This window comes from Peromyscus californicus, unplaced genomic scaffold (assembly GCF_007827085.1).
Source record: "Peromyscus californicus insignis strain IS unplaced genomic scaffold, ASM782708v3 Scaffold_5__1_contigs__length_169319896, whole genome shotgun sequence".
Classification (NCBI taxonomy): Eukaryota; Metazoa; Chordata; class Mammalia; order Rodentia; family Cricetidae; genus Peromyscus; species Peromyscus californicus.
Window position 1 is genome coordinate 117,772,576 of NW_026294573.1, and position 288,358 is coordinate 118,060,933.

Genomic DNA, 288,358 nt, shown 5'->3' on the forward strand with positions numbered 1-288,358 from the left:
TTAGTTCATCTTGTTTGTTCCCTTATGTACTCCTCCCGCATTTCCTACCCTCTATTGCATCTCCCTCACCCCCAGTTTGCACATGGAGATCTTATTTATTTCTCCTTCCCAGGGTGATCCGTGCATCCCTCTTAGGGTTCTCCTTGTTAGCTAGCTTCTCTGGAGCTGAGGGTTGTAGTTTGGTTATCTTTTGCTTTACATCTCATATCTATGAGCAAGGGGCATCAAGATCATGATGGGAAAATGTACACAGACAACCAAATCAAACTAGTGGGAACTCATGAACTGTGGACCAATAACTGTGGAGCCTCTGTGGGACTAGACTAGGCCCTCTGCATAGGCCAGACAATTGTTTAGCTTGACCTGCTTAAGGGGCCTCCTGGCAGTGGGATTGGGATCCATCCCTGGTGTATGAGTGGGCTTTTTGGAGCCCAGTGCCTATGGTGAGACACTTTACACAGCCTTGGTGCATGGGGAGGGGCTTGGACCTGCCTCAATTGAATGTTCCAGGTTCTGTTGACTCTCCATGGGAAGCCTTGCCTTGGAGGAGGTGAGAATGGGGGATGGGTTGTGGGGGAAGGCTGGGGGGTCAGGAGGAGTGAGGAGAGGAGGTTCTGAGGTTGGTATGTAAAATGAAAAGAAAATTTCTTAATAAAAAAAGAAAAAAATGAATTGTGTCATTGTGACTGTAACAACTAGAACTGAGTATTTTATGTGAGTTTTCACTAATATACTGAAGTTAACATTAATTTTTAAAAAGCAAAAAAAATTACTAATTAGAGAACAATAATTTCAAACTAGCTAAAATTATTTTTCAGCTAATGTGTTTTATTATTCAGATACCTGTTGAGCTGAATGATAATGTCTGATTATTTATCCACATGATTTTTGGTAAGGATCTGTTCATTCTTATATACTTCAGAATATTTTATATTATCATTCTCATTTACAGATGATATTAACAAGAAGGTCCAAAGACAATATGGGAAGTACTCTGCTTCCACAGTTGAAACCCACTGTGGTGAGAGGAGTATTACATAGCAAATGTTCCTTCCCCTTTCTGCTTTCCTCTTGGTTATAATATAGTCTATGACTCAATTGGTTTATCCATGTCACTTTGGCACTGCAAAATAGATATTGTATATCTCAAGCATTTAACTGTTTTACTTCAACTTACCTTTGCATTTCTGCTATTTTGCTGGATACGAACATACTATTGTTGGCTGCTAGTCATAGATTAGATAGACCTCATCCTGACTACTCCAGAAGTCTGGCCACAGCTTGAAGTAGGGCTGCTCAGCCACATGATTGTTGTCTACTGAGCAAAAGAGTTAGAGCTGAAGACTAAGTGTTTATTGGTGCTGAGTTGAGCATAGAGTGTTAGGTGGAATTTTGTTTAAAAGTAAATGTGCAGGTATGTGTTTCTACCAAAACACACTCTAATTCATTAGTCAAAATACACAAAGAATGAGTGCACGTGAAGAACTATTAAGAAAATACAGTTTATAAGATTTTATACTGATCAAAATAGCATTCTGTATTCCAAACATTAGTACAAGAACATCTGTGAAAACACTTCGTATGTGAAAATAGACCTCATTAGAAATACTTTACTAGTCTCCACAAATCCCTAACCTCATTTGTATAGTTGGGAGATCTAAACTAAGAATCTCTCACAAATGTATCCTATGTTAAGCAAATCCCACTAGGGGTGAGTTCATTACCAAAGGCAGTTACAAACCAAAGGAAAACCTGAGGAACTTATTATGTATTCACCAGCGGTAAACAGCAATTTTTGAGAGGTAGAGGATAAGCTATTTTCCGTAGAAAGTCACATCAAATTGGGGAGATGATGATTAATAAAATGTTAATTGCCAAACGTGGCAAGTAATTGAAAATGTGTTAATTGATATGTAATTTTGGCTATTAGCACATCACTCACTTGTATGTCCTTCTTATGAGAATGCCAAATGCCTAGAATAGAACACTAATACACCTAACTAGCTAGAATCAAGGATGTGTGTTTAACCGGTGCTTACTAACAATCTCTCATCAGCCTTTAAACTTTACCAACATCTCACTATGTTCACTGTCACTTTCAAATTTTATTTTAGGCCTGTAGAGATGGCTTCACGGGTAAAAGCAGTTGCCACTCCTGCTTGACACCCTGAGTATGAGCCCTAGGTCTGTCCCACTGTAGAAGGAAAGAACCAACTCTCTATACAGTTGTCCTCTGCCCCCGACACATGTGATATGGTATATGCATACACACACACACACACACACACACACACATCACACAAACACACATATGGAAAGAATACTAAAATAAAATAAAAATTTGAAAATCATTTTAATATATGCATTTCAAATAGTAGCACTGGTATTTAAACCAAAAGCACATCTGAGAAGCTCGGGGTTTCAATTTCTGCAGTTTCCCATATTCAAAATTTCTCATATTTGCCATTCTTCTTCTCTGTGTCAGCCTTAATAGGGATTGTAGGACTGGGGCTGTTACCCAGATGCTGCCCCCAATCAGGTACATTCCTGACATAAGTCTTCTGCCTCCTATCAATGAGGTATCCTATTCTACTGCTAGGTTACTCAAATTTAGGTTGACCCTGTGACTTGCTGTGGTCAACAGAATCAGGGAAGTAGGACTCATTGTTTTGATGTTTTGGTTTCAAAGAGGCCAGTTACCTTAGACTTTGTTCTTCTGATATTCAATTTCCATACACAAATTTAGTGAGACTTGGGAATTAAAGAAGACATGTATGGAGACAATCTCAGGCATTCCTGCAGCTCCATCAGTTTGTCTTCCTGAAGGTGGTCCAGACTCATGAATAGTAATCTGTAATCCACTATTTAGCCACCTTGATGTGGCACATGGATGAGCTATTTCCAATAATCCTGCCCAAATTGAAGAAGCCTAAGAAAGAGTGAATGGTAGGGTTTTTGTTTGTTTGTTTGTTTGCTTTGTTTTGTTTTTTCAACTTTGCAATACAATTCAGTTCTACATATCAGCCACTGATACCCTTGTTCTCCCCCCTCCAGCCCCCCTTCCTTCCCCCCAGCCCATCCTCTGTTCCCACTTCCTCCGGGGCAAAGCCTCCCCCAAGGACTGAGATCAACCTGGTAGATTCAGTCCAGGCAGGTCCAGTCCCCTCCTCCCAGGCCGAGTCAAGTGACCCTGCATAGGCCCCAGGTTTCAAACAGCCAACTCATGCACTGAGCACAGGACCCGGCCCCACTGCCTGGATGCCTCCCAAACAGATCAAGTCAATCAACTGTCTCACCCATTCAGATGGCCTGATCCAGTTTGGGACCCCTCAGCCATTGGTTCATAGTTTGTGTGTTTCCATTCATTTGGCTATTTGTCCCTGTGCTTTATCCAACCTTGGTCTTAACAATTCTTGCTCATATAAACCCTCCTCTTTCTCGCTAATTGGACTCCCAGAGCTCTATCTGGGGCCATGCCATGGATCTCTGCATCCAGATCCCTAAGTCTTTGGATGGGGTTTCTAGCATGACAATTAGGGTGTTTGGCCATCCCATCACCAGTGTAGGTCAGTTTGGGCTGTCTCTCGACCGTTGCCAGCAGTCTGTTGTGGGGGTATCTTTGTGGATTTCTGTGGGCCTCTCTAGCACTTTGCTTCTTCCTATTCTCATGTGGTCTTCATTTACCATGGTCTCCTATTCCTTGTTCTCCCTCTCTGTTGTTGATCCAGCTGGGATCTCCAGCTCCCCCAAGCTCTCTTTCCCTCCACCCTTGCCCTTCATTTCCCCCACTCATGTCCAGATTGTTCGTGTATATCTCTTCCATTTCTCTGTCATTGGGTGATCCCAGTGTCTTTCTTGGGGTCCTGTTTTCCAGGTAACCTCCCTGGTGATGTGAGTAGCAGTCCAGTCATCCTTGTTCCACATCTAGTATCCTGCTATGAGTGAGTATATACCATGTTTGTCTTTCTGAGTCTGGGTTACCTCACTCAGGATGATTTTTTCTAGATCCATCCATTTGCCTGCAAACCTCATGATGACATTGTTTTTCTCTGCTGAGTAGTATTCCATTGTGTATATGTACCACATTTTGTTTATCCATTCTTCAGTTGAAGGGCATCTAGGTTGTTTCCATGTTCCGACTATTACAAACAATGCTGATATGAACATAGCTGAACAAGTGCTCTTGTGGTATGATTGAGCATTCCTTGGGTATATGCCCAAGAGTGGTATAGCTGGATCTTGGGGGAGACTGATTCCCGATTTTCTACGAAAGCACCATATTGATTTCCAAAGTGGTTGTACAAGCTTGCATTCCCACCAGCAGTGGAGGAGAGTTTCCCTAGCTCCACATCCTCTCCAGCATAAGGTGTCTTCAGTGTTTTTGATCTTAGCCATTCTGACAGGCTTAAGGTGGTATCTCAGAGTTGTTTTCATTTGCATTTCCCTGATGATTAGGGATGTTGAGCAATTGCTTAAATGTCTTTCAGTCATTTGAGTATCCTCTGTTGAGAATTCTCTGTTTAGTTCTATAGCCCATTTCTTAATTGGACTGTTGGGCATTTTGATGTCTAATTTCTTGAGTTCCTTATATATTCTGGATATCATTCCTCTGTCAGATGTGCGGTTGGTGAAGACCTTTTCTGATTCTGTAGGCTGTCGCTTTGCCTTGTTGACCATATCCTTTGCTCTACAAAAGCTTCTCAGTTTCAAGAGGTCCCATTCATTGATTGTTTCTCTCAGTGTCTGTGCTACTGGTGTTCTATTTAGGAAGTGATCTCCTATGCCAATGCATTCAAGACTACTTCCTACTTTCTCTTCTAGCAGGTTCAGAGTAGCTGGATTTATGTTGAGGTCCTTGATCCACTTGGACTTAAGTTTTGTGCACGGTGATAGATATCGATCTGAATAATACTCAACTGAATCACCAATGGGTTAAGGAAGAAACAAAGAAAGAAATTAAAGACTTCCTAGAGATCAGCGAAAATGAAGACACCACATACCCAAACTTATGGGATACTATGAAAGCAGTGCTAAGAGGGAAATTCATAGTACTAAATGCCCACATAAATAAGATGGAGAAATCTCACACTAGTGACTTCACAGCACACCTGAAAGCTCTAGAACAAGAAGAAGCAAAGTCTCCCAGGAAAATTAGACGCCAGGAAATTATCAAAGTGAGAGCTGAAATCAATAAAATAGAAACAAAGAGAACAATACAAAAAATTAATGAAACAAAGAATTGGTTCTTTGAGAAAATCAACAAGATAGACAAGCCCTTATCCAAACTAACCAAAAGACAGAGAGAGAGCATCCAAATCAACAAAATCAGAAATGACAAGGGGGACATAACAACAGACATTGAGGAAATCCAGAGAATTGTCAGGTCATACTTCAAAAACCTCTACTCCACAAAACTGGAAAACCTAAAAGAAATGGATAACTTTCTGGATAGGTACTACATACCTAAGTTAAATCAAGACCAGATAAACTCTTTAAATAGTCTAATAACCCCTAAGGAAATAGAAACGGTCATTAAAACTCTCCCAACCAAAAAAAAAAAAAGCCCAAGACCAGATGGTTTCAGTGCAGAATTCTACCAGATCTTCAAAGAAGAGTTAATACCAATACTCTCTAAATTGTTCCACACAATAGAAACAGAAGGAACATTACCAAACTCCTTCTATGAGGCTACAATTACCCTGATTCCTAAACCAAACAAGGATACAACAAAGAAAGAGAACTACAGACCGATCTCCCTCATGAACATTGATGCAAAAATACTCAATAAAATACTGGCAAACAGACTCCAAGAACACATCAAAACAATTATCCACCATGATCAAGTAGGCTTCTTTCCAGGGATGCAAGGGTGGTTCAACATACGAAAGTCCGTCAATGTAATACACCATATAAACAAACTGAAAGAAAAAAAAAACACATGATCATCTCACTGGATGCAGAAAAGGCATTTGACAAAATCCAACCCCCCTTCATGATAAAGGTCTTGGAGTGATCAGGAATACAGGGAACATACCTAAACATAATAAAAGCAATTTACAGCAAGCCAACAGCCAACATCAAAGTAAATGGAGAGTAACTCAAAGCAATTCCACTAAAATCAGGAACGAGGCAAGGCTGTCCACTCTCCCCATACTTATTCAATATAGTACTTGAAGTTCTAGCCAGAGCAATAAGACAGCATAAGGACATTAAGGGGATACAAATTGGAAAGGAAGAAGTCAAGCTTTTCCTATTTGAAGATGACATGATAGTATACTTCAGTGACCCCAAAGATTCCACCAAGGAACTGATACAGCTTATAAAGATCAATTCAAAAAAATCAGTAGCCCTCCTATATACAATGGACAAAGAAGCGGAGAAGGAAATCAGAGATACATCACCCTTTACAATAGCCACAAATGATATAAAATACCTTGGGGTAACACTAACCAAGCAAGTGAAGGACCTATATGACAAGAACTTTAAGTCCCTGAAAAAAGAAATTGAAGAAGATGTCAGAAAATGGAAAGATCTCCCATGCTCATGGATAGGCAGGACTAACATAGTAAAAATGGCAATCTTACCAAAAGCAATCTACAGATTCAATGCAATCCCTATCAAAATACCAACACAATTCTTCACGAACCTGGAAAGAATAATACTCAACTTCATATGGAAAAACAAAAAACCCAGGATAGCCAAAAGAATTTTGTACAATAACACAACCTCTGAAGGCATCACGATCCCTGACTTCAAGCTCTACTATAGAGCTACAGTAATAAAAATAGCTTGGTACTGGCATAAAAACCGACATGTTGACCAATGGAATTGAATTGAAGACCCTGACATTAATCCGCATACCTATGAACATACAATTTTTGACAAAGAAGCCAAAAGTGCACAATGGAAAAAAGAAAGCATCTTCAACAAATGGTGCTGGCATAACTGGATATCAACATGTAGAAGGTAATTGTTTTAAGGTCCTGTATTTCCTGGTTGTTCGCTATGCAACAATAGACAACTTAAAACAGTAATGGAGGAGATGAGAAAGAAGTCTCCTGTGCCGTATCTTAGTCTGAATAAAAGCATCTCACCATTGTCTCCTTTCCAGTTTAATTAAACTCATTAACAAGTCATGTTTTATTGCATTCTATCATTTTTATTTCCATGTTTAGATAACTGAAACTTTTTTCACTGAGAAGTTTTAGAAATGCATTCATCGGGAGATGTTAAAAGGCCATATAACATGTAAATCATAAATAATAATATTTACTTCAATAACCTCAATCTGGTATTGGAATATCATATTGAAAATGAATCATTTTATGCAGTTTGCCATGGTAAGCAATAAATTATTTAAACATTGGAAAATATTTACTTGAACATAATATTTTGATTTTTTTAATATTTTATAGTCAAGTCTGTTATAATGTAAAAATAATTAACTGTTCTTCCATAATGACTATACTTAAAAATGAAGTATAATTAAACACAATTAATTATCAAGTAGTAACAGAAAGAAGAACACTTTAAACTTATCATAATTTATTTCCTTCCAAGGGTGGCATATACATAATTGAGAAACCATTTTTAAAACTCTGCATTGAAAATTATAATAACTTAAGTAAATTAATTTTAAACTCATGGTCTCCAGCTCCCTGTATCCAACAAAGAATTGGAAACTATGCAAAATAAATAGACTGTCAGTATGTTGCTATAAATCCCAATTTAACAAGAATCATTTTACTTACAATTTGAGGACTGAATAAGTCTTTATTAAGTAGTAGATCAATGGCAAAATGCAATAGATCAGTATTAAAGCTAATTCAGTCAATGTTTAGATATCACTTTGGAATAAGTCAGCATCACACATATAAAGACAGTAGAGGTGGCTAGGAAATTTAAACAATGGCATAGGTCTCCTGATTTAACTCATATGAAGCATACAAATTATGGCTTAGGAATTCTGGACTCTGAATGACTTGATGAGCACTGACTGGAACCTCCAGAGGCATGAGAAGGTTCAAAGAAATCATAAAACTCAGGTTCAGAATCTGAAATACTTGACTTTGACTGTAACAGGGACAAGCTCAAAGATTAAACAGCTTTAAATATTTCAGAATCTCAAACCATTTGCCCTTTTTTAATAGTCGTGGAGAAAAAAAAAAAAGGCCTGGGAAAAACATGCTCACACAGAGTATTAAGAAGCAAGTTTGGAATAGAGTAACTGTGATTATATAAGGCATTAAAGTATTTCAGAGTGTTTAAGAATATTGGGCTACTTTCAAGCAATCTGAGCCTTGCTCCCGATTTATGTGCACTGTGATTTGTTAATGTAAATATATCAACAGTTGATTCTAGAATTCTAACTTAAGAAATTTAGATTAGATCTGTGTTTACTGAGGAAAGAACTTCTAATGCTTCTTGAAGGTAGCAAATGATAATGTAAAAGCAACGTTCTGCAGGAGTCAAATTGGTGAAGGCCATTTCATATTGCCTTGTACTAGATACAAGCAGAAGTGCTAGGGGCATATGAGAGAATAGAGAAAAAAGGTCTAAGGACAAATTCTGAGCAGCCTTGCAGGAGGATGAAACCTGAACCCAGCAAGTGGCTATGAGGCTTGAAAAGGCCTGTGTCAGATAAAGAATGTCAAGGAATGAACCTTGTTTTCCTTCCTGCATTCCCAACCCTTAATAAGTCTTTGTGCAACAAAATTTCCTGAGTTCCATATCAGTATGAAAATCAAGAAACAGCCAGTTCCTAAATTCAAATAAGAAAGCTGTTGAAATTTTGGTCAGAAATCAATAGAAACTTTGAGGAAAATATTTAATTCTGTCTAATGATTAAAATAGAAGTCTGAAAGGATTTCACCAAGATCTGTGCTAGTTAGTAGTGTCCGTCCCCCTGAGAGAAACAGTTTCACAGAGGGATTTCCGTAAGATCAGTGTTAGTGTCCATCACTGTGAGGAACGAGAGGCGGAGTTTCACAGAGCACAGCTGTGGTTTGCCTTATGTATTCATAACTTTCAACTATGGTCACTTGGCCCTGTCTCTGTGGGCATGTGCTGAGAGGAAGTATCATGGTGACAAGCACATATGCTAGAGGCTGTGGACAGAAAAAGCTCCTTACCTCAAGCAGTCAGGAAGGAAAATGAGGAAAGGACCAGGGACAGGACATACACCTCACAGACATACCCCTGGGGACTCACTTCTTCCACAAAGCCCCACTCTCCATAGCTCAACCACCGTGTAGTAGCCCATGTAAATTAATGTTCATAGGTGGATTAAACCATTGGTTAGACCAGAGATCTCCTGATTTGATCTTCTCTGGAAATGTCCTGACAGACTACTCAGAGGCATGCTCTTCTAAACTCCAAGGCTTTTCTCAATCTAATGAGCTGAACAAGCAAGAACTTGAAAGAGCCAGGTTTAGCTGGGATACTAAAACTACACAAGCAACATAATATTTTTTGAACATGCTTGATAAAACAAAGCTAAATTTGACTGTACTAGGAGCATGCATTGAAAAACTGGAGAAATTGTAGTCTCCTTGTCACCTTAATCAAGATTTAAGACACTCAGACAGACATCAGCTCATCAGTCATATCATGAGTGAGTTCCCACTGCTGTTCATGAAAAGCTGACAAATGTGGACACGTGGATGGTGTCAGGGAAGGAGACTATTTGAAGTAAACAGACAAGTTTTCAGAGTACTGGTCCTTCCAGGAACATGAATAAAATGTACATAAAGCAACCTCAAAGAAATTCTATTTTCACTGAAAGAAATAATTTTATTATATAGAAAACAAAGGCATTCATAAAAAGCACTAATAAATAAATGAGACCATGAGCCATATTTTGAAGGGATCATAATCTTTGATCCAAAAGGCTTAAAAGTATGGGCTGACTGGAATGTTAGCAAGAGAGTAGTTGCTATTGTGTGTGAAAGCTGGTCACATGTGGGAAAAGAAAATAAACAAAGGGCTCAGACCATGTCAGGTCACAGCCCATCACCGCATGGGGTCTCACAAAGAAGTCTAGAGGGTTAAAACTGTAGAAAGGTAGATGAAAACAGATAAAATACCATGCATACACACACACTCGCACACATGCACACACACATATACTTCACACACAACAGACTGCAGAGCACTAGAATGGCAGTAATAATTGAAGATCTGTGTGATGGAAAGAATCTAACACAATGCTGTATAGGATAAGGTGAAAAAACACCATACCTGCATTCTCAATCTAATGTCACTAACAGTGCTGTATCAAGGTTTTCAGTTTTCTTAACTTAAGACTAGAATACTAATAGGATTATATTCTCAGTAGGGTGTTGAAAACCATATGAAGTAATCCATAAAAGATTTTAGATGGTGTGGAACATATAGTGAATCCTTCATAAATCACAACTGATAGTATTTAACAATGACAACAATATAATTACTACTTGGATATACAAAGTCACTGTAATGTAACTTGAAAAGAAATATGACAACTTAATGGCTCATTGAACAAGCAGATTCAGGAGGACAATTTGTGAAACATATAAATTTAGCTTGAGAGCAAAGGACTAAGAAGCCTAAGACAGGAGCTGATCTTTCCACAGTTCTCAAAGAGGTCACACACAGGTAGCTCAACTTGATTTGTGTGTTTCATATAAACATATCTAAGTTAGCAGCACATGATTAAGGAAGTCACTTAGGAAAATTTTCAATGCATTATTTGCTATATTGTACCTATCAAGCAGGTCTCAGTTGTGGTTTTGTTTCTACAAAGCTCCAACTTTAAAATCCTAAGTGAAAAATCCTGTAGAAATTATATTAGAGCCAGCTAAATTCCTTGCACTTGACACAGAGGAATGGGTTCTGGTGTAGAAAAAAAAATTGACAATGGTCAAATCTCCATCAGCTCAGATGTTAATGAGCACCTTAAATACTTGGATAGCTCTAAAAGAGAATTGGTACTCTTTGCTGTATATACCTACCACTTGCAAAGGGAAAGCATCCATGTTAGTTGTTTGATGATGGGCTTTATCTATGAATAATGATCTCAGCATTATGAACACGTTGTGATCTTAAATGGATATATCATTAGTTATATATTCCATAAAATAATGTTCTAGCTGTCAGAGATCACAAAAATTAGGCTGTTGTCTCACTTTTAGACTAAGAAAATACGCAAGTGTAGTGATTTACTGGATTTCTTAATATCCTACAGCCTAAAAACAAACTAAGGATACCAGATTATTTTAAATATTATATATATATATTATTTTATATTTATTTTATTTTTATAAATATATTATTTATTTTATATATATTAGTATATGTGCATCACATGCATGCAAACCATGAAGGGGCCAAAACAGAGTGATGTATACCCCGGAACTGGTGTTGTAGACAATTATAGGACAACATGTGGGTGCTGGGAGACTAATCTAGGTCTTCTGCTAGAGCAACAACTGCTCTTAACCGCTGAGACATCTCTTCAGCCCCCATCAAGTGGTTTTATTCTGATTCTTACACATATTTTGACAAACCTCTGTTGTTCACAGGATGTTTTCTCTGTTTATCACTCATAGAATGATGATGGTCTTCAGAGACCAAATGGAAGTGATAATGCAAAGCTATCAACAATAGGAATAAGACAGTAGTCATCTCAGTCAGAATTATCACACACGTACACATTGGCACCCAGTTTTATTTAAGTGGTATAGATTGCTGCCAGCATGTTTTCCTCTTTCTCTACATAATGTTACTTTAGTTCTTACAATCTTCAGTTAACCTGTCTTGCGTGTGTGTGTGTGTGTGTGTGTGTGTGTGTGTGTGTGTGTGTGTGTGTGTGTTGGGGGCACATGCATTTAGTTTTCCTTAGTCATTATTTACCTTAGGTTTTGAGACCTGATATCTCAATAAATCTGATGCTTGCTTATTTGGCTGGACTTGCTGACCAACAAGCTCCCTGGATCACTCTGTTTCTTCTTCTCTCCCAGCCCTGGGATTACAGGTGTGTGCTGGCATGCCAGAGATTTTGTGGGGAGTGGTAGAAATTTGAATTTAGATCCCTATACTTGTGCAGTAGACACTCTACTGCATGAGCTTCTTCCCCAGGCCCTGAACTATGTTTTAATTCCCAGTATTTTGGTTTTGTTTTGTTGAGAGGTAATCAATATATTTTACGCATCTGTAACATTCAGTCTTTTTTAAATCTCTAGATTATAATTAACTGTTCATGATAAATTTGAACTTCAGAAAATCAATTTAGAGAAAATGAGTGGTATTATCCATACCAGCAATCCTTTCTAGAATATTGTTATTTTGTTATTCACATATTGGGTGCAAATTTGTATGCACACATACATATCTTGCTTATATTTCTAAATCTCTATTACCTCTGCATATTTGAGTGTATACATGTTGTTTAATCTTGCTTTCTGCCTCTGCAGGTTGGACATCTTTGTAACCTGTAGAACCACCTTGGTTTCAGGGAATACACTTTGAGCTCTATCACTCCACAGACAAGGAATGAATACAATGCTAGCTTGATACGTGAGCACACATTCCTTAGCAGATATCTGGAGCTTGAGAAAGAGAACTCTTGAGAAAAAGGGAAGAATTCAAGGGCAAAAGAAGAGGTCAAGGAACAATGTTTTGTCTGTAGTCTCAGAGGAAATATGAATTCTGAGGGTGACACAGATGTATACATTGCACAGCAGAAGTACTGGAAAAATATTCAAGAAAAAAAGCTATATTTAAAATCAAATCTCTGGATCTGTGATGCTCTAAAACTAACCTATTATCAAAACTTTACAGTGTTTGTCATGCATGCATTGATAACTTGGTGAACCTCTAGAGACTGAAATGATCAAGGGTGTAGACCCTAGAAGAAATGAAGGCTATTGCTTCATATAACTAAGGAGAGAGATAGGAATGTAACAGAGTCACTCAACAATCTCTTGGCTAAAATGTGGAGATATTGGGTGTGTCTTAGTCAGGGTTTCTATTTCTGTAAAATCATTATGAACAAAAACAAACTGGGGAGGAAAGAGTTTATTTCATCTTGCAGGTTGTTGTCCATCATCCAGGAGGCCAGAGCAGGAACTCAAAAAGAGAAGGAACCTAGAGCAGGAACTGATGCAAAGACTATGGAGGAGTTCTGCCTACTGGCTTGATCTTTCATAGTTTGTTCTGCCTTCTACCCTATAGCACTCAGAACCACCAGCCAACGGATGGCATTGCCCACAATGAACTGGATCCTCCCACATCAATCATCAATCATAAAAACATATCATAGGCTGGACCATAGGCCAAACTGGTGGAGCATTTTCTCAATAAGTTTCCCTATGCCCTAAAAACACTAGCTTGTGTTAAGTTGACATAATAAATAGCCATTCCATGTGAAATGTCTGGATGACATTTGGGTTATATATGAATAGCCATTAAAGGCTTCTGTTAGCACCATGTGAGAACTCATGGATATGCGCCATGCACCCAGCTCATTTACAAGCACAGATACAACTACAAAGAAATATAATAATTTCTTCACTACTTTTCTACTAGGAATAATTTCATAAGAACACCATTGTAAAAAAAATCTTAGTTTATATTTCATGATATTTCATATAATAATAATGCAGTTCCTGTGTAAGTGGATTGCTAAAAATAGCAGCATATCTCTGTAATTGCCATCACTGCAGATAGTCTTTATAAGTTAAGCAGGAATGTGTCTCATTCCATAAATCATTTACAACTGCTGTGGTGATCTAACACTTTGTAATCTTAAGCAAATAAAAACGAACATTTATCTATTCCCCAGACAACTGCATGCATATACTGACCCTCAACTCTTCTCCACTTTCATTATTTTGTTAAAAACTAGGGAAGCGAAAGTTTATTTTCATCAGTTTTAATGTTGATCTTGAATTCTTTAAGATCTTTATCTCCAAACACAGTGTTGGAAAATTCTGCATTCAGCAGTGTGGTTATTCTGAAGCTACATGAAGTGCAATCTTTTGTTCATTCTTGGCAAAACTGTATTCACAAAAGTAGAAGACTTATCTCAGGACAATGTCTATAAGTAAAAATAATCATAGTCATAGTTTACACTGAGAATATTTCAAGTTTAATCTAGCCACAATATAAAGAAAGACAAGTCAAAGTCATTTTTAATATATACATATTTTTGAGATTATAATTACACCATTTTCCCCACCTTTTCCTCCCTCCAAAATTTCCAATATATCCCCTTTTTTTCTTTCAAATCCATGGCTTCTTTTTTAATTGTTTTTATATACATATATGTGCATATATATGTATATATACACATATATATAATGCATAAGTACAACCTGTACAGTTAGTATAATGTTATTCACATATATATTTTTTTCAGGGCTGGTCATTTGATATGGGGTAACCAAATACTGTTTCCTTCTTTGGGACAGAGTATTTCTCCATCTCTCAACATTCCTTAGTTATCTGTAGAGGTTTGTATAGGGTTGAGGCATTGCGAGCATTCCCCCAATCATGTAAGAATGTCTTTTGATGTCTTTCTTGTTCAGTTCATATTTAAGGAGCCATGTTGGGAAGATTTGACATTCCCTGGAGACTGTTGTGGGTTAAACGAGAATGCCCACCAAAGGCTCATATATTTGAATATTTGGTTTCCAGTTGGTGAACTATTTAGGAAGGATAGGGAGGTATGTATGGTCTTGTTGGAAGGGGTGTGTCACTGGGAGTGGGTTTCGCAGTTTCAAAAGCATATTTTAGGCTTAGTTTCTCTCTCTCTCTCTCTCTCTCTCTCTCTCTCTCTCTCTCTCTCTCTCTTTTTCCTTCAACTTTAGGATCAAATGTAAGCTTTTAGCAGCTGCTCCAGCACCATGCTTGCCACCATGCTTCCCCCCAGGATGATCATTAACTTACCCTCTGAAACTATAAGCAAGACCTCGATTAAATGCTATTGTTTATAAGTTGTCTTGAGCATGGTGTCTCGTCACAGCAATATACAAGTAACTAAAACAGAGACACAATCTCATAGAAAACTCTCTTGTCCTCTGGCCCTTAAAAATCTTTTTGTCCCCTCTTCTGAAATGATCCCTAAGACTTAGGTGTAGGAATTGTGTTGTGGGTGTATCAGTAGGAACTGGGCTCTACAACTGTGCATTTTAATTGGATGTGATTTTCTTTAGTGGTCTCTATCTGTTCCAAGGAGAAGTTTCCTTGATGAGGGGTGAGGGCTACACTTATCTGTGGGTATAAGGACAAATATTTAGATGGTACTTAGGTTTTATGCTGGTTCAGTAAAGTGATAGATGTAGGTTCTCTTCCCAGATCCCCAGTTTCACTATTCTCCTGTAGTTGTCCAGGTTTCCAGTATCAGGCATGATTTCCCTCTGGTTAACCAGGTCTTAAGTCTAATTAGTGAGCTGCTGGTTACTAAAAAGGAATTTGTACTGCATCAGCACTCTTAGAGTTATCATGCCATATGTGTGTTCATAAATCCCATAGCTGGGTAAGACTAAGACTGTTGGTTGCTTACCTCCTTTGGAGGCTGTCATGGAAATAGTCCTCAGAGAGGAGGCTTTCAGGTCAGTTTCAACCCAGCGGCTGCTAGGCCCTGTGTCTGAAGTAATTGTCTTCATCTGTATAGATTTACCTTCTACTTCTGGTGGGGTAACCAGGGGCAGTAATCATAAGCTGCAATGTTTGAGAGTCTCCTGGGAAACTCTGACTGTTAACCCAAAACAGGACTTCTCATGCCTGGTATTGGAATTTTTGTCACATGGTCTATTATTTTTTGAGGGAGCATTGATTCACAAAAGTAAAAGATTTATCTCAGAACACTGAGATAATGATCATAGTAATATTTGAACATTGAGAACTTTTTAACCTTAATTTAGCCCCAGTAGGCTTCAAAAGATAAAGACAATTCAAAATCTTGAAAGACTGACTTTTCTCTTTTAAAGAATATGTTGTCAAGGAGTATTGCATGGGGAAAATATATGTATATACATATATATGTATATATACACACAAACATTTGCAATACCAAGAATGCATGCTGTATGGTAATTGTTACCATAACATTTTTACCAAAATTAATTTATCTGAATAATAAGCTATAAGTACTATATAATTATAATTGTGATAATATATGAATATTAAAAACAATATAATGTTAGAAATTATTCAAGAAGATTAAAGAATGTGGCATGCCCTGTTATTCTAAACTAGCATTTTCATTATATTTATTTATTTAATTTAAAATACAGTCACATCATTTCCTTCTTTTCTTTCCTCACTGCAGTCCCTCCTGACTCCTTCTCCTCCCATGCTATCCTTTAATTCCTCTCAAATTCATAACCTTTTTTTCTATAACTTTTTTGTGCACCTATTTTCTTGGGCTGAAGAATGTATGCAAGTTGAAGAGAATTATACCCAGTGTTCACATTTGGGCTGACACCTTACTAGCCATGGTGAAATATTTGTAGTGGAACCTCTAGTCTGTTGGTCATGTTTTCAAGTTTATTTATCTATTTATTTATTTGTTTAATAATGTTTATGTCTACCCAGAGGAAAACTTTCATGTGTTAGTTCTTTCCTTTCAGCATGTGGATTCCAAGGATGGAGTTTATCTCTTCAGATTTACCAGAACATGATTTTTCTCATTGCCCCATCTCATCAGATCTTCATCTCTTCTTAAACAGGAGGATTTGGTAAGCAACTGGCTATAATCCCAATTGATCCCATCTCCCAGCAGTCCTGCCTTTGTGGAATCTCTCCACCAGATTGTGAGCTTCTTTTATTGACACCGACTAAATAGAAGACTGCAGATTCTTTGAGATAAGGTTTTTTTTAATTTTATAATTAATTTAATTTTACATATCAGCCACAGATTCCCCTGTCCTCCATCTCCCCTTCCCCCCTCCCCAATCCAACCCCCATTCTCACCTCCTCCAAGGCAAGGACTCCCCTGGGGATTCAGCTCAGCCTGGTAGATTCAGTTGAGGCAGGTCCAGTCACCTCCTCCCTTCACCTAGACTGAGCAAAGTGTCCCAGCATAGGCCCTAGGTTCCAAAAAGACAGCTCATGCACTAAGGACAGGTCCTGGTCCTACTGCCTGGGGGCCTCCTAAATATTTCAAGCTAATCAACTGTCTCACTTTTTTTTCCTTTTTTTAAATTTTATTTTATTTTACAATACAATTCAGTTCTACATATCAGCCACGAATTCCCTTGTTCTCCCCCCTCCCGCCCCCCCTCCCCTTCCCCCTAGCCCACCCGCCATTCCCACCTCTACCAGGGCAAAGCCTCCCCCAAGGACTGAGATCAACCTGGTAGACTCAGTCCAGGCAGGTCCAGTCCCCTCCTTCCAGGCCCAGCCAAGCAACCCTGCATAAGCCCCAGATTTCAAATAGCCAACTCATGCAATGAGCACAGGACCTGGTCCCACTGCCTGGATGCCTCCCAAACAGATCAAGCTAATCAACTGTCTCACCTATTCAGATGGCCTGATCTAGTTGGGGACCCCTCAGCCATTGGTTCATAGTTCATGTGTTTCCATTCGTTTGGCTATTTGTCCCTGTGCTTTATCCAACCTTGGTCTCAACAATTCTTGCTCATATAAACCCTCCTCTTTCTCGCTAATTGGACTCCTGGAGCTCCACCCAGGGCCTAGCCATGGATCTCTGCTCCAGATTCCTCAGTCTTTGGATGGGGTTTCTAGCACAACAATTAGGGTGTTTGGCCATCCCATCACCAGAGTAGGTCAGTTCGGGCTGTCTCTCGACCATTGCCAGTAGTCTATTGTGGGGGTATCTTTGTGGATTTCTGTGGGCCTCTCTATCACTTTGCTTCTTCCTATTCTCATGTAGTCTTCATTTACCATGGTCTCCTATTCCTTGTTCTCCCTCTCTGTTCTTGATCTAGCTGGGATCTCCTGCTCCCCCAAGCTCTCTTTCCCTCGACCCTCGCCCTTCATTTCCCCCACTCATGTCCAGGATGTTCATGTAGATCTCATTCATTTCTCTGTAATTTGGCGATCCCCGTGTCTTTCTTGGTGTCCTGTTTTCCAGGTAGCCTCCCTGGTGATGTGAGTAGCAGTCCAGTCATCCTTGTTCCACATCTAGTATCCTCCTATGAGTGAGTACATCCTGAGTGAGGTAACCCAGACTCAACTGGGTTGATAATTACTTGCTTTGATAATCTCTTATGCTGCCTTGGATAGTTTACTCTATCATGGGGAAGTCCTATAAAAGGACCTCATGAGAATGAAGTGTGAAGACTTTTCTTCCCTCAGTGAATTCCTTAGATTATAGTATAACTTCAGAGAACATGTTGAACATAAACTCATGAAAGATCTTTTTTTTTTTTTTGGTTTTTCGAGACAGGGTTTCCCTGTGTAGCTTTGCGCCTTTCCTGGAACTCACTTGGTAGTCCAGGCTGGCCTCGAACTCACAGAGATCCGCCTGGCTCTGCCACCCGAGTGCTGGGATTAAAGGCGTGCGCCACCACCGCCCGGCTTCATGAAAGATCTTGAAACAACATGTCTAGATAATATGAATCCATATGCTTGAATAATAGAATGTGGAATCAGAATGCATGTTACTGGGGGTGTTGAGGCTTCAACAGAGGGCCCCTCTCTCTGTTATTGTGTGCTTCTCATCCATGCTGCATTCCAGTTCCAGAATGTCATTGAAGTGGAAAGGCTTGGACTAGTTTGACTCACAGAAACAGATAACAAACACATGAGAACAGAATCAGGAGTAAGCTTAACAGAATCCAAAGTTCTGTTCAAACTATAGTCCTCATTTGTCATCAATTAAGAAAAAACTTGCATATGTTGAAAACCTGTTTTATTTGGATTTTATTCGAATTTATCTGTGGCTATCATAATTATGTAGGATTCAAATTATTTTATATTTTGTACTAACACTCAACACACCCACAGAATCCATTTCATTGTTGGTTTGCCATGATGGCACTCTTCAAAGAATACTAAGACTTACTCAGTGGGATTCACAATTGTGTTAACTGAACTTATTAGATGTAAAATAAAACAAGTTCTGGAACATAATTGCAAAGGGGCATTACTTCTGTGGGCACGAATAAGTGAAGTAAAGCTTAGGAAATCTAGAGATAATTCAGGTAGAAAGTTGCTAGCATTTTCCCTAGAGGATTATTGGTCTCAATTATCCTTAGATATGTTCATTTTAAAGTTAAACACAATATAATATTTTATGAATTTTTGTTAAGATCCATGTCTGTTCGAATTTGATGATACATCTAAAAATTCAGAAACCTAAGATTTAATCTTGTCAAAATAAACTCTCTTGGGAACAGTGAGAAAACAGTAACAGTATGTGAATTAATATATAAGGGCAAGAGGGAAAAATAGGGAAGCTGGAGAAAGCAAAAAGCAACAGGAGGAGAAAAGAGAAACAAAAGAGAGAAATTTTCAGAACCACACTTTATAAGGTACCATTTTCTGGTAAAATTTGACCCTATGTGTACTGTGCTGGCTGGTTTTTTTGTTGTTGTTTTTTGTTTTGCTATGTAAATGATACAAGCTATAGTCACCTGAGAGGAGGGAATCTAGCTTAAGAAAATGCCTCTAGCTACAATTACCCTGATTCCTAAACCAAACAAGGATACAACAAAGAAAGAGAACTACAGACCCAGCTCCCTCATGAACATTGATGCAAAAATACTCAATAAAAGACTGGCAAACAGACTCCAAGAACACATCAAAACAATTATCCACCATGATCAAGTAGGATTCATTCCAGGGATGCAAGGGTGGTTCAACATACGAAACTCTGTCAATGTAATACACCATATAAACAAACTGAAAGAAAAAAAACACATGATCATCTCACTGGATGCAGAAAAGGCATTTGACAAAATCCAACACCCTTTCATGATAAAGGTCTTGGAGCGATCAGGAATACAGGAAACATACCTAAACATAATAAAGGCAATTTACAGCAAGCCAACAGCCAACATCAAATTGAATGGAGAGAAACTCAAAGCAATTCCACTAAAATCAGGAACGAGGCAAGGCTGTCTGCTCTCCCCATACTTATTCAATATAGTACTTGAAGTTCTAGCCAGAGCAATAAGACAACATAAGGAGATTAAGGGGATACAAATTGGAAAGGAAGAAGTCAAGCTTTCCCTATTTGCAGATGACATGATAGTATACTTGAGTGACCCCAAAGATTCCACCAAGGAACTGATACAGCTTACAAACACCTTCAGCAACATAGCAGGATACAAGATCAACTCAAAAAAATCAGTAGCCCTCCTATATACAATGGACAAAGAAGCGGAGAAGGAAATCAGAGATACATCACCCTTTACTATAGCCACAAATGACATAAAATACCTTGCAGTAACACTAACCAAGCAAGTGAAGGACCTATATGACAAGAACTTTAAGACCCTGAAAAAAAAATTGAAGAAGATGTCAGAAAATGGAAAGATCTCCCATGCTCATGGATAGGCAGGACTAACATAGTAAAAATGGCAATCTTACCAAAAGCAATCTACAGATTCAATGCAATCCCCATCAAAATACCAACACAATTCTTCACAGACCTGGAAAGAATAATACTCAACTTCATATGGAAAAACAAAAACCCAGGATAGCCAAAGGAATCCTGTACAATAACACAACCTCTGGAGGCACCACGATCCCTGACTTCAAGCTCTACTATAGAGCTACAGTAATAAAAACAGCTTGGTACTGGCATAAAAACCGACATGTTGACCAATGGAATCGAATTGAAGACCCTGACATTAATCCGCACAACTATGAACATATAATTTTTGACAAAGAATCCAAAAGTGCACAATGGAAAAAAGAAAGCATCTTCAACAAATGGTGCTGGCAAAACTGGATATCAACATGTAGAAGGTTGCAAATAGATCCATATCTATCACCATGCACAAAACTTAAGTCCAAGTGGATCAAGGACCTCAACATAAATCCAGCTACTCTGAACCTGCTAGAAGAGAAAGTAGGAAGTAGTCTTGAATGCATTGGCATAGGAGATCACTTCCTAAATAGAACACCAGTAGCACAGACACTGAGAGAAACAATCAATCAATGGGACCTCTTGAAACTGAGAAGCTTTTGTAGAGCAAAGGATACGGTCAACAAGGCAAAGCGACAGCCTACAGAATGGGAAAAGATCTTCACCAACCCCACATCTGACAGAGGACTGATATCCAGAATATATAAGGAACTCAAGAAATTAGACATCAAAATGCCCAACAGTCCAATTAAGAAATGGGCTATAGAACTAAACAGAGAATTCTCAACAGAGGAAACCCAAATGGTCAAAAGATATTTAAGGAATTGCTCAACATCCCTAATCATCAGGGAAATGCAAATCAAAACAACTCTGAGATACCACCTTATTCCTGTCAGAATGGCTAAGAAAAAACACTGAAGACACCTTATGCTGCAGAGGCTGTGGAGCTAGGGGAACTCTCCTCCACTGCTGGTGGGAATGCAAGCTTGTACAACCACTTTGGAAATCAATATGGTGCTTTCTTAGAAAATTGGGAATCCATCTCCCCCAAGATCCAGCTACACCACTCTTGGGCACATACCCAAGGAATGCTCAACCACACCATAAGAGCACTTGTTCAGCTATGTTCATATCAGCATTGTTTGTAATAGCAAGAACATGGAAACAACCTTCAACTGAAGAATGGATAAACAAAATGTGGTACATATACACAATGGAATACTACTCAGCAGAGAAAAACAATGACATCATGAGGTTTGCAGATAAATGGTTGGATCTAGAAAAAATCATCCTGAGTGAGGTAACCCAGACTCAGAAAGACAAACATGGTATGTACTCACTCATAGCAGGATACTAGATGTGGAACAAGGATGACTTGTCTGCTACTCACATCACCAGGGAGGCTACCTGGAAAACAGGACCCCAAGAAAGACACGGGGATCGCCCAATGACAGAGAAATGGAATGAGATCTACATGAACAGCCTGGACATGAGTGGGGGTAGTGAAAGGTGAGTGTCGAGGGAAAGAGAGCTTGGGGCAGCGGGAGATCCCAGCTGGATCAACAACAGAGAGGGAGAACAAGGAATAGGAGACCATCGTAAATGAAGACCACATGAGAATAGGAAGAAGCAAAGTGCTAGAGAGGCCCACAGAAATCCACAAAAATACCCACACAACAGACTGCTGGCAATGGTCGAGAGACAGCCCGAACTGACCTACTCTGGTGATGGGATGGCCAAACACCCTAATTGTCGTGCTAGAAACCTCATCCAACTACTGAGGGATCTGGATGCAGAGATCTATGACTAGGCCCTGGGTGGATCTCTGGGAGTCCAGTTAGCGAGAATGAGGAGGGTTTATATGAGTGAGAATTGTTGAGACCTAGGTTGAATAAAGCACAGGGACAAATAGCCAAACGAATGGAAACACATGAACTATGAATCAATGGCTGAGGGGTCCCCACTGGATCAGGCCCTCTGAATGGGTGAGACAGTTGATTGGCTTGATCTGTTTGGGAGGCATCCAGGCAGTTGGACCGGGTCCTGTGCTCATTGCATGAGTTGGCTATTTGAAACCTGGGGCCTATGCAGGATTGCTTGGCTCGGCCTGGGAGGAGGGGACTGGACCTACCTTGACTGTGTCTACCAGGTTGATCTCAGTCTGTGGGGAAGGCTTTGCCCTTGAGGAGATGGGAATGGGGGGGGCTGGGGGGAAGGTGAGGTGGATGGGAGGGGGGAGAACAAGGGAATTCGTGGCTGATATGTAGAACTGAATTGTATTGCAAAATTTAAAAAAAATGCCTCTAAAAATGTACATTTTCTTAATTAGTGATTGATGTGGGAGGACCCAGCCCATTGTGGGTGGATACTGTTATAGAATAGTCTTTTTGTATGCTGTGAAGATGTGTGGCTTTGATTGGTTTAATAAATAGCTAAATGGTCAATATCTAGGCAGGAAGAAGTTAGGTAAGACTTGCATTCAGGGAGAGAGAACTGGGATAAAGGAGGGCAGAGTTGCCTGGAGATGCCAGGAGAAGGAAAATGAATATGTCATGTTAAAGAAAGCTATGAAGGCAAATGGTAGAAAGTAGATAAGAAATATTAGTTAATTTAAGTTATAAGAGCTAGTTATAACAAGCCTAAGCTATCGACTAAGCATTATAATGAATAATAAGTCTATGTGTGGTTATTTGGGAGGCAGTTTGTAGGACAGAGAGTCCACCTCTAGGATACCCTGGGCTAGTGGACCTGTGTTCTATAAGGATGCTGAACAACCCAGAAAGCAGTACCCTTCCATGACTTCTGCATCAGCTCCTGCCCCCAGCTTTCTGCTGTGTTTGAGTTCCTGTCCCAATGTTCTTCAGTGATGGACTATGATAAGGAAGTATAAGCCAAATAAACACTTTCTTCCCCAAGTTGTTTTGGTTCTGGTGTTTCATCATAGCAATAGTAACGCTAACTAGGATAAGTATCAATCTTTTCTATATAACCACAGAGAAATCATTTTTCTCAAAAGGGAGACTGGGAAATAAAGACAAGAAGTACTAATGCAATATCTGATGTTTTTGAGAAAACCAGAAATCTCCATTTCATCAGAATTTGAGAGAGGGAATTACATCCTTAAGAGGTCATCTTCCCATCTCATAGTACTTTCTGTTACAGAGTGATATTCATTTACTGATTCAGGCTGGTTTTGGACTTAACTTGCATAAAGATTACTGGGGGTGATCTTGTGAAATGTTGTCTAGATCAGTGACCCTGAGATGTTGTATTTCTGACCAGCTTCCAGGTAAAGTCATTCTGTGGACTAGATTTCCATGGTGACTATTTGTAATAACAGACACCTTTCAAGGCTTTGAACTGCTGTGGGAATATAGTCCGTCATTGTTCTTGAGTAATCCATATGTATTTAAAACAAAAAGACAATCTGTGTTTAAAATGGCTCATGAATTAATTAAATTACCATTATTGCACTGAACAAGTGGTGACAGGGTTGGTTTCTCGGGCATGTGACCTATCCCATCTCACAGCGCTGTCATGTTAGAAGGCTGCACACTCAGTGTGATGCTCTGCTGCTTCTATCCTGACACTTTTACTAAGCTCTGAAGAAGGGCATTTCATTGCCACCCAGCATTGGGCCACACAAACTGCATACCAAGTTGTGGGTACAGGTAATATCATATGGAGCTTGAAAAATGGTGAAATTGCTTCTTATTGAAAGGAATAATGAGTTTCAGAAGTAAGAAGCATTTAAGTTGTACCTTGAAGAATAGATAAAATTTGAGCATAGATCCATGCAGTTAAGTCGTGGAGGAGAATAATCAGGCTAGAGCAATGGCGAGTAATTAGGCCAACTGGATCCTAAAATGCCGAGCACATAGGAGGCAGTCAATAAATTTTTGCTCAATGAAGCTTGTGCTGAATGAGCTTTGCAGAGATCTAAGACCTGTCTTGATTGCCAAGCCTAGAGAAACAGGGCTAGCTCTGTTAGACTGCAGTGAGCACCGTGGCCTGTGCTTTCTGCGTGTAAGAGTGAAGACAGTTGAGAGTAAAAATTCAAATAAAGGTTGTTAACAGTTGTGTGTCTCAGCCCTGCAAATGACAGCATCTTCAACAGCCAGTGATTGAAGGTGATTTCCTTTTCCCTGAAATGTCCTGGCTTCCATCCACCAGTAGATATTTTATCTGATGCTTTGTACATTCTAAAGAAAGTACTTATTGAAACAAAAAGCTTTTGCATAGAATTAGAAATTTACCGATTACTAAAACTCATCATCTATAATGTAGTTATGATCAATATAGGTAGACATGCATTTATATTTAATGTAGAAGAGGTCCTGTGTACCAGTGTCAATGGAATGAAAAGTATAGAACTATGAGAGGTAAGTACATACATTTACTTAAAGTTTGTACTTGTTATATGTACATGGTCAACATATTCACCAGGTGATTTTGTATGAATAAGGCTTTAGAACTTTAAAATACATTCTGTTGGGGGAAGGCAGCAGCTTGTTAGGCTTGCCTTTCTATTTTAAAATTAATGTTTGGTGTCCAAACTGACAACTGTGATACCTCCATCCTGAGCCACAGAGGTGCTTTCCAGTTTGCTCTTTGGACCTGATTAAATGTTTTGGTGGTGTTCACTCTCACTTCTCTTCCTCCATCCCCACTGGGAAAGATTAAGTAGATAGAACAGGAGAGTGCCATGGATGCAGCCACCCAATGAGTTCCCACTGGAGACTCTGAGATCACAAGCCAGAATGTCCATTCTGTTGCCAGAACAATGCCAGGGCCAATCCTGTGCAAAAAAAAATCCCTTGGAAACCAAGGGCAAAAGCAAATAGCATGACTCATGGAGCTTTTGCAGTATAACTTATGCCCTAGATCCTTAAATCCCTTCTGTTGGCAACCCCTTCACACAGTGCTACTGGTATTGCAGAAATAGTTTGTAAATTCTTATGGAAGCCAGACCTGCTGCTTGCCTATGATACATTAACCAAGTCTCCTTCTTTCTTCTGTCTTGTTTCTGCCATCACTGTAATAATTTGTTTGTCCCTAAGATAACTTTTCCAAACAAGATCTTAAAAGGAAATGGTGTACATCAAAAGATTTCAAGAAACCTGACATATTATACCTCATAGTCTTTTGCTTTCTTTGGAGGAAAACAAAACAAAGCAAAACCATACCTGGAATGAAGCAAAATTTATTTTTATTCCAGAAACAAAAGTCTTCATAGAAAGTATGTTTGATTCAGTGAATATTTTTTAATTCATGACTTAAAAGACGAAATAGCCAGGAACTGCAATAAATTGAAAATGTTGTTTCTGAAAGAATGACAAAGTTGGAAACATGGCTAAGCTTTCTCCTCTATGGTCTACATAGGCCTTCCTTCTCCCCCAAACAGGTAATTTCTTTTTTTCCCTCCATTTTATTTATTTATTTATTTATGTATGTATGTGTTTATTTATTTATTTATTTTTCTATTATCAGCTTGATACAGTTCAAATTCTTATCCTAATAGTAAAATGTTTCACTGAGGCTTGCCCAGTGATTGAGTAAAACCAAAACTTATTATAAGCCACAGTCATCCTAGGGTGCCCCTTGCTATGTAGCCTCCCTCGTTCTGTGGGTTGCAGTCTGATTGTTCTTTGCTTTATATCTAGTATCCACTTATGAGTGAGTACATACCATGTTTGTCCTTCTGGGTTTGGGTTACCTCACTCAGGATGATATTTTCTACTTCCATCAATTTGTCTGCAAATTTCATTTCTAAATACTTTTTTTTTCATATTAGAGATTAGGTGAAATTTCCCAGTTTAGGGGAAATAAAGCTCGTCTTTGGTACTGAGTATCTTCAGCTTTGGGGCAGAAATAAAATGTATCCACTTCAGTGTGGTATTGTTTAAGACTGGTGCACATACCTTCTGAGGTGCCTGGGGCAGTCATCCTTCAGAAAACACACCCATTGCTACTAAGACATTTTTATGTGCAGAGGAGATACCATTGTTTTCAAATGGTCAGATTTCAACTATAAGACAGAAGTGTGAGGTGTAGCAATTTGTTGGGATGTCTCAAAGAGAAAACCTATTAGCCAAGTGGTTTAGGAACTTGAGGTTTGAGGGTTCACAACTCAATAATTACTTTCAGTTTGAGTTCTGGCTATAGAACTCCGCCAATGGATATCAAATTTGTGTCACTTTAGCCTGAGAAATGTACCCAGAAGTGCTGCTATAGTGAAAGATTTAGGGACTGTGCAGTCACCTGATGTGGGAGAATAGGGGGTTTTTAAGTTAGCCTGAAATCCCTGAACACACAGAAGCATTCTGTCCCTCTCAAAAGCAAAAGAAATATAGCCAATGAAGCAATGAAGTAATTGCTGGGCTAGGGAAAGAAAAGAAAAGGCTTCAGCCAGACACAATAAGGCATAATAATATTCAACTTTGATGGTGTCTAACACATTTAATTTATATTTAACATTTAACCTTAATGTTTTTAGGAAGCTTCTTAAGACAAACAAAGAAAATTTATATTACTTTTATTGTAATAGGACATTTCAGATGAAACTTGAAAGAATGATAAGATTCATTCTTAGAAGTTAAAGGTTCAAGCTCATGAAATAGTATATTAACAGAGGGGGACTGAAAATAAACATTCAATTCAGGGGAAAAAATTCCTAGCCTTATGCTGACAAGGCACTCATAAATGACCAGATATTATGCATTATTCCATTTATGTGGAATGTCCAGAAGAGGCCAGTTTGTAGAGATGGAAAGTAGAGTACAACTGCTTAGTGTGAGGAGGAGAGAGATGGGCTAACTGTTGCAGCCTTTCTCTCCGAACTAAAGAAAATGTTTTTACATTGCCACTGCTGAGGGTTCCACATATCTGTACACACACTAAAAACCATTGCACTGAGGATTGTAAACGGTGAATCATAAGGTACATGAATTATTCTCAGTAAAACCATTATATAACAAAGAATCATTCAAACCATGTGCATTTTCTATTTAATTATTTATCACCTTTCTATAAAATAAGAATGTCCCTTTGGCTTTAGTGTTTAAACAGCAAACATACTGGGGTGCTACCCAGTTATCAACCTTTAGGCGGGATGGTAAAAGTAGCTCAGATAAATGGGGGTGGGCTTCTCTCCACAGGGCTCTGATTTTAACCCAAACAGTTATGTAGACATCAAAGAGTGCCCAAGACAGTGAGAAGAGAACAGCTGTGGAACTCCTTTGATCTTGCTCAATTGCTTCTTTCCCATGTTTAGCATCCTTTTCAGTCTAGAGTATGTTTTGAGTCCCTATCATGTCTAGGAAAATCACTGCCCAGACTCTACTACTGCTACTTATAAAATATTTTCCACAAGTGAGAATCTTGCGTCCACACATCCTACATCTCCACTGTGGCTGGCAAGTGTACGCTCTGACTAGCACTGGGATCTTTGGTTGTGCATCCCTCCCTAATGCAGGACACACCCTATGTGCTTACCTCAGGCTGCAACCAGAAAGAAAGCCTTTACATACAGAGTGTGATAGTTGTGGGCTTCAACTAGGTTGTTTGTTCAGCATTTAATCACTTCACAGAACGTGTTCCTTTTGCACACAGATTAAAGGAAACGTTTCCAAAATCAGACAATTCATTTACCAGTTGTTAGAAAATTATTCGGAGAAAAGCTACTGAAACTAAATCATTTAGAGAATATCTGTTTTCCTTTCTACATGTTCTGTAGAAAAGTAATTATAATCATGGTTATGTGTTTATACAATTGTAGCCCTTCTGTTCTGTACTCTGACATGTTTGCGAAAATTTTATTTTATATACACTTACATCCACTGCATTCCATTCCACCCAGCAAAAATGCATGATGTACTATGACAGAACAGAAAGTGTGCAGGCCCTGAAATTTAAAGTGGTAAACAGAAGCAGTGCATCTGCTAACAGGAAAAAATCATCTGGATCAAAAAAGAGAAAATGAAGCAAAAGTGGTGTGAACAAATGATTGAAAAACAGAAGCTAATTTTATCTAAATTTATAGCTAGAGTTCTGGCTTAATGGGAGAGGTGGAAGAATTTGATCATTCTATGCTTTTCCGTAGAAATATTTCACAGTGATAGCACCCCAGGAATCTAAATAAATATATGCACCTACTTATTTCTGAGTCTATCTGAATGAAATGACTAAGTGTCTGTGGATTTCTTGTGGTATAGCATCACATTATTTACCGCTTAAGTGCTCTGGGGGCTGTGCTATGGAGAGAGCTGAATGTTTCATATCCATTAAAGTAATGGTTCATTTTGGGGTTTGTGGCTATAAATATTGATCACAATATAAGAAATTGTTGTTATAAATTAATCATCATAATCAAAACAAATATATTTATTTCTGGATTGTTGTTACACATTAATCAACATAATCAAACTAAATATATTTACTTCTAGATAAAAGTGCCTTGTCAAAAAAAATTGACATGTCGATAATGTTGATAATTTTCTCTCAAGTGAATTATAGCTAGGGTTCTAAAATGGAAAAAGAGGCCTGTTTCTATCTGAAGTCATTGTTTATTCCTCAGTCCTTCCCAGAATCTGGCAAGGAGTAGATCATCTGTCAGAAGTCCCAAGGATCCCATGAGTTTCGTCCTCAACAATGGTGGAATCTGGAGGGAAGAAGTAGGAGTAAATATAAAAGAGGAGTAATTATGCCCAACCAGAACCTTAAACAGCTAAAGGACTTGGAATCAGCTTTTCCAAAGCAATAGCCTGTAAACCAGTGAAGGTTAAAGACCCAGCCCTAGACAGATGATTAACTGCAGGGATTTTGTGTTTCTTTTGGTTGAATTTATTGTTTCTTGTGCAGTCCTGGGGTATGCAGTAAATGCCATGATATATTAATTGAATTAATAGAAAACTCAAGAGATCTTTCAAATTCCAGAATTTTCCTTTTGTTTTACTGAATTATCTTTACTATAATGTTTTCAAAATAACTTGACAGTGCAACAATTAAAAAGAACATTGTCAAAGTAATTAGCCATTGTGATTCATAGGAGAATGTATAAGTAGACAATAATCACACTAAATCTTATTTATTATATAGACATGCTAACAAATTAAATTGCAACATACACTTGGATTGATATCTTGGGGTAATATTCTAGGCTTACATTATTATTGCCTGAAACCTGATTATTCAATAATTGATAGAATGAAAAACTAAATACTTATTTAGCCCCCCCATTATTTCAGACTTCTGCATTTGAAGTTCAACTATGTTATATATCCAAACCTGTACTGGCTACACTCTCTTCATTATTCCCAACAAAAAAAGTAAAATATGTATAAAATAGTTACACTGTAAAGTATGTGTGTAGCTACACAGATGTGGCATATGCAGATGTTGTGCCATTTCATATATGGGGCTTGAACAGCTATGGGTTTTCATGTGAGGAAAGAGCCTAGGGCCAATCTTCCATAGATATTGAGGAAACGATTTATTTATTTTCTGATAACATTGTATTTTGAACCCAAAGACAACTAACTAATATGTCAATTATGCTACATAATTCATAGGAACTTAGAAGATAATATTCATTTTGTTTAGCTCTGTCTTGATAATGTCATTTTGAATTTAATAACTCATTCATAACATGTCAATATTGACATATATATATATTCTTCAAATAGTAAATAGCATATTTTATTACTATATTATTTGTAGATATTATAAATATTGCAATTCTGAGAAGCTTTTGAGAAATTTCAATGGATAATCAAGATATTTCTCCTGAAATTAATTTTAAAATATCCCTTTGAATTGTAATAACTTGAAATTTCAATGTTCCTGATACATAGAATGTTACAGACTAGCAGAACTAACAGTGTTAGAGAGAAGTCCATACAGTGTAGGTGTTACAAAAGCAGGTAAATATTAGAACAATCCTTGCTTATCTATTTCCTTGAAAGAGTAACCTTCCTGATGTCTGGCTCTAGAAAGTTCCCACAGTATACAATAGCCGCAGGAAAAACCTTAGGTCTTTTCATAATCAAAGGCCCTGCTCCACTTTCTCAAATTCCAAAATTCTAATATGGCTTTTGAAATATTAGATTTTTAAACTCCCAAACAAATGAATGTAATGCTGTGACTTTATCTTTTCTGGGAAATAATAATAAGGAGTGATTTTTGGCAGATGATCATTCTGGCTTAGTGAAGTTACCTGAAAGGCTGAGGCCAAAGAGTGGATGACAGAAGACAGACAGAGGCAAACTCTGGTGAGCAGAAGAGGTGCCATTCATTCAGTGCTCAAATCTGGTCCCAGCACATAATGTACTTAATCCCATCCAGAGACAGAGACAAGGCAACAGCAAAAGGTGGGTATAAGAGAGTGGCAGCATAGAGTAGTGACAAGAAAGAGTAGCACTGAAGTGAACGAAGCAGCTGCAATGACAGGACATTTAAGACTGAAGGACAGAGCTTCTTGGCATGACCCAAGCACTGATAGGGTGTTCTTTGTGATTCCCATGAAAAGAAAACTCATGTAATGACCAGAGTCCTTGATGTCCTGCAGAGGAAGGAAGAGGTTGTCCTCACATTCCTTCTTTCAAGAACCTACTATGGTTAGGTCAATCTTGACTTCCAGACAGAGCAGCACATTTAAAAAGGGAAAAGTGATGGTATTTGCATTCTAAGTCTGAAGAGCACATGGGAGAAGCTGCTGCTGGCAGCTTCAGCCATTGTTGTCATTGAGAATCCTACTGATGTCAATGTCATCTCCTCCTGGAACATTGGTCAGTGAGCCTTGTTAAACGTTGCTGCTGTCGCCACTGTGACTCTAATTGCTGACTGCTTCTCTCCTGAGACCTTCACTAACCAGATCAAAGGAACTTTCAGGGTGTTGCATCTTCTGGCAGTGATCGATTCCAGGCTGACCACCAGCAGGTCACAGAGGTGTTTTAGGGCAACCTGCCTGCCATCTCTCTGTGTAAGGCACATGTGCCACATCAGTACCTAGATATTGCCATTCCTTGCAACAAGGGAACTCACTCAGTGGAGGTGATGTGTTGGATGTTGGCTCAGGAAGTTCAGTGCGTGCACTATCTCTTGTGTGCACCCATGGGAGGTCAGGCCTACCCTATACTTTTACCACACTCTGGGAAGAATGAGAAGTAAGGACAAGCAGCTGCTGAAAAAGTTGTGAGCAAGAAGAAATGTCAGGCCAAATAGACAGAACTGACTCCTAGGTTCACTGCTGTAGGTGGTCTGCCTACACACCGCTGTTCAGCCAGAGATTGGAGACTGGTCTGAAGGTGTGCAAGGTCCCTCAGTGCCTAGCCAATAGATCTCTACTGATGATCAGTGTGCCGAGCAGGCTTGAGGACTTGTAGGCAGCTCCCACATCTCAGGCCACCATGTGGGCAGGAATCATGTGAGCAAGTTAAGAAGGTGGAAGAAAGACAAAGTTTCTAAAAGATGAGGGGGGGGGAATACCAAAAGAAATATGGAGCATTCTTTTTAAGAGCAATTGTTGTATACTTCATGTTAAAAATTAAGCAGACAACCTGATAACGTTTTGTGTAATATTCATGAGTTTAACAAGGACAATCAATACCAGAAGTACCAATGCTGACAGCATTGGCAGAAGCAGTTTGAAGCCCACTCTGAAAGACAAGTGGTCCTAAGATATGCTCACAGAATCATTTACTAAGGAGATGGGAGATTGTTACCACTTCTTTTAAAAGGTGAACACAACTGTGAACATGTACTTCTTAGTTTTGGAAAAATATTTATCTTTTATATATACCAAATTAAATTGATTGGGTTTTGTTTCTGATCTTTCACTGTTATTAATGACTAATTGGTCTACTAGTCTACACTATGTTTAGAGTAGATGGTACTTTAAACCATCTTGAATATTTTCAATTAGAGTTAAAATGTTTTTCAAGTGCTTGCATGGCTCCAGGGCTTCAGGCCAGTATCCATCAACTGCTCTGCTCTTCCGGTTGGGTGCAAGTCTCATCCCTGACAGCTTTCTGTAAATTAGAGTTAGAGCTTTACTCTGCTTTTCTAACATTTTCCATACAGCTTGATAATGACTGCATCTTTTCTGTTTTTGGCCAAAGGGGAATAATGTGTGTTATTTGCTCTTTCTTTAATCGCTGATTTACCTCAAATTCATTTAACATTTTCTTCTCACTTGCAGTAAAAGCAGAGTCACAGATTGGTACACTGCTCTCCAGGAAAAGGAACATGTGCCATTTTGTAAGACAAATGAATTCAAATCCACTTTTAAATAGAAGAAAATTTAGAAACAGATAATTTTAGCATACTGTCTTTGTCTACGCTTTGTGAAACCATTGAAGTAGCTTATTGAACCTAACTTCATCTATTAGTATATATCATGTTTTTATTCAAAGTAGCATTTTTCTTTGATTTAAAATTGTTTCTATAGTAAGAACTAAAAATATAATTATTTAAACTTAGCTTTTATTTTCTTTCATTAATTAGAAGACAGTCCAGTTACCAAGTAAAGGTTGTAATATTCTGATAGTTTAAAAACACAGCCAGCAACATCTATTCTATCACTTAATGCTAAATTTCTATCTGAATCTTTTTTTTTTTTTTTTTTTGGTGTTTTGAGACAGGGTTTCTCTGTATAGCTTTGCGCCTTTCCTGGAACACACTCTGTAGCCCAGTCTGGCCTTGAACTTACAGAGATCTGCCTGCCTCTGCCTCACAAGTGCTGGGATTAAAGGTGTGTGCCACCACCGCCTGACTCTATCTGAATCTTGACCACATTTTATTTGGATATTTCATATTAACTATATTTCTTCATTTTGTAAAAAATGATAAAGCAGTTTCCAGTTGTTTTTACTAGGTCTTACCACTATTTTCAAAAAGCATTAACAGAAAACTTGCGTTTTGACATTGTAGACAGAATGAATGACTGCCATATCTCCAAGATAAACCAGCTGCTGCTAAGAGCAATGAAGATAAATCTTACTCCTGTGACTCGGTTGTATGTTTCCCTTAGCTCTTTAAATCCTATTGTACAATTTATATATGCATTCATTGTTTTTCCAAGCAGGATATCTTATGAAATTTTGTGCAAGCCACATATAGCTCTCCTTCTCATCACTGGAGCAGGTGAAGAGATGGGTAACCCTAAGGAACATCTTAGAGATGCTTACAATCTGCCAAAGACATCTGTAACAGCTATGTCTAGCTTTGACATCATTATTCTCCTGTGTTGTTTCTCATGTGTTTCTAATCTTATTTTAGGTATACATATTAGATGTACTCAGGCTAATATTTCACCAGGCACTATATCAAATGCCTTACCAATTTGCACATACTGTACAATACCTTTGCATGTTCTCTTCTCTGGTATGCTAAAATAGAGACTTCTAGATTCTTCAGTTGGTAGGAAACAATCATCACTTCCTCATACTGTGGACAATTTTTCTACCTCAATTCTTGTTTTCTCTATATCTCTTCTTTATAAAATCTCCCAGGGGAGACATCCAAAAGAACTTTTTACTTGTTGTACACAGCTTCCCCAAAACAGCTACCAATAAAATGTCTATGGATTCTTTCCTTTTGTTACATGATTTAAACATTTCCTTCCATGAATTTTCCTTTAAGGAAAAAGGAGGATTGCTTCATTCATAATTAACAATATGGTGGTTCTGTTTAAAATAAATATGATTAGAGCTCTCATCCTTTAAGAAGTCTTATAAAATTTCACCTACTGCGTCTTTAATACTATTAGAACTTAAAGTTGCTATGAGTGAGCATCAGATGTAGAACGGTATAACAGAAGTTGTAGAAAATGATGTAGGTGGAGGAGACTGTTTTTAGAGTGCTAGTCACAGAGATAAAGAAAAAAAATTGGTTTTGTGGCATAATACCGATTTGGAGCTGAGAAAGAAGGCTAACTTACATAATTTCAAATATTTTTATGAAGATAAAAATGTTGAGTTAGTCACCCACATACTTCTAAATGGTGCAACATTTGGCATTAGCTGGGTATTGATACTGAACTAATGTATGGGAGTAGTATAGTTCCCCAGATTTTCTACGTATTTCCCCAAAGTAAATGCAATCAAAATGTACCTGTAAAGAGATGAAAAATACTAGACAAATTCAATACTGGTATGTTTCAGCATACATTCCTTTCATCCCTGGAAGATCTGTGAAGTGACATTGCTCTGAAAGCAGGCTACAGACACACCATGCAATGTTATGGGGCACATGGCTCTAGTTTCAACAGCCTTGACAGATGTGCACATCTCCATTATAGAACTAGGGCAATGAGTGAGTGGATGCCCTTGCCCTTGGTTACTCCTGCTTTCCAAATGCAAATACCAGTTTAATTAAATCATGGACTTGACTAAGCTTCCCAGAGTACAAAAATGAGCTTCCACTGCAAGTACCTCGATTTGAAAACATGCCGAGGAAAACACATCTATTTAGTGTAAGAAGTAGTTAGAAGGTCATTTTGTCAGAAGGATCAATGACCTGCTACAAGTGTTTTTCTAATTTGAAGCTGTGATGGATTATCCATATCTAGGCAGTATGCACTTATAAACTAAGGCACTGATACATTTGATATGATACAGTGGTTTTAAACTGTGCTTTAATTTGCAGCTATTTGAACTACTTCCATTTTTTATAAATATTGAAAATTGGAAATGAGTCAAGCAGTAGCATGTTCCAACATATTGCTCCAAGTAACAGCATATCAGTTCACCATGTGCAGTGAGCAGCTAAAAATTAATAACTAAGTAAAAGACAGTGGAAGAAATCATAATGTGGGACTACAACATACATTTATTAAAATCTGATATTGTGTGGGAAATAATCTAAATAGGTATGGGTTCAGGAGCCTGATGATGTCAGTTGTTAACTTTGTGGTATGAGCCAAATTCTTATCTTCTTTAAGCCTACCTTATACATCTGTTTCATGAGGAAACACTAGCCACTCACAAGCACTATTAATGTAAGAATGAACACGGGGGCAGGGGAGTTTGAAATTGGAAACAAGCTCTGTTCTGACTCTAACTGTTATTTCTCATGTAGAACTACAATTTTCATTTGTAAGTAGCCTCACCAGAGCAAGTGTTGATACTAAATTTCCATATAGTTTTTTTTTTCAAATATCTGTTGATTCAGCCATTAACTCGCTTATCAAGCATTCAATTTGCCATACATATGACAGCTGTTGTTCCTTTCCTCATAAATCTCACATGGAAGGAGAAACTGATACAAACAATTGTTTAAACAGTTATGTATAAAATTGGGGGTATATAGAAAAGATGACATTGTGTCACAAGGAGAGAATATCTAACTCTTGCTGGAGGATTGTGTTAGTTGTTACTTTCATTGTGAGGATGCCCTATCCTTGCACTGCTCCAGGGGTTGCCTTGACTGAGGGTAACAAGGGGATGAACAAAAAATGACAAACACTCAGGTACAGACAAACTCTGGAATCATGTTTTCTGGAATCTGTGATGGAGAAGTCACAGTGCCCTGAAAGCTCAGAATATTCATTATGGATGGTTGAACAAGGAAGTGGGGTTATTACATACCACTAATAAGGAGGCAGGGTTAGCTAATCACAGTAGGAGGGGTCTCTCTATAGGAGCAGTCTTCAGGCCATAAATAAGGTAGGTAGAGCAAGCGATAGTGAACATTTTCTGTACACTGTCACCATTCACACTTAGACCAGATGGAGTCTTTGTCATCCCTCTGAACCCCACTTGCTGGAGACTTTGCCATTCTCATGGTGCTGAGACATTGGGGTCCTTGACACAGCCATGCTTGTGTCAACAACACACATTCATGCAGGATTTGACTTGTTCAGGGTTTCCTAGGCATCCCAAAATGGGACAAAATACTGAACAAGTAGAATTAAGGAAGGAAGGGCTTGTGTGGTGGTTTGAAAGACAAAGGCCCCCAAAAGAAGTGGCACTATTAGGAGGTGTGGCCTGGTTGGAGGAAATGTGTCATTGTGAGGGCAGGCTTTGACATCTCTTTTGCTTAAGCTTCCCTCAGTGTGACTCTCAGTTGACTGCCTGTTGCCTTCTGGTCAAGATGAAAGGACTGTCAGCTCCAGCACCACATCTGTCTGCATGCCACCATGCTTCCTACCATGATGATAATGGACTGAACCTATCAAACTGTAAGTGAGCCACCCCAATTAAATGTTTTCCTTATAAAAGTTGCTGTGGTCATGGTGTCTCTTCACAGCAATAAAAACCTAACTAAGACAGTTTGTTTTGGCTCACAGTCTATCATGCAGAGTTATAATGGAGGAAGGAGCTTAAAGTGGCCTGTCTATCCACAGTCAGGAGACTGAGACCACTGAACATCTGTGTGAAGCTTGTATCCTCCTTTTAATTTTGAATAGGGCACCTACCCAAGGAATGCTATTGTCACATTTATGGTAGGCCTTCACACCTCACCTAATCTAGATAATGTGACACAGATATGGTGGCAGTCTTCTTGCCATGGTGATATTAGATGCTGTCTCATTAGCAGTCAAGGTTAACTATCACAAGGAACACAGCTACTCCGCAGAGTATTTTGGTTAATGCTATGTATCCATTTGTGATATCCACAGATTTCCAGGAGAATTGATCAATTCCTTTTCTGACTGTTTCTATGAAAGTTTCTGTAGATGAGATCAACATGGAAATGGTTACATCTCCCCATAATGTAGGTGAACCTGACTAAGTTGAAGGTTTCAGTGGGGCAGACAGGCTAAACTTTCCTCAGCAAAACATTCTATAGTTGATTGTCTTTTAAACATCATCAGCAAAGTTGACTGTTCCTACCTAGTGGCCTTTAAGTGGGAAATTGTCTCTCTCTATTTTGACTTGTTGCCTCCATGAATCAATTCCTTAAAATGTTTTTCTCCCTTTCCCTCTGAAGAGAGACATGGGCAATGTTTGTATAAACAATTTATATTAATGAGAATATTTTCTAAAATACTGGTGTTGTGTGGCAGTTTTCTCTGAGATTAAAACACTCCATTCTACAGGGATGCTCTTTAAGATAGAAGATAAAGAACTCAAAAATAGCTTCAGAAGTCCCTGAAACCAACTAGATTCACTGGGCCCCACCCTACCAGAGAAAGCAATTAAAAAAGCTCCAAAGAAGACTCTCACACCAGCCAATCTGCAAAGAAGACTCACACCAGGTCAGCTACCTGGAAGAAGTGGAAATCAGATGAGTTCCTGAGAGAAGTTTAGAGCAACTGAGTCACTTGGAAAGGATGTTCACCAACCTGTTGTGCTGCCTGTATATAGTGCAATGTGTTCAGGGTTCCTACGTTTTGTAAGCTGTTATCCATCCTGGGGTGGGCTTTGGTGATGCAGCTATTTTGGGGTAAGTTTTTCTCCTGTAAGTAACCTCTCACCAATATTTCTATAAGAACCTCCAATAAAATGCATTGGTTCACTAAGTTGGAATTTGGTGGTGTCTATACTTTGGTCTGTCATAGTATTCCATCTGGTGTAAGTAGAGGTGTGTGTGTTCATCTCCCCAGGAAAAGTCTGTCACACAATAACTGGTCACAGAAGGAGTTAATGAGATATGGTAGATATTGAGTCTAGAAAAGATGCTGTATTATGATGTAATTCTTAATATCTTTGTACATTTACATACATGCCCTATTAGTTCTGTTTCTCTAGAAAAATCGTGAAGTTATGTGCTTTTGTGGAATAGTAAAGGTGGCTGATGGATTTGAGATATAGATAAAAAAGTAAAGGACATTGTAAACAGAGCAAACACTGTATGAGAAATTAGATTTGGACTGTGAAGAAATTCCTTTTTGAGTTTGTGATGTCAAGACTAAATGTAAGTATTGAAACTCTGAAGGAAAGGGTTTCCCCAGTGCAAGAGTTGCAGCTCTGAAGGGAAAGATATTCTGGGAGTTAGAAGCCAAGGAATACTACCAAGTCACACTGCACACAAACCTCACACGAGATTCATTGGGAAAGCCATAAGAGGATGGCTGCCTCTGCTAAGGAAAGAAGCAGCAGAGAACTGAGCAGGAGGCAGAGATTATACAGGGATTCTTGGGGCAGAGCTTTCTGGGAGGAGGATTGGTGGGGCTTCAAGTCCTGAGGTTGGGTGAGCCGAGGAGGGATTGGTAGGATTTCAAGCTCAGGGATTGGTGGATTTTCATAACTGCGAAGTGAGTTCAGACTTTTTACTCTACACTAAGAGTTTCTACACAGTCAGAGGCAAGAGACGCATTTGGCTAGAGATCATGGAAGTGACCAGTGTGCCAGACAGATGCATTTGGACTTCAACCTATAGAAAATGAGAAGCCATTTGGGGGATTTAAACAAGGAAATAAGATGATTAAATTTGCATTTTAAAAGATTACTGTAGCTGCAGTGTCAGATATGGATTAGAGAGGGTCAAAGCTACTGGAAGGGAGATTATTGAAGCAGTTTAAACCAGGATAATGAGGTCTTGCATTGTCTGAGGTCAGAAGTGGTGGAAATGGAAATGCGATGGATATAAAAGATATTACAGTGATAGAATCAACCAAATGTAGTAAGTATTTGGAGTGGAGATAAAATAAGGAGGGAATTGGGGGTAAAACTGGATAGTACATATTCATGCTTAGAGAAGTGGAGGGGGTGATACAATAATGGAGAGGAAGGCAGAGGTGTGGGGAGGTAGAAAGCTATATTTTCAGCATGTAAAATTTATTGTGTGTGTGTGTGTGTGTGTGTGTGTGTGTGTGTGTGTGTGTGTGTGTGTGTAGTAATAGAATTAAAAGTCAAAGCTATGGTTGTATAAGCAGGGACTTATCAAATGCAGAAACCAAGGCTGTTAGTGAAACCATTTAGAAAACCAGTGGTTAGTAAAGACAAGGCTAGCCCAGATGAATCCCGGGGAGAATTTCGAGAGGTGAACCCCCATTTTGCCAGGTAAAGACAGTTTCGAAGTCAGAATTGAGTGGGATGAGACCTCCCTGGGCAGTAGCTGCTGTTTACATCTTATCACTACTTATCTGCACTACGTGAATATGGATCTTGAGGTATCTTTGCACCACATTTCTGAGCTATTTCTGCAGAATCCGTAACTTAGTGAGATATTAGCATTTTTAGAATCCCCCCCCAAAAAAGAGAGAATTGATATCAGTTTAACATTGATGCTCTACAGTCAACAGAATTTTAGGAAAGAATTATAGAATGCAAGGCGTACTTTGTTTTTTATTTCTCAGACTATGTTCCCTCATCTGAATAAACAGCTTTCTTTAAAACAAATCAATTTTAATGGATTGCTCTGTTAGATCATTTTAATATCAATGGTTGATGGCCTTGTGGTTAATAGCCTTCCAGGGTTAAATGACTCCTCAGTACTGTGTCAGTTTGTGAATTGGGGGAATCATTGGGCATTTTAGGCATAATCAATTACTTACAGTTTAAAACACAAAGATCTCACATCATGCACACAACATCACGTAAGTGCCTGCAAGGAAGGTAATCTCTGTGAGTATGAGAACTTCAAGAAGTTAGTGAGATGTGGATCTAAGACCTTGGCCACAAGGTTGCGCAAACCCCATGTGGTTTGGAGCCTACTGTTATACAGCACAAGACAAAAGAGTAGCTGAAGTTTTTGCTGAATAATAAGAGGAAAAGGGATAGAGCATGAATAAGGAGGAGGAAAGTAGGAGGAAAAGGTGAAAATGTGGGAAAGGAGCGGTGCCAGAGGTGTGTGGGGTACTTAAAGCCAGATTCTCCTCCCTGACACTCTCTCCTGAATAAGAAATATAACATAAACAATGGCCCTATCAGAGAATGACCAGACTAACATAGCCCTGTAACCACAAAACAGCCACAATCCAAAGAAGTTTTTTTTTAATTAAAAATATATAGATGACTATAGGAGTTTTTACATTTCCATTGGCCTGAAATATCTTCTTTGCCTATGAGTGGAACCCTGACTAAGAATAATGAAAGAGTGAAGAAATGAGAGACTCATCACAGAAACACTTGGATCAGGTGGGTTGTTTTTATTCAGATGAAGAGCCTCAGCACTGGAGAAGCTCAATGTGGTATCATATATAGTTGAACATGGAGGTGGGGTGTGCTGCGTGGTTTCATGTCAATTTGACTTAAACTATAGTCAGCTGAGAAGAGGAAAGCTTAGTTGAGATAATGTCCCTACCAGATTGGCCTGTGGTGCCTTTTCTTGATTGATGAGTGATGTGGGAGGGGCCAGCTCACTGTAGGCTCATGGTGCCACCTGAGTCTTTGGTGCGCTAAGAAAGCAGGCTGCAAGCCACGGAGAGCAAACCAGTAAGCAGTGCTCTTCCATGGTCTCTGCATCAGCTCCTGCCTCCAGGTTCTTGTCCTGTTTAAGTTGCTGCTTTGACTTCCCTCAGTGATAAGCTGTGCTATGGAACTGGAAGCTGTATTCAACTCTTTATTGTCCAAGTTGTTTTTGGTCATGGTGATTTATCAAACAATAACAATAGTGAAGACTAGGGTTATTACAGACAGCTGAAAGGGGAGGTGATGTTATTAGATACAGGTGAACAAGGAGGCTGGTTTATGGTATACTGTTGGATATAGAGGCATGCTTAGTTAATCTTGCTGGGGCCACCTCTGAAGATGAGTAGTCTTCATGCTGTTAACATCTGGGGGAGAAAGTTTTCTGCATATGCCAGGAAGACCCACACATGGACCATTAGGCTGAGACACTGTGGTCATTGACATGGACACACTCTTATCACCAGCAGATTTATTGAGCACTTCACTTGCTCTGTATGCTTCTTCCTACTTCTTAGATATTCAGGATAGATCTTCACACTTAGTCCAGAGGCAGTTTTATGCACTGCTTCACACAAGTATTAAGGACAATAAGAAGAAGGAATATCATAACAGCCACTTTGCAAAACAAAACCAGAAAGAATGTCTTGGCAGTTTAAAGGAATTGGAGCCTTGTGGATCATTAAGGGCCCTTCTTTCAATATTATCAGGAATAACAAATCTGACCATAAGTACTTTGTTTTTCTAGGCTGTGTTGACACAATTGGTCTCACTTATTCTATCATTATTATGGATCCACATACCCAGGTGTGTGTCTAAATCACAGGGCAGCAACCTACCACAAGTAGTTAAATGAAGCCCAATGGGACTCTAGGTAATCAAGCAAAAATGAAAAAGTGTAGGCTCAGTGGGCTTCTAACCTGGTCAATGTTACCTATATGGGTAGCAGACACCAGTCAGCATTTAAAGATGCCAATACTTTTCATTTGGGCTATGTGCTTTCTCTATTTTAGTGCTTTCTCTCTGCTGAGCTACAAGTCTTGCCACAGTCACCATGGCACCAAGAAATCCATCTCTCACTATTGTCTCTGTCCTGTAACAAATTTCTGTCACCTACTTGCTTGCAGGCTAGCTCCTGTAGGTGAGGCTCCCAGTGAAGACAACTTGAAAGGGCCCAAATGTTCCTGGGCTTGTGCCACAGAGCCTGCCTCTCAGGTCTACTCTACCACCATCCATCACTTGCATGTTACTTGTTGTGATTGCTTGTTTGTAACATTTACCTAAATTGTTCTAGTATTAATAAAATCTCAGGAGTCAGAAATAGAGACAAAAACCTGATAAATCTGAGGAACAGTGTGGGGGTGGTGACCAGGTGACCATATTCTCCAAGTTTTCCCAATTACAAAGCCCCAGAAATCCCCTCAGCCTCTCCTTCTCTCTTCCTGTCCCTTTCTGTCTGACTTCCGCAGTCCTCCAACATCTCTATGGCTACTCCTGGTCAGCCAATCACTAACTCCTTCTTTGATTCTAGGTGGCTTTATGAGCACAGTGGATTGGCAATGCAAACAATTCTTGTAGACAAATTTCTAAGTGGTCTTATTAAATGAAAAACACGGAGCAAAATATTGGGGTGAAAGCCTTAGATCAGGGAAATAGGGAAAGTCACCAGCCAAACTTTATCTCACCAATTCTGCAGCTTCCAAATGCAAGTTACTTCCTGTCTACCCACTCCTTTATTTCCTTACTGTTCTGTCCTCTCATTGGCTCTCTTAGCCCAGCTACCTCACTTCCTCTTCCTATGCAGCTCTGTCACTTTCTGTCTGTCTGTAGAGACCTCCAGGTCTCAATGGTTGGTACTGGGATTAAAGTCATGTATCATTACACTTGGCTCTGTTGCCTAGTGTGGCCTTGAACACACGGAGACCTGCCTGCTCAGGGATTAAGGGCATGTGCTGCCAGACTTTTGTGTCTACTATAGTGGCTGGCTTTCCTCTGATCTCCAGGCAAGCTTTATTTTATTAATGCACAAATAAAATATCACCACAATTCTCCTACAAATTTCCCCCCTTTTGGTCTTAATAAAAAGAAAAGGTTTTAACTGTAACATATACAATATGTTTAACTCTAACTATATACAATAAAATCAATTATCAAGCAAGAAATACATTTACAATGTCTAGTTCATTAGTATTGGCAAATTCAAAGAAAATACTCCATTATCTATCTTGGTGAGCCCAAAATTTTTATACCTGATTTACTTTCTATCAAAACTATGGAAAACTGTAACTATAATTATCTAATCTTCAACCCCATCAGAGACCCAAGAAAGATATAATATTATTTAATTATACAGGAAGTACAGAGCAAGCAACTTCCAAAACTATAGAAATGACAGAGATATCTGTCTGCTTGGACAGTTACCCCAAGGTTCCTCTGCAATGTTGGGGCATCCATCTTCCGCCTAAAGCTCTAGAGTAACTGACAGACTTTTCTGTGAAGTAGAGATTTTGAAGGACTGCCCTAGTTTGTCTTGGCAAAGTTCGGCAGCTACCTTCTTTTGTGTCCTACTTGTCCAATTTGGATATCATTCTGTCACCAGTAGAAGCAAGACCAGTTTCTTCGCCAAGTGGCCAACATTGCCATAAATGAATATACAGGAAGTGCAGAATGTACTCCATATGGAGGTTCTTTGATGATGGGCATGCCATCCTCTTTGAAGTAAATTGGTGCTGCCAGGAGCAGACATGTGTCACTATCATGAAAACCTTGTTATTAAAATATCTTAAAAGCCATATTCTATAGGTTTCTGAAGTGTTTGAAGACAATCTGCTTAAAGTATGTCTGTTTGACCTTGAAAACATACATTACATGACTTTAAGTTTGATTATTATAGATGACTAACTACTAACCTGTATTTCTTTATTATACTAAGTAGCTTTCAAGGACTAGAACTTTACATTACAATTTAAAATGAGCTGCATAGGCACAATACCTTAAACAAGAAATAGAGACATATAATACAGTATAACAAAAATATCTTTAAATTAGTATCAATATACAAAAAAAAAATTTTTTTGTTTTGTTTTTTTGAGACAAGGTTTCTCTGTATGGTTTTGGTGCTATCCTGGATCTCACTCTGTAGACCAGGCTGACCTCGAACTCACAGAGATCTGCCTGGCTCTGTCTCCCAAGCACTGAGATTAAAGGTGTACGCCACCACCACCTAGCCAAAAAAAATCTTAAAGAAGAGTAGAAGCATATATACACCATAACAAAAATAGCCTTAAATTTGTATCAATGTACAAAAATCCATACAAATGTAAAATATTTGAGACGAGTAGTTGCTTTTTTAGTTTGAAAGTAGATTCATTTCCATATCTCCCCTTTTTCTTTTCAGAATGAGTACACTGAATTTAATTTCCTTTGCTTAGTTTCCTCCCTAACCATGATCAACAACAACTTGTAACCAATCCTTGTAAATGATGAAGAACATCAATCAAACAACCAAAAACCACTGACCCCACCTCTTGGGAATGTGTGTGTCCTGTTCTTAAAATTACTTCCTGTTGTCTAGAGGTGATGGCATCTTTAGGGACCCTGAAAAAACTGAGATAAAGATCAAGTCCTGGGAGAACTAGCTGTTGTCCAATCTCGGTGTGATGGGAAAGTGCAAGACTTATCTGAAGTCCTGACTGGAGTAGTCTGTGAGCCTGGGCCATCTTAGCTAACTGCTTTGAAGTTGTCCTGAGCAGTTTGTAGTCCAAAGCTGATCTTTGGATGGTGTTTGTCAGCTTAGTGGCATTACCACAATCCAGGTGGATTCATCATTGTGGGGCTTCAACAGCCTTTCAGAGACTTCAAAGGTCAGTGTTAGGAATGGTCATGGTTCACTGTAGAAAACATAAATATTTTAAATGCCATATGCAGCAGATCGTGGAGAGGTTATAGGACCATGATCTATTAAATACATCTGGGGTACACAAGCTTAATTCCTAATTAGCTGCTTCAGACTCAAGCTTAAACTCATGTACAGGAAGCCAGATGAAGCCTATTCCTAGAATTAGTTAGTATTCTATATGACCATTAATATCATGACAGAAAGTTAATATATATATATATCTTATAAATTTTGAGATAATATTTATACCTTAAGAAAAGTTTTAAAGTATCAATATAAGACCAAAGAATTATGAGGTTAGTGGTAATAGAATAGTCCCTTAATTTTGGTTTTATTCTGTACCACACCAGGTATCCCTTCTGAAATGAGACAGAGATTTTGGAGTTTCCTTTACCAAGTATGCTTAGGTTTAGAAAAGGAGAGAGCCACACTCCAACTCCAAAGCCAGCTTTAAATTTTTACTGAATTGGGACTACAAAAACACCATTTTCCTTGCACGTCTATAGAGAACAGTAGAAACAAACATTTGGGAAGATTTGTGATTTTTTCTTTCTGTTGGAAATGTGTTTTACCATTAAGCCAATATATTCTTTTTCTTGTGACATTTTTTTCTGGGTGATTTTCCCATCTTCTTCAGATGTTTTATTTTTCCAGTGTTCTTCAGATTCTTTAGTTGGATGCTTTTGTTCTCCTGAAAAGACAAAAACAAAACCCTGTCCCAACCCTAATTTTCAGAAGTTTCCCTGTTTTGGATAGGTTATACCTGATCAAATGAAAGACATCTGTCAGTCCTATAAGTTAATTTAGATGAAATGAAGATGAACTATTGCCTCTCCTAACCAAAAGATTTCTCCTGTTTGATTCTAATCTTTATCAATCTTGATGGTATTCATAGCTTTACTTTTCCCATGGAAACAAAAGCAAAACATCTTCTTCAACATAACATATGTCCTGATTTCCATTCTGAGGTCAACACATCTGTGAAATATACAGGCTGATTTAATTCAGCAGTTTTTTCCATTATCAAATGTCTCACTGCAGCTGTCATTCCTTTCTCAGTAGCATTTAAAAAATTTAAAGTTAGTAAATCATGTGCAATCTATCTCTGGGAGTCTTCATTACCCCTTTCTGTTTATTAAGCATACCTTTTAATGTGTGATTAGATCTTTCTGTAACTGCTTGTCCTGTAGGATTATGTGGTATTCTGTAATATGCTTTATATTGTAATATGCAAAAATCTATTTCATTTTACTAGAGACATATGCTGGAGCATTGTCAGTCTCAGTTTGTAAAGGTATCCCCATGGTGGCCATAACTTCTAATAAATGTGTAATTATAGAACCAGGCCTTTCAGAGCTCCAATTGTTGCCCAATGAAATCCTGAACAAGTATCTATGGTACAATGCACGTACTTTAATTTTTCAAACTCTGCAAAATGAGACACATCCATTTGCACAATTTCATTTCTTTGAGTATTCTTTGGGTTACTTCCTATATGTAGTGGAGCTTGGTTATATAAAGGAGAAGTGAGACATTTCCTTATAGTTTCCTTGGCTTGTTGGCATGTAATAGAGAAATCTTTCCTCAAACTTTTGCTATTAACATGGTGTTTTTTATGAAAATTTGAGATTTCTAGCACATTTCCTACCAATATTTTTTTCAATTTCATCATTACCTTGTGCTAGGGGGCCTGGTAGGTCCATATAAATCTGATATGTTTTATACATAAGGGGTGATTTCTATTCCTGATTGTTTCTTGTAATCGAATAAATAACAAAGTTAATTATGAATCACATGGAATACGTTCAGTGGTGTCAATATGTAAAAAAAATTCTTTCTGCATATTGAAAGTCAGTACCTGCCAGGCGGTGGTGGCTCACGCCTTTAATCCCAGCACTCGGGAGGCAGAGCCAGGTGGATCTCTGTGAATTCGAGGCCAGCCTGGACTACCAAGTGAGTCCCAGGAAAGGCGCAAAGCTACACAGAGAAACCCTGTCTCGAAAAACCAAAAAAAAAAAAAAAAAAAAAAAAAAAAAGTCAGTACCTATATTAAGAGGTTCTGGAAAACTTAATAGTACCATGAGAATAGCATATAATTCTGACATTTGAACTGAATGTTCACACAGGTTTTGAGCCATTTTACTTATTTTTCCTAACTTAAAAGCTCCTTTTTCTGTTTTATTTGCATCAGTATAGAATGTAGGAGCTCCAGAAATTGATGCTACCCATACATTATGGGGAATGATCCAATTAGATCTCTTTATAAATTGAAGTCTCTTGTTTTGGGGAATATTTGTTGCTAAACTCTCATCCAAAAATTGCTACAAGCTCTTCACCAATGTTCATTTTTTTGCCCTTAATGAGGCAATTTTAGCATTAGTAAAAGATTCCACAATTTCTGCTTGGTCAATTCATGTTATTTGATAGAGTCTCAACTTTCCTTTCAGAATAAATTCAGAAACCTTTTCTACATAAGTTTTTAATTTTTTACTATTTATGTGGTAAAAATGTCCATTCTAAGATATTATCTTCTCTCTAGAGGCATAAAAATTTCTGTGGGAGACTATGTAGAGGGTAGTATGACCAGGATACAATCAAAGTCTGGATCTAAGTAATCCATATTGCCCCCTATAATTTCTCTTTTTACAAAGCCAATACTCCCTCAGCCTCAGATGATAATTTTGTTGGATTTTTAAGTCCTTATCACCAAGTAAGATTTGAAATGAAGTACTTAATTCTGAGGTGTTCATCCAGGTGTGGGCTATAGCCAGCTAATATATCCCAGCAAGTTTTGAAAACCATTAAGAGTTCATAATTGATCTTTCTTGATCTGCAATTTCTGTGGTTGAATTTTTTTGTAAACTTTTCTTACGTTATACATAATTAATAGAATCTCCTCTTTGTATTTTTTTTCAGGAGCAATTTGTAGTCTACAGAAAAGTGAAATTTTCCTTATGTCTTCAAACATTTTTCTTATGGTATATAAGTCTGAATCAGCTAGTAAGATATCATCCATATAATGGTAAATTATAGATTGAGGAAACTTGGTTAAGAATTATTTCTAAAGGCTGTTGTACAAAATATTAACACATGGTGGAGCTGTTTAACATCTTTTGTGGAAGCACTTTCCACTGATACCTTTTAACAGGCTGATAATTATTATAAGTAGGTACTGTGAAGGCAAATTTTTCTCTATCCTGTTCTTGTAAAGGTATAGTAAAAAAAGCAGTTTTTTAAATTGATCACTGCAATTGACCATCCTTTAGGTAATAAATAAGTCATGGGAATTCCCAGCTGTAAAGAGCCCACTGGCTGTCATCTTATTTATGGCTCTTAAATCTGTTAACATTCTCCATTTCTTAGATTTTTTTTTTAAATGACAAATATACAATTTCAAGGACTGGGCACTTCTTCAATATGTTGGGGATCTAGCTTCTCAAGTCAAAGGCCATTGTTTCATCCACACAAATTTGTCAGCTTGCCATTTTAAAGGTGGGGCTGTTTATACCTTTGAAAGATAAACAGCTGTTGTGCTCTGCTTATGTACCTGAATGTACTGTGACTGTTCTTGATAATATCTTTTAATATTTATCTCAGAAGCATTCTTTATTTTATGGTTTGTTTCTGAGATTGGAGGGATATTAATCTGTTTTCCATTGCTGCAACAAATAACATCCCCATAAATTCATTGATTTGTTAGGCATGTAAGGTTTTTAATTTTCCTCTCTATCCTTCTGGCTCTATATACACTCAACCCATCTTACACTTTCTTTTACTTGAGATAAAATTCCACTCCCTAGTAGCTGAACATTTACCTCTTGAAGAGGTTAATGTGGATGCCAAAATTTTGGTGAAATTATTGTTACATCTGTTTCTATATCTATTAAACCCTCAATTTCAATGTCATTTATTTATTTATTTTTTAAATTTAATTTCATTTAATTTTTAGTTTTTGTCTCTGATCATTTATACCAGTTTGCCAAAATACTTTTCTGGTTTCTCCTGATTCTTTTTGCTATATCTATTGAAGCTGTTTTGTCTTTGATCACATCCAGAGCAGTGTGGTTTCAATAACAGGTATCATGTTTTTAATTGCTCTGTGGATGAGTTTCTCCATTGCAGAGAGGGATTGATTGAGCTGAATTTGATTTTGGGGCCTGTGGGAGGCCACTCATGATGTTTCCTGATAGAAAAGGGCTACCATACCTGTCCTTATTGATCTGCATTAATTAGTCCAATGCTGGCTTTTGCCACACCTTCTGCATATTCCAGAAGGCCAGGGTCTTTTGTTCAGATTATCTCTAGGAAAAAAACCCATTGTTTCTAGGAACATCTTGCCTGCAATTTCTTTTCAAATGACCTTGTTTACCACAATTAAAACATTTGGCACTTTCATTTTTTTCTTAAAATTTCTAGAAATTCCTTCTATCAAAGCAACATCATACACAAGAGTTCCAATATCAGTTGTATTTCTAATCCATACCTCTATTGGTGCTGATCTTACTTTGAAAGACCTAATCACCATTTTATATTCTGAACTAGCATTTTCAAAATCCAAAGATTAAATTAATATTTGTCTAACTCCTGGATCTGATATTATTCTATATATAGCTAAAGTCAATCTTTGTAAAAAAAAAAAAAAAAAAAAAAAAGGCAGTTAAGGTTTCTTTTGGGCCTTGTATAATTTTTGGAAATGAGTCAATCCTCTTTCCTGATTCTCCAATCCTGTACCAAGCATTCAAAGCTGCCATATGATGGAAAGCCAAGGTGTGATCATCAAATCTAGACTGTCTTTTCAAAGAAGCATATTGCCATTCACCAAAAAGCTGATCTTGGGAAATTTCCATACCTCTAGCCCTATCTCATTGTTCTATGACCCTAACTCCTCTATCTACCATGTTTTCCATTTTAACTGAGAGCCAGCTTCCAATATTACTGTAGCTAAGTATTTCCCTAAGAGCCCAGGTTAGTTAATTGTGTGAGCCTTCCCATGACCGCCTTTACCTCTATACTTTTTTCTCCTGCTCCCATTCAGGATTCCTTAATTCCAACTAATGTTTGTCTGTGGTTCTCTGTATCTGCCTCCATCAGTTTCTGGATGGTACCTCTCTGATAACAATTGGGACAGGCACCATTCTGGTCACAGGAGATGATCAGTACATGCTGCTTATCCCATATTACTAGGAGTCTAAGCTGGAGTAATCCCTGTAGACACCTGGGGAATTCCACTCTACCAGACATTCACTTCACCCTAAAATGCCCCCAGAGCAGTCCCCCTCAGCACACCTTCCCAAACTGAGTGTTCATGTCCCCATCCCCACCCACCCTCAGTTCACTCACCAGGTCTCTTCTATTTCCCCTTCCTAGGGAGATCTGGGTATCCCCCATGAACCCTTCTTGTTACCCAGTCTCTCTAACTCTTTGGATTGTAGCATAGTTATCATTTATTTTATAGCTCATATTCACTTATGGCTGGGTGGTATACCATGCTTGTCTTTCTCAGTCTAGGTTACTTCATTCAGGATGATTTTTTTTTCAAGTTCCATCCACTTGCCTTCAAATTTCCTGATGTCCTTATTTTTTTAATAGCCAAGTAATACTCCATTGTGTAAATGTACCATGTTTTCTTTACCCATTTCTTGGTTGGGAGACATCTTGGTTGAGGGACATGTAGGTTGTTACCAGGTTCTGGCTATTACAAATAAAGCTGCTATGAACACAGTCCTTGTGTTATTATCAAGCATCCTTTGAGAATATGGCCAAGAGGGTATAGGTGGATCTTGTGGTAGGTTGATTCCCAGTTTTCTGAGAAACCACCACACCGATTTGCAAAGTGACAGTACAAGTTTGCTCTCCCACCAGCAATGGATGGCATTCATCTTGTTCTATCAACATTCTTGCCAGCATGAGCTATTTGTGTTTTTGATCTTAGCCATTTGGACAGGTATAACATGGAATCTCAGTGTTGTTTTGATTTGCATTTCCCTGATGGCAAAGGATGTTGAACATCTGCTTAAGTGTTCTTAGCCATTTGAGATTATTCTGTTGAGAATTTTGTTTAGATCTGTATACCATTTTTACTTGGATTATTCAGTTGGTTCATGTCTAATTTCTTGAGTTCTTTATATATTTTGGAAATCACCCCTCTGTCATATGTGGGGTTCATAAAGATCTTTTCCCATTCTACAGGCTACCATTTTGTCCTATTAAAGGAGTCTTTTGCCTTACATCAACTTTTCAATTTCATGAGGTCCTATTTATTAGTTGTCAGTCTTAGTGCCTTGTACTTTTGGTGTTCAGTTGGAGAAGTTGTTTCCTGTGCCAATGCATTGAAGATTATTTCCCAATTTCTTTTCTATCAGGTTTAGTGTAAGTGAATTTATGTTGAGGTCTTTGATCCAGTTGTACTTGAGTTTTGAGCAGGGTGATAAATATGGAACTATTTGCATTCTTCTACATGCCAACATCTGATTAGACCTGTAGCATTTGTTGAAGACACTTTGATTTTTTTTCCATTGTATAAATTTGGCTTTCGTGTCAAAAATTAAGTGTCCATAGGTGTGTGAATTTACATCTCAGTCTTCAGTTTGATTCCATTGATTCATCTGTCTGTTTTTATGCCAATAATATGCAGTTTTTTTTAACAAAATTCTGTAGCAGATCTTGAAATCAGGGATGGTGATACCTCTGGAAACTTTTTAATGTACAGGATTGGTTTTGCTATCCTGAATTTTTTTGTTTTTCTATATGAAATTGAGTATTGTTCTTTTTGTTCTTTCAAGGTCCATAAAAAAAGTTTTTGTTTTTTAGTGGGCATTGTATTGAATCTTTAAATTGCTGTTAGCAAGATGGCTATTTCTACTATGTTAATCATATTGATCCATGATCATGGGAGATCTTTCCATTTTCTGATATATTCTACAATTTCTTTTTCAAAGGATTGAAGTTTTTGTCATACAGGTTTTCCTCTTGTTTGGTTAGAATTATATATTATTTGATGGTATTGTAAAGGGTGTTGATTCTCTGATTTCTTTCTCAGTCTGTTTATTGTTTATATATAGGAGGGCTACTGATTTTTTGAGTTAATCTTTTATCCAGGCACTGTCATAATTTTCTGATAGAATTTTTGGGGTTACTTATATGCTACTATCATATCATCTGTGAATGATACTATGCCTTCCTTTTCAGTTTGCATCCCCTTGATTTCCTTTAGTTGTCTTATTGATCTAGCTAGAACTTCAAGTACTAAACTGAATAGGTATGGAGAGAGTAGAGAGACTTGCCTAGTTCCTGATTTTAGTGGAATTGCTTTGAGTTTCTTTCCATTTAATTTGATGTTGGCAATCACCTTACTATATACTGCTTTTATTATGTTTAGGTATGTCCTCTGTATCCCTGATCTCTCCAAGTTTTTTATCATGAAGAGGTATTTGATTTTGTCTAAGGATTTTTTTTAATCATTTAAGAAGATGATCATGTGTTTTTGTTTCCCTTCAGTTTGTTTATGTGGTGGATTACATTGACAGAGTTTCACATGTTGAATCATCTCTGAATCTCTGGGATGAAGCCTACTTGGTCATGGTGGTTGATCTATTTGATGCGTTCTTGGATTTGGTTTGCCTGTATTTTATTGAGTATTTGTGCATCTATGCTCATGAGTGAAACTGATCTATAATGTTCTTTCTTACGTGGGTCTTTGTGAGGTTTGGGTATCAGGGTGAATGTGGCCTCATAGAAGGAATTTAGCAATGTTCCTTCTGTTTCTATTTTGTGGAATAATTTGAAGTGTATTGGAATTAGCTCTTCTTTGAAAGTCTGATTAAATTCTGCTCTAAAACCATCTGGCCCTGGGCTTTTTTTGGTTGAGAGACTTAAATGATTTCTTCTATTTCCTTAGGTGTTATTGGTCTACTTAAATTGTGTATCTAATCTTGATTACACTTAGGTAAGTGGTATCTATCAAGAAATTTTTCCATTACTTTTATATTTTCCAGTTTTCTGGAGTATAGGTTTTTTTGAAGTATGACCTAATAATTCTCTGTATTTCCTAGGAGTGTGTTGTTATGTCCCCCTTTTGTTTTTTGTTTTGTTGATTTGGATACTCTCTCTCTCTGCCTTTTACTTAATTTGGATAATGGCTTATTTATCTATTTTGTTGATTTTCTCAAAGAACCAACTTTTTGTTTCTTTGATTCTTTGTATTGTTCTCTTTGTTTTTATTTTATTTGTTTCAGCCCTCAGTTTGATTATTTTCTGCCATCTACTCTTAGGTGTGTCTGCTTCTTTTTCTCTAGAGCTTTCAGGTGTTCTGTTAAGTCACTTGTATGAGATCTACCCAAATTCTTCATAAAGATACTTAGTGCTATGAACTTTCCTCTTAGCACCACTTTCACTCTGTCTTATAAGTTTGGGTATGCTGTGCATTCATTTTCATTGAATTTTAGGAAGTCTTTAACTTCTTTCTTTATTTGTTCCTTGACCCAGTGGTAACTCAGTAGAGAGTTGTTCAGTTTCCAAAAGTATGGGGATTCCTGTTGTTTCTGTTGTTGTTTATATTCAGCTTTAATCCATGGTGGTCTGATAAGATACAGGAGGTTATATCAGTTTCTTTATACTTGTTGAGACTTGCTTTGTGACTGAGTATATGGTCAATTTTGGAGAAGGTGCCATGTGGTGCTGAGAAGAAGGTATATTGTTTTGTGTTTGGGTGAAATGCTCAATGGATATCTGTTAGGGCCATTAGATCCATAGCATCTGTTAGTTCTGTTATTTCTCTGCTTAGTTTCTGTCTGGATGACCTGTCCATTGTGAGAGTGGGGTATTAGAAGTCTCCCACTATTATTGTGTGGGGTTCTATGTGTGATTTAAGCTTTAGTAATATTTCTTTTACAAATGTTGATGCCCTTACATTTGTGGCATAGATGTTCAGAGTTGAGACATCATCTTGGTGGATTTTTCCTGTGATGAATGTGAAATGCCCTTCTCCATCTCTTTTGATTAATTTTGGTTAGAAGTCTATTTTTTAAGATATTAGGATAGCTATACCAGCTTGTTTCTTAGGTCGATTTGATTGCAAAAATTTTTTTCCAAACCTTTACTTCAAGGTGATATCTGTCTTTGAAGTGTGTTCATTGCATATTGCAGAATGCTGGATCCTGTTCTTGTATTCATTCCATTAGCTTTTGTCTTTTTATTGGTGAGTTGAGTTCATAGATATTAAGGGATATTAATGAACAATAATTGTTGATTATTGCTATTTTGCTGTTGGTGGTGATTGTGTGTGTGTGTGTGTGTGTGTGTGTGTGTGTGTGTGTGTGTGTTTCCCTTCTTTGTGTTTTGCTGGTATGAGATTATCTATTGTCTGTATTTTTTGGGTGTAGTTAACTTCCTGGGTTTGAAGTTTTCCTTTTACTACCTTCTGTAGGGCTAGGTTTGTGGATAGATATTGTTTAAATTTGACTTTGTCATGAAATATCTTGTTTTCTCCATCTATGGTAATTGACACTTTTGCTGGGTATAGTAGGCTGGGCTGACATCCATGGTCTCTTATAGTCTGGAAGACATCAGTCTGACCCTTCTGAATTTTAGATCATCCATTAAGAAGTTTGATGTGATTCTAATAGGCATGCTTTTATATGCTACTCAGTCTTTTTCCGTTGCCCCTTTCAATATTCTTTTCTCATTCTGTATGTTTAGTATTCTGATTATTATATGGCAAGGTGATTTTCTTTTCTGATGCAATCTGTTCTTGTACCTTAATAAGCAAGACCTTTTTTAGGTTGGGAAAATTCTCTTCTACGATTTTTTTTTTTTATTAATTTATTTTGCAATACAATTCAGTTCTACATATCAGCCACGGATTCCCTTGTTCTCCCCCCTCCCGTCCCCCTCACCTTCCCCCCAACCCCCCCCCCCCATTCCCATCTCCTCCAGGGCAAAGCCTTCCCCACAGACTGAGGTCAACCTGGTAGACTCAGTCCAGGTAGGTCTAGTCCCCTCCTCCCAGGCCGAGCCAAACAATCCTGCATAGGCCCCAGGTTTCAAACAGCCAACTCATGCAATGAGCACAAGATCTGGTCCCACTGCCTGGGTGCCTCCCAAACAGATCAAGCCAATCAACTGTCTCATCCTTGTTAAATATATTCTCTGGTTTTTTGAATTGGGTTTCTTCTCCTTTTTCTATTTCTATTATTCTTATATGTGGTCTTTTTATAGTGTCTGTGGTGATATTTTATTTGTGCTGAAATGTGGTGATACTTTATTTGTATGTTAATAAATAAAGTTTGCATGGAGATCAGAGGAAATAGCAAGCCATTTTAAGTATACACAAAAGTCAAGCAGTGGTAGCACATGCCCTTAATTCAATCACTTGTCAGGCAGTGTCTCTGTGTGTTCAAGGACACACTAGGAAACAGAGCCAAGTGTGGTGACACACACCTTTAATCCCAGTACCAACCATAGAGACCTGGAGGTCTGTAGAGACAGGCAGTGACAAGAAAGTGAGGAAGCTGGGCTAATAGCCAATAAGAGGGCAGAGCAGCAAGGTAATAAAAACCTGGGTAGACAGGAAGTCGTGGCATTTTAGAAGTTGCAGAGCTGGTGAGGTAAGGTTGGTTAGTGGCTCTCATTATTTCCCTGATCTCTAAGGCTTTCACCCATATGTTTAGCTCCATGTTTTTTTTTAAATTTTATTTTATAATTTAATTTAATTTTACATATCAGCCACGGATTCCCCCTCCCACCCCTCCCCCGCCTTCCCTCCAGCCCACCCCCCATTCCCATCTCCTCCATGGCAAAGACTCCCATGAGGATTGAGTTCAAATTGGTAGATTAAGTCCAGACAGGTCCAGTCTCCTCCTCCCAGGCTGAGCCAAGTGTCCCTATATAAGCCCCAGGTTCCAAACAGCCAGCACATGCACTGAGGACAGGTCCCGGTCCCACTGCCTGGGTCCCTCCCAAACAGATCAAGCTAATCAACTGTCTCACTTATCCAGAGGGCCTGATCCAGTTGGGGGCTCCTCAGCCATTGATTCATAGTTCATATGTTTCCAATCGTTTGGCTATTTGTCCCTGTGATTTTTCCAACCTTGGTCTCAACAATTCTCGCTCATACAAATCCTACTCTTTCTCGCCAATTGGAATCCAGGAGCTCCACCTAGGGCCTGGCCTTGGATCTCTGCATCCAGTTCCCTCAGTCATTGGATGAGGTTTCTTAGCACGACAATTAGGGTGTTTGGCCATCCTATCAACAGAGTAGGTCATTTCGGGCTGTCTCTTGACAATTGCCAGTAGTCTATTGTGGAGGTATCCTTGTGGATTTCTGGGGACCTCTTTAACACCCTGCTTCTTCCTATTCTCATGTGGTCTCCATTTACCATGGTCTCCTATTCCTTGTTCTCCCCCCTCTGTTCTTGATCCAGCTGGGATCTCCCGCTCCCCCAAGCTCTCTTTCCCTCGAAGCTCGCCCTTCATTACCCCCACTCATGTCCAGATTGTTCATGTATATCTCATCCATTTCTCTGTCATTGGGTGATCCCTGTGTCTTTCCTGGTGTTCTGCTCTCTAGGTAGCCTCCCCAGAGTTGTGAGTAGCAGTCCCGTCATCCCTGCTTTACATCTAGTATCCTCCTATGAGTGAGTACATACCATGTTTGTCTTTCTGAGTCTGAGTTACCTCACTCAGGATGATTTTTTCTAGATCCATCCATTTGTCTGCAAACCTCATGATGTCATTGTTTTTCTCTGCTGAGTAGTACTCCATTGTGTATATGTACCACATTTTATTTATCCATTCTTCAGTTGAAAGGCATCTAGGTTGTTTCCAGGTTCTGGCTATTACAAACAATGCTGATATGAACATAGCTGAGCAAGTGCCCTTGTGGTATGATTGAGCATTCCTTGGGTATATGCCCAAGAGTGGTATAGCTGGATCTTGGGGGAGATTGATCCCCAATTTTCTAAGAAAGTGCCATATTGATTTCCAAAGTGGTTGTACAAGCTTGCATTCCCACCAGCAGTGGAGGAGAGTTCCCCTAGCTCCATATCCTCTCCAGTATAAGCTGTCTTCAGTGTTTTTGATCTTAGCCATTCTGACAGGTGTAAGGTGATATCTCAGAGTCATTTCGATTTGCATTTCCCTGATGATTAGGGATGTTGAGCAATTGCTTAAATGTCTTTCAACCATTTGAGTTTCCTCTGTTGAGAATTCTCTGGTTAGTTCTATAGCCCATTTCTTAATTGGACTGTTGGGCATTTTGATGTCTAATTTCTTGAGTTCTTTATATATTCTGGATATCAGTCCTCTGTCAGATGTGGGTTTGGTGAAGACCTTTTCCCATTCTCCTATTATTTAATTTTCTTTCAAGTAGTTAAATTCGGGGTCTTCTTCCCTGGAAACCCACGATACCTCCTATACACAGCACAAACACACATGAAGCTTCAATGCCTCCAAGCATTTCTGTGGTTTCCCAGAATTTCCTTCAAAGCACCAACACATAACTATGTCAGTTCTAGATTTCACTTATTTCCAAACTCACCCTTCAAAACACAACTGCTCCTTCTAGATTCTTTTTGTCCTGTGTTTTATAACCCTCTTTCTGTCTTTACTTTTGTTTCATCATTTCTGTTTATTAGCATACTTTTTATAGGTGCTCCCTCATCTGACCAATACAAGTTCCTTGTATTCAGCTGTCCAGTGTCCTAATCCCTTCTCAGGTGCTACTCAGATGTATTCTTTCATGGCTTTAGGGATTGACCTGACTGAGTCCTCAAAACAAAGCAAAGACAAATGGAACCACAAAAGCTGTGACTGTGAGGGCTGTGCTCAATGTGAAGATAGAACTGCAGCACCCCAGAATTTCAGCAGGTTCATTATATATAGTTGAACAAGAACGTGGGTGTTTTTCATACAGCTGAACAAGGAGGCACGTTTAGCTAATCTGGGTAAGAACAGCCTCTATAGGGAAGCAGTCTTTGGGATATCAACATCTGAGGGGAGAAAGCTATGGTAGACATTTTTGCTATACCTCTGAGTGTCACCTGGAAATGGCTTTGCCACTCCCATGGGGCTTAACCTTTGGGGTTCTTGAACGTGGATGTTCCTCATGTTAACAACATACATTCACTCAGGACTTCACTTGTTCCCTAAATTTCCTTGTTTAGAAAAGCAGCTCTCACAGAGCCCCAAATTCCTTCTCCATCAGAAGGCAGTTTGTAGAGAGCCCCCATAAGTAACCTGGACTTGGAAGAAGTAGTGAATAGTTAGTCACAGTTGATCTCTGGATTCTGAAATAGTCCCATGATCTAACTTACCTCCCAGATATAAAAAACACATAGAATGAACTCAAAATTCTGGAAAACCAGCATATAAGACATTGCATTAAGTCCAAGTGTTTTATGTTTTTAATATATTTTGAAAGAAAATCAGTTACTATTCTTATTAATGGTGGACAAGATTTCTTTGAAACAACAGTTTATGTATTTTGTTTTGTTACAGATCTTTATTATTTTTATTATTATTTCCTTCCCAACTTTCACACAGCTTTTTTTCTTCATCTACTCAGAAAAATTTCTCAGTATACTTCTAAATTGCTGTTTCCTTCCTCCTGTGAAAAAGGGGAGGAAGTGATAAAAAGAAAACATAGATATACACACACAGAAAGACTCACACCAAGGTACAGTCACACACACAGAGGCATACATAGATACATCAGCACAGACAGACAGAAATATACAGACTCACACAAACCCACACACAGAATAGCACATAGATACACACAGACCCCTCCCCTACAGACTCACACAAAGATACAGATACAGAAACATGAGAGAGACACACAGACCCACAGACACATACAGAAAACAGTACAGACAAGCACAGGCACCCAGAGAGAAACACTGTGATTTTTCTTCACTTCTGTTGGCTTCTGATTGAAAATATCCAATTTTGGTTTGTTTGCTAACATAGTAACTTTTTCCTACTTTTCTGAAAAGCTGATTTTCTGGGACTTCTTTTAAAAACATTGCCAGATTTTTGAGCAGAATAATGGTGTTTATTACTGAGGAAAAGACAAAATGGCTGCAGAAGAGAAAATACTGAAATATTTAGTGCAAATAGGTACATTTATTTAAAGTAAAACACACACAAGTGTCCAAAAAGAAATGACATCTCCCAAAATGAGCTTAGCAGTAACACACAGCATAGTTGCTCTCCTAAACTATCATACATGAAATAGACATTTCTCCTATTTTTCTGATTTCCAACTATTTTCAGCCTAAGTAAAATTATGTTAGCAGTGCTTTTCTGCATATTCATTGTTTTCCTATTAAAGTTCATCTTATTACTAAAGTGTATGAGGAACCTATGAAGACAATAGTCTATAGCACATAGCATACTGAAGGCACAGGGAAGAATCATTTCATCTTTCTTAGCTTAATAGGATGCTAACTCAATTTGTTGATGCAGTTTTGTAAGGTCAACATAGGCCACTTGGACAAGGGAAATGAAATAAATCAGTGAGACACCAGACGGGAGCAATGACCTTGAGCTCTTATCCCTCTTGAAAGGGAACAATTTCAAAGTTCTAAAGCATTATAAGAAGCTCTGGGGTGCAGGCACTGTTGTGCTTTTCTGAACCCCCAGTGAAGCCTGCAAATGTGACCCAACCCTCCACGGTGCTGTGGATTGCCTTACTGTTTCCACAGCTGTCGGAGTATTAAATTCCAGCTGCATCCAAGGCTGTGATCACTGTGCTGTGTCTAACCACACACCAGTCCAGTGTTAGATCTAGAGCTGGCAAAGGTCCTTTGCTTTGTGGGGGCTGTGAGGCTCTGATAAGTGTAAAAGTTCTCATTCTCCACTTCTCTGCACCAGCCACTTCTCACTGGCCACCATTAACATTCCTGGCATTTGCATACACTCTATATTTTTTTCCTGTTAGGGACAGTTTTGAAACTTGTCATCTTAAAAACAAAGGCGTAGCACATAGGATGCTTTTTTTTTCTCCTCTCAGCCACACATGTCACCTGAAGTCTTTAAGTGGGTATTAACTAGGAAGAAATGGAGAAAATGAAGATGAGTAGTTTGCACCTGTTCTGAACCACCCACTCTCTCTTGGCCACATTTTCTGCTAACCTCATTCAGAATACCAGATCATTTCCTTGCATTGTCACCAAACAGTTGACATGGACTGGTCTCTTGTAGAAAACACACAGTCCTTTTTTCTTAGAAAGAATGTACTAGAAGAGCCAAAATAGGATTAAGAGTGAATTTCACACAAATCAGTTTCGAATGCTTGGTAAAAGATACCATTGATCATGTAGAATTACTTACAGATAATTTAAAATATTAACAATAAACTAATGAGCAATTTTGAAGATTGTGAACTGGGACACGTGCTTTGAGAATCACATGAATTACTATGCTAAATCTCATAACATTACAGGAATATTGTTATCATCATTGCTTTTTTACAAACAGAAAGTTAGGTGTAGATAGATAAGAAAAACCTCTGAGGACATCTAGCTTTTCTGACAGAGTCCTACTATTCTACTTCTAACCATTAGTTTAAATGAAAGTGTAAACCACTCAAGTGAAACAAACAGTATTTGTAGTGAAGCTGAAGAAAATCATATGAGAATGAAGAAAAATTTTTGACATTTTTGATGGAATTAAAATCCTAAGAATACTTGCTATTTCTCTTTTCCTTAAAAGAGATTTTCTTCAATTTACTTGTGTAAACATAGGCCACACATTTTAATATACTATAGATGCTGTGAGTTAGAAATTTGGAGGATAGTAGTAAATGAATTATGAATAAACTAAACTATATTTGCATTAGACTATATTATAAAGAGAGTGTAGGCTGAGGGAATGAAGAGTGGAAAACTAATTTTTACCACTCTGGTTTCCATCTGATTATGTGTGATATACTTGTAATCTAGGCAATATAGTCTTTGTTGTCCCTCAAAGCTTGTATTAGAACTTAACCCAAGTACTAGTGTGTTGGGAAATGGGACGTACTCAGAAGCATTTGGGTCATAAGACTCTACCCTCGACCTGAATGAATGGGTTCATAATTTCTCATTTTTTGTGACTTAAGGAAGAGTGTGTCACTTATCTGGGGTTTGCAGGATTTCAGGTGTTGGTGTGGATGCAGAGACAAGGGTTTAGACAGAAACCGAGATTATGACCTAGTCAGATACCAAGCTGACTTTGATATAGAAATTTCAGCCTACAGGATTGTGAGAAATAAGTTTCTGTTCTTTATAAATTACCCAGTCTCAGGCTTTCTGTTATAGTATAAAACAAACTGAGAAAGTGGACTAACTTTAATTTTATATTTTCAGATTTTGCTTTGTGATTGGGTCTTTCTGTCAAAGCATGTACTAGAAGTCATCCCATTGGTCTGTGTAGATCAGCATCTGTCTCTACCTTCCACATTGCCTCAGTGGAGCAGACAGCATTGTATTCCTCCAAGTATTGATTCTTCTATTGGCAAAAGTATGTCAAAAAGATTTAAAATTATTCTTCAAAATTTTAAATTAACTGCATATTTTTGGTTGTGAGCCTAGCTTTTAATGACTGAGCCAGAACTTGGGAGGCAGAGCCAGGCAGATTTCTGTGAGTTTGAGGTCAGCCTGGTCTACAGAGCTAGATCCAGGACATGCACCAAAACAACACAGAGAAACTCTGTCTTGAAAAACCAAAATAATAATAATAATAATAATAATAATAATAATAATAATAATAATAATAAATTAACTGGATGAATAAATGTTTGGAATAAAACATGGAGGAATATTTTTTTTCTTTTATTGAAAATGCTTTTTTCCCTTTTCTTTCTTTCTGTCTTATCTTTTTTTAATTTTAGATTTTGAGACAGAGTTTTCCTGTGTATCCCTGACTGTCCTGGAACTTGCTTTGTACACCAGGTTGGCCTTGAACTCAGAGATCCACCTGCCTCTGTCTCCTGAAAGCTAGGATTAAGGTGTGCAGCACCACCACTACTCACTGAAAATAGACTTCCTTTTTCTTACAATATATTCTGATTACAAATCTCCCTTCCTTGACTCCTCAAAGTTCTTCCCCACCTCCCTTCCCATCCAGATCCACACTCATTCCCTCTGTCATTAGAAAACAAACAGGATTCCAAGGTATAATAATAAAACATAATATAAAACAAGAACAAACACATTTGAATAGGACAGACAAAACAAACAGAAGGAAGAGAGGCCAAGAAAGGGCACAAGAGACAGACACAGAGTCAGGCTCGTTTTCACACTCAGGAATCCTATTAAAAGCAAGACATGTAGGGTAAAAAAAAATACAAATAAATAAATTATATATATATATATATATATACACACACACACATTTTATATATGGAGAGAGGGAGAGAGAGAGGGAGAGAGAGAGAGAGAGAAAGAGAGAAAAGAATCTCTAACATAATATACATTAAAAGACAAGAAGACTTCCAAAGGTGCTTCTGTTTGCCATCTACTGCTGGGCATGGAACCTTTTTGGAGCCCAGTGCCTATGGTGTGACATCTCGCACAGCCTTGGTGCAGGGGGGAGGGCCTTGGACCTGCCTCAACTGAGTGTTCCAGGCTCTGCTGACTCCCCATGGGAGACCTTGATTTGGAAAATGTGGGGATGGGGGTGAGTTGGGGGGGGGAAGGCTGGGGGTGGAAATAGGGAAAAGAGGGGATCTGTGTTTGGTGTGTAAATTGGATAGAAAATTTCTTAATAAAAAAATGGGAAAAAAGAGTAGTTTGTTTCCCAAGTGAGACTCCCTTGGAGAAAACTAAATTTTCATTTGCAAGTAGTTATCGATTGGAGATAGCTTCTGGGTTAGGGTTTGGGGCATGTGTCAATTTCTTTCAATTCTTGGACTGCATCTGATGCAGACTCATACAGGCCCTGTACATAATGTTTCAGTCTCTGTGAGTTCCTGTGTTTGCCAATCCTGCTGTGTTTAGAAGGCCTTGTTTCTTTTGTGGCTTCCATCCCCTCTGACCCTTAAACTCTGTCTCCTCTTCCACAGGGTTCTCTGAGCCCTGAAGGGAGGGATTCAATGGACACATTCTGTTTAGGACTGAGAATGCCAAGGTCTCTCACTCTCTGCATAATGTCTGGCTGTGGGTCTCTGTATTTGTTCTTAAATACTCTAAGTGGAAACTTTTCTCATCATGGCTAAGCAAGACAATGATCTGTAAGTATAGCAGAATGTTATTAGGAGTCATTTCATTGCTATGTTCCCTTAGAATAGTAGATTTGGTTTTACCCTAGGTTCCTGGGCTATCTAATCTTAAGTTCTTGATCACCCAAGCAACACTGGGTGTGGGTTCCATCTCATAGTATAGGCCTTACGTCAAATAGAATACTGCTTGGTTAAACTTACAAGCTTTATGCCACTATTGTATTCTCTTATCTTGACAACAAGACATCATTGTAGACCGAAGTGTTTGGAGCTTAGTTAATTCTGTCATTTGTCCTTCAGTAGTGTGTAAGATACCTTTGGAACACTAGCCAATAAGAGTGGAGGCTCTTTGTAGGTACCAGCTTAATTTCTCTATGTTCAATGAGTTGGGTAAGTGTTGTCTTCAGCAATAGGGCCTTGTCATCAGTTTGTGGAGAGCAACCTATGCCTTTGCAGCATTCTAAGTTGTTCGGGGCTTCCTTTGGGACCCCTTTGGCCAACAACTCAATCAAATATAAACCATTACCAGCACTAGAGGTTTCATTTGGTGATAAGAGAGGATTTTTAACTCGGGAGGCAGAGCCAGGCGGATCTCTGTGAGTTCGAGGCCAGCTTGGGCTACCAAGTGAGTTCCAGGAAAGGCGCAAAGCTACACAGAGAAACCCTGTCTCGAAAAACAAACAAAACAAAAAAAAAACAAACAAACAAACAAACAAAAAAAAAAAAACAAGAGAGGATTTTTAAACGTTTGAATAAGTAAGCTGGGTGTTGTGGCACATGCCTTTAATCCCAGCACTCAGGAGGCAGAGGCAGATGAATCTCTGCAAGTCTGAGGCCAGCCTAGTCTGCAAAGTGAGTTCCAGAGCATTCAAAGCTGTTACACAGTGAAACTCTGTCTCAAAAAACAAAAAACAAAACAAAACAAAAGTTTGAATATACAGCTGTAATCAGCTTGGCCCTCATGAGCATGACATAGGTCAGTTGAGAGAGTCGTATATGTATATCATTATGTGGATAGGTATTAACAAATTTAGGGGTTCAACATTAAGGTTCTTACTCTGAGTCTAGTATGTATAATACAACATGCTAAAATAATGAAATACACAAATGTATTTACTACTCAGATTAAGAAATGCAGCATTTCCAATTTTATGGAGCCCTTTCTCTTATTCTTATGAAAAATTATCATTAAACCCTGAATTGCTACTTCCACATACATTTCCATGTTCTTGTTACATTTTAGCACAATTCTGAACAATTCTTAATACCACTTTCTGTGTTAAACATTTCTAGAAAAAGATGATGCCAAACTACATGTTATTCTTTGTTTTCTTAAGCTATCCATTTATGAAACTTATCAGTATAGTATATATGATATTACTTGGACAAGATAAAAAGCAGGGTAGTCTGAATAGTGAGGCTCACAGAAGAGAAGGTAACCATAGCCAGACATTGAGATTCCTCAACTGTGCTTATGGACTGGCTTGCAGAAGGGTTAACTCTGTCATCTGTAATGGGCAAGATCAGAGCCACGGAAGACTCCATCACTTGAAAACAGGAAAGTGAAAGTTAATTTTTTGTGGCTTATAATTTATTAACCCAATGCTGAAGAAGTAGACACATTGAATGGTAATGAGAACTTAAGTTAAGCAGAGTGTAGAAAACCGGTGTGAGTCCTTGAGGTTAGGGAAGCAAATCTGAGTGTGTTATGCTTGGTGATGGGCAGTAAGTAATTAAGGAGGGATCGAAGGAAGACAGTTATAATGAACATGAGAAAATTATATTGGAGAAACTACAGAATCATGCTAGGGAAGCCAGCCATTAAGAAAATTAAGTTAGGCATCAGCCTATCCATTGATAGCATGCCTTACAGTGGGAACTGCAGATAAAACCAAAAAGTAATTGGCAGCGAACATAGATACAACTTCAATTCATCCTCCTTCATGAAAGAGTGAAAAATATTACAGGGACAAAATACACAGTTGTCCAGTCTTGAAAATGAGGGGATTTCATCTTCAATTCAAAAAGTTTATAAACTATGACTATCTAAGTTATAGAAAAATTTATTGGTTAGTATTTAGCTGAAGTGATGGGTGATTGGGAATTAAAAGAAGACAAAAGATTAAGTGTCTCTGAACTCTTGGGGTAGTGTGGGAATTTAGGAATGTGTGGGTAGGGAAGAACAAACGCAAATATTGAAAAGGGAGGAGGACAAATGTGCAGTGGGCTGTCTGGAACGGGAAAACTGTCTTCCAGCGGAAATCTTAAGTATGAGAAAAATTTAACCCACTTGGTTAAATCCCAGTCACACTGCAACCATGTTGCTTCAAACTGTTTATCTGTGGATGAGTTAGTCCAAATGCTTTAAGCACAGCATTCCTGAGGTCAAAGTCTTGGGTCTGATGCTTTTAAAGAATAATTAACTTCTCTCTAACCTGTGGTCACAGCTCATATCCCAGATCCTGATAGTTGTCTTTGTTCATAAGAAGAGACCAGATGAAAAAGTAGAACTGTGAGGATGAAAAAAAAAAAAGAAAAACTGGCACAAATGATGAGGGTCCAGAATGTCATGTTTATTTTAAAAATGCATTTTGGCTGCCCACTTTTCACTATGCATTTTTTTTTATTTTATAATTTAATTTAATCTCACATATCAGCCATGGATTCTCCCGCTTTCCCCCTCCCCCCAGCCCAACCCCCACTCCCATCCCCTCCAGGAGAAAGACTCCCCTGAGAATTGAGCTCAACCTGGTAGATTCAGTCCAGGCAGGTCCAGTCCCCTCCTCCCAGGCCGAGCAAAGTGTCTCTGCATTTTTGTTGTAAAAAAAAAAACACAGAAACTTGTTTAAAATATGCTGTGATGATGCTTGCCTTTAATCCCAGCAGAGGCAGCTGGATCTCTGAGTTCGAGGACCACCTGGTCTACAGAGCAAGTTCCAGAAAAACCAGGACTATACAGAGAAATCTTGTCTCAAAAACAAACAAACAAACAAACAACAAAAAAAGCACTGGGGCTATAGAAACAGCTCAGATGTTTAGAGAAGCAACTGCTCTTCCACAGGACCCACTGTCCAATTCCCAGCATCCACATGGCAGCTCAGTAACTGTCTGTAACTCCAGTTCCAAAGCTCCCAACACCCTCATGTAGCCATGCATGCAGGCAAAACACCAATGTGCACACAAAAAAAAGTAAAATAAATTATTAAAAAGATGTTGTGAAATTGAATTATTCTAAATTTCAAACTGTAAGAATTAACTAAAGAGGAAAATATTAGAAAACTGTAAAAATCATATTGATAGCTCTACTGTGTAACATGATTAGAATAGGTATATAACAATCATTATATAATGTTAAAGAGTATATTCTATGGTAGTTTTCCAAGCTATAAGTATTATTTTTGATATTTAAAGCTAGACTTGGTACAGTTCTTCAACTTTTGTGTATTTCATTTGTTATTATTTTTAGTTCCACAGAGCCATTAATGTTGTCTAAAATGACTGGCAAACTATTAATAACTCCTAAATCCACTGGGATTATTAAAATTTTATTTTTCTCAATTGAAAGTTAGAAAAATATTAGTTTGAAAAATATTTTGTTGCAGCTTAGAAATATTATAAATACATATATGGAAGTTGTTGCTCTTATTGATATCTTTTGGGGTCTTATTGCTTTCTTATAAGAATTTTTCATGTTACTCTGTTTAGTTTTCATGTTAGAATATTTTGTTCTTTACCCTTCACAACCATACACCGATTTCTAATTTTAAAGCCTTGAGTAATTTTAGTTGCCCTATCAGTACAGTGCAAATGTTAGCATGACACTTTTTTGCATATATTTTCTCCTATAGTCAACATGCTCACATATAGCATATCAAAATTGTGTATATGCTTACATATATGTGTGTGTGTGTGTGTGTGTGTGAGTATTTATTTCAATTATAGTATGTATAATTATTAAATAATAACTATTATGTACCTATCTTTCCTAGAAGGAGGGAAGACTATTTTTTCTACATTTTTTTTTTTGGTTTTTCTCATTATCTTAGCAATGTCTCTGAAAATGCTACTGAAAATAAATAAATTATAAATAAATAAACAAACAACTACCTACACATGTCAATGCTGACTTAGTAAATTACTGGTTTAACGGGTCAGATAGAGAAATGCAGCAGAGTGGAGAGGCTCTAAGTCTGAATAAAATAATGTCAATGTCAGCAAGTATATGCCTTAAATTTTTCAAATAAAATTTCACTTTTTGAATAGTTTCTGCCCTATAGAAAAATGCAAAGATAAGAATTTTCATATTCCTCCTGTTTAATCTCTACTACGGTTACTTATTTTCATGCCAGACATTGGTTATAATTAATGAAGCAGAAATTACAGCTGATGGTTTAATACAGTCAGTGTTTGATGTGTGCTCTGACTAATGTGACTCCACACTCCATTTAATTGTTGTGCCTTCCTGGCTCCTCTATGCTGTCATTGCTTCTGGTATATTCCCATATTTTTCATGACTCAATATAATGTCAGAAGTTCTGGTCAGATATGCCGTGCTGCGTTCTACTGGGATCTGCCTGCTCTTTTTTCACAGTTTGAATGCAAATGAAGCAGCAGAGACAAAAGGTCATGTTCATTCTATCATGTCAAAGCCACACACCATCAATGTAATTTATTCCTGCTGGTGCTGACTGTGATTTGGCTCAGGCGGCTGTAACAAATTACTACACTCTAGAACAATGAAATCATAGAAATCTATTATGTCTTGGTTCTGGAGTCTAGAATCAGAGAGCAAGATGTCATAAGCAGAATTCTGACTACCAGGTGCAGGCAAGGATCTTCTGGCCCCTGCTCCCAGTAGTCACCTTAGTCAGCCATTTGCTGGAATCTTTTGTACATTCCTTGGCTTACATGTGCATCAGCCTGATGCACGCCTCCATCTTCTATATTTTATCTTCTTATCAAATTATCTTACAATATACTACTGTTCTTACTGTTGTAAAAAAGTATGAATATTTGTTATGTTAGTTTCCAGGCTCTTCATAGTATGTGCTTGTAGACAAAATTCGAGTTAAAGCCAAAGTGATCAGAGCACAATCAAAGAGCCAAGACTACCTTTAGCTTACAACTTGTCACCATCCTTCCCCAAAGAGAGACCTTCCTGTATATCTTGTCTTTCTATTGCTTTCCTGTTCTGCCTTCTCATTGGCTCTAATCCCAGCCACATAACTTCCTTGTCACTGCCTGTCTATACAGACCTCCTGGTCTCTATGGTTGGTATTGGGATTAAAGACTTGGGTCACCATGCTTGGCTGTGTCCTTGACCACACAGAGACTCTGCCTGCCATGTGATCGGGATTAAGGGCATGTGCTACCAGTGCCGGACTTCTGCTTAATGGCTCACTTTTACCTCTGATCTCCAGGCAACTTTACTTATTAACATACAAATAAAATCACATTTCAGCACAAATAAAATATCACCATATATGCTGTTTGAAGATGGAGGCATTTCCTTTCCCTGTCATATAAAGTTTGACCTGCTATTTAAAGCAAATCCACCCACTTGTTCACATTCAATTACTTTATTCTAAAAAATTGGTTCTTTCTCTCCTATACCATGAGCTTTGCCCTCAAAGCTACAAATTATTTAACCATTTGAGCCTTGAGGCACACTATAGGCCAGGCCCTGTCCCTGAAGACCTCCAACTGCCAGGTTCCACCCACAGAACATTCTAGCTCCCCTGACGGCTGGACCCAGCCCCCACCCTACAGAGTAAAAAGCTACAAATTATTTAACCATTTGAGCCTTGAGGCACACTATAGGCCAGGCCCTGTCCCTGAAGACCCCCAACTGCCAGGTTCCACCCACAGAACATTCTAGCTCCCCTGACGGCTGGACCCAGCCCCCACCCTACAGAGTAAAAAGCCCAAGCTCTTGACTTGAAATCCCATCAATCCTCACCCTGGAAATCTTTACCCCCACCTCACCCCACCCCTATGAAAAGCTAAATAAACCTGTCTTGTGTTCAGTTCTCTGCCATTTCTCACCTAAGCAGAGGCAGCCACTTTCCTGGGGTTTTTTCTTTCCCAATAAATGTCTTGTGTGAGGTTAGTTGTGCAGTATGACTTTGTGTTATTCCTTGGCTCCTGACTGCCAGGATACTTTTCCTTCTGAGCTGTAACTTGTGCACCTACCAAATCATTATAAGAATATCCTCACCCTTCCCCACTGCCTGTCTTTTCATAGTACCCTTTAAGTATAGCTATCAGATCATGTCTACCCCACATCCACTAATAAGTCTTCATTTCACTTAGACTAAAGCCAGAGACACAGCATACTCTTGTATGCATTCCTCTTCCTATAGTTCTTTGAACCCATCTCTTCAACCATTTCAAACATGGTTGTCAGCTTCTTGGCTCTGGTTAGAATCAGTCACAATGGGTGTTTTGTTTTCTCACTCGAACATGTCCTTCCTCTCCCTTCCTTTTGTGGTAGACGGAATTGAATCTAACATATGAGCTTGGAAGGCAAGTGCCACACCACTGAACCATACCACTAGACCAGCTTCAGGTCTTTGTTCAAATATAACTTCCTGCTTGTACTATTCAAAGGTATTCCTACCTACCTACCCAGCCCTCTTATTCTGCCTAACCAATGTCTATTACTAGTTATTATTTTTAATGTGGAAAGTACGTAACTACCATTTATGTACATTTTCTGTCTATTTTGTTTGAATATGAACCCTGGGAGACAGAGTTATGTCTTAAGTTTCTGTGTATATATTTAAAAACTACATTAGTACTTGATACTACTAGAGTTGACAATTTATTAAACAAGTAGTTAACATGCAATATTGATAATAATTATAATGGCTACAGCTTGAAAATTTTGTGTTAAAAATTTTTATGTGTGGTATGTGCTAACAATTCTTTTAAATTCTTTGCATATATTGATATTTAATCCTGAAAGAACCCTAGGATGTAGGTGTTAATTTTACCAATTAAGAAACAGGCCAAGTTTGAAAAGTTAACAAATGGGCCAAGATTATTGATAATTTTCTTGCTTATCTTTAAATTTTTAAAAACATTGAAATGCATTCCTTTTATAATATAGAAAACTTAGTTCATCTATCTCCACAATGTCTCCTCACTGAGTAATTTGCTACAAACTTATTACACTGAAATACATCATTCCTTCTCTTATATTGACTGTTCCAATGTAGATTTTCTGTGCATTTTTGTAGCTAAAAGATTTTCCTGTGTCCTAGCCTGCCAGTGGTCTCGACAAATCTCTCCCACTCTCTTCTCCCAAGTAAATACACAGAGGTTTATATTAATTATAAGTGTTTGGCCATTAGCTCAGACTAACTACTGACCAGCTCTTACATTTAGACTCAGTCCATTTCTGTTAATCTATATGTCATCATATGTTCCGTGACTTTACCTGTGTGCTATTACATGCTGCTCCCTGGAAGACAGGCTGACATCTCCTCTTTGTATCTTTTCAGGAGAATTTTTAATCCCCAACAAGGTAAAATTTTCTTTACTTCTTCAAACATTCCTTCTAAAGTATCTGCATTTGAGTCAGCTAGTAAAATATCATCCATGTAATGATAAATTATAGATTTAGAAAATTGTTTGCGTATTACTTCCAATGGCTATTATACAAAATATTGGCACAGGGTTGGACTATTCAACATTCCCTGTGGGAGAACCCTCCATTGATATCTCTTAACTGGTTGAGAATTATAATAGGTAGGCATCGTGAAGGCAAATCTTTTTCTGTCTTTTTCTTGTAAGGGTATTGAAAAGAAACAGTCTTTAACTGTCTTTTAAATCAATAACTATAAGAGGCCATCCTTTAGGTAACAGAGTGTGCAAAGGAATTCCAGATTGTAGAGAGCCCATTGGTTGAATTACTTTGTTAATTGCTCTTAGGTCTGTTACCATTCTCCATTTACCAGATTTACTTTTAATAACAAATACAGGAGAATTCCAAGGCTGGTTGATTCTTCAATATGCTGAGCATTTACCTGCTCTTGTACAAGCTCTTCTAAAGCCTGTAGTTTCTCTGTTGTTAAAGGCCATTGCTGAACCCATATAGGCTTATCTCTTATCCATTTTAAAGGTAGAGCTGTTGGTGTCTTTGAAAGATCATCAGTTGTTGTGCCATGTTCTTGAAAATCTAGATGGCTTGTGATCACTCTTTAGAATACCTTCTAATATTTCCCTCAGAAATATGTGTTAGTTTATGATTTGTTTCTGAGGTTGGAGGAATGTTAATCTGAGTATTGTATTGTTGTAATAGATCATGACCCCATAAGTTCATAACTATATTAGCCACATATGGCTTTAATTTTCCTATCTGTCATTCTGGACCTATACATTCGAGCCATCTTGTATTCTGTTTCACTTGAGATAATGTTCCAATCCCTAACAGCTGAACATTTACCTCCTGAAGAGGCCAAGTTGGATGCCAAAATTCTGATGCAATTATTGTCACATCTGCATGTGTATCTACTAAACTATCCAAGAAAATGTCATTTATTCATATTTTTAATTTTGGTCTTTGTTCATTTATAGAATGCTTTATGGCTTCTCCTGAATTTCCTGTTCTCTCTGCTACAGCTGTTCTATCACCCTGAACAGCCTGGTTTATTCCATTAGGCATTTGGTTATTTAATTACTCTGAGTAGGAGTTTCTTCTATGATGGCAGGAAAGGTCTCAACTGGATTTGCTGTGGGGGCCTGCATGAGGCCCCTCTGGGAGTTTCCCAAGGACAGAGGCAAAGGATTACCCTGTCTGTCCCTTGTTGATCTACATTCATTGGTCCAATGTTTACACTTACCACACCTTCTGCATACTCCAGAAGTATGCATTCTGTTGCTGTTCCTGGAATAAACATTCTTTCTAGGAACTCCCTGTTTATAGTCCCTTTTCAAATGATCTTGCTTTCCACACCCAAAACATATGACATTCCTTAAAACTTTTGAAATTGCTTCTCCTATCCACATATTATCATGGCCATGAGACTAAAGATTAATTGTGTCCCTGATCCATTCCTCCAAGGGTGCAGATCTTGCCTATAATGACCTGATTATTCTTTTTCATGCTGCATTTGTGTTCTCAAAAGCCAAAGATTCAATTATTATCTGTCAAGCTTCTGAATCCTATTTACTGCTGAAGACAGTCTTTGTTGGTAATCCATGAAGGATTTTATTGGGCCCTGTATAACTTTTGTGAATGACTCAATTTTCTTTACTGCTTCCTCAATTCTGTCCCATGCATTCATGGCTGCCATGTGGCATAGAATTAAGGTTTGATTATTATATAATCATTGTCTTTGTATTTCAGTGTATTGGCCTTCTCCAAGAAGCTGATCCTGGGAAATTTCCACAAATCTACCTCTCCACTGACTTTCTGTGGTCTTAGCCTCATCTCTATACCACATGTGCCACTGCAATTGTGCTCCAGGTTCCAGGACAGTGGTTATTCTTTCTTTCTAGTCTTGAGGAATAATCCTATTACAAGTTGACCAGGAGTTTAACATTTGCTTCACAAATGGAGAATTTATGCCATAGGATACTATAGCTTCTTTAAGCCTCCTCAAATCTAACATTTCAACTGGAGACCAAATAGTTTTTACATGCCCTTGATCAGGTAGTTGCTGTATGGTTACCAGAACAATTAAGTTTGATTGTTTGCAAACAGGCTGTCTCTGTGTAACCTTATAATCCAATCTTGAAATAATTTCACCCTTAAATTCTTCTGTCTGAGTCTAAATTTCTCTATAATTCATTTAAACAGGTTTTTCTAAAACTTTTTTCTTGGCACTTAAATTGACCAACATTTTTAATACTAAAATAAGGATAATAAACAAATATGTATAATTGATGTTACATGCATATCATCAACATTAATCCTCTCATGTAATTGTTCCATTTTCAGACTGCCTAACATGTTATCAAACAAAGACCAATTTCCTTCCATTGTAAATATCTTTTCCATTTTTTTTTTAATGTGGGAAAAATGTTTCTCTTTTAAGTAATTTCTCCCTTTAAGATATGTGATATCTTAATTGACTTACCAAGTCTGCGTGGAACAGAAGAAGTCTGAGGGAATTTCAAAGTGGCTAACTAGTATGGTTGCAGTCCTAGAGAGAGAGAGAAAGAGAGAGAAAAAGAGAGAAAGTGCCTACTACCTACCAGGAGAAGAGAAAAAAGCTAAAAGCTAAAGTCCAGCCACATGCTCTGGCTTGAGCTGTTTCAGGATTATGCCACTTGTAGCTCTGGTTCCTTTAAGCTCTGGTCACCTGAGTTGGCGATCTGGCTGCAAGTAGCTCCAGCTGGGTGTAACCAGATGCCTTGTGGCTCCTGCCAGGCCCGGGGCGTGTCACCCCTGGCCTGCAAGACCACCAATGGTTTTTTACTGAATTCTTGCCACGTTGGACACCAAACGTAGATGAATTTCTAAATAGTCTTATTAAATAAGAAACACCGAGCCAAATACAGAGTGAAGAGATCAGAGTGAATAGCCATGACTAGCTTTAGCTTACCACCAGCAGTAGCTTCCATAGAGAGTTTCTTCCTGTCTGACCTGTGCTTTTATTGCCTTCCTGTTCTGCCTTCTCATTGGCTCTAAGCCCAGCCACATAACTTCCTCATCACTGCCTGTCTATACAGACCTCCAGGTCTCTATGGTTGGTACTGCAATTAAAGGCTCATGTCACCATGCTTGGCTGTGTCCTTGACCACACAGAGACTCTACCTGCCATGTGATCAGATTAAGGGTGTGTGCTACCACCGCCTGACTTCTGTTTATGGCTTGTTGACCTCTGCTCTCCAGGCAAACTTTATTTAAACAACAATCAAATAAAATATCACATTATAGCACAAATAAAGTATCACCACATAAAAATATGTAGCTATTATTATGTAAGGAGGTGCAGGCAAAAACTCAATGGAATTTAAAGAGATTATGGTACATTTGAATTAGGTGAGTGGACATTTGCCACAGGATGAAGCAATCCCTTATGTTTTTACTTTGATTTTGTGTGTGTGCATGCTGTGTACATACATGTGGAGACAAGAGGTGGACATGAGGTGTTGCTTTTATGGTTCTCCCCTGTATATTTTAAGAAAGGCTTTCTCCCTGAAGCTGTAACTCATCAGTTTGGCTAGACTGGCTGACCAGAAAGTTCCAGGGAGCTTTCTGTAACTTCTCTAGTGCTGGGATTGCAGGAAGAATCTGGCTCAACTGGCTTTTATGTGGGTGTTAGGAAACTCAGAGGTTTTTTGTTTGTCTTTTAAAGATTTATTTTATTTTTATTTATGTGTATGTGTGTGTTTCCAGGTTAATTGTATGCCACATGTTTGTGGATATCTTTGGAGACGAGAAGAAGGCATTGGATCCCTCAAAGCTAGAGTTACAGGTATCTGGTTGTAAGCTATCCAGTGTGGCTACTGGGAATCAAACTGAGATTATTTTGGAAGAACAGTAAGTACTCTGAACTGCTGAGCCATCTCTCCAGCCCACAACTCGAGCTTCTGACATGGGTTCTAGACACCAGGACTCAGGTCCCCATTCTTCTGAAGCAAGCACTTTACACATTTAGCCATCTTCCCAACCTACAAAGTGATCTATTTTACATATCATCAAATTGAGTGACAGCAGTAACTAACAGGGATGCCACTGTGGTGCCAATTTCATTTTTGTTCTCTGAGAATGGCATCTAACAATTACTTAATAGGAGGTACCACATATAGGAAGGTAATGCTCTTAATAGAAATTACAGAATATTGAACAAATGCCCATTCAGGTATGTGATACCTCTCTTTGAGCTGTTATATAATAATTACATACAGGCCAAATAATAATTAAGAATGATAGTTGAAGCCAACTGTTTGCTCTTGGGAATTCTTGTAAGTGCTATTAAATTGAACAAGGTCAAATAATCTCCAAATATTCTTTTGAAAAAAATCTATTTCTCTTATTGGCAATCTATTCCCTTATTGTGCTTTCCTATCATGTCTATCAAATGTTCCTCCTTGCCCAGAGTAATATTTCAATTATTAAGCAATAGTTTGCTTATGAAAATTCACATTAAAACACAGTCACATTTGGTGATTCTAACCATTCTAGTCCTTCACTCTGTCAAGTTTTATCATTCCTGGACTTAACAACTTAATCCAACACATCCAAACCTTAAACTGTTCTCTGATTTTTTTTCCTCTTGAGGACATTACTGAAAACCTAAGCATCTGTCAGGAAATCTATATATCAGCATTCTGTAATTTATTTTTTCTTAAAATACCCTTACAGAACTAGCATTTTGTGGTTATCACTTCTTTTTAGTGGTTTGGAAACTCAATAGTCAAGAACTATAACTGTGAGTTCACAGGTGTCACAGATAGCCACTTCCTGTCTTAATTTCACTAAAGATTTCAAATCTTCAAAACACGATTGTTGTAATGTGTCCTTTAAAGCTTAGTTTGAGAACAAAAAAAACATATATTTGGTTTCATAGAATTAGTAAGTACCCGATTCTAGCTTTTTTATACATGAGTTTGAAAAAACCAGAGCAGAGCGTTTCAGCACTAAAGATTTTCCTTTGCCACTCACACGTATGCCTTTACACAGTTCTTTTCTCAATAAATAATAGGCATTTTATTTCATGAAGAATTAAGTAATCATTGACCATATAGAAGGCTATGTTACAGTTATTAGATGTGCATCTATATGTAAATTAACAAGTTACTTATTACACATTAATTTAACTTCCAGGATTTTAAACATGAAACTATAAACAATTAATGATTTCAATATCAATACTATGATCCACATCTCCTAAAATTGCAATGTGAAATCAGCAAACTGCATAATAATTTGAGAAGAACCCAGATACAACATTTCCAAATATTTACATGGATCAGCACTAAAGGCTTCTGCTAATCACAAGATAGTTCCATGGCTACCATTAAACACTAATGGAAAAGACCAGAACACTGTAGGTGACTATATAGGTAACCTATGATGACTGTGTGCAGGAATTCATCAGCTGTTAAAACACACAGGAGCTCTCTGGGCCCTTCTTTCTATGGCACAAAGCCTGGACAGTAGGACTAAAGGACAGTAGCTCATATCACCAAGGTGTGGAAGGCATGACAAGTGTAGCACCGCAGATACCTGGGAGGCCCTACCCATTCCCAGGATTCTTCTTTCTGATGGAACACTAACATTAAGTATCTGGAGACAGGTCAACACGAAGTCTTGTATTCTGCCTATTTGCCAGAGGTTAGCTACTTCTGGAGTTATGTAGGAAATTCCCAAATAGTACCAGCCATGTATTCATTGGTCTAAAGACAGTATCTAGAATTCATTTTGAATTGTGAAACATGAAGAAAAGGCAGGAAAAAACTCCATAGAGAAATCTTAATTAATAATCTTAATGAAATTAAAAATCTTAAGTAATAAATATGATTAGATTCAGACCTATGTGAGCCATCAGAGATGACATCAATAGAGAGACTGAAGACAGTGGGGTGAGTGGTTTCAGGATGTGTCTTCATTGGCTCTATTTATTTTTTCATTATTGAGGTAGGTAGAAACTATACTTCTTTGGACAGTCCCACTCTACTTTCTGGGACGAAGGATAGACCCTGGGGTGTAGAGTTGGTTAACTGAATAGTACCAGAAGCCAATATAGTGTTGTGAGGGTGTCAGTTTTATCCTGAAGTTGGCGCCATCACCTAGCTGGCTCTCTTTTTGATTGCAAGATGCTTATAAACTGTATTTTTATGATGCAAGTCTAAATTTAGAAAAATATTTCTCTGGGCATGAGCTGTGACTCATCCTTCAATGTCCGCATTCAGTAGGCTGACACAGGGATATTGTTCAGATTTCAAAACCTGGACAAACAACATAGTAAAGAGGGAGACCATGTTTCAATGAACAGTGAGATGTTATCACAGTAGAAAATCTTCCCTCATGCCATCCCTCAATTTTCACCCTATGAAATTGTTTAGAACCAAGTGGCAGAGCAGGCCTAAAATAATTGATAGCAAAGGAAACAGGACTTCCATGGTGTGTTTTTTTAACAAATAAGGACTCATTTGGGAATGCTTGCCCAGTCCTTATGAAGTACATGAAAAATTTAGAAAGATACTAAACCATAATATTCATCTAGAAAGGAGGAGTGCATTGTTTACAGATCCCAGCAGGGCAATGGCCCTCCACCCTCCTACTTTCTTCACCTAAGAATTATTATAAATTTCCATATTGAAGATTGATGGGGAATTTGTCATATAGAAAGGGAGGAGATATTTCTCAGTATGAAGAGTTCAGCTGAATATATAGCACACAATCCACCTATGCACTAAGTAAGCCATTTGTGTCACTAGAAATTTGGAGTATACATTTGAAAGGATTTTTATGGCAATAACAGCTGTCTCCTGTGAACACTGAGTGAATTTGGACGTAAAGATGGATGATGTGTGTCCTAAAGGAGGGAGGTGATCAAGTAGGCACTTGGGTGGAATATAAATTATGTGGAAAGCAAATAATAGAGGAAGCATAAAGAAACCATAGGAATAAAGATCCAATCATAAAAGCATGTGCAGTTTTAACCAAATCCTTAGAAATAGAAATTGATAAAAAGACTATGTAGAAATTTAAAGATTGTTGAGTGGACCTATGCTCTGGTTAGTTCTATATCTAATACTGAGCTTCATAATAATTCAAAATTCCCTCTCCATCTCCCCTGCTCTGCTCCATGCTTATAGTATCCACAGTTGCATCTGGTGTGTATTTGAACCGAGTGGGAATTACTCTATAAAACTTTTAGAATTGTCCTACATATATGAAACTATATCAAGAAGACACACATTGTATTGGGGTGTTTATCCACCACAACAAAACATTTCATCTCTGTGAAAAAAGCCATCATGTTGGCTTTGTGGATAGTCACATATTGCTAAGTCTTGAAAGAGTGTCCTCAATCTTTCCTTCTCATTTTCCTCTACTAAGATACATTTTTTCTCTCTTCTGTTGATCAGAATTTCTCAGTTTTAGCTGTCATCACACTTGTGTTCCTGTGTATTGTGCACTTAACTTTTTTATTTTGTTTGTTTCTAAATTTGGCAAACTGAAAAACAATTAGAGGATTGAAGTTAATCCCTCAGAAAAGGGCATGATTTTAAAAATTCATACTTTTATTGCAATATATCATATGCTTTAATGTGTCCAAATATGCAAGCCGCTTATTCATAAATGGAAATACATCTCAAAGGAGTATCATAACTAGGATTTGAAATTTTCCAAACATTCAATGGCAAAGTAATTAATTTAATACCTTTATTTTTCCAAAATCTTATTTTTTTGGGTTTTTTGGATGATTTTCATGGAAGGGTTTCTCTGTATAACCTTGGCTGTCCTGGAACTTACTCTGCAGACCAGGCTGTCCTCAAACTCAGAGATCTGCCTTCCTAAGTGCTGGAATTAAAGGCATGTGCCACCATGGTTGGCTATTTTTCCAAAATGTTTTATATAATACCTCTTTGTTATATTTTTTCCATCATAAAATTGTAAACCTTGGACATTTACTATTGCTATTGCTACAGATTTTATTTAAATAAGAGTTATTTTGCAGCTGTCTAAACCACTGAGATTAAAGCTACATTGTGATACTCAAATGAAGTTTTTAGCAAGGAAATTTAAAATTAAGACCTTGACTTGTTGATATTGCTTGTATTTATGTTTACGTATTTCTAGTATACATCTTTCTTTTCTTTTCTTTCCTTTTTTTGATTTTTTGAGACAGGGTTTCTCTGTGTAGTTTTGTAGCCTGTCCTCGATCTCGCTCTGTAGACCAGGCTGGCCTCAAACTCACAGAGATCCGCCTGGCTCTTCTTCCCAAGTGCTGGGATTAAAGGTCTGTGCTACCACTACCTGGCTAGTATATATATTTCTTAACAATGTTTCTTAATGTACATTCAATACTTAGTGTATTTGTCCCAACAAAAGACTCTCTACTTAAACTATTGTCTGATAAATGATACTTTGGTCATCTGTGATTAAAGAGTCAATGGGGTGGATGAACAAATGGCATGGGTTATTACCTTTATAATGTATTCAATGCTATGTGCTGCATTTAAAATATGTCAAGTTAAAGCTTTTATCTATAATAAACAAGAAAAAATGTCCCTTATTCCTAATGACAAAAGCAGCTTGACTAGCTTTGTATAAGGAAGTACAAAAGTGGACATACTTTCTTTCATCTACTTCTAATAGGATTTTGTAGTAGAATCTTAAATTCCTGTGATTTCTTTCTCTATATATAAGACACCATCTTTGTATATCACTATTTCTTTGTGCACCCCTTACATGATGATGGTTAGAATTCTATTATTAAAGCAATCAGCACATATGAATGTGTCTTCAATAATAAGTAAATGAACAGTATCTGGGAAAATGGACTAAACATTTCTTCTAGCTCACTCTACAATTATGCTTCATTCTTTTCTTCTCATTGGTATGCTTTAAGTTTTGAAGCATAGGATTCTTAACAATGGCAAGTCTATACATATTATTGAAAAAATAATTCCTTGCTACATTTTATAGATATCCTACTGCTTCCTAGGGAATCTCTTAGATTTCAGTACTTTATGGCAACATCATCAAATGTAAACTTACTTCAAATAAATATATTCCATTATAGCAAATTTTCCCAGCTATAAAATAGTAGTTATATAAAGTAATTCTTCAGTAAAAATAATATAATGAAAATGAAAGCATTGCAAATGTATATATAATAAATTATTCCTACTCATATTTTATTTATTACAAGTTTATAGATATTATTAATTTTGTACATCATCTTGGATAGGCAATAATTTATGCACCAATTTTATATCAATATTGAATCAAATTAACAGTCTTTCCCCTAAATATATATTTGTATACATAGTCATGTATGGATAAAGCATACAGACATAATTTGTACACAGCTAGGAACCCTTATTCTCAAGTTCACCTGAGCTAAATTGTTTTTTTTTTTAAGTCATTTCAGGTTAATAAGTTCACATCCATCTGGTGGTAAAGAGAAATGAATTTGGCAATCAATGAATTCAAAGGAAGTGACTGCAGATTTTAGTTTGCTGAGCCAAGGCATTATTTCATTATTTTCTTAAATGTAAGGGCTGAATAACTTATTTCATTAAAAATGATGGTGCACTAAGTTGATTTGCATATTGCTTCTGCATCTATGAGTTAACATTTGATGTACCCTCTTTAGTCAATTTGTGCATCTGCAGAGACAGATTTTCATTAGATCTTTACAAGCTGCTGCCTGCCACACTTGAGGCCGTCAAAGGACAGCTCCTCCCCAAGTGCTTAGAAGCAATCTTCAAGATTAATAAAATGGTAGTCGAACCTCCTGGATTTAAAAATTAAATTTACAGCAAGAGGAAAGATAACAAAAGAAAGGAAACTATAGAGTCATAGTTTGGTTTTTCTGTGATGAGGTTACTGAGGTGACTAAATACTGCTTTGACATGTAACATACAAAGCTTAGGAAAGCCACTAAAATGAGTTGGCACAAGGAAACATTACCCTGGAAGCAGTAGTGACTAATTTCAATTGCTTGTTTGAGAAGAGAAATATAGTTTTACCGTGGTCTATGCCAAGAGTGCACACACACACACACACACACACACACACACACACACACACGAGAGAGAGAGAGAGAGAGAGAGAGAGAGAGAGAGAGAGAGAGAGAGAGAGAGAGAGAGAGAAGGAAGAAACACAGAGACAGACATGGTTTCAGTGGGCTGTTACTGATCTCCACTGGCATGAGACTTGGTAATGTGGGTAGTTCTTACAAGTAAGGTCTGGTTGTTTCTTAAGCAAAACTGAACTTTGTCAGTTCTTGCAGCCCCATGCAGTGAATGGGGAATGCACTGCACACTTGATTTCTCAGTATTTGCATTCCTTCTGACTCATGAACATTAGGCTTCTCCAATGTTCTTTCTACAGATTATGTCCCTGCAGCATTACTTTTTAGCATTGGATAGAAAAAATAAACATGAAAAGACCTGGGATTCAAGATTTATTTTATTTTATTTTTAAATCTATAGTTTCTATTGAAGACTGTCAATTTTTCAAACGGTGAACAGGGCGGGCAAGATCCTTTTTAGGTTATTGGTGCCACAGATAGTGATTTCACTATTTCTGCTGGAGCAGTTGCTTTTCTAAGCTTTTACTAACAATTTATTAACCATCTCTAACAGTTTAGCAAGTATTTTGTATGGAAACTGGAAATTGTTAGTTTCCTAAAATCTTAATGAACTCTGGGATTAGGCAGTGAATAAACATGTTTGTGGTGAGCAGTTGAATCCATTACTAACACACATAGATACAGCTTAAATATGAGTTTAACACAGAACAACCCCACAGATCTTTCAAATGACCAACAGAGAGTACAGTCCTGTAAGAAGCATAATTTGAGCTCCCTCTTGAAACTGATATTAGTTTGGTAAAATTGAGTTATATTGCAACAATTAGGAAAGATTAGAAAATGTTTTAATTTTAATTGGCATGATGAAATTCGGAATACTATATATTTGATTGGGTTTATGATTAGATCAGGAAGCTTTCACATTTAATTTGAATATGTGGGGCACTAAAATTAGCTAGTAATCACAAACGCAAAAGTTTTGAAATTGCAGCTTGGTCTAATTGTTTCTTAAAGTTTGAGCTGTTTCAAGAGTTTGCCACTGTGTAATTATACATTGTAGCTGTTTGGGCTTGTTGAAAGGTTTCTTATCTCCCTCAGAACCCCTCTGTAGGATTATTCAGGCTTTGCAGAAGATCTGGGGAAAACACAACAGATCTAAAGTTCTTTCATCTCCTTCTGAGCAAATCTCTAGCCTGGAGAGGACCAAGAAGTGCTGCAGCTTTTCATGCTTGGAAAGAGGTCCTAGTGACCTAATCTCTCCGGAGCAAGACATAAAGAGGCAGGAGCATAACCCGTCTCCTCTCTTCCCCCTCACGCTGTTGGATGCTGTTGAAAGAAATTAATCTGAACAGATTTACACTCTGGGCTTTATGTCCATATGGATTGGCAGTTGGTGAGACCTCGCTATTAACGGTGCACAATTAATAAATAATATGTCTCTGTTTGCTTCGGTAGCTGTTCCAGCAATAAAGCGCTTATAAAAAGATTGCTTTGACAAAACCCCACATATGGGTAAGGTCTTGATCCATGCTGGATGTCTTCCATTCAGGAATCCCATTAGCATTTAGCATGGTACATCACTTCCTAAATACCAATTTGTTATTCGTTCTTTACCAAAATGGACCAGATGAGTTAGGTATAGTTATTAATAATTCTTTCACATAAATGAATGAGAAAAGAAACAAATACTATTAAAATTGAAACAAACAGTTGTGGCCGGATGGTATGTTACTGTTAGAGCAGCAGGCAAGTTTGGGGCCTGAGAGCACCCACAAAAGGTTGCTGATTCACCAGGCCCCTTTGTGTGCAGCGTGGTAAAAGACTCTCAGCTACCACTTCAACTCTGATTTCAGAAACAAAGTGAGTTACAAAATTAAAACATTTATTTTTCAGTGTTTCTGACACACTTATCTATAATTGGCCTTACTAGTAAAACCTGTAGGCTCTGTTCCTTCAGATTCAATGACAAGAAATCGAAGCAATAGTGGCTTTTCCTAAAATATCTCCTCTAACAGACTGAGGCAGGCTTACACATTCCTTGGTATTGGAAAAAGCTCAGGCCATGTTATATACAAGTTCATCAGATAAGCGAATCTACTCCAACTCCGTTTGAATTGGTGGCAAATGAGAAGAACAAACACCACTGAAAGAAGAGGCATCTGTGCAACTTACGTTGCTGGTTGCTAGCATCTTCGGAAATTAAGTGTCGTGAAAGAAAGAAATGGGAAAGAATTATCTCTGCGTCCTTCAACTTCAAAGCTGACTGACATATTATGGCCATCATTTATCATTATATAACACGGTACTACAAAGGCCGCTGCAGTTTTTCCATCTTCCTGTAACTCTTTCAGGTGAGAGGGGTTGTCTGTGCAGGCATGATTGACTTTCCTTTGCCTTTTAATCTTAACTTTTTTTTTTAAAAAAAACAGACTCTTTCTCGTTTTACAAACTTTTTAGGAAAGCTTGTTTGGAATTGCTGCTACATGAGTGACATTTGAAAATACTGAGCTTAATTCAGGCTCCTTTGAAATTGGTCACAGCTTTTTTTCCCAAGAAGCTTAGTTAACAGATAGGTTTTAGTGACTCTACAGATAAATCAGGTAGGTTATTCTGGATATGCTAAACAAAGTCACTTACAGTTTCTCACACTTTTCATTGTATTATTGTATAGTACATACATTGAAGGGTAGCCAATTTTTAAAAGCATTACATCACATTTAATTAGTAGTTAGTGTCATCATTTCCAATTCACTTATTACCTTTCTCTAAATGCCGAACATCTTGTCAAAAGAGCAATCACAACAATCAACTGAGAGGAAAAGAATTAACTTTCTTTTCTTAACAAAATAGCACTTCTAAAGCCTTCAGAACAAACTATGGAAATAGTTGCTGCATCTTCTTAGAAATTCCACAGCTGTCGGTAAACACTTCATCCGGGATTTTCAAATGCAAATATATAGGAACAGCCTGTATTCAACAAAACACCATCCTACCTTTGGGGAAAATCACTTTTTATATTGTACCATAGATTTAATATAACCCTGGTATAATGTGGCAGGCTTCTTCCTATCTGTCCATCATTGATTTACTGCTTGACTATAGGAAACACTTTAGAACAACACCCCCAGGACTGCTGTTAAGTTCTTTATTGTCAAGGTGTCAGAAGACTGCATCAGATAGCCTCTAACCTTACAAAGGATTTATGAGAAAAAGTCAACAAGAGCTTAGTATAGTTTTATCATCCCAAACACCACCAGAACAAAATATTTTTAAATTATATCATTTGTCTTCTCTGTACAATACAGTCCACAACAGAGGAATTAGTTCATTGAGAGAACATGCATTAAGCAATTTTTATAAATATGCACACTTTGTTTATAGTTTTTACTCTTAGTTAGATCCACATCCAGTTTTACAAAGATTGATTGTTCACATATTTAATTTTTATGCCCATAAAATTATATATTTTAATATAACCCTCCAAGCAGGAAATGATCACACTGTACTAAATATTTTAATATTAGCCTGAAGTTGTGAAGTGAAATATAAAGGCGAAAGCAGTTTTAGAGCCTGTGACATTTCACACTGTTAGAACAGATCAGAAAAACAACCTTTTTGTGATATCATTTGGGAATTTTACAATCCAAGTATCTAAACTATCAAATAACTAATGAAATATGGTAAGTAAAGTCAAAAGTGAGCATAACACTAGTGTATGTTTTGCTTTATTGATAACTTCTTTTCTGTTATTAAAGCAAAGAATTTTCATTTTAAGACACAATACACTTACATTATAAGCTGAAATCCCTGTTTATAAATTAGAATTCTGAACTGTCCTTATACCAGGAACAAACATTTGCTAATCAAATTTTTAATGATAAGTTAATATATTTTAGAGAAATTTCATCTTTTATCAAACACACTAGTTATATTATTCATGAATTTTCCAGCTTATGTGACATTTGATTTTTGATTTATAGCTATGTAATCTATTGACCTTGATGATCATCTGGAATAAACTAAAGACTGATGCAGCACTAGTGTGACAGGAACTTATCAGAGAACATTCTAGAAAGTTCCACTAAAGTTTGGTTAACTCAATTTATAAGGACAGGTGTATTTGAGAGACACAAAAGAGCTTACGGTTATCCTTGGTGTGAGTGATGAAAGAGAATCATCTAAGCCAACTCTTCCAATTCTCTCTTTCTCATTTAGATTCCTCAACAGATATTGCAAGGCAATTTGTAGCCAGGCTTCTCTGAAGATATTTTGAAGAATATATTAAGATCGGTGAAGAGTGCCATCTCCCCAAGTTATAATATGGTATCAGTTGATACCATATGGACACCAAACAATATTTGGCAATTGTTCTATGGCTTTAAACCAAATTTTAGAACAGAATCAGAAACAGGTATCTCAGGCTCCATTCTGTTCCAGAAGCGATCTCTGTGTTGAGTAGACTGATATTGCAGATATAGACCCTGGGAGCCCAAGGAACATAACGACTTAAACTATGTATGTATATGTATATCCATAACATATGCAATTTTAATTAATTAAAATACGATTCCTTATGAGTCTTTCAAACATCCCTCTCTTTATGTATTGACTTTGCACCTCAGCTCACCATTAAACCCTCTCCTCTGATTTTCTCATTTTTTCATTGATATCATTTGTGTCCTGTTGTTCTCTTTTTCATCCCCCTCCATGATACCCTTTGCTCTCCTGGTTTCTATGGTTACTCCAGGTTATATACTCACACCTGAAGATTTGTAGTTACAAACTAGAGATGAGCAAGAGTATCTGTCACTTAGCTTTCTGTGTCAGTGTTACCTCACTCAATAAAATATTATTTTACCTACATCAGTTGACCTGCAAATTTCATTTTTCTTTACAGCTGGTTAACATTCTCTTGTGTGTATGTACGACATTTTCATCGTCCATTCATCAGTGGAAGGTAATTTGGGTTTTACCCGTTTCCTACTGACTGTGACTAGAATAGCAGTGAACACGACTGAACAAGTATCAGTGGACTGAGTATGATGTTAATTTCTTTTGACATATGTCAAAGAGTGGTATAGCTGGGTGTCTTAGGTAGGGTTTCTAAGTAAAACAGAGGTTATACTTCAGGGGTTCCATTTTTTTTGTTGTTAATAACAGCTGATTTTTCAGCCCCAGCTGACCATGGGAAAACAAACAAACAAATAAACAGAAAAGGTCAAGTCTTCAGGTCTATCACAGCAATGCCCCAATCCCTGGTAGCAACTTGTTTTAGGATTTCTACTGATGCCATGAAACACTTGGACTAAAACTCAAGTCAGGGAGGAAAGGATTTATTTGGCTTACACTTCCATATCCATGTTCATCATCAAAGGAAGTCAGGACAGGAACTCAAATAGGGCAGGAATCTGAAAGAAGAAGCTGATGTAGAAGCCATGGAGGGGTGTTGCTTACTGAATTGCTGCCCACAGCTTTTTTAGACTGCTTTCTTGTAGAACCCAGGACCACCAGCCCAGGGATGACACTTTCCACAACAGGCTGGGACTCCTGCATCTATCAAAAAAAATGCCTTACAAGACTGTCTACAATTCCATCTTATAAATGCGTTTTCTTAATTGAGTTTCCCTCCTCTCAGATGACCACAGTTTGTGTCAAGTTGAAATAAAACTGTCCAGCACACTGGGCATTATGATAAATTTGCTTTTAGTTTTTTGAAAACTTTCCATGATGATTTTCAGAGTGGCAGTACCGGTTTATAATCCCAGCAATAAGGAATCCCTGCTAGCATTTGCTGTCAGTTATTTAGTTGATCTTAGCCATTCTGGCTGGGGTGAGATGAAATCTCAATGTTGTTTTAATTTGCATTTTCCTAATGGTTAAGGATAATAAAACCTTTTTTTGTGATATTTCTTAGCTCTTCTTATTTTTCTTTTGAGAATACTCTGCTCAGATCAATCGCCCATTTTTTTTTTGAGTAGGTCATTTCTTTTGACTCTTTTTATAGTTCTTTACATATTCTCAATAGTAATCTTGAGTCATACAAAGGTGGCAAAGATTCTCTTCCATTCTGTGGGATTCCTCTTAATTCAGTTTAATTGTTTCTTTAGTTGTGTATACGTTTTTTTAGTTTCATAAGATCTCATTTATTCATTGTTGGCCTTAATTCTTAGACAAATGAAGTGAATCCTAGTCAGGAAGTTCTTTCCCATAGCTATAGCCTATGGGTACTGTTTAAGTTTTCTGTAAGTTTCAGCATTTCAGGGTTCATACTTTGGTAGTTTGAATGAAAATTGCACCCAAAGGTTCATATGTTTGAATGCATAGTCTCCAGTTCATGAACTGTTTGGGAAGGATTAGGAAGTGTGAACTTGATGGAGGAAGCGTGTCACTGAGGGTGTGCTTTGAGGTTTCAAAACCCCATACCACCTACCCCACATCCCCATGCATGCTGCCTGCAGATCAGGTTAAAAACTATCTGCTACTGCTCTAGTGCCACGCCCGTCTGCTTCCCACCAGGATGATGAGGAACTAACCATCTGAAACTGTAAGCAAGCTCCCAATTACATGTTTTCCTTGATAAGAGTTCCCTTGGTCATGGTGTCTCTTCACAATGATACATATATATGTCTTTGACTCATTTGGAGTTATTTTTTTGTGCATGGCAATAGACACAGTTCTAATTCCATTCTTCTGCATGCAGACTCCAGTTCTCACCAACCCCCTTACACAATATTCTTAGAAGATGCTGTCATTTCAGTGTATAACTTTTGGCACTGTTCTCAAATATCAGATGGCTGTTGTTATGTGTACTCATGTTTGGGTCTTCTATTTTGTTCCATTGGTCTATATGTCTGTTTTTGTGCCAGTATCAGATTGTTTACTCTGAAATATATTTTCAAATCTGGAATAGTAATCTTTCCAGAATTGTCCTTTTTGTACAGGATTGCTTTGGCAATCCTGGGTCTTTTGTGGATCCATATGAGTCTTAGAATAGTTTGTTTTGTTTTGTTTTCTATTTCTGTGAAAAAGGAGATGGGGTTTTGATTGGGATTACATTGAATCTGTAAATGGCTTTTTGTAGAATGATCATTTTCAGAATTTTATTTCTACCCATCCATCAGCATAGAATGTCTTTCCATTTTCAAGTGTCTTTCTCAATATCTTTCTTCAGAAATTTAATGTTTTGTTTTGTTGCAATGTGACATGAATATGTGAACTCTTTTGTTAGTTCTATGTCTGTAATAACAGAAAATACTAAGACAGAGCATGATATATACAGTCCCCATAGAGTCTGAGGGTTTTGATGGCATGAAGTCAGGTGGAACAGGGGACTGGGTGTTGTGTTGATTCAACACTAGAGATTAGAAGTATTATTTGGGGCTGAACAGACTAGGCCTGAACACTGGATCCTGGACCAGAATGTTGGATCTGGGGATTGAAGAGGGTCTGTGGATTACACCAGAGCGTTCTGGTGTAATCCTCATGCTGGCTTGAAGTGCAAGATATAGGAGTCTACAAATGGATAAAGTTGACTGGAGTATGTGGAGAGGAGTTGGGGGAAGTTTAGATTCTCTGGCTAGAGAGAGGACAATGGATGGGGTTAGCCATGCAAGTTGGGGTGTGTAAAAATGGTATAGGCCAGTGGTTCTGAACATTCCTATTGCTGCAACACTTTAATATAGTTCCTTATGTTGTGATGACTTGGAGCCATAAAATTATTTCATTATTATTTCATAACTGTAATTTTACTACTGTTATGAATCATAATATGAATGTCTGATATGCAGGACATCTGATATGCAAACCATGGGATAAGGTCATTGAACCCCCAAAGGTGTCACAGGTTGAGAAATGCTGGCATAGGGGGTCAGAAGCTCTATGTGTTTTCAGGTTCTTTGTAACTTTTTTTTTTTTTTTTTTTGGTTTTTCGAGACAGGGTTTCTCTGTGTAGTTTTGCGCCTTTCCTGGGACTCACTTGGTAGTCCAGGCTGGCCTCGAACTCACAGAGATCCGCCTGGCTCTGCCTCCCGAGTGCTGGGATTAAAGGCGTGCGCCACCACCGCCCGGCTCTTTGTAACTTTTATATAATGAAATACTTAAGAAACAAAGCCTGTTTTTACACATGATCCAATAATTTAATCTTGTTACAGTCTGCTCACCATATTTGTCTTAAGATAGCAGAGGGCACCACACACAAAGATAAAGTGTGTGTGTGTGTGTGTGTGTGTGTGTGTGTGTGTGTGTGTGTGTGTGTGTTTATGTGTATGTACCTAATCTTTCTCCTTCTTAAAAATCATTAGTATTTATTTATGAATCTCCACCTTAGTGACTTACCTAATCTTTATTGCTCTCTAATGATTCTACCTTTAAACATGTAGTTAGATTAAGGATCTTCTCTTAATATTTAAAAGTGGTGATGAAATTTGATGAAAACTTAAAGGATATTTAGAGCATATCTAATCAAAATCATAATGTCTTTTTTTTTCTTCAAATGTCATTTGTTTAGTGGTATATTAGTTTTATACTCAGAAATCTTCAATGACTCCTAATTGTCTACAGCACAAGTAATAACCAGGTCATGCAGCAGTCACTGCACTGTGATAGCTGCAATCCCAGCTCAAGACTTGAGTGAGATGAAGCCAGTCAACAGAAGAGTGCAGAGAGGGATGGCACTGCCAACACCCAGCCGTTACTGAGGAACTACAGAAAACTGATAGCCATGAGGGAGGTAGAGTCAGTTTTCTTCAGCAGTGTGTCTCACAGTAGATGTCCTACATCCATGTGCATATGAGTAAAACCATATAGTAAAGTATAGTCTAGTAAAAGCAACTAGACTGGGTGACTGTGAAAAGAGAGACAGAGAGAAAGAGGCCTGGAGGAGAAGAATGAGGAGAAGGATGAAGAGGATGATGATGTGGAGGAAGAGGAAGAAGAGGAAGAACATATGAAGTGGAGAGGGTGCTCTGGGAGAAATGGGTTGCAGGAAGAATATTGGGGGAGCAGGAGGTGAATATGACCTAAAAACAAGATATTCATGCATGTAATTACCAAAGGATAAGTAAATATTATAAAAAAATTTTTTAGACAGTACCAAATGTCATTGTAAGTATTTCTAAAATATCCCATTACACTTTTGAAAAGACAAAAAAGAAGAAAAAAGAAAAAAAGCCACTGTGTTGAATTTTGTTCATTCTTTATTGCCAGAATTCTTTCTTAACCTTCTATTTTGGCATGAACTCCATTTTTGTTTTTTGGACAGTCTTGCACTCATGATTATTAACTCACCAATTTAAATTATAAGACTTTTGAGATTAGTTGCCATGTAAAGTATCTCTGTTCTATGCACACTTAAGTCCATCATCATAGTATAGTAGAAATGCAAAATTAAAAATCAAACCATATGGTCTTCATACTTTAATATTGCATTCTATTTGCTAGTAAGTCCTTATATTGGATATCCCAGCCTTCAATTCTTGTGTAGAGAGAGATAATGATTCTTGGTGTGCATGAGTGACATGTGTCTGATGTGGTACTGTCACATGTATGACTGACACCTAGCTCACCTGTTGTTCTGAGAACTTTCTTGTCATCTCAACTGATGACTTGCTTGGTTTGGTTAAGGCTCTGTGACTTGGTACTGAGAAGTTTACATTTTGTCTCCTCTAGGTTTGAGAAGAGTCAGTTTGCAGGAATGCTTTCTCCAAGAAATTCTTATCACAGGCAGAAATGAGAAGCAGTTTGTGTTATATTGATGAAACAGCCCCAATAGGTATGAGACAGATGAGGCCAAGATCATGAGGTAGAGGCAGATGTTAGTGCTCCAGCATGCAGGAAGATAATGATGCTCAATAATCACACTATCCCAACAAAAAATCATTTTGATTGTCAATTATCATAAAGTGCTAAGAAGGGGTACCTTTTACCTAAAATATAAGTATTTCAGTTGTTCCTATCATGTAGTCCTCTTTTTTGCTCTTTCCCTTTGCCCCCCAACCCTGTGTGTGTGTGTGTGTGTGTGTGTGTGTGTGTGTGTGTGTGTGTGTGTGTGTGTGTGTGTTGTAGCTTCTCTGTGTATGTGTTTCATATGTATAATTTACACATTTTTGATTGAAATGTTCTATTTTTGTCATAATTGAATTCTAAAAGTTTTCCATACATAATTGAACAGACATGTGTAAAGTTACTGAAAAATTGAACCAGAAGACATGCTTCTGTGGCTTCTGTCTTTGACTTCCATCTTTCCATCTCCACTCCTGGGTGCCTTTCCTCTATATCTCAAGAGTGAAGCCTGTATGTTTAAAATGGTGTTCCTTGAATACTATCTAGGAAATTTTGGTGTTTTGAAGGGGGAGGATATTGATACTCTTCATATTACTTGAACTAGAAAGTAGTTTCTCTTATAATCTAGGAGTATTTTCTTTATTTGCGTCCTCTGGATTCTGCCTCTGTGTCTGAGTTTCAACATGTAGGCATCCCAATGCCAAAGCCAATGAGAATTTTGGAAGAAAAAGTGGATGCTAGCTGAGCACTCAAGATGACCCTGCCATCTGTACCTGTTGCTTTGTGAGGAGCTCTCCTTCTTGAGCTGTATGTGTGGGCTTCATGGCTCCATTTCCATGTGTAGCACTTCAGGTCTTTATATTCCCTGATGGTCTTGTTCACAGGCTACAATGCTAGCTATCCCTCAGGTTCAGCTCAAGGTAGAAATGTCCCAACCTCAGTTGGTGGAGACAGAGAATTAAATCCTTTCTCAGGAAATGATGTTCTCAGAAACTCCACATCCCATCGAGGAATACCATGGTGTTTCCTGCACACCACCACCAACGCCTTAATACACTCCTCTTCTACTTTTTTCTTTTCACCAATAAAACACTTCCTCTCCCCATCCTAGATAACAGTTACTTCAAGCAAAACATCATAGTCATAAAGAATGAAGTTATAATAACACAGTATTTGTTTTTGGAAAATGTTATAGTCACATGGCTAGTTTCTGGGAAGACAGAACATATCAATGCTATAACTTATTGTTTTAGCTTGATATCTTCTAAAATCATCATGTATTCTTAACTTCCTTTCCTTGTAGACATCCATATACAAATGTATACACACATACATCATTAACATCTTTTCAAATCTCCTATAAGTTAAAAGTTACAACAAAACCAAAATTATGCTCAACTGAATAATACCCCCTGCCAAATGTGTGTCCTGGTACCCAGAACTCATGGGTGTACATTTTGTTCTATAGGAGTGGGCGGGCATAAATAAGAGACTATCTTCATTGTCCCTTTTAGTTCAGTATAACACCGAGAGTCCTTAAAGTAGCAGAAAGTAGAATCACAGGCGCAGAGAAAGCAGCATGATGATGATGGGAGCTGAAGTTGCAAAGATGTGGCCACAAGCTGACAAATCTCTGCTGGCCCCAGAATCAGGAAGCACTGAGACAGGCTCTGCCCCAATCTGGGAGGAATCAGCATGTGACATCTTGATTTGAGCCATTTGAACTTCAGAGCAGACTTCTTTAAAAAATTAAATGAGAGGTGAATTAATTACCTTTGGTTTATTTACAATAATTTTTTCAATAACAACATAAACACAAATTAATTAGGTAACATGAATATAATACATAAAGATAAGTATTTCCTTTTTTTCAAAAATAAGAAATGAAAAAAAAAATAGTCAGGTGATGGTGTCACTCGCCTTTAATCCCAGCACTTGGGAGGCAGAGGCAGACAGATGTCAGTGAGTTTAAGGCCAGCCTGGTCTCCAAAGCAAGTTCCAGGGCAGCCAGGTTTGTTTCACAGAGAAACCCTGTCTTAAAACAACAATAACAAAAACCAAAAAAAAAAGAGAAATATGAAGTATGCTAGTAGCATTAGTATACTACAATTACTATGATTTCATGATTTATAAAATCTTCTGGATAACTTTAAACTAACATTGCAAGGAGTACACAAACTATTATGATTTCACAGAACCCCAAACACAGAAACAAATTTAACCACAGGTTGAAAGGCAGAGCCAAGATTTGAACATGAATCTATATGGTATCACTTTATAAATTGAACATCATATAAACAAAACTGGCAATAATTAAAAGGTTTTATTTTACATAATTATAACACACATTGAAGATGTGACTGGTACTGTTATGTATTAGATTATGTCCTCAATAGACTCTGTAAGACCTAATGTGTTACAATGTAGTCATTTGTAGATTGTGACCTTACAGAGGAAATAAAATATAATGAGGTCATTAGGTTTGTCCTACGCCATTGTAATGCTGTCTTTGTAAAAAGGAGAAATGTAAGAATGACACTGATTTGAACACAGAGAAGATAGTAGATAAAGATGAAACAAAACTCAGTGCAGTGGCTAGAGGCTTTGTTCCTGGAACCCTAACCAGGTGCACCAAGAGAATGAAGAAAGGACAGACATACAGACACACATATAGGAAAGCAGGGATCAGGTAAAAGTCTGCTACTGTGGCAACCTGGAAACTCAACTATTTATTATGTATAACGCAGGGTGGGGGACATTAGCTAGTCTCAGTAGACAAAGCAGTCTCAGGCTGTCAACATCAGCAATTGCCAGCTTTTGTACATACTCTTTGATTGTTCATACGCACTCTTACTGTGACTCAAGGAAGGCAGTAGCTGCTCCTCTTCGATCTGGCCTATATGGGGAAATGGCTTTACCAACTTCTTATGGTGAGAGGCCTTGTGCTCCTTTACATGACTGTGCCCACGTCAACAATACACATTCGCCCAGGACAAAACTCACGTAGGCAGCTTCCTTCACTCGCTGTAGTGTGGAGTGATGCTTACAGAAATCAAGAATGCCCAAGGTGGCCAAGGATGCCATTAAAGCACAGGAGCACCTGGGCACTCTTTCACCAAGTTCAGGAACAAACAGCTTCTATCACTTTGTCGTTTTACACCACCTTAACTTCCTGCACCTCAGGACAGTGGATGGAGCTGGAGGCACCGGTATGTGGTACTGCCACAGTACCCTAGCAGGCTAACTCAGGCAAGCAACTGTGACTAGCTGAAAAATTAATTTTACACTCGTTACATTTATAAATATGCAGATTTCACAAATCCTTGTTTTATTTTTGTTAGTCTAGAAATTTTAACAATAACTTAAAGTAGGTCTTGGAATAAATATTTATCTAATTGTCTAATATAACTAAAGGACATTATAAATTCTATTTATAATTTTATTTTAAAATATTATAAATTATATTTATGGAGATAGTACATCCTATTCCTTTAAAATACTTAATTTTACTATTAAACAAAAATTTTAGCCGGGCGGTGGTGGCGCACGCCTTTAATCCCAGCACTCGGGAGGCAGAGCCAGGCGGATCTCTGTGAGTTCGAGGCCAGCCTGGGCTACCAAGTGAGTTCCAGGAAAGGTGCAAAGCTACACAGAGAAACCCTGTCTCGAAAAACCAAAAAAAAAAAAAAATTTAAACATGGATACAACTTTTGATTAACTAACCATATAGAGATATGCAATCCTGAATGGTATGGATGTTCCAGAACTATATAAAAAGTCAGATTTCAACATAAAATCACAAACCCATATCAAGCCCTGAGTTAAACATTTTAATGTTTTTTATAGATTAAATCATTCAAAAGCCAAGCATGATGGTGCATGCCTTAAATCCCAGCACTGGGAAGCAAAGACAATGGGGTCACTGTGAGTTTAAGACCAGTCTCATTTGTATAGGGAGTTTCAGGCCAGTCATCAGAGCTACATAGGACACTCTCTCAGAAGAAAAAAGAAAAAGAAAGAAAAAACTCTGAGCACATTAGAAACCAAAGAGGTATAAATTCCTTAACGCAAATAAAAAAAGCTTTGAAGGCAATTTTCCCAACACTTAATTATAAGTCTTTCTGAGGCTAAAGACATTTAAAAATTAAATGGGTCTTCTTCTGTTTTGCAAATCAATGACTTGTATCAAACCTTGACTTACTATTAAAAATAAGATAAGTTAGAACTAATTAGATAGCTGATTTGATAAAGGTACTTCTTGCCAAGATTGAGGACCTGAGTTCATTCCTCAGGGTCAGCATGGTGGTTTGAAAGAATAGACTTATCCTCTGAGCTACACACACGTACACCGCCCCCCACACACTACATACACACATACATACATACATATATACATACATAAATGCTTCTAAACGTTAGCTTTTGTGCCCCCACTCATCTGACTATTCATATTTGTGGTCTTTTGCTACATTGGTCGTTCTGTGTGGGTGGGGAGGGTGGGAGCTTCTAAAAGTAAATGTTGTTGTGATGCTAGCAAAGTGCCAAGAAAGAGAATAGGTGGGCAGGTCATATGAACTCATTTGAATCTGTGACTTGTGACTCTAACTTCAAGAGTATCTGAGTGCCTTCTCAGGATTAATTAACAGATGGGCAATGTCAGCTCCCCTGGTTTGTTTGTTGTCACTATGATTAAACACTGACCAAAAGTAAGTTGGGGGAAGAAAAGGGTTTACTTGGCCTATAAGTCACCGTCCATCATTTAAAGATGTCAGGTCAGGAGCTTGAGGCAGAAATTGAAGCAACAGCCATGGAGGAAGCTGCCTACTGACCTGCTTTTTATGGCTCTCTCAGCTTCCTTTCTTATATAAACCAGAGTCAACTGCCCAATGGAAGCACAACCCAGAGTTGGCTGGGTCCCTCTACATGAAGCATTAATCAATAAAATTATGCACAGACATGCCCACAAGACAATCTGATGGAGACAATTCCTCCATTAGGTTCTCTATTCAGGGGACTCTAGCTTGAGTCCAGGTGACATAAAAACTAAACAGTACATCAAATTTGCGTGACAGAAATATCTTGTGTCTTGATGAGAGGGGTGGAGAGTCAGAATTTTGTACTTCATCATTACTAGAGTCAATGAATTAAGGCAAAAGAAGACATGGAGTAATAAGTTCGGAGGACAGGAGCCCCTGAGCGTTAGTCGACAGAGAACACTTGCTCCCATACCAGGGGTTTATTTTGTTTTTCCAACCTCTTAATTCTCTGGCTGAAGGATCAAAACTTGTCTCCCATGAGGCTGTTCAGGACTGATTCACAGTGGACTTACAGACAGAGAAGGCAATCAATGATGAAGCAGTGACTTGGAAAGTCCCTCCAGACTGTCGCTTCCATGGGATGAATTACTGTGTCCTTCATTTTTACCTTACAGTAGGAGTGTGGAGAAGTTTATGATACATAAATTAAATAATTTGAAAGTAGAAACATCTTGTGGTAAACATTCTAATGATAAATATAAAATTCAATATTCATCAAATTTCTCATTCAACATAGAACACAGTCAACTGAACATGTGTTTCAGTTTTCTTATCTTGTAAGTTTACTAATGTTTTACACATTCCCTGTCTTATAATTCTTATACAGCCACTACAGTTTACAAAATAATGAACTGATTCTTACACAAACAATTGAGATGTCTTGTTAGTAAGAAACAAAGCTGTCATTCCAACTCTGAGGTTTCTAGAGCTAGTGCTGCATCCTCTCCTCCATGCCCAGTGATTTAACCAGGCTTTGATCATCACACAGAACCTCTGCATGGGCTCTATGAAGAAGACCTCTATACTACTGTGCTCTGAATGAAAAGAACAAGAGCATGGGAGTTTGTAGTGCTTGTTCCACACCCACAGACTGTGTTAAAAGCCAAAAGAGATTTGTGTTGAAAAATTAGCAATATGGACAACAAATAAAAAGACCTTGATATATTCTTACCATAATGCTTTCAATTGGGAGGGAGGTTAATTTCCAAAGGAAGGCAGGCAATAGGGAGGTGCTCTATCATGGCATTTCAAGCAATCAGATTTGAATAATGGCAACCTTTCTAATCATTGCTGCATAATGGCTCCATATCTTGGTGCAAATCTCTCCATTATTGCAATGATTTAATGCATATGGCATCACAGCCACTTACATTTTAATAAGATAACAATTTATGGCTAGCAGTTTTTGCTTAAGCTATTTTTACTTTTCTTGCATCTGTGAACTGTTGAAAATACTCCTATCAGTATGTCCCATGCTTGCCTTGATATGGAAATAGTATGTGCTACTGAAGTTTATTTCTCTTCTTTCATTTTAGTCAGAAAATTTTCTAGGTAGTTTGTTTTCATCACTACATTTTAAGAATTTGTGTTTATATTTAAAGAAACAAATGGCATTTTCTATTCTTCCAGATGATCTACAAATTATAAATGTACTTGAAAAATCCCCAATATAGAATATACATACCTTTTTCAAATTTAAAATATTTAGTTTATAATAGTCTCCAAAACAGTAATTTCCATGTTAATTATCTTTATCATGTTTAATTTAAAATATGTCAGAGTCAACATTCAACATATTTAAAATGATCCAGCCTTGCTTTTACCTTCTTAGACATCCTCAGGTGTTGCTCCAAACTAATTTCAAATCATGCTCAGCATTTGGTTGCAGCCTAATCCCAGAAGTTAGTGAATTGCGACAGAAGATTTGATGGGCAATGAAGACATTGAATAAAGATTCCCACATCAATGTCTGTTTCCCCTGTGGATCCCCTGATTTCCAACAGGCACCTGGAATCTAATTTCTCACATAAAACTCAAATAGCACACTAAATGACTATTTTCAGGAAACGATATTAAACATCTTGTTGTAATTTTGCTTTTTGAGTTACTTAGCTTGAAATGACTATTAATAATGCCAACCTATTGGTAGTCACCGAATGAAAAAGGTAACATAAAATTTCCTTATATACCGTAAATGTTATTATAAATTCAAATTTTGACAATTGATGAAGTTCACATAAGGTTATTAATCTGTAAATGTTTAATCAAAATTGAATTAAATAATTATTAAATTTTACATTGCTGTTTTCTTTTTGTGTTTGAAGCTAACTCTTTCTAAGGTCTGACATGTTTCCTGAGGATGTGCTGATCTCCAGACACCTCGCATTATATCTTTGCGTGCTAATTGAGAAAGAATTGTAGCATTGGGGAAAAGTCCCTCTGACACTCCTGTCATTCTGGGCAAACCCTCAACTGGCAGAACATCCAGAGAGACAATACCATGCAAGTGATAGTTTCTGTGTCTTTGAATCTCTCTCCCTCCCTCTTTCCGTCCCTCTCTCTTTTTCTCTGTTTGTCATTATTCGCTGGTATGCCACAAAATATTATGAAAATATAAGTCTCATATGTAGGACATTCACTAGTAATGTTCAGGTCTCCACACAGTCAGCTTATGCAGGATATAACCAACACAACTACAGTTGGGAGAGAGCTCAGATTCACCTTTAGGGCTATCTTGGGGAAGAATCTCTTCCTAGGCTGGTGATTCCTACATGAGTAGGTTCATGTTACCTCTTCCTTCTTCACAGCCAGGCTACAAGTGTTCCTGTATGCTGTGGGATGTTCTGTATGTCAAATGTGTTGCTCTGATTGGTTAGTAAATAAAACACTGATTGACCAGTAGCCAGGCAGGAAGTATAGGTGGGACAACGAGAGAGGAGAATTCTGGGAAGTGGAAGGCTGAAGGGAGAGACCTGTCAGCCGCCGCCATGACAAGCAAGATGTAAGGTACCGGTAAGCCAGGAGCCACGTGGCAACTTATAGATTAATAGAAACGGGTTAATTTAAGATAGAAGAAGTAGATAATAAGAAGCCTGAGCCATTAGGCAAAATAGTTTAAATAATATAAGCATCTGTGTGTTTATTTTGTAAGTGGGCTGTCGGACTGCTGGGGTTTGGCAGGACCTGGAGAGAAAAACTCCAGCTACACCTGTATGTGCCAGGCTAATCAATTCACTTGTGATGAGCATAGCTCTACAGGCTTGGTTTGTTGCTGGACCCTCTAGGTTTCTTGATTTATAACATACATGGGGTGCTTGTTTGTATCTATTAACTCTAAATCCTTGTCTTTGTTAGAAAACTAGAGAATGTATTAAGATGCAGTTTTCACAAGGAGTTTGCTAAAGGGGCCATGTCATGGTTTAAATCTTAAATATCTGCTGAAGGCTTGTGCTATAAAGGTTTGGCTGTCAGATGACAGGTTTTAAAAATTCTTATTACACCAAGAGCTCTGACATCATGAGTGTCTTCATCCACCAATGGGACCTAGTCTGATGGCATTATCCTCTAGTAGCAGAAACATGGAGGGAGGGACTAGTTGGAAGAGGTGGTCTGTGAGGCTTGCTCTGGAGATTTTTATTATTAGAATACACACACACACACACACACACACACACACACACACACACACAGAGAGAGAGAGAGAGAGAGAGAGAGAGAGAGAGAGAGAGAGAGAGAGAGAGAGAGAGAGTTTCCTTGCCACCATGAGGTAATCATCTCTTCTCTGCCTTGCATTTTCACAATGACAGTCTTTCCTCAAGTCCAAAATCAACACAGCCAAATTACTAGGAATTGACCTGGAAAACGTTGAGCCAAAATTAATCTTCCCTGCTTTAATTATTTATACCAGGTGCTTCCCACAGTGACAGGAAGCTAATGCAGCCACTTCTTTAATCTAGATGTGACCATGAGATTAGGTATTTGGTTTTTGCAATCTTCCAAAATCTTGGAAATTATTTAAAATTCTAGCTATACTATTTTCTTCTTTATATGTAAGTTTCCAGAGAATGGAACAGTTTGATTGCAGTTATCTGTTTGCAATGAAATTCACTGTATGGAAAGCACATTTTCGGGTGCAACTATAGTCTATTTGGAGATGCTTGGCCAAACCTTGATATATATTTGTTTATCTGGACACTTTCCTGTGGGAAATGGAGCTTTATAGATGAGTGTCACTTCCTTTTTGCCTAGTCAAGTTGACACTATTACAGCAAAACGTTTTCCCTGTAGGAGTCACATGTTGCCTCCATCATCTCTCAGTGAAGGGGCATCTGGCTTCAAGTGTACAACATCTCTCACACTTGATGATCTGAGCCTCTTAAGTCATGCTTTTGAGAACTTCCTTAGCACTTTAAAGCAGTAACTTCCATAGTAATATTAAAAACAGCCACACTTAAACCTGTAATTTCTTTCCTGTTCGTGTAACTGCTATTGAATATTTTTATAAGGATGACCATACCTCTCTTGCCAGGTGCACAGATTTCTGCTTGCATTCAAAGGAATACCTTGAATGCTCTGTTCTTACCAGGAAGACCTCCCCTGGCATTTCCACTAACTATCTAAGTGCAAAGTGTCTCTTTGGTGGACAGTAAGATAGAGAAAAGCAAAGAATGGATTTTGAGAGGTAAACATAGTACATTTTCCCATATTTCCATGACAACCCTTGATTTCTCAGATATTTGTATCTCAGTGACTCAGAGATGTCTTATTATAAAAAGGGGTTTTAATGGTTATTTATTATTTATTTGTGAGTGAGAGCATGAATATGTACGCATGTGCACATGTACATACACCATGGCATATGTATGTGGGGGTCAGAAGACAACATTTGAGACTTAGTTTTAACTTTCTATTTCATGGATGCAGAATCTTTCTTATTCCTCTTAATAATGCTCCAGAATTGGCTGGCCAATGAGCTTCTAGCCAAGTCTCCTGTTCCTATGCTCCACAGAATGCTGGAATTACAGATGAGTGTCAGTGCATTTATTTATTTTTATTTGTCACATGGATTTTGAAGATTGATTTCAGGTCAAAAGGCTCACACAGCAAGCATTTTTATCTACTGATCTAGACCTTATCCCACACTTTGCCACCTGAATCGATTTAAAAAATAAATATTATCTACTAAATTTTAGATACTGAGAAATATTGAAAATTCACAGAGAACAGATAGAAAACATTGCATCAACAAAATTTTAGACAAAAATAATTAAAATCCAGGAAAATCTTATGCAAATGTCTAAGTTTAAAAACAATAATCAGAGACTATATCTCTATATGAAGAAGATTATTTCTTCCAATTACTCAATTTTAATTTCATTGTTTCATATTGTTTTTCCTATCAAGAATAATGAACAATCCATAGGCAAGAGGATAGACTTCAGAAGCCTGTAGCCTCTTTTCACATGGCAGATACCCAGCTATGGACTAGTCAAGAAGGTCCTTGTGAAAAGTCTTGCTGATTATATGTTTCATTTTGAATACTGATACTGAGTCTATAAATATATATACATGGGTGTACATATGGACACTTGAAAATTGCATTTGGCAAATTTATCAAAAAATCAGGAGATTATACTTCTTTTTAAAGGCATGCTGCAGAATCGGTCCATTTTGTATGACAGTTTTAACAAAAAGTTGCTAAGAGTAAGGGGTTTGTCGGAAATTGGGAAAGAGGAGGAGAGGGTTTTTTATTATTATGTATGATTATATTGATGCATATGAAAGCTAACTAAAATCTCCTATTGGTTTCTTCTGCAGATGCATTTGTAATTTGTTCAAATAAACATATCTTTATCTTTAGCTAGCTAGCACTAACCTGTGTTTTGGTAAAAAGACTCATTTGTTTTCTCATCACTGAAATGTTTTTGTTGATCAACTTGGGCAGCAAAAGAGAAAGAAGTCATATTCTAGGAAGGGAGCTATTTACCATAAAGCTCATTGTGATGCTTCAGGCAGAGTATAGGTGGATTTCTTTTACATATAATGTCACTGTTCTAATGTACTTGAGATTTAAAAAGGAATAGTAGCCCTTTCCACTTAATTTTGAGTATAAATTGACCAAGATATTGGTAAAGTGGGCAAATAGTACTCATATTTGCTTCCAAATATGAAATTTCCTTTGGCATCTCTTAACTATGACCTTTGTAATGGATCATTGAAAGTATTTATTTATTTATTATCTTTATTTATTTATTTATTTTGTTTTTCAAGGCAGGGTTTCTCTGTGCAGCTTTGGAGCCTGTCCTGGAACTTGCTCTGTAGACCAGGCTGGCTTCAAACTCACAGAGATCCACCTGCCTCTGCCTCCTGAGTGCTGGGATTAAAGGCATGTGCCACCACTGCCTGGCTGAAAATATTTATTATATATTCTTATGATAAGTGCTATTGACTGAGAAGATGATTCACTTTAATCATGCTGAATTTTTCTTGCTTTTCATATTAAATTTTAACATGGGTTTTAAGAATCAAAACTAGTGATAAAAACATTCATATTTTTATGAATTAGTAATTGATTGTTAATTCAATGTTTCACTCTGTTTTGTGAAGAAAAAATGCCAGAGACCATGATATGCAGTATGGAGTTGTGGGTTGTTTTTTTTTTAATATCATCTTGTCATGATGCCCAGGCTAGCCACTCCCCTTCTTCCTTAGCCTTTAAAGTGCTGGAATTCCACAACTACCTCACCATCTCAACTTTTTAAGGATGATACTGTTGTAATAAAGTGTAAAGAAGACTTACAACAAAAACATATATTTCTCATATGTCTGAAGACTACATGGAAATTTACAGTGTCACTGTGCTCAAACTATGTGGCAGACATCTGTAAGTTGTGAAGTTCTGTATGTTGGCATGGTGGTTAGTATGTGGGAGAGCTCTCAGAATTCCTTTATTGGTAGCTGTCATTTCACTCATGAAGATTCTGACTTTAAGACCTACCTAATAATCTCCTTAAATTTTCAACTCATTATGTTATTGCTTTGGGAACTCAATTTTCAATACATTTTTTTTTAAGAGTGGGAGACATCAACAATCACTGCATTTCAGGGGGCATTTCTTACATTGAATTAATAATAGAAAAGGGGATACATTTTAGTATGTTAACAGGAAATCCTCTATACCAGTGGTTCCCAACCTTCCTAACACCAAGGCCCTTAATACAGTTCCTTATGTTGTGGTGACCCCAAGTATAAAATTAGTTTCATTGCCACCTTGTAACTGTAATTTTGCTACTGTTATGAATCATAATGTTGTGCAGGATATCTGATATGTGACACCTGTGAAATGGATGTTCAACCTCCAAAGGGGTCGAGACCCACAGATCGAGAATTGCTGCTCTATACTATCATCTTAATGATTAATTGTATAAAAATAGATATCTGGCTGGAGAGATAGTGCAGCAGTTAAGAGGACCATATGATCTTCCAGAGGACTAAAATTTGATTCCCAACATCCACATAGCAGTGTCACTCCAGTTCTGTGGGGTCTGATGCTGTTTTCTGATCTCTGAGGGCATCACCAGGTATGAACTTTTTGTGCAGACATACATGCAAGCAAATACACAGTCACAAAAAAAATCAATTAATTAATAATAAATAAAGGAGTGAGATAATAAATTTCTAATATGTAATATGCAATTGGCATATATAATTTTAAAAATGAAAAACTAGAATGGATTTTTAAAAGGAAGTATGCTGGTTGATTTTTGATTAGTTGACACAGATCTTGATAAATTTGGGAAGCCATAATCTTAATTGAGAAAATCCTACATAAGGTTGGCCTAGAGGCAAGCCTATGGGACTTTTTGCTAATTAGTGATTAATGTGGGAGGGCCCAGCCCACTGTGGGAGGTGCCTCCTCTGTGTAGGTGGTCTTGAGTTGTATTAGAAAGCAGGCTGAGCAAATCATGCAGAGTAAGCCAGTAAACAGTATTTTTCCATGTCCTCTGCTTCATTCCCTACCTCCAGGTTCCTCCCTTGTGTTTCCTCTCCAGCTTCCCTTCATGAGGGATTATCAGCTGTAATAAGATACAAATCCTATTATACCAATGTTGCTTTTGGTCACAGTGTTCTATCATAGCAATAGGAACCCCAATAAGATGATATAACAATGCTGTTTGAAGTGAATATTAAGAAAATACAACTCTAAATTTAAATGTTCCTAAATTATGAAGTAGGAAAAAAACTACCTATTCTAGAAAGATTTGTAGCAATAGAAACTGTAGAGGGAGTAATCCTCATGGTGAGGATATTAATCCTACAGGTACAGTCTACAGAATCCTAAAATGACCCAATGACATTGTTCCCTGCTACTATTCTCCCCATGATCCTCTTCACTTAACTTTGAGTATGCGTCATGTCTTATATGCAGTCAATGAAATACAATAGAATAGGAGATTATAAACTTTAATATTAGAATGCCATATATAGTCAGTCCTCGTTTTGCATAATTCTTCTGTCTGTAGTGTTTGGTTAAGATAGGTTTAGGTAATAACACTAAGCTTAACTCAATATTCCAATCAGCATTTAGTACAGAATAGTTACTACAAGTAATAGCAAGAATATAATGATCTCATGGTTAATATACCACTGAACTATAAAGAAAATATGGTACATATACACAATGAAGTATTATTTAGCTGTAAAAAAACAATGACATGAAATTTTCAGGCAAATAGATGGAACTAGAAAATATCATTCTGAGTGAGGTAACACTGTAGATGTAACCATCCGTCTTATTAAATAAGAAACACAGAACCAATGCAAAGAAGAAAGCCAAGAGGTCAGAGCTAAGAGCTAAAACCTTACCCTTCCTCCTGCAGTGGTCCTATCTCTCTGAAAGAGCGCTACTTCTTGTGTTAAAGTCTTTATAAAGACTTTCGGTTCTGCCTTCTCATTGGTTGTAAACCCAACCACATGACTGCCTCATCACTGCCTGTCTGTATAGACCTCCAGGTCTTCTATGGTTGGTATTGAGATTAAAGGCGTGTGTATCCAATGCTGGCTGTATCCCTGAACACACAGAGATCTACCTAGCTCTGTCTACCAAGTGCTGGGATTAAAGGCGTGCGCCACCACCACCCGGCTTTCCTATGGCTTGCTAATAGCTCTGACCCTTGGGCAACTTTATTTATTAACATACAAATAACATTTTAGTACAAAATAAAATATCACCATATAACCCAGATTCAGAAAGATAATCATGGTATGTACTCACTCATAAGTGGATACTAGATGTAAAGCAAAGGATAGCCAGACTACAACACACAGCTGCAGAAAAGCTAGTTAACAAGGAGGACCCTAAGAAAGACACATAAATCACCCTAGGAAGGGGAAATAGATAAGATCTCCTGAGTAAACTGGGGGTGAGGGGGACTATAGAGGGTAGGGGATGGAGGTTGAGAACATAAGGGAAAGGGATGATTGAGCTGGAACAGGGACAGAGTGGGAGAGCAATGAAAGAGATACCTTGATAGAGGGAGACATGGGGATAGGGAAAAACCAGGTGCTAGGGAAATTTCCAGGAATTCACAGGATGACCCCAGATTAGACTACTAGCAACAGTGAAGAGAGTGCCTGAACTGGTTTACCCCAGTAATCAGTAACTGATGGAAGCAGATACAGAGATCCACAGCCCAGCACCAGGCAGAGCTCCAGTATTCCAGTCGAAGAGAGAGAAGAGGGATTCTATGAGCAAGGAACATCAAGATCATGATGGGGAAACCTACAGAGACAATCAAACCAAATTAGTAGGAACTCATGGAATTTAGACCAATAACTGTAGAGCCTCCATGGGACTGGACTAGGCCCTCTGCATAAATGAGACAGTTATGTAGCTTGATCTGCTTAAGGGGACCCCTGGAAGTAAGATCAGGATCCATCCCTGGTGCATGAGCTGGCTTTTTGGAGCCTACTACCTATGGTGGGACACCATGCATAGCTTTGATGCAGGGGAAGGGTTTGGACATGCCACTATTGAATGGACCAGGCTCTGCTGACTCCTCATGGGAGGCCTTACCTTGTCTGAGGAGGGAATGGTACGTGGGCTGGGGGGCGGGAGGAGGAAAGAGAGGGGGATCTGTGGTTGGTGTGTAAAATGAATAAAAAATTTCTTAATTAAAAAAAAAGAAAGATGCCACCACTATTTAGTGTGGGTATTCCTACTTTAACTGACCCAAGTACTCAAAATCACTCACAAACTTGCTTAGTTGTTTGTCTCCTAGGTGACTATAGGTATGGTCATATTTACCATCACAGTCTACTCTTTAAAAACTTAAAATGCAAACACATCTATCATAACTTCTCATTCCTTGTCCCCATAGGCTTGTAGCCATTTCATAATGCAAAATGCGCTCACTTCAATTTCTAAAATTCCCACAGACTTTAATCATTCCCAAACTGTACAAAGACATAAGTCAAGAGTTTCTTCTGACACTCAGGCAATCTTTAATTATAAGCCCCCAAACCATCAACAAACAAAATAAGAAAAAAACAGCAATAATAACAACAACAAAAACTCAAACGTTTTGCATTCCTTATTCAACAACATAGAATAAGTATTCCTATTCCAAGAGGGGAAAATGGAACAGAGTAAGAAAAGATGTATTGCAGGAAGACTGAAACCCAGCAAGGAAAACATCAGGTCTTACAGCTGCATTCTAGGTATCTAATGTTAATAATAGAACCATACGGGCTAAAAAAGACTTCCAAAGAGTGCAGCTGGCCTTCTCTTACAGTACTTCATCCTATGCATGCATCTTTCCTTGGCAGATAACTTACATTGCTGGCATCTTGAGATATCTATCACAACTTAGGCTGCACCTTCCCAGTTTCATGCAGTGGCCCTCAGGGTCTCCTTGCATGGAATCCAACTGAGCCACACTTTGCCTGGCCTCAAGAGCCACTTGAGTCCTTGGCATAAGCCTTGATGACCTCCTCCTTCTTTTATCTATCACACCTGCAGAACCAGTACCACTAGATGATGCTGTTTTTAATTTATATTTAAGCTGTGTTTTGTCTTCCCTGGCTGGTGTGTGATTTCCAGGCTGATTGTGGGGAAACACTTCCATCGATGGTTGTTTTCAAGCAAGAGACTCCTTTAGTGTGGTTCTCAAGTTTTCTTAAGGTTCATCTTGTTTAAACTTGTTTCCATGTCCAACAGCATAGTTTTCATATCTTTTTGTAGCCCTTGTTGCTCTTCCTCACTGTAGACTTGCCCAAAATCAGGGTGAAGTAACCATAGTACAACCTGAATGCTATTCTGTCTTGATATTTCCTCTGCCAAACAAATTAACCCATTAGTTTTGAGTTTAATCTCACTCAAATTGTCAAAAATTGGAGAGGACACAGACAGATTCTTTGCTAGACTCCAATAGGAATAATATCTAGCCCAGTAGCTAACAAAGTCCTATTTCTCATCTGCAAACCTGTGAGTTAGACCCCTAATGTTCATAGACCACTTGACACTGTGATCTTTCAAACTCTCACTAGAAAGGTCAAATAATTTGCTTACATCATTCAAGGACTTTTCTAGTCTAAGGTTCCAAACTCTTCCATATCCCTTCCACAAACTAATTCCAAATGCCCGAGACCATATAGTGAGGTTTATCAAGGCCACATTCCTCAATATCAAGTTTTTACATTACTTCCTTTTCTAATTGATGTGAAAAGATGCCTGTAAAACTACTTAAGAAAAGAAGGATTTTATTTTGGTTCAGAATTTGAAGTTTTGGCCCATCAAATTGGTGATTCAGGCAACATAAGAGTAGTAAGTTCTGTGCTCAGCTCATTTTCTTCATTTTAATCAGTCAAAGGCTCCAATCCATATAATGATTAGATTTTAGGGTGGGTTTTTCCACTTCTATAGACACAACTTAGAAACTCCTTACAGACCTAGCCACAGGTTTGTATCCTAGAAGACTCTATGTCAAGTTGACAAGATTAATTATCAAGAATCCTTTCTTGGTAAAGTGTTAAAATTAGTTGTATAAGTGAAAGGATGTTTTCTGGGGTAAAGGCAGTAATTTTTACTTCCAGTAAATGCTGAAGTTCCATAAATTAATCAATATTAACTTAGCTGGTGAAGCTGCTAGATGAAATAAGAACGTGGCTGTGACATTTGCTCTAGATTCTAATGATTGGTTTAAGTGGATAAAATGATTGGTAAATGTATAATGGTGATGAGACAAGTCATTCGGGAGGAAATCTCATTAAGAACTCAAACAGAAAATGGACACAATTTCCTGGTGAACTTAAGGAAGGGAATATAGACATGCCCCTTTAAGAAATGAACAAGGACAAACATTTGAATGTGAATGTGGAAAGTAGTTGTGATGGAAACGATGCCCTGAGGAAGAGGTCCTAGCAAAATACCTCATATCTACTGAGATTTTACAGATGTCTCATGTTATGGAAGGGAACAGATATAATTTTGAAAGCTGGTTCAAATTTACAGCATGCTATCAAGGTAAAAATGGTAATTTCACAAAAACATGATGATAAATTGTGGTGAGTATAATCTAAACTATGAAAAGTGTTTTACTTTTCTTCTTGATGACACAATACCTCTTAAAAGTGACTTAAAGAGGAAAGGGTTGATTTTACCCCCTATCTTGAGGGAATAGTCAATCAAGGCAAGAAAGGCATAGTGGATAGAGTGTAATGGGACTGGTTCACATTGAATCAGCAGTCACAAAGCAGAGAGGTATAGATTGATGAAGGCCACCTCTCATGAGAAACCACCTCATCGGTTGGTGCTGCCCATACTTAGGGTATGTCTTCCTAACTAACCCCATCTCAAAACTTATTCAGTCGTGCTCTAAGGTTTGTTTTTTGTCAGTAACTGTAGCTTCTGACAAATTGAAAATCAATATTAACCACCAAAATGGTCTCTAAAATAGAAATAAAAATTGAATTCTGGATGTTTCTTCTCTTTGAAAATCTAGATAGTTTTTAGTTTTGATATATTTTAATGCACGTAGAGAGAGTTCTTGGTATTTAACAAAACTTTTTGTATCAAAGAACAACTCTAACGGTCATTGTTTTACATTAAGTTTTAAGACTACTTTCTTAGCTGCAGTTCACACCATTATTTAACTTAGTTTTATAACACTGTATAAAGGATGGACTGGCTGTACATATGTGTGACTTCATCTTACTAGCATACAGCCCTAAAGACATTTATGATCGCCTAGAAGAACGAATCTAACATGTTGTGGACTTTCAACGGAAAGGGCTATAGAAAGAAACTGTGAGCCCCAATATTGCAACATAAAGGAGCTGAATTCTTCAATAAATACGTCACTCTGGGAAAGAGCTCATGATATTAATGAGGCCAAACCCTAGCTTTGATTACATCCTGAATAGAGTAGTTACTTAAGGCATATCTGAATACTTAATCCATACAAATGTTCAGATAATGAGCTGGCACTAAGATCAGCAATTGATAAATAGGGCATCATGACTCAGAAACTTCTGCATAGCAAAGAACACCATCACTCAGACAAAGCAGCAGTCTACAGAATAGGAAAGGCCAAATATCCAAAATACATAAAGAACTCAAGAAAATAGGTAGCAAGATACATCTATAAAATAAATAACTCAATTTTAAAAATAGGATATAGATCTAAAATAATTCTCAATAAAAGAAACTCAAATAGCTGTGAAACACTGAAAGAAATGTTCAACATCCTTAATAATCAGGTAAAGGAAAATCAAAACTACTTTGAGATTTCATCTTACACCTGAGAATGGCTAAGATGAGCAAAACAAGTGACAATTCATGCCAATGAGTGTGTGGAGTAAGGGTAATATTCATCCATTGCTAGTGAGAGTGTTAACTTGTATGGCCACTATGAAAATCTGTGGTGGTTCCTCAGCAAGATGGGGATTGATTGACCTCAAAATTCACCTATACCACTTTTGGGCTTGTACCCCAAAGACCCCTAATCCTACCAAAAAGACACTTGCTCTACCATGATAATTGCTGCTCTATTCAAAATAGCCAGAAATTGAAAACAACCTACATGTCCCTCAATGGAAAAATGGATAAAGAAAATGTGGCAGATTTACATAATGGAGTATTACTCAGATGTTAAAAAAAATGGTGTCATAAAATTTTCAGATAAATGGCTAGAACTAGAAAAAAATCATTTTGTGTGAGATATTGCAGACACACAGAAAGACAAATATTGTATATATTCACTCATATGTGGATATTAGCTGTTAAGTAAATGATAACCAAGCTACAAGTTATAGAACTGTGGAGGGTAGATATTGAGTAAGTGACTATAAGGAACAGATAGATATCACTAGGAAAGGGAAATAGAATAGATACTCATGGATGAATGGGGGAGGGCCTGAAACTGGAGGACCAAGTAATGAGAGGAGTGAGGGGTTGTCAAGTTTTGAGGGGGAATACAAGGAGAGACAGCTAAGATTAAGGGGCATTTGATGGGTATTGTGGAAACCTAATAGAGTAGAAGCTTCTAAAATATGTACATGTATAAAGGCGATATAAATAAATTGACAAATAATGGGAGAGACAGAGTCCCAGCTAGCCATCTCTTGTCATCAAATGAAGCTATTAGTACTGGGATTGGGTTACGTGTATTTGAGTTGTTAGCTAAAGAGGCTCCATGGGACTTACCAAAGGACCCAGACTATTCCCAATAATTGCAGATTGCTCTTCACAAACTGAAAATAAGGCCCCATTGGTGAAGACAACACCACTTATTGAACATGAAGATGTTGAACTGGTGCCAACATACATTTCACCTCTACATGCTAGCTAGCCTCTTTGTTATAGGAAGATACTCTGCATGTTGCCAAAAGAGAAAAATAAACAGCAGCCTAGCTACAAACATCTTGATTTACAAAGGTGTCCTGTCTGCAAAGTCTGCTAAGGTAATGGTGTCTCAAAGCTTGTGGGACTAAAGAATCAATATTTGATTTGACTTAAGGCACACTCTACAATCTCTGCAAGATGGAACCCATATCGACATGACTACAGTAATGATCTAGAACCTGAGAATAGATAGCCCAGGGACCTAGGGTAAACACAAATATTACTGCTAAAAAAGTAATCATAGCAATAAAATTAATCCTAATGACGTTCTACTATACTTATAGATCAATGCCTTATTCAGCCATCATCAGAGAAACTTGTTCATCAATGGATGGGAACAAATACAGCGACCCACAGCTAGACATTATGCAGAGAATGAGAAACCTTAGAACACTCAACCCTACATGGGATGTCTCCATCAATTCCCTCTCATCAGAGCTCAGGGAACACAGGAAGAGGAGGCAGAAAAAGTGTAATAGCCAGAGGGAATGGAGACATCAAGAGAACAAGACCTTCTAAATCAAAATCGACACAATCGAAGATCCCATGAACTCACAGAGACTGAGGCAGCATGCATAGTACCAGCATAGGTCTGCCTGAGGTCCTCTGCATATGTATTATGACTTCCAGTTTAGTGTTTTTAGAGGTTTCCTGAACGTATGAGCAAGTGGGTGTCTGATTCTTGTGCCTTCTCTTGGGTTCTTTTCCTTCTGTTTGTTTGGTTTGTCCAATTCCCATGTGCTAGTTTTTGTTTATCTTATTACATTTTATTTTATTATTATCTCTTAGACACCTGTTTGTTTACTAATGAGAGACAGAAAGGAAGATCTGAATGTAGTTGAGGGATGGGGAGGAACTGAAAGGGGAAGCAGGAGGGGAAAGTATAATCAAGATATGTTATGTGAGAAAAAACTCTATTAAAATAAAAACAATATGATTTTCAACTTTAAGTAGAAAAAGAACCGTTATACAAATTTTAAACCTCAAAATGTCAGTAACTCTAGGTTCCCAATGGAGCTTCATAGGTGTTTATTATTTTTACTTTCCCAGATTTTTTTCATTTCCAAGAAAGGAATGACAATGAAGTCTAATATCTGACATACATTTAAACCCTAATTTCTCTCCAGCCGAGAAGGTAATGATGAAAATGTCCAAAATGTTTCACACAGGCTGAGAGAAATGAAGCAGTGAGTACTAGAGAATAAGCTGAAATTAAATAGATTTTTCACTTTTTGCTTCAGAGAGAGGAACTCTCTAGAGTTCTAGGGAAAGCTTTCTTCTAACCTCTGCATTTACTCTTGACAAAAGCCACACTCAGTTGCTCCCCCACAGTGAGCTTCCCTGAGCACCCTGCTGAACCTGGCCAGGTAGGGTGCTAGGCTGTTTCAGAAGCTCCATGCAGACTCCCACCAAATCACACATTCTATTAGGCAGCTTTTCTGGGGGTTGGGCAGGGAGTTCCTTTTTTGCATGTTCTCTCTGCAATGCTTATGCACTCTGTTGCTCTTCTTTTCTTCTTTTATTGTTTAGCAAATGTTCATTTATTAAGGAAAGGTAAGAATAAAGTTCTGAAAGTTGGAGGGGGTTCAAGGAAAGAAAACTCTTTTTTAAAATAATTGCTTTAATACTAAAAGAGTCTGTAAGAATGCTAAAATACTGGCAACTTTAGATAATCATACATAGACATGAGCAATACCATCTTTGTACAATATATCTTTTAAGGAGATGGTGTTATGCCATTTTTGGTGTCTGGAATAAAGCATATACTTTTTTATGTAATTGTTTTTTCCCCATCCTTGGGCAAAACATCCTAAGGATTTGAATAAGTCAGAAGTTCCCTAGTTCCTTCCATGTTCATTTTGCTCCTTCAAAACCTCTCTGAAATTTTAATTTTTAAAAATTTAGAAATGAGTAAAAAGTATGAGAATAATAAAATTCTGATTATATTTACTCATATCCACTGACTGTCAACTTTGGTATAGTTTGGGTATCTTTCCTGCTAAAACTGAGAATATCATGACCGTTGAATCCCAAATAACTTCAGTATGCATTTCTCCTAACATAGTACATCATTTTGTAGACAACGTACTTGTAAGACTGGAGCAGTAATACTGTGAATGCAGTGCTATTTGTAGCAGCACCCATATAGAGCTCTTACCAGTTGCCTCCGTACACAGCACAACACAGACTTTTTTTCTTCTACCTTGTTGATCAGGTTCCTTTAATCTGACTCACTCTGGAGTAGTTCCTCACCTTTTGATCATCTGCATTGTAAGCATGTGCTAACAAACTGGTGATTTTCTTGAAAGTGTTTTTTATTGCTTTCTTTAAATGTCTCCTAAAGAGATGCCAACCATACTTATAGTGTCAGGAGCACTATAAGTGAGTTCTCATCCTCAGCATCAAAACAGATTATCCCACCATTAGATGATGGCAGCTTTGGTGACTCTAGGCAAGATGCTGTCAGATATCTGTACTGACAATGTAAACTTTGTCTTTATAAGTAATAAGTACAAAGTTGTTACATGCATTGAGATTATAAATGTCCTATTACACTTAAAACTCATAGTTTTAGAGTACATTGAATGTCTAGGATTATTTGTTTTTCCAATCATAGAATAATTTTGAGCTACCAAGTTTTCTATATTTTACTGTAAGGACAAATGTTTATTAACAGCATGGATACACAGGTTCTTTTGTACTGTTTACTAAATTGATTACCACCAGGTATTTTTTGTATAATTTGCCTTGATTAAATTTCTAGATTTATCTTTTGAAACTCTGTGTCTTTCCTGACTTTTTAACTTTCTGGAACCATCATATTCCCTCGAAGTCTTTCCTGACAGCCTTTCAATTAACTGTTTCCACAGCTCTCTGACTCTCTTTGGTGTGAACTCCTGCATTAGAGATGAGAGCCATGCCTGTGGGCTCATCACTATGGGTGCCTTTGCTTCTGGGCTTTTCTGTACCCAGAGCTCATGCTATGTCTGATAATGCTCCTGGAGTTTTCCCAGCCCTTTCCCCATTTCACATCCTCATCTCTTCTTTTCATGATGAGAATTCTAGATGCAAATTTATAGTTAGAGAAACAGTACAATTAGGACTCTGTACTTACTGTCCAACGATAAAATGCAACTCAAATGCATCCTTGAGAAGGCTATGGGATGACATGTATCCTTTAACTCTGTTCATGGAGATTATACCCCACAAAGATACTCAATCTTAAGAGGAAAATATTGAATTCCTTTTTTCTGTACAAGAAAGAAAAAAAAAAGATTTGAGCTTTCAAAAGGAATAGTTTTGATAATCAAAACTGGTCATTTTCTGTTTATCCCTTCTGCTTGGAGTATATTACATAAATGAAGGCAAAGTTTAATTTCTATGGCAGTTTCTACACTTGATTACTGACTTGTAGCAGTTTTATATTTAAATTTTAGGTGACACGTGCTATGTGAAACCAAGACGAATACTCTACTCTCAGGTAAGTGCTGTGGATGATTGATTGATAAATAAAATGCTGATTGGCCAGTAGCCAGGCAAGAAGGATAGGCGGGACAAAGAGAGAGGAGAAGTCTGTGAAGTTTCATCTGAGGGGAGGAGACGGTCAGCCTGCCGTCCAGGAAGCAGCATGTAAAGGCAGTAGGTAAGCCACAGATCATGTGGCAATATATAGACTAACAGAAATGGGCTGAGTTTAAGTGTAAGAGCTAGACAGTGGTAGGCCTGAGCTAAGGGCCGAGCAGTTTAATTAATATGAGCTTCTGAGCGATTATTATATAAGCGGTTGTGGGGTGCATGGGGCTGGACAGGACTGGAGAAAACTCCAGCTACAGGTAAGAGTCAAGCTAGTCTTGGTCTGTTTGAGGGGTCCCTGGAAATGGGATCAGAATATATCTCTGGTGCATGAGCTGGCTTTCTGGAGCCCATTACCTATGATGGGACACCTTGCTCAGCCTTCATGCAGAGAGGGAAGAGGGACTTGGTCCTGTCTCAATTGAATGTACCAGGCTTTGCTGACTCCCCATGGGAGGCCTTACCCTTTTGGAGGAGGGGATAGGGGGTGGGTCATAGGGGAAGGCTGGGGGAGCTGTAGGAGGGATGAGAGGGAAATCTGTGTTTGGTATGTAAAATGAGTTAAAAAATTTCTTAAATGATTAAAAAAAATAGTCACACTAGGAAAAATTAAAAAGCAAAATAAATTCCACGAACCTTATTAAAAATTTTCATATATAGTGTTTGTATACATTGAGGAATAAATATTCTATTCTATTCACAACTCTTAGCCTAAAATCTATTGAATTTCTAGAATTGTTTTTTTTCTAATAACAAAAGTAAAAACCATTACATTTTAAAATACTTTTTCTATTTTAATATCATATTTATTAAAACTATCTTAACTTCAAGTTGACATTTCTGTTTCTCTTTGCATACAAAAGTAATAATATACTGTACACAACACATCACATGCTTTATGATATTTATGTCAAAAACAATTGCCTGTGAAAGTAATCATTTTTCATGCTTGATAGTCACAGAAGACAAATTTTGTTTTTAAAATACAGAAAATGTTCATTTCAATTATTCCTTTTACATAATAACATCCTTTTAAATTCAATAGCTAATGAAGAATGTAAATTATGATCCTCTGTTTTTCATTATTACAGTCTTGACCATCTCAATGCAGAAGGAAATATTAAATTACAATTATGCTGGATCCAAGGTATGCTCTTCCTAAAGTATATACTCAGAGGTCATTTAACGAGAATCAAAATTGTGTGAATTTATAGTATGATTCTTGAATCTTAGCACCAATATGAGTCTAGAAATAGCAATTAAAATCAATTATGATAGATTTTTCTTTTCATTGACATATTAAAATATTTTTTACACTTAAGCTCTGAATGTTAATGAATTTATATTTATATATTATATATATTATATAAATATATTTACACATCCATCAGGCCCTTATAGAGGCTACCTTTCAAATCAAATACTCTCCCAGCTGGAGCAAATCCTAAATATTCATGCCATGGATTTTTCAGCATGGCATCTGGCCAGGAAAACAGCGTTTGCCATTTATCATTCTGGATTCAGAAACATCCTAAGTTTTGCCTGGCTAGATGGTACGGTTATCACTTCAGGATCCTTTCCAGAACCAAGGAACCTTTTCTTCTGTGGTTTCTGAGAGAGAAGTTCTCATGTGCCTGTGTGATTGAAATATAATAGTTACAAAAATTTCCAAAGACTAATTTTAGGGGACTTTCCATAAATTCTCAAAAAAGAGAATATGAGAACTCTGCTAAAGCCAGACCTCAAGGTTGAGGCCTGTAACCCAAGCTGCTAAGGAAGTTGAGGCTGGAGGACCACAGGTTTGAAGCCTTCCTGGGTAACTTTGTGAGAACATGTCTCAATTTTAAGTGCTCTGAAGAGAGGGCTAGGGATGTAGCCTAGCAGCAGAGCTCTTACCCAGCACGTGAAAGGCCCTCGGTTCAGTTCCCAGTGAAACAGAAATGATCTTATGTTCCATGAAAATGTATTACTGAACTAGATACATCTCAGAAGTAGAACACCTACCTAGCATATTTGAGTATGATTGCAGCATAAAAAATAGAATACCCTGGGGATTGGACAGGTGGATCCATGATTAAGAAACTTGTTGCTCTTGGAGAGGCCGGTGGTTTGGTTCCCAGCTCCTGTGTCTAGTGGCTTGCAACTGCCTATAACTCTAGTTCCAGGGGAACTGGCTGAATCTGGCCTGTTCAAATGCCTGCACATACTCACACACAGTCACATGCATAGTCATAATTTTGTAAATTATAAATGAATAAAATAAATAAACAGGAAAATATGTGCCCAGAAATTTTTTTTTTCATGGAATTGAGAACTCATTATCTTCTCTAAGAATGTAGGTGTGGTATGGACAGGTTTCACTTGCTTTTAAAATTAGAGCAAAAGTAAGTTCTTAATACACTTCAGAATATAAAAAATGGAGAATAACCACTGAAGAATAACAGAGAATGAATGTAAAATACAGAAGACAGTGATGGGGATGGCAAAATGCACATCTTATGGAGTACAGGGCAGGTGCCAGCTAGCGTGTGTATGTGTATGTGTGTGTGTGTGTGTGTGTGTGTGTGTGTGTGTGTGTGTGTGTGTGTGTGTGAGAGAGAGAGAGAGAGAGAGAGAGAGAGAGAGAGAGAGAGAGAAAAGAGAGAGAGAGAGAGAGAGAGAGAGAGAGAGAGAGAGAGAGAGAGAGAGAGAGAGAGACTTCTCTGAATTTGTCTCTATCTTTATTATCATTTTGCCAACTAGAATATAAGGCAACTAATGTCTTAACATTCCCAGGTGACATATTAATGAATAGCAAGCATGTTAAATATCCAGAAGTTTATATGAGAATTAATTACTCTTAACTGCTTCATATCTGGACTTGTATAATATTATATGTATGCAAATCTCAGACTTACAAAAATATCAGTAAAGAAGAACTGACATATGAAAATTGAATTTGAAAACAGTAGGGCAAAGATCAGTAGGTGAAAATAAGGAAAGTGAATTTGACATTCTGTGTAAAAAAACATAAACAAAAACAAAAAACCTTATGTCATGTGTACAACCATTATTCTGTTTGAAAATCACTTTATTGTTGCTGAAATATGCAGCAAAATACAAATGATTAAACCTCGCTTTGGAGGTAGATGGATTCATTCAAAGCCAATGCTTATTACTCATTTGTTTCTACCTATATAACCAAATAAAGTTATCTAACATTCTGGCTAATTGTGAACAGACCATGTTATTTGTGAGATTTAAAACACTTTATTAGAATCCTCTGCATGGAAGCCAACAGAACACAGTTTAGTTTCATGAAGTTATTTTACCCAATTTCTTCCTCCTATTGTTGATTCCTATGCTGTATCTGTTTCCTAAATTTTTCATTTCTTTAATATCTGTACCCTTTTTCTAAGTCTCAGTAAATCACATTAACTCTTGGCTTTCAGTTGTAAGCTTCATTTTTTAAATTTCCTTTTATTTATTCTTTGTGTCTTTCACATGATGCATCTCGATCCTGTTCAGTTCCTCATCTCTCCATACATACCCTCTGCCCTTGCAATGGCCCCCTAAAATAAAATAAAATTTAAGAGAAAAAAAGAAAAGGAAAGGACCAATCTCATCATGGAGGCTGTAGTGTGACACAGTGAGTCACACAGTAAACCCTTTTGTCCATATATCTTTTCTTGAAAGTTGAACTTCCTTATTTTAATTTCTCCTGTTAGTAACCCTAATATTAAATGCATCTTTGAAAATGTATCATTAATTACAAGCCAATTCAAGGGAGAAGTCCATGGAATTCTGAAGATGCAAGCATTTCTCTGCAAGTACAGTATGTCACCAGGCTAAGTGATACTAAAACTGTGGCATGTGCATGACTTCAGTGGACCTTAGTGGACTGCAGATATGAATGAGCACAGCTATTCTTACTCTAGAACATGTGAATAAGTATTTTAGGATGACATATGCAAGGTAGACTTAGCCAGCTTTCAAGGTGCTTCTCTTTTGAAATCTGACTGTCTCTATGTTTAATGGTCAGTGCCATTCATTTTTAAAATACTGCTGTATTACTGGTACATAGATACTACTGAACAGTATTTAAATGAAAGTCCATCTGCTCTGACACCATATGCAACATAAATATTCCAAGAAAGCAGATATTGAAGAGACTGCTACATTACTGGTACATAAATACTGCTCAATAGTATTTGAATAAATGATGAAACATTTCTTAATTCTGAAAGACATATTAAAGTATATTCAAGTTGTATAGTTGTATAGTTGATTTTCAGCATCTGCTTTCTTGGTATCTTTATGATACAGATGGTTTCAGAGCAGACAGACTTCAAGTATCACTTCCTCCAGCCCCCTGCCCCAACATCACTTCCTCATAATTTCACCCCCTTCACCAGGTGCCCATCGTTCCCCTTTCATGCTCTGGGAAATTGTGTAACTTTCTAACATGAAAAATATGAACTCCATTCTCTTGTTTATTGTGTGTCAGTAAAGCTGAATTAAAGCTCCATGAATATAAAGCTTTACTTAGATTCAATGTAACTTACAGTTTATTTATAGGATTTTGTGTCAGTTATAACACTGAAAGACAACCACATAATTGCAGAGAATTCAGTAGTCTGGAATTAATGTACAGAAAAGAACATTTCCACAAACTATAAAGAAAAAAGAACTAGTTGCATTATGAATTTTAGTTCCAAAACTTAGAATCATTGATTTTTCACATGTTGGGATGTTGTGCTCAGTGGTTCTGTTTACTGCTATTACCTCTCAACTTGCACTCACACAGACAAGTTCACCAAACTCTTGCTCAATAGATGCTAACAAAATGTTTTTAATCTTAAATTGCTGTTTGGAACTAAATAGATTCAATCTAAATAAACACTCACATACATATATATTCACACACAGCCAAATAGGCAAACACACCAATTTTTCTTTGCTTAAATTGTTAGAAAACAGAATAAAACTTTACAGCATTGTTGAATGAAGTGATACAATTGACAGGAAATGAAAACATTTGAATATTATTGCTCACATAAATAGTAAAAGGGTATCAGGTACCCTGGAGCTAGAGTTGCAGATACTTGTGGGCTACCTGATATGGATGTTGAGAATGAAATTTAGGTCCTCTGGGAGTGCAACAAGTGCTTTTTACTGCTGAGCCATCTCTCCAGACCTCTCCAAACCTTTGTATCAGAGAAACTTTATTAAATAAAAGTGTTAAAAATGTTGAGACTTAGTAATTCAGCTGGGAAGGTTGATAATGTCTATTTTTGTTAGACGTTAAGGAGAATTTTTTCCAGGTATTGCAAACTATATCTCCTCTTGTGTCTTTAATTTTTATTAATCTGAGTCATCTCTTTTTGTTACTATTTATAAGGGCTTGTAAATCTTGTTTTTGCTTTCAAAGAACCAATTCTTCAATTCATTTATTATTTGTATTTTAAATTTATAAGGTATTGATTCCTAATCTGTTTTTCATTTTTTTCTCCCTGATTACTATTTTGTGGAAATGGTTTGTTCTTATTTTTCTGAAGTCTTAACAGGCATCATTAAATTATTTTGTTTTTATTCTGTTGTTTTTTCATAAGTACTTAGTGTTGTAAACTTTCTTCTTGGGATTGCCTTCATTATATTCAATGGATTTTTAGAACATTGTCATTTCTTTTTCATGTACGATTAGGGTAATTATTTATTTATTTATTCATTCACTCATTGATTCATTTGCCATTCAGTGACTTGATCAACATTTATGACTGTGTATATTTTGTGGGTTCTCCTGGTACTAGTATCTAGTTTTATTATTGTGATCAGATAAAGACTTGCTTTATGGTCTACTATAAAGAAGGTTTAATGGCCTGTTGAAGAGAATGTGTATTTGTGTGGTATTTAGGTGAAACATTCTTTAGTTATCTGATAGGGCCTTTGACCCAAATTGTTGTTTAACTACAACATTTATCCAGTATTTTTTTTTTTTTTAATCTGGATGACCTGTCCACTGGAGAAAGTGAGTTATTGTTACTTACTATTACTTTGTCGGGGCAACCTGCTGCATTATGAATTTGTTTTATAAAATTCTAAATAACTCTTTCATTCATGTGTGTTTATAATTATAATGTTATCATAATTGATCTTTTTATCTTAATAAAGAGACTTCTAATTAGTTTGATTTGTACCCTATGTTGTCAGATAGTAAAATAGCAACTCTGCTTTATTTACTTGTTTTATCTGTTTCTAATACCTTTACCAATTGTTTCATCTTGAGATACTGTATATCTTTGATGTTGAAGTGTGTTTCTTGGAGGCAACAAAATTCTAGATCCTGTTTTTTTTGATTCAGTCTATTAGCCTGTGTATTGAGATAGGAAAGTGAGAGCTCTTATTGCTTCTTTTCAGGTTGTTCATTTTGTAGTGTTTTGTTTCTTAGTCCTGTTTTGCTTAACCACTGAGGTAACATTGTTTCTTCTCTGTAGACTCTTGGACACAGCTACTCTTCTCTTCCTTCGGCATGAAGTATTCCTACCGATATACTCTGAGGGGCCTGCTTTGAGGTCATTAATTCCTTTAGCTTGCTTTTGTTATGGAAGGTTTTTCTTTCCCCTTCAGTTATACCACAAAGTCTAGTTAGACATCTACGGTCTTTCAGAACTTGTAGAACATTAGTACAAATTCTTCTGGCTTTTAAAGTCTTCATTGAAAAACCAAATTCTAATAGGCCTACCTTTATACATGACTTGGTAGTCCTGCCTTATACCTTTAAATATCCTTTCTGAGTTCTGCATATTTAGTGCTTTGACTATTATGTAATGTGGGAAATTTCTTTCCTGTTCTTATGTATTTGGTGCTTTGTTTGCTTTTTGTACTTACATAGGTATTTTCCTAGATTTTGAAAAGTGTCTCCTATGATCCTGTTAAAAATATTTTCTATGCTTTGACCCAGATTTCTTTTTTCTTCTTTCCCCATGAATGATAAGGTTTTCATAGTGAAGGGACTATAATTGGAAAAAGGCACCCCAAGACCAAGTTCTCAGCACAAAGGAGATTTATTTGCCCCAGAGGGACAAAGGGCAGAGACAAAAACAGGAGATAAGAGGGAGAAGGAAAAGGGAACAAGGGAAAGGAGGAAGGCATATTTGCCCCTGAAGGACAAAAGGCTGCCTCCAGATAGACAAACATGGCTGGCCCATAGACAAATGGCAACTAATAAAGGGAAAAAAGGAAACCCCTGTGTTTCCTTAGTACTTTGATAGCTGGATCTTGGTAGCCTGCCTGGGGTTGGTGAGGTGGCCAAGTAAGAGAATAGACCTTGCTGGTTACCTTTAGTAATGTAGTATAACAGTTTAGCAAGGCAGAGGGAATGCAGGAGAGGGTAAGGACTGCCAGAGCCATGTTTGCCATGCTCTGGCTTATTAGAGCCCTTCACATAGTTTCCCAAAGATCTTGACTGTTCCACTTACAGACTTTTAATGAAATTGTCCTTTTCTTTGAGTGATCTCATTCCTCTACCTTGTCTTCAAGCTCTGATATTCCAATATTTATTAGTTACATTCTATTGGTGAGACTTTCCACCTAACATGATTAAACTAACTAAATTTTTCATTTTGATGTTTACTTGTTTTCACTTTTCCTCAATGTTTGTATCTCTTTATTGAATTCCATTTTCACAACCTGAACTGTATTATTCCACTCAACAGGTGGTATTTTCTTGGTCTTCACTCCAACATTTGTTCACGTCCTTGTTTAGTTCCTTTAGCATATTTCTCACTGTTCTTTTGAATTCAAGACCTTGTGTCATCTAAGTTGATCTCTTTAGGGACTGTTATTATGACTTAAAAATTTTGGAAGTAACATATTGACATAGATCTTCATGTTATTTGTATTTGTACAATGGGGCCTGAATATCTGGAGTTAGGCCACAGGTTATACCTTTGGTGTGGTTGTCTGGTATATCTTTGTTAAGGGGCATTAGGGCCTTCATTTGTTGTTATCAAGGCTTTGCAGAAATTTAGGCAATGCTTACAGTTAAGTCTTAGGGCCAGTAGTTGCTGATACAAGGTTGTGGTATCAGAAATGGTCCTAGGCTAGCTAGGGAAATGTGCCATTTCTAACCTGACTAGTAGGCATTCTGTAGAATGAGCAGGTTCTACCACTGGATCCTCAGAAGCTGAGGTTAGGAAATCAGAGACAAGTAGAGGTCAGGGCTATAAGCATGGTGCATAGGTGGTGATGCCAGGTCCTCAAGATGGCATTTCTAGGGGCTTAGTGAAATGAGGAGATAAGGACCACCTGTGGAGCAAGCAAAGGTTTTAGGATAGATCCTCAGAGGGCAAGGTTAGTATCCCAAAGGAAGGAGAAAGGGAAGATAACCCTGGTCCTAAGACAGCAGCACAAAATTTCAGAGGAAGAAGATAGGAGGAACAACTGTGAGGAGAGCAGGTAACTGTGGGATGGTCAGATGTCAGGGTGTAGTAGTTTGAATAGGTATGGCCCCCATAAACTCATGTATTTGAATACTTGGACTACAGAGATTGATGCTATTAGGAGGTATGGCCTTGTTAGAGTAGGTGTGGCCTTGTTGGAAGAAGTGTGTCACTGTGGGGGCAGGTTTCGAGCTTTCATATGCTAAAGCTATACCCAGTATTGGACACAGTTCACTTCCTTGTGCCTGAGGATCAAGATGTAGAACTCTCAGGTCCTTCTCCAGGACCATGTCTGCCTGCATATGATCATGCTTTTTGCCATGATGATAATGGACTAAACCTCTGAAGCTGTTAGTGAGCTTCAATTGAATGTTTTCCTTTCTAAGAGTTGCCTTGGTTATGGTGTCTCTTCACAGTAATAACAACCCTATTTGAAGACATAGAGTTAGGGTCAACAGTTACTGTACAGTTACTTCTTTAATGTACAGAAGACTTTCAGCATCAGGCCTTTTTACAACACTGCTCTCTTCATTTTTCATGTGTTTGTTTTAAGGTATAATCTGCTACTCATCTGAAATGCTTGTTCTGTTAGTTGTTATCTACTTTCTCAATCGCAATGGCTCTTTTTTATAATTATTTAATATTTTTGTTTTGACTCCTTGTGTCTTCATAAGCCACAGTATTGTGTTGCATGTGCTTATTCATTATGTACAATGCATGTCTGCAAGATCTATGTGCTTAGGGACTGTATTCATTTGACATATTCATCACTGTACACTCATGGAACTGCCTATTATCTAGCAACAGCAGGTATTTTTTACATTTAGATTATGAAAGTAGTTTTTCCAAAATGGACAATATGGATACATTCGTGTGTGGATATGTGTGAAAAATCTTAAATTCTGATTCCTTCACTACCTTTTAATTGTTTTGTCAAAGTTGTATAATTTTAAATTGTTTTATTAGACATTAGTTCTGTGTGGTGTTATTTAAATCCAAGTGATTTTAACTTCTAACATTTATTCTTAAGTTGACAGTAGTTTTAAATTTACATAACTGTCCTTTGGAATGGAAGAGAAAAACAGAAAATAATCTATTAACTACAACAAATTTGTAGATGAATTCACTCTGATTACTGGCATTCTACATCTTGGCATTTGAAATTCTGAATAGCTACTCTATTAGTGTATTATTCCCAAAATAAAGGTATTATGTTGGTGTAATAAAGACTGCAGATATAGCCTCATCTATGCATAAGTTCTGTCATAAGACCTACACAAGTTCAAGCCAGGCAGAGTCCCAGTACTGAGAGAGGGAAGTAGATACAAGGCACCCATCCGTAGCCAAGAAACTATCTCCAACTGACATCTGCTTGCAAAGGAAAAAATATTTTCTCTATTGGAGTCTCATTGGGTGTACAAACCACAATAAAGGATAGGCCTCATACCCAGCAGTCAATGACCAACACAAAATGAACTCAGTGGTGCTTTCACAGACTTTATGTCTCATATTGCTTTGTTTGGGAAATTTTGTCTTACTGGCCTTTTATGGTTCTGATGTTGTGTTTTCATGGATTATGTATGTGAGTTTCTTGTTTTTCTTTTTTCTTTTATCAAGGTTTATTTGGTTGTTGTTGTTTGTTTCCCTGTTTTTTTTTTCAAAGAGAGAGAAAGAAAGGGTATAGAGTTGGTTGGTGGGGAGATGAGGGAGCTATGGGAAGAGTTGGGGGAAGGAAAACTATGATCAGAATATGTCATATAAAAATGTAATAAAAATAGATTGTAGCTAATTGTTTTCCTCTTATATTGCTATGGTGATCATATTTGGAGAAAGAAAAGAGTTCATTTCAATGTGCTGAGGTAATCGGCAACTCCACTTTTGGATAATTTTAAGTTTTTCTACCAGGATATAAACACAGATTTAGAAAAGTAGATTCTATACAGTAATGGTGATTTTTCTTTAATGCCACATTGGCTCTGGAATTCAGTCAAAGCATCTCTTGTGTTGTCAGACAGAATCTTTATTTGTGTTTACCATCCTCCTTCCGACAACTTATTGAGCACAGAAAATTAGCTTAATATTCTGAACCTCAAATTCACTGTTTATGAAGTGGTAATTTCTGTTCCTGCTTCTGGAATCGCTAGCTTTCACAATGTGCCAACTCATGAGTCTTTGCATAATAGACACACAATTAATGGTAACTACTTTAAAGCACCTGCAATGTTCAAAACACAGAGATTACAAATGGACACTATATAATGAAGAGTGAACTTTGAGTCATTACAAACAACTATGAGATCAACTAAAAAAATTTTAATATGTGACATATCTAGTAGAATTTTGCTTTATTTTTGTTTGTTTGTCTTTTGGCAATGTCACAAAATAACAACTAAGTTGCTTATGTATTTGTGACTCTGCTCACATCTATGTAGAACACTAAAGAATTAATTAGCTAATGGAGTCAAGCATGGTTCTGGTTATTTCTTTGTCAATTGGACACAATTTAAGTGATCTGGAGAAAAGGGAATCTCATTTGAAATTTTGAGATGGGCCTGGGGGTATGTCTGTGGGACATTTTCGTAATTACTTATTGATGTAGGAGGTCCTAGCCTACTTTGGGTAGTGCTATCTAGTCAGATGGGACTGAGCTGTTTAAGAAAGGAAGTCAAGTAAGTCAGTAAGTGGTGTTCTTCCATGGTGTCCACTTCAGTCTCTGCCTCTAAGTGTCTGCCTCAGACTCCTAAACTAGCTTCCTCTGATGATGAACTAGAACCTTTAAGCCAAATAATCTCTTTCCTCTCCAATTTCACTGTGGCCAGTGTTTATCACAGGAATGTAGCTAGAAGTTTTCTTGGTGTCCTGCCTGGTCCATGGCCGCTCAGACCCAAGTAAACACACAGAGGCTTATATTAATTAAAACTGCTTAGCCATTAGCTCAGGCCTACCACTGGCTAGCACTTACACTTAAATTCAGCCCATTTCTGTTCATCTATATGCTGCCATGTGTTCCATGGCTTTACCTGTGTGCCATTACATGCTGCTCCCTGGACAGTGGGCTGGAGTCTTCTGACTCAGCCTTCCTTTCCCCAGAATTCTCCTTGTATGCTTATCCTGCCTATACTTCCTTCCTGGCTACTGGCCAATCAGCATTTTATATATCAATCAATCAGAGTAACACATTCACAACATACAGAGGAACATTCCTATCACAGGAATAGAAAAACATGAAAGTATTTTGATATACAATATTCTAAGTTATAATTTATTATAGATTGCTATTTTTTCAGATTGCTAATTTTTAACTTCTTGCAAACATTTAATTTGTTAGATTTTCACTTTTCCAATTTACTTTTTGATCTTCTAATGCCTGGTTTATGTTTAATAATTGCTTTTGTTTATCTTCTTCTACTAAAAAATTAATGGTCTGTTATTCTACTCTTTTAAGCTCCTTATTTCTTAAAGCTAGTTCAAAATTCTATAACTCAGTGGCCACAGTGAGGTGGTCCCTTAGATCACCTCAAACATCATAGGTTATTATCAAGGCTATTGATTACCATCCACAACCTGAGAGTAATGCTCTTTTGCTGAAGATACCATTTACTTGTATCTTTGAATTTGAAGAAATTGATCTTGTGCCTGACTAGAAGCTTCACCCTAATGACTGGCATTCATGGTGCTGGCTGGTTCTTTTCATGCTACAAGAGGAGAAAAGTGATTATCAGTATCACCCAGATACAAATCTTGAGACCTCCAACAGAGAACTGAATATAAGATGTACTGGTGTAATAGAGGCACAAGTGAAAAGATAGGTCAGAGGCCCAGGGGAAAACTTAATGCTCCTATTCTGCTAAAGAAATTGAACAATAAAATGACTACTTTTTGACATATTGTTATACCCATAGATCATTTGATTACTCAGTCCTAACCAGGGAAGCTTCTTTTTTGTCATAGATGGTAATTAACCCAGAAATAACATGTGAACAATATGTAGACAGTTAGAGACTTTGGAACACTGAGGCCTAAACGGAATGTCTTTGTCCAACCCTTCCACTCAAGGCTCAGGGATCTATGTGGAAGAAGAAGCAGAAATATTGTAAGAGCCAGAGGTGCTAGATGATTCCAAGAAAACAGGGTTCTCTAGACACAACAGGGATGATATATACATGAACTAAAAGAGACTATAACAGCACAAGACCTATAAACGTACAAATAAGATAAAAATCCCAGCCCTGAGAAGAGGAAGTGTTACAAAGTCCCAACTCTAACAAAGAAGCTATTTCCAATTTATGCTTGGTAGGAAAGAAAAACTAGTTTTCAACAATGGAGTATCACTTGGTATATCAACCACACTCCAGGACAGGCCCCAAGCCCCAGAGTTGTTGACTAACACAAATTTGACACCATGTTTTCTCTATGTGTTAGTATTTGGTTTGGTTTGGATTGGTTTAGTTTCCTGTGAGACAGAGAGAGAGAGGGAGAGAGAGAGAGGGAGAGAGAGAGAGAGAGGAGAGAGAGAGAGAGAGGAGAATAAATATAAAGTTAATGGGTACAAAGGGGTTAAGGATCTGGGAGGAGTTGGGGAAGGGAAACAAATATTATCAACACAGATTGCAAGAAAAATTTAATTTAAAAAGGCTTTCAAATTATACTACAGCCAAACATCATGACTCTGTACACAAATACATATAATTTTGTATTTGAATAACCAAGTAAACCAGACTAATTAGCAACTGAATATTAACTGAATATCATCTGAGAAGTCCAAAAATGCTATGATCTGGCAAGTCACCTAAATTGAGTGTGGGATGGATCACTTATCCCTAACAGGCCTGAGGGCCAGTTGGCCCAAATCAGTAATAAGATACTTTCTGAGAGCCAACCTGGGTCTGCCTCAGGGCCTTAGCAACAGCAGCTGAGACATGATCTGGAGATGACCTGGAACAATGAGATGCAGTCATGTCACAACAGCAGATTCATATTCATCAGACCTTCCCTCCGGGTGGGGTGGAGGGTAAAGCTTGGTTCTTCCTGAATAAACTGAGCTTATTGTTTCAACATTCTCCAAGAGTTTGTGTCATTGACTCTGCACCTACTTGGTCCTCTCCTCCAAAGGAAACAGCAGCACAGGACCCTACCACCAAATGAGTAAAATCATTTTGCATATGATATCAGAATAAGGTTACTGTTGGCATTGATAATTTGGAATTTTAAAGTGTAGCCAATGTTAAACCATCTGCCATGAGTAATAATAACAAATCAAATCTATAACTAGAAGTATACTTTTAATGTATACTGGAATTTTAAGAACATGTATTTCTGTTTCTACTGTATATAGAGAATGTGGGGAGTTTTGTATACTTATCCTACACTTGTTAAGATTTATACGCTCTGACACCAGAGATGGATCTCACAGAAATACATGAAGTCTCTAGGCAAATCAACTCCTCAAAATTGGAATACTTTCCTTAAAAATGTTTTATCTGAATACTAGTGACACTATAGAATAAAGTCATAAAAAGATAGCTGTTTATTTAGAAGAAATAATAAATAACAATTGCCAGACAGAGAATAACTCACAGCCCTTATTGTATCTACTAAAATTAATTCTAGGAAGCCTTTGCTCTGTCTTAGGTTTTCTTTTTTTTTACACTTCATTGAGGCAAGCTTGACACCACTTTTAGATCTACTTGATTTGTATTTTGCTTAAATGGTGATTGCTTTTTATGGAAATATACCATATTATAAAGAAAATAATTCTTTTGTATCTTTTGTTTTGTGTGATAGTTGGTGAAGCACCAAAGTGAGTAACATCATTGCAAGCCTTAAGCATTTTATGATAGGAAATCTATATTCAGATATTAGTCAAATAATTTTGTCACAAATAAGTAAATGATTATCTTACTCAAAATAAACTCTGAGGACTTTTACTAGGAATCAACTTGGGATCATAAGTCTAGGGTTCACTATGAAATCAAAAGAATCCATCTAACAGAAGTTCTAACAATTTTCACCTGAAAACTAAACACAGCAGTCCCTTAATTATGCTAAGGTGACTGGAATCATTTTGTAAGGTTCTAGGATTTCACTTTACCTTAGGAAATCTTGGAATTTGGAGCTGGCTTCTGGCCTTTCACATAGTGGCCATACTAGGGTTGAACAGTACCTGGCATGGACTTCTGTGGAGTAGCATAGGGCTGTCTTGTCATTTTAGAGGTAGATTTTCAGCTCTGTCACACATTAGACATACAAACAGACACACGTAACTGGTGTGCAGGCACACAACACTCTTCTGGATAATCAGCAGGCATTTCAAACATGATTTATGTGAAGCATCTCTCTCACTACCAGTTATCAAAGCTGCATGCAACAAACATGCAATCAAACTTTATTTATTTAAGCTCGAATATATGAATTAATTCCTGCTGTTTTAACAAGTATCCAACTGGCATTTACCATCATTAAATGATGATCTCCACGTGAGAAATATAGTACGTTGGTAATCATTAGCATTTTATTGACCAATTTGGAACAGAGATTCAAGCTGAAATCAAATAAATGGTGATTTGACTAGTAAATAAGAAAGAGAAAAAAGGAAAGATCTTTTTCCCTATGGAACTGTTAATTTGTTTAAAATGATTAGATTGTAACTGTGAGTAAAAGATTTAATTCACCTGGAAGATATAGCATTAACCTCCAATTGTCATGGGTTATTAACTCAATTTTTAAAATAATTACATGTATTCAACTTCTATATTTTATTTTTAAAATAATATTTTATCAGAGAAACAGAATTAAAATGTTCAGAATTTATTATCTTCAATTATTTTCAATTTGTTAACATAACTAGTGCTTTCACATTTTGAATAAATGTTATTAAAATTATTATTTTCCAGAGATGTTCAAAGTGCTTTACTATCATTTTATAATATTTTCTCTATATGGTCACACAATGGAAGCATATATTGTTGTCTTTAGCATTTCAATATTTTCCAAAAATTAGAGAATTTTGAAATTTTGAATCCTTGAAGTATAGACTATAACATTAATTTTCGGTAAGATTATACCATGAAAGAAAAGTATGGATAAATAAAAACAACAAAAAAAATGGAAAAGAGGGAGAACAGAAATTATTAATATATTTGCTATTTTCTCTTTATGCTAGACAGTGATTTGAGAAAAACCAACAATAACAGTGTTTTAACTTATGGATATAAACAGTTAAGGCCCACACCTTTTCAAATAAATAGAGAATTACTTTATGTACACAGAAGGGATTTAGTGGCACATGCTCTTCAGTATATTCTGAGTGGCCAGCACATTTCAAAAAATCACCTTATCAGTTCCCTAGAGACTATGTTGTGAAAAGTCCTTAGGGTCCACCTCTATTTTTTTGTTGGAATGCTAGGAGACTATAGACAAATTTCTAAGCAGTGTTATTAAATACAAAACACAGAGCCAAACATAGGGGTGAAAGCCTTAGAGATCAGGGAAATAATGAGAGCCACCAATCACCCTTACCTCACCAGCTCTCCATCTTCCAAAATGCCACGACTTCCTGTCTACCCAGGCTTTTATTGCCTTCCTTTTCTGCCCTCTCATTGGCTCTCAGCCCAGCTACCTCACTTCCTTGTCACTGCCTGTCTGTACAGATCTCCAGGTCTCTATGGTTGGTACTGAGATTAAAGGCATGTGTCACCACACTTGGCTCTGTTTCCTAGTGTGACCTTGAACACACAGAGACCCTGCCTGCCAAATGATTGGGTTTAAGGGCATGTGCTACCACTGCCTGCCTTTTGTGTTTACTTAAATTGGCTTGCTATTTCCTCTGATCTCCAGGTAAACTTTATTTATTAGCATACAAATAAAATATGACCACATTTCAGCACAAATGAAATATTACCACAGGAGACAGAGGTCAGTGACATGTTGTTTATAACATGGTGGAGATAAAGGCATGAGATAGGCTTCCTACTCCATATTTGGAGCCTCAAGTCATTTCAGACCTCCTGAAAATCACTCTGGCCTTGCTGCAATGTGGATCCAGTTTCTGTCCACCTGAGTTTTTGACCTTGGAAGTACTATATGAAGGTTAGAAGACTGATGGAGGGATAAGGATAATCATGGCTCTTTCCCTTTATGTGGGGACACACAAGGCATTCTGTGTCTCCCCAATGACTTCATAAAAAGCCCAGTTCCTCCTTCAGATTTCCTCTTGTGTCTTTTCTTAGGCTTTGTTTGATAAGGCAATCACTATGGGGAATCGATTCTCTAAATACAATACTGAAATTGAATAGTAGTTCTCCTATTCTCAATTTTACATCTAAGTCTCCATCTTATATAATCAGACTTAAGAGGAATAAAGCATGATTTTCTGTGTTGAAGAATCGTGTTGGTGAGGAATTTGTCCATTGAGACATGGTTGTGCATCATGAGAGAGACATGAGGCTAAGACTGAAATGTCAAATCTGTCTCAACCCATTTCTCTTTCATCAGGGTTAGTATCTGCTACTACTATCCTACTTCCCCATTCCTGATGAAGAGAATCATTTCCTTACATTACAAAAGTCACCAAACAGCTTCAAATGTTGGTACTTAGTGCTGATACTCCATAGGGAGGCTTGGATTTTCTTTAATATCTACTTACAACATCATTTATTGATTTCATGCCCAAAATATGAGTTAGACCCAAGCCTAACACAGACAGTTAAATCAAGGCCTCTTCATGAAGTAACTGCTTCTACCTCAAGAAATTTGTCAATTTGTAAGAAAAAAAAAAAGACTTACCAAAGCATTATGAAGTGCATTGTTGAGACAATCATCAGGATTGATGTTAAGAGCTCTAGTCATTCTTCATAATCTACAGAAGACAGTGCATTGTGCCACATCAAATTTAGGTTCTCTCATACAATTGATGGGTCCCAGAGAAGCAGGGGTCATGTGCTGCAATGTAACTTTTAGCAATACCCTGGGCATGATTACCATAATTAGCCACAGAGGTCTACAGCAGTGGTTAACTATCCCTGGAGCCCCTGAAAACTGGTGAGTAGCTTCTGAATATGTTGTCTAACTTATATCAGTGTGAAAATCCCAGGTCTGCTGAGGATAAAGGAGAAGTGAAATGCTGTTGTGGGTTTCAAAGCTTTTCAGTCAGCTCTAAAACTTAAAATTGTCTTGCAGACCTGGAATGATTTGAATGGCAGGGAGGATGACCTCTAAGAGTTTTATTTGTGTGAAGCTTTCCCAATGTCCACTTCAAATGCTTGATATTGTATCTGAGACGAATGAAACACCTAGGCCTTCTGTAATCGTTAGATGTTAGAAACACAGTGAATCACGTGGTCTAGTGGTCCAATTAGTGATGTGTGGAAGTCAGGCAGGAGATGATGCCTTAGCAAAGTTACTTACTACAAATTTGTTGGGATTGTTTTTCAGGTTACCTAGTCCTGAAATACTCAGAATAAAATTATACATAGTAAAGACTAGGATTTTTTCTCAGTTTCTGTCCTAAGATATAGTGTTTATCACTGTAGAAGTACCCATATAATTTTAATTCTCCAACATATTAAACTAATAAAAGAAACTAAATGAAAACCAATATTACATTCTGGGGGTGGGAGGGTATTATAAAGATTAGTGTCTCTGTAAAGGAACTATCAGAGTGAAAATCTTACATAGTTTGAAGTCTATTTTATCTTTTTTTCCCGTTTATTAATAATATTCTTGCATACTTCAGAATTTGAAGGAGTCTTGGAGGATGACTGTGGATATGAAGACCTCAGTCAGAGAATGACACACTTCCATCTGCCTTTTTGTACATGACATCTTTACTTAAACACATTGTCACACAATTTGGTCAATGGAATGCTATGGAAAATAGTGCCTTTAACTCCCCTTTAACATAATCAGAGGCAGACTGACTATCTTGGGGACAATAGCAATAATAACCATCTTGACTCTGATTGTTGCTCTGTGTTTCTTTCTCTGTCCTAATCTCAGAATACAGAGGGGAAATGGCTTTCATTTTCCATCCCCTAGACTGCATGATGAGCTGTTAGGTGTGTTATCTGATGCTGTAAGAAGGCAGCGGCATATAACACACTCAGATACATAAGTGCCTCAAAAACCACCAAGTTTTTAGGGATCCCTTATGTGAAGATTCTGTGGAGAAAGCTCCTCATAATGAAGAATGCATCAATAGACTTTCGCATTACCCTCCAAGAAGAAATAAGCATAACAGTTTCAGGCTTCAGAGAGCACCAAATCTCAGTGTTGTTTTAATATATTTTTAGGGTGGTCCACAATGTTGTGGTCTTCAGCATGGCCTAGAAACTAAGAAAACAGAAATCTAAGCTCCAATAAATATACTCCTTACAACCTAGCAGGCACAATGATCCTAAACAGGACTGTGACAGGCAAAGATGTTTCTCTGTGTAAGTTCTTTGGCAAGTCCAAACACATACAGCAGCATGGATCTCTCAGATACCAGGTAAAATTTATACCTGAATTTGATTTCTCCTATACTCCATCTGAAAAGCAAGCCCTGGCAAGTGTACAATGGCTATTCTATTCTGAATGCTGGAACAGGGGACTTCAAGTGATTTTTGTGACTCATGCTGACTAAAACGGAAACCTGACAAAGACTGAGGGAAAAGAGGAGTGAAGTGGCTATTCTGAGCCAATTAGACATATTATTCCAATTCTTATTTTATACTTGTAGCTCCTAGCTACATTTGGTCAATGATGTCACTGACACCACAAGGTGGCAGGAGATTTATTATTATTAATTTCTGGTCCTATTTTCCTCCTAAGCAGAGACTTAGGCATGCTGGTGTCACTCTTCAAGCTGCTTTTCCCCTTCTCTCCTTGTTCCTTCAGGCTGTCCATGTTCATCCTCAAAATCTTCACTATCCTTTCTTACTGAACTTAACTCCCTGGAATCTACAACAAGGATTTTATTTACCTATTAGTTTCTTAATGTGTAATAATTATTCCATAAAAATAAGTGACAGAGGAAAACAGACTGTGAAGAGATGCCGTCTATATTGCTTTGAACTTATGAACACTTAGTAGAAGATAAAGTTATCTCTATTGATACTGCTACTTTGAAGGTTTTTTGTTATCATAGTCACACATAATCCTCAACAGTGTAATTCAGTACACTGAAAAGTCCTGATTTATTTAAAAATTTCAAACTCTTATTTTAATTTGTAACCACCATGATACTGATGGTGTCAATATTATACTATTGATATTGTATTTACCTAAGAATAATTAAATTTAAAAGAGTATTATTGTTTTTGGATTCTCACCTGTCTTGATGAGCTACACTCTCTGTAACTCTACTTAAAACAATGTGGGAAAACATCATATGGAGTGCTTTACTAAAGAGAAGAAATAGAGTGGAAGAGCCTGTTTCTGCTTCCTCCATGTTTACCTTCTAGATTTGGATTTGCCTTTGGAATCCATTGCCAAAGGCCTTTCATGGGAAGCTGCCTTTGTCAACAGTCTTTCATGTGATCCCAGTGACAGTTTTTCTTTCTTATCTACAGTTATCCTTTCAAAGTTTTAGAGAGTATTGTCAGTCCCTCCCTGAGGAAATAAATCTGCCTGTACATGTCTTACTGCCACACATCTCATCAAGGCACTAGAAGGACGTGTGTTCTCAGTAGCTGGCACAAAACTGAATTACAAACAAATTAATGAAAATATCTTCAAGATCTGATTCAAAATATAGTCCAGCACTTGTCAACAGAACATTCTGTCCAACCATTCACTGTCACATTTAAACATGTGATATCATTTAGTTATTTTGTACTTAAAATTTCATGATTTCATAAAAATTTATGTATTTCTATTATGTCATGTTTTCATGCTACTTCATAAATATATATGTCTTTCACAGTAGCTTTTATTATTACTAAGAAAGAGTAGCTATGCAGCTGGTAAAAAGCTAAGTCTTTGAAATTCAGGCTCTGTATTGGAAATTTCTTTCTTCCTAGGTATTATAGAATATCTTGTTGAAGATATGAAATAGTATTCTCCAGAGAAGAGCATGCCAACTTGTTAGTCATTACCAAATAGTCAGGCCTGAAAGCATGTATACAAATAGTATTATACAGACATAGCAGGTGATATTTAGGAATATATATATATATATATATATATATGGATATACAAACATGCATGTAATAACAAGCAATGAAAGAAGAGGCCATGCATTTGAAAGAGGATGAGGAAGGGTACATGAAAGGGTTTGGAGGTAGAGTAATGATGTAGTTATATTATAATCTCAAAATTAAAAGAAAAATTAAAGCAGAGAAATGATACGCAACATCACCAAGATTGAATTCCCTTGTTTGAACATTGTTTATCTGATTTATTATGTGTATAATTTGTGTCAAGTGGTAATACAGACACTAAGCAACCTTTAGAGGACAAGGAGAGGTGGAAATGGAAGAACAGAGGAGAGGGATGAGAGAAGAAAGGAGAGGAAAGAGACGAGAAGAGGGAAGAAAATGGATGGAAGGAGTAGAAAGAATGGAAAGGGAAGGAAAGGGAAGGGAAGAAGCAGGGAGGGGAGGGAACAGATGTGTCCACATTTTTCTCTGTATTTATATGTAACACAAACAGTATAATTTGTTGTAAAGAGTCTAATGAAAATATAGATAATAGAACTTGAAAAAGCTGCCTAAAAGTTTTGGTGTTGAACAAGAAAACGAATCTGAAGACTAGAGTACTTTAACTCATGATGGCTACACAATTTGATTTTTCTTTTTCTTTTGATGAAAATAGATATTGTTGTTTCTAATTTTAGTGTCATAAGCACATTCTTGTCATTTATTTCAGTCCATAAATTTTGGGAGAAGGGAGCTTCTAGGAGAAGGTTCAGAAATTGCTAGTTCAAAGCTTGGTATTTCTCATTCTGTTGGATTATCTAGAAATGTTTGTTGATATTAAATTTTTTAAAGTCAGCATACAAAGTAAAGGGTTTCATTGTGACATTTGCACATGTATGTGTCATTACACCTTAACTGGTGTATTTATTAGGCAGAAGGCTCCTTTAGTTCAGTCCATTGTGTTTTTCTACCTGGAAATCAGTCTGCAATTCAGAATAATGTACTTTACTGTACCATGACCCATCTGCTTGCTTTCTATTACTTCTTATTAAAATTCCTGGCATCAAGAACACTTGATAAATTCTTATCACTGTTGCTGTCATCAACATCATTAATAAATAATTGCAATCGGTGTTGTGTGCATTGCTTATGTAGAAACAGCGGGGAATAACCATCTTTCTCTTGAACAAGTATAAGTTTTGGAGCGTAAGTAAGTCTTATGGTGGGAATACTGCATATGGGAATAAAATGTCCTAATAATTCAAATTATTTATTAGAAGTGGCAGAGTAGTAACACAGAGCCAATGAGGCCCTTCCACTACACAGAATTAAAATTTATGTATGAAATGCTATTTTGTACTGATTCACTATATAAGAGTGGTAAGAGTGGAAAAATGGATGTATGAAGCCATTTGTCTGAAGTACTGATTAATTTAAATATAGATGTGGAAAATTTTTAAAAAGGTAAATATACTAAAAAACTATGAAGAGAAATACTATTAAAAGTAATAAAATCTGTCTTGAAATGTCTATATAAACTGACCATGATTATTTTTAGAGATATAAACTGAATTTTGAAAGAAATAAGTAAGTAACTTTACAGGGAAGAATTGTCAGTTCAAACTGAAATGCAGCTCAGTTTCTCTTAAAGATTTGTAAAGGAGCAGGGATGGGGGGGCAGCTTTCTCTAGTGGCAGAAATTGTGAGCAGTACCACAGTAAATCTGCTTCTTGTGAAGCATGTAAGGACAGATCTGGAGGGCCAGGGAATGCAAAGCACATTGGATGCAATTTTTCAGTGGATAAAATTAAATCAAGAGAGAAAGTGAGTTTACTAGAACATAAATATGAATGCTAAAATCAAAACTACATTTTCTAAAATAAGAGAGTGTCCCTTCAATAACTATATCAGCAGTATCTACAAAATCAACTCCATGATTTGAAATTCTATAAATGAAATTTTAAGAAACCACTTCTGTTTTATGCTAACAGTTAGTGTCACAGGTGGAGTTTCTTTTCTTGGTATTCAGTATCTATTACAACAATAACTGTACTGAATTAGAACTAGATGATAGTCAAGAAGTTAGGAATGTACAATACAATAATGACTCTGTAGACTTCATTTGAAACAATGTGTTTTAATAGGTGTGTCTAGAAAATATATAAATAGTGTTTTTTTCTGTCTTTGACATAACCAATGTAATGTTCTATTTTGGAAACTAAAGATGAAATTATTGAATAGGCTAGTATGGGCTTTTAATTTCTTGTATTTCACAAAATGTGTCAAGTTCAATAAAACAGGACTGTGAAACATCTAAAAATAAATTGTACCTTGGTTTACTTTGAGTTAATTATTTTAGTTTTATTCAGTGCTCATAGAAATTCTGCTGTTTCTGGCAGGACACAATTTAGGCTGTATTAGTGCTAAGATCTACTCTAGTGGTTCTGAGTAGCACCTGCTCTCTGCATTGGGAGGGGGAGTTACTTCCTATCCATAACATCTTCCTATTTTCTTTCCTGTTGTTGCAAATGCTGTTTTTTCTTATTATCAAGGCAAATGATAATCCACTGTATAGCTGTAGAATTTCTCTCCAGTTCCCACCAAGTCCTGCCAGTCCCGGAGCCCACTTATAAAATAAATGCACAGACTCTTACATTATTTAAACTGCTTGGCCATTAGATTAGGCCTAATCATTGTCTAGCTCTTACTCTTATATTTAGCCCATTTCTATTAATCTATACTTTGCCACATGGCTCGTGGCTTATCAGTACCTTACATCTTCCTTGTCCTGGCGGCAGCTCCAGGCAAAACTCCCCTTCCCTTCCTGTTTCCTCAATTCTCCTCTCTGTTAGTTGTAGCAGGAATCTTAACAGAGCTGAGGATCCGGCGAGGTGAGGTAGCTGTGGCTTGTTCTGTCTCTCTGATCTTCCAGTATTCACCCTAATAACTGGCCTCAGGTTTGATTTTATTAATAAGAACTGTTAAGATTCCTGCTACAGTTAGTCCCACCTATACTTCCTGTCTGGCTATTGGCTAATCAGTGTTTATTTATACAGAGCGATATCCACAGCACTTCCCCTTTTCTTCTTTTTCAAAAAGGAAGGTTTTAACTTTAACATAGTAAAATTACATATAACAAAACAATTATCGAGCAAGAATTACAGTTACAATATTAAAGAAGATATCCTATCTATCTTATATTAGTGAGTTTAAGGTTTTCTATCTAACTTATCTTTTATCATAACTAAGGAAAATTGTAACTATCTAGCTTCAACTACATCAAAGACCTCAGAAGGATATAATACTACCTGAGAAATGGGAGAAGAATGTAAGCAACTTTTGAGAGTCTTGCAGGGTAGACAGAGACATGTGACAGCCTGGGCAGTCACTTCATGTTCCTTTGTAAAGTTGGGGCATCCATCTTCAGTCCACAGAGCTAGAGTCTCTCGGTCACTCCTTTCAGTGTCCTATAGAATGTCTGGCAGTCTCCTCTGCGAAGCAGGAACCTGAAGGACCATTTTGTCAAGCAAAGTTCAGTGGTCATCCTTCCATGGGTCCTGCATGTCCAGTTGATCAAGCAGTCCAGGCAAGAACAGTTTCTTGCCCAAATGGCTATCTTTGCCAATGTGAAGATAAACTCCATATGGAGTGTCTTTGATGCCCATTCTCCTCTCCAAAGTAAATCCGGTGCTGCCAGGAGCAGACATGTCTCACTGTCCAGAATGTATAAATTTTTAAAAATATTTTAAATGCCATATTCTGTAGGTCTTTGAAATTTGAAGATTATTTATCTATCTGAAACATATCTATGTATACCTAGAAGACTTAACTAAAATGGCCATAAGTATGATTATCATAGATGACTAATTATTAATCTACTTAATTATCCATTCTAATCTAAATGAGTTACATAAACATAATACCTCAAACGAGAATAGAAATATATATACAGTATAACAAAATTAAGTTTAAACTTGTATCAATAAACTAAAATCTATACCAATGTAAAACATTTTAAACAAGTTGTTGCTCTTTAAAAACAGGTTTAGCAATTTACCCTTTTATCCTCTCATATCTATATCATATCCCCTTTTCTTCTTTAGAAAGAGATTGTATTTATAATCAACCTGTTTTAAATAAAAATATTTGTTTTCCTCTGTCCCACAACAGAGGACTCTTCTGATTTGGGACACAAGAATCTCTGAACCTTTTATTTTAGCAATATGCCTGGGTTTAGAGAGGGAGTGAGCCCATTCCATCTCCAAAGCCAGCTTGGTGTATTTGGGAATTTGGGCGTAGATTCTCTTACTACTTCCTGCTGGAGGGGGGCACTGTATCTTATGGGGACACAAAGAAAATTTTAGGATCATGGAGTAGTCCATGAGGGTATACTGTCTGTTCCAGTTGCCTTGAAATGGTTCTGGATGTTGGATCATTTGGGCCATGGTGTCATCGGAGACCTTTCAGGTGGTCTTAGCTGGTCAAACCCGATGTATCTTAATCTGGAACAAATCCATAACCTCTGGCTTTCTGTGGAAACAAGAGCAGAGCCTCCTTTCCAAAGCAATATATCCTTACATCCAAATTTTGAAGTCAAGGTACCTTTAAAATTTACATTTTGGCATAACTGAACAGCTTTTACAGTCAAATGTTTTTCTTCAGTTACAAAAATCAAAGAGAACATAATCCAGATTCTCTGTGTGATAGCCATCTTTATGTGGCTTATTTTTTATATTAATTTTAGTGTCTCTTTAAAGACTTTATTTTTAAAAACTATCTATTTGTTTATATAATGCATATATTTATTTTTTTACTTTCAAGCCTATGTACATTTTTACATACATTGTAAACTATTTCATCTGAATCAGTCTTATTGTGAACCTATTGCTTTAAACTGCAGCATTCTAAGACTGAAATGGTGCTGTGGCTGCTGGCTCCACTCACTTCAGCTTCCCAACATGGGGGTGATACATTTTCTGCCAGCTCTGGGAGCCATCAACTCTCAGAAATAGTGGGTCTATGCTTCTATCAAAGCAGCTTGTAGCCCAGAAACCTCTTTTTGTTTTGTACTAGCAAAGGCTAAATCCACCACGCAGCTTAATGTGCCACTTGCAGTGGCCTCATTCCCACCATACTGTAGGTCGAACAACCACGCCAGGAACCCGCCATAGTAGATAGTAGCTCAGACATGCAGGCTGCAGCTAACTTGAAAGAGACAACTAGGAACTGATTTTAGCTCCGTTTTAGAATCTTTTTACTCAGGTTTTAGGTGGAAACTCTTGCCAACATGTTGGGCACCATTTGTAGCTGGAGAATTTCTCTCCAGCTCCCACCAAGTCCTGGAGCCCACTTATAAAATAAACACACAGACTCTTACATTATTTAAACTGATTGGCCATTAGCTCAGGCCTATCATTGTCTAGCTCTTACTCTTATATTTAGCCCATTTCTATTAATCTATACTTTGCCACATGGCTCGTGGCTTATCAGTACCTTACATCTTCCTTGTCCTGGCGGCAGCTCCAGGCAAAACTCCCCTTCCCTTCCTGTTTCCTCAATTCTCCTCTCTGTTAGTCCCACCTATACTTCCTGTCTGGCTATTGGCCAATCAGTGTTTATTTATACAGAGCAATATCCACAGCACCACTGTGCACATATGTTGTGTTTCTCTGTTCATCTACCCAGTGATAGGCATTTAATTGCTTAAACATCCTTGTTCTTGTGAATGGTGCTATTATGAACATTATTATACATCAAGTTTTCAATGTCCTAAATTTAATTCCTTTAGGCATATATCATAGTGGGATTTCTGAATCATGTGATAGTTGGAGTTTTAATTCTTTCTTCCCTCAAAACTTTTTATAGTTTCCCATAGTGGCTGCAGTAATCCTGTTTCCATAATTGGAACAATACATAGGTGAACAGTTATGAAGATTCAGTTAAAACCTACAATTTCTAGAGATCTACAGTTTATCATGATGCCAATAGTTATATTTTTATTATATAATTCAAATTTTGTCAAACACATGTTAAATTTTCTTATCACAAAATAATAAAATAAAGAAGAAACTTTTGGTGGTGGTGGAATTTGTAATTCAGGTGAATTTATTGAAAAAAATATATATAGTTCTAAACCCATATATACATATTAAATTTGCACATTTTAAAATATTTCATCATATTGCAATTAAATATTAAAATATAAAAAATGAATTTTGTGAGGTGATTCAGTGTATAAAGCTTTTATAAGTATGAGGAGTGAAGTTATGTTCCCTAGGGGCCACAAAAAAGTTGGGTAGTCAAGGTGTCTCATGGTAATTCCAGCACTAGGTAAGTGGAGTCATAGGATCCTTGGACTAAGCTGACTAGATAAACTAGTTCTGTTGAAAGTTCTGTGCTAAATTGTGAGACCCTGCCTCAATGAATAAGGTAGACAGGAATCCAGACCAATTTCTAATGTCAGCCTGTGCTCCACACTTATGTCCACATAAGTGTACCCACATACGTACCAAACACACATCCATTTGTGCATGCACCTCACAAACATATTCACATGCAAAACTGTAAATAAATAAAAGAATTACCAAAAAATGAAATTTAACTAATCTACATGCTTATTTCAATTTGCAAAGTGCTTTTTGAGTCAGAACTAAACAGTAATATTTCAAGAAATAAATCATGAAGAATAATAATTATGTTTTGATGGGGATACATATACAAACTCACGATCTTGTGCCACATATGTGTGAGCATGTATAATCTATAGTCATATTTTAACGGATGAAAGAAAAGTTTGACCTATTTATTTTTTAACCTGGGAGTTTCTATATGCTTGCCAACCACTCTACCACCGAGTAACATCTCCAGACCCACTTTCAATTTATTATTTGAGTCAGGGATTCACTAATAAGTTTAAGGCCAGATCAGCCTTAAGAAGGTTGAGTACATCAGAAATCCTCCAAACTTGCAGTCTTGCTTCAGTTTCCCAGGTAGGATAGAGCTGGAGTTAGGGACATGACCCACCACATCCAGCTTTGACTGATTTCTGTATAGAAACTATCAGGCTTCTCTTTGCACTAAGATGAAAACAGAGAAGATATCTTTCCATGTCCCCTAGCCCTCTAAGTTTGTCCTGGGTGGCTTGACATAACTAATTCAACAATGGTAAAAACACTCCCGTGAATTTTTTAATGGATCATACTGAGAGATTCTTCAGCTAACAAACTCCACGAAAATTCTGAAACCTTCACTGCTGAAGTTTGGTCATTAGTCAGATGGATGGGATTTTTTCCCTCTGATCATTTTTAATTGTCATTAAGTTACATTTATCTTCCCTAAACCGGTGCAACATATGCTCTTCGGGGTTCAGTTGAAAGGGAAGCACCCTGAGAAAGATAAATTATTCTATTATCACCAAACATTCATTAAATGTCCACATTTTTAGAAGACACAACTGAGTGCTTTAAAGGGGAATTAATTAGGTTTAATTCCTCCCTCTGGAAGTTACAGATATTCAGAAAATAATGATACTAGGATTTTCAGGTCATACATTCATTGCAGGAATGCATTTGATAGGGGAATGAAGACATGAAGTGACTCGTTTTTACCATAAACACTTGTATCTTTGAAGAAATTGCACAAGTCACTGGGCAAAAATGGAGTCCCTTGGGGGATGCATAAATTGGTGATTCATAGTCACCACACAATTCATATATGGAAAAGCTATGCCAGAGTTTGATGTTTTGACAGAAGCTGTCTAAAGGAGACATGACAAGAAGGAGTGGGCACCATGGAATTACTTGCCTCTAAATCTTTCTTATCTCCTCTTAGACATTTCTAAAGGAAAAGAATTGTCAGCTATGTCTGACTTTTATGTGGGTTCAAATACCATATACGCTGGGGAAGAAAGGTATGAAATGGAATGAAGCTATGATTTAACAGACATTACAGAGGCCCACACTACAGCAGCATTGTGTTCGTGATGGGAAATATTGAAAATGCTTTCTTAGGACTTAAACTCATGTCCATACATTAGGTATTTATACAATGCTAACAAGTCAAAGGTCTCTTAAAATATCCATCTTTACATTGTACCTGATTTTCTTAATCATATTCTCTCTTTCTCTTTCTTCTTTTCTTCTTAACTCTGTCCCTCTCTCAAAATCATCCCTTCATCACTTTTGGGGAATAAACAAATTAACATAGGCTATTAATCTTTTAATTCTGTATCATTTACATAAACTTCTGGTCATTTTTCTTGATCATCCATTATTGCAGTCCACACAGCATTGTTTTGACGAATAACACACTTTATAGTCAATGAACTGCAAGAATGTACATTGTCTGTAGCTGGAGAGTTTTCTCTCTGGGTCCTGCCAAGCCCCAGCAGTCTGATAGCCCACTTATAAAATAAACACACAGACTCTTATATTATTTAAAGTGTTTGGCCTAATGGCTCAGGCTTCTAGCTATCTAGTTCTTACATCTTAAATTAACACATTTCTATAAATCTATACCTTGCCATGTGGCTTGTGGCTTACTGGCATCTTCACATGCTGCTTATAATGGTGGCAGCGGCTGGCAGTGTCTCCTCCCACCTTCCTGTTCTCTCAATTCTCCTCTCTGTTAGTCCCGCCTATACTTCCTCCCTGGCTACTGGCCAATCAGTGTTTTATTTATTGACCAATCAGAACAATACATTTGACATACAGACCATCCCACAGCAATTGTCTTTTAGGTCAGGATGAGGTTCAGCACATAGTCATATATACTCTAAACTGACATCCAGTATTGAAAATAATTCCTCTCATAACCAATATTCATGGGTCAGGAATCATCAGAAAAATGAGTGTAGCTCACTCACTATTACTAGCCAAAGGAATACTTCTAGGAAAACAGCAATGATGTTGTTGAACTGAAGGTTAAGACTTCTCCCAAAGCATTTGGGAGTACACATTTCTCAGAGTGAACAATCTAAAAAGAGAGTAAGCCTCAGGCTAGGACCCCTATCTTTTTTGAGGGGAAAGTGAATCAGTACTCTACAGTGGAATTAGGGAAAGTATGCCTGGAACATGTGACTTCCCTTAGGGCATCTCTTAGCACTGTTGTGCTCTGTGAATAGAGAAAATGAAAAACTATTGCAACCTGTTGCAGGCGAGATGATGACTAGCTCAGACTTTCTAGGAATAGAAGCTTTGGTCAGTCCATGAGGCTCAAAGTGTGAGCGTCTAAAAACAATAGAACTACAGAATATGAAGTAGAGGGCAGTAGCCACAAGTTCCAGGAATGGTACGTGAACAGTGATTGGAACAGAGGACTGTGCTTGTTCTATGGATATTCTTCCATGGTATTTTCTCATGAAAACATTTATGTATTTATATGAGTAGTAAGTAAACATCTTTGTTTTTTTTACACTCTTATTTGTTACTCATATAACATAACCTGTATTGAGTTGATAGCGGTATTTAAGTATTGTTAGTATTACATTATACTATTTTAAGTTATGCAATATTGGGATTGTGGAAGGTACTGGGCATTTGTGTGCAACTAGTTTGAGTTAAGTCACAGAGAGCTTCATAGAGATAATACAATATGCATGCTTTTTGAGGTGAACTTACACATTTTTATACAATTCTGTCTCGTGACACTTTAATCTCTTATTTAATCTTTAAATTTTTATGTCCACAAATATACTTCTACCTACCTATTATTAATAATCACTGGCCTGAATGTGGAGTTCAGTGGTGATTATTTTAAATTTATTTTCCATAAAAACTGAAGAAGGATGCATAGAAACCAAATAATGCATTTTCTCTCTGCATGTGAAAATGAACAAGACAGGAAAGCAACCATATAACTTTATTACATTTATCTGTTAATATTTATAAATATTCCTCCATCCCTCGAAGATGTTGCCTTCTGTTCTAAGGAATCCATGCATTTCAGTGGCAGAAAAGGTAGCTGTATCATGGTTAGTGGAACCTTGTCATTAAATTTATTTGGAGATTATGTATAGCCTAAAGCACGTGTATTTCCTGTCAATAAAGACAACTTCTCTCTTCTTCAGCTAGAATGGATTTACTCCCTGGTCCTTGGACAATGGAACCCCTGGGTCTTACAATTTTGGCATTGGGAACTTCTTTACAGTGTAATCTCCCTTCATTCAACCCATTTTGACCTTCAACTTGGAATTAAAGTATAGCCATTACCTGTCTCTGGCTCAAGCATTTGAACCTCTATGAATTACACGACTGACATTCCTGAGTGGCCAGATTTCACGAGGCTTATCGCAGGAATTCCTGAACTCCATAATTGCTAGAGCCAATTCCTATAATAGTCCCCCCCCACCACACACACACATACACTCACATATGTTATTGAATCTGTTTATCTGGAGAACTGCAAATAACATCTCTGTTTCTGAGTGGTTACCAAATATTAATTCTACCAAATTGCTGTCAAATTTGTCCATTATTCATCTTTTTCAACACAGCCGAATAAATAGAAGTTGTTACTTTTATGATCTTGACAATTCTAATGACCTTCTGGTTATTTTTCTTTGAACTGTGTTCTGTGTAATTAACAATCTTTTGCCAAACAGACCTACATTGTTGATCACTATTTTCCTTACAATAAAACATCGGATTTTACAACTTTAAGTTTAAAAATCTCAAAATTTCAGCAACAGACAATGGAATATTGACAAACCATCTGAAAACTTCAAATCTAAGTCTTGGGTAAGAGTAGACTGTCAGTCTTTACTTAGGTCACCTTTCCTTAACCCATTCCCATTTCTACAACTTAGCTTAAGGTTTCATGAAATTTTCACAATACTTGAAGATTATTTTTGTGTACATCTTTATATTTCTTCATGTGCTTTGAAATGCAAACTTTCTTCTCTACCTAGGGTCTGCACTTTTCCTCTGTCCATGTGCTGTATTGTCTGGCTAGCGTCCTGGTGCACTCTGAGACTGTTGAATACTGTTTTTCCAATGATGTTTTGTATGTATGTTTTTAGTAGTCTCAGAGCTCTTAGGAAGACGACCTGACAGTTTGCTAAGTTTTCTCACTAGCCAACATGCTAAAAAAGGTTAAAGTTTTTCATTGCATATTGATTCTGATTTTCACAATACTATAAACATATTCTTTATTTTTTTAATATTTTTATTTTATAATTAATTTAATTTTACATATCAGCCACAGATTTCCCTGTCCTCCCTCCTCCCACCCCCCAGCCTTTCCCCCCCATCCGACCCCAATTCCCACCTCCTCCAGGGCAAGGTCTCCCTGGGTAGTCAGCCCAGCCTGGTAGATTCAGTTGAGGTAGGTCCAATTCCCTCCTTCCTACACCAAGGCTAGGCAAGGTGTCTCACCATATAGCCCTGAGGTTCCAAAAAGCCAGCTCATGCACTAAGGACAGATCCCAGCCCCACTGCCTGGGGGCCTCCTAAACAGTTCAAGCTAATCAACTGTCTCACTTACCCAGAGGGCCTGGTCCAGTTCCATGGGGGCTCCTCAGTTATTGGTTCACAGTTTATGTGTTTCCACTAGTTTGGCTATTTGTTCTTGTGCTTTTTCCAATCATAGAGGAGGGATTATCATAGAGTAGGGATTATATGAGCAAGAGATATTGAGACCATATTTCTACTTTTTTTTTTGGTTTTTTGAGACAGGGTTTCTCTGTGTAGCTTTGCGCCTTTCCTGGAACTCACTTGGTAGTCCAGGCTGACCTCGTACTCACAGAGATCCGCCTGGCTCTGCCTCCCGAGTGCTGGGATTAAAGGCATGCGCCACCACCGCCTGGCTATATTCCTACTTATTATGCTTTCACTAACATGGAAACTAACATTGCAGAGCCAATAGAACAAATAAAATAATTTGCTTTTAATGATTCCTTTCTTTGTTTATTCTAAGCATTTCCTTTGCTTTGCTAATAGACTTTATATTTAATCTAGTTTTTGTACAGATTTACATATTTTCCAGGCAAGGCAGAAAGAAACAGAAAGAAACACCACTTCTTTGTATGTAACTTTTCTTTAACATTTTAATGAAGAAAAAAGAAAAATCTTTTGAATTTACTTTTTATTCTACATCTAAACTTATAATGTATATTATGATTTGACAGATTAGCCAAAAAAACTACTATATCTATCTATCTATCTATCTATCTATCTATCTATATATATATATATATATATATATGTATGTGTGTGTATATGTCTTTAAGATAAAGATTTATGAAATATTTCATCAGTTAATATTGTTGAGTATTCTGGAAACATGCTTATAAATGTTCAAGTAGGAGTATTTTAAAGGAAGTAAGGATGAATTTATTTTGGCAATGCCTGCCAATATTGTTGTTTTTGTTTTATACAAAAGATTAATGAAAATCTGTCATTAATAGAGCTAAATACAAAAGAAATTAGCTAATGTTTTATTTCTTTTAAAAATAAAAAGAAGTATTTATTTCTTTAAAAAAAACAGAGTTTTCCCCTATATTAGGAGTGATAGTAATCAAATATACCACTTTGCTTTGAATCCAGAATCAGAGAAATGACATTTAACTATTTTTGGTATTATTTAAAAGGTAACTAAAATGGCAATTGTGTAATCATTTTCTTGTATGTTCTGTTTTTTCATTTAGAGAAAAGTGATATTTTTGGTTTTAGTGATGCCTATTGTTTCACAATGGCTTCTCTGGGCGTTTCCTTATTCATTTATTTAGTAAGCCAGATTGTATCTGCATGCATATCCCAGCATTTCTAAGCAGATGCCTGGGATCTGTTATTAACCTTCCTTTGAGTAGCTTGTGTACACAAATATCTCTTCCTAACCCAACATTTAAAGCAAAGTTTAGTAAATAGCTCAAGAAGCAGAGAGAAGACATAAATAAAGATTAAGGCCATTATTTCAATGTCCTGAATCTCTACAATATATTTTCTTTCATTCTTGGGAGTTATTGAAAGAGTTAAGGAGACACAAACTATTTAAAATGCATGCCTCTAAAATCTAATGGAGATGCAACCACAGTTGACTAAAAGGCCATTAAAATGATGAAATCATTACATTGTATCCAAGGATAAAAGACATTGCAAATATTTAGCATTTAACAGTCTCAAACCACTTAAATGAATGAATATAGTCTTTTCATCGGGTTATGGTTCTAATAGCCGCCAGGAAATGTCAAATTCATATGCTGTCCCAGAACAGGAGATTTAGCTTTTGGATTTTAATTTAGCTAAAAGATGTGTAAAAGCACATAGCCATTCAGAGCCCTGTTGGCTCCACATCTGTGTAGGATTATCTTTGAACAGTGTTTGAGCCAGTGCTGGCAGACATAGACTCACTTGAATGTAATTAATTATAGTTTTTCTTCTTTAATATTTTTAAGTACAGACAAAAGGAATGAGGGAAGAGAGATTGGAGAGGCATTGTTTTCAGTAATAATCTTACACATGAGGTAAATCTCAAACTTGCCAAAATGGAAACTAGAAGTAAGAACCCATCATTCTCATGTCCAAAGCAAATCATAATTGTTCTGAACTGATGAATGCTGGGTGACAGCCAATTTTCCTCTGATAAAATAATACTTAATCTGATTTTGAAATTGAGTGGACAGGAAATGGCTCACCTTTTGATAATGAATGAAGACTTTTGTAGAGGACTTTAGTAATTCCAAAATATGTCATAGGAATGCTGCAGTACTGGGTTATGAAGCAGTTTTCAAGGCATCAGACAATGGAATCTTTTGTTACCACTATCTCATATCCCTTCTCCTTTTACTTTTCTTATCCATAGACTTGGTTGACAGTGTACTTACTTCTTAAGGTCTTTCCTAAAGCTTCTTACTGATTTGACCACCTCTATGTACAAGTTAGCAATGGGAGCACACTTAGGTGAATGTTCATTTTGCAAAATTGCATGAACTATTTTAAAGTATCAACTTAGAAATCCTGTAATTTGTCAAAATAGAAATTTAAGTTATAAGAAGGTCTTGAGATTTCTTGATTCCTAGAGTTCAAATAAATAAATAAATAAATAAATACATACATAAACAAATAAATAAATGCAACCTATTAAGCTGAGTCTCTGTCATTATGTAGAGAATTTAAGTGCATCTCTTAGACACTTGTCTCTGATTTCCACAGTGTACTCCTTCTATGTTATGTTGCCAAGCCCAAATTCTTCCTCCCCATGGGTTTAACTTCAATCATCTAAAAATGCCCTGATATACAGAGCACTTGTCATTTAAAACTGGAAAGAACAACAGTCTTGGAGACGGCCGAGAATGTGGTTATCGTAGACCAAATTTAAAAATGACCAGAACATCACCAGGGGATCTGGCTGCTTGACTAGTGTGGTTGCTAATGGACAAGGGCTCTTTCTTCACCCTGAGAATTGCTTCAACTCCTTGTGGTTACATGAATAGGAAATGGAAGGAGACAACACTTTACTGGCAGACAAATTACTAACCTTGCAGATGCAGCAAGAATTAGGAGCAGGAAAAAGCATGCTGAGAAGATACAGTGTTCCTTTGACATAATGGTGGCTGGATTGGATGGACCAACAATATGGGAAGCTGAGAATATTCATTCTAGAATGGTGTCATCAATGGATAAGAAGAAAGATTTCCTGACTCATGAGCACTTAAGAACCATGCCTATTTGTGGAATGCAAGCCCTTAGTGACAGTCTGTCATATGAAATCTTTATTTCTGGGATGGCCTTGAGCTCAGATAATAATTTTTTGTAATCACATTATACTTTGATATTTATCTGTAACTATCAAGATAATTGAGAATGAAATGTTCAGAGTAGTATAAGTTTCCTAGTGTTTAAAATAAGCAAAATGATTGATAATTTTCCAAACCTCCTTTATTTCAAATTGACAGATAAACTTACATGTATTTATTGTGTACTATAATATTTTAACTACATATAATTAATGGAATGCTTAAGCTAAATGAATTAATACATGAATTACCTAGCACAGTGATCTTTAATAAGTCTTTTCATGAAAGATGTGAAATAACATACAGAACAAGAAGTTTTATTGTAACTTTGTAACACATACTCAAATGTACTTAGTTCATGTCTACCTGTAATCCTCTCTTGTTCCTTCTCTCCCCACAAAGATCCTGTTCAAAATGTCTCTTTATTTCACACACACACACACACACACACACACACACACACACACACACACACGTGCACAAAATGCGCACAAATGCACTACATTTTGCATATCTATCTGTTGGTAGATATTTAGTTATTTAGACTGATTCCATGCCTTGGCTACTATGAGTGGTGTCTCAGTCTATATGGATATGCACATTTTATAGTGATATACTTAGATTTCTTTTCTATAAACCCCGATATGCTATAGCTGGAACCGATATTTAGTGTTTGAGAACTGTAACGCCAATTTCCACAGTGGCTATAATAACTTATATTCCTCCCCTAAAAAGGTATAGATTGATTTTTCTCCTGCATTCTTTCCAGCATTTGTTGTTTGCTTTCTTGGTAACAGACATTCTGACTAAGGTAAGATGAATTCTCACAATAGTTTTGATTTGTATTCTATGATGTCTAAGGAAACTGAATACTTTTCCATATTTATTAGTCATCTGTACTTCTTGTGTGGATGTGTCCTTTGCCCATTCATTTATTGGATGGCTTGTTTAGTTATTATCTTTATGGTGAACACTTTCATTACCTTAGTTTTTAGAGAACGTGTCATCTGTAATCATATTTGCCATGACATACTGCAGAACTCATAATTTTTCCTATAAAAGTTTTGGTCAGGGTTCTCTAAAGGAACAGAACTGGTAGAATGAAAAAATATGTATATATGTGTATGCATATGTACATGTATGTATACATACATATTTGTGTGTATACATATATGTGAGATTTGTATGAATGTCTTACATTCTGTGGTCCATCTAGTCCAACATGACTGTCTACCAACAGAGGGTCCAAAAATCTAGTAGTTGTTAGTCCACAAAGCTCTATGTATCAGCTGGACTTCCATATAGGCCAGTATCCCAAAGAAATAGGCTCTAATGCCATTGAAGGAATAAACTTGCTAGTGAGAGCGAGAGCAAGAAGGCAAAGAGAGAGCAAGCTTTTTCTTCCCATATCTTGTATAAAGGCTCCAGCAGAAGGTGTGTCCTAGATTAAAGATATGTATTACCATCTCAAAGTTCTAGAGTAGAGGCTAGTCTTCCCACTTAAATGATTTCATTAAGAAAAAAATCCCTAAGAGGTGTGCCCAACCATTCAAGTTTTGATTGCAGATGTAGCCAAGTTGACAATCAAGAGTAACCATCCAGTATTTCTCCTTTTAATAAAGTTACCTTTGTCATGTCCTCAAACCTGTCTGTCACAGTCATAGTAATAGCCACCCTATGAAGAGAATCTCTAAGAGAAATGAATTTCTCTAAGAAATTACTCTTTTCAGGTTTTACATATGAGTGTCACAATGAGAGTGACACACTTCAGTACTGGTATCACACGTCCTCTATCAGGTCAATAGATGATGCATGTGGAAGTTGATTCCATCCTGGTACTTTTGAAAAATATCATAAATAAGGACATGAAGATATTTCTTTGACATGACTTCATTTTATTTGTATATGAACCTAGTACTGGGCTTTCAGGATAATATAACAGTTCTATTTTCTCTTGAGGGGCTCCAGTACTGCTTTATTGAGTGTTGGTACCAACATTCCCACAAACAGTATGCAAAACTTCCTTTTCATTTATGTACATTGTTTCCCAGATTTATTTTTTAATCTTTGTGATAATCCAGAGAATGAGGTGATAGCTCATTGTGGTTTTGACCTTTGTTTCCCTGACCACTAGAGTGATACTTTACACTCTTCATATACCATGTGATAATTCATATGCCTTATTTTAAGAATTGTGTATTCATATCTTTGTCCCATTTTACTTGCTACTATATTTTTTGGTTTCTTATATAGAGAGAAGTTAGCAAATATTTTGTTTATAAAAATAAATGTATGTTTTTATATTTGGTATTTTCTGTTATTTCCTACCTTAAATTTATTTACTTATAAAAATAATGAAGCCCTTATGAAAAATGTACTCCAGGATTTGTCAGTGAGACATAATATATCAAGAAAATGAAGAAGGAATAAATAATATAAGAACATAGAACAATTAAAATTAAGTCAGAACAAAGCTATATGTAGGTTAATGAAGACCTAGAAGAAGCTCCTTATTAGAAACAGATATTTTGTTGACTGCTTTTTCCTTGCCCCCCTTCACTATGGCTTATGGTGTCCAGAGAATGTCTTAGCTTTGGAATCCAGTGGATGGTTTGAGTTTTCCCAAAATTACTCAGTTTACCTGCTTGGAAGCTATACCCACCAACCAATTTCCACTTCATGTTTGCATTTTTTTGGATGCTTCCACCAAGAATGTGGTGCAGTTCAGTCATTAGAGCAGGGATATTTGATATGTGTTCGGACAGTTACAAATAAGTTTGTCAAACATTTCTGGCTGACGATTCTCTCCAAATCCACCTCCCTTGTGTGAAGCCTTTATATCTGCTGTCTGTTTGCCATCTCAAAGGAAGCACAGTGTATTCTCTACTTGATTAAAACTTTTTTCTTTGCTACATTCCCAGTGATAGATTAAGCAGCTAGTGGTCATTTTTTTTTTCTTGACTTAGTTTAAACTTTGGTAAACCAATGAGGGATGAAACAGAAAAACAAGACAAGGAAAATGGAGGCAGTAAGAGAAGCAAGGAAGCTTGCCAGCTCGCCTACAGTGTTCATACTACAGGAGACACCAGTGTTTCCATTAGTTTTAGGTTCTAAACAGCTGTAAATTTCATGGTGTGAGTTCCAGTGTTGAAAGAACACATCATACTGTACTAAACACTTGCACAGAAGAAATTGCAGAGGGCACTATGACATGCAGAGAAAACTAGCTGGGTTAATGAAGTCAAGCAAGTTTTCTTGAATAAACTGTTATCTGAGTTTGAAGATAAATAATAATGTAAATAATAAAGGGGAAGATACAAAGAGCCTGACATACTGCAGTAATGTACAGCAAATGGTGAATTTGACTAGGGGTAGGTGGTTTGGGATATATCATATAAACATTTCAATGTTGATCACATGATGAACATTGATAACAAGTCCTGTTATCTAGTTTTCTAACTTCCTTTTTTTGCTGAAATTTTATCTCCTACAGAAGATGTCTCTTTCTACTATTTGAAAACATTTTTTCTGCTGCCTCTTTGATAACTCTCTGTCTTTTTATATTTTATGCTTTTTTTATTGTAGAATGTCTTATAACCTGTCAGAAAAGAAAAAAATGTGTGCAATTAATTATTGTTGGTCCCAATATTTTCTTTGCACTTTGCAATACCAGGTCTAAACACTTAGTGCTTCATTTATCATGACTGTGTAGTTCAGGAATTTGAACTAGGTCCCCAGGGATAACTTATCTCTCTCCTGTGTAGTGTTGGCTAAGCTCACTCATTTCAGGCAGCCACTAGGCTAGAGGGTCAAACACAGCCCTTTTATTTATCAGGGCTCACAGGACAAGCTGCTGGCTGGGATCTGTCAACCTTCTTGGCCTTTCTCTGGATGGACAACCCAAGTTACTTTGTCAAGAGCCTCAGGAAAGCAAGTGACTCAACACAGCAGCAGCTTTGTCTCGGGCCCATCATGAAATCATTTCTATCATATTATTTGGTCAGACTAGTTCCAAAAGCCAATCCCGAATGAGAACAAAATTAATCCACTTTTTAACATGAAGAGCAGCACGTACATAGAGAAAAGAGGGATTTTATAGTCACCTCAAATGATTCTCTCCAGAATCACAATTTCTCAGTGACATCTTTTAGTTACTTCCCTTAGAGAACATGTCTCATGTGTTACTTTTAATCATATCTACATTGAGATAATATCAAGTAACAAAATTATTTCTCCAATTCGGAGTTTTTCCAGTGTCTTTTCTGCTAGTATTATTATTTTTGCATGTAAATTTTTTGTCACAGGATCACAGTTCTTTAGAAACAAAGCACTGCATCAAGCGCATCTTCCTCTGTCTCCCCCACCTCACAATTATTCTTTTTTAGAAATGCTCTTACCACAAAGTTGTAGTATTACCAAGGACCAGTGTGAAATTTGGTTTTGTTTTTATAATTCCATTTTGCAGTCAAATGGAAAGAGAACAACATTTGAAAACTGGTTGTAGTACATTCTGGCTGTAGTGTGGAGTAAATAACTTAGCCTTTCTGATATTGCTTAGTCTTCATTTAAAAATAGTGTAATGTGCATACTAGGGAACTTGCTCAATTTGTTATGAAAACACTTCCCAGAAGACCTAAAGACAGTAAACTCCCCCTTGATGCTGTTTTTTAACTTCATAAGGTTTCTGTGCTGTGTGCTTGTGGATATTACACATTGTTTATAACATTGGAAAAATTACATTTATGTGTGTGTGTGCGCGCGCCCATGCATGCCTCTGTGGAAGTCAGAGGGCAACATGTGGGAATAAGCTCTCTCCTTCCACCATGTAGTTTCCAGGATCCAGTTTAGCTCATGATGCTTGGTAGTAACCACCATTACCCATAGAGCAAGCTCGCCAGTTGCCTTTTGGTAGCATTTTATGTAAATACTGCATTTCAGTAAACAAAAAAAATACATTCTGTGAAAACAGCATTCCAAAAAGCCTAAGAGTCCTAGAATCATAAACATTAACAATTTGTACCATGAGAAAGTCTGTCAATTTACATTTTTATCAAATAGACTTCTTTTTACACTATCCTCATATATACCTTCCTTTTTTCTTGTCTTAATTTTTTTTTTCAGTGCTGAATATAGAATCCAATGTTTATGCATGCTTTGCAAACACTGTATTTCTGAGCTATTCCTAACCCATTCCTAAAAGGAATCTTGGAATTAACAGTATTAGCCCATTTGATGTACTTGTCAGCATTAATAGCAAGATTCCTTCCCTAAAGTTTGATCAATCACTTCGTTATTTTTGTTGCTGTTGTTCTTAAGGATTATGTTACAATTTGCTTAAGAGATATGGTGTGTTTATTTCTTGGCTATCTGCTGTTATGAAAACAATGGAAAATGGAATGATAAATGTTGCACTGATGTTCATAAACAGAAGAATGCTATTAGTCAAGCTATATATACAGTTTTTCATAGTTTTAAACTATGAAATGTACTTTTTTCCTTCTAATCTATGAGGTCAAACTCATTTTAAATCCTCTAGTCACATGACTACAGATCTTTAATATAAAAATATATGTAACCATCTAGTTATTAATAGATCTTTCTCTAGTATTTTAATTGTCAGCATGTTGTATTTTCTAAAATCTGATGAGAGAATATTGCTTCTATTTCTCAGAGACAGTGACGGAATTTTGTGAGCAATATGCAAACTCTCTTCCAAGTGCCTTTGAAGGGGAAGATCACTTAGAGCAAGGGTCATTAATTAAGTAATCCATAGGCCTTAAACTCTACAAATGTCAAAGCACCAATTGTAGCACTAGATATTTCCTATACTTCTCATTAGCTTTTCCAAAATACTGAGATTAATTCCTCTAATGGAAACCAGAATTTATCTTTGGCTCATTACTGAATTATTTTCTGTGTAATCACATTCATCTGTTCATTTAATTTTCTTAAGTCCAACATAATATGAAAATGATAGCTAGCAGATCTATAGTCTAAACTTTCCCCCAATTTCCTGCAATATAAATGAAATCCTGTAAGTAGAAACTTTGAAATATTATCTCTACTAAGAATTTGAAAGAGTCTGAGATTTTACACTTCTGTGTAAAATTAGCCTTCACATTTCCAAGCATTTATGTATGTTCCAATAACAAACGATATATTCAGTCAGAAACAAAATGTTATAGTGTCAATTAAGGCCCACTGAGAAAAGCTTTTTCTGGTCAAAAGAATAGAACATCTGGCTTGGGTAGGAACCTAACATTCAAGTTGGGCCAGTCAATCACCTGGCTAAGGGATTGGAATGCAGGCTCAACTTAAGTCATGCTAAAGAGATTACGTTTACCCCCCTCCCGTCCCCCTCACCTTCCCCCCAACCCCCCCCCCCCCCATTCCCATCTCCTCCAGGGCAAAGCCTTCCCCACAGACTGAGGTCAACCTGGTAGACTCAGTCCAGGTAGGTCTAGTCCCCTCCTCCCAGGCCGAGCCAAACAATCCTGCATAGGCCCCAGGTTTCAAACAGCCAACTCATGCAATGAGCACAAGATCTGGTCCCACTGCCTGGATGCCTCCCAAACAGATCAAGCCAATCAACTGTCTCACCCATTCGGAGGGCCTGATCCAGTGGGGACCCCTCAGCCATTGGTTCATAGTTCATGTGTTTCCATTCATTTGGCTATTTGTCCCTGTGCTTTATCCAACCTTGCAATGCTGTCCCTTCTGGACAAGCAGGACACAAGGAAAGCGACCACTGTACTCTGCCAAGACAGGGTAAGATGGTCTTTCAGAATTCCTGCTTTGGAAAATGGTCTGTCAGATATTTTAGGCCTGTAGCCAATTTGAATACATCAACAATGCTGAGAAACATTATGTGACTGTCCAGGCTGCCAGCTGTCTCGGTCTATTCTTGCAAGATACCCGAAAGTTGCTTGCATCCATCTACCATTTCTCAGGTACCATTATATTCCTTCTCAGATCTTTGATGGGATTGAAGACTAGCAGTTATAGTTACAACTTAGTAGATAGAACATATTAAGTATTAGATTCAGGTTCTTTAGGATAGGACACCTTTTGGAATGATCTTTGTAACATGCCATTTACCTATGCTCTATATTTCTCTGGATTTTAGTGTGTGTTTCTTGCTTGATATTGTTTGCATTGGTTGTAGTTCCATCTTATCTAGGTCATTATCCCTCATTATTCCTGGACAATATTTGATAACCATTCCTTTGTATATAGTCTTGTATTAGGTTAGAACCTTCTTATTTAGACAAAAAGGGGTAGATGTAGTAGGTAGCCATTCCAGCTTTGATCTGGAAGTTCCAACCCCCATTAAGACTTCAGCAACTGTCACGCCTACAAGGCGGGGCCAAGGGAGGCACCTGGAGACCTGAGATCTGGAAGGGCGGTGCACTCACTTGGTTCCGGGACCTTGGACGGTGAAGGTGGGCCAAGCAGAGCTCCAGAGAACACTGCTGGACTGCGATACACCTTCCCCAGATCCCGCGACCTACCTATCCCTTAACTTGTAAGTTATGCCATTAAATAAATCTCCTTTTAACTAAAAAAAAAAAAAAAAAAAAAAAAAAAAAAAAAAAAAAAAAAGAGATTACGTTTAATGAGATACTATACTTTCCCTCCCAGAACCTCACCTCTAGTGTAATAATTTACAGGTCTCAGCCATGAAGCTAGCTTGTACGTCTGCCTGCTTTTCAGAATTATTTGGAAAAGTTTAACCTTTCTTTCCTTTGTTCTTTCTATTTCTTTTATGAGCATGCTTTCCCTAACACTGTTGAGTTTCTGACATTTGGGTCTTCTTTACTCTTTCTTTGAGGCCTCCCTTCTCACAGTGTGACTATTTGTCAACCTTATGCATGACTTCCAGGCCGGCTTCAATGAAACAGCATTTAATCTTTCTCTCTTCCCTCCTCCTCCTACTGTATACTTCTTGCCTGCCCTTGTATGGTCATCTTTTAAACTCAAAAATCATTTTCTGAAAGTTTGTGTTTGAGTGTATCAATAAATTATTTTATTAATGAAACTTAGAAAACTAATAAAGAACCCTAGTTCCTTTGCCTCAAAGGGGCTTTAAATCAAAGAATAGATGATATAGTCAGCAGTCTAACATCCTGTGTGACAGCAATAAATAGTAAAAGTGTGTCATGCTTTGTTTCAGAGAAGATAACCAAGCTTGAAAGATTGGACTTCCTATATTGAATAGCAAACCTTTGCACAAAAGGAAACATTGTATTAAGTAATAATCATTTATTTTAATTTGTATAGAGACATTGTTTTACTTTCAAGTCTAGTTCTACAGTGTCACATTATAAATATGTATAGAATAATGGCTCTGGTTTTTCTTATTTTTGAAATACCCCAAAGCATCTAAGACCAGGGCATTATCATCCAAACACAATGGTCCTTTAATTAACATGGTCTTGCATTTTTTTGGAAAATTTTCTATAGTATGCCAGCTACATGAATTAATATGAATGGTAAAAGCTGGAACTAAATCTATTCATTTTTCTCATGCAACATGTAACAACGATGACTATCAACAGAAACACCAGCAGCATCATGAGACAGTCAGTAATATTAACATTAACTCTGCTTCCCAGGGTTCGACCAGCTCTGCAAATCTCATAAACGATTTTGATCTCCACCAGAACTATATACGTTTATATTCTTCCTTGCCTCAAATTTCCCAGAACACTCGGACAGGTGCATGTGGCCATTTTGGCCCTCACTGCAGAAAGGGGCACCTAGAACTTAACTCAAGTACTTTTTCTTCTTAAAGTGACCATTGTTTGTTAGAGAGTAAAAAGAATTCAAAGCATAACACATTAACTTGCACATTTGAGCATACTCTGATCTGAGTGTTTTTAACTATTTTCAATTAAAACATCCTGTAATATTAGCAAAATCATGCTTACTGACACTATCTTCTCTGGCTTTGGGTATTCCTTGATAGAAGAATGATAGTCATGTTGTGTTTGGCTGTGGCACTGGGATTTACTATTCCTGGAAGATCTAGATTTGATATACTGTGATTATAGTGACTGATGCACTTAGCTTAATTTAGGGTAGCTCTATTACCAAAAATCATCTGTTAAACTCCTACTTAGTTTAAGCATAAGACCTTACAAAATTTTTGTTAACAATTCATCTGGTTTCTTTCATTGGTGGTCCAGACTGTTAATGGATTGTTTATTAGCATTGCAAAGTTCAACCAGGGCACATAGAGTTCAGACTATAGTGTCTCAGAGGTAGTTCCTAAGGACTACAGATCTTCTCAAAGAGTCAAGGTCTCCTCATAGTAGACAAAACCACACTGAAGGATACTTACCATACATACCAGGATGTAGGGTTGCAATCTGACAGCAGGATGGGCAAGCATTAGGTACCTTACTGTCCCCCTAATCCTGATGGTTTACCTCATCTCTGGACACAGTGTCCAGGAATTTTCCTTTCCTTTGTCTAAGTGCATCTCTGATGAAAGTCACAGAAGTAGAAACATTAGATGTACCTAACACACATCAGGTTGAGAAATTGAGTGGGAATGAAAAAGTTTGGAGAATATTTGAAAAAAAAAAGTGAACAATTTAAATTAAATTCATAAATGAAAAGAAACCCAGTCATTTCAGGTGATGGAGGAGTTGTACTGGGGAAGGAGTCATGCTTCACTGAACAAGGTAAGTCTTCTAAGAATATGCTTGACTAATGGATTTTAGAGACTAAAGACATAAGATGCCCATAAAAGGATGAATTGTGGTAGTTGGTACAGGAAGAATGAGAAAGGATATCAACTGAATCCTATTCAATGTAAGAAAAATCTGGCAATATTTCAGAGATAATGATGTTGAAGACTTTATATGGAAGAAGAATTCTCAGGATTTTCAGTCCAGGAATATTTAACTCCAGTGGAAATGAAGGCCTCTGGGACAGCCTGCTCTTTCACAAGACATAAAGATCTGCTGTGGTGGGAGGAAACAGTTCAACCCTCACTTCTTTGGTGTGAAGATACATTGTTCATGAGATTAGGAAATGCCTGATATTAGATTAGTCTTTATTGTGCCATAAATGTTCATGACATCATACCACAGATGAAAGAGTGCCAAAAGAGAGAAAGCATTTCAGCACCAATGTACTCAAGGAGTAATGCCATAGGCAATAAACAAACAAACAAATAAAAATCAGAAGGAGAAATATAATAGACTGACTTTTAATCTGCATTTAAAACTAATACTCATGGCTATCCAAGGCCAACCCCACAGAAAGAGGAGAAAAATAAATTATATTAACATGAGAGGGAAATACACTACCTATTCCAAACTCCATTTTTAACAGACTTACTTATGGCAGAAACATGGTGGTGATGTAAGCATTAGTGTGCAATTATGCTTTACTGTCTGGTTTTGTTCTCACATTGTAAAAATGAGTTCATGCAATGTGGAGAGATATTGATTAATTTCAGTTTAATTATTTTCTCATGAATAAAAGTCTAGGAACACTTTCACACAGGATTTACACCGCATGGACACTTTTTTTTTGATGTTGCTGTCTGGATCTGCTTTGAAACTTAGAACAAAGGGATCCTAATGTAGATATTAACATACTAATACTTGTTCTTCGTTATAATGCATTTCACATTGCAAGCATAAACTCACAATGAAGTTCATTTCATTTGGCCTTGATTTCTCAGAAGTCATCTACTGTAGTTGCCTCAAATCTTGCTTCCTCTGCAATATATCTTGTAACACAGCCTTAGTTTGAATCTTAATTCTAGCATTAAACATCTCTGTCTGGAGGGCATCAAAGAATCTTACTACTTACCTTTGCCCAGTACCATAGCAAAGCAGATCTTATACTGAGTTTTGACTTTTGAGTCTGCTTTCTCAGTAGTTTCTGCAGACTTGAAAAATGGTGGAATTGACCTTGAATGTTAAGAGTGCTGGTCTGGTTTGATTATGTTGGCATCATTGCTAGGGAAATTAATAACAGAAGTTATATTATGAAGTAAATAGTAGTAGAGCAGCTGATATTTTGAAGGTTTCTTTTTTTTTAATAAACCAGGCAAGCTATAAATGTTTATAAACAACTTACTAAAATTCGTTTTGAAATTTGTATAAAACACAATTCTATCTATCTATCTATCTATCTATCTATGTATCTATCTATCTGTATATAATTTTTAAAATTAAAATGTAATCACATCACTTTCACCCTTCTGCTCCCTCCAGGCCTCTCAAGTACCCTAGCTCAAACTCTTTCTATATCCTCCCTCTCACTCTTGAATTGAAAGCATCTTTTTATTGATTATTGACACCCACACGCAAACACACACTTTGGCATGTGTAAGTATGTACAGATTATAAATACAACATGCTGGGTATCTTTTGTTGTTTGTGTGTGTGTGTTCTCTTAGGATGGATCACTTTGTATTGGATAAGGAAGCAATTAGAGGGCTCATCCCAGGGGGAGGCTGATTCTCTCTCTTTCAGAAGTCATTGGTTGAGTGTCATTCTTTGTCTAAGGGTGGAACAAAACCCCTGAGAGTTCCCCTCCTCCATTAAGATGCCTATTGAGATTGCCATTTTCTGGTCTTGTTTCCTGTTTATGCAGTCATTTCAAAGAGAGCTTGTTTCACAGCATACTTCCTTACACTTCTCTACCACCTCTTGAATGCTATTCCCTGAACTATTGATGCTATGATGTGGATGTGTCCACTGGGCCTGTGTTTCCCCACACATAATGATTTCTGGATTGTGTTAAGTTGTGATTTTTTTCCCCTGAGGATCTACATTTTGTAAAGATAAACTTCTTTAATGAAGGGTGGTAGCGACACTGATCTGTGGAAATACGGAAAAGATTTAGAATATAGTAAGGGATTGTGTTGATCTATCGAAGTGATGGTAGATTTTCTTCTAATATATATGACATCACTAAGTACCTGACATGATTTCCCAACTGTTCTTATCATAAACATGTGAGCACCATTTGTTGCACCTTTACAGATATCCTCCCATACTGGTCGATGTTGCAGTTCTTACATATTGCAGTTAGGTAGAACTATTAACTGTTTCCTTCTCTTGTCAGCTTGCATACTATTTTCTGAAACTAGCCTAGGCTGCAGGAAGGAGACTTTCAGGTTAAATGCATCTCAAAAAATCTGAGTCCTAGATCCTAATATGCAGTGTCTTCAAAAATAGGGGCTTACCTTCAACCTCTGAGCAGAAACTAAGGGAAAGAGCAATGATCTATGTTTTGAGGAGTCACTTGGACTGCCCTGACTAACCTTGTAAAAGGAGGTGTCTCATGCCTGGTATTGGGTATTTTATTAGTCTGTGGTTCTTGTGAGGGAGCATTGCCAGACAAAATGGTATAACACATATATACATATATATATATATATATATATATATATATATATATATATATGTGTGTGTGTGTGTGTGTGTGTGTGTGTGTGTGTGTGTGTGTGTGTGTGTGTGTGTGTATATATATATATAATATATATATATATATATATATATATATATAATTTTAGGTAAGTAAAAATAGTATGATACCTTGAGCCTTTATCCAAAAATTTGGATTTCTTAGTTCTTTCTCCCTCCCCACTCTCCATTTGGAACCCCTGTTCCAATTTTTCTGTTTGTTGCTTTATATGCATTGTGCTATTTATCTCTTAGCTACCCTTGCCCTGTCTATGATCTCTTTATATTTTTCTGGTCTGTGCAGCTGTTATATGCTGTATACTCACATCTGAAGATTTAGAGATCAGAACCACAGATGAAAGAGAATGTACTGTGTTTATAATTTTATCAGAATCCTATAAAGTAGGCAATATTAACCTATCATCTCCAGTACACAGATGAGAAACTGCAGTGTAGAAGGTTATGTAACCTTCCTGAACTCATAAACCTATTAGATGGTATTATCAATATTTAGGCTATTTTCTTTCTGACCCTGCAGCCAAGTTCTTCATCAAGATCTGTGCACAAACTTGAGAAACACTTAAAACAAATTCTAAGATTCTCAATAGAAATAAATCTAAAATTGATTAGAATGTAATATAAGGCATGAAATTTATTTTACTAAATTTGGTAGAGCACATTAATAATAAAAATTTTACTGTTATATTCCCACATGTTGGAAGTCATTTCTCCTGGATGCCCAAATCTCACAGGGAATCCTCAACTTGGAATTTTCCAAGTGAATTCCAGGTGCTGCATTCAAGTGGGATCTAACACTGTTGGGTGTGATCAAGTATGAAAGCCCTCTGCCTCTGGAACCTTTCCCACTGCTCATTACTATAATCCCAATGACAGAATCATCTCTGTCATGTAGCTTTGTAGCTCACCAATAGTTTAGTTACAAATGTTGAAAAATATTTTTAAATTTTGTTAAAACTAAAAAAATTTACAAATAATGAAAGATAAAGTACTATCACAGAACTGGGTTAAATACAGATTCTTAATTTGAAAATGTTATTTAATGAAGAGCAATCATTTAATAATCAATGCATGGTTTTCATAAACAAAAGTCTTTGAATCTGCAAAGCAGATTTATTATTACTTATTTACTAAGTAAAATATTTAAAGACTAGATATAATCAATGAGGATAATAAATGATGGATTTACAGTATTTGTGGTAAAAAAAATCCCAAGTGCCTTACTATGAAACTTAAAATTATTGTAGAATAAATTAATCATTTCCATGTTGGCTATAAATATGTCCTCATATGTTATTTATTTAACAAATATTGCTTATAACTTGCATCCAGGCATTTTGTTGGATACTAAAGATAGCAGTAAACCCGCAATATATTTTTACCTTTCTGAGTCTAGTATTAGAAGAAGACATTTAAAAATTGTGATAACCATTATGAAATTTTCTATCATTTTTATATTTTAATTGTGCTGAAATGTGATTTTATTTGTATGTTAATACATAAAGTTTGCCTGGAGATCAGAGGTCACATAGTGAGGTCACATAGGGAGCCATAAGCAGAAGTCCAGTGGTGGTAGCACATGTCCTTAATCCGATCACATGGTAGGCAGAGTTTCTATGTGGTCAGGGACACAGCCAAGTGTGGTGACACAAGCCTTTAATCCCAGTACCAACCATAGAAACCTGGAGGTCTGTATAGACATGCAGTGATGATGAAGTCATGTGGCTGGGCTTAGAGCCAATGAGAAGGCAGAACAGAAAAGCAATAAAAGTGCAGATTAGGCAGGAAGAGGTCTCTCTCTCTGGGGAAGCTACTGCTGGTGGTAAGCTAAAGCTAGTTATGACTATTGCTCTGACCTCTTTCGCTCTTTCCTCTGTATTTGACTCTGTGTCTCTTATTTACTAAGACTGTTTAGAAATTCATCTACAAGATAAACAAGTGGGAGAGAGGTTGCCAGAGGGATGGAGTCTGATTATATCATTAATAAAGCAAATGAAGACTGTGTTCTTCAACCTCAAAGCAATAGGCAGTGTGTGCATGGCATTAACCAGGAATGTGTGTGACATCTCTTAAGGTAGTTTTGCCTCTTTCTCTCAGCCACGTGGAGAATGGAGACAGAACTGTGTTCACTGAAGCACACAAGTAGAGAAAATAAGTGACTGTGTAGAAAGGATTGCACTTAAGCAAGATTCTTGATCATAATTAAGCAAAGTAAAGTGAGAGAGGTTACAAACACAGAATACTGACAGACATCATGAGAAGGTTGTTGCAAAGTGGATATAGATGCTGTGACAGGAAAGAATTGCTAAATATAACTCTGAGTTCCTAGATTGAAACACTGTAGGTGTAGTGGAACTGTTTACTAATACACGAGATCTTCAAAGAGGACCAGAATCAAGGAAGAGGCACTATAAATTCAGTTCTTAGAGCTGTGTTTGAATAGTTGTGAACACCGTGCTATTGAAGTTCTGGGATGCATCAGATCTGCCTGTGACACGTCAATTGAAGATCTAGAGCAGGCTACATTATGCATCATTCCAGGTTTCTAATGTGTGTTCCAGAAAAGTGATGAATGCGAATGAATATCCTATAGAAATTAAAATAAAATGTAATGTGGTACTAGGAAGAATTCCATCATAATCACAGAAAATCATCCTGAACGGGTAAAGTAGTATAATTTCCATTACAGACAAGACAGGAAAAATCCAGTTATGTTATGAAAGGTATGGACATCATTTAATGAAAGTAAACTTACTTAAAAGCAAAACTAAACATTATAGAGCCAACGACGTATGCACAGAAATATATCACATTTAACATGCTTCCCCCCCCCCCATTTTTGAGTTGTATATATAACACATAGATGCTTCCATTGCAGACATAACTTGGGTCTGTATATTTTACCATACATAAAAATGAATAATTATAATATCCATGAAAATGAAATTTTGTAATAGAAAAGTTTATGAAAGTATAATTTGATGATAACTTTTTATTTTACAAATACTACATAGGCCAAACTTATTCCAAAGTCCTTGTCTTCTGAAAGCCAAAAAGTAGAACTAATAAAAGTACAGTGTTGGCCTTAGTAACAAAGAATGACTAACTGAAGAGAATTAATATTTTATTAATTAATGCCTGAGTTTTTTCAAAGTTTTCAGAATTAATACATAACTGTGGTTGATATATTGTGCACCCCAATAAACTTACCTGGGGTTCAGAGAACAGAACAGCCACAATATTAAACATAGAGTTTAGGCAGTGGTAGCACATGCCTTTAATCCTAGCATTCCGGAGGCAGAGATCAGTCTGGATCTCTGTGAGTTCAAAGCCACACTGGAAACAGCCAGGCATGGTGACACATGCCTTTAATCCCAGGAAGTGATAGCAGGAAGCAGAAAGGTATATAAGGCATGAAGACCAGGAACTAGAGCCTAGTTAAACTTTTAGGCTTTTAGCAGCAGTTCAGCTGAGATCTATTTAGATGAAGACTAAGAGGCTTCCAGTTTGAGGAAACAAGATCAGCTGAGGAATTGGTGAGGTGAGGTTGGATATGGCTTGTTCTGCTTCTCTGTTCTTTCAGCGTTCACCCCAATATCTGGCTCCTGGGTTTGTTTTTATTCATAAGACCTTTCAAGATTCATGTTATACATAATCTCCAAAGACTTCAATTAAACCCCAAAACTAGTTATCTGTCTTCATATATGCATTTTCTTTTGTCATTTAATACAAATATAATAATATATGGAGCCACAACTTGTGAGATAACAGGGACTGACACATGACCTGGTGTCTTAGTTAGGGTTTCTGTTGCTGTGATAAAACACCATGACCAAAAGCAACTTAGGAGAAGGGGGATTATTATCTTACACTTCCACATTACAGCTCATCATTGAAAGATGGGCAAAAACTCAAGGTAAGGAGTTGGAGTTCGGAACTGAAAGACAGGTTCTGGGGAGATGCTGCTTACTCGCTTGCTCCTCATGATTTGCTAAGCCTACTTTCTTATGAACCGCAGGACCATGTGCTCAGGGATGGCACCAATAACAATGGGCTGGAAACCCCATGTCAATCACTTATTGAGAAAACTCCTATTGGCTTGCCTACAGACCAGTCTGATGGGGCATTTTCTCAGTTGGGGATATCTCTTCACAAATGCCTGTAGCATGTGTCAAGCTGACCTACGAGCTAACCAGTGCTACAGGTGTGCTTTGTGAAAATGGTTAAGTAAAATAAAATGTCTCTTAGAAACAAGCAAATGGGATAAAAAGGAGTTAAAGCAAAGTAACTTGAAGACACACAAAGTAATATGGACAAAACTAAAAAAAAAAAAAAGCTCAAAAACTGTCAAGGAGATAAAAACTAGGTAAGAAAGAAAAAGGGAAGTCTGATGCTATTAAGTATCTTTTCTGCTGGAAAGAAAGAACATGTGGCCGGGCAGTGGTGGCGCACGCCTTTAATCCCAGCACTCGGGAGGCAGAGCCAGGCGGATCTCTGTGAGTTCGAGGCCAGCCTGGACTACCAAGTGAGTTCCAGGAAAGGCGCAAAGCTACACAGAGAAACCCTGTCTCAAAAAACAAAAAACAAAAAACAAAAAAAAAAAAAAAAAAAAAACAAAACAAAACAAAACAAAAAAAAAAAGAACATGTGGCTCACCTAAATGTAAATTCTAGTGAGCTTACTGAACTATAGAAATGAAATCCTTTAAACATCGGACTTTTCAGATCAGATCCACTGCTCAAAATACTTATTGATTGTATATTCTGTTTTGGGCATTATTTTAGTTGTGGAAAGAATATTGATAACAAAATAAAGTACATGTTTTTAATTAATTGTTTTATGATTTCATACATTGTATTTTCATCATATTCATTCCCTGACACCTCCCAGATTCACCACCACTTCCCAAGACCCCTCCCCACCTTCATTTGTTCTTGTTACCCCTGCCTCACCAATTGTCTCCAATTTATCCTTCCCATATGCTCTTGAGAGTGGGGCCACCCACTGAAGCATTGTTGACCTACCAGGAGCCATACTCTTAAAGAAGACTGAGTCTGGATTTCTCAAAGCTCCTTGTTATGGGTGGGGGCTCATGAACCTCTTCCCCCTCCATGTTACAATGTGACTAATTTGATGATGTTCAGGCAACCACATCTTGTGTGAGTTCATGAGAGCAGTGGTCCTGTCATGTTCAGAAGATACAGTTTCACTTCAGTCCTCTTTGCTCTCCAGCTCAGACTATTTTTCCCCCTCTTCTTAGGTGATTGCCATTGCTCCATGGAGATGAGTGTAATATAGTTATCCAGTCTGGGTCTGAGTACTCAGCAGTCACTAACTGTGAACTTTTGCCAGTTGTTTCATTGTTAATCACCATCCACTGTACAAAGAAATGTCTCTGATGAGATCCAACATCTACATTAATGTACATATAGATACATAGGAATTTAGAGGGAAGTTTGATGTTATGTCTACTGAGCAAAACAATAGTAAGTTAACATGTAGGATGTATGATCTTCTCAACCATGGGTTTTTAGCAATAGGTTGTCATTTGTAGAACCAGGCATGGATTTCCTCCTATAGAGCAGTCCTTAAATTCAATCTGAAAGCAGCTGATTACACTGAGAACATTTGCACCATTAGGTATAAATTGCACCACCAGTTATCATTGCAGTCCCCAAGATTCATGGCTGGGTAAGACTGCTGACTTCCCACTGCACTCTCCTCGGCAGCCTTCATGATACAGTCTGGTACTATGAAATCAAGGCAGTAGGGAGCCCAAGTCAGTTGGGCTTCTCTAGATCTTGTGACAGAAGAGCATGTACCTTAAGCAATATGGTCTTATCTTCAAGTTATGGTGGGGAAAGCAAGAGCAATGGCAATAATCTATACTGTTTTAGGGACCTCAAGATATCAGGAAAAGTCCTTACCAACAACTTGAGAAGACCCTACACCCGGCACTGGGCTTCTGGGATGAGTTATACATGTACATTACATATATATATATATGCATGTACATATACATAGTGAGTGAAATTATAAAATAGACTTATTTATGGCATTTTACAATACCACTAGTCATAATTATCCTTCTGCTAGCCTCTTCCCTAGTCTCCCACCCCTTTCCTCTTTTAAACTTTCCTTTCCATTTTAATCTTTCCCCCTTCATATTACCTGCCTTTTACTATCCCTTATCCCACAAAATCACAAAGTACATACGTTAATGAATGTTATTTATAAGAAAATCAAGTGGCTAGCAAAAATGTTTACCTCTATTTTATGCTTCCATTCTATGGAATAATGTTTAAAAAGACTACAAGGGACAGACAGAAATATGCATTAAAAACTCTATATCTAACCAAGCTGTTTGCCAATAGTAAATTATGAAAAATTGAGAATTGATAACAGTTCCTAAAAAACATCATTGAAGCAACTATCAACAGATTATTCCATCCAGGTTAAAAAATAAATCCAATGGAGAATTAAGATATGCAGAATGTGAGCATTGAAACAAGAATCTACAGTCTTGAAATAAAATAATTGATTACTGTGAAAAACTGAGCATAAAATGTTTAAGTACCAGATGAGGAAATATTACAACCAATCAAACTGGTAAAACATGTTTCAAACCCGGTATAAAATTGATTTTTTGAAAATAAAACTTACTATATATGAGCACAGAGTGTATAAAAAATTTATGCTGACTATTGGCAATAAAATGAATTTATAGTATTGTAAAATGCTACCTCTTAAAATAGCACCAAGTTCAACTGATTTTGAGGGAAGATTCCACTAAACTTTTAATAAATAGGTATTCTAATGTTATTTAATCTGATCCAGACTGTACAAAAGCTGGAACACTTTCACTTTTTATTGAAATCATCATAATACTAATTCCCATACCTCACAAAGCAGTGGAAAAGGAAATTACTGATCAGTTTCATATATAATTCAGGGATGTAAAAGTCTGGATAACTTAATGCTTTTCAAGTAGGATTTTTACTCAAAAGACAAAGATCATACTAGAGAAGGATTAATCCCATGTTTCATTTTTTGACTATTTGTAAAACAAACCATGTATTCCCAAGACTTCATTTTATTATATATTATGTGTATCATATATAATCTATGTACAAAACTTGTATAATTTGTCTATTTTTGTAATTGTTTAGGTTTAGTTATCTACATGCATTATTTTATGACAGTGATTCTCTTTTAAATCATTTTGCCTTTTCCACTGGCCAGTTGATGAAGCATGAACCAAATTAGTCTTATCAATAAAAACCAGGAGTTAGAAATCGAGATAATAACCTGAAAGATGAGAGAAGCAGAGGAGCAGTCACAAGTAACTACTTACATCTCTTGATCCTCCAACCGAAAGGGCTGAGATCCTGTCTCAGCCCCACCTTATCACTTCCTCTCTCTGCATCCTAAGTGCTGGGTTTAAAGGAGTGAGACACCAACACATGGCCTCATGGTTAAGTACTGGCTAGCTTCACTGGGATGTCTTTCTGTATGTTGTAAATATGTGTTGCTCTGATTGGTTGATAAGTAAAACTGTTTGGCCTATGGCAAGGCAGCTTAGAGGCAGGCAGGAAATCCAGCAGAGAGACAGGAAAAAGAAAGGCAGAGGCAGGGGAGACACCATTCTGCCGTCCAGAGAGAAGTATGTAATGGCACACATGTAAAGCCACGGAACATGTGGAGACATAATAGCTTAATAGAAATGGGCTGAGTTTATAAGAGTTGGTTAGCAAGAAGCTTGAGCCATAGGCCATGGCCTTACAGTTTGTAATTAATATAAGCCTCTGTATGCTTATTTGGGTCTGAGTGGCTACTCAACCAGCCAGACACAGGAAAACTTCCAGCTACACTCCATCTTCTGATCTCCAGACAAGCTTTATTTGTCAGAACACAAACAAAATATCACAAAACAAATTGAAGTAATTCTTTGAATTTTTGGAGGACAATAAAGGTCTAGGCATGGTAGTATACACACTGAGTTTTGCATTTATGGAAGTTTCCACAAACAAAATGGTTTTAGAATTCATAATTTCAAAATTCTACACTAACTTTTAGATGTAATTTCATCATTCTGAAATTTCTTTCTTTAGAGGTTGGATGTATAGTTTTTATTCTTTTTGTGTTACATTGTATGTCTATTTATAAATTTGTCTTATATCCCACTTTCCAACATTAGAATTTATTTTTTTGATTCTTCAGACACATACTTCACAGATTACTGCTTGGCCCAATTATTCCATTTTCTGGAATAAGGACATTTTAGTCTCAGAATAAGCATTAATTCAGGAAAGATACTTTTAGCATATGGAAAAAAAATTCTCAATAAAATTATACAATTGACTGAATTATGAACTCTCAGCATGGAAAGATGCCATTTCACAACACAATTTTTTACTTTTAGCTCATGTCAACCAAAGTTGACCCAATAGGTTATGTTTATGTTTCAAAAATCTCTCCAAAATATTCTAAATTATCGTCTTTGGATTACCTGTGTCTGATTTTCATTTCGCAATCTTTCTTGTCATTGAAGAGTAATATTATATATTTTTATTAGTCATTTGATAGTTTTCTTTTCTCTTTGCATGCAAATTTTAATATCTCATCTTTCATTTTAGAGTTCTACATATTTTGAGAAACGAACCTTTCATTGTTTTCTGGGTTTTTATTTATTTATTTATTTTGTTTGTTTTTTTGTTCCTTCTTAGAGAAGTGTGGCTTGTCTTAACCTGAATAAAGACTCTCCTACATTTGCTCCCAAGAGTTCACTTACTTTCTTTTTCTTTTTCTTTTTTTTTAGTTTTTTAGTCTAGCCAATTGTTTTATGTATAGGCACATGCAAGTATGAGAACATGAGTATGTTTTGTCATTTCTGTCTTATAATATTTGATATTTATCTTTGACATGATTTTGTAAAGTACTACTTTTACTCATTGATTTCACAAGTATACATATGACTAGTAAGAGTTCTTTAACTACATTGCCAATAACTATTTCATCCTCCCAACTTAGTTTTGCTGGTATATTACTATCATTCTGTGTGTATACTACAATTACTTTGTTTATAACTTTCTATAATATGATATTTAATATTTTCAGATGGCTAATTGTCAATATTTTGTCACTCTGTATTTCTAGTGAACATTTGGGAAGTATTGGGTATTTTACAATGTCACAATACTTGAGGGTATGCCAATAATTGAAAAAGTAAAGAACAGAGATGTTAACATAATATAATTGAATAATAACTGAATGTATCTAGTCAAACAAAAAAAAATGCCAAAACAAAATGTTATCAATACTTCTGCTCAAACCCAGTGATGGCAGCACATGTCTTTAATCCCAGCACTCAGAGGCAAGATCTCTGAGTTTGAGGCCAGCGTGGTCTATAGAGCAAGTTTCAGAACAGCCAGAGATACACAGAAAAACCCTGCCCCAAAAACAAAACAATCTCTGTTCAAAAAAAAAAAAAAAAAATCTAAAGGCTTGCAGGTGCCCCTCCTCCCACCCTGACCCTATTCCCTGGGGATTTGGTGTGAATCAAGGTTTCCTTCTTCTTGTGAACCCTCTTAGCCCTCCCTTTTAGCCTACTCCCATTCCTCTGTTTCAGCCACATACTTAGAAACACTTCCTCCTATGCACCCTCTGATGGCCACACAAGGCTGAGACTGAAGTCGCTGATTCACACTGGCCTGCATCATGATCTCTCCACTCTTACCCTCAGTCCTACAATAACCTCCTACCACCATAACCTCATTCACTGGTGACCCTAATTCTTTGTACAGAACCAGCGACCCCCAGACCTTTCATCCCTGTCTCTTCAGATTATTCTTAGCTTTATTGCAACCTTCTTGGAGGAGAGTCTCTTCCTACCACACTTCCAAACCCATGGGGACCCTGCCTGTTCGTGTGGGCAGAATACCCTTAGCTTTTCTCTGAAACCCCCTCAACATTTTCTCCTAGCCCATGTTTATTCCTCTCTGACACCCATTAAACTAAAGATAGAGGCACTCTCTACCAGGAAACCCATAGCTACCACACTTTTATAAGATCCAGAGAAGGCAACAGAAACCAAGAAATAGAAGATCCACCCAACAAAGACAAAAAACAGATACCAACACCTAGAATTACCTCAGTTATCCTATCTCCAGATGCCTGGACATCACCATAAAACAGATATTAACAGCCAAAAGAATAGGATGCCACACATACTACAATAATATGCCACATGAAAACAGTAACTCTAAAACAGTAGGCCCTGAGAAATGTAATATAAAAAGGCAAGCAATTCAAAATAACAATTATAAATATGTTTGAGGATTTTAAAGAGGATATGAATGAATCCCTAACTCTGTGAAAACACAGACAACAGTAGAAGGAAATAATGAAAACAGATCAAGACATAGAAAGTAGAAATAGAATCACTAAAGATAACTCAAATGAAAAATTTAGGAAGACAAACAAGCAAACAATAAACTCAGAGGAGAACATCACCAATAGCATACAAAAGATGGAAGACAGAATCTCAGGCATTGGTGAAGACCAGGTAGGAGAATTAGATACCTCGGTCAAAAAACAAAAATGTTAAATCTAAAAATATATATCTAGGTGCAGCATATATTATCTGGGAAATCTGAGACACTATATAAAGACCAAATCTACAAATAATCAGTAAAAAAAAGGAGAAGTCACACAAAGAATTTTTAAAAATAATTATGAGCCGGGCGGTGGTGGCGCATGCCTTTAATCCCAGCACTTGGGAGGCAGAGCCAGGCGGATCTCTGTGAGTTCAAGGCCAGCCTGGGCTACCGAGTGAGTTCCAGGAAAGGTGCAAAGCTACACAGAGAAACCCTGTCTCGAAAAACCAAAAAAAAAAAAAAAAAAAAAAAAAAAAAATTACGAAAGAAAATTTCCCCAACCCAAAGAAGGAGGTAACTGTCAAAGTAATGCAATAAATCAAATGGACCTAGAACATATTTACAGAACATTTCGCCAGAACACAAAAGAATATACCTGCTACTCAGAAGCTAATGGAACTTACTCTAAAATTGACCACTTACTTCATTGTGAGGTTATGCAAGTCTCACTAGAGCTGACCACTATTTGATTAAGCTAGATATCAACAACAACAGAAACAACAGAAAGTATACAAACTCATGGAAATTGAATAACTCACTACTTAATGAAAAATGGTTAAGGCAGAAATTGAAAACATTTTAGAATTGAATGAAAATGAAAGCAAAATACCCCAACCCATGGGACACAATGAAGGAGGTTCTAAGAGAAAAGTTAAGTACCTACATTAAAAAAAAAATTAGAGAAACCTCATATTAGCAACTTAACTGTATACCTACAAGCTTTGAAACAAATAGAAGAAATAATATATAAAACAGTACATGACAAGAAGTAATCAAACTCACAGCAGATAGCAAGAAATAATCAAACTCACAATAGATGGCAAGAAATAATCAAATTTGGGGATGAAATCAATAAAATAGAAAAAACAAACAAAACAAAACATTCAATGTACTAAAGAGTTGGTTCTTTGAAAAAATTAATAAGATTGATGAACTCTTAGTCAAATGGAGAGAGGAAATCCAAATTAGTAAAATTAGAGACATAAGTAGAACATCACAACAGACACTGAAAAAAACAAACAAACAAACAAAGATCCTGAGACTCAAAAGGAGATATTTAAAAAAAAAATCTATACACAACCAAACTGGAAAACCTAATAGAAATTGGTACATTTCTTGATTTACACAACCTGCCAAAATTAAATAAGGATGAGATAAGCAAATTAATGAAACAGATAACTACTCATGAAAAAGAAGCAGTAATTAAATTCTCCCAACTGAAACAAGCCCGGGACCAGATGGATTCAGTGAAAAATTCAACCAGCATTAATGCCAAGGCTTCTCTAATCATTCAGCGGAATAGAAACTGAAGAAATATTTTCTAATTCTTTTTACAAGGCTATAATTACCCTGATTTCTAAACCACACAAAGACCCAACTAAGAAAGAATGTTACAAACTAATATTCCTTATGACTATAGATGAAAAAATTCTCAAAAACAAAACAAAACAAAACCCAAAAACTTGCAAACCAAATAGAAGAACACATTGAAAAGATTACCCACCATGATTCATCTGAGAGTTGAAGGGATATTTCAACATATGCAAACCAGTAAGTGTAATCTATCACATAAAGAAACTGAAAAACAGAACTCCCATGAACATCTTATAAGATACAAAAAAGGCCTCCGTCAAATCCCAACAATAATTCAAGGTAAAAGTGCTAGAGAGACTGGGGGTACAAGGGATATACCTCAGCATAATAGAGGCAAAATATAGGTTTCCCAAGTCATCATCAACCTACATGAAGAGAAACTATAGAAAGAAAATCCACTAGAATTAGGAATAAGACAAGGATGTCCACTCTCTCCATATGTATTCATCATAGAACAGGAAGTCCTACCTAGAGCAATGAGACCACTGAAGGAGAAGAAGGGAACCAGTAGGAAAGGAAGAAGTCAAAGTATCTTTATGTCTGAATAATAGGTATTATACATAAAAGGCCCTAACATCTCCACCAAGTAATTTAATAACTGATGAGCACTCAGCACAGTAGAAAGAAACAAAAGTTAAAACACAAAAATAAATACAGATGACAAACAGATTGTGAAAGAAATAAGGGAAATGATACCTTTCACAATAGCCATAAAAGCCATATCTTTGGATAGCTCTTACCAAGCAAGTGAAAACTTGTATAATAAAAACTTTAAGATATTGAAGAAAATACCAGAAGGTAGAAAGATCTACTATGCTCATGGATCAGTTTAATTAGCTAAGTGAAAATGTTCATCCTACCAAAAGCTATCTTATAGGTTCAATTCAATCCCCATCAAAATTCGAACACAAATCTTCACAAAAATTGAAAAGAAAAATTTCACTTTCATATGGAAACACAAAAAAACCAACTTGTCTAAAACAATCCTAAATAGTAAATGAACTGCTTGAGGTATTACCTTCACTGATTTCAGCTTGTACTTCAGTGTAAAAGTAATAAAAACAGCATGATATTAAAACAGAAACAGAAATGTTGATCACTAGAATTGAAGATCCAGACATAAGTCCACAATTCTGTAGACACCTGTTCTTTTGTTTGTTTGTATTGTTTTATGACAAAGCCAAAATATACACTGGGAAATAAGACAGAATCTTCAGCAAATGGGGCTTGCCGCACTGTATGGCTGCACGTAGAAGAATGCCAACTTATCTATATTTATCACCTTGCAAAAAACTTAAGTTCAAATGTAACAAAGACATCGACAATAGGCTTTATACCCTGAATCTGAGAGAAGAGAAAGTACAAAGTAACCTTGAACTTGACTTTCTGAATAGAACACCAGTGGCATGGGTGCTAAGCTCGACAACTGATAAATGGGACCTTATAAAACTGACAAAAGTGACAGGAGACAGAACAGAAAAAGTTAGTTACAATTAAACATCTAATAGAGGGGTAACATCTGAAAAATACAAAGAAGTAAAAAACAAAACAACAACAAAAAACCCTGTATATCAAGAAAACAAACAACTCAATTAAACTGTGATTCACAAACAAAGTGTCCTCATAAGATAAAACACAACTGGCTGGGAAAGGCTTGAAGAAATATTCAGTATCCTTAATCATCAGTGAAATTCAAATCAAACTACTTGGATATTTCCTTTTATACTAGTCAGAATGGCCAAGATAAAAAACAATAAATAAATGATGGCTCATACTAGTGAGGATGTGGAGAAAGGAGAACACTCATTTATTGCTAGTGGGAGTGCAAACTTGTACAGCCGCTATGGAGATCAGTGTGGTAGTTTCTAAGGAAGCTGAAAATAGATCTGCCTCAAAATCTAGCTACACTACTCTTGAGTAAATACCCAAATGACTCAATATTCTATTATATATATACTGGCTCATCCATGTTCATCGCTTCTCTACTCATAATAACCAGAAACTAGAAAAGGTCTAGATGGCCATCAACAGATGATTGAGTAATGTAAATGTGGTACATTTACATAATGAAATACTATTCATCTGTTAAAAAATAAATTATAAAATTTAAATGTAAATGGATAGAGCTAGAAAAAAAATCATCCTGGCACAAAGAGACAAATTATGTATATATGCTCTTATATGTGTATGCTAGCTTTTAAGCCTTTAACAGACATACTTCAATATATAACGACAGCAGTTAGATATAGAATATGGGATTAGGAGATGGGGGAAGATCTCCCAAGAAAGATGAAATGAACATATAGTTATGTGAAACTAGAGCAGGTAGATTAAAGGGGGAGGGGGAGGGAATAAGTGGGATAAGGGGTGAAAAGTAGGGAGGGAAAAATAATAGTAAGGACCATTTGAGTGGTTACATGACTAACAATTACTATAGAAGCCCTTATATATGGAATCTAAATGGAATCACCAAACAATGGTGCGGCAATGCCCCATTTAGACATCTTTTGCCACCAAATGAAACTTCCAGTGCCAGAAATGGGTTGTATCTAGTTGAGCTGTTGGCTAAAAGGGCCTCCTGAAAACCTGAAAACCTCAGGCCTTTGATTGTTCTCTACAAACTGAAGTTAAGGCCCTACTGCTGAAGACAACATTTACATATCTCATTAAACACAGAGAAGTCAATCTGGTATCTGCCTAGAGCCTTCACCCTACTGACTAGTGTCCGTACTACTGGAAGGTACTCTGTGCACTACCAGAGTAGAATAGATACCACCAACCAAGCTGCAAATCCAGTGATCTACAGTGGCGAACAGCCTGTATATGGTGGTGTAAAGGTGGCACAAATGTTCTAGGAGTCACCAACGACTATCTGATTGGATTTAAGGCCCATTCCATGAGATGGAATCCATGCTTGACACTGCTCATGTAGCAAAGGACCAGAGACTACATATGTCATGGACCTAGTGGAAAACCAAAAGCTGTTGTTCTACTAAAGCAACATAATAATAAAATTACTCCAAAATGACATCCTGCTACACATAACGATCAGTTCCTCACTCGTCTATTTCAGAGACGCTTCTTCTTGCAAGATATGTAAACTAACACAGACCCACAACTGGACAATGTACAGGGAGTGAGAGATTTTGGAACATCTCATCATAAATGTGATGTCCTCATCAAACCTCTTTTCTCAGGGCTCAGGGATCTATGTGGAAGAATAAACAGAAATATTATAAGAGCAAATATTTAAGAAGAAAATAATGTGAAAGAAAGCATGTCTTCCAAACTTAAGAGGAATGATATACATATGAAATCACAGAGACTGTGTCAGCATGTACAGAATCTGTACCTGTTCCAAACATCTTTCCAGTGCTGAAAGGAAAAGTGGATATGAGCTTTTATTCCTGCCCAGAAGCTATCTCCAACTGACATTCATTGAAAAATAAAAACTTAATTTTGTCCAGTGGAATCTCACTGGGTATATATCCACACTGAAGGGTTGACTCCATGCCTAGCAGTAAATAGCCAATGACAACAACAGTAACCAAACCAACAAAATAAACAAACAAATAACCAAAAAACAAAACACCAAAACAAAACAAGAACTCAGTGGAGTATTTGGACACTTTTTGTCTCATACCACGTTGCTTGGGCAGTTTTTTGTTTGTTTGTTTATTTGTTTGTTTTGTATTACTGCTCCTTTGCTCATATTTTATGGTTTGTGATTTTGTATTTTTATACATCTTATTTGTATGTGTGTTTCTGTGTGTGTGTTTCTTGTCCTTACTCTATGTTTTTACTTTATTTTATTATTTTCTTTGTTTGCCTGTTTGTTTGTTTTCCAAAGGAAGGGAAACAAAGCCAGCTTGGTTGAGTGGGCAGGTAGTGAGGATCTATGAGGAGCTGGGGGAGGCAAAGCCATGATCAGAATATATTGCCAAATATCTTATTTTCAATAAAAATATTTTAAGAAAAATTTAAAAGAAAGCCATAACAAAGCACAGAATTAAAGAGAAAAATTTAAAAGCACAGTATTAAATTTTGAGGACTGGAGTTGAAATTGTCTAAACTTAATTGGTTTAGTTGGTTGTGAAATAACCACTAATTAAGGAACATGTGGAATATTCCACCTAAGGAAACGACACCTCAGGTAACTTATTTTTCAATGACATATGTTTTCTTTGACTTACATTTCATATGTTCTTGTCAGATGAATTCAAAAGACTCTCATAAGTGTGCTGTCACTGTGGCTGGAGTTTGCACTTGGAGCTCCTCTATAGATTCTATTATGTATTTTTCATGAGATTCCACAGTGGTCAGAGCTTGAATATACAAACAGGTAGGACTTTTTTTTTCTTGATTTCTACTCAATCATTTTGAAGTATATATTTAAAATTTTTGCTTATTTCCATTATCTTGACATTTTTAGATGGACAATGATATTTTATGTGAGGGTAATTTCCCCATAGTTTTCACATCTGTGGTATGTAATACTTTGCAAATTACAATATCTAGCAACTCTGGCAGCCACAATAATGCATTCTTATCTTGTTTCTCATGCAACAAAAGTGCCTCTGATACTTCATCATCAAGTATATTACTTGCTCTGATGCTATTAAATGTGCTTAGTCAAATTTATTCACAACAAATTAACTACTTTCAATAAAGACTTCTATCTGAAAACAAGTGTAGGCGCTCTGAGGAAAGCATCTAGCAATTATGATGATATAGCTTGTTTTGTATGGGAAGTGGGGAAAACTTAATTGAACCCAATCCAGTAACAATAGCACAAATGTATCACCTTGCCCTCTTTTAATTTAGTTAATTACTTTTTTATTTTATAGTCCAATGAGTCCAATTAGTGCTTCCCATATGCTCAAGATAGTGAGGCCATCCACTGGGACATGGAAACCCTACCAGTGGCTATAGCACTAAAGAAAACACAGGTTTTCACTATACAGCTCAGTTGGGTTCCAAACTCACTATCAACTCATATTGGCTTCAAAGTTATCATTATCTCCCACCAGAGTTTTAAGCTCTTGTACTATAGATGTGAATTACTATACATGGACCTGTTCCCTTGTTTCTTGGTGTTTTTATTTTGTTTGTTATTGTTTTCTATTCTTTGGATTTTTTTGTCTTGGAAATTTTAGTGGCTTTTATGCTGTTGTTACCTCAACATGACTACAGAGTTCACTAAGATTTAGAAAGTAGATTCTGTAGCTGATGTTGCTCCAATTGTTTTATCATGCAGAGCTTATTTTTCACTGCATGGTTATACTAAAGCAGTAAGTAAAACTAAGGTGTTATGGATTATTAGTTGAAGATATGTTACATTTATTTATGCTGTGGAATATTTGTTGCCAAGATGTGTTGCATTCTTTTTGTTGCATTTGTTTAACTCTGTGAAGCTGTGTTACTTTGCCTGTCTAAAACACCTAATTGGTCTAATAAAGAACTGAATGGCCAATAGCTAGCCAGGAGGGATAAATAGGCAGGGCTGCCAAGCAGAGAGAATAAATAGAAAAGCAGAGAAGAGGAAGGAGGGAGAAAAGGAGAGGAGGACACCAGGGGTCAGCCACACAGCCACAGAGCCAGCCACCGAGTAAGAAAAGTATATAGAATAGAGAAGGGTAAAAGCACAGAGGTGTATTTGGAAGTTTTTCTGTGTCCTGTCTGGTCCACATACACTCAGACCCCAATAAACACAAAGAGGCTTATATTAATTACAAACTGTATGGCCATTAGCTCAGGCTTATCACTGACTAGCTCTTACACTTAAATTAACCCATTATTCTTATTTATGTTTATCCATGTCGCTTGGTACTTTTTCTCAGTTCTGCCTTCACATCTTGCTTCCTCTGTGTCTGGCTGGCAACTCCTGACTCAGCCTTCCTCTTCCCAGAATTTTTCTCATCTGCTTACTCTGCCTATACTTCCTGCCTGGCTACTGGCCAATCAGCATTTTATTTATTAACCAAATCAGAGCAACACATATTCAAAGCATACAGAATGACATCCCACAGCACAGAGGCAAAAGGTACATGGGACAATTTAAGTTAAGAAAAGATGTCAAGGAACAAGCCAAGCTAAGGCCTCATAAGAATACATCTCTATTTATTTAGAAGCTGAGAAGCAGGTCTCCAAAGAGTAAAGATAAAAAAAAAAACAAGAACTGTTTTGTTCTCTATCTTGAAAAATACTTGATTATAAGACTCTTAAAACCCTCCTTCTTTGAATCCTCTCACTGACACAGATAAACTTTGGTTTCTTTTCTTTTTAATTTGCATTTCCTCTCATACTTAGCAGTGATGTGTTTTTGGAAGTGTGTCATTTAGATCCCCCAAATGCCAATTTTCTGCTGTGTGCACCATCAGCACTCTCTTGGGATGGAGCTGTGCAATAGGATTGGCCCTGACAGAGCCTGCAGGGTTCACAGGAAAGTGTTGCCTCCACATGGCCTTGGCTGCAAAGTCTACTCCAAATCTTCTGTTGTTTCTCTGCCCATTTTCCTATCAGATACTCTGTGTTGACAGCTAATTCTGTGAGGTACTCAACATTACTTCCATACATTTATTTCTGCCTGATTACCTAGTGCCACACTGGCTGCTCATCTCCATGATGCCTAATTAGGAAAAAAAATGTTACTAGGGAATGGGGTCCACCTAACACCTGTAAGGGAATGCAGAGACCACCACTGCCTTATTTGGCACAGTGGGGCAGAAACTAGTCAAAATCATCCATAGATGCCAAGACTGGAATTCAGCAGCAGTGCAAAAGCTAATCAAATCATTGCCTGTGGTCACCTGGCATCAAGCAACTCTTTGTAGGCATAGTTTTGTGGAGACTGAGTTGCTCCTATAAGAGAACAATATGATTTAAATGAGGAATTTATGGGCTTAGAAAAAGTGCAACTGTTCTAAACATCAATGGGAAGCCTAAAGAAAGAGAATGACAAGCTAAAATCCTTGAATTCTAGGCTCATAACACTGACTAAAATCCAGAGAGATTTTAGGATCAAGATAAAAGTGTTTCTTATCGTTGGTTGCTTCAGGGACTGAGCTGGTTAAAAAAAAAAAAAAAAAAGCAAAATGGGCTCTTTGGTACAGGCAGATGAATTCAGTGCTCCTTCTTGTCTCATACAAAAATTAGAGAACTGGTAGGAAAACAGTTTGTTGGCAGTCTAAACTAATTACTACTGATAGTTCATTGGTGCTGTGGAACAAATTGAAAATCTTCCTTATCCCTCTTCCCAAAGGCTGCTGTAGCCACTTACCATGGTGAGGGGTCCTTTTGGAAATAGAAAGGGAAGCATTTTCTGGACATGCTTAGATATAGACATCAAGCACACATTGACCTACTTTACTTATTGGGTATTGTGATCCTCTAAGACTTATTGGACTGCTTGTGGAACTCATGGAGAAAACTAATGTCACAGATTTTTCTAGGGGCAGAACTTGACAGTAGTTTCACACTGCCTTAAAAATAATGATCATCTAAAATAGGGTGGGTCAAAGCCAGCATGCTTAGGTTATAAAGGAACTAAAAAAAAGAAAGAAAAGAAAAGAAGACTGAATAATTAATGAATAGATATTCATGGGCTTGGGATGTAAGGAATATCCATTTTTTTCAGGCTTGATGTTTCCAGAATATCAGGCTCACGGTAGTTAGGTGGAGAAGACAGCCTATTCTTCATCCTTGTTGCAGAATATTGTTTAAACTGTGTGAAGATGTTTCACTGTGATTGGTTTAATGAGCTGAACGGACAATAGCTAGGCAGGAGAGAATAGGCAGGATTTATGGGCAGAGAGAGGACCTCAGGATGAATCTAGTTGTACAAGAGACGCCAGTGAGACACTGAAGAAGTTGGACATAATGTACAGAGGCTAGGCAACCAAGCCCTTTAGTAGAATGTAGATTGACAGAGATAAGTTAGTTTAAATTGTAAGAGCTAGTTGGTAAAAGCCTAAGCTAAGCACAAGCTTTCATAATTAATGTCCTCCATGTCCTTATTTAAGAGGTGGCAGCCCAAAGGAAAGGCCAACTACACATCCTTCTTCCAAAGAAATCTATACATCTACTTCATGAGTCAAATATGCTCCTCATGAAAAAAATAGAGGTCATCTATCAGTAACAGACACATAGGATTCTCCTTACCAGTGAGTCAAGAGAATTTTCTTTAAATGCTAAGTTTGAACTTTTGATGTTATATGTTTCATGTCAGTTGATGGCATTCTAAACTGTTGTTGTTTTGTTTTACGGATAAGTGTGCAATGTTAATTTCCTCAGATAACATTGTTGTATTGATTGCCTCAGACAACATTGTTGCTTATTTCAATGAATGCCTTATTTAAGATGATGTTATTTCTCATACATTTCTTTCCTAAATAAAGGAGCTCAGTTTCCAATAATGAATTAAGGCAACAGTGTAATACCCCTTGGCTACTTTACATTTCTATTTGGTAAACTATGGTACTAAATCACATGATATCCCTCTTGCTTTTGTATCTTAGTTAAAAAACAATGCTATTTCTATTTCTTTCAAACTTGAATCTGAAAACTAAAACCTTGAAGTGGAACTTTTATTTCTCTCATTTAAACCTAATCATTCTTTGTTCCCACCTCTTTAAGTATAGAAGGCACTTTTTGGAAAGAGAATATTGATGGGGACTAGTCATCAGGTATATTTGTCTATCAATACTGAGTGTAAAAGAATTAGAAACAATGTGAATATCATCCAAGGTCTCTGGTCTAAGAAACAGATCTAGCCACTGAAGAAACTTATGGCTGTCTTCTAGGATACTGGTGAGTTAGATGTAAATTTTCATTATGAAAGAAAGTCACATTGTGCTGGGGTAGGGGTTGTTTTAGTCAGAAAGTGGTAAAACATTTTATATGAATTCTTAGTTAGCAAAGGGTCGACTTCTGATGAGTATGTTTTGGGTCAATGATACAAAAACTTGCCTTGCTTGAGATTAAATTCTGGCAGACAGATTCTAGGTCAGGACACCAAAGCCATGTACTCTTTTTTTCTGTGTCCTGGGACCTAACCACTGACCTGAGTTTTACCTATGGTTGTACCATATTGAATTTTGAGGAAACGATTCAAACAAGAAAGGACTGTTTACATTTGCATGGTTATAGTGTTGTTTATGGTGGCCATGTTTACTGACAGCAAGTCCAGTATAATGACATCCAGGGATACCAGGTTGGTTGGCCACTGTGTCACAACCTTGCTGTTACTACAATTAGGCTTAATGCTAATTCTTGATATTCAATTCTTCTTTCTTTCTAAAATTTGATTCTTAGCCTCTTGAGTTAATAGTAGTATTTTCTCAGCAGATGCTACTGACTCCAGTATTTTTTAAATCATTTTATGATTCAATTCCTTCAAAACCTGCAATGGCATGGTCTCTCTAAGCCTACATTGCTAATGTAAATGTCACCCTTTTAAAAAAAATTATAGACAGTGTTTTTATGAATTCTTTGAGAGTTCATATAATTAAATAATATATTCAACCATATCTACCTTTCTTCCTTGCCTGATTCCTCTCAAATCCACCTCCATCATTCATGCCCTTCCAAATTTATGACCTCCTTTTACAATTTTTTGGTAATACTTATTGAGTCCAACTTATGCTGCCACTATACTCTTTTTTTTTTTTTTGGTTTTTTCAAGACAGAGTTTCTCTGTGTGGCTTTGGAGCCTATCCTGGAATTCCCTCTTGTAGTCCAGGCTGGCCTCAAACTCGTAGAGATCTATCTGCCTTTGCCTCCCGAGTGCTGGGATTAAAGGTTTGTGCCACCACTGAGACACTATACTCTTGATGGTGGAGCTATCCCTTGCTCTACCTACCAGGAACACCACTCTTAAATAGAACTAACTCTCCCTTCCACAGAAGCAATTGTCCATAACTTCTAAGTTAGGGGTAGGGATTCCCCAGCCCCACCCCATATATTTAATGGCACTTTTAAAGCTTCTTGTTGTCATTTATATTATGTACATCTCCATTTACATTATAATTGTCTCCTTTTCTTGTTAACTCCATATCAGAAACAGAATTAAAATTAAGACAGTCTAACTACAGAGTTTATCAGAAAAGATAAATACTATAACTATGTATATAATCAATGAGTAGAGTTGAACTTTCAGTCATTATCTTATAACAATCATTAAGTTTTTGCTGCTGAGATTAAATTGTTTCTTCTAAACACTTTTCTGTAAGTTTCCTAAGTAGATCCAGAAAGTTTGTGTCTGCCTTCTTGTTGGTTTTGAACAATAGAAAACAGTAGAAGAAGCTGTAAGAAGGAAGATGGAAGAAGGAATTTATCTCATCCTGTTTGTTTGATGTTGAATTCTCATTTGCTTCCTGTGGACTCTTTGCCTTGGCTCTCACAGTTGGCTTCAGTAGATTGTATGAGTGTACAATCTTTTAATATATGCAGAAACAGTCCCACTTGTTTCAGCCAGATGCACTGTGGCTTAGCATCACTCTTTGGAGGTCAGGATCTTACTCTCATGTTGTAACATATTCTAGCTTAGAGGGAACACTGCAGCTCTCAGAGGTCTGAGTCCCCTCCTTTAAGCTTCTAGACATGTGGCCCAGGCCTGCTAAGGTGGCTCCAGTCTGTACAGCCTTTTCACATCAACATAACTTTTCTCTTTGACATTATAATTCTTTAATAATCCTTTATATAAAGATTTGTGTAATCTATCTACACAGATCATTTTGGTTAAAATAATGTCTTTGGTTTTGTTCTTTTGCTGGACCCTGACTAATGCATACCCATTCTCAGGTTAGGATATGTAAAAGCATGTTTGATGATATAGTACACCTGTGTCAGACGTAAACCACAACCGGGAGTGAGAAGTGCATTCTTCTGCTTGTGGTTTGGCATTCGCTACACTGACTCAGAAGCAAGAAAAGTCTACATGCTTGAGCCAATTTCAACTGTACTTTCAGTTTTTACAATCAAAAGTTAAATCAGTGTTGCTCCTGTTTCATCATTTTGGGGGATTGTTTGAGTGGTTTACAGGAAGAATCATGTCATTTGAGGCCTGTATAAAACCTATATTCAGCTTGGATAATTTGATATTAATAAAGGGATTTCTATAAAAACTAGAGTTGGGTACACAGAAATCAAAAGATATAATGAAATGGGAGGGGATAGTTTCAAAATAGCAACTGGCTATCACCTTAGATCTAAAAGGATTAAACTCTATTGAGAGATGTGTGTGACAAGAAGCACCTGTCAAGAATTGTGACCTTCAGCAGAAGTTCACAATTAACCTCAAAAAAGGAGCCAGGGAAACAAATTCCTCTCTAGCCCTCTGATCTCCTTCTAGGTCTCCCCATTAGCTGATCTCAACTGGAAACCAAAGGTCACAGGAAGCCCTTTGTGTATTTTATACAGGCCAGGTTCCTAGAGGTCTGAAATGCTACATGGGGTGGGAGGACACACGGCCTGGAAGAATGAATGGAGGACACTGTATTCAGAAGGATTACTTACAAGCAACACTAAAACACATTTAAAAATAGAAACATTTAAAAGCATCCTTTAGAATAAGTGAGGAAAATACACTGATGTCTGAAAGCAATAGTTTAGGAGAACCTGTTCACAGAGCATCTCAGGAACACAGAAGTTAAATATCAAAGAGAAGTACGCTGTCATCTGAAAACACCAGAGAATTATAATATAAACATTCAAAGTACCATTTTTACTTTTTTTTTTTTTTTTTTTTTTTTTTTTTAATTTATTTTAATTTATTTTGCAATACAATTCAGTTCTACATATCGGTCACGGATTCCCTTGTTCTCCCCCCTCCCGTCCCCCTCATCTTCCCCCCAACGCCCCCCCCCCCATTCCCATCTCCTCCAGGGCAAAGCCTTCCCCACAGACTGAGGTCAACCTGGTAGACTCAGTCCAGGTAGGTCTAGTCCCCTCCTCCCAGGCCAAGCCAAACAATCCTGCATAGGCCCCAGGTTTCAAACAGCCAACTCATGCAATGAGCACAAGATCTGGTCCCACTGCCTGGATGCCTCCCAAACAGATCAAGCCAATCAACTGTCTCACCCATTCAGAGGGCCTGATCCAGTGTGGACCCCTCAGCCATTGGTTCATAGTTCATGTGTTTCCATTCATTTGGCTATCGGGAGATCCCACCTGGATCAACAACAGAGAGGGAGAACAAGGAATAGGAGACCATGGTAAATGAAGACCACATGAGAACAGGAAGAAGCAAAGTGCTAGAGAGGCCCACAGAAATCCACAAAGATACCCACACAACAGACTGCCGGCAATGGTCGAGAGACAGCCCGAACTGACCTACTCTGGTGATGGGATGGCCAAACACCCTAATTGTTGTGCTAGAAACCTCATCCAACTACTGAGGGATCTGGATGCAGAGATCCATGACTAGGCCCTGGGTGGATCTCTGGGAGTCCAATTAGCGAGAATGAGGAGGGTTTATATGAGCGAGAATTGTTGAGACCAAGGTTGGATAAAGCACAGGGACAAATAGCCATTTTTACTTTTAATAATACACACAGATTTTCAACAAACTTATCTTGATTCTGGAAAGCAATTTAGTGCTAAGTAACATAAAGAAAACCTGAAATAGCCTGACAAATTCCCACACATATATAAATAATGTGTATATATGTATGCTTTAACATTTCAATATATAATATGTGATAAGTTTCAGAGCATTTAGAATTAATTAAGTTGTTTCACAGCCCTCTGAAAGAATATTTTTTTTCCAGGAAGTCTGACTATACAATGCTTTGCATGGTTTATTTATAGACCACTAATGAAGATGTAGCTAATCATCATAATTAATTGGTATTTTTGTGCTTTGGGACCTAATCACAAGTCTTTCATATGCTGGCTCAAAGCAAAACAGGCTATGGGAAGACAGTTAAGGAAATCCTGCTTAATGTTTTTAATATGCAATTCAGATACTGGATTTTTCAACGTTTTCAGATATGGCCATGCAAGGCCAAAACCAGTATCTCATTTGGCCAAGCCAAATCTTTTTTTTTTTTTTTTAAGAATTTTTGAAAACTGAACAGGAAAAGGGAAAAATAAAAGAAGAAAGAATTATATGTACATGATAGATGAAAACTTTAGGGATATGCATTATTTATTGCATTGTATTACTGCTAGATCCCCACATTTTATAAGAATTTTGATTATAATGAAGCCCAAACAGGATTTTTCTCTTTAGACTTACTTGTTAATTTTCCTTTATCTTTTATTTATATGAATAGTAATTTTAACTCATTGTTATGAGACAGATGATGATTGTTTTGCTTGTATTATTATAGCTACGGGGAATTTCTGAAAAGAGCCTCAGAGTGCTAGCTTTCATTTTTGGATATTTAAATAGTAAGGATCTGCACCAAGACACAATGAATGAATAACAAACATCTCTTTAATTGTGGACAGATGCTTGGCTGATAGATGCAGCAACAACAGCCAGGCTGGTCCAGACCTTCAGGTCACAGGCAGCAGCTCATGCAGGATAGTCTTGGAGGACAGGATAGAATTGATACTCTTTAGGTAGCTTACCTTGCTATGGAGGAGGAGGACAGAATGGAGTCAAATATGCCTAGCTACTTCTTCCCTTTCACATTTATAAATTCCCTAAATCACTCCTCCATTTGACAAGTGAAGAGAAGTGATGTCAGTTATACTTGTTGATCTCATTTCAAAGAGAGTTGTTGATAAAAAATTTGATTTGTTAAAATGAAAGGAAACAATTAGCTGTATTTTCCAGTGTTAAGTTATTAGTTGAATAAAATGCTACTAAGTGGCCTCTGGGTTCTCACTTCATGAGATTTTGAAATTCATTGACTCTAGATGGTGATGTTCACAAAGAAGTGAGTGATATACAAGAGAAAGGAAGAAGGCAGAGCTCTCCTTAGTAAGAATTGTTAATCTCATGATCCATAGCAGGGTTGTTACTTCCGAAAGATGAGATAAGTACTAAGGTGCCTTCTATGTGCTCCTCATCCAAGATCAGTGTGGAATAAAGATATTCATGTAACAGAGACTGTGACTGAAGGGCAGCCTGTGCCCTTCCACAATAGGAACATGTTTGTCTTCTGGAAGACTAGAAAGTAGTCATGTGGTGACCTTCAGAGGCTGCATGACTGGTTGTACAAATCCTGCACAAAATGGTCAGAGACATTCCAATGATGTCAGCAGGCCCAGGTCACTGTGATACTTCTCAGGATGTTGTGACAGGAAATACCATTTGAGGGATAATAGTAAGGAGTGCCAGTGAATATCCAGGTACTGTGAAAAGTATGCCAGTCTGATGCTGGCCAGAACATGGGGTGTACAGCCAGCTGATTTCCTGAGAAACAAACTCTTCTAAGATGTGCTTCACCTCAAAAGAGCAACCTTGCTTGTCCCAGAACAGCTTCCGCATTGTTGCTGAGTAACATGATTATGTAGGGAATGTGAGGCTTCTTTGAGTTCAATGGAGGTCATTCCTTTTGCCTCCGTTGTGATTTAACTCAGGAGTTAGGGTGCTGGATGTTCATGGACACACAAAATGTGCACTGAGTAAGTGACCTCTGGGTTCTCATTTCATGAATTTGAGAAATTCATGGATTATGAATGGTGAACTTTAGAAAGATGTGTGTGACACACAAGGGGAAAGAGAAAAGGCTGATCTCTGGTTAGCAGAAATAGGTCCCTGGAACAAAGGTACCAATGGGCTGCTGCTGCACCACTTTTTAGAGAACTAAAGACAAAAACTGGGATGAGGCATATGGAGGTGGTCATTCTAGCTGACCCACCCAAAAAGATGTCTATGTGTTCCCCTAACTTTGAGCAAGTCTTCATTTTCAGTTTCTACACAAATATAGGAGATAATAAGCAATTAGGAAACAAAGCTTTTTTCTGGTATTCTGGCCTCCAGTAAGGACATTTTCAAACTGATGCTTTGAAGTTTCTGCCCTAAATGACCAGTTTTCATTACCTGTTCTCTTCAATAAGGCTAAAATGCTGGATCATTTCATCAAAGACAAAATATTTGTATGGAAACTTTAGGTCTGATCTTATTAAGACCATAATGTTATGTGTGTGGCTGGGGGGAATGAACCACAGAGGTGAAAATGACAACTTAGTTCAGCCCCACTTAGTTGGTCTGGATCAAACCTCTTGAGAATCTGATGCCAGGTGGTTTATTATAAGCACATTTAAACACAGTGCAATTAGGAAAAAAATGTTTCCAGTCAACAATCATCCCAACTTCAGTTGCACAATAGAGCTTAAAGAGTGACGGCATAGAAATCTTTTACAAAGTACATGTGGCCATGAAGATGTGTTCTACAGCTGAAGGGCCTAAGATGTAGAGATCAGCAAGCTATAAAGTACATGTGACATCTCACCTATGGAGGGATTCTATTAACTGAGAGGTAAAGATAAAGGTGTAGGGAGGAAGAGTCTGGAATAAACATTTTGAGGATTTGAATAAGGCATGGCTCTACAGGTTTCTGGATTACTAATAATATCCAGTTTCAGATGTCTGGGTGGAAAGCAGGTATTTTATTTCCTCCACTGAGGAGACACCCCTGTGTCTTTAACATTACTGGTTTCCATAATGCTTACCTGTGAATATAAGGACCTTGTTACCTCTGCACAGGCTAAGCTGAATGTCTCTTCCTCTCAGTCTGGGTTTCAGGTCCTTCCTGTCAGGGATGTAAATCTCTTCTTAAACCCCAAGCTTCCCCTTACTGCATCAGAGAACTAAGATTTTAGTAGATGTCCACTGTATATGTGGATATGTATTGTGGATATGAGGCAATAACTCAGTGTTATTTTAAGAAATATATCAGTTATTAATAATGTTGAAAAGAAATGTGAATCTTGCAAGGTATTTTTAGTTTTTAATTTAGTAATCAGGTAAAATTTTAAATATTGTATGATTTTAAACTAAGGACACCACAAGAATTTCTGCAAAGGCTGTTCCAACATCTAGACCTTAATTTCTGAATTTTCTAGAATTAAAATAACTTTCCTAATCAAATTAGTAAATAAACTAAGCTTACTTTTCATGATTCTTCTGAACATTTACATTTCATTTAAATTACCTGTTGGCTTAATGCTATTTACTTGCTTCTCTAGAAATTGTAATAATTAAATCATTCATTATGAAGTCCTCCTAAAACCCACCAGGAAAACCAGAAAATGAATATTCCATTAAAAAGCAAGAAACAAACTAAATGAGAGACAAATTAACATAATTGGCATGAATTAGCCTAATGAAATTGTTTTAGAATTCAAAAATAAATAAAATTTGAAGCAAATAACTCTTACTTCTAAATTAGTTCATTTGTAAAGAGGTAATTTTTTAACCATAAGTTAGGGTTACTGACTTAATCATGGGTCAGCTTGGGCTGACTGTAGCAAAATTCCATGAACCATGTGACTTGACCATAAGCACTAATTTCTCTTTAAGTCTAGAGACTGGGAACTCCATAAATAAGCTGGCATCTGGTATATCTCTTGAAGAAAGCTCTCTTTTTGGATTAAAGACAGCTATTTGATTACTAAACGTCTTAGGATTTTCTTTTCTTTTCTTTTTCATTTTTCTCTCTTTTTATTTATTTTAAGAAAAAGTTTTCTATTGCTGTGCAGAGATACCATGACCACTACAGCAACTCATAAAAAAAAAACAAAAAAACAAAAAAACAAAAACGTTTAGTTTTAGTTGGAGTAGCTCCCTTACTGTTTCAGAAGTTCAGTTCATTATTGTCATGATGGGGAGGGAACTTGGCAGCACGCAGGCAGATATGGTGCTGGAGCTGAGAATGCTACATCTTGCAGGCAATAGGAAGTTAACTGAAAGTCATACTGAGGGAAGTTGAGCAAAAGAGACCTCAAGGCTTGCCCCCACAGAGACACTCTTCAACAAAGCCACACCTCCTAATAGTGCCACTTCTCTTGGGGGTCATTTTCTTTTAAAGCACCACACCCAATAACACTGTTCATTGCACTGCTAAGGGAAGAGAGAGTCTTTCTTGCCACCACCACCCCATCCCACCATTACCATTCTCCTGTGGATGACTCCACACCTATCCAATGCTACTTGGAGTGTGTGTGTGTGTGTGTGTGTGTGTGTGTGTGTGTGTGTGTGTGTGTGTTTATAAAAAAGACATGAAATTGAAATTGGGAGGATGGGAAGGTGTTGAGAGTAAGAATTCAAGGTGAGTAGGATGGTAGATATGCTCAAAATACATTATTTACATAAATAAAAATTACAAAGAATAAATAAATATATATATTTTAAAGGATAGCCATCTTCTCCTGGTGTTCTAACGTGGTTGAGAGGCAGAAACTTCTCTTTATTCCTCTTCTTATATAGCAATCAGCCTTACCCTGAACTCTGCATTTTTGTGAATTTATACATCTTTAGTATGTCACAAAGGTCCCAGATCCAAACCCCACCTTCTTATGGGTTAAGTCTTTAACATGAAAATGCCGAGAGGACACACTATGCATTCTTCTTATTCTTATTTTAAGGTGAATAGAAAGAGTTTTCCTGTTTCTAAGTACCTGCATTTAAATAACATCGTTATGAGAGCACTGAATGTAGACGAAACAGTTGGGGCATGAGTTCCATTTGTAGCCAAATTCTGCCAAGCATAGGATAGGTTACCTACCTTATCATTACCTTGGTGCTCAGGTGTGAGTGTCATGTACAATGGAGTTTATATTAAATAATAATAGAAATAATAGAAAATATAGTAAAAATAATAGGACACAGAAAAAATCTGATCACTTTGGGAGTGACATGATCGAAGAAGTATATTTTTAAAGTAGGTATAAGAGTAATATTCATCAAATGACTCAACAACATCAAGAGAAAGGCTCTGTGTATAAGGAACTTACTTGGGAGTCCTATTAAAATCCGTTTATGACTGCTTGTTACAGTAACTTTCCTGGACTGCTTGTTGGATATTGTTCTTTCTCTGAAAGTTTGATTTTCACTTTTAAAAAAATGCAGCTTGTGAACTGTGACCTGTCCGTTCACACTCAATTGGCTGAGCCAGTTAAGGATAGCTGACTATTCACCAGTGCAGGGCTGCTGCATCCAGTGCAGATTGCTGGAGAAATTGAACAAGAGGAGGAAAGCCACGGTGTGAGATCAGGAAGACAGACTTGTGTGACACTCCTGGAACCACAGTGCTAGAGTCTTGTTAATTATTACTCCCCATGGTGAATGATAAGTAGTGACTCAAACCCATTAGTGAGGGAAAGAAACACAAACAAACCTGATAATGATTTATCCTCCAAGTGTGGGAAATAGGACCTCCTTGGAATATCTGACTTTATTTATGGATTGGAAGATAACCTTTAGGGACTGAATGTGTTAAAACAGCATCAGAAACTGAATCATGTGCCAAATCAAGCCCAGATTAGATCAAAGGATCAGCAGATATTTCTAAGTGAGCACCAAGTCTATTAAATTTAAGCACATGCTTTCTTCTCACTACTACTTTCCTGAGTTCACTAGGCAGTAACCGTCCGCCTTAAAAAGCTGCAGAAGACACAAAAGTCCTTTCTAGTATGAACTACGCAAAGGGGACAGAACTGTTTTGCTTGCTAGAGAAATCTGCTGTGTTTTATAATCATGCTCACTTATCCCAACTATAGAAGCAGAAATGATACCCAAGTAGCATAATGAATAATGATGGCGGTTGCAAAAATTATCATGACTAATCACGTTAAACCTATTTGGTTAAACTAATTGAAAATCAAGATATAATCCCCCTCTAGATTGATCTGATATTTTATTACATTTGTAAAAATCGTAAAGTAGTTATGTCATCTTCAATTCTCAAAAATAATTGCATTGCTTTAGTAACTGTCAGAATGTATTTTCTCTGTTACATACACAGGTAAGCAGTCTGATATGATAGTCCAATATTTCCTGTTTGGCCATTACAGTGCTCTTGCCTTTGTGTGGAAAATTATGTTCTAGTCGCATCCTGTAACATGTTTACCTATGTTGCGTGATGAGAAAATATGTCCAATATTGAAAACTCAGGTGTTTTTAAAGCTTAACTTCACCTCTAAGATTGCTTTTGTGTCAACTCTTAGTCCTGAATTTTTTTCCCTCCTTACCAAGATGGAAGGAATGATTTGAGTCTATTTTGAGACTTGTAAATTTGGTGGTCATATTCTCTCTCTCTCTCTCTCTCTCTCTCTCTCTCTCTCTCTCTCTCTCTCTCTCTCTCTCTCTCTCTCTGCCAAGTTTGTAATTAATGGAGTTCACACAGAAGTTCAGTCTGGCGGATAAATTGATTTAGGATTTTGACTTAATTGCTTGATTGGTTTTGAAATCATCAAATCACTTTGCTTTCACTTCCATTCCCAGCCGTTGGATTTTTAGCTGTTTGCTTCTCTGCTTACTCTGTTGGACTGGTTTTCTCTAGTGTTATGTCTCTCCTAAAGCTCATCTAAATCCATGCATTTTAATAAATTTCATGTTCAATAGACTGGATATTAAAGTATTTCTTCTCCCTTGAGTGTGTGTTAATCACTATGATGAGTTATTTACTCAAATGTGAGTACAGGCATAGGAAGGGTAAAAGCTCCAATGCAAAGCATAGACACTGCCCCGTTGGCCCGTTGGAGGGGAAGACGTTTCCACAGGCAGCCGCATCTGAGTTGTAAGGACACCGAGAAGCAGGCAGCTGGGCGAAAGCCTATGTACATCCCACACAGCTGCTGCTTGACTCTCTGTCAGAGTAGGGCTATGCTGATTAAGCCCAGAGTATTTAAAATGTTTTTCCTTTCATCTTTCTTCTCTAGCCATCTGTAAATCATAAAACAGAAGTAGGTGGGTTTCCTTTTTTGGCACCAATTCAAATGTTCCTCTTCAACAGATGAACCGAACAGACCAGACAAGTTTTCATTCCTTCATTAACCCTAGCATTGTATTGTGTTGATTTTCCTTAATATTCATTTATCACCAAAAGGCATCATCAGCCACGTATTCATTGAATCGTTTCCTTATCACTTAATTGGTTCCATTGAACTTAGGAATATGTCAAATGTTTTCCTATACAAAGTCCACAGTTATAGTCTGTGTCATATGTAGGAGCTTGATAACTTACAATAAGGCATTTACTATTTAAAGCATGTTTTGTTGTTTGTTATGTATTGTTTTGTTTTTGAGATGCATTTTTGCTGTTTCACAGGCTTACTTTAGGTAATATTTAGCCTAAGTCCTCCAAGTAGCTGAACTACTTTTATAACAATTGTAAAGTCATGCCCTTATTTTTTTAAATTCCTTCTTGCAAAAGGAATACCTTTATTCTGTTCCTGTTGGGTTCATGCTCCCTGCAATCTCTTTCCTCACTCTCCCTCTTTCTGTGTCTTACTCCTCTTCATTGTAAAGGCAACCAATCCTGTGAGCATTCATGCAAACCTTGGAGAGTCCCACAGAGTAAGAGTGAGAGTGAGGAGCTGGTATTGGCCAATGCCAAATAATTAATTTAGAAATTAATTCTCCTCACTGAAACCTGAGATGAGTGCAGCTCCAGCTAATAATCTGACTAACATTTCAGGCGTGATGAGATATAGCAACCCAGTTGCAGCGTGCTTTCAGGATCCCTAATCCTCTGAAACCTATGACTATTAAATGTTTTTGTATGACTAAACCCATGGTGTATGATTTTAGGCACTGTGGAACTAAAATACTTGTGTAGCTTTACTTTTTCTCTACTAAATCATAAAGGTTTGAAAACCAAGGTCCTTCCTATTGATGTTCTAATTTTATTTAAGGTAATACACACCTACAAGTTTAACTAATAAAACCTCAAGTGTATTCTAGTAAAACAAAACAAACAAAAAGCTCATTTTGTCTCCAATATGAGTAAGAGACAAAATAAAATTCATATGCAGAAATAAGGCACTTTCTCTAGCTAGTAGGAACTCCTGTGCTCAAGCAGTCCTGAGACTTCTGCCTTGGCCTCCAAGGAACCGAAACTACAGGCATACACCACCCTGCCCATTGCAAAAGCAGTTTTTGAGAAGTGTACGAGTGGACAGAAAAGAGATCCATCCACAAGAAGGCAGAAGAGTATGAGAACCTGTGAAAGCAGATGTTGTCACACTGTGTAATGTAGACATCAGTGATCAGTTTAACAAGCCATTGGGGAAAAGAAAAATGTCTGTCATCCTGTCATTCAAAGCCGTTTCTCTCATAAGTAACAAGTACTATAGTAATTGTGGAAAGGAACAATTTTTTGATAAAGATAGTAGAAAATATTAGTCATATGGCCATTTTCATTGTGATTCTTGGTAAATAATATATAAGAGATGGAGATACATGTACATGAGCTGCCAAGTGCTACTGATTGATCTATGAAGATGCTAGCATCACCCCCTGCACTGTCTAGAAGCCATGTTAAAGTCCATCCAGTGCAATGTAAGCTGAGATCCATAAGGGTTGGACATGTTAAAGTCTTAAATCCAGACTGTGACAGATGATACTTTGAGCACACAATTTTAACCCAGGGGAGCTGATTTGGTGAGGATTAAAATGATCTGGAAATTAGAAGTAGTTTTACTTTTGCAGGTACATTGTGATATGATACAAATTCTCACATGTTTCTGATTCATAGCTTTCAACTTTGGATAAAAAAACTTTAGTAATGTGACAAATGAATTCTTTTAGTGTAAGACATAAAGTTTGATTTCTAAATGTTATGCTTAAAGCAGATTATATACATCCTTTAACCTATATTTTATTGATTTATACTACATAACATAATATTTTTAAATAAAATTAATTTAAATATGCTAAACATCCGCTTCTTTTCTATGCTCTATTAGTAAGCATGACTTGTTAATTTTTTATCCCTTTTTAAAATTCAGGTATAATTTTATTTAAATCATCCTAAATTTTCAGTTAGTGACTCCAATGCAAAGGTTGATTGAGTTGCTGAGGTCTTGGTCTATATTAATTTTGAAATTAAATTGTCAACTGTTTCATATGTGATTAAGAGAGCTTAAATTTTTGTTTTGGGTAATGATTAAGTCATTTTTGAAATATGTATTTAGCAAACAACACTAATTTCTAGAACTCTCTAGTTTAAAACCAGTATGCCTCTGTTTCTTTCTTTACACATACACAAAATGGACCCAACACAAACAAAACACACACACACACACACACACACACACACACACACACACACAAATGGGCACTCTTCACACACACACACAAAGTGTACACACACAAACATACACAACATACACACACAAAATGGGCACTCCTCACACACACATACATGTATACACATACAAACATGCATACACACAAACACACATACACAATGATCATTCTTCACACAAGACACATGAACACACACAGATGTATATTTAAAAAATATCTGATAGTGCTATGTTCAATTTACTCTATTTTTTAATTCTGTTCCAACTGAGTTTGTTCTATTCCCTCCTATGATTATGATTAAATAAGTGCTAGATGCATATCAACAAACTGCTTCAAAAACTCATTAATGTGTTACTGTAAAAGGGCAAGAAACTAAGAAATGTGGACTTACCTAGTCATCGTAATTCTACTCTCTGGCCAGTAGGCATGTGTAGCTCAGTCTTTCAAATTTTAAACATCATATGGCTGATTTTTTTTCTATTGTCCTATATTACCCACCAATGAAGGTGACATTAAACCATGTCTTACTAGTATGTTTTTATTTGCCAAACAAAAAATAGATTGTCTTTATTCATGAGATTATGTAACCAACAATATGTCTTTAAAGCAAAGACAACAGAATTTCAGGGGGCATGGTTTCTGCAGTGGGTTAATAAGTGGAAAGCTTGGAGCATATTCAAACAAAGACATCAGTCAGATATAGAACAAATGAAAATTCTTGTTAAAATTTACACATGCAAGGGAAGACACACTATAAATTAATATTTTGTTTTTCACTATATCCTATCCTAGACTTTGGGCATTCCATGTCAGTTAATGGTATCCCTATTATTCTATGTATCCTCCTCAGTCGAGTAAAGCAAGATTGTTGTTGAAGTCTTGTCTTCTTCACTTATTTTCTGCCATTATGCTTTGGAATATAATGAGGGAGTTGGAAGCCAAGCTGGTGTCAGAGTTCTATGTGCACAAGGCAGTGAGATTTGTCTGAAATTCAGATTCTGAGCATTGAATCTGTGTGCCATGTGAAGACTAATTGTACTAATGTCAGTCTTCTGGGGTTTCATTAAATTATGATACTTAATTAACATCAGCATCAGTGAAAGAAAAAGAATATCCAAGGCTTCTCTAAAAGCAGTTCACATTCAAATAATAGCGTTGATTGATAGGAGCCTATTGTTTCCTAGGGCCTAGTAATGTTCTTCACTGCATATATTACCAGGAGACTTCCCCAAATCTAAGATATTTGATATTTGGAACATTAATAAAAATACCTTTCTATTTCCATATGGAACGTACAATTTTTTAAACAGAACTAGTGGCTCTATTTCTCCACCCATTGAGCATGCATCTACAGCTTGATTGATTACAACACATTCTTTACCAACCATTTATTGGTTATAGAATTCCATGACTTAAATTATGAATCTATTTGGTGTTTAGCATATCAAAACAAGCTAGCAAGGTATGGTGTCAGCCTATGAAATATCATTTTACCTTCATTCTGAAGTAACATCAGACAGATAATTATTTTTAAAAAGTCAACTGTGGTGTTTAACATTATTTTGGATTTATTCCATATATTTGAAGTAACTTTGTAAAGTTTTTAGCAAGTGATTCCTTCTAAGAAACATGGTTATGCTGGACATAGAATGATATTTCACATATTGAAAAAGAATATAATCTTACCTTCATTGAACCATATCACCAAGTTCTCTGATGCTTGCAAATGAAAGAATGATTCTAAATTCTTTTCATTCAGAATTGGAGGAACATGAATGTATGCAGCAGAAAAACAGTGTGGTGTTTCTGTAGGATTCAGTGTATGTTTGATTTTAGCAGATCCTACTCATCCTCTAGATGTACTAGGTCACAGAGTAAAGGGCTGAGATAAGTTAATGAGAACTGGAGCCATTCACTGGGAAACACAAACTCGCTGGCATGCTTTTTACTTACCATATAAATATATTTTTATTAAAAGCTTCAGCTTATGACTTCAAAACATTAGTTCTTTCCCTATCCTTCTAACTGTCTTTAAAACAAACAAAAAAATCATGCGCTAGAGACCAAGATACAGGAAGTAGAGAGCATCCCAAATGAGAACCTACAAAACAAATCTAAGCCACAATGAGAGAAAAACTATGAGACCAGATTCAATATTATTATTCAATATTATATTACAGTTGTAATCTAATATTAACCTTTAAATAGACTATAATTAATAGTATAGGAAAGACATAGCTCCATAAATAGTTGCCCACAATTATATATAATTGTCATGCCATTGTTTTCCATAAAAAAAGAATAAATGAGATTTAAAAATAAAACAAATGTCTCATAGAAATGAGCTCCTAATTAAGCCTTCAACTGAATGAAGAAAGCATCTCTCTTTCGTATTTTCTTTATGTATTGTATGTAGTCTGCTAAAAATGCTTGCCATAATTATAGTCAAAATAGAGGTGTTTTTGCCTGTTCTGAACAACATAAAATTTGTCAGTGATTTAAGAATCCCAACACAGCTAAATCACTGAATCTTTAAATTGCTCATGGAAGCAATAAAAACCTATGTCCTTGTAAGCTGAAAAAATAATTATACAGTTATGATCACCCCCTCTGTCCAACACAGATTTCACAACTTCCTGCCTCATCAGAACATACCTTATTGTTACCCATAAGCAGGAATTTTACCTACTGAATAGTATTATAAGTTCCTCATATATGTTGCATTTATTAATGCCTTTAAGGAATTTATTAAATTCTTCACCATTTTTTTTGTGTGACTTCCCTCTAAGTTGGTCACATTTCCTTGATCTTGTATACTCTGGCTTCTGTTTATAGTTTTGAAATTTCTAATTTCAATTCTTCAAGGTTTGTTTTTGATGCTGAAAAATACATAATGGCATGAAAAGTCTGTGATTGATTTATTGTGTACCCTAATAAACGTATCTGGGTGTCAGAGAACAGAACAGCCAGTAGATAAGACATAGAGGCCAGAAAATGGTGGCACACACCTTTAATCTTATCATTTGGGAGGCAGAGATCCATTTGGATTTCTGTGAGTTCAAGCCCACACTGGAAACGCCAGGCATGGTGACATACACCTTTAATGCCAGCACTTGAGATCTCATGTCTTGCTTGTGAAAGACACATGCCTTTAATCCCAGGAAGTGATGGCAGGAAGCAGAAAGGTATGCGAGGTGTGAGGACCAGGAACTAGAGGCTTTTAAGCTTTTAGGCTTTTAGCAACAGTTCAGCTGAGATCTATTCGGGTGATGATGCAGAGGCTTTCAGTCCGAGGAAACAAAATCAGCTGAGGAGTTAGTGAGGTGAGGTTGGCTGTGGCTTGTTCTGTCTCTCTGATTTTCCAGCATTCACCCCAATACCTGGCTCTGGGTTTGTTTTTATTAATAAGACCCTTTAAGATTCATGTTACAAAAGCCTCTTCCCAGTAAGCCTTACATTTACATTCAGTGTCCATTGCAGGTACCAATGATTTTGCATCTCATAGCCAACATAGGAAAGATTGCTGTAGTTAATTGGTTCAAGTTAATTTCCAATGAACATAATGGTTGAATGTCTTACCTGGGAAAATGATTAACTGCTTGAGGATCATACTACAATCTAAGTCTTTTTTCATTTGGCCACCTTGTACTTTTTTTACTTTTTTTGAGAACTGTACAAAGAAATAAAATACTATACTTAAAAAGTTTGTAGTTTATAATTGTTAAAGTCAGACTTTTATTTAGACATGAGTTTTATTAAGAGGTATGACCTATATACATTAACTAATAAAATTTGAATTTCTGTTTCTACTCGTGGTAAAGTAGCTGATTTCACACTTACAATAAGAACCTTATATGTGTATCACAAACAAATATAAATACTTAAATCATGTAAAAATGGGCTTTTTCATATAGTATAGGGTATCTGGTGGAAAAACGTAAAATCTGTTTAGGAAAGACGATATTATGGTAAATAGTTGAGTGTCACAGCTGCATAAAAAACATTTTAAAGTCTAGTTTCCACTTTTACATGTATTCGCCATGTTCAATTTATTGTATAAATATGCTGTGCTGTTAGTAATAAAGATGAAACTGTGGTGAATGTCACAGGATATGAATATCCATTATGAACAAATATTAAATTTCTGTGCATGTACTAAGAGCATTATGTATTCTTGAGTTTTTTATCTTTCTTATTACATTTCAATAATCTAGTAAGTAAATTTTGTACATTAATAACTATTTGTATGGCAGTGTATTGTTTTTGCTTTAATAACCTCTGGCACTCTGAGCCAGATCTCCCAGGAGATGGTTTCATATTATGTTACTGGCATAAAAAAGGATGCATGAATAAAGAAAAGAGGAAATGGAATCAATCAGTGTGGACTTTCAGTCAAAACCATTGTAGGATGAACTTGTGAATGTACTTGAAAACTATCAACATTTTTGACCAAATGATCTCCACTCCTGGGTTCAGTTCTCAGTCCATGGGCTTTCCTTACCTTTCTTGGACTCTTCACTTTTCTAATTCTTTAAAATTTTTACAAATCATCTTTAAGATATGTACTTCTAAAATTATCACTTACTTAAAGTAGCTGATTTTTTTACTATAAACCAACTATTTTTTTTTCTAAAGGGGAGCTGTTAATTAAGGGGAGAATTAAAAGACTGAGTGAGTATGTAGATTAATAGAGTTCTTACCTAATAGAAGCACAGGACTGAACTTAATATTCAGAAGAGAGGAGAGAGAAATGAGAGAGAGTGGAAGAAAATGGGAAGGAGAGAAAACAACGCCAATAAAATAAAAATGTCTCAAAATAAGAGGAGCAAACACTTTGCAATGGTCAGATGAGAATTCTTACTCAGTCTTTCTCAGCTTTCTTTTTGCTCTGTGAAACATGCACAGATTCTAATCTGATAGGATATTACTTCTCATTGCCTCAGCAAAACTATTTTTGAATCTACAAAGCCTTTGCCATCATCTTATTCAGGGAAATCTACCACAGTTTTGCAAATCACTCAAATTTTGCAGGAAATTATAATGCTGAAAATGATCACATGGGGCTCCATTTTCGCTTTGGTCTAGTTCTGTTCTTAGCTATTGGAATATATTGCAGGTGTTTAAACCTAAAAGGACTGGAAAAATTTGGCTCCTATTGTCACTGTCATTTCCCTTCAAAAGTAATCAAACTTGTGCCCATCGTAGGATTTCATTTTGTATACATTTTTCAGTTATAATGTATTAAAATAGTTATATTTTCAGTTATTTAAAAAGTTAACCTTTTCTATCCATTGGCATTATTGTAATAGTAAGTCATTCCATTATGAGTCTATTCTAAACCCAAGCCCATCTGCTTTGAGATTTAAAAATATCACTATGATTCTCTAGAGGATAAAGAGGTAGTTTGAAAGTAAAAAAAAAAATTATTCAGTAGGGTTAGACATTGATGTACAAAGGATTGATGAACTTGGGAAATAAAATACATTTTTGGTGCCAAACAACTTCTCTGGTTTCTGCAGCTTTAAATGTAATTTGGAAGTTACATTAGAAAATGGGACAGTTAATTTTTGTTGGTGGTGTTTATTTTTGTGATTGTTATTTAATTACTTTTCTCCCTTCCCTTCCCTCCCTCCAAACTCTCCCATATATCCCTTCCCACTATTTATTTTCATCAGTTGTTATTGTATGCACATGCGTATTGTATATGTCTAGATATTTCTAAATAGTCATATAATGTTTCTTGTGTGTATCTTTTCAGGTCTGTTTGGCACTGGACAACCAATTTGTGTGCTCTTCCCTGGGGAGGACCACCTCTCCTGCTTCCAGTTTTCCTCAGTTGTGTGAGGGGCAAGATGGAGGAGCAGACAGTGTTTGTTTCCTATAAGAGAGAACTCAAGGTAGCAAAGGAGAGACTAGAGTCCATTCAGAAAAACTAAGTCAAGACTCTAAGAACCAATAGATAGATTATGAAAATTAAGTATTGTGGAAAACAGAGAGGAACTTAGAAAAAGTTCCTAAGCAATCTCAACATCTTCCACCTTATGTGGAGGAGATCCAGACTCAGCAAGATAGCACATGGGAGAGAACTTGACTGTAATCAATCACAATACCTGCTTGTCTAGTCCCAGGCAAAATCCCAAGTTTATACAAAATAACTATTATTTTTTTTACTCATGGAGATTATAATATATGAAGAAACAGGAGAGGGAAAAGAGACAAATGAGGTGGATAGGGAGAATCAATACATAGTGGAGGAGCAAACTAAAATTCTGATTGCAGCTCAGAGACTTGGTCAAAGACAGATTCCATCCCAACAAACTATCTATGGAGAAAATATTCTGTCTATTATCTAGGAAATGGACATTGTCGCAGCCACCTGTGATCCTGACATTAGGAACCGAACTTCTCTTAGAAGCAGAAAACCAGATGTGGTTACACAGGACCACCTGTGGCTGGCACCGCATTGACTGTGGAGATGGCTGCAAAAGACAGAGGGGTGGAAGCTTGCATTGGCAAAGATATGGGCGTTACTGCTGGGCATCTGACAGAGGCTCAGAGACTCAACTGACACATCCCTCAGGTCACTTGAGAGGAATTATTACTTTTTTGTTATTAATTTTCTGCCTGGCCAATCTTTTTTGCTTTATTACGATTTTTCCTATTTTTATTCTACTTTCATGAAACCTTTACCCCTCTACTGCTGTCTGACTTCCACCTGCTTTTTTTCCAGTGTGAAGTTGCTCATAGGCCTTTGCATGCCTGCCCATTGTTTTTCCTCTTTCTGCTAATCATTTTTTTCCTTTATTAATATTTAATTTTAAAATGTATTCTGCAACAAATTTGTTCAGCCTCTTTTTGTTATTGGTATATGTTTGCTTTTATTTTTCCTTTTTTTTTTTTTCTTTTAGAGAGCATGTCATTGGGAAGTCCTGACTCAATGCATCCTTACCTCTGACTCCCAGTGCAGGTTACAGATGTGTGACAGCATGCCTGCTTGTCATTGTTGACTGAGAGCTGTTATATTTCTAAATCTGGTTTGTTTGTATGTTATGATGTTACGATTGTTGTCTATTTTCTTCCATGTCAGTAGAGCTGGGATCAAGTCTGACATAATTAAACATGAGATATGGGTATATTATCATAAACTTACATGGGCCAACTGGGAAAAATTATACTTCACTACAGCTGTGATTTAGGCCTGTTTGTATTTTGGAAAACCTTATAGAACAGTGGAGACAAGCCAAAGGCTTGCCAATATACAACATAGAAATAGATGGCCCAGAGCCCAGATCATGGCTATCTACACATACAAGTAGCCACAACAAATGCGATTCCCATATTCTTTCAGAGTATGTATTGCTGACAAGTCTGGAGGGGTATCTGCCAAGGGTGCATCAAGTATACACTATTGCCTGTACTATTCCTGCCCGAACTATCGGAGAAAATCCACTCTTACAAGTACAGAGAGAAGGCACCCCTCTGGCTCTGACACTATACACTCACTCTACTAGAACCCACCAGCCATAACCAAAGAGCCATCAGACAAACATTACTAAACAAGCCTATTTAGAAATAAATTCAACTCTGTAAAACAAACTGACATCTCAAGGTATAGAGGCATAAAAGATATAACACAAATGGTTTAACTAAAATTAAAACCTCTATGATATTTCATCACACCCTAATCAGAATACCTAATTAAGAAAAAAAAAAGTTACTATGAATGCTAATATGCTGGTGAGGATGTGGCAAAGGGGGACACTTATCTACTGCTGCTGGGAGTACAAACTGGTGCTGCCACTCTTCATTCAGCATGGAGGCTCCTCAAAAAGCTGAAAGTAGATCTACCTCACTAACCACATCCACAAGCCTTAGGTATATACCCAAAGGATTTCATATCCTACTCTGGGATACCTCTCCTCCATGGTTATTGCTGCTCATCTCACAACAACCAGGAAATGTTCCATCATCTGATTTAAGTCCCACTTCACAAGATGAAACCCATAAGTAACACTATTCTCAAGCTAAGAACCCATGGCTCCACAAGTCCTAAGCTCTGGGGGAGAACCTACTACTATTATTTTGCTGAATGGACATAGTAGGAAACTATTCATAATGACTTATCATTATACCCATAGGTCAATGAATTTTTTAACCTTATTTCAGAATTTTCTACTTAAAATAGATGATGATTAATTATCAGTGACTCACAACTGACAAAGTTACAGAGAATAAGAGACTGCAGGATTCTCATTCCTAAAGGGAACATGTATACCACACCCCTCCCTCAAGGCTTAGACATCACTGTGGAAGACAGAGTAGAAAGAGAGTATGGCCTAGAAGCAGTGAGTAACTACAGGGAAATCTTATCTTCAGGGGATAGCAGGGGAGCTCCACAGACGAACTCAGGAGGGTTGGGAGCACAAAACTTTTGTCAGTGCAAACTAAGCCAATCCCATCATGGAGACAGGAGTTGAACACAAATCTCATCCTTAGTATTTTTTTTTTAATTTGTATTTCCCCAATGACTAAGGATTTTTAGAAAATGTATTAAACATTTTTGTATTCCTTATATATTTTAGACACTAACCCTCTGTCAGATGGAAAGCTACCAGTGATTTTTCTTTCATTCTAGAGGCTGCCTCTTCACTAAACTGTAAGGTTTCCTTTCCAGTACAGAAACTTTATTTTTAATTTCATGAGCTCCCTTATCTTGACTAGTTTCTTTTTAAATTTATCCATTTATTAATGACACCCAAGCTGGGTTGATGCCTTACTTATTAATAACAGTATAACATTAATACACAAGGGTTTGAAGACATCTCCATTATTTGCTACTTTTAATTTGAGGGTGTATACCTAGACATACTATGGCTAAACCACATGGTAATACTACTTTAATTTTTAAAATAAGCCTCCCCATTAATATCTATAAAAGCAGCAGTAATCAATATTCCCTGAAATAAATGTTTAATTTCTGTACATCTGTATCAACACTGGTTATGTTTTGTTTTGTTGATGGTAGCCACTCTGAATATTGAGAGATAGAATTTCAAGGCAGTTTTAATTGGTGTTTCCCTGGTGCTAAATCTATGGAGCATTTTCTCATGTATTCATTATCCATTTGTATTTCTTCATTTGAAAATTATCTGTTCAGTTCACGTGTGCATTCTTTATTGTATTGTTTGTTCTTTGGTGTTTAACTTTTTGAGTTTTGATGTATTCTGTCAGCTTGATCCGTCACAGAAATGAATGGCAAAGATCCTACCATTTTGCAAATTGCCTCTTTGCTTGAAGCTTAAAAAAATCTTTTGCTATGTACTTTTTATTTTGTTGAACAGAAATTACGGTTGATTTTTTCTTAAGCTAACAATATTTAGCCAGTCTTTTTGCTTAAAAATCAATGAAGTCCAGGAAAATACAAACAATTGAATGAATGAAACAAGGCAATCCATAGTGTTAATAAAAAAAATCAAAAAAGAGACAAACAGTTTGAAAATGAACAGGGTAACATTGGAAATCAAAATCTCAATAAGCTAAAAATAACACTTATTAGAAAATTTCACCAAAAATTTCTTGAAGTATAAGAAAATATGAGTTTGAAAACAAGGTGGATAAAATAGCCTATTCAGATAATAACAAAAAATAATAAAAATGAAAAAGTGTTCACACTTGTGAAACATCATTAAAAGACCACAATGGACTGGAAAGGGGCTCAGCAGTTAAGAACCCTAGTTGCTCTACCAGGGGACCCCAGTTTGTTTCCCATAATCACCCTAGACTGTCTACAATCACCTGTAACCCCTGCTCCAAGGATTCAGTGTCATCTGACTTCTGAGGGCACCTGTACAGAGACACCATGCATACACTATACATAAAAATGAATTTCATTTTAAAAGATAAAGCTTAAATTTTTTTTGACATGAACAAAGAAGTGGAGGTACTTTTGAAACAAATAGAAACAAACTTTTTAACAAATTAATAGCAGAAAATATCCCAACTCTTAGGAGAGATATGGTAATTTAGGTACACCAAATATTTAGAGCCCAAGTTGTAAGCCCAAGGAAAGAACCTGACTATATCAGCTGTAATAATAACTACTTGAGAACATTTTAATATCTGAGAGAAATAACTTAAAATGGTAAACTCGTGAAAAATATCATCTTCCCCCTCAGAACAACAAAAGACATGGTTTGGTTTAGGTCCCTGAAAACAAACAAACAAACTGCTAAACAAAATTGCTATGTTCAGCAAAGTCATCCTTTCATAGTCAAATAGGACATAAGGTCCACTCAAAATAAGCGTAATCTGAAAGAGTTCATAACTAATAAGTCTATGTTCCAAAAGACACTTAAAGGAGTCCTTACAGAGAAAAAGAAAAAAAGGTAGACAATAATGAGAGCACAGGAAATAATCAATGCTAATACAAGTGTAAACAAATCAAAATTACTATATGAAATTCACATGGAATTAATTCAATAAACCATTAAATTCTGTAACAAACTAGAAAGAAAAGAGAGGACATGGATTATTCAAAACAAGAAGTTGAGAAAATTCCCACAGTAATAGAAATCAGCCATACTCTTCAATATGACACTAAACTAAATGGTATTAATTCTTTGATTTGAAAATGCAGACAGCCTGGCTGCATTTAATTAAACAGGAACCACCTATTTACTTTGAAGTAACTTACCTCCCTGGCAAGAACATGTATAAAATGATATTGAAAACATAAAATATAATATTTAAGCAGGAGTATCTATACTCACATCTGACAAGACAAAATGCAAGCCAAAATAAGAAAATAAGGTCAATACATGCTGGTAAAAATAATGATTAATTAAGAATGCTTAGCAGTTGTGTACTCATATGCAAGGAACACAAGTGTATATAATTTTATTAAAGAATATTACTGTATATATAGAGAGAGGTCTTTTTGAAAGAAGCATGGGTAACTTCAATATTGACTCCAAGAGATCCAACATACAGAAAAATTAACAAAAATATCAGAATTGGATAAGTGTGGCACCTCACACACTTGATTCCAATACTCCATTTGCTATAAAGAGAAGCTTCTTGATGAGGCTTGAGAGCTATGTAATTCTAGAATACAGTTAGGAACCAAACACCAATGTTCTAAATGCCTTTTAAAACACTCCCTTCAAGGGGTTCAATGAGTCTACTAACAAAAGAATCAAACGTTGCTTCATCGGAGGTGTGAATTTATTTTTCATGCATTACTGCTCCCACTCTTGCCTTTTAATTCATCCTTTTGTCAAAGCCATGCCTGATATATTCAGAAGTAGCTACCTGACACATATGTCTTAGTATGAACACAATGTATCAACGATGCAATGGTAAAATGTACTTTATCTTACACTAGGTGCACATAGAATAACCAGAGATGAAATCCTCTGTAGAACAGGATGCTGGGTTCTCAGTTTAGACTCTATGAATCGCTCTAACTTCACGAAGGAACAATTCTCCATTTCCCATTGGTCTGTTGTGTGTGTCACATGTATATTAAATATCCCTCTGCATAAGTGAGACAGTGTGCAGCTTGATCTGCTTAAGAGGCCCCTGGCAGTGGGATCAGGATCCATGGTGCATGTGATAGCTTTTTGGAGTCCATTACCTGTGGTGGGACACCCTGCACAGCTTTAATGCAGGGGGAGGAGCTTGGATCTGCCTCAACTGAATGTACCAGCCTCTGCTGACTCCTTGTTGGAGGCCTTACTTTTTTGGAGGAGAGAATGGGGGGTGAATTGTGGGGGAGGTTGGGGGCCAGGAGGAGTGAAGAGAGGGGGATCTGTGTTAAATGAATAAAAAATTTCTTAATTTAAATAAATAAACAACATTAGTATCAGACCTGTTTAATTGTAAGAACATAAATACACCAACTACATTTGCTCCATGACTGGGGTGAATACATTGATGTCAAAGCAAAGAAAAACTAGTCAGTTGCTCAGAAGGAAAGAAAACCTGATGACTGGGTCTTGGTTTCAGTCTCTTTATCATCACTTCACCTCTTTGTCTGCAGTCTAGGAGAAGAGTGTGACTGAATGAATTGATGGATTAATCTTCATTGCCGCCCTCATTCCAATGCACATACTCTCTTGAGAGGGAATTCAGATCCCATGTGTAAATAGCAAAAATGACGGCTATTAGTGAGTTGCTGTATGTTTATTGCTCATGAGTTTGTGTTACATAATGAGATTTTTAAAAAGACTATTGTAGGTTGTTTGGAAGGCGGAAGCATACAGTGAGAAAATGTTCTCATCAATATTCTTTTAGAAGACATGTTGAACAGAAAAACTGGCCAAAACCTCAAATTATTTTGTGAACTCAAATACTTCCAAGATTACTTGTAAATTGAGTCAGTTTATAACTAATTTTGAATTTGGAAAGGAAAAACAATTGCATCTTCATTCCACAAGCTGGGAAGTTTTACAATAACTGTTGGAAACATGTTTCTCTATTTTCTATGTGTCATGGTCACCTTTCTCCAAAAGAGTACTTCCTGGATATGTCACTTTGCCACTGTTATAAAAGAAGTGTAGCAAGCTTTCTTATCAGACTATCTTTGGATTACCAGGCAAAATAATCATACACATAAAATTAAAATAAATAAATCTTAATAATAATATAAAATGTTTCATTCCTTTGCTAATGTACTTGAGTATTAATGATTATCATGGCATGTGTGCCATTATTGTGATTCCACATTATTTCTTTTTACAAATTTGATTCAAGCACCAAATGAGTCATAAAGAAAAGTGGTGATTTGAGTTCACTGATTCTTGGGAAAAGTACAGTAGAAGAAATGGTTAAAATAAGTTACATTATCATTACTTTAAAAATATGGTAATAAAACCAATTAAAAGCTTTATTAAATGTGTTCTTAAGATACCACATTTATAAGAGTATTTTATTTTAAAAAACTAAGACTGTTTTCAACTGTTTTTCCTAGGAAACTCTAAAACTCTGAAAATACTTTGTAAAATGAAGTAAAATGTTCATGTAAATTTGACATGTATGACTCATAGCTAAAGCTTATTATGCATGGGAAAATAATTCTTTCATCATCCCCTACTAGCACTTTAGAATTTGAAGATGTTCTTACAACTGTTACAACTGGCCTCCATATTTTGATTGATGAAGTGTGATTGGCAGTATTTTCTGAAGAACACATTCACATTTAAGCTTTAATGAGGAATGTGAGTAGATTTAAGTGTGTGAACTAGAGTAAGCAACCAATATAGAGGAGCAGCTATGTCAACTCAAATCAAAATATATTGAATTATATAGAGAGAGCTACAATTTTATCTTTACACATAATGGCAAATATATCAAAATGTAGTGCCATTGCACTGCAATCTTGCCATCCTCTCACTCCTTGACTTGACTTCACTTCTCTCCTTCATCCCCATCATCTATCATCTATCATCTCCTTCATCCCCATCATCTATCTCCATCCATGTTCTGTCTCTAGTCAACACTTTATTAACATCTATATGCTCAAGTTTAAAGTATGATTTTTCAGTGCATGTTCCACATATATCTAAATTCTCTGCCTGAGTTTGAGGTTGTGACTTGATCCCTAAAGACTGACCAATTTGAGTCATTGCTGTGAATTCTAGCTTCTTTTTTTGTTTGTTTGTGTCTCGAGACAGGGTTTCTTTGTGTAATTTTGATTCCTGTTCTGGATGTCGCTCTGTCGACCAGGTTGGCCTTGGACTCACAGAAATCCACCAGGCTCTGCCTGGGATTAAAGGCATGTGCTACTGTCTCCCGGCTGCTTCTTTTATTATTATTATTATTATTATTATTATTATTATTATTATTATTATTATTATCATTATTATTATTATTATTTTCTTTCTTTGCATTTAATGAAAACATTTCTCCCTTCCCTTTCCTGCCTCCAAACCTTCCCCCAAAACTGTCCCTACTCTCCTTCAAATGCATGACCGCTTTTTTCATTAATTGCATACATTTATGTATATACACATACATTCCTAAACACAACTGTTTTGTCCACAAAATGCTCCCTATATGTATGTTATCATGGCTGATCATTTGGCATTCAACAACTGATTGGTGTGCTCTTCCCTAGAGAAGGCCATCTTTTCTGCTTCCAGTTTTCCTAAATTGCCTATAGGTTTTTGTGTAAGATTGAGGCCTTATGAACTTTTCTTTTAGGGATTGGAGAAAGAAATGTCTCTGCCATGAGCCATGACTAAAAGGTGTGAAAGCTCATGAAAGTGACTGAAGTTTTTATTTGCATTCCACTGGAATGTCATGGCTATGTGTAGAAGACTTGTTTTTCATGCACAAAAGGTAAAATACAGTCATTGGAAGGCATTTATCTGCTTATGCCCTGCTGCATTTTTAGAGTATGTAATGTTTTTAGTAGTTGAAAAAAATGTTCATATCAAAGATGATGCTTCATATACTTACTATGTTTGAAACCACATATGACTCTTCTTGCATGAGTGCCATAGTCCTACTCTGATCGTGCCTCAGCCCAGTATCAGTGTCTTCAGCAAAATGTCAGTATCTATTCCATTTTAACTCTTGAAACTCTAGTAGACTGTTTTAGTGAGGTCTCTAATTTCTTCTTTTGTTGAAAAAACAGGCCATACTTTTCCTTACGAATGGCCCAAGAAGTACCCTTGTAAACCACAACCCATTGATTGTCCTTCAATCTTGGAAGCAGTCTGCAAATTAGAAGAGTTTCATGACCTGTGAAACAAAACTCATATTTTTTATTGATGTACTCAAGAAAATTTTAAAGATTTTATTTTTTATTAAGTTTGTGATTAACAGCTAACATGTATACATACATACATGTATACACAGAACAAATAATCTTTCCATCTATCTATCTATTGTCTCCCTTTTACAATGGTATTTGTTGGAGTGTTATCGATTCAGAGTAATTAGCATGTCTGTCATCTTAAACTTATATCATTTTTTATCATTTAGACTTAAAAATACTTTCAATTCTATTGTGTATTTAAAAATTAAACTTATTGTATTGTGCCATAGAATACCAGATCTAATTTTAACTATCAAATGAAGCTATTTAAACATATTTAATTTCTATATCTCCTTTCTCCCTTATTATCTTTAGACATTATTGTTTTATATAAACAATTTGAACCTTTTCTGGAAATTTGTCATAGAGGATTCATTAAGGAATAAATCTGAATTATTTAAAACCCAGAGAAAGTAAATTAGCAAAGTATCTCATGAAATGTATTTCAATTGTTTTCTACTATACCCTTGAATTTTAGTAAATTATATTTAACTACTTTGATGGTTATAAAATTTAATTTTTCAACATTAATAATTCATAATCCATTTTAAAAATTTTTATATTCTTATGTTTGTGCCACTAATAATGTAGTATCCTCACTTTACCTTTAGAAATTGCATCTGATAAAATGATTTCAGTTACATTTCATGGAAGATTTGACCAAATCTAGCTCCACCACCAAAAAGTGTGCTAGCTCAAAGAAACGTCCAAATATAGGATAAATTTCAGGAATCATTTATTTCATTATCGTCTTAGGTAAAGTAAGTATTACCATGATAAAACACTATGACCAAAAGACACTTGGGGAGGAAAGAGTTTATTTGCCTTATACTTCCAGATCACTGTTCATCTTCTAATGAAGTCAAGACAGGAACTCAAACAGGTCAGGAACCCAGAGATGTGAGCTGATGCATGGAGGAGTGCTGCTTACTGACTTGCTCCCCTTGGCTTGTTGAGCCTGCTTTTTTATAGAATCCAGGATCACTAGCCCAGGAATGGGAAGACCAATAGTAGGCTTGCCCCACCCCCATCAATCACTAATGAAGAAAATGCCCTACAAACTTGCCTACACCTAGATCTTTTGGAGGCATTTTCTCAATTGAAGCTACCTCTTCTCTGGTGCTTGTGTGAAGCTGAAATGAAACTGGCCAGTACAATTATCATAGGTCCATTTATTATTACTTTTCAATATCTTAACTGTGAATGTTGAAAGAAACTGAGAACAGCATTCCTCGGGCTGTTCCTCACTTTCACAATGGCAGAGTGTAGCATGGGGAGAATGAATTCTTTTAAAATTACGACACCACCTGCCCACCCTCCACAAATTTTAAGATTCATTGTAATTGGAACACTCAGGTCCTGTGTCCTCTGTGATGCTAGAAAAGAAAGTAATTTTTAGTTTAAGCCCCAAACTGATTTAGCTTCTGAGGCTGTACTTATGTATACCTACAACTGGACTATATTAAAACTTGGAAATCATAACTCAATTGGTACATGTGTTAGTGAAGGAAAGCTAGTATTTAGGCAATTAGCCTGCTCTTGACAAGATTCTACTTTTGAAACACAGCTCTTGTCCAGTGTTCTTTTTTTATGATTAAAGGCAATTTCATTCCAATTGTGCAAATGACAGAGATAGTCTGTTAATGTTGGGAATTTTTTCTTTATAAATCTTACAAGTACATATTTAATTAAACATTGCAATTCTACTTAAACCTGGGTTAATTATTCCAAGGATGATCCATTCAATGATTAAGGACAACAGTCCTTTCAAAATGATTATATGTGAAATTCATCCACAGTGGTGGCATTTCCAATCACTTCAATCAGAATGTAGCATCATACATTTGCTAAAATTATGTTAAAATTAATATTTCATAGCCACTCTTCAAATATCCTGTTCTTTCTATTCCAGGAAAGGGCAGTATAGGCTGAAATGATGGATATCAAATCTGATGTTCCTATAGAAACTATATTATTACATTATGTTCCAGATATGAGGCCTAATGCATGTTTTTGTTTTGGTTTGTTTTATAAATGGCAACAAATAAAGTATTTTATCAACTTTCAAATCACGTATAAAAATATATTTATAAAACAAATAGTTGGTGTTTTAGTGTGTTTATTAAATTGGGCCACATGGCATTGAAGATCATAAAGTTTTATGAATTCTGGCATAGAATTGTACTTTTTTTTACTTTCTAAGAATTTAGAGGTATAAAGAAAATATCAAATGTGAACATACAATTTAAATTACTTCTCTGGAGGACATTTTTTTATACGAAGTTTTAAAATACTTTTAGGGATCCCAGAAATGGCTGTTAAACTTCATTTGAATATTTGTTTCTTCAATTGTTCACCTCTGTGTTGGGAGTTGATTCACTAATGTTTGTGTTTGTTTGTGTCTTGATTGTATTATTCTCTATAGCAAAAGTATGCTTACATTTCTCAACACTTTTCTTATGTCTTTTTTACAATGACTATAAAATGTCATTGTTCATTCTATTTGGGTAAACTGATATATTAAAGTACAGTGTTGTAATTATTAGTTTCAATAGTCTGATTTATTTTCAGTTTTATCACGTTTATAAATTTATTAGTGTACTGGGAAACAAAACGTTGCCATGTGTATTTAGGGAACTCTAAGATCTTTCTGACAAATAGTGCCTTCACTGTGAATTCTTCTGCTCACCTCTGTTCACATAATAGATACCCAGATCAAGCTAGCTAAAGCCAATGATAGAATTTTCAATGATTCATAAAACTGAGAATATCAAGGGTTTAAATATAGAGACAAAAGGAGACACCAAGAGACAATATATTAGTTCCTTGAATGTTTATGTAATTCTTCTCCCATCTACCAATCATATTAATCTACCATGAATATGATGGTAAACCAGATTGGTATAAGTTTTAATATTTAATCTGATTATCTTAATTTGATTATCTCCAAAATTGCAGGGCAAGTGATTATTTCTTTCTGTATCTGTCTATAAACCATTATTTACAGAAGCCAACTTGGTAAGACATAGGTCATCTGACAATATTGAACTGTGAATTCTTGCCTATAAAGCAATAAAAAAGTTATATACACAATTCTGGGTTGGTGGAAGTACATAATTGTGAATGGATACCCCATGAGGCAGTTTGTGATGAGTAAGAAGTATTTTATGAACTAGAAATCCTTTGGCAATTATATCAGACAAAAGGTCATTTTCTAGAATATATGGACAACAAAAACTGAAACATAACAACAACAAAATCTTCCAACCAATGAACAAATAAATGACCTGAATAAACAATTCTCAAAAGAAATACAAATGAACTAGAGAGATAGTTCAAAGGATAAGAAGAGCACTTGATCTTCCAAAGACCTGGGTTCAGTGGAGACTCATAATCATCTGAAACTGCAGTTCCAGGAGATCTAATGTTCTTCCGTGGCATGTTGTGTACAAGCAGGTCAAACATCCATACACATAAAGCATAAAATAAGATCATTTTAAGGGGAAAGAAATACATGTGGCTAAAAGTATTTTTCAAAGGCCTGTCTCTAGTAATCAAAGAAACACAAGGAATTTGAGATTCCATCTCATTCCATTCAAAATGGCTGTCATTAAAGAGGCAAATGCAGCTGAGTTTTTGGGGAAAGAGTAACACTTAGTGACAGTCTAAAGTGCAGGGTAATAAACTAGTGCCGTGACTGTAGAAATCAGTGGGGAGCTACTGTCAAAAACTAAAAACAGAACCTTAGTATCACCCATTTGGAGTACTCTCAGACATATGCCTAAAGGGATCTATGTCCTCCTACTACAGAGATACGAGCACATGATCACAGACACTCTTATCACATTAGGAAAGATATGGAATCAGCCTCAACGCCCATCAGCAGATGAATGGAAATGAAAATGTGTGCATGTGCAATGCAATCTCCTGTCTAAGGAAAAATGAAACTATGGAATTTTCCAGGAACTCATGGAATTGGGAAACATTCTGTTAAGCAGAGTGATGTGCTCAGAAAAACAAATGTCACATGTTCTTCTCCCAAGGAGATCCTAGTCTCTTACATGTGTGTGTCCAGGAGAGAGAAAAGACAAAGGAACTAGAAAGATACATAGAAGACTTGGTGAGGGGTGGGTAAGAAAGAGAGGCGGGTAACGAACATAAAGTAGAGGAGAAGATTGGTATCAAGAGATTACAGCAGGGAACGTTTGGGAGAAGGAAGGAGATGGGGGAAAGATGGGGGTTGACCAAACTGAAATACCTATGAAAATCCTATATAGAAATCTGTTATTTGAAAGGTAATTTAAACAATAAAAATAAAATAATTTAAAAAACCCCACCTTCCCAAAAAATGACTAGAGATATATAACCATTAGTCAAGGGATGCCAGCAGATGCCAGCCACTGAAAGAGAGAAGAAGTTGGTATTTTCCCCCTTTGCAATCATTATTACTGATGAGTCAGATTTGGAGATCTCAGTAATCAAAAGTTTGTTAATCTGTTTTTCTTTCCTCTCCTTTCTTGTGGAAGATTTGAAAATAACTCAAACTTTGGTTCTCTGACCCCTTTCTTTCTGCCATGTTTCCTCACATCCACTCAGGGAGATGAGAAACAGAAAGCTCATGAGTATTTTTAATTTTGATGAAGAAATTCAGGACCTGGTATGGTGACTTATGTTTTTAATCTCAGTACTCTGGAGGCAGAGGCAGGTGCACCTCTGTGAGGCCAAGGACATTTTAGTCTATTATATAAGGAGTTCCAGGCAGCACAAACACACACACACACACACACACACACACACACACACACACACACACACACACACACACACGCACGCACGCACAAATCCCCACCCCCACAAAGGTTCAATGCTAGTTTCAAACTTTTCTTTTTTCTATTTTTATGTGTTGGTATACATAGATTAAACACTCAGATATAAAAGGTGGAATGTTGTAAATACTAAATGTTTCTTCTTTCAATCTGTCTTCTACTTTCCTTTCCATCTACATGTAGGGTTATTCCTTGTGGTTTTTGGTCCAACTCAAAATATTGAAGCTATATCTCTGCAAAAATACAGTATGCTTGCACTAATTATCCCAAGATTAAAATTTCCTTCTCTTTTTCTGGAATATGCATGTACAAAATCCTATCTTTTGTAAACTATTTGAAAAGATCATGGAAGAATGCAATAGATGTGCTTCAAAACATAGTCACTCTTCTTTTAACTTGTTATTTAAGCTGTGTATTAATCAGAGTTCTCTAGAGTCACAAAATTTATGGAATGCATCTCTATATAAAAGGAATTTATTGGAATAATTTACAGGCTGCAGTCCAACTAATCCAACACTAGCTAGCTATAGCAGAATCTAGTAATTGCTCAGTCCCATGAGGCTGGGTGTCTCAACTGGTCTTCTGGATATGCTGAAATACTGAAGAAGTAGCCACCAATGCAGTGAAGGAATAGATAGACAAGGTGAGGGCAAGCAAGCAAAGGAGAGGCCCTACCCCCTCTGAGGAGTGGATGGGGGCTGTGGTGGTGGAAGACATGTGTAAGCAGGAAGAAAGGAGGGAGAGAAAACTGTGGTTGGTATGTAAAACGGAAAAGAAAAAAATTTTAAATAAAAAAAGAACCCTTTTTTCCTCCATTGCCCTTATATAGGCTTTGAGCTGAAAGTGACCCAGATTGAAGGTGTGTCTTCTCATCTGAAGGTCTGCATTAAAGGGTGTGTTATCTCACTTCAAGATCTGGACCAAAAGCTTGTGTCATCCAGCTTCAAGATCAAGATCAAATGCCTGCTGTTTTCCTGACTCAAGATTCACATCTTAAGTGTGCTTTCCATTTCTGGATTGTAGGTTCTTCTAGATATAGTCAAGTTGACAACCAAGAGTAGCCATCACAAGTTGAATGCAAATATGTAAAAGATGACAGGTGTACTGAAGTTCATCATTACCATTGTAACCTTCTTTCCTACAAGGAACCACTCATTTGAAATTGTTATACTTCAGTCTGATGTGTGTTTTGGTGATTTGATTGGTATATGTACTTTAATAAACCAGTGCTGTGGTTTATTACGGCCTAAAAGTTTAAAAGAAATGTCATGATATATGAACTGTTTTATAATTTCTTCTCTTTTTACAGTTATCAATGCTCAATAAATTGGAATTAAGGTAAGTTTGTTCATTTTCATTATTCTTTCTAATCCTAATTTTTGTTGAAAGTATTCATTCAACCTACTTAGTTATGAATTTCCCAATCCAGAAAAATTTGGATTTGTTTCCCATTTTTGCCATTACATTAACTATGACATATCAAGGCTTTTTTTGCAATGTTCTCTTATAAACTCACAGTGGTAAATTAATTATTTTTAATAAATGTGTGAGTTTACAATTTTCTAAAGTTTTATCTAATTGTTTATGAATTTATTGTATTCCACAGCTCTAGCTCTGGGAAGTAGAGATAGTTTAGCCTCAAAGTTAGAACTTTGTTTTCTAGCACATTAACTCTCTCTGATCATTTAATTTTAGTTGTATCTTATCACTTTAACATGCACATTTTGATTTTTAGTAAAATTAAACATGTCATAGACTTTATAATTGCTCTAGAAGTTATTTTTTCACACTGTTTTAACTAAAGTGTTTAATTTTATTTTTGATTGGAAGTGGGATATTATTGCCTTCACTTAACAGATTTACAAAAACTTCACATTTTCTAGATTTTAAATGTATTTTAGCTATGGCTGTTACAGTTTCTTTTTTTTTTTTTTTGGTTTTTCGAGACAGAGTTTCTCTGTGTAGCTTTGGATCCTGTCCTGGAACTCACTCTATAGTCCAAGCTAGCCTCGAACTCACAGAGATCCGCCTGCCTCTGCCTCCCAAGTGGTGGGATTAAATGTGTGTGCCACCACCGCCTGGCCCAGAGTTTCTTTTATGTTTACCTTTCTTTTTTTTTTTTTTTTGGTTTTTCGAGACAGGGTTTCTCTGTGTAGCTTTGTGCCTCTCCTGGATCTCGCTCTGTAGACCAGGCTGGCCTTGAACTCACAGAGATCCGCCTGCCTCTGCCTCCCAAGTGCTGGGATTAAAGGCGTGCGCCACCACCGCCCGGCTCTTTTTACTTTCATTGGTAGTTTTTATTGACTCTTTATGAATATAACATTATAAATATCAATTTGTTTTAATTCAACTACTATATTTGATTATTTAAAAATGTCTCCTGTACTATAACACTTTTATATTTACATTTTAAAATGCTTTAAATTCAAAAATACTGCTGGATTAGAATCCAAATTTTATTTAGTCCTATAGAATAACCAAACATCGCCGGGCGATAATTGGTGCACGCATTTAATCCCAGCACTCGGGAGGCAGAGGCAGGTGGATCTCTGTGAGTTCGAGGCCAGTCTCATCTACAGAGCAAGATTCAGGAAAGGCACAAAGCTACACAGAGAACCGTTGTCTCAAAAAACCTAAAAACAAAACAAAACAAAAGAATAACCCAACATTATCAGGTCTAAGAATTTCATGAACTTCTATGAGTTTTATTACAAGTAGATATTATGTTTTGTTTGTCCTTACTTTAGAGACATTTTTCTAATTTAACATCTTAATTGGATACACCAATATTATTCAAATTATCTATTAAGAGAGAAATTGAAAAAAAGTTAATAATTCGATTTATGAAGCAACTATTACCATAACACCAAAAACACACAAAGACCCAACAAAAAGAAAATTATAGGCCAATAACTCTTTTGAACATAGATATAAAATTTCTAAATGAAATACTTTCAAAACTAATCCAAGAACACATAACAAAGATTATTAATTATGACTGAGTTGGCTTCAACCAAGAGATTCAGGTATGGCTCAAAATATGTAAGTCAATAAATGTAATCAACCACATAAAAAGTCTTAAAAACCAAAATTGTGTGATAACCTCATTAGACTCAGATAAGACTTTTGACAAAACCCAACATCTCTTCATGATAATAGTTCTGGAAAGATTAGAGATACAAGAATATAACTCAACAAAATTTAGGCAGTTACAGCAATGACATATTCAACATCATCCTTAATTGAGATAAACTCAATTCACTCCACTGATGATAGAAACAAAAAAGGAAGTCTACTCTCTCTGTATTTAATATAGTACTTCAAGTCTTAGCTAGAGCAAGAAGACAGTTGGAAGAGATCAAGGGGATAAAAATATGAAAGAAGTCAACATCTCATTATTAGTGGATGATATGATTTTATACATAAACACCTAAAAACTTCACCAGGAAATGTCTACAACTAATAAACACCTTCAGCCAAGTAGCAGAATATAAAATTAGCACACAAAACACTAACCCTTCCTATATCCAACTACTGGGAAAGAAATCTGGGAAATATAACTTTCATAGTAGCTACAAAACAACAACAACAAAATCTTGAGGTCACTCTGTCGAACAGGTGAATGACTTGTGTAACAAAAATGTTAAGATATTAAAGAAATAAATTGAATGAAGTACAAGATGTAGAGATACCCCATACTCATTCATGGATGAGTAGAATTCATATTCTGAACATAGTCATCTGAACAAAAACAATCTACAGATTCCATATAATCATCACCAAAATTTCTTCATGATACTTCTCATAAATTGGATAAACAATCTTTAACTTTAGATAGAAAATCATAAACATACACTCTCACATGCACACACACAAACAAAACACAAAAAAATAGCTAATACAATTCAGAATAATTAAAGAACAGCTAGAGGCATTACCATCCCCAATTTCATGTTGTGCAACAGGGCTATAGTAATAAAAACAGCATGATATTCACATAAAAACCAGCACATTGATCAATGGGATCAAGGTGAAGGCAGGTATACACACACATGTGTATACCTAATTTTTAACAAAGAAGCCAGAAATATACACTGGGACATATATAGTGTCTTCAACAAATGCTTCTGGTCAAACATGGTGGCTGCATGTAGACGAATGCAAACACAGGTCCAAACACTGTATACTTTAATACCTGATGGAAGAAGACATGACTGTAGACTCAGGAGATTGATAAAATAGAAAACAGATTTCTGCAAGAGGCACAAAGAATAACTGTGGGTTGAGTATGTGGTAAAAGTTTGGATCTCTCAAGTAAAGACCAGGCTATACTTGGAAGTCAATCAAAATATTTTTCCTCCCACAAAAAGACAACGGTGCTCAAGTTAGTGTATTGGCTATTAGTTTGGTCCTACACTATGAAGCAGTACATTTTTAGAATCACTTCTTGTTCGCTTAAGAAAATTGACAAGAAATGTGTCTAGTATAAATGTTTCAATTAGGTGCTTGGTGTGATAGTGCCCAGCTGTCTTTGTCTGGCTTCACTAACCACCCTCTTGATCAGATCTTAACAAAAATACAATAGTAGGTTTTTCTGAGATGCTAAGGTGATAAGCTTGCAAAGTCAAGGGGTTTCTTTGATATATAGGAAATTTTTGTTATGTAATTAATTTACTTTTATTTCTATTGATTATTAGTTTATTATCATCATTAATATATATGAGATATACATACATAATAGATTTTTTGTGATATTTTTATATGTTTTTATCATATTTGCCCATCCTGAAACCTGTACTTACCCCCCACTTCCGGCCACTGATTCCTCTTTTACTTTCAATTCACTTTTATTTGTTTAATTTGAAATTCCATTTGACTTACATAACTAAAAATTATCATCTTCAGATTGTTTGCCAGGAAATGATAATTTTATTCTTTTTAATGACTCAGTAATAATCTACTGTAAGCATATGTCACAGATATTTTTTAATGGGCACATAGATGATCTTGGCTACTGTAAACAGTGCTACGTAACTTGAGTGTACAAATTCATCTAGAGTGTGCCACATTTGGTTCATTAGGGCATATACCCAGGATTGAAATAGCTAGATTACAAGGAGTTTTTATATTCTGTATTTTATGAAATCTTTTAAAAAAAATCTCCTTATTAAGGTTATTCTATTTACAGAAGTACTGTTGATAGCATTTGAAAGGGGTTCTTTTCCAGAACAACTTACTAATCATTGGAGAAAAGTTCTGTGATTACAGTTAGGGTACTCACTGATCCAATCACTGGGCAAGCCAGTTCAGGTCAGGCACCCTGTGCACTATTTCTAATAGTCCAAGCTGGGATCATCCTTGGGGATTCCTGGCAACTTCCCTAGCACCAGGTTTCTCTTTTTCTCCATGATGTCTCCCTCTATCATGGTATCTCTTTCATTGCTTTCCCACTCCATCCCTGTTCTAGTTCGACCATCCCATTCCCTTATGTTCTCACTCCCTACCCCCTACCCTCCATTGCCCACCCCTACCCCAGTTCACTCATGGAGGTCTTATCTGTTTCCCCTTTGCAGGGTGATCCATGTGTGCCTTTTTGGATCTTCCTTGTCAGTTGGAACTTCTCTGGAGTTGTGGGTTGTAGTCTGGTTATCCTTTGCTTTACTTCTAGTATCCACTTATAAGTGAGTACATGACATGTTTGCCCTTCTGGTTGTGGGTTACCTCACTCAGGATGATATTTCTAGTTTCATCCATTTGCCTCCAAATTTCATGATGTCATTATTTTTCTTTGCTACATAGTATATACATAGTACTTGTATATATGTACCACATTTTCTTTACCCATTCTTCAGTTTAGGGGCAGCTAGGTTGTTTCCAGGTTCTGGTTACTATGACTAATGCTGCTATGAACATAGTTGAGCATCTATCTCTGTGGTAGGATTGGGCATTCCTTGGGTATATGCCCAATAGTGGTATAGCTGGGTCTTGAGGAAGATTGACGCCCAATTTTCTGAGAAATTGCAACACACTGATTTCCAAAGTGACTGTACAAGTTTGCACTTCCACCAACAGTGGAGGAGTGTTCCTCTTGCTCTACATCCTCTCCAACATAAGCTGTGTGCAGTGCTTTTGGTCTTAGCCATTCTGACAGGTGTAAGATGGTATCTCAGAGTCATTTTGATTTGCATCTCCCTGATAACTAAAGATGTTGAGAAATTCCTTAAATGTCTTTCGGCCATTTGAAATTTTTCCTTTGAGAATTCTCTGTTTAGCTCTATAGCCCATTTTTTAATTGGATTGTTCCTTATTTTGATGTCTAGTTTCTTGAGTTCTTTAATTTTTTTTTTTGGAGATCAGCCCTCTGTCAGACGTGGGGTTGATGAAAATCTTTTCCCATTTTGTAGGCTGTTGTTTTGTCTTATTTACTGTGTCCTTTGCCTTACAGAAGCTTCTCATTTTCAACAGGTCCCATTCATTAATTTTTGCTCTCAGTGTCTATGCTACTGGTGTTATATTTAGGAAGTGGTCCCCAGTGCCAGTGATTTCAAGACTACTTCCTACTTTCTTTTCTATCAGATTCAGTGTAACTGGATTTACATTGAGGTCTTTGATCTACTTGGACTTGAGTTTTGTGCATGGCAATAGATATGGATCTATTTGCAGTCTTCTACATATTGGCATCCAGTTATGCCAGCACCATTTGTTGAAGATGCTTTCTTTTTTCCATTGTACAGTTTTGGCTTTTTTGTCAAAACTCAGATGTTCATAGGTGTGTGGGCTAATATCAGGGTCTTCAATTCAATTCCATTGGTCTACATGTCGATTTTTATGCCAGTACCAAGCTGTTTTTATTACTATAGATCTATAATAGAGGTTGATGTCAGGGATGGTGATGCCTCCAGAGGTGGGTTTGTTGTATAGGATTCTTTTACCTTTCCTGGGTTTTCTGTTTTTTCAAATGAAGTTTAGTATTGTTCTTTCCAGGTCTGTGAAAATTGTGTTGGGATTTTGATGGGGATTGCACTGAATCTGTAGATTGCTTTTGGTAAGATTGCCATTTCTACTATGATACTCTTACCTATCCAGGAGCATGGGAGAACTTTCCATTTTCTTTTATTTTTCTTAGTATATTTTGTTTCTTAATTGTGTATTGCTATCTCGTGGACATCAGAGGACAACTTGTGGGAGTTGGTTCTCTCCCCCTATCATGTGGTTTCCAGGGATCAAACTCAAGTTGTCAGGCAAGGCTCCAAGTGACTTTTCCCAAACAGTTATCTTGCCATCTCCCAATTTTGAATGCTCTTCTTAAGTGTGTGTTTTCAATTAAAATGTATCTGTTCGGTTCAGTTCTTTTTTATGTTAATTCATTTAATATTCATAGGTTTTAGTGATCAAACATTTTTGCCCCTTTCTTTACTCTTGTAGTTGTTTCCTTCATAAATCCATAGGAAGTAGTGATAATTTATTAAATAAAAACAACTCATATTTATCTATTGCATATTTAGGAAGAATGAAACCTCATTTCTGAAAAAATCCCATTCCTTCAGAAATTTCTTTCCAATGAAAATGGACAGCACTTAGTTGCTTTATGCCCAACAAAACTCACATCCAATGTGACTGAAGTGAAATATAGTGTAATTACCTATGGAATAGAGACTTTCAACATGGAAGTTCTTGTCACTTCTCATTTTTTCTGCATGTATAGAAGTCTATCGTGAAAATTTTGATTTATGGAATTGAATAGACCTTAAGACATGCTCCCTACAAGATGTATGTTTTTTAACATAGAAAATATTTTAAAATGTGACACGAAACCTTATTTACAACTTGGGACAAAAGAATCGTGTGTGGCAAGAAAAGTCATTGGTGATAAGAACCAGAAATCATTGTAGTCATCCAGAAGTTTATTTGTAGAATCTCCACTGAATTCTCTGCTCCTCTAAAGAAGGTGGGAACGGTCCAGAAGAGGATGGAGTAACCACTCCAGAAGAGGTTGTTTGTGATGTGGTGTGGCACTTACCAAAAAAAAAAACTCTTCTTGAAAAGATCATTTGTTTTAAATACAGATGATACTTCTTTGAAACCAAATTGCAGGGACAGAAATGCCAGAAGAGCAAGCAGGGCATGCTCAGCTTCCCGGCTGGAGCTGTGACTTAATTGGAATCTAATTTGAACTTTACAACTTTTAGTTCCTTCTATACTTTCAGTAATTTTGTTTGAGAAGGAAATTTAAGTTCCCATAATCAATATGAATTGACTTAAAAATTACAGGTCCATTAGAGATGGAATTCATATTGGTGAATTTATAGATGAAAAGGAACTATTTGCAAAAGACAATTTACCAAACATCCAGGAGATGAAAAACAGATGGACAGCCATGAAAGCCAGAAGTCAACCCTAAGAGATTCAGGGAAGAAAACACTAAGTATTCCACGCTCACTTTTGGTGTGAGGCTGTTTAGCTTGATGGTATAAGTGGACCATCATCAGAAATCATCACAAGGATTTGATTAAAAAACAAAACAACAACAACAACAACAAAACCCAGCAGAGATCACAATGATCACAGTGAGCACACTGAGCCTTAAGGATTGATTGTATTCAGTTTTACCTCTAAGTAAAGGGAAAGACTGGTAGGCTGCAGGCTGTAGGCAGGTTGGGGACATAATCGGAAAAAGAACTAGATGAGTGGGGGTATGTCTTATTGTGTAATGGAGCAAAAGAAAATATACCATTGTTGTATTTCATTAAATATAGCTCATGTACAAGTACTCCAATCCCATCTTGTTTTCCTTTAAAATAGCTTATAATTATGAGTGAAAACTAACATGTCTTTAGTTTTAACTTTCAACGAAGATTAAAGATAATAATTTGCTCTGCTAGAAAATATAAACAAAAATGACAAATATTAGCATTTCAGGCTTTCTGTTATAATAATATGTACATGTACAATTTTATATAACTATTTCCTTATTATTTGTGGTTATTATCATCAGGTACTGTTATGTCTTCAGGTTAATCACTTAAACATTGGCCACACTAGGTAGAGTCCACATATGATCTTTGTTATTTATAATGTTGCTATTTAGCACTGTTAAAATCTATAAATATTTACTTGAGCATAGTTTATGTTCATTAAACTTATGAGTGTGTAGTTTCATAGGCATTTTGATTACAGACATTAAGTTTTCTATTTGGTTTATTTAAACCATTCATATAGGACTAGAAAGAATACTTAGTAGTTAAGAGCATATAGTTGTCTTACAGAGGACCAGGGTTCATTTCCTAGTAGTGAAATCTATTGGCTCATAACCCTTTCTAAATCTAGATGTGGAGAGCTGTCACCTCTGACCTGCTCTGATACCTGCATTCACACACACATATCTACAGATGGATGCACACAAATACACATAACTAAAATAAATCTTTAAAAATATATTTGTATATGTATTTTTGTTCTGTTTGATCTATTAACATCAAAGCAAGTAATATTATAATCACCCAAACTAACTCAAGAGATGTCCAACTAATTTTACAATGAGGCAAATTTTGAGCAATGTTTTTAAAGCTCATACTTATTCTGAATTATAGTGTGTGTCAGATTGCTTCTTTAATCATAGTATGTAGTAAGGACTTTGTAACAATGGCCCTGCCTAAAATAAAAAAAACTGATCAATATTATCATATCAGTTTTCTCTGTTTATCTTTTGTCTATATCATTTACATCATTTGAAATGAAATATTTGACATTTTGTTTTCAGAGTACTTCTAGTGTGTATCATATAATGAATCTTTTTCTTTATTAACTGAGATTTTCTGCCCACTTGAGAGACTTCTCTGCTACTATTTACTGTAAATACAGATGTGTTTGGATATATTTATGGTCTCAAGTCTAATATTTTATATTTGTTATGACATTGTTTCTTTTTTTTTGTATTAATGTGATAAAATTTATTTTTTTTGTTTTTGTTTTTGTTTTTTTAATTTATTTTAATTTATTTTGTAATACAATTCAGTTCTGCATATCAGCCACGGATTCCCTTGTTCTCCCCCCTCCCGTCCCTCTCACCTTCCCCCCAACCCCCCCCCCCCCCCCCCCCCCGCCATTCCCATCTCCTCCAGGCAAAGCCTTCCCCACAGACTGAGGTCAACCTGGTAGACTCAGTCCAGGTAGGTCTAGTCCCCTCCTCCCAGGCCGAGCCAAACAATCCTGCATAGGCCCCAGGTTTCAAACAGCCAACTCATGCAATGAGCACAAGATCTGGTCCCACTGCCTGGATGCCTCCCAAACAGATCAAGCCAATCAACTGTCTCACCCATTCGGAGGGCCTGATCTAGTGGGGACCCCTCAGCCATTGGTTCATAGTTCATGTGTTTCCATTCATTTGGCTATTTGTCCCTGTGCTTTATCCAACCTTGGTCTCAACAATTCTTGCTCATATAAACCCTCCTCATTCTCGCTAATTGGACTCCCAGAGATCTACCCGGGGCCTAGTCATGGATCTCTGCATCCAGATCCCTCAGTAGTTGGATGAGGTTTCTAGCACAACAGTTAGGGTGTTTGGCCATCCCATCACCAGAGTAGGTCAGTTCGGGCTGTCTCTCGACCATTGCCAGCAGTCTATTGTGTGGGTATCTTTGTGGATTTCTGTGGGCCTTTCTAGCACTTTGCTTCTTCCTATTCTCATGTGGTCTTCATTTACCATGGTCTCCTATTCCTTGTTCTCCCTCTCTGTTGTTGATCCAGCTGGGATCTCCCGCTCCCCCAAGCTCTCTTTCCCTCAACCCTCGACTTTCATTATCCCCACTCATGTCTAGGCTGTTCATGTAGATCTCATTCCATTTCTCTGTCATTGGGCGATCCCTGTGTCTTTCTTGGGGTCCTGTTTTCCAGGTAGCCTCCCTGGTGATGTGAGTAGCAGACAAGTCATCCTTGTTTCATGTCTAGTATCCTGCTATGAGTGAATACATACCATGTTTGTCTTTCTGAGTCTGGGTTACCTCACTCAGGATGATTTTTTCTAGATCCATCCATTTGTCTGCAAACCTCATGACGCCATTGTTTTTCTCTGCTGAGTAGTATTCCATTGTGTATATGTACCACATTTTGTTTATCTATTCTTCAGTTGAAGGGCATCTGGGTTGTTTCCATGTTCTGGCTATTACAAACAATGTTGATATGAACATAGCTGAACAAGTGCTCTTATGGTGTGGTTGAGCATTTCTTGGGTATATGACAAGAGTGGTATAGCTGGATCTTGGGGGAGATTGATTCCCAATTTTCTAAGAAAGCGCCATATTGATTTCCAAAGTGGTTGTACAAGCTTGCATTCCCACCAGCAGTGGAGGAGAGTTCCCTAGCTCCACATCCTCTCCAGCATAAGGTGTCTTCAGTGTTTTTGATCTTAGCCATTCTGACAGGCATAAGGTGGTATCTCAGAGTTGTTTTGATTTGCATTTCCCTGATGATTAGGGATGTTGAGCAATTCCTTAAATGTCTTTCGGCCATTTGAGTTTCCTCTGTTGAGAATTCTCTGTTTAGTTCTATAGCCCATTTCTTAATTGGACTGTTGGGCATTTTGATGTCTAATTTCTTGAATTCCTTATATATTCTGAATATCAGTCCTCTGTCAGATGTGGGGTTGGTGAAGATCTTTTCCCATTCTGTAGGCTGTCGCTTTGCCTTGTTGACTGTATCCTTTGCTCTACAAAAGCTTCTCAGTTTCAAGAGGTCCCATTGATTGATTGTTTCTCTCAGAGTCTGTGCTACTGGTGTTCTATTTAGGAAGTAGTCTCCTATGCCAATGCGTTCAAGACTACTTCCTACTTTCTCTTCTAGCAGGTTCAGAGTAGCTGGATTTATGTTGAGGTCCTTGATCCACTTGGACTTAAGTTTTGTGCACGGTGATAGATATGGATCTATTTGCAGCCTTCTACATGTTGATATCCAGTTTTGCCAGCACCATTTGTTGAAGATGCTTTCTTTTTTCCATTGTGCACTTTTGGCTTCTTTGTCAAAAATTATATGTTCATAGGTGTGCGGATTAATGTCAGGGTCTTCAATTTGATTCCATTGGTCCACATCTCGGTTTTTATGCCAGTACCAAGCTGTTTTTATTACTGTAGCTCTATAGTAGAGCTTGAAGTCAGGGATCGTGATGCCTCCAGAAGTTGTGTTATTGTACAGGATTCCTTTGGCTATCCTGGGTTTTTTGTTTTTCCATAAGAAGTTGAGTATTATTCTTTCCAGGTCTGTGAAGAATTGTGTTGGTATTTTGATGGGGATTGCATTGAATCTGTAGATTGCTTTTGGTAAGATTGCCATTTTTACTATGTTAGTCCTGCCTATCCATGAGCATGGGAGATCTTCCCATTTTCTGACATCTTCTTCAATTTCTTTTTTTAGGGACTTAAAGTTCTTGTCATATAGGTCCTTCACTTGCTTGGTTAGTGTTACCCCAAGGTATTTTATGTCATTTGTGGCTATAGTAAAGGGTGATGTATCTCTGATTTCCTTCTCCGCTTCTTTGTCCATTGTATATAGGAGGGCTACTGATTTTTTTGAGTTGATCTTGTATCCTGCTATGTTGCTGAAGGTGTTTATAAGCTGTATCAGTTCCTTGGTGGAATCTTTGGGGTCGCTCAAGTATACTATCATGTCATCTGCAAATAGGGAAAGCTTGACTTCTTCCTTTCCAATTTGTATCCCCTTAATCTCCTTATGTTATCTTATTGCTCTGGCTAGAACTTCAAGTACTATATTGAATAAGTATGGGGAGAGTGGACAGCCTTGCCTCATTCCTGATTTTAGTGGAATTGCTTTGAGTTTCTCTCCATTTAATTTGATGTTGGCTGTTGGCTTGCTGTAAATTGCCTTTATTATGTTTAGGTATGTTCCCTGTATTCCTGATTGCTCCAAGACCTTTATCATGAAGGGGTGTTGGATTTTGTCAAATGCCTTTTCTGCATCCAGTGAGATGATCATATGGTTTTTTTCTTTGAGTTTGTTTATATGGTGTATTACACTGACGGACTTTCGTATGTTGAACCACCCTTGCATCCCTGGAATGAATCCTACTTGATCATGGTGGATAATTGTTTTGATGTGTTCTTGGAGTCTGTTTGCCAGTATTTTATTGAGTATTTTTGCATCAATGTTCATGAGGGAGATTGGTCTGTAGTTCTCTTTCTTTGTTGTATCCTTGTTTGGTTTAGGAATTAGCGTAATTGTAGCCTCGTAGAAGGAGTTTGGTAATGTTCCTTCTGTTTCTATTATGTGGAACAATTTAGAGAGTATTGGTATTAACTCTTCTTTGAAGATCTGGTAGAATTCTGCGCTGAAACCATCTGGTCCTGGGCTTTTTTTGGTTGAGAGACTTTTAATGACTGTTTCTATTTCGTTAGGGGTTATTGGACTATTTAAATAGTTTATCTGGTCTTGATTTAACTTAGGTATGTGGTACCTATCCAGAAAGTTATCCATTTCTTTTAGGTTTTCCAGTTTTGTCGAATAGAGGTTTTTGAAGTATGACCTGATGATTCTCTGATTTCCTCAATGTGTGTTGTTATGTCCCCCTTTTCTTTTCTGATTTTGTTGATTTGGATGCTCTCTCTCTTTCTTTTGGTTAGTTTGGATAAGGGCTTGTCTATCTTGTTGATTTTCTCAAAGAACCAACTCTTTGTTTCATTAATTTTTTGTATTGTTCTCTTTGTTTCTATTTTATTGATTTCAGCTCTCACTTTGATAATTTCCTGGCGTCTATTTTTCCTGGGAGACTGTGCTTCTTCTTGTTCTAGAGCTTTCAGGTATGCTGTTAAGTCTCTAGTGTGAGATTTCTCCAACTTATTTATGTGGGCATTTAGTGCTATGAATTTCCCTCTTAGTACTGCTTTCATAGTGTCCCATAAATTTGGATATGTGGTGTCTTCATTTTCATTGATCTCTAGGAAGTCTTTAATTTCTTTCTTTATTTCTTCCTTAACCCATTGGTGATTCAGTTGGGTATTATTCAGTTTCCATGAGATTGCAGGTTTTCTGTAGTTTTTGTTGTTGTTGAAATCCAACTTTAGACCATGGTGCTCTGATAGAACACAGGAGGTTATTCCAATTGTTTTGTATCTGTTTAGATTTGTTTTGTGGCCAAGTATGTGGTCAATTTTAGAGAAGGTTCCATGGGGTGCTGAGAAGAAGGTATATTCTTTTTTGTTAGGATGGAATGTTCTGTAGATATTGATTAAGTCCATTTGAGTCATGACATCAGTTAAGTCCTTTATTTCTCTGTTAAGTTTCAATTTGGGAGATCTGTCCAGTGGTGAAAGTGGGGTGTTGAGGTCTCCCACTATTAATGTGTGGGATTTTATATGTGATTTAAGCTTTAGTAATGTTTCTTTTACATATGTGGGTGCCCTTGTGTTTGGGGCATAAATATTCAGAATTGAGACTTCATCTTGGTGGATCTTTCCTGTGATGAGTATGTAATGCCCTTCTTGATCTCTTTTGATTGATTTTAGTTTGAAGTCTATTTTGCTGGATATCAGGATGGCTACACCCGCTTTTTTCTTAAGACAATTTGATTGGAAAGTCTTTTCCCAGCCTTTTATTTTTAGGTAGTGTCTATCTTTGAATTTGAGATGTGTTTCTTGTATGCAGCAGAAAGATGGGTCCTGCTTTCGTATCCATTCTGTAAGCCTATGTCTTTTTATAGGTGAATTAAGTCCATTGATATTGAGGGAAATTAATGACCAGTGATTGTTCATTCCTGTTATTTTTTGGTGGTGATGTGTGGGTACTTCTGTACGTTGGGGTTTACTGCTGTGGCTTTATCTGTTGCCTGTGTTTTCGAGGGTGTATCTGACTTCCTTAGGTTGGAATTTTCCTTCTAGTGCTTTCTGTAGGGCTGGGTTTGTGGATAAGTATTGTTTAAATCTGGCTTTGTCATGGAATGTCTTGTTCACTCCATCTATGGTGATTGAAAGTTTTGCTGGGTATATTAGTCTAGGCTGACATCCATGGTCTCTTAGTGTCTGCATTACATCTGTCCAGGTTCTTCTGGCTTTCAAAGTCTCCATTGAGAAATCGGGTGTTATTCTGATGGGTTTGCCTTTATATGTCACTTGGCCTTTTTCCTTTGCTGCTCTTAATATTCTTTCTTTATTCTGTACGTTTAGTTGTTTAACTATTATGTGGCGAGGGGACTTTTTTTGGGGGTCTAGTCTGTTTGGTGTTCTATAAGCTTCTTGTATCTTCATAGGCATTTCCTTCTTTAAGTTGGGAAAGTTTACTTCTATGATCTTGTTGAATATATTTTCTGTGCCCTTGAGTTGGTATTCTTCTCCTTCTTCGACCCCTATTATTCTTAGGTTTGGTCTTTTCATGGTGTCCCAAATTTCTTGGACATTTTGGTTCATGACTTTGTTGGCTTTAGTGTTTTCTTTGACTGATGAATGTATTTCTTCTACTGTATCTTCAACGCTAGAGATCCTCTCTTCCATCTCTTGCATTCTGTTGATTATACTTGCATCTGAAGTTCCCAATCGTTTTCTCAGATTTTCTATTTCCAGCATTCCCTCTGTTTATGTCTTCTTCATTTTTTCTATTTCCCTTTTCAGGTCTTGGACTGTTTCCTTCATTTGTTTCATTGATTTTTCTTGATTTTCTCTCAGTAATTTATTGTTTTCTTCCAGGACTTTATTGATTTCTTCTAATTTGTTTGCCCTTTCCTCTAGTTGTTTACAGCGTTCTTCACATTTTTTTGTCTTTTCCTCTACGCAAGCCTCTAGCTTCTTCATGATGTCATTCATAAGGCTGTTTTCTTCTGCTTCTTCCAATTTCTGATGTTCAGGTCTAGGTGTTGGAGGAGGGCTAGGGCCTGGTGATGCTGTATTGCTATTCATTTTGTTATATATGTTTCTGCCTTGACGTCTGCCCATCTCCTTGTGGTTCGTTCTTGGCCTTATCCGCACACTTGGTTCAGACAGACCAGTGTTCCAAAAGGGAAGTCTGGAGCAAGATGGGAGCTGGGGGCCGGCCTCTAAGTCTCAGGAAGAGGCTTGGGGCTCAGGCGGATGGGCGTGGGGGCAGGGCGTGGAGACTGCAGGGTCTGCCAGGGGTCTTGGAGAAGGGGATCCTTCCCTGTGCGGCTAGCAGGGAACCTGACCGGTGGCCAGAACCTGGGGCCAAGTTGGGCAGGTCTTCCCTGGAGTGGCTGGTGCCCAGGGATGGGGTCTGGGGCAAGGAAGGGCACTCACCAGTGTTGACTTTGTTTCTTTTACTTTTCAAAACAACACTTTTTTATAATAATTGAGTAAATTACAGATAGTTCCCACATACAATCCTTTTCTGTGTAGCTCTATGGATGTTGTCCTGAACATTGAAAGTTTATATATGTGTGTGTGTGTGTGTGTGTGTGTGTGTGTGTGTGTGTGTGTGTGTGTGTGTATGTGTATATATCCCTACACCACATGAAGTTCAAGGTTTGTGTTAGGCTCCCTCTTGTTGGTTTGTGTTTTATGAAACTAGACAAGAGTACAAAAATTTCTATCTATCATGAATGTGTTGTATGAAGTATTTTTTTGTAGATGGATTTTTTTTTTGGACTGCCAGCTCACAAAAAAATGACATGAAGACTTAGTACTATTTATGAAAGCTTGGCCTTAGCTTAGGCTTGTTCCTAACTAGTTCTTATAACTTAAATTAACCCATATCTTTTAATCTAAGCTCTTTTACATGACTTGGATACCTTTACTGTGTTCTGCCCATCCTGCTTCCTCTCTGTCTGCTTGGCAACTCTGCCTTCTTCCCTCTCTTTGACCAGAAGTCTTACTTATCTTTCCTGCATAGCTATTGGCTGTTCAGCTTTTTATTACACCAATCACAGCAATACATCTTCACTGTGTACAAATATCCCATGGCATTTCCCATTTTTTGTCTAAATGAAAAGGAAAGACCTTAACTCTAACTCAGTAAACATTTATATGATAAGAAAAATTATAATGTAAGAAATACATTCACAATGTCCTTCCATAAGTTTTTTGCAAATGAGAGAAAATATTTCATTACATATCCTATCTTGTAAATTTAAAGTTTTGTACCTGATTTACTTTCTATCATAATTATGGTGAACTATAACTATAACTATCTACTTTTCAATTCAATCAGAGACACAAGAAGGATATAATATTACTTGATTAAACAGGAAGTGCAGCAACTTCTAAAACTATAGAAATGACAGAGACATCTGGCTGCCTGGATAGTCACCCAAGGCATCTTTGCAACATTGAGGCATCCGTCTTTGGCCTACAGGCCTAGAGTAACTGACAGACTTTTTGTGAAACAGAAAATTTGAAATACTGTCATACCTTGTGTTTGGCAAATTTTGGCAGTCGCCTTTTGTGTCCACTTTGGACAGCATACTGTCAGAAATTGAGGCAGGGGCAATTTTTTGCCCAAATGGCTAGCTTTGCCACATTGAAGGCAAATTCCATATGGAGGTACTTTGGGGCCCATCATCCAATTTTGAAGTAAATTGATGCTTCTAGGAACAGACTTGTCTCACTGTCATGAAAAGTCTTATGTTATTAGAATATTTTAAATGCCATATTCTGTGGGGCTTTGAAATATTTGAAGATCATCTATCTATTTAAAATATAATTCTGTTTGACCTTGAAAACAAACCTCACATGACTATAAGTTTGATTCTTATAAATGACTGCTATCCTATATTTCTTTATTATCCTAAATAATTTTAAGGACTAGAAATTTTATTACATTGTTAAATGAGTTGCATAGGTACAATACCTTAAATAAGAGTTGAAACATATCTACAGTATAACAAAAATAACCTTAAATTTGTATCAATATACAAAAATCCATACCATTGTAAAATATTTGAGACTAGTAGTTGCTTTTTAGTTCAAAAGTAGACTTAACAATCCACCTTTTAATTCCATTATTTCTATACTATACCCCCTTTTTCCCTTCAGAATGAGATCCCTGAATCTAACCTCCTTTGCTCAGTATTTTTTTGATCATTACCAACAACAACTTGCAACCAACTCCCCTAAATGATGATACACATCCATAATCCATTGAATGACTAAAACCCATCCACCCCCCCTCTAGGGAATGTGGACCTCATGTTTTCTAGACTGTGTCCTGTTGTCTGGAGGTGACAGTATCTTTGGAGGGCCCTGAAAAACTGAGATAATGATCAAGTCCTGAGATAGCTAGTTGTATTATCTTTTGTTTGTCTCTGTGTGATGGGAAGGTATAGAGCTTATATGAAGTTTTGGCTTCAGTAGTCTGTGAGGCTGAACATTCTTAGCTAGTAGCTTTAACATTGTTCTGGATATAGAATTTTGAAAAAAAAACTGCAACAGAATAATTCTGAGAGGCTGTATCACCTGGGCTACTTATATTCATATATATCTGTATTATTAACACAAGTATGGAATGTGTGATGTGCACAAATCAGCTAAAGATAATATTTTTTTTGTTTTATGTTTGAGCAGGTAAAAGTCATCTGTCAGTTTTATAAGTCCATTTGGACTGCATAACGAAACTGTAATGTAAATCTCTATCCAAGCCATATGAAAGGATGACATGTAATAATAAGTCAAGAGAACTATATAGTCAACAAGATCTATCATGTCTCATCTTTTTTCAGGGCTGTTCCCATGTCAAAGGATCAGCATATACATCATCTGTCTTGTAGTCATTTTTGGCTTTTTTGTTCATGTCGACATCCTCAGGAGGTCTTCCCTAGTCAAATCTGATCTTGATTAACATTGACAAAATCCATAGCTTTTCCTTTCCTATGGAAACAAAAGCACAACCTCCCCCCCAGGGCAACTTCCATTCTGAAGCCAAGACATCCCTAAAGTATATAGGCTGGTTTAATTCAGCAGTCCCTTACACAATTCAGTGTCTCACAGCAGCTGTGGGTGTCTGTTCATTAGCATTCAAAAAATTCAAAATTAATGAAGTACCATATAAGGTCCAAACTCCCTATGTTATAATATTTCCCATCCTTACATGGTGTATATATACACACATTTATATTACTTTACTCTCTCTTTAAAGATGTTATTTTTAAACTATTTTTTCTATGACTGTCCATACCCATTTTGTATTGTATCTGTTTAAAGGTTTTCTCAGTCTAGAGTACTTTACTATGTACCTGCAGCCTTCTCTGTCTGTGTGAGTTAAGCCTTAGATCCACCACATGGCTCTGCACATAGAGCTAGCTAGCTCAAGCCTGCAGGCAATGGCCAGGAGCCATGTGTCTGTATGCTGCAGAGTGCCAGCCAGCCTGAGATACTGAAGGACTAGGAAGCCACATCAGGTTCCTTGTCTAAATCTTTTCTTAGCTTTCTCAGGCCCTATGTTTGAATATTCAAGCCTCCATGTTAGACACCATAAGTAGTCAGATTTTTCTTTGGGCTGCCAACCCACAAATAACTATATGGAGACTTATTATTAATTATGAAAGCTCAGCCTTAGCTTAGGCTTGTCCCTAACTAGTTCTTATAACTTCAATTAACCTATATCTTTTAATCTATGTTTTATTTACATGACTCAGTTACCTTTATTTTATACTGCCCATCTGGCTTCTTCTCCATCTGGCTGGTGACCCCACCTTCTTCCCAGTATTCTCTCTCTGCCCAGAAGTCCCACCTAGCTAATTGGCAGATCAGTTTTTTTATTACACCAATCACAGCAATGCATCTCCACAGTATACGCATATCCACAACAAATTTCACTGTCCTAAAATTTTCTGTAGGTTGTCTGCTCTTGTGTACCAGTTTTCTTTGAGATTAAAACTGCCCAGTTGAAGGGAAATTCATTGTGACACAGGATGATTATACGGAGGAGAAATAAAATGACGTTCTAAGGGAGGTGAGGTACTCCATCCTTCAGGGAGACTCATCAAGGTTAGGAAATGAGCAAGTCAGTAGCTTCTGGAAGTCCCATAACAGACTAGATTTATAGGCCCATCCCTCCCCATGTGTATATAAGCAGGAAGGAATGCTTAGAAACCCATCATATGAACTGAGCCCCCGCAAAAAAGCAGAGACCAGTCACGCGCCTTAAAGAGGTTCGGACTAACTGATATAGCTGGAAAGACTCTTTCTAACCAGTTGTGCTTCCTGAAGGCTGTACAGTGAGCTCCAAGTTTCTGGCTTCAGTGAACCGGCACCCATGATTGGGTGGCTTTGGGTGATAGAGCTACCTTTTACTCATGTCTGCTACTCTAAGCAACCCCTCATCCGTCTACCAATAGGTAACACCGATAAAACTCATTGGTCGACTTTAGTTGTATCTGTATTTTCACCATTGGATCCTTATCAGAAGTGAGTAGACATTTGTTAACCTCTTCCTAGGAACAGTGTCACACAATACCTGTTCATCCCACCCTTCCCCTAAGCCTTAGAATCACTAATCTTTTTACAGCACAGATTTGCCATTTCTAGAATGCCATGGACGTCAAGGCATACAACATACCATATTTTCTGCAAAGTCTACTTTGTTGTGGAATATTAGTTTAAGATGAGTTACATTTGTTGTTTATGCCGTGGAATATTTGTTCAATGATGTAAAGATGTGCTGTATTCTTTTATGCTGCATTTGTTTAACTCTGTGAATCTGTGTTACTTGGCCTGCATAAAACACCTGATTGCTCCAATAAAGAGCTGAACGGCCAATAGCTATCTAGGCAGGAGAGAGAAAGAGGTGTGGCTGCCAGGGAGAGAGAATAAATTGGAAGCAAAATCTATGTTCAAGTGAGGGGGGAGGGAGTGAGAAAAGGAGCAGAGAAGGATACCAGGGGCCCAGGGGCCAGCCACCAGCTACACAGCCAGTCATGGAGTAAAAAGTAAAGAAAGATATATAGAATAAAGAAAGAAAAAAAAAAGAGTCAATATGTATTTAAAGAGAAACGGGATAATTTAAGTTAGAAAAACTGGCTAAAAACAAGCCAAGCAAAGGCCGGGCATTCGTAAGAAGAAGTCTCCATGTGTTTATTTGGGAGCTGAGTGGTGGGCCCCCAAAGAGTAAAAAAACAACTACACTACTTTCCCTTCATCTTTTATGCCTTTTCAAGTCTTAATGTATTAAATCTTTTTATATTAAGTGATCATAATTTTTATATCAATTTAGTAATTTATCCACTATTGAAGCATAACTTGGCTGCTTTCAATTTTGAGCAAATACAACAAAGATATGATTATCACCTATGTGTAACTTTATTTTTATGGAGAGCATTCAGCTCCTTTAATTAAATATAAAGAAATATGATTTCTGGACTGCATTGTCAAAGTGGGCTAGGGGACCATCAATCTGTCTTCCAAAGTGGCTGTACTATGCAAACTGACCACTAGTGAGAGTTCATTTAATTAGCATTTGAACGAGCATTTGTCAGTATTTGGGCTCTACTATGTGTATGATGTCATTGCTTTCAGTTTAAATTGACAATGCTGTAGTGGAATTTGGTGTTCTACCTCTTTTTTATATCTATATAGTCTTTGATAAAGTATTTTTTAAAAGAATGTCATTCATTTTATTTTTATTGTTGAATTTAAATAGTCTTAAATTACTGGATAGCAATACTTTATCAGATTTCTCTTTGTAGCATTATAGCATATAATATGTTTCCTCATTTTCCTAACATTGTCTTTTTCAGGACAGAAACTTTTAATTTCAATATAGTCCACCTTATCATTGCCTTTGGTGTTGTATATAAAGTCACCAGCAAAACCAAAGCCATCTCTTGACACATCTGTGATTCTGCTACTACATTCAGTCTACATCTAGATTCACAATTTTACATGTAGCTGTCCAGTTGATTGAGCCATGTCTTCATCATGTTCTTACCATTGGCTCTTTGCCAAAGACACATTGACTTTATATGAGTTTAATTTTGATATCTTTATTTGTGCTTCAATTCACCTATTTTTCTTTTTTTAATATCTCATTGCCCTGACTACTGTAACTTTGTAGAAAATCTTGAAGTGGCTTAGTGTTAGCTCTTTAACGTGGTTCTTCCTTCATACTGAATTTGCCTAAGTCTCTTCTCTCTCTCTATGAACTTCAGAATCAGTTTGTCTATAAAAATAACTCCTTGGAATATTATTTACATTATACCAAGTTTATAAATCAGTTTGGGAAGAACTAATAATTTGATCATAGTCTTCCAATTTATGAATAGGGAATGTATCTCTCCATTTGTACACATCTCCTTTGACACATTTTATCATACCTTTGTCATTTTCTCTTGTAATTGGTCAATCAATTTTGTCAGATTTATACAATAACATTTTACTTAGGGGAGTGATACTGATGTAGACAGTGTCATGTTTATACTTCCAATTTTACCTCTTCATTGGTGTTTATAGTCTCATAACTTCTCTTCCTGGTAATTTGAGACAAGATTTCTCTGTGTAACAGCTCTGGCTATCCTAGAACTTGCTTTGTACACCAGGATGGCCTTGAACTCACAGAGATCCTCCTGCTTCTGCCTTCTGAGTACCGGGACTAAAGGTGTGCATCATCATGTCCAGCTCTGTTGAACAGTTTTTATTTCTGTACTGCATCTTACTTAAATTTTTGGATCATTTTAGAAATATTGGTTTTATATTCAACTTTTTCTTCACCACTAAGGAGAGCTTATTCCGCTGCTTTGTTTATAACTGTTGGAATAGTTATAAATATTGAGAAACACATATACTTGTCTCTTTCAAATTCACCTTAATTTTTTTACCTTGCTTCTATAAATATTTAAAAAATTCTATTAATCAATTAAATGCATTAATTGTTTTGTGATTTATTTATTTATTTATTGTAAAATACTGAATTCTTGGTGCTTTATTATTCAACAGTATCATTCATTAGAAAGACCCTGCTAAGAATTCTGATAGATTATTTTCCTATAAGTAGAAAGGAATCTTTCCTACAAGAAAGAGAGTATGTTTGAAAAGATGAAAAGACACAAGAATATATGTATATACAGCATAATGAATTCTAACTGATAATTTGACCATTTTGTTGATTCATTCTTTAATGTAATAATAGATGCTCTATGACAGTTCACATGTTTCCTTGTTTCTGGATTACAAAACTATTGCATTCTTCCATTAAAAGCAATATTTTCATAAATACGTTTAGTATGACATTTCAATATGAAAAAAATTTTGCTTGCATCTTAGCTTTGGGAATTATACTAGCTCTTATTTAATTAGTAAATTTGTCATTCAATATATTTTGTTATATTCTTTCCTATCCTCCAACTCCTCCCAGATCCTTCCCCTTGTACCTACACGTTCAGCTTTATGTGCTTTCTCCCTCAAAACAAAAACAAAAGCAAAACGGACAAAATATAGTCTGTTTTATGTTGCAAAATTACTCCTGAGAATGAGAAGGAGTGTAGTAGATATAGCCAGAATCACTTAATTGACGAAAACTGGTTTATCTTTTGCCAACAGGTATCAAAGGCAAATATCTTCTTTGTTAGGGGTTGGACTTTGTTACCATTTCCCCTTCTCTGTCCTGAGATTTTATCTTTTTTGAGCTTGTACAAGTCTTATACATACTATCACAGTCTCTGTGAGTTCATATATGCACCAGTTACTATACGAATCTTTCATTTAGCAATGTTAGTTCTCTCCCCAATGCTATATGGCTTTCAGTCATTCAGGAAAACATTTGCCTCAAGTACAATACTGTTTGCAAATTATATACCTATAAATATGGGTACTGCTTCAATATGAACTGAGATAATACTTGTATTTATTATAGATTGTATTGTATAGTAGAATAAAGATCTGTAAGATTTACAAACTGCCATATAAAAGTCCTATTAAATGGCCTATATATAAATTAGGTAACATTAAAAGTGCAATAAATTGACCTTCTGAAATTATCATCCTAAGTTTAGAATGATTAATATCCATAGTCTTATATAGTTGAGCTCTGTCAGTTAACTGCAGTTAGGGAATGAATGATCACAGGAATTCACACTAGGAAGCTCATTTTCCCTTCCTCAGTTGTTATTGGAAGTAGCTGTCGATGTCTTTAGAACAGCTCCTGCTAACTATACCTCTTCCCACTCGCTTTACTCCCCACACATTCCACCATGCACAAATTGCTGCGATAACATTGAGCATAATGTGTACCCAAAGGGAAAGGTCATGAGGCACTAGAGGACCATGGTACCAATTCTGTCCAGCTCCTCTTTCAGGAGAGAACATGTTTTTCTGGAAAATCTCACTAGGCTTATGCTTACATCTTATAAATGAGCCAAGACAGTACTGAGCTTATCTGTATCAAAAATAGCAATTGTGATGGGAAAGGTTGGCTACACACATTTGTATCATGAGGGGAATTTTATATCTGTTGATAACAGACAAAAGAGAAGTGGACATTGGGAAGCCAGTCTACATGTCCTTACAAAACTAATTCTGGAAGTGGTTGCAGATGTCATTAGAACATCTCTTCTACAGGATATTTGCTCATGAATCCAGTCCCATGTAAAACCAAGATAACTTCCCAGTTACTCCATGATGAAAGGATATGGTAAAAACCTTAGCCTTGGTGAGTATGATTCAGACATAATTAAACAAAAATATAATATTAGATACTAATAAACATGTGTTTCCCATCTTGAACTTTGTGTCTAAAAGAAGGGAACATTTATAAAACTACTGTGAAGTTTATTGAAAATAGTTGTCTTGTCTCTCTGCTCACACATTAGTACTATTATTTCAAAAGAAGTTCTTCAAGAAGATGAAAAGAACCAACTTAGCTAAGTGGCCACTATGGTTTGTTCATATCCAGAAATATCTTGGAGAAATATGACAGTGGCCTAACGAAAGTTGGATAACTTCAGGAATTATGAACCCTTTTGCAAATGAATAAAACCTTCCGAAGGATTATGCTATGAGATGTTTGGCCTACAAATGAAGCTTAATGTCAGCAAAGAACAGACAAATCAGAGTCAGCCCTATGTAAATAGTGGGTGTGTTCTTCAACTCTGGGTAGCATAATCTTATCACTGCAAAAATTTTTGTGTGACTATTGGAGCAGACAGGGCAGGACAAGTGTCATGAATCTTGATTGTTGAGGGTATGGAGTTTTTTTGGTTTTTTGTTTTGAAGAGTTACTAGTTCTATGCAGAGTCAAATAATCAACAACATAGCAGGTAATCTGAGAGATATTTTTGGTCTCAGCATCAATGACAAACACCACGGTTGGGACTCTGAAGAAGAGCAAGTCAGGGCCGATAGAGCAGAAGTATGAGTTTCTTCTTAAACTAGTGTGACGGAGGTAGGGGAGGTTTCAGAGCACAAGCCTTTAGTCAGGCTCTCTGACACCGAGAAAAGCATTAGGGAATAGGGTTTAGGGAGTGGAATGCATGACCACCAATATCCTGATTGATGTAAACTCATTTCTCCAGGGGAAAAAAAAAACTGGAACCTGAAAGTCCATTAGCTAGAGATTGATAAGCAATGTCTCAGTAGATGCCTACTGGAGAAGAGAAGGGCTGCAGCATGTACTGAGCTCTGAGCTGAAGCTTGAGGATTCTACCATTTCATTCTTATAACCCAGTGTTTTGTTTCTGCAAAGAGAAAAAAGAAAAGAAAAGAAAGAAAAATAAAACAATAATTTTACAGGAAGGGAATTAGAGGAGGAAACCCATGGGATAATGGGTGTCAATTCAGTCTAAGTTCTTTGAAAACAGAAAGTGGTGGGAGCTTTAGCCAGGCAATGGTAGAGCACACCTTTAATCCTGGCACTCGGGAGGCAGAGGCAGGTTCTCTGTGAGTTTGAAGTCAGCCTGGGCTACAGAGCAGGTTCTAGGAAAGGCGCAAAGCTACACAAAGAAACCCTGTCTCGAAAAGCCAAAAAAGGAAAAAAGAAAGAAAAAAAAGAAAGAAAGAAAGAAAGAAAGAAAGAAAGAAAGAAAGAAAGAAAGAAAGAAAGAAAAGAAAAGAGAAAAAAGTGGTGGTGGCCTCCTCTTCTTCAGTAGATGATGGTCTCTGTGGCTGCATCACACATCAGGATGCTACATGAATACTGGACAACATTATGGATGAACTCGTCAGGAAGCCAATTGACGAGGGTCCTACTTATATGAATAAGAGTCAAAGTGTTTATTAAAGGAATAATGAAACATATATGTCAGGAAATCCATGAAGAATTTAGAAATCATTCTGAATTAGAATTATTCTGGTGAGAGCTCATGGACTCTGGACTGATAGCTGGGGATTCTGCATGGGACCACACTAGGACCTCTGAATGTGGGTGAAAGTTGTGTAGCTTGATGTGTTTGTGGGTCCCCTGGCAATGGGACCAGGATTTATCCTGGGCACACGAACTGGATTTTTAGAGCCCATTCCCTATGGTGCATTCCTTTACTCAGCCTTGATGCAGTTGGGAGGGGCTAGGTCCATTCCCAACTTGGTATGCCAGCCTGTGTTGACTACCCAAGGGGGTGGAGGTGAGATAGGGGTAGGTGAGTGGGAGCAGGAGAAGGGGAGGGAAGGGGAACAGGGGTTGGTATGTAAAATAAAAGAAAAAAATAAATAAAAAAATTATAAAAAAAGAAAAAAGAATTATTGAGAGAAGGAGCTGAAGGGGATTTAGAGGATTTAGTGGTAGAACAGGCATCAAAGGGTGGTGTAATTGAAGATAGTGATTTCAAATGGTGTTTGGGGGAAATAAAGATGGGTCTCAATAGTGTAGCTATAGATCTCTTTGAAGTTAGTCCCATTAAATAGTTTTTTAGAATTGTTCACAAGAATGGTATCTCATATACAAAATATGCTATTAAAAAGGCTAAATTAAGAGAGTGGAGAGATAGTTCACCTGTGAAGAGCATTAGCTACTCTTCCAGAAGACTTGTGTTCAATTCCCAGCACCCATATATTGGCTCACAACTGTCTGTAACTCTAGTCCTAGGGCACTCTCTTCTGATCTCCAAGGGTGATACATGCACACAGTGTACAGTCTTACCTGCAGTCAAAACACCCTTACACATAATATAAGAAAATTAAATCTTTTTTAAAAATGAAGAAATCTAAACTATTTTTAATTAAGGCAAAAATGTCCTAATGTAATTTTCACTTTTGACCCATATTTTATTTAGCTCTTCATACTTAGAAGTGTCCGTCATTGAAGTTCTAACAATTCAAGTATAATTTGATCCAGTCCCAACATAGAGATTATTTTGTTTTGTTTTGTTCTGAAGTCCTAGTTGAAGCAATGTGGCTAGCTCATTTTCAAATATAGCATGTAGCTCTTCTTAGATGATGAAGCTGAGATATGAGGAAGGCAGAACTTTAGTAGAGAAAAATGATTACCAAAAGCCAGTAAGGATGTGGCCTCTCTATCTGATATACTAATAATATAACAGAAACATAGTTAATATCAAAAGAATTAAAAACAGAATGTTGAAAGGAACAAAGACCACAGATGAAGAAAGTTTATAATTTAAACTAGAAGAATTGGTTTAAATATTTAAGTATCAATCTTTTAAGGAAAATAAAGTAGTTATCTAATTGGTTGTGTGTATGTGTATGCATGTGTGTGTGCGTGCGTGTGTGCGTGTGTGTGTGTGTGTGTGTGTGTGTGTGTGTGTGTGTGTGTGTGTGTGTTTATACACATCTCTCTCTCTATTTATATAGATATAGCCAATGGCTTGATTTTGGTTTTTAAAGATTGGGTTAAAATATAGGTATCACTGTTAGTCTACTGCTTTGTCTACAATGTGGATGTCAGTAAGATTACAAATAGTGGTTATGCTAACATATCTAAAACTTTTATCTTTTTTTATAAATTAAAAAAAATTCATGTAAACTTTAAAGAGTTGACTTGGATCTAGCTCTCACAGGTCAAATGAACTCTTGATAATTGCTGTCAATCAACAGCCCGTTTCCCTACCTCATATTCTACCTATTCCTGATGATGGGATCTCTCACTCTCTACCTGGTCTTGGGACTCCCCTCCCCCAACTACCAGAACCATGGCCTTGGAACTCAAATGTACACCCAAGAAAAAAAAAATTCCCATATACTCCTTAACTTTACCTTTGGTCCCTAATCTATATCTGCTCCAGGAGATTGCCAATCAACTAAACACTGTAAACTTCCCCAAACTCACCAGACCAAGGTCATTCTGATGTAATTTCTAATTACCTGAGTCTTTTCACCCTAGCTCCAGGTGGTCCACCCTCCCAAAATGCTCCAAAGAGGCCTGCACTTTCCTTGCCCCAGATAGTCCTCCAAAGTCTGGAGAATGAATGAAAGAGCTTGTTCTTTCCAACCTTGACCAGCATTTCAGCTTTCTTGGGTCCCTAACAAAGACACTTCAATGTCAGCAGGAAGAAGTGAGGAAAGGTTACCTCACCCCCTTATCATTTATTATTAACAAAAAGACTGGGATGTTAGATCTGAAACCTGGGACAAATGGTTAACCAAAGTGCCCACTAAACACATCAGTGCAAATCTGGTTGCCAAGTTCTTCCACTATCCCTCAGTCCTTACCCATCATAGGGTATGGCTGGAATATCCCTCCCCCATACCCTAAACTTCTCCAGCCCAGGGGCTGGGCTGCCCTTCCCCCAGCTGCCTTCCCTATATAATCCAGTCATTTTGGTTACCTGGGCTTCTTTGTCTACCCATTACCCTCCTACTCTCCTCTCTCTTCTTTCCTTTCCTCTATCCTTCCATTATCCCCCCTCTCTTCACTTGACCCAACTCATGGTCATGTTCAGTCTGGACTGTCACAGATGTCCTTGCCTCTGACTATGTTCTACCTCATATCTACAATAAACTTCCTCCACTATACCTAGTAGCAGTCATGCTAAAAGAAGACTTCCTGGTGACCTAAGTCTCTTAGGTAGGCTCAGGTATAGTGACTGCCTGCAAGCCAGCTACTAGTCCAGCAACTGACATAACAGTATAAGATTTGTCTCGTGCAGATAAAGAATGCTGCAGGTATTTAATAAACCCTTCTAAATAGAAAAAAAAATTCTAAACAGGTTACAGTGTGTTTAAAAAATATGAGTAGGCTTAAAAAAGAAAAGAAAATGGATATAGACAATCATAAAAAGTTAATAGTTTATAATAATAATAATATATTAATAAATAATAAGATAAATTGTTTAAAGAGAGAATCAAATAAAATAAAGAAGATAAGCCATGTAAAGGTAGAAAATGTATAGAGTCTGGATCCTATATGGTGTCTTGTTGATTTTGAATTTTTTTAAATGCTAATGACCAGAGAAGGACAGCTGCCGATAGACATTGAGTTATGGAAGGCACTGCTAAATTAAACCAGCTAGATACTTTAGAAATGCCTTAACCTTAAATTGGAAATCAGAAAATATATTACTTTGAGGAAGAGGTTATGTGGCATGGAATAATCCCTTTGTACACTGTGAAGATTTGTGGTTGTGATTTGTTTAATAAACAAGCTGACCAACCAATAGCTGAACAGAATAAAGTTAGGTGGGAGAGCCAAACTTTGAATGCTAGTAAGTAGGGTGGAGTCAGGAGTCTCCAGGGAGACAAGAGAGAAGCAAAATGGACATGTTATGCTGAGAAAAGTTACCTAGTCACGTGACAAAGTGTAGCTAAGATGTAAGAGTGAGCTAGCAACAAGCCTGAACTTTTGGCTGAGCATTTGTAATTGATATTAAGTCACCCAAGTCAGTTATTTGGGAAGTGACTACCAGTTATTTGGTAGCAGGCGGTCAGTACAGGAAAACTCTGCCTACACTTATGCTTTTGTTTCCACAGAAAATAAAAAACTGTGGACTCATTGAAGGCTAAAGATGATCAGGTTTCATCATGGGAGACCCCCTGAAAATCCTATAGACATAAAGAAATAAACCTAGACAAAAAAGCCTGGTGTCATATATTTTACCTGCTCAAACATAAAATAAAAAATCATATTTGGCTGGCTGTGTACAACAGACAGTCCATACTTGTATTAAATACAGATATGTATGTTACTTTTGAAAGTTTGTATGTTTTCAGAGCAGGGGGACCAGACACCAATGAAAACAGGTGGCCCAGGTGATCCAGCCTCTCAGAATGCCTCTCTTGTAGTTTTCTCAGAGTTCTGTATCCAAAACAGCATCAAGGCTGTGGCTGAGACTATTCTAGCCAAGAATGCAGATTAATCTTGTATCCTCCCATCACACCAGACAGGACAACAGCTAGCTCTCCCAGAACTTGATACTCTTTCATTTTTTTCAGGGTGCTGTAAAGATGCCACCATCCCCAGACAATAGGAAATAATTTTAAGAACATGATATCCACATTCCCAGGAGGCATAATGGGTGGATTTTGGTTGTTTGACGGATGTTTGTCATCATCATTTAGGGTGGTTGGTCACAACTTGCTATTGGTCATGGTGAGGGAAGAAACTAAAAAAAGGGAAATAGACTCAGGGATCTCATTCTAAAAAGAAAAAGGGGGATACAGAAATAATAGGATAAAAAGGTAGATTGTTGTATGCTGTGGGATAATGCTTTTTACACTGGTTTAATAAAACACTGATTGGCCAGTAGAGAGGCAAGAAGTATAGGCAGGATAAGCAGAAAAGAAGAATTCTGTGAAGAGAAAGGCTGAGTCAAGAGATAACAGCCCACCATTCAGGGAGCAGCATGTTATGGCACACAGGTAAAGCCATGGAACATGTGGCAATATATAGATGAACAGAAATGTGCTGAGTTTAAGTGTAAGAGCTAGTCAGTAGTTAGCCTGAGCTAATGGCCAAACACTTATAAATAATATTAAGCCTCTGTGTGATTATTATATAAGCAGGCCACAAGACTGCAGGTCACCTCAGGGACGGCCCAGGCAGGACCTGAGAAATTTCTAGCTACAATTGTATCTAAAAAGCAACTACTAATCTCAAATATTTTACATTGGCATGGATTTTTGTATAGTGATACAAATTTAAGGTTACTTTTTTTATTTTGTATAAATGTTTCTACTTTTTTAAAGATATTTTTATATATTGACATAAATTCAAAGTTATTTTTGTTATACTGTATTATAAGTTTCTATTTCTTGTCTAAGGTATTATACCTTTGCAACTCTTTAAAAAATGTAATGTAAGTTCTAGTCTTTGAAAGCTATTTAAGATAATAAAGAAATATAGGTTAATAGTCATCTATAACAATCAAACTTATAATTTTGTTTGTTATGTTTGTTTATGTTAGGTATGTTTTCAAGGTCATACAGAGATATATTTTAGATAGACAGGTGATCTTCAAACACTTCAAAGACCTATAGAATATGGCATTTAAAATGTTTTAATAACACAAGGCTTTTCATGACAGTGAGAAACATTGATGCTCTTGGCAGCACTAATCTGCTTCATAAAAGGATGATGGGCACCAAAGAACCTCCTTATGGAGTTTGCTTTCATTCTGGCAAAGCTAGCAATTTGGGCAAGAAATTGCCCTTGCCTCAACTGCTGACAACGTATTGTACAAACTGGACAAGCAGGACACAAAGGAGTAAGACTGCCAAACTTTGCCAAGATAAGGTGGGAAAGTCCTTCAAAATTCCTGCTTCACAGAAAAGTCTGTCAGATATTCTAGATCTGTAGGCTAAAGACAGATGCCCTAACATTGCAGAGAAATGTTGGGTAAATGTCTAGACAGACAGCTGTTTCTGTTTTTTTTTTTTTTTTTCCCTCATAGTTTTAGAAGTTTCTTGCTCTGCACTTCCTGTTTACTCAGGTAATATTGTATCCATCTGGGATCTTTGATGGAGTTAAAGACTACATAGTTATAGTTTTCCTTAGCTATGGTGGAAGGTAAATTAGGTATAAAACTTTAGACTCACAAAACAGTAACAACAAAACCAAAAAACCAAAAATAACCACCCCTAACTCTCCCTCTTCTAGCAACTGTCATTAACAAACAGCATTTCCGTTAAGAGTGAGATTTCTTGCCCACTTCCTTTCCTCAGTGCTTGCTGGGATTTTGTCTCTGTCAAATTTGTGTAGGTTTTGTGCAGTCACAGGCTAAGTAAATTCATATGAGCATCATCTTTATTGTGTCTGAAAGCCAAAGGTTTTGTGGCATCATCTACCACCTGTGGCTCTTATCATTTTCCACCTCCTCTTCTCCATAAATTCCTGAGCCTTGAGGGGAGAATACTGGAGGAATATTTGATCACACTGTGAATACTGAGTTTGCATTTGCATTAATTAAATAAAATTAACCTTGGGTCCGGAGGCTGAGTTAGCAACTAGTTGACAGAAAATAATCATAGAGCATCAGATAATATCTGAAAAAGATAGAGGGATACATTGGAAGTAGTAGGGGGGGAATTTGAGTGATGTTTTTTTTTTTTTTTTTTTGTGTGTGTGTGTGTGTGTGTGTGTGTGTGTGTGTGTGTGTGTGTGTGTTGGCAGAGTGGAAAGATATTATTTGGGAGATGCCAGCAAGGAGAGAAGATTGCTATTTCCTACTCAGTCTCTTTGAGCTAGCAGGTTTTCATTCCAGTCTTTGAATCTCAAGTCTTATTTATAAATAGAAGAATAAAGGTTTAGTTAAAGCTACCTTTAGTAGTATTGACAATTGCTGGCTGAAATAGTATTAGATTAAGGCACAGCCACTGTACTGAAATTGAAACAATAGGAGCATTGGTATAGATATCCCATTTAGAACTGAGTGCTCCAAGGTCTCTCACTGTCTGCATACTGTCCAGTTGTGTCGATTTTCACCTAATGCAAAAACAGCTATTTTGCTGGGAGTTGAGTGATGCAGTGATCTATGGGTATAACAATGTCATTACCAATCATTTTATTGCTGTGTTTATTCAGTTAAATAGGAGTAAACTTACCTTAGGGCCCTTGATCTATCTATTCTCAGGCTCTTGACCCCATTAGCAATGACATGTATGAGAGCCATCTCAAGAAGTGGGCCTTAAATCCAATCAAAAAGTGCTTGATGAATGTATTAGTCAGGGCTCTCTAAATGAACAGAACTGATAGAATGAATGTATCAATAACCATTCCAGTGATTCATCTAGTCCAACAATGTTTATTTCCTGATGAAAAGGCAAATCATCCAGGTTGCTGTTCAGTTCATGGCTCCTCCTTTCATTGAATTACTCTTCAATGACCTACACACTAACAGTGGACTCTGCAGCTTCAATGGCAGCTCATTCAGGTGAGGGAGCAGAATGATCTGCTTTGCTCTGGCTTGGGAGGAAGCACTTACCATGTGGAAAGTTTGAAGCTGTTGCTGTGGCTGGGCCTGAAGGGTCCAGGAAGACAGGCAAAAGCTTCAGGGTTGTTAGTGCCTGGCCTTCAAGACATTTGACTGAAAGCACCCAAGGCTGTAGGGAGTGGCCTGGGGGGAAAAGGCAGGTCAGGGAGGCAGAAAGAGATGGGAAGGTTATACAAAGACAGATTGAGGGGAGAGGAGGCTCTAACTGGTCCAGCAGATTCTTAGAAGGGAAAATTTGAAGTCCTCAATCAGCCCAAAATTGGCAAAAAGAAGCTTCAAAGGACAGTAGATTCTGATAACAGGGTTTTGGTCTGAGCATCGAACAAATGGAGGAGATCAAGTGGGAAGAGGAAGTATCCTAGTACAACCATATTTTCTGGCAGAGATGTGACCAAAGTCTCACTAATGAACAGAGGTGATATTGACTCTCTCCAAAATATCAATTGGTTTGCAACCAGTGGTCCCGAGCTAGGTTCCAAGGGAATGTACAAGATTAAAGTGGAGTTTTACCAGGGCTGGAAATGGCAAGTGTTCTGAGGATGTGAGATACTCCTAGAGAACAGACAGTGCTCAAACATAAGAAGAAAAAGAAAAGAGGTCACCAAAGTTTAGTCCACTTCACAGCACCATTATGAAGGTCCCGGGTGGCAGTTAAAGAAGGACACTGAGACGGACTCCATGAGAGTGTGTAGTTTGTTAGAAGAGTTATTAACACCGACAGTAAACAACATGGCAAGAGCTCTGGGAAGAATTCAGACCCTTGACCAGGGACTCTAAAGAGAGTAAATCAGTGCCCCCCTCCCCCGCCGGCCCCGGCAGAAATAGAGCCCTCTTTTTGTAGATTTCTGTGGATGAGGGAAGTGTTATAGCACAAACATGCAGCCAGGCCCTGGAATTCCTAGGCAGGAGTCATTGAAGAGCTTGGCGAGCAGAATGTGTGGCCAGCAGCATCCTTTTGATGTAAACTTATTTCACCAAATGACAAGCCTTGGCCCCTGAAAAATCTGCTAGCTAGAGATGTTGCAGTAGGGGCCTGTAATACCTGTGAGAGGGAAAGGCTGCTGCATTTACTGCCCTCTGAGCAACAACTGGATTCTAACTTCATATTTTTATAATTCATAGATAAAAACCCATCGGGATCATTTACCATAAGTAAGTTATGGATAGCATGTAGTCATACCAACTGGGTTGGTTTGTTTCTGGACCTAATAACACCTTTCAGCTGAAAGGAGCAGAAGAATAAGGGATGGTATTCTCCACATGACATCATTTTTTTTTTATATTGTGTTTCAAATGTAATAGGAGTGGTAGAGAAAGAGGAGATTGACAGAGATGTTGAAGTGAGGCAGCAGTTCCAAGCACGGATACAGATACTCATCAGTGTAGGTGTCCACACCAAACAGAAGGAGAGCAAGGAAACAGTGTTCCCAGTATAAGCAAAGCTGGTTAGAAGATCCCTACACCAACGAGGCCCACTAGCACTGCCAGGTGACAATGGAGACACTTAGCTACACTTAAGAGGTATAATATGGAGCATGCTACAAGGTAGCTGATCGAGAAAGCAATCAGATCTGTTATGTCTTGCTCTTAGAAATTTTAGTGGACCCTTGTTCCACATTAAGAGCTTAGTAAGGCCAGAGCCTTAACATTCACTACTACAATTTGTTATACAAGTCTGAGTTACACACAATCTAATCAAAACAGGACAGAATAATAAGAGAGATTTACATTCCTCTCTGTGTATGTGCGTGAGCGTGTGTGTGTATGTGCATGAGCGTATGTGTGTGTGTGTATGTGTGTGTGTGTGTGTATGTGTGTGTGTTTAATTAACAAGATGCTGAATACTAATCATTTGTATCTTGTAGGCAGTCTGGCTCTCCACTCAATTCTCTAATGAGAAGGGAAAAGTAATGAAGTATTTTCTAAATGGCTAGCATTATTCTAGAACATAAGTCACCAATATTTCAATGAAGGCTAGGTAGTAAATAGGGTGTGAGCTTCTGTGACTCAGTCTTGCTTAGTGCAAGCCTCACCTCTCTTCTATCTAAATATAAGAGTGACTGAGTACCAACTAAACCTCATAAATAGTGAAATTTATAATTATATAATTATTACATACCACAAAATAAGTCTCATTTTTATTTTAAAATAATTTTAATATGTGAAACCATTTTGGTCTCTGGCTGTATCAAAACAGATGGCAAGACAGAACTGACAATAAGTGGAATTTTGCTGACCCTTGTTTCAGAAGGTATAAATTAACTAACTTTATCTTTGGAAGGAATTATTAGAATAGTTATAATAGTTATAATCTTTTATATGTAAGTATACATTATAAAGAGATAGATAAACGCATAGATAAATAGAAAAATACATACACACATACATACACATACACACACACATATATGTATATATACTTATATACAAATATACATACATATATATATGAACAAATGAAGGCTTAGGACTTTTGGTTATTTTACTTCAGGGCACACACTCAACGGAAAAGCCATCATTAACAGCAGCATTTGTAGGAGAACTTTCCTATGCATTGCCTTATGGGAAATTATATGTCATTGGCTTCCTAGAACACTTTGCTGAGAGAGACTGCAAAGCCTGGCCTCAGATGAAGGGGAAGAGATAGTGGTGAATAAGCAATGTATTTGAGCGCTGGAGGTGGGAGAGGGTCTCAGCAATCTGTGTAATTATTCCTCATCTCTAACAGGTGGAATTAGGACTGACAATGGCCTCTGATTTTGAAAATTCCGGAGTGATTGTTGTTTGAAGTTGCTGCATTCAAAGCAACTCCAGACCTGGAAAGATTTTTACAAATAAGCTGATTTACAGTGGGATGTCCACGGCCATGTATTCTGATCATGTTATCACTCAAGCTCCCTGGGTCCCTGCCATGACTGCTATTGTCTCTGCCCTTCTCCGGTTGCCCGTTCTCTTTTACGTCTGTTTACAGGTATGAGCTTACTGACTGCTGCTCTGTTGGATAGCATATTTCTTCCCAATGCATGCTTGAGACCCAGGCCAACTTCTTTTGCTTCCTTTTGTTTTTCATTAGCATATAACAATGGACTATAAACACACGTGCATGCATGCGCGCGCATGCACACACACCCACACACACCCACACACATACACACACACACACACACACACACACAAGTGGGTTGATCCTGTATATGTAATGATCACATATAGGTATTTAGCATATTTATTACCTATGCACTTCTTTGTGGTGAGAACATTCAAATTCTCTTCTAGGTCTTTTTAAATACTGTATACATTAATGTGAATCATAGTTGTCCTACTGTGCAATAGGACACCAGTTAACCAACCCCTTTTATTGCCTTAACTCACCTACCCAGCCTCTGGTAAATCTCTTTTTGCTGTTTCTTTGTTTTATTTATTTTTAAACATGATCTGACAGTGTAACCTAGGCTTACCTGATTTTTGTTTTGTAGTCTAGGAGGGTTTCATATTGGCAACAATCCTTCTGCTTCAGCCTCCAAATACTGGGATCACCAAGATGTGTTTGTAGGCATGTGCTAAAAATTTCGTCTTGAACTAAGCTTCTTTAGATCCATGAGTGAGTAAGATCCCACCATTTGATTTTCCTTTTCTTGATTTATTTCACTTAACATAATGGTCTCTGGGTTCATATATCTTTCTACAAATACTAGAAGTTAACTTACTTGTTTCAAATTTTTAACAGAGAGAGCGAGAGAGAGAGAGAGAGAGAGAGAGAGAGAGAGAGAGAGAGAGAGAGAGAGAGAGAGAGAGAGAGATCACATAAGGTCAGGACAACTTGCAGAAATTGGTTCTCTCCTACCACCATGGGGAACCCAGGGATCATATTTACAATGTCAATCCTGGTGACAAGTGTTTTTAACTGCTGAGCCATCTTGCTGATCAGACTTCATTCCTTTCTAGTGGCTGAACAACATTCCAGCCTATATATAAACTCCATTTTCTCTATTCTTTCATTTGTTGATGGATCCTTGGGTTGATTCCATATCTGATTCTGTGAGAGTACTACAATAAATGCAGAAGTATACGTAACTCTTCAATGTACTGATTTCACTCCCTTTAGATGTATACACAGGGGTCACATGTACAAAATCAGAGTCTAAAGTTTGGTGGAGGAGTATTTGTGAAGTTGCTTCCAACTGTGTCCCTAGAACATAAGTATGTTCATTATTATCTAATACCCCCAATCCATGCTCTGAGAGAAAATTCTGCAATACTTAGTGTAGGGAGAGGACTTTAGGGATGTAAGGTGGGAATAAACCTTTAATTCAAGATTTTTGTTATCACCTACAATTTTATTATTAAAAGCCTCCATAGTTTTTGAATTGGCTTTGATCATTTAATAATGTTCTTGTTCATCTTTAGTTTTAGCCATAAATCTATGTGGGCTCAGCTTTAACTTTTAACACTCAGGACAATATTGAGCTCCTTGAATAATCTAGTCATCACCCTGTCTTGATGTCAATGTATCTATATAATGTCATTTTCAAATCATTTTTGTCATGTCACATAGCAAGTTCTTATATAAAATGTGGAATAAAGCTCATAAGAACCATAATTTGACCTACTATGTATATTTATAAAGAAATCAAAAAGAACAGATAAACATGCAGCATAATAATGTTATGAACAATTTAATATTAATACAACTGAGTTCATTTTGAACATGAACATATGGCCAACTAGGGAAGTAGCTAAGCTTCTTGTCCATGCTTGAATGAACAGTATGTGACCTAAGTCACTTTTTAATCACTCAATGTTTCTGTACTTTAATCATAAAACAAGAGCAATACATTTGGCACACCTCAGTCACTGACCTTATAGGATCACTGCAAAATATGAATGGTGCCAAAATACAGTGTTTCAGAACTTTAGCACTTAGCTATTATTTTTATTGCTATTATTATATTATTTTAAATGTTTTTATAGATAATGATTGTTTCTCTTGGTTGAGGAAAAAGGTATAAAATAAATCAATGTCGAGATGGATGTAAGTGTAGAATTATTTAGCTACAATGAACTTTGAAAATTATATGGAAAAATCCATAAAAATCTGGCATATGTAAGTGCAAATAGGAAAAAAATAGATGAAACATTTATTCCTTCTCATATTAGAATATGCCAAGAGATAATATAATCCCTTCTTCTGGCATCTCTTCTGTTGTGCTGGGATCTATGAAATGATAGGCCACAGTAGGATGCACTGAAGAGAGCCAGGGTGGGTGACAGGACATGGTTATGGTCTTTGTGGAGATACTGAGAATCAGGAAATCTTAGGCAAAGATATGTTCGGAAGAATTTAATGAAGAATTCTTGTGGTAGATAAACAAAGGCAAGGATAAGCACATCGTTTTAATAAAATCAAACATGCAAGATATTGGATCTTATTCTCTTGTCCCCAGAATTCTATAATCATCTGTTTGGCATTTAACCTTTACATGTGATTACGACAGCAAACCTCATATCCTGAACATTCCTTTGCAAGAGGAGAATACAGTGATAGGAAGTAATTGAATTTTGTTCTGACCCTCTTTGGCCTCTGTGCAGAAGCAATTTGTGAATTATTTAGGGAAAAAGGAAAAAGATATTTGCCTCAGGACAGAAATGCTAGGTGCAGAGAAGGATTTAGTTCAGTGGTGATGTCTCTTAGAACATCCACTGTCCCAGATCAACATGAAAATTGAAATGGAAATTTCTATTTACCCTTATGCATTAGAAAGATATCTTCTATTCACTCTATGCTTTCTATGTTTCTATCCATTCCAACACTAGACCTAAAACTACACGTTATACTGAGTATTTTGTGATTAAAGTCACAATTTATGGTTAAGCATTGAAGGAGAATAACCTTACTGTAAATAACTTTGGCATAAGCTGTTGGATTTTTTTAGATTGAGGCAGATTGAGGACAGTGCAGTTTTTAACCTTTATGTTTTGGTTGAGGTATATCTTTTTATAAGTTTTAAGAAGAATTTACAGATATAGTATAAAGAGTGATGATAAATAAGTCAAAATGTTTCCTTTGTCTCTTTGGATGTGATTGTGAGTATATAACTTATAACCACAAAGAATAAAAATTCTTAATATTATCTTTGAGCTTTAAAATGAGTCAAAAGTATGTTGAAAGAACACCATTCTCTGAAGATTACAAGCACAGTGTTCCTTATAGCCGTCAACAATATTGGCATGTGTGTGACAGCCAAAGGGTCAGAATGAAAATGATTTAATAAAGAAATTCAAAACTAATGTAGAAAATCAAATTGCAACTGGGCTGCCATAGCCTTAGAGAGCTGAGGGGCCAAGAAGAAACATTTTGTTTTATTTCTAAAGCTTTGATTGTACTGCCAACATACATTTGTGCTGTCACTCTGAGGACCCTCTGGTAGGACAGAAGTGGCAGGTAGCTCTTGATTGATGAGTGTTCGTATCCATTTTATTATTTGTTGTGTATTTCTTCTCTGACATGTTTAACTGAAAATATTCATCCAAGAATCTTACAAATATGCGAGTCAGCCAGGGGTAGAATCCATTTTGGTGTATTTAGGACAAGTTCGTAAAAAACAACTGCACAAAATCCTAACAGTGTATTTGAAGATAAGGATAATGTCAGTTCCAAAGTATTATTGGTCTATACCTATTGAAAAAAGAAGTACCAAAAATTGAAAAAACAAAAAATACAAAAAGGAGTTGCAAATTAGCAAAGGCTGCTATTAACTTTCTAAAATCATTTATAGCATCAATCTGTTTGGTGGGGAGTCTTTTACTGTTTTCTTTTCATTTCAATCTTCATTTGAAAAGGACAAAATTGTGACACTAAATTACACTTCTTGATTTTCTAAATATCAGCATGCAGTGGTTAATGACTATAGTGGCCTTAGAATCAAGTATCCCATGCTTTCTTTTATGAACTGTTATAGGTTTATAGTATTCCCTGAGGTTGACTTCTGAAACTGCTGGTATCTTACAAATTAGATTCAAGTTGTTCTCTAAATTTGGTCTTCCTGATTGTTTAAGGCGAAAAAAAAATTATGTTCACCTCCACGTTTCTCTACTCAGCAACAGAACCAGTTTTCATAGTTACTAGGGTTCTTTGCAGTTCAGCTAAAAGAAAGATAACGCAGATTAGTCTAACTGATATATAATAAATTATGGGTTTTATTTGCTTTTTTGCGTTAGATTGATTGTTTCTGTCTTCTGTAACTACAAGATCCAGGGATAAGTTTGAAATTAGAAGTGGCTTACTTTAACTATTTATGGTACAGCATCATTAAGCATGCCTTAGTAGCCAGTCACATCCTCTCAGAGTGATTCTGTTGCTAGATAAATTGTGACTGTGTAGTCTGGACTTCACATTCATTTCTTCACTGCATATTTGGGCACAGGCAGGGTTCGTTCTCTGAAACCAACTCAAACTACACTTTTTCCCCCTAATTGAATCAGATTCTCATTCTCGGCCACAATGAAGGGAATGGCTGACAATGAGAATGGTAAGCAGAGGGCAAGTTAAATTAAGAGATGCTAAAAGCCTGTGAGTTAAGTGTTGTATTGATTAGACTGGTGAAGGAATCATTGTAGGAGTTGAACTCATTAGTGTTGAGACCCTCCTAGGAACAAATTATACTCTTTAGGGATATTTGAGATATAGAAAGGAAGCAATGAACTAGGCTGGTGCATATGTATTCAACGTATTTCAATAATTTGGTATATGCCTCTGTGATCCTTAAAAATGCCTATCCTTATAAGCACATATTCTAATCCTACACTAAACTCTGTGCAGATATTTTTCATAACATGCACAGTGTTAGACTAAATATTATTGTGTTTAAGTGATAAAACTGTGTTTCAGAGAGTTGAGGTTTTATAGGATCATTATTAGGAAACAATGAGAAGTGATTAAATATTTGCCTTTTAATTTCAAAGTTTTCTGTTGTAACCATTATAATATTATTATACAAAATCTTGACTCTCAGATCACTTTCTTTTTATTGTGAACACATTGAGGGAGGAAAGAAAACATATTTTTTCCCAGCTTCCTTCACTACTGTGTCTTTAAGAGCCTACAGCATGGTCTGACTTACAGTAAAATACTAACGTTTAGACTAGACAGAATAATGATACATACTCCCTTGTCTAGAAATGACATTATTTCTTGGTAAGATTGTTTGAATGAGAAATTTCCCCCATAGGCTATTTATATGAACACTTGACATCAGGTGGTAGAACTGTTTGGGAAGGTTGTGGAACCTTCAGGGTAGAGCCTTCCTGGAGGAAATACGTCACCAAAAAGTGATTCAGTGTTTGTTTGTAACCCCCTTTCTTTCTGGTTCTTCCTCTCTCCATCTTGTGTGCAGATGAAATGTGACAAGCCAGGTTCCTTTCCTGTGTTCCTGCCAGCACCTACCTAACTCACATAGAGATTCCTCTGTATTTGCTTCCTCAGTTATAGCATTGAAATAGCTTGTAGTGCACATCATGTTGTCTTAATGTGAGTTTCCTTAATGATTAAATATAGTTGTAATATAAAAGTCAATCTTGTTATTACTGAAACACTTACCAATATGAAACCTTCTTATTATTCTTATTAATCTTTCACAAGTTCATCATGATCTTTACTGCTAACATTATCCAGTCAAATTCACACACACACACACACACACACACACACACACACACACACACACACATACACACACACATATATATTTCCAAAGCATGCTGTGTTTATGATCCATTTTTAAGTGAAAAATGATTATTAATTTCATCAATAATTTGCATCAATTGAGTAGTTGTGGCTGAGAGCTGTAATTCTGCTCATGTTTATTGGATCATTTACCTCCTAGGGACTGTTTTCATCAGAGGCCATTCACAGTCTGTCTAAGATAAGCTTTGACAGTGGCAAAATGAAGACCTTAAAAGATAGTTTTGATACTCAAACAATATCTGTAACAGGATTTTGTAGATCAAGGTAGCTGTGACAAAATGCTTAAAATTCTAGTTTCTGGAAAAGAATTAATTAGGAATCATCTTAAGAAGCATTTTAATTCTGAAGATTTAGTAAAATTTCATTTTTTTCTCACATTTTGAAAATTGATCTATATCAATAATCTATACTATGAAGCTTCAAGCGTTAACCTTTTAAGTTAATGAATGGTCATTGTTTTAATTTTAGTTTCATTACATCTTTTCCAGTATATTATTGAAATTCAATATATTTTTCATTGGTAACTGAACTAGTTTTTCAATTAATTATATAAAATCATAATGTATAAGTGAAAGGGAGAAACTGCATTTTGGCTGAGGTCATCAGTCCAGTTTGCTTTGTTCCTCTCCACACCTGAGCACTCTTCCAACTGTGGTAAGAAAGCAGAAGCAAACATGTTCCATTCCTCCAAGTCGGAGAATCTAAATGACAGGTCTCAGAATTCAGACTTGGAAGAGACTGAAGGCCATTGATTTCTCTACTCCCTGTCTACAGACGTCAGAAGTGACATTTACAGTAACTAACAGAGGGGAGTGAGCATCAAAACTTGACCTACTGTGTGGAGCTCTTTTCATCCTCATTCACCTGGTTCAGATCATACTGACTGGTTCCTGAAATGCTTTTATATGCTAAACATTTATTATATTAAATTGTCATACGCAATTGTATATTGTCCAGTGACCTTCAAAATCTGAACAGCCTGAATGGTCATCTGGGTAGGCTGTACTTTCTTCTAAACCCTTGCACAATTTCCAACAGTGGATCTGAAGACCAAGGTGACCATCAAAGAGGATGAGGACACCTGATTCTACTAGAGCCTTTCCACAACTAAATTTCAGGGATTTGATTAGCATAACCTTCTTCCATCTCTTCATTTGTCCATTTACATAATGAGTTTCATACAACTCCATCTGCATATGTAAGTGCATAGCAATGAATAGGACACAATGCTGACCCTAATCTGTTTCTTCCTTAGAGGTTAGGCTAGGGAGGAAAATTGATCAAACCACAGAGATATATTTGGATTTTAGCATAAATACTGTATCATTACAGTACATAATATGAACTATTCCATAATTTATATTTATTATCTCAATATTCACCCACTTTTGAAATAGTTTATTGTTATTTTTTATGTGTAAGATGATAAAATGAACACTCATATTCAGGTAAATTAAACAATATTCAAGGTGGATTTCTTTATCTGTGTCCACATCAGGGCTTGAAGTAGCCATCAGACTTAAATTTCCATGGAACTAAAGTACTTCATATTTGCTACTTTGTCATCCATGAGTTTCCTCTTCACATAGTTAATTATTCAGATATTTCAATGCGTTTTGCTCTTGGAGACTTAACCACAGATACAGAATTCTGATTTAGAAATAATTGTAATAGAAATGACCTGAAAAAATAAATGGCCAGGACCCTTTTGAAACTCATAGTCAAAGGAATCATACTAAATACAGGGAATTAGAGGAACACACTGAGTGAAGATGTAAGTGAAGCCTGTGCGACCCTGTGTTAAGGCAGGGAGTTCTCCACAGTTACAGAACAATCCCGTCCTATTGTTCAGTTAGATAGGACGTCTAATTAGCTAAGCACAGATTTTTCTTTCTTTTTTCCTCCCCCAGAAAGCCATTCAATTTTTAAAATATTCAAAATTCCTAACGAAACAATTTTAATCATCTATCTGTAAGTTGGTAGCACTATAGGAAATTGACAGCCTGGAATAAGAGTTAAACACCCTTTTAATTCTCTGTGCTCCTAATTTGTATCATTAGCATATCTTAATCTGTCAAAGTAATCAAAGCCATCAGTGTGGGAGAAAAGGTGACTTGTACCTACGAAGATCATGTATTTATTAATGTGATTATTTAAATCAGTCAGGTGGAAAGAGCTTGTATGCAATGTGTACCCACTGACCATGTACAAATTACTCTCTCTTCCCCATGACAGAGGTCCTGTCTATAAATAATAAAACATTAGCTAACCCACAAAACAGTAAATAGCACTGGAAAATGTGTGTGCGTGCACCATGAAACATACATGTGTGGCCTCTGTGAAAATGCTTCAGTCTGGTGAGATCAAAGCAGCTGGGATGGTATTCTTTATTTTGCCATTTCCAGTTAGAATAAGGCTTTCTTTCCACATTATGCAGGATGAAGTTTCTGCCCAGCATACACACATGCCACCTCTTGTCCGTTGCTGTGAAATGCTTGTCTCCACCTTAGTGAGTGACTTACTTCATCTCTCTACATTCTGGCAGGAGCTACTGCTTGGGCTTGGGAGTGGAGGACTGTAAAGGTTTTTGCTGTCTTTCTCTCCTTGATCCCTGTGTGATGTGTGAGCTTAACCTATCACCATAATCTTTTGGTACCCTACCAATGCTCTTGGTCAGTGGCATTCAATTTGCACAGGACAGTTTAAAGGAACTAACATGTGCTAGTTAGTTGTCTAACGGACGTCTTTCCCTCTTTGTCTTGTCCACCATCTGACTCACAACACACACACACACACACACACACACACACACACACACACACACACACACACACACACACCATGAACTGTATGTATGGAAACACAGCCCTGCTCATAGTTAAACACATGCTCATTGAGAATTCCCCAGGAGGACAAACAGAGCTTCTTAGAAAGCAGTGTTTTATTTTTAGTTTTGAGAAAGCATTCGTTAAGGGTAAAAACAGGAAAAATGATCAAAGCATATGAAAGAGAGATGGCATTCTTTGTACTCCCCTTGTTGTCTTGGCAGAAATTTAGCCCTCTTCACCTGCCGCCCCACTGGATTCACCAACCTCTGCTTTTCTCCTCCCTATTGTGTTGAACAAAACAAAACAAAACAAAACAAAAAAAGTGTTTCTAGAAACTAAGAAATGGGTTTGCCTGTGACTTCTGTGTGTTTGGAAAAGGAAAGTATAGAATCTAATTACTCTCAGGGACTTATGAATCATCTTAACCCCCAGCAAGAAAATGGGCTCTTTTATTTGCTGGTACTGTTTTCATTGTTAGGTGTTGTGACACTGGATTGCAGTCCCTCTCACTGACTCCCAGCAACAACATTGGATGGAACGATTGTCACCATGAGAACTCCAGACACACAGAGCATTTTTTTTTCAGCATTTGAAGATCTGTTTACGCCACAGAACAGGAGAAATAGCAGGACTTCCTAAAAAGTGTGTGCCACAAAACAAAGTCACGTGAGATTTTGTCAGTCGGCCCAAAGAACAGTAACTAGAAATGACAAATATCTTAAGTCACCCCGTCAGTGGGATTAAACAGGAAAGTCTGCAGAGTTGTGCCCGGTGTGTTTGTCTGTGGTTTCCTGGGTGCAGCTGCTCATTTGGAGGTTCCTGTGTGCTTCCTCTTCAACATCTAGTTCTGAATGCTTTCATAATCTACAAGTTTCCTGTATTCAAGCATTTACACTTCATTTGTGAGACTTCTGCCATACTGCTTCCTATTTGTTTGCTTGCTTTTGCTTTTTGTTCATCAAATCGTAGCCCTCTGAGTTCACAGTCTCCCAGCACCTGCCTCAGGAGACAGCTCTTTTCTAAACGCCTCAGCATTGCTAGATGAAAAATGTTTTTCAATTAATTTAATGTTTATCTAATATGGCAATGCAAAACATTTGGAAAATAATTAAATAGGTGATGTTTGGTGCCAAAAACAACATACGCAATAAGTTCTTGTATATTTAATTAGAACAGCTCAAACTATTTAAAGATGCTGAATTGTCATAGCAAAGAAGTAGATAACTTGAGCTAAGTGTCATGAAAGAATGTCTTTAAATGGAAAATATCTACAGTATATCGTGTATTTTTTGTTGTTGATGCCATACCCTCAAAAATCTAAAATTAAAAATAATATCTAATCAAATATTTAAAAAGGCAAACCAAAGTTTACTTGGACAATTAACATTCACCACAAAGACTTACTTATTCTTTAGAAGGATTTTTTATTTATCATCAACAGCTCAATAAATCATGATTTCATGACAGTTATTGAAAAATTAAATAAATCAATGGAGGTAATAGATATGGTATCCCAAGGCATGAAGCAATCAGAAAAGAGCTTTATTAGTTTGTTATTCATTTTCCTTTCAAATCAATAAGACTGATGTCTTTTAGCAAAAGTTTCTATGATATCTGCTCGGTTTGGATGTGTGTATTGGAGGCTCAGCACTGAAGAAAGCAGATGATGTCTCACTCATACACGCTCACCAAGGACCTGTCTCTGGCTAAACATTTAAATAGGAAGGTGTCCCTTCCTCATTCATCTTGTGTCACATAAATTCTCTAATATCTTTGTCACTCAAAGTACAAGAAACTGTATTTCTAAAAATTTAATTTATTACTAATGCTCTTGACAAGGAGACTCATTTGCCTGTCTGTAAAACTAGGCCAAAATTAACAAACATAGATGTTTTAAAGGGAAAAAAAATGTTAAAACTTGCATCATAAAATTAATTTTAATGTGTATTATTTTGAATGCATATTTCTGGAGAAGCTAAATATACTACTCACTTCTGCGCCTATAATTCAAGTACAATATTTTTAATAACATACACAGAAACACTAACATTTTGCTTTTACCAGAAATTCAATATTGCAGTTTTTCTGTACAAAGAGGAAAATCCTGCCCATGTGACTCATACATTGTGCCTGTAACTTTAATGCCTTTAACAAGACAGCTTAATGGCCCATTATTGTTTTTAACAGGCCACCTTAAAATAACCTTTCGGCAAATTTTCTGACATATTTTATCTAAGCCTCCATTTATTTCATTTGTATTGACCCTGGTCTCTTTAGAATAGCTGGGTTTTGAGAAACATTGGAGCAAGCAGTGTTTCTGCAAAGACTTGCCGGTTCTTCCAGTAATCCACACGGGTGCTGCTTAGCTTTATGGGAGTAATCTGCTCTTCTTTTGGAATCTGTCATGATCAGAAAAATGCACATTAATCATTTACTATAGGAGTGTGCACTGCTCCAAATGCCCACTCCATTGTGTTGACAACTGGGTACTTGTCAAGAATTTTCCATATTATCATGTGATACCTGGATCCAGTACCTCCATCACCAAAGAGTGCTCCCAGGGACCCTAAAGTGAACCTGTACAGGTTATCAAGGGGATATATGACTACCATATAAAAATTCTTCATTGTATCAGTAAGAACCATTTTCTCTAAGATTGTATATACACAGTGAGACAGTACTAAAAGACATATGCAGCTTTTCCAAAGTCTTTGAGACAGGAGCAGGTAAAGGCCTATTGACAAGAAAAATTTCGGAGTTTAGGTAGACCTAGTAGTGAAGAAAGCTAGGCTGGTTTGGGTTCTAAACTGGACAAACTGGTGTTATAAGATTTTGTAGAGTTTAAGTTGGTTTCTCCTTCTTAGTTATAAATAAAGTTTTACTTATTTTTTTTTTTTGTTTGTTTGTTTGTTTGTTTTTTGAGACAGGGTTTCTCTGTGTAGCTTTGCGCCTTTCCTGGAACTCGCTTTGTAGACCAGGCTGGCCTCGAACTCACAGAGATCCACCTGGCTCTGCCTCCCGAGTGCTGGGATTAAAGGCGTGTGCCACCACCGCCTGGCCAGTTTTACTTATTTTTACATTGTGTAAAGATGCACAGTCCCAGGGAATCATTAGCTGGAAGCATTCTGGCATAATTTTCTTCATAGTTACTTTTTTTTTTTTTAACCTTGCTATTTGTGTGCTTAGTCTCCAGTCATCTGGCTTAGCTTTGTAGACCTGAATTCCTTTTCTGTTTCAGGTAAATTTCTGATGAAAGGACAGGAAGAACGCATTGCCATTGGAAAAGCAGACCTCAGAGGGAGTTCGTTAGAGGCCACGTGCTGACTCTATAATATGAAAATATAACAATGGATTCACCAATGTATCAAATATGTCAACAAAATATACAAGAAAAATATGAATGCCATTTTAGTACTAGATCATTCTATTTCTGGAAATTTATAATTGTTTACCTTTCAATTTTGACTCATATTATCACTAGGATTACAGGGTATGTATCCTATAATTTCTATCTACACATTCTATTATGTCTCAATTTCTACATTAAAGATACAAAAATCATAAAATTTAGGACTTAGATCCATTTCATTCCATTTTTACTTCATCCATATCTATTTTTTAGCAGTTTCAAAAGACTTTTAGCAACAACATATTTGATAGAGGGATAATATCTAAAATATATAAAGAGCTCAAAAAACTTGGATATCAAAAACACAAATAACCCAATTAAAAGTGGCAGATCCAAACAGAGGATTCTAAAAGAGGAAGCACAAATGGCAGAGAAACACTTAGAGAAATGTTTGACATCCTTAGTCATCAGGGAAATGCAAATCAAAACTAATTTGAGGTTTTATTTTACACCAGTCAGAATGACAAAAATCAATTAAACAAATAGCATCTCACACTGGGAAGGATGTAGAGTAAAGGGAATGCTCATCCGTTGCTGGTAGGAGTGCAGACTAGTAAAGCTACTGTGGATATCAGTGTGGTGGTTCCTCAGAAAAATGGTAATAGATTTACCTCAAAATCCAGCTATAAGCCTGTCAGTGGTGGTGTATGCCTTTAATCTCAGCACTTTAATCTCAGGAGGCAGGGGCAGGCAGATCTTTGTGAAATCAAGGCCAGCCTGGTCTACAGAGTGAGTTCCAGGAAAGGCACAAAGCTACACAGAGAAACCCTGTCTCAAAAAACAAAAAACAAAACAAACAAACAAAACAACCAAGCTATATCACTCTTGTCCACATACACAAAGGACTCTACATTCTACTACAGAGACAATTACTTAGCCATGTTCATTTCTACCCTACTCATCCAGAAATTGGAAAAAAGACTAGATATTCCCTCAACAGAAGAATGGATAAGGAAAATGTGGTACATTTGCACAATGGACTATTACTATCTACTAAAAAAATGAAATCATGATGTTCACAGATAAATAGATGGGACTAGAAAAATCATTCTGAGTGAGGTAACTCATACACAAAAAAACGAATATGGTATGTATTTGTTTGTATGTAGATGTTAGCTGTTACATTTTCAATAGACAGACTATAATCCATATAACCACAAAGGTTAGGTATGGAGTAAGGTATCAGGGGAAACGTTTGGATCACTCCAGGAATGGGAAGTAGAATAGATAGTTATGCTTGGATTGGAGAGATTGGTTTTGGAGAATCAACAAGGGACGGAGAGGGAAGAAGGAGACAAGCAAGGGAATATGGGGAGAGACAGTAAAAACTGAGGGCCAAGTCCAGTCTCATGCAGGTTCCATAGCCACTGATCCAACTTTCACGGGAGGCCTTGCCTTCTTGTAGGGGGAATTGGGGGGGGTGGGCCTTCTTGTGGTGGGGAGACAGAGGGGGCAAGAGGAGGGAAGAGGGGGATCTTTGGTGTGTAAAATGAATGAAAAACCTCTTAATAAAAAATAAAAAAAAAACAGAAAAAAAGACCCTAAGGGCCATTTGATGCACCCTATAGAAACTAACACAATAGAAGCTTCCTAGTATATATATGAAGATGATCTTAATGACACCAAATAACAGGGGAGATAGAATCCTAATGACATCTCTCAACACCAAATGGAGTCTCCAGTTCCAGCAATGAGTTATATCTAAGTGAGTTGTTGGTCAAAGAGGCCCCATGGGACCTCTGACCTAACCAGGCTATTGCCGAGGCTATTGGTTGCTCTCAGCAAACTGATGGTAAAGGCCTATTGCTGAAGACAACACCTACACAGTTCATTTAACAATGAGAAGTTGAACTGGTACCTACATAGAGCTTTCACTTCTTCTTGCTAATGTTCTTGGTACTGGAAGGTACTCTGCCCACTACCACATGTAAAAGGGAGATTACAAACCAGCTACAAAATATTTGATTTATGATAGTAACACACCCGTAGTCATTATAGCACAATAGTGGCATAAGAGTTAGGAGGAAAACCAATCAGCATCTGACTGGAGTTAAGGCCCACTCTATAAGATGGAATCCATCTCCAACATTGCTCAGGTGGCCAAGGACCTAAAGGAAAACAAAATACCAATGTTTTACTAAAGTAACATAGTAGCCAAAAGACTCCTAATGACATTCTGCTACATCCATAGATCAGTGTCTCGCCCATTCATCATCAGAGAAGCTTCCTCTTGCAGTAGATGGGAACTGAGGCAGAGAATCACAATTGGACACTATGCAGAAAGTGGAGCACTCAGTTGTAAATGACATGTCTCCATCTACTCCCTCCATTCAAGGCTCAGAGAACTCTGTAGAAGAGGAGGAGCAAAGAGTGTAAGACTCAGATGGGACAGAGGATACCAAGGAAACAAGGCCTTCTAAGCACAGCAGGACAGATGCACTTATGAACGTATAGAAACTGTGGCAGCAGGCACAATGCTTGCTGAGGTCTAGCCCTAATGGGATCCCAGTGCTGAGAAGGGAAGTAGGCCTATGCCCACATGCCTAACCCAGAAGCTATCTCCAGCTGATAACCACCTACAAATGATAAACTCCCTCCAACAGAGTTTTACTGGGTATGCAAACCACTTTTTACTCAGGTCCCATGCCCATAAATCTAATGACATTTTGGACGTTCTTTATCTCATAATGCTTTGTTTGAGTTTTTTTTCCATACATGTTCTTTGTGTATATATTATAACTTCCAGTTTTGTGTTATTATGAGATTTTTGTGTGTCTCAATGCATATGTCTCTATGTCCATATATATATATATATATATATATATATATATATATATATATATATATATCTTAAGCTTTTTATTTAGTTCTTTTTCTTCCATTTGTTTGTTTTGTCTTATTCTGTTTTGTTTGTTTCATTCATATTATTATTATTATTACTGTTATATACTTGTTTACAGCCTAATGAGAAAAAGAAAGAAAGAAAGGAAAGAAGGAAGGAAGGAAGAAAGAGAGAGAAAGGGAGAAGAGGTATGGATTTGGATGAGTAGGGAAGTAGGGAAGACGTAGGAAAAGTTGGAGGAGGGGAAACAATAATTAGAATATATACTATTAAAAATCTATTTTCCAAAACAAATTTATTTTTAATTTCAAAAATCATTCAAGCTAGACATAAAAAAATAAGTAGATGGTAAGGGTCAAATTAGGATATTAAGCAGAAATACTCTAAGTTTAAAAATTGTAAAATAGACATACAGATAAAATCTAGAAAAGAAGGATGAAAGAGTAGGGCAAGGAAAGTGCAAAGTAAAAACTCTGAAGTTTTCTTGGATGATTATTTCATAACTATTATAATAAGTAGGTTAAAAGAGTAGTATAAGTATTATGTCCTTCATATATGTAACATGGCAACACACAAGTACTCACACGTTTTTCTGAGTACATTAATATGTGAATGAATATCTGAGTAAAATAATGTGTGGACAAAGTAAACAATGAACAGTTGCTGAGGGTGGCTGCATTTCACTATGAATCAGATTTGTGAATTGGATGTCATAAATCTGAAATGAGTATATGAAAGACAATAGGCTGCATGGATATTCAACATGTGATATTAAAATGAGAAGGTAGGTCTTTTTAATAACTGAGGTTAGGGAAGTAGAGGACTTTTGTAAGTGAGTAAGCAATGCACTAATAGTGTTTAGCAATAATTCTTTGTCAGAAGAATATTGTAAAATGGTAGAAACTTCCTGTTTATGAATTTGATAAGACGTATCATAGTCCCTATACATAGCAGGTCAAATTTAGAAATTCATCTTATGTGTGGAGGTGAGCATTGGTACAGGTAGATGATTAAAGTAGATGATTTAGTATTTTAATGCAAAAGGAGAGAAAGGTTAAGTCAACTGTGCTTCATCCATAAACTGCGTGGCTATGGAACTCAGATGGAGAATGAACTTGAGCAGGCAGTGGTTAGTGAGAGGAGAAGTAGACAGAGAAGACTTATGGACAGTATAGATTTCAGAGGTTTCTTCATCATCATCATGACCACCAATCATCTGCATTTTGTCACAGTTTACACTATGGAGCTAAACTGGTTCTCAAACTGAAGAACCTCAGCCTCCTGAGTGCTGGAATTTTAGGCATCATTTCCATACCCAGCTATATCCAGTATTTTAATATGGACACATTTTCAGATTGGCAAAGTATTTTTCACAATAGTGTGACATGGTATGTTTTGTGATATTCAATGATTTCTTTGTTTAGGTATCAATTTATAATTATAAATGTCTATCATCTAGCTATATGCCAACCACAGTCTACCTGTCTACCAATCACTCTATCATCACTCAACCTATCTAATTATCTGTTTTTAATTACCACGTAATAAGAATCCATTCACTGTATGCAGTTGTTTCTCCAAATTGTTTAACAATGTTATTCCTTTGTTTCCAGAATTATTATCGATCTTAATTGTCAGTCCAGTTGTTGCAACCCCAGATCTTTCAGGCTGAACATGTCCTCTCAAAAGATTTGTGGCACTTTGACTCATTGAAAATCCTGGGGTCTGCCATCTGCCTTAGTAAAATGAGGGTTCAAATATCAGTACCATCCCACATTGCTTTCACTTTTTGAGCAATTGAATTATACTTTCTTAACCTAGGTTCCTTGTCTTTAAAACTAAGTCATTAAGAGAGAATTCCTAGAATTGTCTAGGCATTATATGTAGAATTCCCAGAGTACTGTTACGTTAAACCCTTTGCTTCTAGCTGGCACTAGATACTAGTGTTTCTTTCAATCTGCTATGTATGTGGTGTTTCTTCAACCTCAATGAACAGAATTTAAAGGCGAGTATTTTGAATTTTTTATTTGCAATGTGATAAAAGTCTTTCAATCTGTCATTTATTTTATAAATGTTTGTTGGCTGTAAATAAAAATTCACCACAGTAGAACTTTGGATGAATTCTTAAATATCCCTTTAGAGCATATATAAAATGTTGTGCTTTTCTTCATACAAACTGCTTCCTCTTTCCAAATATCTTTACCACTTTACAATCAGAAAAGTGTTACAGAGGGCAGTAATGTTGGTGAGGTAATAGTCATTTTCTTGATCACCTGCAGGAACTCAAGAGATATAACAGAAGCCAATGGAATAAATATTCATTCACTAATTTAAGAAAAATACTATTTCTTAGGAAATGTTCCTTAAAAAGGAATTTGGTTTTTGATGAACTTATTGTATTGACATTATAATTGGCTAAAAATAAAAGCTTCTTCCTGGGCAAGCTGAATTGTGCCTGGGGACATTGCTAGGGGGCACTTTTTGTATCTGTAGCTAATAAGCAAGTGTTGAAAGAGTACATATTTCCTGGAGGATGTAAGATATTTGTACTCGGGCTGTCTCTCGACCACTGCCATCAGTCTGTTGTGGGGGTATCTTTGTGGACTTCCGTGGGCCTCTCCAGCACTCTGCCCCCTCCCATTCTCATGTGGTCTTCATTCACCATGGTCTCCTATTCCTTGTTCTCCCTCTCTGTTGTTGATCCAGCTGGGATCTCCCGCTCCCCCAAGCTCTCTTTCCCTCGACCCTCGCCCTTCATTACCCCCACTCATGTCCAGGCTGTTCATGTAGATCTCTTCCATTTCTCCGTCATTGGGCGATCCCCATGTCTTTCTTGGGGTCCTGTTTTCCAGGTAGCCTCCCTGGTGATGTGAGTAGCAGTCCAGTCATCCTTGTTCCACATCTAGTATCCTGCTATGAGTGAGTACATACCATGTTTGTCTTTCTGAGTCTGGGTTACCTCACTCAGGATGATTTTTTCTAGATCCATCCATTTGTCTGCAAACCTCATAATGACCTACTCTGGTGATGGGATGGCCAGACACCCTGGCTGTCGTGCTAGAAACCCCATCCAACTACTGAGAGATCTGGATGCAGAGATCCATGGCTAGGCCCCGGGTGGATCTCTGGGAGTCCAATTAGCAAGAATGAGGAGGGTTTATATGAGCGAGAATTGTTGAGACCAAGGTTGGATAAAGCACAGGGACAAATAGCCAAATGAATGGAAACACATGAACTATGAACCAATAGCTGAGGGGTCACCAACTGGATCAGGCCCTCTGAATGGGTGAGACAGTTGATTGACTTGATCTGTTTGGGAGGCATCCAGGCAGTGGGACTGGGTCCTGTGCTCATTGCATGAGTTGGCTGTTTGAAACCTGGGGCCTATGCAGGTTTGCTTGGCTCAGCCTGGGAGGAGGGGACTGGACCTGCCTGGACTGAGTCTACCAGGTTGATCTCAGTCCAGTCCGTGGGGGAGGCTTTGCCCTGGAGGAGGTGGGAATGGGGGGTGGGCTGGGGGAAGGTGAGGGGACCCAGAGCAGGGAGAACGGGGGAATCCGTGGCTGATATGTAGAACTGAATTGTATTGCAAAATAAAAATAAAATTTTAAAAAAGAAAAAAAAAAGATATTTGTACTCAGTCATTGCTTGATTACATAATATCGAGGGTACTTCCAATCAACAGGGACAAATGTGGCCTTGTAAATTTATTAATTAATAGTCAATAGTACTACAGAGTAATATTCTAATCATTTTTAAGAACAAAACAAGAAAAACAAAAAAATTAATCTTTGACTACTAGCATATGCTGAGTCACAGGGTTAGAAATAAAGGAAGCTTTATTGTTTTGAAGGCATTGGAGACAAGAACAGGGCTTTTTTTTTTTTTCCTTCAAATCAATTTAGAAAGTACAAACTAAATTAAGAAATAACGGCAAGTCCAGGCATCCACATTTAATCAGGTGGCAGCAACTGGGTCCCCAAACAGAGATCTATAAATGAACAATGTAGCATTATTAGTGATATAGCCTCACACTTCATGAACTAAGCTAAAAATAGCAGCACAGTGTAAATCTCGTTTCCATGAGGCACTAGCTGCTGAGGCATTTCTTCTGCATCATATCCTCACCCCCAAAACGGGAAAAAAAATCAATAGAACTGTCACTGAGTCATCCACACTTCTTAACTCCCGGTCCCTCCTGGCAGATGTAGCACCTGCTGCTGTTTCTAGTTCTGGAGTCTCTCACTTGCCTCCGGAGTGATGGTATTTTACTTGCAATGGTAGAGATCGAGATGGGAGCAGACCTGACTCAGTGTCGCACAGGTCAATATATCATGCACCCCATGGGTAAGGAGAAACTGCCAAAAAGTGTTCTTAATTCTCAACGGGCAGATTGCAAAGCTCAAGCTGGAGTTGGAGGCCAGATGCTGTGGAAGAGGAGGAGGAGCGAGGAGAATTGAGGAGGAGGAAGAAAGTGCTGATGGAATTCTTTTTTCTTTCCTGTTCTTTTTGTCTTGTTCACAGGTCTGGAGTTTTAATAAATGGCTAAGGACCAATCTGCTTTAGTTATCTTGTTAAAGACATTACGGAAGGAACCATGAAATGAACTATTCTACTTACAGTACAGAATAAAGAGGATGTCATTATTTACACTTTGCCCTGAACCTTCTTTCCTCTATTCCATCTCTCCCTCCCTTCTTTCCTTCCCTCTCCTCCCATCACTAACTATATACTCCTTGAAGCAGTATTTGGCGACTGTTTTTCAAAAGGAAGGGAAATGTTTCCATTCTTTATGTGTGTTTGGGGGTGTGTGTGTGTGTGTGTGTGTGTGTGTGTGTGTGTGTATAGGAACATAATTAAAGTAATAATTTCTAGATATTTTCTCAGCCAGTTTTAATAATGTTTTTGAAGTTTTATTAAATTTCCTCTAGTTTTTAGCTTGCTAAAATATTTATATTTCCAAAACTTAAGTACATGTCTATTTATGATATAAATAGGAAAGACGTGAAAATGACACCTGTCTCAATTCTTTCCTGGGATACTGCAAATAGCCATGTATACTGGAAACAGCACAGATCTGACCTTTCTGACAAGGAGAGAAAAGACGGCTTCACCTTCAGCTAAAACAAATTCTTGTTGTAACAGCACTTGTACCGTAATCTCAACTACTGAGTGCTCACTGTTTTTTATACTCACCAGAACTGTTTTGTGTTTCTTGGGTCTGGATTACATCAACATAAATTACAAAGTGGTTGGGTGCATAAAATATTTAGCAAATTATTTTGCTTTAAAAAGAAATCACTTAAACTAGTGCTATTTTGAAAGAATCGTGCAGTCTACAATATATCAAGGATGTGAAAATGACTCTATGTGTTAGAAAATTGGCCTTTAACAAAGCGGGGGGGGGGGGGGGGAAATGTTAGACATTTCTAAGTGCAAAGCTATTAACTGGTTGATTTCTGATCCCTGACACAGGATGTCATCCTCAACCAGAGCCCGACTGCTCCTCATCCTGTGGGAACAGCAGGCTTCCGAAGATCCTTCTTTACAAATAACAATCAGTTCAGACAGAGGAGACACAAGGAGAGCCAGTTCAATCTTTCGCATCATTACCGGCCTCATTGTTTTGCAAATCAGCAGCACAAAGTAGAACACGTGCATGAATCCTCTTACAGGTTTCTGAATGCTAGGGATTTCAGATGTGGGAATCCCAGTGATTAGCAGGAAATGAATAAGCTGCATGACAAATCATTACCCTCACTAGCTAAGAAGCTAGTTTAAATTAAAGATTGCAGGTTACAGCTTGAGTTCCTCAAGATGTGTCCATGTATAATAAAAAGCCTTCCCTCCCCCATTGGTTTGTCAGTCCATCATTATTGAGCAGTCAGCCTTGCTGATCACTAGGTCATGAGTAGCTCGAAACATTATCTTTAAAATATCCTGTTGATAGTAGAAGTATATAGACCAAACCCAAACATTGTCTACTTTAACATGTAAAGCCTCCCTGGGCAAATAATTTACCTCAGGAGACCTCTTCCACAATTGGTGAAGTCCTGAGGCCGAGTGCCCCAAGGAAGTATAAATAAATGAGTCATCTATATTTTACCTGCCAAAGTCTTTTTGTTTGTCTCTTTCTTTCTTTGTTTGCTATTGCAAATTGGCTTTATAAATGTAACTATTCATGGTTTTGGTTGTATTTCATATTTAATATGCTCTTTCTTGTAATGGTTTTTCAGTAGTTTCCCACACAAGTCAAAGCCCTGAGTTGTTAATATGGGTCTCCAACAATGAGAAGCTCTAATTTCACAGCGCAGCGAGCGATCGAGGCAGCAGAAAGTGCCTCCCAAAACATTACTCCTAAGGCAGAACCACAGAAAGACTGCAGGGGAATTACAACAGCCTTGCTCACTTTACAGTGTTTGGACTTTTTTTTCTTTCTTTACTTCTTGTTACTTTTAAGGTTGCAGCCATCTCTGGAATAAGAAATTTCACACCCCTGTTTTTATCTCTTAATTAAAGGGAACTTAATCTCAACTGATGCAGAGAAATTGCCTGAAGCTGATGGCCCTGTAGGTAAAAAATACACTTCTCTAGACTAAAATCACAGTGTAGAAAACAGTTGGCACTGACCCACACTCTGACTTCCTCGTGTGGGCAGTTCTATGCCACTCTACTCCGAAGCACATTTATTTGTTACACATAAACCAGCAATATTGGGTGCATGGAGTACACAGGGAAAGAAACCATTTGCCTCCCACTGCCATCTGTTGTGGAACACGCAGGTTTGCCTCTCCAGGTTTAGTGCAAGCTCCTGTCCTTGGAGCAGAGGCAGGCACAGACTGGGCTGTGATCACAGTGTGAACCTCCTCCCACTCCTCAGCCCACACACGTGTTCTCAGGCTGCATTCCGGGTTCCCGATATAGACTTCCAAGGAGCTGTTGAAACAGAAACCACTTGGGTAAACAACAGAGGCAGGAGAGGGATGAATTGGGTGAGCTGACTGGCCAGGAGTGCAGGCTCAGTGGCTCCTGTGCTTGGGAGAGAAAAGCTACGTTTTGAGATACTAAATGTCTTCACTAAATAATTACTGATTTTACTCATGAAGCTAAATATAATTTCTTTGATAATATAAGGTCTCATCCATGTAGATGTGAGTAAGGGGACACTGAGGAAAGCTGTTTATGTAATGCTGAGTATAACTCAGGCAGGCACTCTTGCTTTTCTCTCTGCCTTCCCCCTCCCCCCACCTCTCTGCCATTTACAAAGACTACTTGTACAAAGCAAGCTTGGTACTATGATTACAGAGCTACAACTCCAAAGGCTTAATTTGTATTCTTACTTAATCATAGGTGATTGATGCTTATCTGGACTCATTCATTTAAGCACCCCCACACACCTCCCGCCTTTTAATGCATCTGTTCACAACCAAGTAGTTGGTAAGTTTAAGAAAATAAGATCCATTCATTTGGCTATTTGTCCCTGTGCTTTATCCAACCTTGGTCTCAACAATTCTCGCTCATATAAACCCTCCTCATTCTCGCTAATTGGACTCCCAGAGATCCACCCAGGGCCTAGTCATGGATCTCTGCATCCAGATCCCTCAGTAGTTGAATGGAAACACATGAACTATGAACCAATGGCTGAGGGGTCACCAACTGGATCAGGCCCTCTGAGTGGGTGAGACAGTTGATTGGCCTAATCTGTTTGGGAGGCATCCAGGCAGTGGGACCGGGTCCTGTGCTCATTGCATGAGTTGGCTGTTTGAAACCTGGGGCCTATGCAGGTTTGCTTGGCTCGGCCTGGGAGGAGGGGACTGGACCTACCTGGACTGAGTCTACCAGGTTGATCTCAGTCTGTGGGGAAGGCTTTGCCCTGGAAGAGATGGGAATGGGGGGGGGGGGCGCTGGGGGGAAGGTGAGGGGGGCGGGAGGGGGGAGAACAAGGGAATCCGTGGCTGATATGTAGAACTGAATTGTATTGCAAAATAAAAAAAAAAATGTATTCCAAAAAAAAAAAGAAAATAAGATCAAGCCCAGTGGTAGTGGTCCATGGCTTTAATCCCAGCATTTGGGCGGCAGAGGCAGGCAGAGCTCTTCAAGTCCCAGGCCAGACTGGTCTGGTCTACAGCAGGAGTTCCTGGACAGCAAAGGCTACTCAGAGAAATTCTGTCTCAAAAACAACAACAAAAAAAAAAAAAGAAAGAAAGAAAAGAAAGAAAGGAAGGAAGGAAGGCAGAAAGAAAGGAAGAAAGAGAAGATGAATTTTTTTTACACGTGGGCAAGAGAGATGACTCGGTGGGTAAAGGGGACTGCCACCAAATCTGACAACCTGAGTTCTTTCCACAGACCCTGCAAGGTAGGAGGAGAGAAATGACTCCCACGAGTTGTCCTATGATACCCACACATATGCCAACGGATATGTAACACACACACACACACACACACACACACACACACACACACACAGGATAAATGAGTAAAATGTTTAAAAATATAACAAAGACAGCTGCTTCAGCAAAAACGTGGGCTCATAATTTTCAGTGTTAACAATGTAAAGTTTATGTTAGCAATAATTCTACCCTAAAAAGCTAATGAATGAACTTTTAGACAGAAAAATAAGTGACACTATCTCTGAATGATGTTGGTTACAATTATTGGGTTCCTCTTTATTGTTGTTGTTTAAACTGGAAAAGTTGAAGTTAATCTCTATTACAAGGGATATGAAGAGTGAGAATGAGTACAGGGCACCCCCTACTGATTTCATTGTGAAGACCTGAAAGGAAAACAGTGTACTGTGGACTCCTTTTCACACACTATAAGCTTATCGAAATATCTAACTACAGACATTCACATCTTCATTTTCCTTAAACCAACCCTGAAGCAAAATTTTAAGTTCTGAAGAAACAAACTGGTTGAGAATAATTTCATTATTAAGGTTGCTTTCATCTGAAAAAGTTTTTTTTTTTTTCATAATGGAATCTCTCTTCACATAAGCTTAACTCTCTTATTTAAAATCAACTCTGCCATATAACTAAATATAACTAAAGGCCCATTATTAATTGTCAGATCCAAAGGAAACTCCCAATTCCCCAAATTCTGAAAGGCAGTCAAATCTCCAGAAATAAGCTTAACCAGGACTGTAGGCTGTTCGTTAAAGACAGCATTCCTCAGGAACTTGTGAAACTGGCCCCATCTACCAAAAGGAGTCATTTCCCTTACTTTAGGCAAAATGGAAATATGGCTCTCCAGTTAATACATACCTGTGGCTATTATCAGCACAATCCAGATCCATGCTAGCTTCCAGTCTCCATCAATCCTTATACACAAGTACTTGTTAAAGATCTCAAGGCACCCACACCAGACTCCTGGCCCTTCCCTTCCTGCAGCTAGTCACCCTTCTTGTAACCCAGCTGTTCTCATGACTTTAGGTTCCTGCTCTTGCTAGTCCCATGTGCTTTCTCTAGTCCCTATCTGCTGCTGCTAGTCTCCTCTCTTTCACACATAGTGCTGGCCATGTGTACAGTCAGCTTCTTTTTCTCTCTGCTCTGGACTCTTATATCTACCATGGTATGGGAAGGTTTTATACACTAACTCTTCTAACTGTTTGGTGCCTCCATGAAACTCTTGTGCACAGCACCCTAATTGGCATTCTCACTGTGCCTCTGAATCTGAAAAACAAAAACAAAACAAAGAAACAAACAATGTGGTTAAAAATAATGACTTTCTTTTCTCTTTTCTCTCTCTCTCTCTCTCTCTCTCTCTCTCTCTCTCTCTCTCTCTCTCTCTCCCTCTATTAACAGTGAGTTTTCCTTTACTCAAAGTTAGAGAGGAGGCAACTTATACTGCAGCATCACTTACGTTGGTTTTAATAAGGGGCGCTGTTACCGTGCAAGAAAGGTCGTGAGGCATGACAAAACCCAGTATCAGAGCTTTATTAGGCGAGAAGGGACAGAAGAGAGCATGGCCAGGCCTGTTGGAAAGACACATGAAGAAGAGGGAGAGATGGGAGAGGAGGGTAGAGCAGAAGAAAGAGGAGGAGTCTGTGACCAGCTTTTTAAGGATTCCCTTACACATGCGCATATGGGTTTATGGAGCTATGGCATGCATATACAGATTGGATTACATAGGACCTAAGGCTCCTTGCTTGGCTACTGAAGTGAACATGTGTGATTATATAACTGGAGGAGTGTCTGGGAATTCCAACAGCTTATCCTGTGTTTTAAAAACACACTAATGAAGTTGAGGACAGAATCATCAACAACACTGTGGATACTTGAAGATGCTGGAAGCTCATTTGTACATTTATTCTGCAGACTCACCTACCTGAAACAACTCCTTCACTAATGGTGTTTATCAGATGTTGTTCCAAGTCACTTCTAAATCTGTCATATATGCTTTGTGACTTGCTTCAGGTCAGTATAGGACCCTTGTCCCTCTTGGTTTGGGAAACAATTTTAGACTTCATTATGCATCAGATCACAAGCCCAATAAATTAAAAAAACACATAATAAATAATGTTTTTATACAAATCATTACAATGTAACTCAACTCTAAAGTAAAATCATATTTATATAGTTATATAGTTGTCCTGAAAAAGAAGATAAATTGAAAACAATATAATGATTAAAAAAAAAGTTAATGGGGCAAATGAAAACACAAATGAAGACACTCCTAAATTTCCATGTGAAAGACTTTGGAACACTAGGTCTTTGATGCGTTCTCTTCATAAAAGCTCATGGCTCAGGGTACGCTGCAGAAGAGAAGGCAGAAAAAGTGTAAGAGCCACTTAAGGGTATTCTAACTTCAGTAATCACAGTTTTAATTTCCAAGACATTTTAAACATAGTTTCCCTATGTACTTGTGTCACCTCTGGGAGTGTGGCATGTTCAGTTCTCTGTTACTCTTGGGACTTCACTCTTTGGTTGTTTGCTGTTTTTGTTTTTTGAGGCATTATCTTGCTATGAAACACAGACTGCTTATTCTGTCCTGGGCTCCCACTTGGCATGACTACAGCAGTGGCTCTCAGCCTTCCAAATGCTGCAGCCCTTTAATACAGTGGCTCATGCTGGGGTGACCCCCAACCTTAAAATGATTTTTGTTTGTAACAAGAATCTTATTAATAAAAGCACCCAAAAGCCAGATATTGGGGTGAATGCTGAAAGGTCAGAGAAACAGAACAAGCCACAGCCAACCTCACTTTGCCAACTTTCAGCTCATCTTGTTTCCTCAGCCTGAAAGCCTCTGAGTCCTCATTCGAATGGATCTCTGCTGAACTGCTGCTAAAAGCCTAAAAACTTAAAAAGCCTAAAAAGCCTCTAGTTCCCGGTCCTCATACCTTATATACCTTTCTGCTTCCTGCCATTACTTCCTCGTATTAAAGGCATGTATCTTTCTCAAACAAGACATGAGATTTCAAGTACTGGGATTAAAAGTATGTGTCACCATGCCTGGCTGTTTCCAGTGTGGCCTTGAACTCACAGAGGTCCAGATGGACCTCTAGCCTCTGGAATGCTAGGATTAAAGGCGTGTGCTAACACTGCCTAACCTCTATGTTTAATATAGTGGCTGTTCTGTTTTCTGACCCCCAAATAAGTTTATTGGGGTGTACAATATATCAACCACATTTGTTTCTATTTCATAACTGTAATTTTGCTGTTATGAATTATAATGTATTATAATGAATTATAATGCATAAATGTTTTTGGAGATAGAAGTTTGCAAAAGGGATCCAAACCCACAGGTTGAGAACTGCTGAATTATAGGCAAATACCACCACAATTGGCTCTACCCTCCTATCTTAATCCATTTGTAATTTGGGCTACTAATGACTCTAAGGGTATATTGCTCAGCCAGTAACATATGAGTTATTCTGATATGTTGGCACTTTTTGAACATTTAAGCTGATGCAACCAAAGAAATTCAGGTCACAAGTTTTTAGCATGTATATTCACATTAAAAAAAATAATAATCAAAATGATCAACCCTGCAGCCACCCTGGTCCAGAACCAGGGTTATGGGTCAGCCTACCCCAATATCTACCCCAACTGTGATCTGCTGGAGCACATGAAGGGACAGGTCCTGCAGACCCAAAGCTGTAGGATCTCCACAACACAGGACAACATCAGGATAATCAAGAGGAGTTCTAGTAAGAGTCCAGCATCGATAGTGTAGCAGAAACCAGAGGCCTCAAACCAGACCAATGACTCTTTGCAGTGAACACTTGCAAGTAAACATATTAGACACAAGGGTTTAATGTGTGACTCACTATATCACCCTACAGCTTCCATGACAAGATTGACTCGCTTTTTTTTTTTTCTTTTCTTTTTTCTCTTAAATTTTATCTGGGGCTAGGGGGAAGGGCTATAAGGGCAGAGATCAGATACACAGGGACAGGAAATGAATGGAATCAAAATGCATGACATGAAAGATACAAAGATAAAAAGAAAGTTAATAAATAATCAAAAAATGCATGTACCAAATGTTAAAATAGTTCTTTCCTGGATGTTTATTAATGTGTGATTTTAACTCTCTCCTTTAAAAAAAATATCCTCATCTTCTAATACCATATATGATTAGTATGCAATTTTAAAACATCTAAATAGAAATACAACCATAGGAAATGTAAATGCAATTTTTAAAAATAAGTAATTTGAACAGCTGGTAGAGATTCACTGGTAGAGATATATAGATAGTCCATAAGAACACGAAAAGATATGCAACATCTTAAGTCATTAGAAAAACACAAGCTATACCAATAATGAGGTATTGCCATACAACATGTTACAAGCAACACTTATCTACCAGGAGCTGTTAAGGCAGAAAGCTATTCTCATATGTCATTGATGAGATACACAATGGTACAACCACTCTGTTGCTAGCGGGCTACCATGAGACTAAATAAGCACTCTCTCTTGAGAGCAGAGAGTCTCATTTCAATGTTTTTGCAATTGCTACATATAATTAGTTTGATAAGGTTTAAAAATTAATCAAATCTTAAAATTTAAATTATAAGGGCCAGAGAGGATGGATGGCACCAAGGAAACAGTGTCTTCCAAGCACAATATATGAATTCATCCCAGGGCCTTCCCAAGTCTAAGCCAGATGAGGTTCCAGCACTGAGGGAGAAGTGGACATGATCTCCCATATATAACACAGAAGTTGTTCCCAAGTGACAACTGATTGCAAACAAAAATTTAGTTTTCTCTAGTAGCCTCTCACTGGGTATGCAAATCACACTTAAAGGTAGGCCCCATGCTCAGCAGTAAATGACCAACACAAAATGAACTCAATGGTATTTTTGGAAAATTTTTGTCTCATAATGGTTTGTTTGGGCGTATTTTACCTTACTGCTGGTCTTTTGATTATACACTATGGTTTCCAATTTTGTGTTTTTATGGTTTTGTGTGTGTGTGTGTGTGTGTGTGTGTGTGTGTGTGTTTCTTGTGCTTTTTCTTTGTTGTTGGTTTCCTGTTTGTTTTATTTTATTCTTTTTTTTGGTTGTTTTTTTTTTCTTTCTTTTCAAAAGAGAGAGAAAGAAGCTGTGAAGTTGCATGTGTGGTGAGATGGGGGGGGATCTGGATGGAGATGAGGGTGGAGAAACCATGCTAAGACTATATTGTATAAAAAGTTTTAAAAAATAAAATTGGATCTTATAGCATGTTAAAAAATAAAAGAAAAAAGGAGAAAAAAAACCCTTTTAATCCTTTAGTCCTTTTCTGTGCACTAATCTATATGTACATTCTCTGTACATATAGAGAATGGAGTAGATGCCTGAATTTTGTTTCATTTTCAATGTGATATTGTCCACACATATATTTATCATTAAGCGCTGCTTTGGGGATTCAACATCCTTCTTTGTGTTTATATTAGTCCTTCTGCAGCATGGAAAGTTTCTCTTCTCTAATTCCTTTTACTCTCCTTTATCAGATAAAAGTACGATATAGTAAGTAAAGCAAACTGTGGATCTCTATATTGGGATGAAAAGCCTTATGTTAGTTATCTACTATGTATGTTTGAGCAAAGGGTTTCTGAATTCTCAATCCATTATTGAGTTGATGCTGATAATAATGTTTGTTTTTTTAATGATCTTGTTTACTTCAAGTTTTAAAATGGGTTTATGCCTCACATGAATTAAATGCTGATTTAGGTTTATGGACTATACCTGTAAAAATATTACTTGCAAATGTCCATTCATTTAAAGATGAGAGAAATAATTTAAACAATTGGCATAAGCAATACATTATTCTATATTGAAAAGTTATTTAGAGAAACTAGCAGAACAGAATAAGGGACACGGGAGCTCTGGGCTCAGGACAACACAATTTCACACATAATGTTGGGTAGAGCCTCTGGGATGTGACAGAGTTGGAGGAAGAAATAAAATTAACCAGGTGAATTTTTCAGAGGAAAAGGCAGTACAAAGACCCTCTGATAGAAAACCTTACCCAAGGGAGCAAGAGACTGTGAGGAATATTGGGAATCAAGGAAAAACAAGACCTATGAGAAGTAGTGCACATAATTTTAGGATCCTGACTTCAGAGCAGTAAATTGTTACTGTGTTATCATACAAAGTCCAAGCCTGGTAACAAATAAAATATTTTTCTGGAACTTAAAATATCATGCTTTGCACAGTCACTATGAATGCTTTCTCTCCTTTCCCCCCACGAAAACTCAAAGTGGAAAGTGCCATCTCTAGACTCGTTATGTGCAGATGACACAGCAGAATTTCTTGCATGCTCCATAATTTGCCCTATGAGACAGAGGTGGCATCCATCACTTGCCCACAGTCACTTTGGTTAAATGTGTATGCTGATGTACTTCCTTGTAAACATATTAAGATGCTCATTGGCTTTCCAGGCGCGTCCTTCACTCCCTATTATTCTCAGACCTACCACTACCATATTCCACAGAAGCACCCACACAGCAAACTAGTTATGAAAAAAATGAATTAGCTTCTCATCAGGTTTAAAATGCATTCCTTTTTTTTTAAAAAAAAACCAGGGCTACATTTAGTTGTCCTTTGGCTATAATGCTTATTGGCCAGGAATGTTATTTTCACCATGCTCAAAGAGCAATTTTGTGGCTGTCTTCTGTAAGTCATGTAGTTTGCCACATTTTATTGTTTTCTGGATTTCACCCCACCAGTTCTTGCTTTTGCTTTGTTCATTTTGTTCTTATATTTCAGATATTTTCCCTTGAATTGTTTTATTGTATTAAAATATTGTCAGTAATGTGGTAAAATATTTTGTTATTTATAATAACATGCCAATATATAGAGTCATATTTAATGTTGGAAACATTAAAAATGAAATAAATAATTACCTTATTTGCAGTATCAGAAATCTCATCTTTTTTTCCACTTTAAACATAATATTTTCAAAATTTATTATAAAATGTAGGTTCTAGTGTATAGTCTAGTTTTAGATTGTCATATAGTTTTTTTTTTAGAACATCATATAGTTTTAAAAGCTATCATTCTGTACTGGAGAGATGATTCAGTGGTTGAACCCACTGGGTGCTCTTCCAGTGACTTGTATACTTTTCCCAGGACCTCCTCCTTAGGGAGGTGGACAACTACCTGCCTTCCTAGGTCCAGCTGAGCTGATGCCCTTTTCTGGTCTCAGGATCATGAATATATGTGGCATACACACAGAGACACACAGACATATAAAAATATTTTATTTATCTCTAAAATAAGTAAATAGAAAATCAAAGGAAGAAAAATAACAAACCCATATTACCCTAAGGTTAATTTCTATTGTTGCTTTCTTTTATTCATGCTTTCAGTATGATTATAGTTTACAATTAATACTTTCCTAATTTTACCCTTGTTGTTTCTGTGTATGTGTTTATAACAATTGTTTCTGTCTATATGCTCATAACAAAGTAAAAATTGGTACTCACAAAGTTTTTTTTTTAAGTTTAAATAATTCATTGGATACAGTTGAAGTTCTCATATTTTCTCTCCTTGAAGAGAATCTGTAAATGTTTGCCTTGAGGTTATAAAAAGACAGGAGAATGTTAATATATAGCATGAATTCAATAATGATGTGAAGCAATGTGTTTCATCTGTAGGTACCTCCTAGGAAAACAACTATTTTAAGAGAGCACATTATGTTCTTTAGGTAGGATGTTAGGACTTCACACACTATGTACTGCACAAGTACAAATCTCATTAGCATTTTCACACCATTAGAACCTTTTAAAAATTATTAATTTTTTTCCAGCCCTATCAGAGTTTCCCTTTCCTCCCTCCTATCCTCCGAATCCTTTCCCTCAACATTCCCACCCCCAACCACTTTCCCTCTGTTTCTATTCAGAAAAGGGCAGGCCTCCCATATGTATCAACCAGTCATGGCATATCAAGTTGAAGTAACACTAGGCATCTCTTCTCCTATTAAGGCTGGGCAAGTCAACTCAGTAGGAGGAAAGGATCCCCAAAGCAGGTATCAGTCAGAGACAGCCCATGCTCCCACTGTTAGGAGCCCCACAAGAACACCAAGCTGCACAACTGTCACATATACATAGAGAGCCTAGATCAGTTCCATGCAAGCTCTCTGGTGGGCAGTTAAATCTCTGGGAGCCCCTATGAGCCCAGGTTACTTGATTCTGGTGGTTTTTCTTGTGCTGTCCTTGACCCCTCTGGCTCCCACAATCCTTGCTCCCTCTCTTCCACAGGATTCTCCAAGTTCCCCCTAAAGTTTGGCTGTGGGTCTCTGCATGTTTCCATCAATTGCTGGGTGAAGCCTCTCTGATGACAATTGGGCTAGTCAACAATCTATAACTATAGCAGAATATCATTAAGAATCATCTCATTGATTTTTTTCCCATCATCTTTGGTTCTATCCTAGGTCTCTGGGCCATGCTGCCTCTGTGTCCTGGTGCTCTGGGGTGAGCTTCTTCTCATGGTATAGGTCTTAAGCAGCACCAGTCATTAGTGGGCTACTCCCATAATTTCTGTAAATCTTTACCCCAACATATCTTGTAGGCAGAGCAATTTGTGGGTCAAAGGTTATATGACTGGGTTGTCATCCCAGTCCCTTCACTGGAACTCTTGCCTAGTTACAGGAGTAGGCTGGTTCAAGCTCCATATCCCCCATTGCTAGGAGTCTTAGCTAGGGTCACTTTCATATATTCCTGGGAATTTCCATGGCACTAGGCCTCTAACCCATTCCACAGTGGCTGCCTGGTTCCAGTTATCTTTCCCAGTACTTTCTCCCAACCTCTCCCCTACCTGATCCCACCTGTTCCCATGCTCACACTCCCCATACAGACCCCCTATCCACCTGTGATATCTACTCTATTTCCCATTCACAGTGAGAATCATGTTTCTCCCCCTCCCTACTTGAGTCCTCTTAGTTAGCTTCTTTGAGTATGTGGATTATAGCATGGTTATACTTTATGACTAGTATCTATTTATAAATGACTATATGCCATGTGTGTCTTTCTGGGTCTTAGATATCTTACCCAGAGTGACCTTTCCCACTTCTATTCATTTGCAGAAAATTTTCATAATAACATTGTTTTTAACAGCTGAGCCATCCACCTTTACGTAAGCATATTACATTTTCTTTATCCATTCTTCGGTTGAGGGGCATCTAGGTTGTTTCCAGTTGTTGGCTATTACTAACAAAGCTGCTATGAACATAGTTGAGCAAGTATCTTTGTGACATGGTAGAGTTTCCTTTGAGTATATGCCCAGGAGTGGTGCATGTGGGTCTTGAGGAAGAAAGAGTCCCAATTTTCTGAGAAATGGCCATATTGATTTCCAAAGAGGCTATACAAGTTTGTACTCCCAGGAGCACTGGAGGAGTGTTCCCCTTGTTCCTCATCCTCACACAACAGCATGAGCTGTCACTTGTGTTTTTTTTTTTCTTAACCATTCTGACTTGTGTAAGACAGCAATTTGATTTGCATTTCCTTGATGGCTAGGAATGTTGAACATTTCTTTAAGTGCTCCCGGGCCATTTTAGATTCCTCTGTTGAGAACCCTTGGTTTAGATTTGAGCCCATTTTTTTTTTTTTTTTTTTGGTTTTTTCGAGACAGGGTTTCTCTGTGTAGCTTTGTGCCTTTCCTGGAACTCGCTTTGGAGACCAGGCTGGCCTCGAACTCACAGAGATCCGCCTGGCTCTGCCTCCCGAGTGCTGGGATTAAAGGCATGCGCCACCACCGCCCGGCTTTGAGCCCCATTTTTAATTGGATTATTTGGTTTATTGATGTCTGTTTTCGTGAGTTCTTTATATATTTTAGAAATCAGCCCTCTGTCAGATGAGGGGTTGGTGAAGATCTTTTCCCATTCTGTAGGCTGCCATTTTGTCCCTTTGATGATATCCTTTGCCTTAAAGAAGGTTTTCAGTTTCATGAGGTCCTGTTTATTAATCATTGATTTTAGTGCCTGGATGACTGCTGTTCTGTTCAGGGTCTTGTCTCCTGTGCCAAAGCATTCAAAGCTATTCCCCATTTTATCTGCTGTCAGGTTAAGTGTGTCCGGTTTTATGTTGAACTCTTTGACCCATTTGGACTTGAGTTTTTTTGCAGGGTGCTAAATATTGATCTATTTGCATTCCTCTACATGCCACCATCCAGTTAGACCAGCACAATTTGTTGAAGTTGCTGTCATTTTAACAGTGTTTATTTCTAGCTTCTTTATAAAAAGTAAGTTGTTTGTAGGCCTGTAGATTTATGTCTGTGTCTTCAGTTTAGTTCCATTGATCAACCTGTCTGTTTTTATGGCAATACCATGCAGTTTTTATTACTATTACTCTGTAGTAGAGCTTGAAATCAGGGATGGAAATACTTCCAGAATTTCTTTTATCACACCAGATTGTTTTAGCTATCCTAGGTTTTTTGTTTTTCCATACATATGAAGTTGAGGATTGTTCTTTTCAGGTCTGTAAAGAATTGTGTTAGAATTTTGATGAGAATTGCCTGGAATCTGTAGATTGCTTTTGGTAAGATGGCCATTTTTACTATATTGATCCTATCAATCAATGAGCATGGGAGATCTTTCTGTTTTCTGATAGCTTTTCCAATTTCTTTCTTCAGGGACTTAAAGTTCCTGTCACACAGCTCTTTCACTTGCTTGGTTAGAGTTACACCAAGATATCTTCTATTATGTGAGGCTGTTGTGAAGGGTATTGTTTCCCTAATTTCTTTCTCAGCCTATTTATCATTTGTATATAGGAGAACTACTTACTTTTTTAGTTTATTTTCTATCCAACTACTTCACTGAAGGTATTTGTCAGAAGTAAACATTCTCTGGTAGAATTTTTTTGGTCGCTTGTGTATACTATCATATCATTTGCAAATAATGGTACTTTGGCTTGTTCCTTTCCAATTTGTATCCCCTTGATCTCCTTTAGTTGTGTCATTGCTCTGGCTAGATCTTCAAGTACTATACCCAATAGATGGAGAGAGTGGACAGGCTTTTCTTGTCCCTGATTTCAGTAGAATCTCTTTGAGCTTCTCTCCATTTAATTTGATGTTGGCTATTGGTTTGCTGTACATTACTTTTAATATGTTTAGGTATGTTTCTTGTATCCCTGATCTGTCTAAGACTTTTATCATAAAGGGATATTGGATTTTATCAAAGGCTTTTTTAGCATCTAACAAGATGATCATGTATGTGTGTGTGTGTGTGTGTGTTTATTTGGTGGATTACATTGACAGATATTCATATGCTGAACCATCCCTGCATCTCTGGGATGAAGCCGACTTGATTTTAGTAGATGATTTTTTAAAGTATTCTTGGATTTATTTTGTGAGTATTTCATTGAGTATTTTTGCATCTATGTTCATAAGGGAAATTGATCTGTAATCCCCCAAGATCCAGCTATACCACTCTTGGGCATATACCCAAGGAATGCTCAATCATACTGCAAGGGCACTTGTTCAGCTATGTTCGTATCAGCATTGTTTGTAATAGCCAGAACCTGGAAACAACCTAGATGCCCTTCAACTGAAGAATGGATAAATAAAATGTGGTACATATACACAATGAAGTACTACTCAGCAGAGAAAAGCAATGGCATCATGAGGTTTGCAGGCAAATGGATGGATCTAGAAAAAATCATCCTGATTGAGGTAACCCAGACTCAGAAAGACAAACATGGTATGTAATTCTCTTTATTTATTGGATTTTTGTGTGGTTTGGGTATCAGGGTGATTGTGGCCTAATAAAATGAATTTGACAGTGTTCCTTCAATTTCTATTTTGTGGAATAATTTGAGGAGTATTGGAATTAGCTCTTCTTTTAAAGTCTGGCAGAATTCTATACAAAAACTCTCTGGCCCAGGGCTTTTTTTTGGGGGGGGGGTAGGGAGAGACTTTTAATGATTGCTTCTATTTCCTTGTGTGTTGTAGGTCTATTTAAATTGTTTATCCAATCTTGATTTAACTTTGGTAAGTGGTTTCTATGCAGAAAATTGTCGATTTTTTTTAGATTTTCCAATTTTGTGGAGTACAGGTTTTTAAGTACAACTTAATGAGCTTTTGCATTTTCTTGTTATCTGTTGTTTTGTCCCCCATTTCATTTTGATTGTGTTAATTTGGATGTTCCTTCTCCATCTTCCAGTTAGTTTGGATAAGAGTTCGTCTATCTTGATGATTTTCTCCAAGAACCAATTCATTTTTTCACTGATTCTTTATATTGTTCTCTTTGTTTCTATTTTGTTCATTTCAGCTTTCTGAGTATTTCCTGCCTTCTATTCCTCTTGGGTGAGCTTGCTTCTTTTTGTTCTAGCTCTTTCTGATGTGCTGTTAAGTTGCTAGTATGGAAGCTCTCCTATTTCTTTATGAAGAGACTTAGTTTTATGAGTTTTCCTCTTAGCACCGCTTTCATTGTGTCCCATAAGTTGGAATATGTTGTGCATTCATTTTTGTTGAATTCTAGGAAGTATTTAATTTCTTTCTTTATTTCTTCCTTGACCCAGTCTTGATTCAGTAGTGAGTTGTTCAGTTTCCATGAGTTTCTGACTTTTTGTTGTTGTTGAAATCCAGTTTTTATCTTTGGTCATCTCACAGGATACAGGGGGTTATTTCAATTTTATTGTATCTGTTAAGACTTTGTTTGTAATCACATATGTGCTCAGTTTTAGAGACTGTTCTGTGAGGTGCTGAGAAGATGGTGCATTCACTGCTGTTTGAATGAAATATTCTGTAGATATCTGCTAGGTCCATTAGAGTCATAAAATCTGTTAACTCCATTATTTCTTTGCTTAGTTTTTGTCTGGATGACCTATCCAGTGGTACAAATGGGCTATTGAAGTCTCCCACAATTAATGTGTGATGTTTGATGTGTGATTTAAGTTTTAATTATGTTTCTTACAAGTGTGGTTGCCCTTGTATTTGGGGGCACAAATGTTAAGAATTGCAATGTCTTCTTGGTGGATTTTTCTTTTGGTGAGTATGAAATGTTCTTCTCCATCTCTTTCGATTAATTTTGGTTGGGAGTCTATTTGGTTAAATATTAGGATAGCTACACAGCTTGCTTCCTAGGTTTATTTGTTTGGAAAATCTTTTCCCAACCCTTTATTCTAAGGTAATGTCTATCTTTGATGGTGTGGTGCATTTATTGAATGAAGCAGAATGATGGCTCATGTTTTCATATACATTCTGTTAGCCTGTGTCTTTGTCATTGATGAATTGAACCCATTAATATTGAGGGAAATTAATGACCAATGATTATTAATTCCTATTATTTTGCTGTTGTTGCTGTTGGTAGCCTCTCTCTCTCTCTCTCTCTCTCTCTCTCTCTCTCTCTCTCTCTCTGTGTGTGTGTGTGTGTGTGTGTGTGTTTCCATACTTTGGGTTTTGCTGGTGTGAGATTGTTTATTGCTTCTGTTTTCATAGGTGTAGTTAACCTCCTTGGTTTGGAGTTTTCCTTTGAGCACCTTCTGTAGGGCTAGATTTGTGGGTAGATATTATTTAAATTTGACTTTGTCATGAAATATTG